This window comes from Podarcis pityusensis (assembly GCF_964106645.2).
Source record: "Podarcis pityusensis genome assembly, chromosome: 6".
NCBI classification, from domain to species: Eukaryota; Metazoa; Chordata; class Lepidosauria; order Squamata; family Lacertidae; genus Podarcis; species Podarcis pityusensis.
This window is the reverse complement of record NC_138030.1, coordinates 81,034,356-81,293,483: the sequence shown is the minus strand read 5'-3', so window position 1 is coordinate 81,293,483 and position 259,128 is coordinate 81,034,356. Positions and strand designations below refer to the sequence as shown.

The following is a 259,128-nucleotide window of genomic DNA, read 5'->3' as shown; positions in this document are numbered from 1 at the left end:
TTATGAATGTAGGCCTCCGGGTATAGGGTGGTATATAAGTTGAATAAATAAAGAATAAATAAAATAAAATAAAGCTTAGGAGAAAATTGGTGTCAACTCAGGTTCCCCTACCTGGAAAACATCTTCACTAGCCCTGACATCCATCCAGTGCTAAGAAGAGGCCTAAGGGATAAGAAGAGGTAGGACACCAAACACCACAGCTTGTCTAATAATTACTTTATGGTAATTTTCTCTGGGTCCATCTCAGGTAGGGATGTGCGACAGAGAATTGTCCCTGGGTGTGTAGATAGTCTAAAACCTGTGAAAATAGCAAGGTATCAAATATTTTCATGGTAATTTGGCAGGAGCAGATTTAGGGTCAAGCAGTAGATGAAGGAAAGGTGGGGAATTGTTTCACAGCACGTGGGGAGATAATTAAAAAATATATTAAGAGGGACAGCTGTCCGTCTGTTTCAGGTGCCCAAAGGTATCTTACTAGGTTTCCATACAACTACATAGTTTGTCCACTAGGCTGTGCTAAAACATTTCAAATAGAAGTTCATCTTTCAAACAAAAAGTGCTTTGAGACAAATACTTAGGCAGCGGCAGTAAATGTCTGCTGAAAACTTTATTTCTGCAAACCTACCCTAGTATAGAATTTAGCCTATGTTTGTCTTAAAAGTTTTACTGATTTTATCTGTTTCTATTCTTCTCATGTCTTAACAGTGCTGTAGATTTCAGCTGTGTTTTATAGAAAATTTTATTGTGCATGCCACTTAGAGATTAAACAGTCTGTATAACTTTTTTCCTAAATAAGTAAAATAATACGGATTGGATGAAACCTGTGGTTCTTAATTCACGGCCATTGGTGCAACTGACAATGAGATTGAAGTTGCACCCTAGCCCCACTTACCTGGGAGTAAATCCCACTGAATTCAATAGGACATACTTCTGAGTAGACATGGTTAGATTGCACTGTAAGCCAGGGAGGAGTTTTATGGTGCCACTAAACATTTGCAGGGTGTTTGCTTAACATGGGGGTGGAGAAATTGAGGTCTTCTTCAGCTCCCATTAGCAGGCATGGCCAAAAGTCAGAGATGATGTGGTTTTTAGTCGAACAACAGCTGAATGGCCTCAGCTTCTCCATCCTTGGCCTTAAGGACAAAAATAGTTTCACCCTGTTTTCAAGCTTGGTGGGTACTTTCTGGCTGAGGGACTCACACCTAACTTTAAGCTGCTAGCCCACTGTGCAGGATCACGGCTGTTGTGTGTGCTTCTGCTACTGGGATCAAGACCCATCTTGACTACAGTGGTACCTCGCAAGACGAATGCCTCGCAAGACGAAAGAGTTTTCCGTTTTTTGAGTCATTCCGCAAGACGAATTTCCCTATGGGCTTGCTTCGCAAGACGAAATGTCTTGCGAGTTCTTGCGAGATTGTTTCCTTTTTCTTAAAGCCGCTAAGCCATCAATAGCCGCTAAGCCGCTAATAGCCGTGCTTCGCAAGACGAAAAAACCGCAAGACGAAGAGACTCGCGGAACGGATTAATTTCGTCTTGCGAGGCACCACTGTACTGTCTGGCCAAGTCCAGAAGAACCCCCTAAGACCAATTTTCCAAAAATCAAAGTATGTCCAGTGGACATTATTCCATAATGTCCAGTGCCTCCGCAATATGTATCATACTTCCTTCATGACAAAATAATACAGGTGCATCTGTATGTCCATTAAACGGAGTGTGCTGCCAGGGCCTTGAATTTCAGTTTGTGGTCACTGCTTCCTCTGACTTCATAAATGTAAGATGGAGGATAAGATGAGGAAAGCTTTTAGCTGCAGCTCTGCTGAGGATGGCACCATTCTGGTGGCCACGAGAGGAGACTAGGAAGTTAACTCACTCCCCGTTCAGATACAGTGGTACACCGTTCAGATACAGTGGTACTGTTCTTAACCTGAAGCGTATGTAACCTGAAGCGTATGTAACCCAAGGTACCATTGTATTTGCATGGGCTTCACAAAGACGTGCACAATGCTTGCCTTTGTAAGGGAATGTGCAGAACATCTATACAGTGGTACCTCAGGTTACATACGTTTCAGGTTACATACGCTTCAGGTTAAAGACTCCGCTAACCCAGAAATAGTGCTTCAGGTTAAGAACTTCAGGATAAGAACAGAAATTGTGCTCCAGCGGCGCAGCGGCAGCAGGAGTCCCCATTAGCTAAAGTGGTGCTTCAGGTTAAGAACAGTTTCAGGTTAAGAACGGACCTCCGGAACGAATTAAGTACATAACCCGAGGTACCACTGTACCTAGAATCATAGAGTTGGATGGGACCCTAAGGATCATCTAGTCCAACCCCCTGCAATGCAGAAATATGCAGGTGTCTAACCAACTGAGCTCCAGTATGAGGCTCTAAAACAGGTGAGAAAGCCCCTTAGAAAGAGCCCTGTGCCAAGCCTGCCCTGGCCTTGCTGCCGCTCCCCCAGCCTCCTCGCTGAATGGCCACCCAGCCAGAATGGGGGGGGGGGTTGCACCTGCCAAGTGCTACATCGGCCAGTCGGGCTTCCCACTGCATGGGCACAGCCCCGTGAATCCTCTGTGCCCTGCGCTCATCTGGCAGCAGCAGCAATAAGGCTTGGCCAATGCAGTGGGTTTTGTTTACCCTCTGTGCCCCGGGCACCAGCAAAGGACACGATGCTGCTGCCCTGCGCTGTGCTTTGAAGTCCTGACAATAACAGGAGCGGGGAACCTGTTCTGTACTGAAGTTCTCACCCTGGGCAAGCAGGGGGATACTGTAGTTTTCACTCAGGTCCACATATGCAAATAAGGAATTGAAAGTGACATTCAGTGATTGGATAGTTACAGAAAATGGTTACTGTTGCGTTCTAGTGGAGCTCTCTATAAGCAGGCTGGCTGAACCCTTCAGTTCAGTTCTGTTCTGGCTGTGAATAAACAAGAGCTGTTTGAAGAATCACTGTGTCATCTGATATGTTCACCCACAATTTAATAGAACCTATGACCCTTGAGATGCTTCTGGACTCCAACTCCTGGTAAAGGTAAAGGTAAAGGTAAAGGGACCCCTGACCATTAGGTCCAGCCGTGACCAACTCTGGGGTTGCAGCGCTCATCTCGCTTTATTGGCCGAGGGAGCCGGCGTACAACGTCCGGGTCATGTGGCCAGCATGACTAAGCCACTTCTGGTGAACCAGAGCAGCGTACAGAAACGCCATTTACCTTCCCGCCAGAGCGATACCTATTTATCTACTTGCACTTTGACGTGCTTTCGAACTGCTAGGTTGGCAGGAGCAGGGACCGAGCAACGGGAGCTCACCCCGTCGCGGGGATTCGAACTGCCGACCTTCTGATCAGCAAGTCCTAGGCTTTGTCGTTTAACCCACAGCGCCACCCGCATCCCCCAACTCCTGGTAGCCCTAGCCAAAAAGGCTTGCAACATCTGGAGGGCCACAGGTTCCTCACCCCTGCCTTGCTCCTTTGGGTCTCAATTTATGGAGCCCCTCAGCCCCTGACTTAATCCCTAGCCATTCCATCGTTGTTGCCCCCAACACCTCTTTCCTACAATGTCTTCTAGGACCCCATTGCATGTTTCTTAACATGGACACATTCGGGGCTGCAGCAGGTCATCTACAGGAGAATGACGGGCTGTAGACTGTCCCTCCCTACAATTTAATCACATAGTATTTAAATGAGTTTAGAGATCATTTGTGAGCAGTCCATCACTCCTGCAAAGGGTGACTTTAGGCAGCAGGACAGAGAGTGGTGATCCTTCAGTCCTTTAATCTTCTATTGAACTGCACAGTAAGGCAATTTCAGCCTCTGGAATTCTTTGAATGCACACAGGGCTGGCTCTAACTTTAGGCAGGGTGGAGCGTCTGCCTTGGTGACCAGATTCTAAGGGACAGAGAACAGTGGTGAGGTGTTGGAAGATGGAACTGTGTGTGCATGTGGCGTGATTTGTGCCCTCTAAACTAGCCATCAGGTGTCTGGGGTGGTGGAGGATGGTGGCCCGTGCCAATTCCCAGATTCAATTGCCAGTCTAGTTGGCTTCTGTAAATGGAATGGGGGGGATGTGGAATGTTGTTGTTGTTGTTTAGTCGTTTAGTTGTGTCCGACTCTTTGTGACCCCATGGACCAGAGCACGCCAGGCACTCCTGTCTTCCACTGCCTCCCGCAGTTTGGTCAAACTCACGCTGGTAGCTTCGAGAACACTATCCAACCATCTCATCCTCTGTCGTCCCCTTCTCCTTGTGCCCTCCATCTTTCCCAACATCAGGGTCTTTTCCAGGGAGTCTTCTCTTCTCATGAGGTGGCCAAAGTATTGGAGTCTCAGCTTCACGTTCTGTCCTTCCAGTGAGCACTCAGGGCTGATTTCCTTCAGAATGGATAGGTTTGATCTTCTTGCAGTCCATGGGACTCTCAAGAGTCTCCTCCAGCCCCAGAATTCAAAAGTATCAATTCTTCGGCGATCAGCCTTCTTTATGGTCCAGCTCTCACTTCCATGGATGTGGAATAGTGGGGCCTATTTCCATCTGAATAAACATGCACAGGATTGTGCTGTACAGCCCACACCTTAAAACGTTAAGTGCAGATGCAACAAAATAGATTTCCAAATGTACATCGCAAGTACACCCTTCAGGGAGCTGCGATCAGCGTATTTTCCATGGAAAACCTAGATTTGCCACTGTGCAATGTGTGAATCATGGGATGGGATTCGTTCTGTCAAAACAGGCACTTCTGTGCTCAAATAGAAAATCTAATGCCAACAAATCCAAGGTAAACAGTTGTAATGAACCAAAACTGAAATTAAAACCATACTCCAAAAAGTAAAGCAAACAGGAAGGTGGATATTTTTTATATATTTTTTTTTAAAAAAACACGTATTTGAAATGTTTATTCACCCCTATTGGCAACATTCTGAAACTGAACCATAAACTACATCAACACCCATGCGCGGCAACGCAATACTTTTCCACCCAGAAAGAAGAATGCAACAAAGAGAAGTGCAATGATCTCAGGCTTTGAAATAATCCAGTGCAAATTAAGGACTGTTGCAAGTGGTTTCAGGATAAAGGCCACACAGGCAGGAAACGCTTTTTTTGAAAAAAGGAACCTGGGCTAAATAAAAACAGAAACGTAAGAACAGGATATAGTTCGAGCTGGGCCAAAAAAAGAAAAAGGAAAAAGAAACTCTGTCTATGCAGGTGTTCATCTGTTAGGCTGCTGGACGTCTTTGGGGGGAAGTGGGCATGCCAGATTAAACAACAGACGCTGCTGCCAACCGTATGTTTGTACAGCCTCGTTTCAGCAGAAACTTATATAAGGTTTTGCCATCACAAGTGCAAAGCTGATAGTTTTAAGTCATGCATTTGTGCACAAAAGCTTGCTTGGACCAGTTCACATAGAGTAATTCTACTCTCTCCATTGGCATGCCTTTATTTTAATTCATAAATAAGAATAATAATTTTAACCAGCGCATCAAACCACTGCCAGTTAACAATATCCCACCAGTCTTGTTTTAAACGTACAAAACTAATTCAGGCAGTCCAAATAGGTGTCTCAACAAAACGGAGCAATGATAAGTCATGCATTCATAGAAAGGGTAGTGAGATCTTGAAACCCCTAAGTGAGCGTGAATGAATGTTTGCCCTTACAGTGTGAGGTACCAGCAGGGTTTCCATAATAATAATAATAATAATAATAATAATAATGTATTATTTATACCCCGCCCACCTGGCTGGGTCCCCCCAGCCACTCTGGGCGGCTTCCAACAAAACACTAAAATGCAATAACCTATTAAACATTAAAAGCTTCCCTAAACAGGGCTGCCTTTAGATGTCTTCTAAAAGTTTTCTAAAAAGTCTTCTAAAAGAATCCATTTTTGTTGTCCTTCTGTTAGTCCCCACACCACAGAAATATAATTTAAGAGTGTGCGAACATCCACAAATGCAAAGGATTTAAATCAAAGGTGGCATCTGCAGTAATCTCTGACCAGAGAGAAAACACTACAGGGCATTTCCACAGCCAATGCCTCAAAGAGGCGCTTTCAGCACAACTTCTCCAACATTTATCTATCTAAACTAACTAATTCCTTCCCATAAAGCGCTATTAGTTTTGGCTCAGTTCTCCAATCTGTTAAGGTCATTCTGAACCCTGATTCTGTCTTCGGCAGCATTGGCTACCCCTCCCAGTTTGGTGTCATCTTTCAAATTGGATGAGCATCCAGCCATTTGTGAACACTCTGGGTTTGGTCAGCCAGCCAGCTCCAAATCCACCTAACATGTTACCAGCTTCTCCACAAGAATACAATGCTTAAAATGTATATAGGAAGTGCAGTGTAAGTGATGGAAGTCAATCAATGAAATTTTATTATTATTTTCATATTGAGATACAGTGGTACCTCAGGTTACATACGCTTCAGCTTGCATACGCTTCAGGTTACAGACTCCGCTAATCCAGAAATAGTGCTTCAGGTTAAGAACTTTGCTTCAGGATGAGAACAGAAATCGTGCTCCGGCGGCGCAGCAGCGGCGGGAGGCCCCATTAGCTAAAGTGGTGCTTCAGGTTGAGAACAGTTTCAGGTTAAGAACGGACCTCCAGAACAAATTAAGTACTTAACCCGAGGTACCACTGTATTTGCAGAATAAATTTGGAAGAAATTCTTCCAACTTTTCTTCTTTTTCTTTTCTCTTTATTTTTTCTTCTTTTTTCTTTTCTTTTTTCTCTTTTGTTCCTTTTTTATGTATATGTGCTTATTTGAAATGTATATGTATGTATGTATTTGCAGTGTTTTGCTTATAATTTGTAACAATTATGTTAAATAAAATTTAAATAAATAAATATCCTGCCCTCAAAATAGATAAATAAATAAATAATACCACGTCAAAAGAATACATTGTCAAAAGCCTTACTGAAATCTAGTTCTTTGCTCGCCCTCCTACACACACACACACACACAGAGAGAGAGAGAGAGAGAGAGCGAGAGAGAGAGAGAGAGAGAGAGAGACAGAAGCACATTGCAAGCAGCCTTGGCACTCTTTGCTTGACACAGGACCAGTCTTGGGAAGCCAGCCATAAGTTGCCAGTGCTCTTGACATAGAGTAGCATTGACAAAGGTGGGGAGGGGGGTTTACATAGGCCATTTACCTTCTGTACCCAAGATTAATTTCTCAATTATATGAGTGATGAGGTGCACTTGCATTTAGCCCTCCTTTTCCGCTGCCCAAAATTACAGAATTCTATTACTAAATCAAATAGACCTTGCTTTTGCATGTGTGTGCTTAAGGGCAGAGAAAAACCAAGTCAGACTAATATTTTGGGTGTTGCGTTCATTTTATTTGTTATTGCTTTAATAATAACTAACTATGGTGTCAGTTCAATGAAACATTCCCTCTTAAGACCTGGCAGAAGCCGTGTTTGGGTGTTCAAGCAACAGTTGGGGGGCAAATGTGTAAGGAGAGAAGTGTGTGTGTGTGTGTGTGTGTGTGTGTGTGTGTGTGTGTGCGCCAGCCCTCTACCCAGCAGCTCCAGCCCACACGTCTCTTCCAAGCCATTCTGTGATGGGCAGCAAGCTCTGAAAGGAAGCTTTTAAGTGTGTGTGGATGGGCACGCTAAATTCTCTGCACGTTCCTGTGGGGGTTAGAACATGGTTAGAAGTTCCCTACCTCCTCAGTGGAAGAAGCCCTGTGGTTTGGGATTGGGTCTTGCACACTGTGCCCCCTTCACACAAACACTCTGAACACTGGTGTGGGACTTCTGTTATTTTACTGGTTACATTCTATATTGCTACCTCCAAAGGGTAGTTTCATCACACAATCCTGTACTGCACATTATACCATCTCATCGATTTAGACTCAGCACTATGCATCAGCACAGCATAAGATACTTTTCTTATGCGCAGGCTGCTTTGTGTTCAGAGCACTGTTCCATTTTGTGTAGCTTCTAAAGTTCATAACAAAGCCCTTTACACATGAGCTGTCCCCCCCCCCCCCAAAGGCTTAGTAAAGTTGTCCCTTACTGAAACTGGAATCTGTTTGCTCTTGCCTATCAAGGAATCCTGCACAATCACTTTCCATCATCTGTTCCAATGTCCTCCCCACCACCAGCGTGCCCACAAATGCACACACTTTGTATATAGTGCTGCATTATAAGTCTGATGCAACAGCTGTTAGTGACCATGTGACTGATATGGTTTTCCAGCAGATGTACAAATGATAACCCATCTATGAGAATATCTGCTGACCTGCCCAGCTCTTCACCCTCACCCTCTCTCTCCCCAATGGCTCCTCAGGTTTCTTTAGGAACCAAAGGACTTACCTTCCAGCTCAACACTAACTTGCCAAATGGCAAGGAGCCGGGCTGCTCCTATAGGCTAGGAAAATGTGGCACTGCCTAAGGGCAGAATTATGGAGGCAGAGGCGGATAAGGCTAGACATTTCTGAATCCTCAGGCATATTAGCTATGAATACACAGGAAAAGCAGGCTGATATTGATCTGCCTTCACTGTAGCCATGGAGCCAGCAAACGAACGCCTGTGCGACCCTGCCCCTGGGCTGGCCAATGAAGTTGGGCCGGCTCGCCCTTCCCTCCGTGAGGGCTTCAAACTTCCCCACACCTCCACCCCAGCTGCCCAGTCCAGCAGGGGGCACAATACGTGCCCCACCCCAGACACCGGCAACCCACCCTGCGCCACTCTATGTGTGCACCCAGAACGTGCACCTTAAGTTAAATCAGTAATGACAGACTGGGCAAGAGATGTAGGACATAATATAAAGTTTGAAGATTGGGAAAGATTGTGAAAGAAAGGGGTTAAGTTCACTGCATGTACGATATTAAAGGAAAATATTATGAAAATGATGTATAGATGGTACTTAACTCCTGTAAAATTAGCAAAGATGTATCATAATAGTGATAATCTTTGTTGGAAATGTAAAGAAAAAGAAGGTACCTTTTTCATTATGTGGTGGACCTGCCCCAAGGTGAAAGACTTCTGGGAGAAGATTTATAATGAGCTGAAAAAAATGTTGAAATATACATTTATTAAGAAACCAGAGGCCTTTCTTCTTGGAATAACAGGCTTGGAATTGCCCAAGAAAGATGTTAAATTATTTTTGTATGCCACAACTGCTGCTAGAATTTTATTAGCCAAGAATTGGAAAACACAAGAAGTACCAACAGTGGAAGACTGGCAGATGAAGATGATGGACTTTTCGGAGCTAGCCGACCTGGCTGGAAGAGTCAGCGATCAGAAGGAGGAGGATTACCAGGAAGAATGGAGGAAATTTAAAGACTATTTAGTTAAATATGTTAAATCAACTTTGGATAGCTTGCAATTACCAGATAGGCCTAGGATTTAAATATTTGATGTGATGAATTAACATGTTTAAAGTTGAATTGTTTAGAAAGAAAGATGATAAGTGATTAAGTTAATCTTTTAAGAATTTAGGTGTTGGAAAACCGTTAAAATGATACACACTGAAATCCAACCAGGGGGATACGAGGAAGTCACTTAACAATGTTATGAAGTTTGATGCAACTATGGTGGAATTTTATGTTTGTTTGGAAAAAAAATCTGTGGAACATCAATAAAAAAATTTTTTTGGGGGGGGACAGAATGTGCACCTTAAGGCCCTGAAGAAGGCTGGGCTAAGAAGTTGCAGACACGTCCAGCCAGGTAGGGTCCAGGTGACTAGGCTACGAAAGCAACCAGTTGCTAGAACACTACAGTCCTTAGCTCTCTGCAATCCAGTGTCTTGTTCTTACACCCTGACTGACCCCTGGGCCATTAGAATAGATTTCCCCAACCAGCTTCTTTCCAGATGTTTTAGACTTCAACTCCCACCAGCTCTTTAGCTATGCTGGTGGAGCCAATGGGAGTTGTAGTTCAAAATATATGGAGATTAAGCAAGAGGTAGGGGAAACCAAGTGTAGGTAATAGTGGGTTAAGATGGGCATGTAACCTCACCTGCTATGAGGCTGCTTCCTGTGGTCTTGGCTTCAATGGTCGTAACATTTTTTACTTTACTCACTATCTCTAACATGGTGGATTAAAATATTTTACTACAGTGGTACCTCAGGTTACATATGCTTCAGGTTACATACACTTCAGGTTACAGACTCTGCTAACCCAGAAATATTACCTCGGGTTAAGAACTTTGCTTCAGGATGAGAACAGAAATCGGGCTCCGGCAGCGCGGTGGCAGCAGGAGGCCCCCATTAGCTAAAGTGGTGCTTCAGGTTAAGTACAGTTTCAGGTTAATAACGGACCTCCAGAACGAATTAGGAACTTAACCCGAGGTACCACTGTATATCCATAATTCTTTTTTAATTAAAACATTTAATACAATGTCCACAGAAAGAATAAAAGACATATAATTAAGATTATAATTTTATTTTACATCATCTTAGTTGACGGTCAATATAAGGAACTAGGTAGCAAATTTCTCCCGCCAATCTCACAAACATGTCTGTGGAGAGCCTATATGCGTAACTTTTTGAATGTGTCAGCTCTGTTTTGCATTATGTGGGTCATTATGTCGTTATGACACTTGCCATGTTTGAAGTTCCTTGGGGCAGGGGAATAGGACTACAATTCCAATTATTTCCACTAATATTTTTTTCCCCAGCTTGGCAGTGTTTGTGGGCTTCTACAAGCGTCCACTTTCTCTTTCTCTCTCACAAATTTCCTCATGTGAAATATTACTCGGGCGATGTTTGCCAGCAGTCTCTGGCACTTGCGTCATGAGGGAATTCGCCTGCAGCAGGGCTCTCCCCACACAATGGAAGACCAATGTTCCAAGAAGTCAGCGCCTCTCATTATGAGCTTATCTGGGGTGAGTGAAGGCAGCTGCTGAGTTTCACTGGCTACCCTCATTAGGCGTGTGAGAGGGTTTGTCTGCAGGAGGGAAATGGGGGAGGACCTGAGGGGGAAAGCTTTGCATAATTTCATGCTTCCTTTAAGGAAGCATAGACTTCGCAAGCAGGAAGGTAGGAACTGAAGTGCAGATAAAGCCAACCGCCCCTCCTTCACACACCCCCGCCCCCCAAAAAACCTGCAAAAGGAGGGAAGCAAAATACAGACAGCTGTAAGAAATACAGGAAAAAAGAACCCTTTCTGGGGGAACAATGATATCAGTAGTGATGGTCGAAAAGGCTGGTTCAGTATTTTGAATCCCATACAGATGATACATGGTGATGATCGCTGGTTATAACTAGGAAATGGTTCGTTCAGAGCAGAACAGACTTGTTGGAATAGGTTTGCTACATGAAATTGTTTATTGAAATGAGTTTTTGATTATGGCGATGGTGAAGATTAAAAGAAATAAGCCTTTCAGTTTTCCCTCATTCACCACTTCTAGTGTGTTTGTGTGTGTGTATATTCTGATTATTTCTGACAGAGCCGTTAGTGAATGAAAATTATAGGATTATAATCTCTGTAAGATTGTAGCCCTGGCGCATTGTTCACCGCCACAAATTTCATCACTGTCCCCATCCATTGTTTGTTTCCATTGCATGAGGACTGCTATGTAGTCATAGCCACATCCTCATGCAAACTGCTCAAGTCACATATCTGATTAATTTGAAATTTACAACATGGAAAAGACACACTGTAAACCAAGGGGTACATATATTCTGTGCATATTCTTTTCCCAGGTATCAGCAATAACAACCTGGCTTTTTGAAAAACACAAAAATTATTCCAAGCTTGTATGTGTAATTCTTACAATAGGGGACTTATTTTTTTTTGGGGGGGGGGGGGACAGACCAAAACAAAACTTGCTGACTTCTTCTTAAGTAAACATATCCCGATGGAGATACAAGACTGTTGATAGGCTTCATAGTTAAATCTCTGGTAATTTTAGACATATGTTTCTGTCTTTAATTGCATTCCTTATAAAATATATACTTTGTACAGTTATTACTAACAAGCAGGCAATTTCTGATTTACGGCCTGGAATCTATGCCTTTAATAGTATTTCATGCTGTGTTCAAGTAATTTATAAAGATACCCGGGTTGGTGTGTTAACTTAGATATTTAGAGATGAAAGTGTTGAAATAAAGCAAGCCCCCGGTCCCACTTTGTTTTTTAGCAGTCATACTGTCTACAAATGTGCAGTGTATAAGCAGTTTTTGAGACACCCAGGCACCATTCTTGGGAGCTTGACTGCTTGCTATTTTTTGGAACAGGCAATGAGGGAGGGTAAGTCTAGTGGAAATGCGTGAAAGATTGCTTCAAGGGCTGAGGTCTCTGGTTTCGTGATTTGAAATGCAACAACAGCGGTGCCAGATTGAATTATTGGGAGAGCTGATCCGGACATGGTAGCCACAGTTTCAGTGCAGTGCTGCAATCACTATGTAGAAGTTTTTGCCCATTTGGTGAAGTTGCAGAAGAAAGAGATCCAGGAACTTTATTACATCTTTTCAACATAACCAGGTTCCAATGCTGTTTAAACTCTGGGTGAGCGACTCAGACCTTGTTGATTGGGTGGCCAACAAATGTTCCAAATGAATAAATAAATATGTGAGTGAGCCATCATATAAATGTGGGGGGAAATATCCTAATTAATTATACTTTTAGCTTTTCTCGAGTTCCTCAGGCGTTCTGCCTAAGCATGAGTTTGTACATTGTAGGAGGAAAGTGACATGAGAAGTCCCTTGAGAATGTCCCATGATTCTCCTTTCCTATTTCTAGAAATTTCTTCTTCTGTTTCTTATTCCTCTCACCATTTCCCTCTCTCCTGCTCACCTCTCTATTGCTGCAATCCTCCTTGAATCATCATGGCTGGCCTTACGGTTTTAGCTCTCTCGGTGACAACAAATTCTGAAGAGGCAAAAGGCTTGGAAATGTGGGTACTGCAACTCATTAAAAGCTGAATAATAACAGCTTGGGGGCCCAAAGTATCTCAAGGAAAAGTTTCCCCCTCTTTTATTTATTTACAATGTTCCATCTTTTGGGGGTAATCTGAGGTAAATAAATGGTTAAATCCCACTACCGCCATTTTTTCACAGCATGGGATGTGCCCAGGTACATTGTTTATGTGTATGGTTCCAGATTTGGTCCCAAGAATTCCCTTGCAAAGTACTTCAGGTAGCAAGACTGCCTGAAAACTTTTGTTTTGTGTTTTGTTGCATTACGAGGAAAACGGGCAAGGATTAGCAAAAAATCGAAGTGGAGGGGTCTGCTCAGATTCCAAAATGGAGGCCTTATTTGGACTAAAGTTGAGGTCCCTTCCAACTCAGCAAGACTGCTTACCATAATACTTGAGAACAGATTCACACTGCCTGTTGGTTACTCAGCTCTCAGCAGGATCCTCACTGCCAGAAAAGTGTGCTTGGGCAGTGCTAATTCTCTGGAAAAAGAGGTGCTGGAACTCACCATGAACACCTCCTTTATTCTCTTATAATGGCAATGGTGCCCACCTGAGAGGTGCCGGAACTGAGTTCCAGTGAATTCTGGGTGAAAAAAAGCCCTGTGTTCAGGTAGCATCAAAACAGGCAAGGGCCAAGCATCCTATCTGCAACAGAAATAACACAACACAATGCAAAGCTCCAAAAAGCACTAACATTGGATCACAGCTCTCCCTGATATACACAGGAAGTTTCCCTGCATGAACATTTGTGAAATGAATGGTTATTCTCTTGTGTAGTGTCCACTTCAGTGAAGTTCCTACATGAGGAGTTCCCACTGAACTGAACTGCTTGTTATATTCGTACCCGTAGCACCCACCATAGTCTGAAGTGGTATATTCCACCTAATGGGTTTCATCATCTCATTCTAAGGTTTGCATAGAAAGCCAGGACTGGACCAAGCTAGAAGGGAGGTACATCCTAGTGTTGCAAACAGGTTCGCAATATGAAGCTCTGCAAAGCACAGTTGCCAAATGATTGCAGTAGCCTCTTCTTCACATATGTGAGCACATACCTAAGTAGAACTGGAGAGTTAAGTTTTTTTTCCTTCCCCTTGTGTGTGCCCCCAATAAAAAAAAAGCAATAAAAAACAAAACACAGCTGCTTTTCCTGATCTATGATTCGGAAAGGACTACAAAATTGATTTATTATGTATCAGTGCTTGAAGTGCTAATGTATAGGTATCAGCACCAATATTTGTCCCAGTAGGGTTATACTTTGCATCCCCTACTGATGCCAGTAGGGACCATTAATCACACATATGCAAAATTGGCATTAATTAGGCTAACAGAATAAACATTCTGCATGAACATTTGGGATCTCAAAAAGCTTTTTCTTCTTCAGAAAAGTAAACTAGTTCCCTACAGAGAGTGATAACCACTTAAGGGAGCAGAGTATTTTTTAAAAAATACTCTGATGTGCTGAATATCTCAAATTTATATAAATATTTCTTTTGAAAAAACAGCTCCCACCTTTTAGCCTGCAACCTCTTGACATAGATAAAAGCAGAATAAAGCATTTTACAAGGTAGAAATAAAACACCCCAAGAGCGAAAAAACCCACAGAGCAGATAAAACAGGCATAGGCAAACTCGGCCCTCCAGATGTTTTGGGACTACAATTCCCATCATCCCTGACCACTGATCCTGTTAGCTAGGGATGATGGGAATTGTAGTCCCAAAACATATGGAGGGCCGAGTTTGCCTATGCCTGAGATAAAACCAAACAATTGTGGGGCAGGAGGCGGGGGTCACATCTCAAAGGTCCATAATGATAAGATAATCTTTGCCTTCCTATGGATGTTTACTTTCATTTTTTCTTTGTCTCTCTCTCTCAGTGATCTCAATGGTGGACAAGATAACAACAACAACAACAACAATCTTTTTATTTTTTATTTTTTTGATAGCTGTGTGCTGCTTTTAAAAACGGCTTGACATTCTCTCTCTCTCTCTCTCTCTCTCTCTCTCTCTCTCTCTCTCTCTCTCTCTCTCCAAGCAGCGTATTAACAAAGGCAAGGTTATTGGAGCAGAAAATATCCTTCTGTGGACAACTTTTTCCTCTTTTCTGTGATCTGCACAGCTTGAAACACATCGCTGAGGTCAGGGTGTGAGGGCTTTTAAGGTTAGTATAACGACCTCTCTGTTTTCTCCTGTTTTCCTTCTCATAAGGGTACGTAATGGGAGCGGGAAACTGTACTGAATGGGACCTTTGCACTGACAGCCGCAACAGCACCTGTTGGAAGCTGGGAATGTCAGTGCAGAAAGCCTTCCTTTCCTGTGGTGCAGAAACAGACACAATATATATCTTTGTTCTGGATAGCTTTTATTAGGGCAACAAATGGCCTTGTTATATATTACCCACTGATTTCTTCAGGGCATATTCTTCATGGTGCAGAATACTTTCCGGCTATCCCACATTAGTGCTTTGCAAACTTTGCCCCTTTCAACGGAAGAGCCCCATGTGTTACCGGCATAGAACCCTGGCATGTTGCAGAGGATTCTGGGAAATATCCCAGGATGCCAAGTCAGTTCACTTGCAAAATGGTAATATTGCCAGGACTCACATTTAACCCTCGCCCTCCAACAACAGACCCATATTTCTACTGTGTTTGCCTGTCCTTACCCTTGTTTTTAACAACTGAGAGAGCAGGATCAGTGTCCCTTAATAACAGTATATTTTTAAGAGGATTTTTGACAGGCACAGCTTGTCAGATAAGAATAATAAACGAGAATCTGCATCTGTCATTTCCCCCCTTATTTGCAACTCTTTACTGTTCTGTCTGTGTGTTGTTTTCTCCCTTTGGCTCTCTTTTATAATGCTGTTTTTTAAAGCGATGTGGACATGCCACTGGTGCAGCAATTGAGAGCCCTCTGCACAGTGGTGATCAGCTTTCACCCCCTCCTTTTTTCACACTAGCATGCCCAGACTTTTAAGGCCCACAACAAAAAAGCTTCCCCCTTGTATCTGAAATAAGTGTAGCTGCAGAGCCATATAATGCTGGAGCAGTGGAACTAAGGAGAGCGATGCATTGCACATAAGTCAACAGACTAGCTTATATAATGCAGGACGGGCTGCGTGGAAGACACAGCGGTGCTCTCCAACACTTCCTTGCCACTCCCTGCCCTGCAAGATCCAGTTCATTCTGAGAATCCTCCGGAAAAACAATCTCTCAAAGGACCTGCTGATGGCATTTTACCATTGCACTGTGGAGAGTGGTCTGCGTGTGTGGTTTGGGAGCTGCACGCCCAGGGAAAAAACAATGCTGTCCAGGGTTGTAAAGACTGCAGAGAGAATAATTGGGTGCACTCTTCCCACCTTGGATCAAATCTATGCTGTCAGGTACCATAAGAAAGCTGCAGAGATAGCGCGGGATAGTACGCACCCCGGAAATGATCTCTTTCAGCTTCTGCCTTCTGGAAGAAGGTATAGGGTTATAAAGGCCAGGACGAGCCACCTGAGAAACAGTTTCTACGCAAATGCAATTCTGGTTCTAAACGCAGCATAAGGAGTCTCTATAGTATATTGTATTTTAAAATGGCGGTTTCAGAGGTTTTAGGGGTTTTTGAATGTTTTATGCAGTTCTTCAATTTCTTTGTTCTGTATGGGACAATGACAATAAAGATATCGTATATATCGTATCGTATATCGTGAAGTGACCACCCTGCTCTTCCTATTGGCAGGACCAGCTGTGGTCCTTGCTAGAAATGTAAAATTTATGGTGCTTGATTTGCATAGTTAGTAAGCAACAGAGCCGTCTTTCCCATTGGGTTTACTGGTGCGTTGCGCCAGGGCGCCGGCCTCTCAGGGGTGCCCCAGCGAGTGGTGTGGCTGCGCGGCTTTGCCGGCGGCCTCCCCTTTCCCTCCTGCACACCCGCCAGCTCCGTCAACCATATGGCTGGCGGGCATGCAACTTGCCTCCCAAGCCCCTGCAGCAGGAGAGCGATCCCTGCAGAGGCTTGGGAAAAGGTCGACAGCTCTGGGAAACAGGGGGTGGGGCGCCGGAGGGATCTTTGCACCATGGCTCTGGATATGCTTAAGATGGCCCTGGTAAGCAAATTGCATACTGCATTAATCAGTCCGCCCAAAATTATGTAAATTGTGATATAGTGACTTTAAGCTGGAATGGACCTAAATTTGCGTCTTGGAACTGACCCTGGAAGCACTGGTTCTGACATGTAGGCTACTTCTCCTGCAGGAATAACCGTGATGCTTGGATAAAATATATTATGGCCGAAATCTTTCAGTGTGCCACATATCAATGGGTATTTTGCCTCTGCTTCAGAATGTTATTTAAAAGCTTCTGGTTTAATTATCAAAATACACGAGAGGCAAAAGCTACTGACCTAGAATGTTGCCTTCCAGCTTCTGAGCTTGGCTGATCATGGAATGATGTAAAAATGACATGAAAGCCAAAGACATAATTGCTCATTGTGGATCTCTTGTTTTTCTCTCTCATGTTAACTCTAAAAGATGAAAAAGACAGTTGTTTATTTTTGGCATCGTTTCCCTTTAGCCAAAGAATGAAAGAAAAGGGGGAAAAAATCTCACACAGTCTACATCCCCCCCCCCCGACCCCCCATTTGTGGAAGTAAATTTCAATTAAATTCCTAGGGATTTTTTAAATGTCCTTGTAGAACAAAATGTAAAAATGACTTCTGCCTGAGAGCTAATTCAGAGCTTTCAGAAAGTTAGCCCATTCTGTAAAATGTTCTGTAAGTGGGGAAGCCAATTAGCCAGACAGAAAGAGAGTTTATGTTAGCCCAGTTAACCTAAGATAAAGGCAAAAGCTGTAGGCATACTAGGCTAAATAAATTTACCTACTGGTAGAGTTTTAATTGTTAATTTATATTTAAAACAACAGCAACAGCCAACCCCCAAATGCCACCATATATTGTTTTTAGGAAAACAAAGCTGTAGTTTCCAAACACTGGATGTTTTGAAGGCAATCTTCCTGTCTTCTTTCTATTTAGCAAACGGTGGAGAAAAATCCTTTTTTAAAGTTTGGAAACAGCTGGTTTGCAAAGATTTGTGTACAGGCTTCCACCAGTATGGGAGAAGGAGAAGCCCTTTGGGCAAGGCTAGGAGTGGTCCAACAACCACAGCTGACATTCTCGGCTGATACAGCTCTTTAGGGGAGCAGCTGCTAATCTCAGCTGCAAGGGCCGCTAGCTGCAGTTTGACAGGATGCTGTCCCTGGCCTCATTTCATGTGGCCTTGCCTTTGGTGTTTCTGTTCCTCGTTCACGCATCTGCATGGCCGCGATGAGGCCCAGAGTAGAGCGCGACAGAGGAGGAACTCTTACAATTAAGCAACTGACCATGCAAATATCTCTGATAAATTTATGGAGCGGGACCAGGATTGTAGCCTACCATCTTTAGGGCAGATATACCAGAAAGAAGCAAAACATCCTATTTTGTGCATTGTCCAGTGTTTATCTTGAGTACTTAAAACAACATTTTGCATGTAAATTTGTATCAAATACAACTATTTGATGTTACCATGTTAAACCACTATGGTACCCTCCTGCAATGTTCCTCAACTTAGAATCAATATATGCTGTTGGAGTGCAGGTCCAATCCACAGCCAGCTTGGCCAATGGTTGGGTATGATGGAAGTTGTGGTCTGTGGCCCAAGTTTGAAGAATACTCCCCTACTGGACTACCGGACAATTTCTGATAGACTGACAGGGACAAGGTAGAAGCAATCAGACCAAGCATGTTGGAGTCAACTCTTCATTAGCAAAAACAAGTTCTTCACAGGCACCCAGAGCAGCTAGCTGTGCCTCTGAAGCTGCCCATCTTATCTTGTTTCAAGGAAGACGAGTAACATGTCTTACAAAGTCTGAATGGACAGTTGGACGTCTTGCTGTACATCCTTTGTAAAGAGTGTATTAAAAAGGCACTGCTCATCCCTCTACTTCTGGGATCAAGAAAATGAGCTCACGTTGACATAAAGGCATAAAGACGCCATTTCAGAGCTTGCCACGTGAGACCTGCCATTGCATGGTAAAGAAGTTGCTAGTAGCTTCTGGCCTTGTGGATGAGTCCAGTGTTATCAGCTAATTCCTTCACTAGATTTGTTATTTTAGGCAGCTGTTCAGAGCAAAAATGGTGGATTCAATTTTGTATTCAAAAGTAGCAGATAAATGCTTCCCCAGCAAGATGCCTCCAGGCAACCACAAACAGGTAAGAAAGGTGAAGTTGTGCTTCTGTTGTCTACTCTCAGCATCTGTTATTCTAGTTTACTGTCTCTGTACATGGACACTCTGTTTTTCTTGTCTTAACAGCCACTGATAGATCTTTCCTCCATGAATTTGACTGATCCTGTATAAGCTAGTGGCCATCATCACATCTTTTGGCACTGAACCCCATAAATTGATGTTTGCATTCATAGGAATAAGCTCTAGGCCAGTGAGATTCAGTGCTCAATATTTGTCCAAATGCCTTGCCTTCCTATTACTCAGTGTGTGTGTGCATGAGCAAAGCCAAAACGTTCTGCCAGTTAGTTAAGAATCGGAGTTTGACTAGGCTCTGAATTCCCCTGACGCACACCTTTGCCTGCCAAACAGCTTCATCGTGTCGGCAATCGTTCTGTTGCAGCAGAAGGCAAGGCTCTGCTTTTCGTTAAGACGGGAGGAAACAGAATTTCTCACCCAGTAAAAGGAGCACAAGTTAAGCCTTTGCTACTTTCTGGTTGATCATCAGTGATCCTGAAAACCACCTGTTTAAAAGTGCCACTTTCGGCATTGCAAAACAGCAACTCTCCCAACAGAAGTGAAGGTGTTCAAAGAAGCCCTGTGAAACTAGATAGATAGATGATAGATAGATAGATAGATAGATAGATAGATAGGCCTAATGTAGTATGAGGATAGTTAGATTTCCTCAGGGGCAATTGCACACTGTGCCTTTGTGCACAAAGATTTATTGCCTGTGCGAGCTATCTTGACTTATCTCCGCTGACTGAGACCTATAGCACAATTATGGAAGCCAAAAGAGTTAGTGAGAAGTTGCCTATTTTCTAAATGTCATGTTCCAGGTTTTTGTACACTCTTTGCTGATACGCCTGGAATCTTGAGGCTGCATGGTTGCATCCTATATCCCTGCCCAATTGTGTAAAGCAATGGAGGACATTAAGAAAATGGTGGTGTAATTAATCTCATAATTTAAGCAGGATTCACGAATCACAGATCTAGAGATTTGTTTTAATATTGCTTGTGCAAATCCAGAAAAACACTGAGTTGCAAGACGGGAAGAGAAAAGGAGTTGTGTACAGACCATCCTTTTATCGCAACTAATTCTCAGGGCCAGCCCAAATCTAGAAAAAAGGCTGGGTTTTTTTAAAAGCAGGGTCCCTGAGCTAGAAAGTCGTCCTCTGTTGACCATTCTGGCCAATCTGAGTCTTCATACACTCAAGCGGCTGGTCACAAGAATCAACATTATACACTCCATTCAGTTCTCTCTCCCCTCCACCTTTTTGTGAATAATGAGGTGTCAGTACTTGATAAAAGTGCTGTGAGTGCCAGAGCAGAATGATTACCTTGGACAGGGGAAAAAAAGAGGTGACAGTATCTTGTACCATTGAAATAAATAAGAAATTGTCCAGTAGCACCTTAGAGACCAACCAAGTTTGTTCTGGGTACAGTGGTAGCTTGGGTTACAGACGCTTCAGGTTACAGATGCTTCAGGTTACAGACTCCGCTAACCCAGAAATAGTACCTCAGGTTAAGAACTTTGCTTCAGGATGAGAACAGAAATCATGTGCCAGTGGTGCAGCGGCAGTGGGAGGCCCCATTAGCTAAAGTGATATCTCAGGTTAAGTAAGAGCAGTTTCAGGTTAAGAACGGACCTCCGGAATGAATTAAGTTTGTAACCAGAGGTACCACTGTATAAGCTTTCGTGTGCATGCACACTTATTTCGACTGCGTCAGACCAACACGGCTATCTACCTGAGCCTTGTACCATTGAGTACCACCACACATAAGAAGTACTGCTCCTTTTATTATTTTTTTGTCCGAAGGCAGCTCTGAGCACTGGGCCTGTACAGTTCACAACAGCTCCCTCTGCTAAGGCCTCATCTCAGGCTACCAAGTTTCTGATTCAAGCTGTGGAATCCCTAACTCAAATCCCCAGGGACATGCCAGTCCTTAAACCAGGTTATGGCTACTGTATAAGGCATTACTCCTGATCTTCAGAAGACACCAATAAATGCTTCCTCATGTGGTGAAGGGTAACTAGCTCTTATGACAATGTGAGAGCTGCCAGGGATCTAGCCTGGGTATCCAATCCAGCCAGTTCTTACCAAAACAGAAAATGCAAAGAAAGCAGTTCCATCAAACTAGGGGTTCTCTTTGCACCAATGGGCCAAAGAGAGGTGGTGGTGCTCCCTGACTTCTGTAAGGGCTTTCAGGTAAGGTTTGCTTGTCAGCCTGAGCAACAAAGGGATTTTGCTCTGGAGGCTCTATGCTGGACTCACCTTCACCTCCACAGGAGCCATTGCCAAGTCCAGCATGTGTCATGTGACCCTGCTCACTGTGTAGTTTGAGGCATTTGAGATTATTTTTAAAAGCAAATTCCACAGGAGCAAGGATCTTGCTACGGTTCCTTATTTCATCACAAACGCATCAATTAGCACAGATTGTACTTGATAATTAAAATGATTTACACGTCAGATGGTGTCATTGACATTTGGGGCAACCACCTGTGCCATCTCATTGTAGTCAGAAATTAATACCAGTGGTGGCTTTTCCCCACCCCCATTTACTGCCACAAGATGGAGATTCATGATTCAAACACATTTTCTTAGATCTTGAGGTTTCAGACTTTTTCCTCTTTGGAGTGGCATATTACTTCAAGGTCATTCCCCCCCCCCCCCCCCATTGACAAAGCTCTCTGTCAGTTTAGGCATTTCGTTCCTGGAGTGTTTCCAGTTTGGAAGGAAAAAGGTAATACTGATACGAATATTTCTTTCTAGGTGATATCAGCCTGGAAAACAACAACAACAATTCCGAATGCTGGCATCTGAGGAGACGAAGACTGGCTCCATCTCAGTTTTCCCCTCCCTCAGTCATGGACTCCTACAGAAAAATGTTCAAGCTTTATTATAAAAAAGAAATAGGGGGAAATGAATGGCTGCAATTTTGCTTGTAATTTTGACAGGACTGTTATTGTCAGTGAAAGGTTCTCTCTCTCTCTCTCTCTCTCTCTCTCTCTCTCTCTCTCTCTCCCCCTCATGTGTGTGTTTCCTGCATTTAAACTCCAGGGTACATTTGCTTGCTGGGGGGAGGGGTCAAAAATGTCTCCCAAGCCCAGTAAACAGCACAATCCTAACCCTGTTGACTCAAATTAAGTCCCATTGAGTTCAAGGGGGTTTATTCCCAGGTTAAGTGGGCATAGGCTTTCAGCCTTTCAGTGCAATCCAAATCCAAGATCTGCTTGGATGAATGGAGAATAGAATAAGCAGTTCTCTGGATGAGCCTGGACTGAGCTGGCTGAAGTCCTTTATCCAAGCTCAGCCAGAGATATGCTGCGGTAACTCCTCCATCCTGGCCCAGCCAGGGCTCATCTCCACAAGCAGCATTCTGGGGGGTGGGGTGTATGTGACAAGGGTTTGGCAGGGGTGGGGCAGGATAATAATATATAATAATATATAATAATATATAATAATATATAATAATATATAATAATTATAATTTATTATTTATACCCCGCCCATCTGGCTGAGTTTCCCCAGCCACTCTGGGCGGCTCCCAATCGAGAGTTAAAAACAATACAGCATTAAATATTAAAAACTTCCCTAAACAGGGCTGCCTTCAGATGTCTTTTAAAAATAGGATAGCTGCTTATTTCCTTGACATCTGATGGGAGGGCGTTCCACAGGGCAGGCGCCACTACTGAGAAGGCCCTCTCTCTGGTTCCCTGTAACCTCACTTCTCACAATAAGGTAACCGCCAGAAGGCCCTCAGCGCTGGATCTCAGCATCCGGATAAGGAGGGATAGACCCCTATTCCAAATCCCTTTCAGTCATATGAGCTAGCAGAACTTACATTGACCCAAAGGATGGTGTAAATCAAACTCGACGTTTTCTTTCTGCCAGGCTTGGGCCAGTTCAGCTAGCAGTACGCTCACTCCTGAATGAAGTTTATAAAAGGGGGCAATTTACACAGTGCTACAGAGCCAGTTCTGCCATTAGGCAAGCTGAAGCAGTTGCCTCAGCAGGCAAAAGCCCCCAAGACGACAGCCCCGTGGGCATCTCACCTGCCTGCCGCTTCTGCTGCTGGCCCAAAGTGGCACCACTATCAGTGCCTATTTTGGCCAGAATTGCATCCAAAATCATACGAGATTTGATGTGGGCAAGATCTCACCTGAAATTGGCACTGATGCCAGTAGCACTTCTCCACTAGCAGTGGAGGTGGCAGGATAGGCAAAGAAATGACAGTGGCAGTAGCAGGTATGGTGGAGGTGGCAGGGCTAGGCTAACTATGGTATTTTATTTTGCTGAAGCTGTTAAGTGACCTTCCAGTCCAAATTCTGGTTGGGGACAAATTCATCTCTACACCCTTACCTTATTCTAATTTGCTTTGTGACAAGGAGATATATAGAAGCGACTGCTGATGAGCTAGGTCTGGTAAGCAGAGTATTAGCATTGTGGATTCACTTCTAGACAACAAGAAGAATCTTTGTTCAAAGCTACTGAAGCCAGTTTGTACCTTACCTGTGATAGAACTTCAACCATTTGTGGATTCCTCACTCCACAATCCGCCACAACTTCCAGAGAGTATTGCTACCCTGAAACCTTTTTCAGCCCTCATCCACCTGGGAAAGTGCATATATTGAGTTGTTTCCAGTCCATCCCCAGTAGGAAAATGTAACCACCAGCTGTTACAAACTTCAATGCAGGAAGGATTTTGGTATAATTTATCAGATGTAAATGTTTAAGAATGGTTTGGACTTGCTGGAACACAGCAAAGGGGAATATGTAGAAAGCTTCCTATTTTTACTTACTTTTTGCCAGTTCTGTGGGAATACTTTTGCACCTGGCTGAAGAAGGCATTTCACCTCAGTGGGGGTGTTAAATGTGACAATTTTTTATTCTGAGAAATCTTTTACACACCATGTTGACCAAAATTTCAGAGTAGAGAGAAATGAGTGAATTGTGTGTCAAGGCCCCCAAACCACCTGCGGGAGAATAAAGACATAAGAACACAGAATTTCGCCTGGCAAACTGACATGGCCGGGTTCTTCCCTAGCGGGATGTAGGACTCCATCCTGCCCCAGTGCTGAGGGGAGTGGCTAGGCAGCTGGGCCACAACCCGGCCCCACCAGGAAGTGGACCCGATTTTTTTGAAGGCCATTTCCGGACTGTTGTCCTTTTGAAAGTGGGATTCAACTGCCTCCGGGAAAATTCAGGTGGTGCATTAAAGTGGGTTTGGTTCTCTTGTACAACAAAGCTGCTCTTCGCAAACCCCAACTGGATTTTTGTGGTAAGGAAAATTATGGAATGTGTAGCATAACAATTGCTAGATGTGACTTTATATAACCTCTGCACAAACAAATTGAAATGAACGCTCAGTAAGCAGTAGTTGTTGTACAACCTCCTCATAAACCTTGCAGATTGAGGTTGATTCCACAAAACCCTGCACCATATTTCAAATATATTGGACTCCACAATACGTCTCTAGGAACACACATTCTAATACAGACAGATGCCGGATAAACGCTCAGTAAACAGGTCATCTGGAAGCGACCTAATTCCTTGAACTTTTTGCCTCTATTATGCCACTAGTAAAGGGGGGGTTGTCCAGAAATACTTGTACAATGTGTAACAATTGTAAACTGAACAATAGTAAGTGTACGATTAAAGACTTTGGTTCTGTATTTACTAATACTGCAAGAGGTGCTAGCTTGTTTCTGTGTCTTGAGACATACTCTGTCTCTACATTTTTCCAAATCCTATAACAATAGTTGTGGTTTGGGTTTCTCTCTCTCTCTCTCTTTTACTATTTTCTTTGAACATGCTACTTTGAAAAGAGATAAGAAAATACCAATGCAAATTCATTTACCATATTGCACCAAAATCTGGTACAAATTATTTTTGAAATAGCTTCATGATTGAAAAATGTTTATCATCCATTATCCTTATTTATTTAAACACACACACACACACACACACACCCAAACCATTAATCCTGTATCCAGAATTATGTGCACAAAGCGTACAGTTAATGAGTTCAATTTAAAAAATAATACATCAAGAATACTTCGCTGTACTCTGTCTAGAAAGTGTGACCTCAATGTTGAAATATCTGTGACGTATCTATGTGGCATGATATTTCTCATTATAAATTCCTGCACCTCACTAAAATGGTCTATAAAATAGAGGCAGGGGTGAAATCCTGAGGCAAGGAGAAGGTAGACCCTTGGTAACATACGATGCACTGAGGATGGGTGAATTTGTCAATTTCCGTTTTTAACAGTTTTCTACATTTCCATCATATACATTTTTGCAAAGCAAATTCCCCTAATTAAAAACACTCTTGTATATTATTTTCACTGATACATTCATTTTGGTTTCTTCAGGTTCAGTGTAATTTATTTACAGTGGCTGTAAGTGGCAAATAACAAGGATGAAACAGTGATACAAGCTGGAGATTTGATGCTGGAATGGTTGCAATTTATATATGAAAGAACACCCACACCCCACACTCTCCATCCTCAAATATTACTAGAATATGGGAGCAGCCAATGAAGTTGATTGGCAACAGGTTCGGGACTGAGTGTGAACTAAAGACCTACACTGACTCCCAGTACGTTTCCAAGCACAATTCAAAGTGTTGGTGCTGACCTCCCTAAATGGCCTCGATCCAGTATACCTGCAGCCTCCACCCCCATCGTTCTGCCTGGACACTGAGGTCCAGCGCCGAGGGCCTTCTGGCAGTTCCCTCGCTGTGAGAAGCCAAGTTACAGGGAACCAGGCAGAGGGGAAGCCAAGTTACAGGGAACCAGGCAGAGGGCCTTTTTGGTAGTGGCGCCCACCCTGTGGAACGTCCTCCCACCAGATGTTAAAGAGAAAAACAACTACCAGGCTTTTAGAAGACATCTGAAGGCAGCCCTGTTTAGGGAAGCTTTTAATGTTTAATAGACTGTTGTATTTTAATATTCTGTTGGAAGCCGCCCAGAGTGGCTGGGGAAACCCAGCCAGATGGGCGGGGTATAAATAATAAATCATCATCATCATCATTATTATTAATGCTTCTTCACAAAGTGAACTTAGTAACTTATGGAATCCAAAGTTGTGGTGATATCTGAGCTGACTTTAAAAAAAGGATTGTGCAAATCCACAGTGGAAGATATGTTTATCAATGGTTAACTCATTATAGCTAAATGCCACCTGCATATTCAGAAGCATTGTCTTATGGAAGTGATTCTGAGAATTGTTTTCATATATGCATGATATTGATTGAAGGAAGAGGTATAACCCCCAGAAGTTCTGGGATTTATAGTTATTGTGTATGACAGCAGATTGTTCCTTCCTTGCTTACGTAGGCCATAGGGCAACTGGTAGTTGCAGCAGACTTCTCTTTGAGAGGGAAGGAGGGAGCAAGCTGCCAGCAACCAGATCTTCCTTTCATTGGGAAGAGTTTGCATGTACGCATGTACAACTTATCAACAGACATTGGTCTTCTGGCCAGTGTGCCTGTGGCCAGCTTGCCTTTTCTCTTGCTTCTTTAATAATGCATATTTATTAAAACTTTTCAAACACTGTGAGAAATGCAGCACAACTCCAAAATGAATTACTTGAAATAGCGATAATTTTAAATACTTAGATAACCAAATACTATAAAAGAACAGGCAACTAATATAACACTTTTCATCCTAAAAGAAATTCGTTTTCATCTGGAGCTGTCGTTCTGATGCATTAACCAATTACTGCTAAATATCAATGATGCATTCATTAAAAATTCCACTTAAACAGCAGGATATTTGTCTTCTCAATACCTGACATTCTTCGTTCCGATAAGTATCAAAAATATTTGAAAAGAATGTAATATATAATGAAAATAATTCACAACACTTGAAAATGCAACAGAGTTAAGCAATTTATAATAACAGGCTCCAAAATCAAGTTGTTACAATTATTTGAACAGCACCTTCTGCAATAGATCGCTCTTTCCATCTGGAAAATATTACCTGAATTCTTTTTAAATAAAAATACCTAGTGATGCTTTTTTTATGAGGAGGTTGTGGCTTACAATACTTTTGAAAAGGGGAGTGTTGGTGTCAATTGTATAGAAACCTTACTGTCAGGAAACTGTACCCTTAAAACAAATTATGTACAAAGAAAAATATTCATCTGATGTAAAAATAAAACACCCAGACACAAACTTCTGAAGCATAACATATGCAAATTAAAACACAAAATCACAAGAATACTCTTGTTCTAGGACAAAATTAAAATGAGCTGTTGTCACAGTAGCGCACGTGGATTGCGTTTCACCTCTAAGGTAGTTTAGGGATATGAGACAACCTCCTGGAAGAAAACAAAGACTCCTTCCTTCCTTCTGTTTTGATGTAACCTGTGCATGAATGTGTATCTAGGAGAGGACCAAAGCTTCATGGTAAAGCATAGATTTGAATGTAAAAGGGTTGAAGTTGAATCCCTGGCATTTTCAGGCAGGACCAGGAAACAAACTATACTGAGCTACACATAGATGTACTAGTGTCTGCTTTGTTATAAAGCAGCTTCTTATGTTTCTGCTTTTTCTCAGGGGCTTAGGCAAGACCTCCATAGGAGGGGTTAGCTCCTCCCTAATCCCTCCCATCATGTGTCCTGATTGGTCATTGTGGTCCTACGTTAGGTCCAATCAGCACAATAAAGGAAGTTGTGATCATTTGTTCACTGAATTTTCATTTGCTCCCCCCTTCCACCACAGATCTTAAAACATGGTACGTTCCCATGGGGTCCTGTTCCTCCTTCTTTTGTTTGACCTTCTTTTTCCTAGGTAAGGGCAGTAATGAGTTTTGCTGTGAGTGTTACTAGCCTTAATTACATTGAAGGTCCTTTAGGACAGCGAATCAGTGTTATTGTTGTTTTAAAGAATATTCATGGTAAAACAAGGTCAAGAACCTCCAATCTAGGTAATAAACTGTAGATAAAAAGCAAAGACTTTTATTTGACATAATCATGGAATTCAATGAAGTGACATCCTCGGAGGTCTTCCTGGCCCCACACCACACAGACAAGCGAGCAATTTGAAATTATTTGAGCCTCTTGATTTAAGAAGCGTAGGTTTTCAGCCAAAGAGATCCACCTTGGGTGCTGCTTTCAAAGCCAGTATTCCTCTTGACTGCGATTGTTAAAAAGTGGGGCCACAGTTGCATTCATTGTTCAGTGAGCTTGTCCACATAGTTAAACCCACCGACAGCAATGAATGTTAATTGTGACCTTTTGTGTTTGTGAAACCCTGCAAGGGAAGATAGGCTCCCTCATCTCTTCCCCTCCCCCACCGAGAAACCCAAATCTTGTGCGCTGGTTTTGTGGCTGTCTTCAGCGAAAGGTCTGCACGCATGAAGCAAAGAGGAGGATGGTTAGCTGGAGGGTACAATCAACGGTCGATGGTTTTCACTTTAATCCCAAACTCACCGACAGCGTTGAATGTTCACTGAAGCAACCACAAGAAGCAGAACTCCACAGACTTCACAGTATCCACCCGCAAATGTCTGAAAGTAGGGGAGGAAGGGAGAGAAATTTTAAGAAAATACAATGATTCCAGTTCCATAGAAAACTCAGTTTTAATTTGGTGGTCCCACAACACTTGACCATTGGCCCATCCCATTAAATTGTTCTGTCAAATAATTCTCAGCAAATAATTCCTGTGAGCCATTTAATGTAATTTCAGGGACTGCGGGTACAGGAATAGTGGGCGATACAGCCCTCAAATCCTGGGAGAAAGGCTAACATCAGATCAAAACGTCCCCCTGGTTTATCTTTTCTTCAAAACAAAACAAAACTGGGAAGGAAATTGTGCAGAATAGTAATAGCTTTAGTCCATTGTTCAGATCCAAAAATGCCTAGCATTTATATAGCACTTTGCTGTTCTAAGAGCATAGCATACATGATCTAATAGACCCTTACAACAGCAGTATAAGGCAGGTCATTATTATTTTTCCCAAGTTAGAGAACTGAGCTTGCCTCAGGCTACTGAATGAGTTCAGGACAGAGACAGAGATTTGGAGTGAGGACATCCCTGTGCACAACTCAGTCTCTCAGCTTCCGAGTTCCCAGCTGTGTTATCTCTCCCCCCCTTCCCCAGACTCCTATCCTGGTGTTTCAGGCAATTTATTGCATCGTTTGCGCCCCCAAACTTAACAATAAATCTTTAAATATCCCATATAAAATAGACAGCACAATTTCAATGTTAAACATTAAATATATATCAATATTAATTTGAGATACACATGGCACCAACTGCCTCAGTTCAGACTTGTCCCTGATCACAAAAAAACCCCAGCCATAATAGAAAGCATCTTATAACATCTTTCAGTAAATCTCCAGGCTTGGTCTGAGGTGAGTTTCTAAGTGAAGGAATTCCATAACTGTGGGAAACATAATTGAATACTTTCTACCTTCTTGTCCCTGCCTTCATACGTCCCTGTTTCCTCCATTGTGTTGATATTTGGATTGTAAGCGCATTAAGGGTGTAAACCTGTCCTCTCATGTTGTTGTTGTTGTTGTTGTTGTTGTTGTTGTTAAGAACTATTTATATGAGGGGACTGTCTTACTAATCATACTTGGTTGTTGTATGCAAGGATAGGGTGATGAAGATTAGCTTCTCAAGTAGTTTTCGATCACAATGGGCCATGGGAGAAGAGGAGCAGCCCAATCCCACACCTGGCTATTTAAGAGTAAGTCCTGTAGAGTTTATTGGGACTTCCTCCCAAGCAAGCAGGCCTAGGTTTTGACCAACGTTTCCTACAAATGTTGGGAAGCTTAAGCAAGAGCTGTTTTTAATGCATCAGGGCATTATTTCCATTTTGGACTTTCTGACTTAGTTCGCATTTATTTTTAATTTATAAAGTGATTTATGTGCTGTCCTTTGGGGCATAGCCCACCCAAGGCAGCCTGCAACTTTATAAAAATAATGCCGTATAAAAACTAACAATGGCGGTGGTATTAATAGTTTTCTGAAAAACAAAGGCCAGTTAAAACAAATAACCACCACCAGTATAAGCTGAAGCCCAAATAGCTTCAACAATAACATTCTTAATAAAATAATGCATGCTACTACACACAAAAAAGTGATTCAAGCAGCAAAGGAACTGCTTCTAGTATGTCCTTCCCAGACTGCTACATTGGATTATTGCTTTTAATTCTATTTCTAAGCCAAAACTTTAGTAGACATCTCGGCCTCACTAGAAGAATAAAACAAATGTAGACTGCTCAACACAGACCAGGTTCAAATACTCAGCCATTAAGTCACTGGTGCCAGTGTTTCTCACCCTAACCTACATCACACGATTGTTATGAGAATCAAATGGGTTAGGGGGCTATTGTAAATTAACCACAAGTGTCATGTGAACAGTTCAGTCATCTGACTCCACTCATTGAGCTGGGGTGGTATAGTTGGCGTGGGAAATGCTGCTGAAAATTGCCTTCTTGTTGAAGCCATCTCTAGCCCTGCTGCAATGTGTAGGATTGTTACCAGAGATAATTCTTTGCTGTTCTGAGTAGATTAAGAAATACCTTTCCTCGTCAAAATAAAATAAAACTGTGCTGGTAGCTTTTCCTCTTTCTGGTTGCTTGAGACTTCTGAGTAGTTTCAGCTCAGCCAGACTTATTCAGTATTCACATCACTGCAAGTCTTTTGTGCCTTATAGCCTTTTCAATGCATCTGCATGTGTTCACCATTGTCCCAATAAAGAGAGCAGACTTCATAGTTTGGGACCAGTCATGTTTAACGTCTTCCAATTATTCCCTTCCTTTCTGTATTTATTTTTCAGTTGCTGTCTTCTTCCTGTGACTCTATTCCTCCCCACCACCTAATTCTGTATCTTACTTCCTTGGTATCAAACAGGCAAATGTGTCCCTTAGTTATGTCGGTTCCATTTCATTCAGTCTTCAGACAATAGAGCTGGCTGCTTCACATTTCCATTTTGCCTCCCCAATAAAGTACTGGAAAGCTCAGTACTACCATTCATTCTCCTGTTATTTCTCACCTTGAGTGCAATTCGAAAATCCCTATTCTCTCCTAAACTTTCAGGTCTGTGGTCTGCCTTTCACATTACACACTGGGTAACAATGACTTCTCCCCCTGCCTCTTCCATCATCTGGTTTCCATCTTCTTCTTTTTAAAGAAACCCTGTGGATTGGCCATGTGTGCCTTTGCTGGTCTGCACTACAAATGCCAGATTTATTTTATGTTCATTTCATATCTCCGGGCTTCTGAGAACATTCAGATTGGCTGAAACTTTTTTTTGTTTTTTGTTCTTTATTTAAGGTTAGTAGGTCATAAATAAACCAAAACATTTTTCCTTGCTCTGAGCAATATGGTCATAAGCGTACATGAAATATCACTTCTAAAAAAGAAGGAACCTAACATGACTTGACAGGAGTACATGAGGAAGTAGTTCATTGTGTTGCTTTAAAGGCCATGGGGATTTCGGCTGTGGAAGTTGTCTGTCTTAGGAATAGATTAGATATCTTGTCTGATGACCTGTACTTAATTTAAGTGGCTGCTTTTGCCAGCTCTTCCAGAGGGCGAATATGTGAAATAGAGCATCTCATCTTCCGTCTTCAATCCTTTGCATCGTCTTTGATGGCTTGACCTAAATTGAAAATATGGGTGCTGTGTTGCAGAGAACATTTGCTTTACTGCTAGGCCAAGCGACATCTTTTAAATGGTTAATTAAAATGAAACAATGTTGTTCATTCATTCATCTATCTATCTGGAGGCCAAGAAGAACTTAAGGCCATTAATTTACTCAAAAATATGTTTTGTGTTTACTTTAATAAGCAGATCCTATGCATATTATATATAATGAAAACCTTTCTCCAACGAATTGGGGTGGGGTGCTGTCAACCTTGGGTGTACTTTTCACTGTAGAACTGACACAAAAGTAGACCTATAACATAATCCTTTATATGCTACTGGCACTCTCACAGTAGTAAACATTATGCTTCCCGATTTCAGTCATTTCCCCCCTCCCCAAGTAGATAAAAAGCACCTGAGACATAATAAGTCCATCAATCAAATCCTGGGTTCGGGGTCTTTCTTTTGTCCCAAGTGGTATGATATGTTGGGGTAAAAAAAATCCAACTGGCATAAAATATATCCAGAAAATCCCAATTGATTCTTGTGTTTTGGGTTCCCTTTTTTTGCCCCAGATGGTGAAATGTCTTAGGCAAAAGAATGTTCCACATGGCTTTTCAAACAAAAACTGATCTAGAGAAGTAAAATTAAGTGTCCTTCTTCTGAAACAACACATTGCTTTTTTGTGTGGGGGGGCATATTTGCCACCCCAATAGGTATGGGAATTTGCCTTGGGAGAGTAAAATTGTCTGCCAAACCATCTAGGTAGGTTTATTTGTTCCTGTAGAAGAAATCAAATAAAACAGGACACTGATGACACCATAATTTCCAGAAATCAGGAGAGATTTTTTCTGGCTCCTTTGCTTATCATGAAAAGTACCAGGTACATTAATGCATAGCACTGTTTACATAAAAATAATTGGCATGACTCAGGCAACGTTAAGCACTATCAAGCCTTGCTGATTTCAAGGGCAATGACATGCATGTAATTGAATCACTCAAGTTGAAATAAATTAGACGTAAAGGTGGTTAGCAATGGCTGCACTGGGCCTACCGTTTTGGAGAGCTCTAATAGTTTCTCTGGCTATAAAGAAATAATCATGAAGGATTTGCTCTATCAAGAGTTAATTGCGGTGATTGTTGACATCAATGACTTTCACAGTGAAGCTGATTCCCAGAGGACACTACCAATTAGCACTGTTATCTCTGACACTATTGGGTTTCCACATGCAGACTTTGCTTCGTAACTGAACATGATAGCTTCTGCAGAGAAGGAAACTATTTCATTATTACTTCTGTAAGTTTGGGATGCTTCAAACCCCGTCTTTTTTCTTTGCTTTCTCACCTCTATGTATTCACTTGTAGAAAGATTAATAAGTTATGTTAACAGAGCGCTGGACCACACATTGTTCTTGCCATGGGAATGCTACCCAAAATAGGATAGCTGTGACAAGTTCTCCCCTTCCCCGCTCCGCTGCCTGTTTATACGCAATTACTCACTTATGATGGTTACACCCCATGTGAAATCTCAGCACCACATTCCTGTTGGCTGCTAGAAGGATGGAGAATATACTGGGTGATAGCTGTACTCCACACAGTAAAAACTTGCAAATGTAACTGTGAAAGGTTTAGCCAGCATCCCTGAGGCAAGAGTAATTTAAGCGTAGCTCTTAAGTTACAATTCCACAAAACCCAAACTTGGCTCAAGTGGCAAATTCAGAGCACATTACAGCTGCCCACGAGGTAATGTGAGTGTTGAGCTTCCTTCGTTGCATGGCTAGATGAATAGTTTTTGGTCGACCGGCTGACTGCATTTGCATTCCACCTTTCTTCCAAGGTGCTCAAGGTGGCAAACATGGTTCACCCACTCCATTGAATTCTCATAGGAACCGTCTGAGGTAGGGTAGGCTGAGAGACAAAGTCTGGGCCAAGGTCACCCAGTGATCAGCCTGGAACTTTTCTGCTAATGGTGACTAGACTAAAGCAGACCATCAAAGCTAATGATGTTCACTTGCTCAGCATGATGCATTCAACACTAGTGTACAATTTAGTAGTTCCATTTCACTAAATGCCCATCCTTCACGAATTTGTCTACTCCTTCATAAAAGGCATCTCAGCTAGTGGCCATAATAACTTGTGGTAATGAATTTTGTATGTTAATTAAATGTTGTTTGAATAACTGCTTCATTTTGTCCGTGCTGAACTTTGTGCCAATCCATTACATTTGGTGACACTAACTACTACTATTAGAAAGGCAGGAGATTTTTCCTCCGTCCAAAATTCTGTCATACTCTAGTATGACTATGAAATAAATCTCAGACCAGAGCTATGCTGGTGAAGAGGCTGGGTATTTAAAACAGGAGAATTATTTATCAAAGCTGGGATCATCAGGCAGAGTAAGTAGGATTATCTTCATCCCAATTGTTTCCCATGCAAGTGAATGGCTGCCACATGGCTGAAATATGTTCTCCAACAGTTTGCGTGGGAGCAAAAAAATAAAATCAGCAGAAAATTTCTAAGAACTATCACATCAAAAACTCATCTGTACCAACACCAGTCACCAACATGGTTAACAAACAGTGTCAATTAAGCTTATTACAAGTATTGGGAAATGGGCAAGAAGCTTCCTTTAGAAAATGCAAGTCTTGCCTGAGATTAAGGGTCTCATGCTCAACCGACTGAACTAAAGAACTGGGCCAAAGCATACCTCAGAGGGGAGGATTCAGGGACACCCCACCCCGGCAAAGGAATTAATCAGATAATTTATCAGAATATTATTTTCCAAGAAATTTCAACTCAACCCTAAAATTAATTTCCATCCATATGTTTGTGGCAGTTATTCACAGTACTTAAACTGACTATTGGAAATGCAGTGCTTTCAGGTTTTAGAGTCGGTGGTTTGGTGGTTTCTTCCTACACTTTAATATAAATATGCTATTAAACTTAATCATTTTGTGGCTGAGGGAAAGCAATAACAAAGTATAACTTCATAAATGCAACTGCCCATGCTGTGCTTCAAACAGCCGATTTGCACAAGAAACAGCACCCAAAGCAACTGTCTGCTGCACATCAACGATGGAAGTTAATTTGCAACCAGCAGAAGTATTGGGATTTGGCTCAAATGTAGTATTCTGCCTGCTGATGACAAATTGGCATAGAATCAATTCTAATTTATAACAGCTTTGCTGATATTTATTGCATTGGTTTTATATTATTCATTTCAAAGTGCTTGGTTTCTTAATTATTATTAATTTATTTACAATTTCAGTTTGTGGTTAAATTAGTGTTTTTAATTAGTAGGCAATGTTAGTCGATCTTCATGGTTCCTTTTTTTCTGATGTAAGGGGACAAAGTTAAACTGACAAAAGCACTGAGGTTCAATCTTAACGATCAAGTCCGAAAGGTTATGACAGAGTTGAGGGTACAGATGGACAAATATGCCATTTTCAATTTCTCCCGTTTTCTCATTTTGCCAACCTTAAGTACAGTTCACTGCATTAGCTTGTGATTTTCTTTAAAGCCCTCATGAAAATCATCAGCATTTTAGTACACTTTTCTCCTAATATGTACACTTTTGCATGCTGTTTTGCCTGATATGCACATTTTGGAAAACAATTTCCCCTGATATAATGCACTTTATATGTTATCTTCACTAACACATGTATTTTATGTATCACTTTCTCCTCTAATATAACATTTTTTCCAGCATTGTGTTGTTCAAGAACTGCACCACAAAATTCAGAAAGTGTAAATTTCAAACAAGTAGCTGCTCTTTGGTCGGCATATTGTTTCGGGAAATGAGAACTGAACCAAATTTACTCCCCACCTAGCTGAGGGACATCAAAGTTCCCATCAGGTTGCAATTAGTGGCAAATCGTGCCATTTATCATCTTGACTGCATTACAAAATTCTATAGAGATGTCATACGTCTCAAACAACGGACACAGAAATGGCACTTTATGTGGCCGGTCTTGGGGGGGGGGGAAGTCCAATTCAAAGAACAAGGTGTGGACAGGATAAGCAACTACAATGCTATGTATTACAAGAATAAACTAATTCCAATTATTCCTGATTTGCTGCACAGTCTCAAAGATGGTATGTGCTCTTGGTATCTGTGATATTGGGGAAACAATCTCAAACGTGCGTGTGAACAGGAAGCCCAGCATCTAGCAGAAACTGAAAAAATAGTGTGTTGTGATGCTTGTCCAAAACTCCTTTAGTGATCCATTTATACTAGCCTCTTCTAAGCAGGTGTGTTCCAAATATAATTGAAAGTCAACTTTCATCATTCCTGACCTTTGGTGATGGTGGTCGGGGCTGATGGGAGTTTCAGTTGCAGCACAAAACACCAGCAAGTTGGGGAAAGCTGATTTATACCAGACTGTGGAAATACACTGTATTCACAGCCCTCATAGAGATGGCTTTGTAAGGCATGAGTAGTATTATAGAATATGCTTCTTGGTGTTCAGCATTCATCATTTTGCAGTGCCTATGATTCAACTGTGCGATGCAGAGAAAGCACAGCAGCGTTGCACCTGAAGTTGCATCAATAGAGGCAAGTGGTGGTTTATCTAACAATGAAAACTTGTACCAAAATAAGAAACCACAAACCGATTGATATAATGAGCACTCACACTTTACGTTGTGGGTGCCCTTTGCGGGATTGCGCATGGTGCTACAGTTCCCAGGGAGCTTACTGGCAAACAGGGGCTGGCTTGCCTCTCAGTGTTAATTTTTGGAGGTTCATGACCAGCCTCAGTAACCAAGTTTCTTGTTGGGAGGTGGGGCCAGCCCCATTTATAAATAGGGGGTGGAGCCGACAATAGCCAGGCAGTCGGCTCTGGAGATTCCTCCTCCCTACCCTCCCTTTGTTTAATGTTTCTTGTTTGCAGGTTAACTTTTTCTTCCTGTTTAGCAGGCGCTGCTACAGTCTTTGACTGGTTGCTGTTGAAGGACCAGGAAGAAATTTTCCTGCATTGGCAGCTTTTGTCTTCCCTGTAGCAATTCGTCACAACTTTGTCGGTTATGGCCTTGGGTGGAATCCTTCAGTCTTTTCTTCCCCATATTGGGGGGGGGGCATGAAGTGGTGACTCACCGCCCAGCAGCGGTGATTCCAGGGTCCCCCTCTTAAAGGGGTTATATATATATGGGTGTCACTGGCCATACACTGAAAGGTCATCAGTGAACTACCTTGGCTGCCTGCTATACTTACGTTTTGCAGAGCACCCCCATATCCCATTTACCCTGTTGAGCCCCAGCAGTCATTGCCAAGTCATGGAAAGAATATGCAATTACCAGTAATTTGTCACATAAAGACAGCAGAGATCACCACCTATTTTAGTATTTGGAGAACTCAGGTTTAGGCTGATGGTAAAGTGTCTTTGTTTTTCAAACACGGATAACACTTGCCCTGATGTTAATGCAGTAGCTATTGATGGTCCTGGATAGATAAGTGTACTCAACGCTGGGACTGCTCTTAAGTGTCACGGGTATGCTGAACTGGTTTTCTAGTCATGCATACTAGTCAACCGATGTTGCATGGAATGTGATGCGAGTATGAGACACCTCTGTCCATCAACTGCTATGGATTTTGAAAACAAGACTGAATCGTTCAAAGTTCTTGTAGAGATTATCTCAAGGCGTATCTACAAAATAATCTTGATTAGCCAGCAATTTCCACCATCCATCATTTTGACATTAGTACTGTCACCCCATACAACCATGAAGAAATGCAATCAAGAATAATGTTCCTCATGTAAGATGCTGCTTTCACTGATAACTGCTTGAGAAAACAGATCAGGACTCTTGAATCTTACACTGAAGCCCTTGCCATTTTATTCTTTTTGCAGATTTCTGTTAAGCTGTGGCTTTGGTCTGGCAAAGCACTTTACACACAGAGATGTTTGTGATATTGCTATGAAACTTGTTGAGAAGATAACCAAGGCATTGATTCTCTTTCATGAATCCATAGCTTGAGACGCCACGTCATCATTTGCAGGAAGCAGGACCTCACAGCATGGGACATGTAGTCAGTCTTCAGGATTTCAGACACACTCATATTTTCAGTGTTGAAACTCATGGAGTTCAATACATGTTTTTAGGTAGGATTGAAAGGTACTTTGCACTGATGTACAACTGTGGTGAATATGTATCACTGAATGAAGAGATGCAAGTGCTGCTTTTCACATGGTAGTTCCATCAAATGTTGTTGTTGTTGTTTAGTCGTGTCCGACTCTTCGTGACCCCATGGACCAGAGCACGCCAGGCACTCCTGTCTTCCACTGCCTCCCGCAGCTTAGTCAAACTCATGCCGGTAGCTTCGAGAACACTATCCAACCATCTCGTCCTCTGTCGTCCCCTTCTCCTTGTGCCCTTCATCTTTCCTAACATCAGGGTCTTTTCCAGGGAGTCTTCTCTTCTCATGAGGTGGCCAAAGTATTGGAGCCTCAGCTTCAGGATTTGTCCTTCCAGTGAGCACTCAGGGCTGATTTCCTTCAGAATGGATAGGTTTGATCTTCTTGCAGTCCATGGGACTCTCAAGAGTCTCCTCCAGCACCATAATTCAAAAGCATCAATTCTTCTGCGATCAGCCTTCTTTATGGTCCAGCTCTCACTTCCATACATCACTACTGGGAAAACCATGGCTTTAACTATACGGACCTTTGTTGGCAAGGTGATGTCTCTGCTTTTTAAGATGCTGAGTTCCATCAAATACATTCAATCAATAAAAGAAATGTTACAATAACATATCATGCATTGCCGTCTCCTAGGCTATTCATGTATGGACATAGTTATCAACTTTTCCCTTTTCTTGCGAGGAATCCTATTTGGAATAAGGGAATGTCCCTTAAAGAAAGGGAAACGTTGACAGCTATGTGTATGGGGGTGAAGAAGTGGTTACTTGCAACCTCTGTCAGCACAGGGGTTATAATTGGAGCAACGGGATGGAAACCACATTGGATTACTCTTTCACAGGTTTAGGATTTTTGCTATGAAGTGATTACTGTGGATGTAAAACAGACAGTTCTGGAAAATGTCCGCGTCAGAAGAATGAATTGCAATGAAGACATCTGTGGTCATGTACATGTCAATGTCACTGATGAAATTTTGGTATGCAATGCACTCATGCGAATACACCCTCAAAGCATAAAGCACCAAAAGAACATATGTTATTATTCTACATCTTATTACATCTGAAAGGCTGGTATTACATTGGAATAACTTCATTTATAAATTTTACATGTTTTTAGATGCTCCTAATGTCTTTATATTATTATAAAATGTATTGTTTTGCTAGTTTGTTGTTTGCCCTGGGGCTCTTTTGGGAATATTGTGTGTGTGTGTGTGTATAGCATTTTTGCAGTTTCCATCACTGAAGCAGCCATTTTGGAAAAAGTCCACTGCTGCCCAGCAAGGCTGAAACTGGGTTGCTCCTAAATATTATTTTGATCAGTTTGGAAACCATTAATTTGAACTATTTTTGTTTGTTTGTTTGTTTGTTTCTATTACAATGTGTAAGACTCTACCAATTGCTGTGAATCACAGGTGAGGAGAGTGATGTTGAGCTCATGTCCTGCTTCTGTACTTCCCATGGGCATCTGGTTGAGAGAGATGCTGGACTTGGAAGGGCCATTGACTTGATCCAGCAGTGCTTTTCTTATGTTTATATTCTCGCACACAAAACCCCCCAACAACATTAACATCTGCACTACTACAACTGGTTTCAAAATTTCCATTCACTCAGTTACACATCTCTTTTTCAAGAATGGTGTCTATTCTGTTCTACATATCAGATTGGTTTGTCGTTGGTTGCTGCGTTCAGTTTTCAAAAACGCCGATGAAAAATCCAGGTATTTGCAAGGTTTTGACAAAGGGAATGGCCACAGGCAAACGTAGGAATAGGTAGAGAAGTAAAAGAGAATGGAAAGTGTTTTGCAAGCCCATTTGTTTTTCATTCAGCTGACATCAGTCTACACCAACCTCACCTTTAGTGGCAGGTAGAGACGTACCTCACATTTTCCTTATTTAATATTTGCCGTTTTTCCTGGTTTCAACTTCATGCTGTCTTGAAGATTCTCTTGCACTGCACGTTCATCATATTGCTGCAATCTGAGAAAATAAATGCAACTTGTTATATCAGCAACCAAAGGACCAAATTATTACACCTGCCATTTCCTAATTTGCAAACAGTGCAGGATTTTGCAAATAAAATCTTTTGTAAGAAATTTTGTTATCCGAATGTAATATGTAATATTTTGCAGGGAAGAGCATAGGTAGGAAGATGGTGCATTTCAATATGAAATACCACTTTATCACACGGGGTAGATTCCATGACCCCAGTACATTTCCAAGCACAATTCAAAGTGTTGGTGTTGACCTTTAAAGCCCTAAACGGCCTCAGCCCTGTAGATCTGAAGGAACTTCTCTACCCCCATCGTCCAGCCTGGACACTGAGGTTCAGCTCCAAGGGCCTTCTGGCAGTTCCCCCTTGTGAGAAACAAAGCTACAGGGAAGCAGAGGGCCTTCTCGATAGTGGCATCCACCCTATGGAATGCCTTCCCATTAGATGTTAAGGAGATAAATAACAATTTGACTTTTATAAGGCATCTGAAGGCAGCCCTGTACAGGGAAGTTTTGAATAGTTAATGTTTTATTGTGCTTTTAATATTTTATTGGGAGCTGTCCAGAATGGCTTATTATTATTATTATTAGTAGTAGTAGTAGTAGTTGTTGTTGTTTTATTGTTAAGCAATAAATAAAATGTGTAGAAGAGCAGTGCAAATTAGTCACATTAACTCTTTATGTTGTTACCACCATTAATTTTTTTAAAAAAAATCTGAATTCTGAAGGAAGCTGGCAGTTGTGCACCAGATGTGAAAGTGCTTGACATGAATATGCACTGATCAAGTAGGATCAGCAAATCAGTATGCATGTTCATCGTTTCCTACTGCCGGGGAGCCTATTATTGACCCAAAAGATTATTCTGGTGGCACTTGAAGTACGTTTACTTGCTCTCTGAAAATGGAGTGCACTGTTGAAATAAAGCTCTCCAACTAATAATGCATGTGTGCACGGCAATCCTACAGAGATGGGATGCTGGTGATCCATGCTAATTTCAGAACAAGCGCATGCATGGGGGCTACTGCTAACCGACCTGCCTGAGGAAGTGCAAAGATTGCAAACAGAACAACATTATCCACAGAGATTTCACTGGGTCTGGCTGATCTAATCTTGCTTCCCGGAGAAATTTTCTCTAACGAGCAACTCCAAATGGACAGTACAGTATATAAATAATGATTATCCTCTTATCTCTTCTAGGTCACAAGCTCCAATGCATGCACAGAAGTTTATTGGTTGCAACATTTTTCAAGTTAATTTCAGCAGAGTGTGCTACACAGACATGCGAGAGCTTAATTCATTAAACAATATACGTATTCTGCCTTTTATCCCAGGGTAGGATATGGAGCATAAATAATAAAACACACAACAGTAAAATAATAAAATAAACTGTTTAAAAAGCAAACAGATGTGTCTAAAAACAACAGAGAATGGCCTTAATATTGACAATCCCACAATCTCTACATTGTGATCTGCCGCTTTACTTCAGTTTGTGCCAAGAGGACACACATTTGGGTTTACAAAAAGTTAAAGCACCAACGTCAAACCAAAAAGTAATGGGTTACTTAAAACATACTTTCTCCTCACTTCTGGACTGCAAGATCTCCACTGTTTTGCTAATGGAACAATCTCTTATTTCTAGAAGAGAGGTACCTAGTTTGGTTTTTATAAATCGTAATGCCTTCATCTGTTCTGTAAATCAACCACACAGGAGTGCAACTGCTTTCCTCATTATTATCCCTGAAGCAAATATTCTCATCCTGACTTCATGTTTAGGTTCGGATGATTTAACAAATATCTTGGCAATCCCATTTTCTAGACAGTGGGAACTGGAATCAGATTCTGGGAAAGAGTGAGTAGGCGAAGACACAGGAGCAACCTAGCAGAAATAATACTGTAGAAAACAGGATGGAAACGTGAAAATCAGCACACAACAAACTTAAGGCATCACACAGTGTCCTGTGTGCAGTTTCCCATGCACATTAATTTCCTTTTGTGAGGATTTTCTTTTTTCATTCTTTGGTTAACAGTTGTCCTGATTTGGCTTGGAAAGACACGTTTTCTTTTTTTCATTGTGTGTGGGAGAGAATATACAGAGACCTCCTTTTTAAGTTGAGACGAGACTGCCGTACCTCAAATTTCCTGGATGAGTTTGCACAAGACTGTTAAATGGATTTCCAAAGTCTGTTTTCTCCTTCTATGCAGTCATGGCCAGGATAAACTTGGCCTTATTTAGTGCAATAAGAAATATATCTATACATGTGTGTATAGATACAAGATGCAATTTCCCCTTTCCAATAGCAAAACAAAGCATTTGCAAATCAGCTTAGTGGGGACATTTCCCTGGGTTAAAAAAACCTGCTCGAGGAGCAGAGACTACATATTACTGATCATCTGTTCAGGAGGAGCCCTCTTCTCCCTCTTTCCTTCCCCCTGAACAGATGATTGGTAGTACAGAACACAATCTAATGCAACTTCTTCATCAGGCTTTCTTTCCCACCCTCCACCCCCAAGGGAAATGCATGCACTCATCTTCCTATCAAATCAGAACAAATGGCAGCATCAAGGAAGTTCAAAATATGACTATTGCAATTCTATCATGCAAAAGAAACATATGATGCAGCTTTGAAGATGTGTGGAGAATTATTGCTATTTCAGCTAAATCTGTTGACCTGTCAAATGTTCAGCAAATAGCTATTATATGAGTTAATGTTTATATTCAGCTTGCATTCTTTTGATGAAGAAGTTTATGTTTGGGCAGAATTGGTTTTTGGCTGGAGACATTCTCAGGGCTGCACCATTATTGCCTTCAATAAGCAGGAAGTGACCTCAGCACAGCAGCCTTTTAGAGATTCTGTTAAGGAAACTGCTAGCTGAACTCAACCCAATGCATGCAAAACAAACAACAACAGCAAAAGGGCTATGCACCACATCCCTAGAAACGGTACTGCTGTCAGGCAATTCAAGTTTGTTAGAGCCACCCCATTGTTTCACGGGGAAAGAGGGTGACATGAGTGGGCATGTTAGTAGCTCTCATCCTAAATGTTTTCTAATTCAGAGAGTGAAAAGAGAGACGCTAAGGAACCCTACAGCATTTTCTAATGACAGTGCTTTTTTCTGGAGGGACGCAGGGGTACGCATACCCCTAAAGATTTTGTGAATCTAAGTTTGGCCTCATTGAGTGGCAGTATTTCAATACGAGTAGGAAAATGAGAGTAGCCCTAAACATTTATTTATTTATTTTAGAAAAAAGGACTGGTAGAGGATGTAATACTCCTCCTGCTTATGTTGACATGAGAAACCCTATTGCAGGACACATTCTGCACATCGTGCCCAATTTCATCAACTGATGGCAGTGGGGCCAGCTTAGGATACACAGAATCCCCACACCCAGAATGCCCCATTGCAAGGCTTTCTGTAGGAAGAGCAAATAAACTGTATTGTACTTTGGAGGTGGTGGTGGGGGGACTTCCAAAAGATATGCAGCCTTATGCTTTTCAGTTCCCTCTTTAGCCTGCTGAAACCCTTGCTTTGTCAGGTTGTGCACAGGACTGCAGCCTCCCCACTCCCATCCTCCCAATTCTGTGGTTCGGCAACTGCATTCAGTTCTTGTACTCGGTTGAATGTTCTAATCTGAGCTCTGAGCTGCCTCCACCCCCATCGATACCTTCTTCAATGGAAAGTGTGGAAAGTGGTCACTGGACTATGGATCTCTGTTGAAAATAGAGAGGTGTTTTTTTTTATGGAGACTCAAACAGGATGGCACAGCTAGATGTTAGTTAACATTTGTTTTAAATTCATCTTAGTGCTACAGCACCATGTAAACTCGCTTCTTGCCTTTTTGCTGCCTTTTCCATTCATTTCCTCTGCAGACTTCTAAAATCTCAAGTCCATTGGCAAGTCTATTCCCAAAACTAATTTCTGAATGAAAGACTGAGTTCCAGAGCTACTGCAAATGTAGTGGTTCTGAGGTTTGTGCATGTCCGGGTGCACACCTGTTTGTAAACAGGTGCATCTTCAAAAGCCAGTGGAGAGCCAATACAGATTTAAAACTTTTAAAAAAGCTAGTTATTTGACCTGCAATCACCACCCACTGGTGCAAGGGAAAGGGCTGTGGCTCAGAGATAGAGCACATGCTTTGCTATACAAAAAGTTCAATGTCCCTACCAGTTTCCCCAAATATATTATTCTTCCATGATGATGGATTGGCTTGGATGTCTGAAATAATGTTTTAGTTTGGACCCAAAGATATTTGACAATAATACTTGTATTTTTCTTTTTAAACTCTAATAAAACTACATGGTCAGAAAACACAAGCTTCTGATTGTAACTGAAAAGGATAATTAAAGAGAAATGTAATGAAGAAACAGGAATCAGGTGCGCACATGTACACGTTTTGTGTGCAATTCCCCAGCCCAAACAGAACATAGGAATCTGCATTATGTGGAGCCAGGGCACTGTTCCACCATCTACCTGGGTGGCAGCAAATCTCCATGGTTGTTGGTTGCTCCATGGTCAGGCGTGAGACATACCCAGCCCTACCAGGAGATGCCTGGGATTGAGTCTGGGACCTTCTGTGCACAAATCAGTTGCTCTACCACTGAACAAGAGCCCTTCCCCAGCCAGAGCTGCGCATACATAGCCTCAATCAGACTGATGGAATTTAGGATGGGGAGATGGAGGCTGACTTACTCGCCCTCCTGTCCCCTGCCAAACAACTGATTAGTGCTGTTGCTGAGTATCTGGCTGGAACAACCTGTATCCAGCCTTTGTCGCTGGGCACGCATGGAGCTGAAACAGGGCCAGGGCGAGCAAGGCATTTCCCACAGCATGTTTCTTGCCCAAGGACTGGATATATAATACCTAATGAACCAGGAACTAAAAAGCACTGTCTGGAAAGTATTACAGTAAAAGCAGTGAGATACATCACATGGGTATGTCTAATGGGTTTCTGTTGAAAGTTAGCTCTTTCCATAACCCTGCTGATTTACTGCTGTTCTCTAAGACTACACTGGAAGGTGAAAAAAGCCTATCTAAGCATTTCCAAGCACATGGGAAAATTACTGTAGGGTGGTTTTGGGTTTTTTTTTTACCTAGGCAACTAATTAGCCCCGAAAGCTACTTAGTGCTGCTTTGGACAAAAGAAACATCCCCAGCATTTTCATTTATGTTTTGGAAAATGACCTGAGGGTGTATCAGAAAGCGCAAATGCCTTTCCTGCTGTTGTCTTAGCATATTCCTTGTTTTGTTTTTGTTTTAATTTTAAAATGTGATATTTACCAGTGGTAGGCTTTCTATACTGACTGGGTATCGTGGAAAAAGAAGGTTCTGTGTCCTCCTAATGGAATAATACCAACTAGCACTTCCTGAAGTCTTGAAGTTTCCAGATTTGGTAGACCAGGGGATGCTGCTGGGCTGTTGGCTCTTATCACCCAGGACCATCGGCAACGCTGACTGGGGCTGATGGGAGTTGGAGTCCGGCAACACCTGGAGTCCACAGCTAGGTTCACTACCCCTGCTGTAGTAGAAGGCACTGCACCTGTCCTTAGGTGATTGTGCTATGCAGGCAAGGTGATTTTCTCCTCCTGTTAGTGGTTCTGCCTTTGTATTGCGACAATGTGGAATCTCTCCTCCCCATGAATGGGAATCCTGTCTCATCACCCTCCATTGCCTCATCAGTAGGGATGGGGGAGAAATTTGGTTCACCTGACATCTAAAGGCAAGCCTATCAAATTCACATGCCTGGGAACAATGTACCGTATTTTTCGCCCCATAGGGCGCACCGGTCCATAGGGCGCACCTAGTTTTTTTGGGGGGAAATAAAGAAAAAAAATTATTTCCCCCCCCCCAGGCGCGGGGCTGGGGCGGGGGAAGCCCGAGCTTCCCCCGACCCCAGCTCCCAGAACAGGCAGCTCTCTGCAAGCCTAGGGAGCCCGGCGCGAAGTCTCGCCGGGCTCCCAAGGGTTGCGGAAAGCTGCCCGAAGCCCGCTGCGCTCCCCAGGTTTCGGGCTGCAGGCTGCTGTCCGCAAGCCTTGGGAGCCCGCGGGAGTTCCCAAGGCTTGCGGAGAGCTTCCTGAAGCCTGGAGAGCGAGAGGGGTCGGTGCGCACCGACCCCTCTCGCTCACCAGGCTTCAGCGAATGCCTGCATTCGCCCCATAGGTCGCACACACATTTCCCCTTCATTTTTGGAGGGGGAAAAGTGCGTCCTATAGGGCGAAAAATACGGTATATATAGTTGTCTCTTTCCATTAAAACAAATAGCCCTTGGTAGCATGGTTAAGCCTAATGGAGACTTGAGCCACAAACTCTCACTGCTGCTAGTTAAGTGTGGGTCAGGGAAAGAATCAGCACTGGCAACCAGCTCTTATGGCTGGGAACACAAATGAACTCATGCTAAGCTGTGTCTGATCTCTGGAGATGCCTGGGCTTGACTTGCCATGGGCTCGGGGAGAGGCAAAAGTCTGTATTTCAAGTCCTACCCATTCCAGCTGGAGACTCGGACATCAGCCCTCCTCTCCTCGCAATTATTTTCTTCCCCTGCCACTGCTCTTGCTGTCATAATATGGCTGCAGAGCTTCTCATTAGGCACTTTTAGCAATTACATTGAGCCTGATTGGCTATGTGCAGCCAGTGATGTGACTGTGTTTTTTTAGCGTCAGACTGAATCCTTTATGGTTCTATGAGATTATTAGAACAGTATGTCTGGAAGCTATATGTATTCGGATATGCTATTTGGCCGAGTTCTGGTTATGAAATAATCTTTCTCTTGGCAAAGGAAAATGCCGGTGATCTTCTGCTGTACTGAAACACTTTGTTGAGGGGAATTATGGACCCTGATTGCCAACAGATGTAATCTTGTCAAACTAGGACAGGGAGAAAAATATGCCTCAAGGTGAAAAACCTGTCTGTAGAGAGATGTCAAAGCTGTCACCTGTCCATCCAAACCTTTCTTAGCACCTCTGTCTTTGAGAAATGAAGCAAGCTCCTTTCAACTGGGCATGTTGCCATTGCAACAGATGGTTACAAGTATAGGCAGCCAAGAGACCATGCTTGTGTTTGTAGCACAAACTGGAGAGGGGAACATCTTAATATGACAGCTAGTGAGAAAAAAGGAAGCATAGTGGATGGAAAGATTTTGAGTTCTGTTTAATTGGATTTTTTTAATTCTGAGGAAGTACATTTGCATAAACTTGGAAGGTATTTTTTGTCTTGCTCTTTAGGAAAGATGGGAGTAAATATGGAACAGAATCTAAATTGAGGCTGCAGTCCTATGCCAACTTACCTGAGAGTAAGCACCATTGAGTGGCACTTATGTCTGAGTAGACATGGTTAGAATTGTGCTGCCATGCTTCAAATATTGCTCAGCAACTTTGGACAGGTCACATACCTATATTTTTAAAAAATCACTGTCCAGCCAGAGGAAAATGAACATTAAATAACAATTATCCTGAGAGTGTAGACATCTGTATAGTGTAGTAAGTTTACCGTGATCACGAGAGAGTGATATTTTATTGGCAAATAACTCTTTAGTCAAGTCTCATGCATGTTTACTGAGAAGTAAGCATTGCTTTACTCAGTGGCGTTTACTCTCTCTGTTTCTTGACTTGAAATGGAACAATAACTCATTTTAGTGTGAGTGTGTGTGTGTGTGTGTATATATATATATGAACTTTCCCTCAAAGAATTTTACTAGTCTTATCCGAACTCATTTTGGCTTCAAAATCCCTTTGTTCTTCACCCGAGTATGTATTTCCAAGTTTGCTTTTAGGCCATTTGGTGAGCAGGCCAAAATTCCTACTCAGCCCTGAAGCAACTGGTTAATTTTATCCTAAATCTGAGTGAGGGTGGGGTGGGCTTAAAGAATAGAGTCCCTTCAAGTTTTGCCTCTGCATGTATGAATGCAGCAGCACGCATCCATCTGCTAGCACGATGTACATTGCCTGCTTCTCCTGACCTGGGTGCAACATTGCTTTTGCCTTGAACCCTTATGGTCTGTTGGCAAATGAATTAACCATTGCAATGATACTGCTTATTTTAGAAAAACAAAACATGTACATGGCAAGTACAAAAGCTACTTTGGAAATAATTTGGTTTCCCCTTAATAGCCATCACATGATTCACTACCTAGGTAGGAACCCAGTGGTTATTCCAAAAGTTCCTTTCAATTATCATACTGATTTATTTATTTCATTTTGGGTGGTTGTTAAGTTGTATAGACAGTTTGATTCTGTAAGAGAAAGATAAACTTTATCTGCTCTTCTGTCAAAACTTTGTTTACATATGATCAGGCACAAGGAACGAAAGGGCACAGTCTCACAGATTCCTATAATTTAATTAATGAAGAGAAATGAACCTTTCTTAAGATATGGTTTCCTTCAAAGGCAATACAGACCCAAATATCAGACTGAAGAAATAGAAATAGGCAATGCATTCATTTCCTGTTTTGAAGCTGGGTTTAAAAATAAAAACTGAATTATTGCTTTGGCCAGTCATTTTCATTCTATTTTGTACCTAAAACCTGCAATGGTTGTTGGCATTGTGAACCACTTGCACAGCTAGCCTTGAGCATTCATGTTGCACCATATTTGTGTTGTCAAACTGCAATAGCATGCATGTGCTTGAGACCAAGCAAACCAAAGACATCTTCATTGCAACTTTTGAAGGGAAGGGTCTGTTGTGGGGGGAGGCTGCTGCTGCTCAGTGGTACATCATCTGCTTTGCATTCAGAATGTCCCAGGTTCTACACGTCTTCAGGTAGCACTGGGACTGCACAGTCTGAAACCTGGATAGCAGCTTCCAATCAACGTAGATAATACTGCATGCCTCTTGCTCAGTCTAAGACAGCTCTCTGTCTTCCTATGTTTTAGTCTCTCTACCCAAATCTGAATATCCACAAGCCACAATAAAATCCAAATATCACAAGCAAGGCCAATTCCCCCCCTGGTCTCCCCAGTTTGCAAACCACATTTTACTTTAATAGTGCTGAGGGTCAGCAGGTAGGTGATACAATATGCTTCAGGAAACACTTGGCTGGGGAAAGCGAACAGATATAAGTAGGATGTGTTTGAATAGTGCAGCAATACTTTTACAAGCATTGGCCCTTGTTATTTGTGGGTGGGGAGGGGCTTTGCTGCAGGCAGCAGAATGCCTTGGGCCAGCAATAATAGCACCCAAACACACATTCCAGTCAAAAGCCTGTTTCTCATTTTCTTGTTCTTGGAAGGGGGTATGTGAGAGTTAGCTGCACATGATGGATGTTAGTCACTTGGCTGAAGGTATTATTGGGATGTGCTCACAGAAGATATCAGAGCCAGTAGGAAACTGCACGGATTAACACTTATCTGATCTTTCCACTGCTTCAAAGTTTCTGGGACATCTTGCTGTCAGACCCTACTTAGAAGCAATATGCTTCTGAATACCAAGGATCTTAAATATATACTTTTGAAAATGAGCATTGCTCTGAGCTCCACTTGCAGGTGTGATCCCCCCCCCCCCCCGTTTGTGTTTGTTAGTGCCAAAAAATTTAGTGAATGTGACATTCACATGTGAATTTTGATTATGCCAGATGAATTTCACTGTGTCCAACACTAGATATGTTTCCCCCACATTCAGGACATACACCAGTAATTTCTGATAATCCCATTTAAATGATGATGATTTATTAAATTTGTATATTGCTCTTCATCCGCAGATCTCAGGGCAGTCAGCAAAATAAAACTACAATATACATAGTAAAAGTAAGACCAACAAACCAATAACCCCTACCTCCCCACACAACACATTTAAAATGACTGTCACTATTCACTGACATACCTCTGAGTTTTCAGGCATTCACAAAATTCGATACGAATATAGACATTCATGAACTGTCAATATTAGAATCATAGAACCACAAACCTGTTGAGTTAGAAGGGACCATAGGGGTCATCTAGTCCAGTGTTTCCTAACCTTGGATCTCCGGCTGTTTTTGGACTACAACTCCCATCATCCCTAGCAAGACCAGTGGTCACGGATTATGAGAATTGTAGTCGGAAAACAACTGGAGACCAAAACTTGGGAAACACTGAGTCCAACCCCCTGCAATGCAGGAATCTCAACTTACTCATTGTAATGTATATTGTCTTGGGAGTTCAATAGGATCCTAAAGGCTTTACATTAGCTGCGTAATGCCTGGCTCCTTTTCAGAGCTGCCTTGTCGTGGTGAATAGAAAAGCAGGCTGCCATTCAGCAGGCAGAAAGCGTTGCCTCATTGTGTAAATAATCATCATTCTGGCACACAGGAGAATGGCTGTCACAGAAGTCTAGTTAGGAACTCTCCCCCCCCCCCATTCTGTTTGTTCACGGACCATTTTTATATCTTCTTCAGTTTGAAGTGGCATCTCCCAGGTGACGTGGATGAGAGCCAAGCTGAGTGACTGGCTCTCAGAAATATGCATGGTCCTCACTCATCCAGAGAAACCGGGGCACGGATGCTTGCCTGCGCAAATAAAGGTCTTGGCTGTGACATGTCACTTCAGGGGCCCCTGGTAAACGGCTTTCATTTCGTTTTCTTACCTAGGAACACCTGCATTGTTTCTTTAAGATTCAAGTAACAAACAAACAAACCCCACTTCAGAGAGGCGTCATAAAATCATAGAACTGTAGAGTTGAAAGGGACCCCGAGTTTTATTTAGCCCAACCCCTGCATTGCAGGAATCTCAACTAAAGCATCCATCCAACCTCTTGCTTATCATCCTTCTCCTGCATACATACCCTCAGCAATTCCATTTGATCCATTTCCATGTTTCCAGATAGCCACTTCCGACCTCGGGAGGAGGTGGTGTTGCGGGCTTCACGCCCCCAACATGCGTGCGGAGGCTGGCTCCCAGCCCCGCGCGATCAGGGGAATCCTCTGCCAATTGGCTGGCTCAGGGGTGTGTGGCTTGCAGCATTTAAGACAAGCACGGCAGAGGAGCTTCCTCTTTGCCGCTGATCAGCCGGGGAATTTCCCACCCAACCACCCTTCAAGGTTTCTACTTGGACCTTGCTATGGACTTCGGTTGGTTGCCGTTAAGGGGCTTGGTAGGAATTTTCCACTTGGCAAATTGGCACCAGCCATTTGGTTTTTTCGCCTACCTCGTAGCAAATCGTCACAATTTCCTCGGTTTGGCGGTTAGGCATTGGATGGGGTATTGTTATGTAGATGAATGGGGGAGGAGCGCCATCACCTCCCCCAGTTACTGAAGGGTAGTCCGGTAAAGGATTTCGGGGGCGTGGCCCTGTCCAAAGCCTTTGGAGGTCAGGGCCCAAGGCACATCCCCAAGCGGTGACCCCGGGGGAGTTCCTAGTTGATGTGCATCAGCAGGACTCCCCCTGTTGGTGTTAACCCTTCCCGGCCTTCAGGCAGACAGACTGAAGCCGGATAGTTGATTAGCACCAATGTCTAAGCCAATACCGCTCATCACCTCTAACCAATAAAGTTGTGGCCAATTTTAGCCCATTAACCTAAATAATGGTGTCTTGTGTCTTTATTTCTACTGGTGGGAGGTGGGAACTCACCACGCAAATCCTCCTTCTCATACACACCTTCCTACAATTCCTTTAATTCCTTTGCACATTATTATTTGCCTTCAGCTGCTGGGTCAATGACCCCTACTGGATCACAGCCTGATCTAAGGCAGGTAGCACTACTACCATACAAATAAGAGATAAAAAAAATCAAATAAGAAATAGGTCCCCAAATGCATGTTTGGGTCACGAAAGGTTGAGGACTACTGTATTAGGTAAATTGCTACATCATTTGTTCAAGCAGCAGAGCTCATTAACAAGTAACATATCTAGCCTTGTTATGTGCTTGTCATTAACACCTCAAGCTTTTTATACGCCTACAAACTTAGATAATCCATCATTCCATTTCCAAAGAGAACTTGCTTCCTGGGAGCATTTTAGAGCAACAACAGCACACAGCCACAGTGGAGGTATTCACTGTTCTAAGCAATTGTAAAATGTTTAAGTAAGAAAGAGGCAGCCTTTGCACTGCCTCATAAGTACAGTACAGATCTATGCACAGATTGGTTTGTTGATTATTTGGCTTATTCCACAGATCTATATCAATCTGCATCAAGCTCAGTGTTGATGTTTTCAGTAACCGCCTTTGAGTATGTGAATTTTCTTTTGGACTGTGTATATTTTTGAAGAAATTCTATTCTTAAAGAAATACTTCTCACAGTTTGGGGTGCCTGCATGTTTATGTAGTTTAGAGATGACTATTTACCAAATGGTATTTTCTCACAGTGTAATAACTTGGTAAACCAATCTGCAATAACTGTAAAACAGAGGAGAATTACACCACACCCACCCAATTGATGCAAATTCTGGAGAGGCAGGAGGAGTGAAATTCTCCTCATAATAGATAGACTTGGTTATGTGCACTCTCTCATAATCTACCTCTTGGTAAGTGGTGTATGTTTTCACCCTTCAAAATGAAGGTAAAATCCGCCTTCCCACAGTGTGTGTGTACAGTATTTCTAATGGTGGCTATTTTAAATTTTCCAGTAGATTCTCATGGGTACTGAAAAGTATCTTCAGTTGCATAAAATGCTTAATCCCAAGCATATTGGTCCCATTAGTTGCACTTTCCAGTATAAATATTGTAATGAAAATAGCTTTTCAACTGTGTGTATATTTAGGATGTTAATGCCACTCTCTGGGGTAATTCCTCTGTTTTCTTTGGGGCCCTGTTCTACAAAAATCCGGCTAGTACTAGTTATTACCTCTGGTATATATGAGACACCTGAAATATTTTGTTTTAAACTTCTCATAAGTCTGCATAGACACTGATTATGTCTGCTAGAAGTCTAGATCTATGGAATATAAGAATTACTATGGCAATTTTAGCGGTCAGGCAATTGTCAACAACTTTTGGTGTACAGACCTGCCTTTTTTCATTTCTTCTTCTCTTGTTTACAAAAATTTCTAAAGCCTAATGTATATTGTATATTATCAATGTATATTGATAATGTCTTGGTCCTAATATACTTTTCCATCTTGGTATTTCACAGTTATACCCTACACAACCATCCCAGGCTCAGGGATGGACAAATTAGGGATCACATTAGGGATGAATGACTCCATTGATTTTGATTTCTCCAAGCTTCTCATTTCTGTATCAGTTTGCAGTTTATTTTTTTAAAATTGCCATCACCCCTGATGTCGGATCTGTTGGCTGAAGCTGTGAATATGCGACCATCCATCAGGGTCAAAGTCCTCCAGATATAAGCTCTGTAGCCTGTTTCTCTTAACATTTACTCAGAAGTAAGTTTAAGTCCACAAGTTTACTTGAAATTAAGCCCAATCCTATGAGCTTACACTCAGACAAATTAGTACAAAGTTGTGGTCTCAGTCTTAAAAAAATCAGTGTGATTTATTTGGGCTTCTTTATCCCGAGGCTACTCTGTACACAATGGTGAACATAGCATGCACTATTGCATGTTCTATGTGCAATAGTAATAGCTCTGTGTACTTCATGCTTTAAAATACATAAGTCAGAATGCATAAACCTTAGTGCTTGAGCAAGAAAAACCTGCTCCATCATATATCATTAGACAAATTTCCATGATTTCTCCTATTTTACACAATTCAGCTGTTGTTAATATTTTCCGTAATGCATTCTGTAGCCCCCCTCTCTCTCCTTTGAAAGAGGTGATGTGTGAGCATGGCAAGGGCCAATGCCATGCCAATCACACTCTCCTCCAATGAGCTCAAGATAACACACGATGCTGTTCCTAATGCCCTTCTCAACAGAGGCACCCACACTGTGGGGTGCCCTTCCTTCACAGATCTAGCCTGCACCCATCCCAATGGGTTTACGGCATGAGTTTAAAATGTATCTGTTCTCTCAGGTCTTTGGTTTAAGTTGATGGTGGGGCTTGCAGCCTGCCCTTGCTAACCTTATCTCGTGATGCATATGATGCAGAATTTAAAGTGACTTGGTTTGTTTTATTGCATACTGTACTGCATGATTTATGTTGGATTTTATTTTATTTTTTTAATGATGTGAACCGCCTTAGGAGGCCTGCATAGTTCCAAAATGTGGCATACACCCATAAAGGCTGGAATTATTAGGAAACTGAATTCTCCAGGCAGTGTTGCATTCTGTAGCTTTTCAGTCCGGCAGAATAGTAGCAAGCTCTCACAGCCTTGATAAGGGGGAAATAGCTCTGAATTAACACTTCAGAATTAACATTAGGATCCTTGATTTGTCATTTTGAGGCAGGAGGAATGTGGGGTGAAAGATTGGATAGTGTGTTATATTTTAAGCAATCCTTTTTTAAAAAATGACTCATATTAAAACAAATGTCAGGCTTTGAGTAAAATGTAGGTTGATCTTTTTCATGGGCGATATGGGATACCCAAGTTTAATCCCATTAGGCCCATAAAAAAACCCTGACGGGGAGGGGGGGGAAAGTCTGGCCTCAATGAGAAGCTCAATATTAGTTTACAACTTGAGTCCATCTAGAAATGTAACTGTTCAAGGGTAGGGGGGCAACCGAACAAAGAAAGCATTTAAAGCCATCTTCTGTAGCATCATCATGGTTAGTCATGGAAAAACAGTTGAGCTATGCTCAGATTATTTTCATTTGTAAAATTTCTCTTCATGGACATATGGAAATAATAGCTAGTTGCTTTAATGGTGAGCTGTGTCTATAAATAAAAAGGGTTACAAATACAGTTTGTGGGTTTAAATGTATATAAATCAACTGCTGCCTTCACTCCTGCTTTTGACACGGATCTCTGTGTACATTTTGCTCTTGATTTTCAATAATGGGATCAGGCAATCTTCCATGAAAGCCGTGATTCTCAAAAAACCCCCACACAGATAGCCTTTTCTTTACTTTGATGGGAATATGCATGTTCCAAATGAGTTGACGATGGGGCACAGAGCATCTGAAATTACCAATACAATTAGGAAACAAAGGACTTTGTGGAAAACGCTCATCAGGGAGGTGGGACAAGGTGGTTTTGGTTATGGAACAGAGAAATTATATTTATGTCCCAATTACTTATACTCTGCATGGCGATGCTTGTGTTACCAGGCATATAGTCAAGAAACCCACAGGCGCTTGTAATCGGATCTCCCTATCTGCGGCATCCTGGAATTGTTCTGCAGATGTTAGATCAGATGAGAAAGTTCATTATGGTCCTGCACAAATATGTTCCTCAAGAGCTGCAGCTGCAGCCTTTGCTCTGTAAGGAATCTTCATAGGAATGTTTAAGATTTGCCTTGCTGGATCAGATCAAAGGACCATCTATTTCCAATGTTCTGCTTTCACCAAAGGCCAGGCAGATGCTTGCTGGTTGCTCTGCAGCATCTGGCGCTCACAGATATACGCTGCCTCTTATTTGCTCCTATTTGCCTCTCATGATGTGTTCATACACTTATCTTTCTTGACTCTGTCTACTTGTATTTAAAACCTTCTAAATTGGTGGTCAGTCTCGCATCTTCTGGTACTGGGTTTCAAAAAGGTTAATTAGGTGTTGTGTGAGGAATTGCTTTGGTTTCTTAGCGCTGCTGAGTATAATGCTAACCTCGGCTTCACTGGATGACCCTTTGTCTATAATAGTGAGAGAGGGAAGAAAATGTATCTGTTGCCACATGGTTTATGAACTTTTTTTTATCTTGCTAACGCCTCTCTATCACTCATCTTTTCCCACTGAACTAGAAAGCCCCAGATGCTTTGGCCTTTTATCAGACAGAGCCCCCAAGGCCATGATCATTCCAGTTGACCTTATCTGTGCAAATTTTATTTGTGTTGAGAGGGAGCAACTAGAAAGGCATGCTATATTCCAAATGCGTTGAACCATAGATTTATATAACGGCACAATACTTGTGCATTTTCTAGCTTTCCTAATGATCTCCAGGGATCCTGTCAGGGCAAATAATACATTTATGTATTTATGTATTTATTTATGTATTGTCATATCAGTACACACATCAGGGTGGTGTCCAATGTTAAAACACAAAAAACCATAAAATAAAATAAAAATACAGTTCTTCACAGCCACAGCACACCGAGTTGCTACTGCTAAAATAGTATGTATGTATGTATGTATGTATTTATTTTTAACAGATTAAGAAACTTGTACACTGACTTTTGATATTGTAGTATTAAGACTGTGCCTGGCATTGATGGATCTCTGTAACCTTCCCTGTGACCTTAGCGTATAAACAGCAGTATATAAATCTTAAGAAGAAACAAACAAGCCTGGACCATTAAACCAAAACTAGGATCAGAAGAGCTGAAATTGAACCTAACCTTTGCTTAACCTTGAGAAAAACTTGGGAGCACACTACTGGATTGGCACCATTCCTTGAATGGTGGTAATACTAGCCTGATGAAGGAAAGCAAACACAGTAGAGTAGCCTCCAGCAACTATGAATCATGTCTTTCATTTGTGAAGAATCTTAGTGGATATTGCTCAGTGGCTCTATTTTATAGCAGTTTATTGGAGCAGTGCAGAAAGGTTAATGTGGTGTAGTGGTTAAGAGTGTTAGATTCAGACCTGGGAGACCAGGGTTCGAATCACCAATCAGCCATGATGCTCACATGGTGATCTTGGGCCAGTCACCATCTCTCAGCCTAAAGTACTGCACAGGTTTCTGTGTGAGAATAAAATGGGGAGGGGAAACCCAGGGCCAGCCCAAGACAAAATGGGCCCCGCTCCCTGCCAGGGAAGAAGGGGGGAGTGAAGATCAACAACAGGAACAAGGAGAGAATAAAGATCTACATCGGGATCTGCTACCCCTATGGATTCTGCCTCCTGAGGAGCTTGCCTCTCCTTGTCTCATGGATGGGCTGGCCCTGGGGAAACCCATGTATGCCACCATGAGGATGTTTTTTTTAGGACAGGAGGTATATAGCTGTAATGAATCTATTGCAGCACGAGTTTTCATAGGCAAGGACACTCTTTATGAGATGCATGAAGTGGCCAGTCAGTTTCAAATAAACTGGAAGTGGAGAGATGGTTTAGCAAACTTGTGAAGGTAGGAGAGAGATAAAGGAACATCACATCCTGACAGCAAGGAGGTCATAGACAGATCATTCAGTGGATTAACCAGACCATTTGGAGGCACAGACCTATATATTTTGACAGGGGATGTGTTTCAGTGCTGTAATAGCAAGCAGAAAAAGTGTATGCTTGTTGTGTCTGGGTGCCTCTTGCTCAGAGTGGATGTTAGCAGTGAGGAAAGATATCCCAAATGCTGAGGCAACTAAGTCATTGTTCTCTTTTTTAGTACACTAGGCTGCAGCAAGTAACATCCATCAGTGATGCTTTACATTGCCCAATCTGATAGGCTGCATGACATTATGGCATCACCACACTCATACAGAATCGCTGATTGGCTGGGATCAGATGGTGTGGAAAAATAAAGAATCCTTAAAACTGTATCCCAAATTATGACAATTGGGGATTCTGAACATTCAGAAAAAAATATGACCTGGAACGAAGGTTTCAGCTAATCAGGGACTTTTTTTTTTTTCCACCCTTGAGGGCCCACTCCCTGCCCCCTGCTCTGGAAATATTTGCAGGCATTTAGTGCAATCTTGATCAGGCATACTCAGTCTTTGCAGAAGGGTAGCATGTTCAGTTTCTGCTCTTGATGATGATGATCTAATTTAGCTGACTTTATTCCCCAATTTTAATAAGACTTGTCTTTAATTACTGATAGTCGCTTCTGAAAATTTCAGCTTTGCTAGAACTCTTTGACTTTGAGCCCAAGTTGCACAAGGCACTAGCAATTTCTGAATGGCCTTTAGAAAGAAAGCTTTTTCAAAATCCACCAATAAAAATATGCAAAATACAGAGGGAAAATGTCATGGACAAGAACAGTAGCTGCCTGTGCAGAAATAATTTTTTTCGCTTCATTTCCAGGACATAATGGCTGTGTTCAGATGATCATATCTTGGCTTAATAAACTGAGATGCTGAACAAGCCTTTTGCCCATTTATGACATTTTATCCAAAATATGGTTACCAACTTTGGAGCAAGGGAGGGCCTTAAACCACATTTAGAACTTAGTTTGAACTTCTGCATCAAATTTCTGTCCTGACAACATCACTGGTGAGGTGTGTGCCTTGGTGGGATTAGAATATCTCCTCTTGGGTTTGGGACTGGTGGAGTGAGGTGAAGGGACTGCCTGGACTAAATATAATTTACAGGAGGAATTGTGAGATTCAGAAGACACGGGCTACCTGAAGCACGGGGGCTGAATGCCTTATTGGGGCATGGATATCCCTAGTAGATCACCTGACTGTCTCCAGCGGTAAAGAAACCTAGTCCTCTGAGTCTTTGGAGCTCTTCTCTGACAGGGCTGCGATTTGGGGACCTGCCCATACAGTTCATACATGGCCTGGGCATGTATGTTATGCATATGATGGACCCTCAGACTAGGCATATGTCTGTGAGAAGCTGCTGCTCATGTGATCAACCCACCCCTCTTTCGTGATAGACTGTCCAAATGGGACTTAATCACACAGACAGCTTGGGGTAGACAATACTAAGCTAGATGGAATAATGACCTGGCTACCAGTTGCAGTTTCTGATATTCCTGGTGTTGGACAGTGAAGTCCTTAACACTGGATTTGAGTGGTGGTCAGCTGAGCATTATGGTTATTGACTCTGTGGCTTCTTACAGTTTCCCATACTCCTGCAATATCCTGCTTACAATATTCAAGAAAGCTGATGTAACGCCTTTCTTTCTCTTTCTCTCCCTCTCCCTCAAGAGTTCTAATTGATTTATGTTTTCTTCTGATTGCCCTTGACTTTGAAGTGAGCCTTCCTGAACTCTTTTCATAGAAGATATGACGGCGTGTACTTCAATTTGCTGTAACTGTCTGCAAATGCTAGATCCTACTCTTACTAGAAGTAATTTATCTAACTAAAACTCATGCAGATAGCTTATGGTATTGTATTTGTGAATTTTGGGATAAATTTGTATTCCCCCACCCACTCACCCGCAACATGTGGGAGATTATCATAATAGGTGCATTAAAGTATAAAGTGAAACAAAAGAACAAGGAACTTGCTCATGCTTGTCAAACACAACGTCATTGTATACACAGATTTGATTGCTAGTAAAATCTTGATGCTGCTATAATTTTATTTTTGGTCACATGTATTTTAAAATATGTTTTTTCCCCCTGCCATTTTTGACTTAAAACATCTTATATCATCAAAAAGAAACATGTAAAACATATAAGTACTTGTGATTGAATGCTCTTAGTGCAGCCATTTTAAAACTTGGTAGCAGAAAGTATTCTGAATCATAGAGCACACTTTTCTCCGTTGAAGAATGTTCATTATCATAATTTTGTTCACATCCAAAATGGTTCCAAGACTATTTACATTTCATTGCAACTAAGCCCCACTGAAACCATCTAAACAAGTTAGTCAAGCTAACTAATTTAAGGACCAATACTTTTTAAAAATAATAATAAGCAGGTGCAACTAAATTCTGCTGCTTTGGGTTTCAAGAGTTAGGTTGTACATTTTTATCCATAGGTAGATCAACTGACACTTTAGATTATTCATCTGTGGTGCTCATTTCCATCACTTGAGTTTATTAATCACTAGAGTTGATTTATTTACCATTTACCATTTAAAAGATTTATATACTGCCCCTCAGCAGAGCTGTGAATAATGGGCATTCTTGTTTACTTTCTGAATAACTATTCGGTTTAGTTATAATAGGAGGTTTTTTTTAAAAAAAAATGTCCTTTCATTTTTATATGTTGCAACTTAACTTTTATAAGTTGTAACTACGATACCCTCACACTTCCTTTACTATCTCCAAATAGGAACATACATTGTGGTTTTGTTAATTTGCAGATGTACTTACACTTACCTGGTCAAAGTTCTTAATCAAACTGCAACCCTGATAATATAAAATCTGTGTGGTTTAATAGCTAAATTGAACAACAAGATAATGTAATCAAACAGAAGGAAGCTGATGTTCTAAGCAACTGCTACACTGTGTGGGGTATTCTGATACCTTGTTGTTTTTAGTTATCGTAATTGTTCTCCGTACTTGCCTTCTTCAAACATGAAACATCTGGACTATATTGGAGTAATCTACTCATGTGAGCAATGAAACATCAGAAGGGGTACTCTGGTAAAATTACAGTGATTACTTCCGTGAAGAGGATGTGCTAGAAACCGGAAACCCCTTTCCACAGAGGCACTTTCTGTGATCTTTTGTGAATAAATTCTCTGATGTCACACTGCTCGCGTGAGGAGAGGTCTGGCACAAGTTCTTGTTTGTGTGTTTCTTTCTGCGCACGTACACATTTCTATATGAACTCAGTGTGCATATGAATGCAAGAAAGTAAGTTCTTTTCCCCCCACAAAAGGCATAATGGAATTTACTGTCATTGGATGTGGTGGTGACGGCTGATTTAGGTAACTTAATACAAAGAGATTTGGACAAATTCACCAAAGATAGGTCTATCAATAGTGATGCTTACTACAAGGATCCTCTATATTCAAAGGCAGTTTCTATAGAGCATCAGCAGATGGGGACTTAATGCTCAGCTTGATGGGCCAGCCCTACCGCTAGGAAGAGTGAGATGGCAACTCCAGGCAAACGCAGGGGGGCAGAAGGGGAAGTGGCCTGAGCAGAGGTTGTTATGTGCTGGAAAACTAGAGATGTCAGAGAGTTCCAGTGAAAATGAAAATTACTAATGTTGGCTTATTATTCCATCTCCAGATTTGAAATCAATTCAGTAAATACAATTGGTTGTTCACTGTTATTTCTGCTTTCAGTCTGCAAACGAAATTTAATTGATGATGTGGTCGTCCCCCGCCTTTGCAATGTTTCCCCTCTGAACTGAAATGAATGATGTAGAATATTGTCGTGCTAATTAAAATAATTAAAATTATGCCACAGCAGACTGCAAGACAAATAATGTAGGGTTTTGGTTTTTTCCAGAAGTCAAACTGGAGCAGAATGGAAACAGTGCAATGACCATGGGTCATAATAGAAGCCAATACCTTCTTACTTCCCTATGAGAACAGAGCAGTGTATAACACATATCCCACACAGCACCCCCAGTAGCAGAATGCAGTGGGTGCGGCCTGAGTGCCTTCCCTGAGGGGGGTGACATCGCCACTGGCGGTGCCCCCGGGATGCTCCCCACCGCTGGCGCACCCCCCTGGGATGAACGCCGACACCGACGCACTCCCATGGCAGCTAGCCCTGTCCCGCAGGTGACTAGCCCCGCCCCCGCGGGCCGCTCAGGGTGTTGGAGCAGCTAGCTCTGCCTCTGAGCACCCCTAGCACCCTGCTTTTACATGCCACAGAAGACACTTTCCACTGCCAATGCCACAGTGAGATCCATAACATTCCTATAGGCTTTAGTACATGAAATGTGGGGCATTGCTTTGTCCTTCGCTTCGGGAAGCAAAATGTATTTGACCATGTCTGTCTGCTTGTGACTATCCCAGAGCCATCCAGTTGACTACTTCAGAAAGCAGGACCCTGGGCTAGATCAAGGCTGTTCTTACATTCAAGGCTTGGCCATTCAGCCCATACAGAAGTGAGTGGGCTTCCAAACCCAAAAGGCTTGTGGTACACAAGGCCTGAGGCTTATATGCTTGATTGCCCCCACAATCATCAGTGGGAGTGTGTGTTGGAAAATCGTAACTGTATGAACAGCTCTCTCCGTGTGGGTTGTCCGTTAAAAGCACCCGAACTGGGGCTTGCACACTTGTGTACCAGAAATATCTAAAAGACACTAATGCACACAAAATAACTTTTACATGGAGGATGCTTTGCATTTTCTTAAGGAGGTTTGTGGTGTCATGGAGAGAAATCCTTCCCCAAAACACCCAGTTTGGCATCGCAATCCACTGCACACAAACAGTTTGCTGCATGGAGACAGACACCACAGGGAGCACTTTAAAGTGGCCTCCAGGTGGAGGTTGCTTTCATGAGCTCCGGCCCCTAAGCTGTACAACTCAGCGCAGAATAAAAGATCACAATGGGGGAGCCGCGTTGGTGCGTCAATCAAGAGAAAGACTTTCGCTTTGTTTTAGGGAGAAAATGAATCTTGTGGTTGAAATCCACACATCTGGATATCCTCAAATGAGACGTTTTCCCCACTAAAATATGTCCATAAATTTCAGGTTTCTCCTCCCTGGAAATTTTGCTTTTTCAGTTTGTGGTAGACTACACCGCCCTTTGCTGAATACAAGCAACATGGGACACTTCTGCCATGTCATAGAGGATGCTACATTGTTGTGTTTAAACTTGAAAAATGCAGCTATTATTTAATATTATGGCTCCCGTTTAATATTTTAATTAATACACATGATGGTGGTGATATGTAATGGGATGCTTTCTTGCACTTGCTGTAATCACCCATTACAAGTCCTGCAAATAAAGTTGTGGCCTCTTCCTTCGAATATGCTTGTCTATGGCTGCAATCCTAACTGCACATAACACGACTTATTTATTTCAGCAGGACTTGTTTCTGAGTAGACACGTGTAGGGCTGAGCTGTAAATCTCTTCCAGTGGCTGAGCAGTGATTACAAAACTGGTTAAAAGAGAAAAGTAATCTGTCTTCATTTAATTCTGTTTCTTTACGAAATTAGGGTGGTTTTTGGTTACTATCTTTTATTTAACATTTTTGCCCATCAGTGTATGATGACACATTCCTTATATTAATTACACTCTGCTTGAATTTTTGCCCCGGCCTTTTTAAAATCTGGAGGTAATGATGGCTAACAAAATTATCAAAATTGAGGCAAGAGTTCTTACACTGAACATATTTTAAATAAATAAATAATTGATGCAACATATTGCAAAACCTTCTAAAGTGCAAGGAAAAGTCAGGCTATAACTCTCTCTGATTTTGTTTTCACAGATGAAATTAGCAAATAGTTATTATACCTCTAAAGTTACAAAAAATGGTTTGTAACAAAACCAGGGGGAAACCCAGTTGACTTCCTAATTTAGCACAGGAACCACAGCTGCTACTTATGCAGTAGGTTTTCCAGATGTCTGTCTGTTCTGTGGAATAGTGGTGTAATTTCAGGAAGGAAGGGATACAATTATGCTATCAGATGATGTTGTCAAACACTCCACATTTCACTGCACTGATGTAGATTGAGTCTGTACTGCAAGTCTTTAGATAATGCATTATATACCGAGTCATAGTCTGACTGCCTTCATTAACATTGTGTATCTTATTTTAAAAGCAAGGGCATATTCTCTCAAATCATTCCCATATCTAAACACACACACACACACACAATGCCAACGTTCTGTTTTGGAGTCTTCTCTCACTGCATGTTCGAGGGCGGAACCAGATGTAGCTGCCAATGAAAAGTCAGCCCATGTTCACCTCCTCTCTCCCATTAGGCAAGCTTACTTGTGTTGTTCCTCTGTCCCTGACAATGATGTGGTTATGAAGTCCAGAAATGCAAAATGTGAATGGAGACCCCACCCTACCCCACCCCACCTATGAGGCAAAGTAAGGTGACCGCCTCAGGTGGCAGGATTCACAGGGGCAGCAGATACGGCCTCCAGGGAATGTTTTTGTTATGGTGGCAGCGACAGCTGTGGTGTGCTCCTTGAAGGCCAGATCTGCTGCCTCCTCAGCATCCCTCCCAATGCCATCTCTGTAGCAGCCTCTTGGTGAATAGGAGAAGCTGCTGGTCCCCTCCCCCTTGTTCCCAATGCAGATATTAATTCTCCCCTGGTTCCTGGTGTAGATCTTCACTCACCCCTTCCTCACTCACCCTGGCACAGAGGAGAAGCGCCATTTTGTGGTGTGCCTCAGGCGGCAAAACGCCGGCCCTGGATAAGAACATAAGAAAGCTGCATTGCCCAAAAAGGCCCATTTAATCCAGCACCCTGTTCTTATCTACCTGGTGGATGAATCTGTTTCTAACCCATCTGACTTTCATCACACCTTTTTTAATAATTCTGTTCCACTTCAGCATTAATTTACGCTTAAACAAAATTCCTCTCAAGATATGATGTATTTCAACGCTTATTTCCCTCCTCAAAATATGTATTTGAACTGTTACTTTTCACCTGAAATACGTATTTGAATGTGGGCATCAATACATTTAGACCACTAAGAACTGTGCCACAGAATCTGGAGATGTGTGAAATTTGGTGTCTATCTAAATTCCAATCCACATCGGAATTCCGTAAGGGAATTCAGAAAGATCAAATTTCTCAAGTATCTGCAGTTGCAGAAAACCTAGCCAGATGGGTGGGGTGATAATAATAATAATAATAATAATAATAATAATAATAATAATAATTTCATGCAGAAGAGCTCAGGTTCAATCCCAAGCATTTCTAGGTTTGTTGGTGTGTTTTTTAAGGGTCAAGTGGCAGTGAATAGCAAAGGCCCCAGTCTGAGACCACAACACTGAGTCAGCTAGGCAAAGGGTCTTGGAACAAAAATAACTAGGGATGAGAAGAACTCAAATGGAACTTGTGCTTTTGGCAGCAACCCCAAGTTCAGCATTGAGACCCCTCCAGCCAAGGTTTGTTTCCAAAGTTAGTTTCCTGTCTTTCTGTTCTCATAAGTATGCTTCGCTCTCATATCCCTGAGACTCAAGGGAGCATCCATGCCTCTCTTACAGTGTAATGTGAGAAAGCAATGGAGGGTACTTCTTTTTTATGTTTTTGAGTCACAGTCCTGTGTTTGAAAATATGCACATTTAATCTTCCACACAGCAGCTGTTTCTATAGGATAATGCAACAACGCATGGTATGTAGCACGGATAGGAATGTTTCCCCCACCCCCAAGAAAATCCTTAAGGTCAAACTTTTTAAGTTGATGAAAACCAACAAATTGAGGTCAAAAACTGCCTTTCTGAGCCTCATTTAATTGCCACAGAGTACTGGAGCATACAGGAAAAGCTTATGCAACAGGCAGAGATTTTAGCAATGCAGAAATTCAACAGACTGAATGGAGATTGTAATGGCAGATCGAGCCCTGGCTGTCCTTTCTGTTGTCAGACTATATATTATTTTAGTAGAGAAATAGGCCATGGTTGAATGATTTGATTAACTCCTACTCAAATCCCCCACATACATATCTGCACTATTTAACAACGGCTTCTTCTTAGACTCCCAACGCATCCGAACCATTTTCGTGATCATGGCAGTAATGCAGAGTGTTGTGTTTGTTTTTTCAAAGCCCATGATGTTCAAAATCAAGAGGGCAAGTGCTGCTAAAAGTGCTTTCAAGAACTTGGTCTATCTTTGGGTCTGATCGTCTTTCCATATTTATTGGATTAAACCCTAGCCTGTCCTTGCCAATTAACGACAGTATAATTCTGTGGAGAATGAAAAGTGCAAACAATTTTGGCAACTGAGGTTTTATTCAAACATTTGATCTGTGATGAGTTTGATGCCTAAAATGCCATTGCCCAGGTCTTCCACTAGAGCTAACTTCACACATTAGTCATCTGAAGTGGGCATCATTCAAGAACCAGGGAGAAGGAATCCACTCCCAGAACCAGACACACAGCCTAACCCTGCTAGCTAGCTCTGACTTTCCCCAGTTGCTGAGTGGAGAGAATGCTGTTGTACCCATGCCCCACTTCCGAGCTTCCCGAAAAGCATTTTGTTGGACCTTTGGTTTGCATTTTAAAAGCTATTTTTACGCTCTTATGTTGACATCTATCTGTACACACAAAAAAAGCCTGTGCATGACCTGAATACATTTTTGGATATGTTACAGCAAATGCCTGAAATGTGGTGAAAGTGATTGATTACCAGCAGTCTTGTGTTTTCAAAAAGTGAGAAAATGCATTTCAAGCATTTCAACGTGAATGTCATCATTCGCCAAATTTTATATGGTCACGGAGCCTCGTTCAGTGTTTCTCAAATTGGGGTCCCCAGCTGTTGCTGGACTACAACTCTCATCATCCCTAGCTAGCAGGGATCATGGGAGCTGTAGTCCAACAACAGCTGGGGACCCGTTTGAGAAACACTGGCCTAGCTCCTCTAGCTACAGAAGTAGTTCATCAAGCATGACAAATTTAGGCTACCATTAAAAGGTAGAAAATCATCAGCAGTTTAGTTATTGCTGTATTATGAAGCTGCTGCTGCTGCAGCAGCATAGGGGTGCCATTTTAATGCTCTGCCTTAGGCTCCAAAATGTCTCAGGCCAAAGGAGGGGAAGCTAGAGCCCTTCAGTATTCTATGCCTGGCTCCTGAGAAGCTCCCAAGTCCACACCCCCTTCCCAGACCACACCCATCACCAGCCCTGCTCGGCATCCCCCTTGAGTGCTTTTGCCTGGCTATAATGCATCCTCTTGCTTGCCTAGGTGGAAGATGAAGAGATGTGTGATTTTTATGTGGCTGCAATGCAGCCTACTGTTCACAAATGCAAGAGTAGCATCTGTTGTTCCTCTCACTTTTTGCCTCTGGCACCACCCACCACTGGCATGCGGCCCTCGAAAGTTTGTCTATGAGGAATTGTGGTCTTGGGCTGAAAAACATTTCCCACCTGTGTCTAAGGCTGTCTGCACCATTGGCCGTAACATATATTAATCTTCAGCAGAGTAACTCTTTTGACTTTAAAGAGAACTTGCAAATTGCAGTGATGACTATAATATTTTCATGCGTGAGAGAGATAGTAAGTTAAAAACATACCACCTTTACATAGCAATTTTGGTTTGCTCCTCTAAAAAATCAACCCCTAAATTGTCTAGGGCACAATGCAAATTAATCTTGCACAATATCCACCCAGTCTCTGATCTACATGTACTTCTCTGCTTTAGCTTAATTAAATAGATCTGTAAATGTAAATCAGAGAAATGAACTGGATAGAGAAATGGGGAGAAAAGGCTAGATGTGGCATATCAGAATTGATAGGTACATATATCAATAGCTGCATAGGTTTCCCACAAATTACAGCACTTATTTAAATATGCTATGACAGTTTTCAATTGTTTGACTCATGGGTAACATATTTCTAATAGATGAAAGGATAGCAAGTCACGGATTGCATTAGTCCATTGTAAATAAAACCAAAAGTAACCTGGGATTTTGAACTAGGAAAAAACTGCATTTTGTAATAGAAAAGCACATATTCTGCAGCTGAGATTACAAAACTGTATATTTACTTAATTTGCACATTTCAGTTTGAAATTGTATTTACAGTCTGGAAGGCATCCTTCAACACTCAGGAAATTGGAGATCAAATGCTGTGTAGAAACAGAGGGACAAGGTGGTGGCTGGGCTAGTGGGCATCCCGTTCATATGTTATAAATGTTCCTAAATGTGCACACATTTTTGCATTTTTCAGCCATGAGATGGCTTTCCATTTTATTATACACACATGCAGCACATCAGCGGCCCATGTAGCTATCAGAATTATACTTCTTCATTCTGCTCTCTGATCACTGCTTACAGATTTCTACATTCTTCGAACAATATCTTATGTTAGCCTATGGCAATTTTCTGTTCTATCTACAGGTTCCATCCATTTTGCCTTCTAAACACTGGAAGCTGCAATCCTGAAAACAGTGGGATTTGCTTCTGAGCAAATATGCTTAGAATCATGGTTGCAATTCTACATCCACTTACCTTGAAGTAAATCCCACTGGACTCAATGAGACTTCCATGCAGACTCTTATAAGATTCCACTCTGAGCTTACTAGAGCTAAAATCCTGGAGTATGGATGCAGAAAGAGACACATAGCTCATATGCAACTATTGTCTATATTGTGTAAGGCATAGAAATATCTAAGCCTGAATATCCAACTTTTTTTCAGGGAGGTGATTGATTGAGAAATCTAAGTATTCTAAAAATATTTTTACCCCTTCCACCGAAATACAATCTGCCTACAATTCTCTTTCTCAGCCACTGCTACTTTATCACCTGCTGCACATGTCCCGTTTTCTTTTCAGCTAAAAATAATAATCCAGTAATGTGGTTTTTAAAAAAAGGTGATATGGCTTACTGAAAAATGACACAAACCCAAAAGTCATATAACCTTGTGTGGGGGAACTAGTGATCAAAACAAATGAATCACGCAATGTAAGAAATCTTATTTTTAAGGTTTTCAAGTAGCACAAAGTCCACTCAGAGGTCAGTCCCATAGAGTTAAAAAGGACTTAGTCCCATGTAAGTGGCTACAGGATTGCAGTTTCAGGTTATCGTTTAGTAGTCTCTGAAGTGAGCATTATGAAGAAGCTAATTTATACTTTAGATACGCAATGCTCTTTGAAGATTATGTCCTTCTGTCTCAGTTCAAATTATTGCTGTTGCTTCTACACAGACTTGCACATATTTAGGATAGTGTTCCAGCAAAAAAACATACTTTGCATCCCATAATATCTGCTGATGCTTATAAAGTTCATGCACAGCAAGTGAGTCAACTGAACTATTTTTTTTTAATAACAGTAGAAATACTTACTGTAATTGTTTTTTATTATTATTTAGCAAACTTAATGGATGAAGGGATATTTTACAGTTTTAAGATGGAAGTTTCAAATGAATTCCATTTTAGGATTTGATGTAATTTTCTATTAACCTGGCCAATCCTCAAAAGTTCAAACAACTAGTCTTTGTAATGTTGGTTAAATCTTTGGAAAATTTGTGTCGCTCCCCCCCCCCATACACACGCAACTAAGAAACAAGAGCACAATCAATATAAAGTTAAGCCCTCTTTAGTTCCATTGATTGCAATGGGAAACAAGTGCTTGAATTCCATTGATTGAAATCAATAGGACTTCAGCTGCATAACTCTGACCATATCATGCCCCAGGTGTGCAATAATTCTACATACTTTGATTCTAAAGCTTTGTAAGCTGCTGGCTGCCTGCTGGCTTACCAAACAATTCACACTCTTTTGATTGTGTTGCACAAAGTCGCTGCTCTCCTAGTAATGTGAACTTCCTTCTGTTCACATCTGGAAATCTTTGATCCATTAACAAAGCTAAACAAAAGAGCTTTGCTGCTGCAGCAGTGAATAAATGCTGAAGGACTGGTGACAATCACACCCCAAGTATGATTCATTACAGTCTTAGGACACTAATAAAAGCATTCTTAATGCACATTAAAAATGAACTGCTGATTAAAAAAAAGCATTTGAAACCGGTGCGTTGAATCCACTGAAGTCACTGCATAAGCGGAATAAGTTCCACTTAGGCAATGAAACTTCTCCTCCCTCTCCTGCCATGTTTGCATTCTCCATACCCACCTCCACAGGCCCTATAACTTAGTATATAGAGTACATACTTTGCATTTAGAAGGGTTGATGTTCAATTCCTGGCATCTTGTAAGACAGGCATAGGCAAACTCGGCCCTCTAGATGTTTTGGGACTACAATTCCCATCATCCCCGACCACTGGTCCTGTTAGCTAGGGATCATGCGAGTTGTAGTCCCAAAACGTCTGGAGGGTTGAGTTTGCCTATGCCTGTTGTAAGACCTATCCAAGTAGTTGCCCCCCCCCCCAATGAAATTAAAATTCAGTGAGGGAGACTGGGGGAATGCTGTCCACATTGTCATTGCTGTGCCCACTGCCACCCACATCTTCAGCACAGAGCCTGTGGTACTTGCATGGGGTAGTTGTTGTTCTTTAGTCGTTTAGTCGTGTCCGACTCTTCGTGACCCCATGGAGCAGAGCACGCCAGGCACTGTCTTCCACTGCCTCCCGCAGTTTGGTCAAACTCATGTTTGTAGCTTCAAGAACACTGTCCAACCATCTCGCCCTCTGTTGTCCCCTTCTCCTTGTGCCCTCCATCTTTCCCAACATCAGGGTCTTTTCCAGGGAGCCTTCTCTTCTCATGAGGTGGCCAAAGTATTGGAGCCTCAGCTTCAGGATCTGTCCTTCCAATGAACACTCAGGGCTGATTTACTTAAGAATGGATAGGTTTGATCTTCTTGTGCATAGGGTAAGCCCTGCACAATAGATCAGGGGGTCTAAATCAAGTGAGGATCAGGGGGTCTGAATCAAGTGAGGAGCTTGTGTAAGTGCTGTAGGCTCCCTACTGCACCTGTTTGTTATCCTATGCACATAGTGTGCCGGGGATGAGCAACTGACACGATGGGAGAAGCAGCTGCCAATGCATTCCCACCCTCCCTAATCACAAGGGAAACTTGGAGAAGCATCAGTGTCATGCTTTCCAGTAGCCCAAGGGAGCAATCTCCCACACTCCATCCATGTGGTATTCTGTGGGTTCTCAAGAGCCAATCTGGGGAAACACAGAGTGGGCAAAAGAGGAGAGGGGAAAGTCACATTGCACAAGCAGGACCACTTGCACTGGCTCCCACTAGCACACCTCCTTAGTAGAACCTGGTCCTAATGTGCATGGGAGTCCAGAGATGGGCATGGTGACATGATGGAACAAGAGAACACTCAGTGGATCCATACTCTCCCTAATCACAAGGGAAACTAGTGCCTGAACAGGGATCTAGTTGAAAAAAGTGGTGCTAATGATCCACAGAGCCACTGCCAGTCAGTCAGAGGAGACCATACTGACCTGGTATAAGGCCTCTTCCCATGTTCCACTTCTTTGCTTTCAACCTATAGCCCTCATTGTCATGGGACTTCTCATTAACCGCCCTGGGCTCCTTTGAGAGGAATTATGTGCACAACCTGAGTTGGCTGTTCCACTGAGGCTGAGGGGAGAGGGGGGGAAGTCACTATGAACTGTGTGGGGGGGTGGGGTGGGGGGAATATGTAATACGTAAACACTGTTCCTCAGTGGAGGACAGTATGAGTTAGAGTATGTATAGTATGAATTAATAAGGGGAAATCACAGGCTGTTTATGAATTTATTCCTCACCTTTCTACAATGGTACACAAGATGAAATAAGATGAAAAGTACTAGCTAAAAGCAAGACGAAATGAAATCTAAAAACAAAATTGAGCCGACAAGCAAAATCAACAGCAGTTAAAAGTAGACATGCGGCAGTTTTAAAAGCAGATCACACAACAGACGATTGGGAGCCATGGGAATGCAATACCCTAAACTTATGAAACATCTTAGACCACAATGCTGTGGAACAATAGACACTAACAGTGCCATCGAATCTACAACGGCTTCCAGGTAAGCTCCATGGAACTTCCTGGCTCTTACTTCTAAGTAAAGTCATGCAGGATTTGCTGTGCAAGTCATAGCTTTATCAAATCACTGAATGAACACATGAGGAGATATTCAACAAAATAACTGTACTAGTGCAAAGATTAGCACTAGGGCAGCAGGACTTCCTCCCATCCCACCTACATCTTGCACTCCCCCTCCCAATCTGCAGCAGAGGGCAGGGGCAAGCCCCAGAATCGATGGAGGAAGCAAGTGGGAGGAGGAATGGGGAAGACCAGCTCATTGAACAAGGAGAAGTCCTTGCACTGATGGAACCAGGGACTACCTTGAATACAACTCAGGATGTAATAAAGGCTGTTCCGTAATGCAACACCAAATTAACTTTGAATTAAATTTGTAGCCTCCATTTTTGGATTATCTAGATAAATTGTCTCCCTCTGTGCTGGGTTCTCTGCCTTGCAAAAAGGCAGACATATGACACGCAGGATCAAATCTTTGATGTTTTCTTTCTGGCAGTGCAAAATGGAAATGTGGATACGATTTAGCCTATCTTCATGTTGGGGAGCACCATTTGCACATGTGCAAGACAGAAAGACAGAGCCAATCGGAGAATGACAAGAGCAGTCACTAATCCCCCCTTTGCAAATAGCATTTCATGAAGGCTGAAACTGGGGAGAGAGCAGAGGCGCTGAACATGACCAAGTATTTCAGAGTGCTACCTATGTAAGTAACTAGTAGGCCTCTTGACATTAACCTGTCTTCCTAAAACTTCCATCTGTCTCCAACCTACCCATGGAGCTTATAGATGTACCGCAAGCTCTTTCCAAACAAGATTTCCATATAAAATATCTAAGTCCATTTGAGATATAGCCTGCACAATATGAAGTTGCCAGATTGGGAATAAAAGAGTCAGCAACCTATCACTTTTCCACAGGCCCACTCAGAACATCTGTCTGGCTTTCCTCATACATCATTGTTGCCATCATCTTCATGATGTGTTAAGATCAGCAAGAAGCAGCTCTCATGGTAGTTCAACTGCCCTCAGAAGGTTGGGGTGGTGGAGAGCGAAATTCTCTGCGGCAGCACCTAAGTAGTGAGATTGCCTTCCCACAGAGTTGTGTTTGGCATATCCCCTCCACTATACAGCTTTTGGTGAAGATCCCTTTGTCACTTGAGATATGTGTTTTTAAGACCCACCCTATTCTTGTGGCTACAATTTGTTTTAAATATTCTAAATTCTCCTTTAAATTGTAGTGAAGGGAAGGTAAGAAACCAAATAAATCATCTTCATCTGCACATCAAGGAATAATAAGCCACATGAATCATTGTTCCTCAGTTTCCCTGCTCCAAATTGGGTGCATTTCTGAGCATCTCTTAAGAGGAATTGGATATGCTTCCTGAAACGCTTTCAAAAGTCTTCTGAGATGTGTGTGTGTGTGTGCGCGCGCGCACGGAGGGGGGCATAATTGAAGAGGCAAGCAATATCATGAAAGACAGCAACCACACACACATCACGCAAGAGCAATGCTGTAATCCTGGCTCCTAGGCAACCCACCACTAGCAAATCTGGGTTGACGGATTTGTTTTGACTGCAGAACCACACGGACAAATGGAACAGACAGATGGTATGATGCACATTCATGATGCATACCCTTGTATCACAGTCTAGTCCATAGTGTGTGTGTGTTAAAAACAAAAAACAAAACCCAGCCATAAATGGAGCCAGAGCTTAAATCTCAGCAGTCTGAAGGGGCCTTAATTCTCCTTAATCAGGGTGTGGGGGCTCTCTTTTTATTTGAAAGAATTCATAGAGGAAGGATCTGTGCAAAAATGCCGACTCCCCTCTCCTCCTCCAGTAGTTTTCTTTTGTGAAGGTGGAGCCTTTAACAAACTCACCACCAAATAATATATATGAGACGGCTGAAGAAGGCCAATGTTAGCATTCACACCCAGCCTGGATTATGTGTAGACATGGCAAGAAGTGGGGGGGGGGGGGATAAACAGCAACAAAACTTTTACTAGAGATATTCAGCTCAGTCATTGCTTAAGCAACGGACAAGGCACAAATACTGTGGCTGTTTTGTCTCTCCTCACTGCAGGGGAAAGAAAACCCACCCCCTCTTCTTTCCAAACTTCTTTTATCTGGAAGCCTGGTTGACTAAACAGAGAGAAAGCAATTGCTTGTCAGCGAATGTGGTAAGCATTGTTCAACATAAAAGCAGCTATTTATCCTCTAGTGTAGAAACAGCCGGCATACGAAAGGGGCAAACAAATCACCAACTCCCCCCCCCCCCGCTTGAACGAATATGTTTTTTTCTCTTTGTTTCACTTTTTCTGCTTTGTAAAACATTCCTCACGATCTGCTAAAACGTACAAGTACGGAACAGTTAGCGAGACATTGCATCGTGTTCCGCTACCACGCTGAATAGCTAGCTGCTCATTTTGGACAAGGACGATGTGGTGTTATGGCTAAGGGTGGGGGCTGTGAGACAGAACCCCCGCCATCCCATTGGTTCAAATCTCTCCTTGGCCATGAATGCACTAGGAGGGGGCCTTAGGAAAGTCATTATCTAGCCTTAGGTCATTTACAACATGGGAATACAAACTGCTGCAAAACCAGGTTAGCCAACACGAGGCATGTCCATGAATCTGCCTCATCCTCTCTGAATGCTGCATCTGTGGATGGGAGGCAGATGTGCATATTCAAGACCCAACCCTAAAATCTCTCTCTCTGTGCTGCCATGTGCACTAAGTCTGCAACTTTACCTGTGTTGAGCACAGGGGTTGAGTCTGTAGGGGTTGTTGTTTTTTAATTCATGTTTGCTTGAATGTGAATACACCTCACACATTGTTGAACTCTGCTTTATCAGGGTTGCTCTGCAGAGTTGAGGGAACAGGAGTAAAAGCCTACTGCAGACTTTCCTAACTCGATATGGGAACAGTCAGGGACTGAACATGTGGGGTGCCACACATACATGTATTTCCCCCCCTTTATTCATGCTTTTTTGACCCTTAATTTGAAGACCTCTCTTAGTTGGGCAGGAGCTGTCAAGCTATGTTTTTAGGTTTTTACTTGGTTGTTTTTAATTGCTTTCAATGTAAATCCCTTTGGGTCACTGTGAGAAAAGGGACTAATAAATATTGATATGGATAATTCACACACATGCTATACTATACTGTTCCATTCTGTTTTGATTGAAATGGTTTTACTGGTTATTGTTTGGTGGTTGTTTTTATACTACAATGATACATTAAGAGTATTTATAGATTATATATACGGGGAGATTATGATGAAAGGTGGCTCAGAAATCTTATAAACAAGCAAATAAATAACAATAATTGCATGGGGGGGGACACTGGGAGGGGCGCAGCAGAGGCAAAGAGCTTTTGGGGTGGGACAAGCTTTGCCCTACATGTCAGGAATCTGATATAGAAATAGCAGTATATTTTCCATTAATGCTGCAACCCTGAATATACAGTGGTACCTCTGGTTACGAACTTAATTCGTTCCAGAGGTCCGTTCATAACCTGAAGCCATTCTTAACCTGAAGTACCACTTTAGCTAATGGGGCCGGTGGCGGCGGCATGATTTCTGTTCTCATCCTGAGGTAAAGTTCTTAACCCTAGGTACTACTTTCAGGTTGGTGGAGTATGTAATCCAAAGTGTTTGTAACCAGAGGTGTTTGTAACCTGAGGTACCACTGTATTCCCCTTGGAGAAGTCCTGTTGATCTTGATGGAGTTTACTTTAAAATACACAGACTTGGGATTTCGGCTTTATATAATTTCCAGTTTATGAGGCAGGTACAATTTGTATGTAAAAAAATGTTTTTCCTTCAAGTAACCTCAGTGGTCCCCCCTCCCCAAAAAAGGGAAGGCAGATGTTTGTTAACCACCACAGAGACACCCCATAGTGCTACCTAGAAATGCTAAGGGTTGTGCATGGGCACTTTGTATGTAAGCAGCCTGTCACATGCCATTGAAAAGCAGCCCAGTGAACTTTAAGATGGTGACAGCACGGGGGGCCAAGTCTCTGTTTCTCATTGCTTCTTACTGGTTATCTCAGTAGTACTTGGATGGAGTGTGGGGGGGGGGGAATAGTATAGGGTTGCAATCTGTGGCCATACATGGGGAGCAGTGTAGCCAGAGGAACAGATGAGATGAGAAGAAAACAAACCAGGCAGGTCAAAAGATCCTGAAGTTTTTTTAGATAGGCACAAATTGTTTGTTCTTCTCAGTAGTTTTCCGTTCCTGAGCTAGCTGTCCGATGACGCCTAAATCTTTAATTTGCCTGCCTCTAACAGCTGCTTCTGATGACACCACAAAAAGATAAATTATAGTTTTCAGGCCTTCATTTCATTCCTTTCACCTATAATTCTTGAGTTCCAGACTGCCTGTCTGACCACTCAGTGAGGCTTTTTGAAATGAGTAGATCCCTTCCTCCCTTTTGATGGAGTAGGATGGGATGCAGAGGAAGCTTCCTGAATATGCTTTGTATATATGCAGAAAAAGTAGATAGCCTCAGAGACTTTCAATCACACAAACCACAACCTGCTGGGAATATAAAATGGCACAAAGCAGCCTTCTCAAGGCTACAACTATCACCATCCCTGATTGCTGACCATGCCGGCTGCGGGCTAATAGGACCTGTAGCTCAAAACATCTGAAGTGCAACAGGTTGGAGAAGGATGGCTCCTTGTTAGAATAAGCAATGTACCAAAGATACATAGTTCTTGTACCAGGCTACCTTCGGCTGCACAGTGATGTAGTGCTCATGGTTTTGAGATGGCTGAAGAGAGGTTAGATGAAATATGGGTAACTAGAAACTGCAAACACATTGAAGGACATGGTTAACCTGTTTGTTTTCAATCTCTTTTACTAATGCGACATTTATTGCTTTTTATTGTGAGGCTTTTAAATTTTGTTTTGGTGGCTTTTATTCTAAGTTCTTTTGAGGGTGTTTAAAAACAAACAGCTGCTCTTGTATGCCCAAACGATCTCTGCAGCACCAAGGACTGGAAATGCCATTGTAAAAACAAAATCCTGAAATTGCAATATCAAATTCAGCATTAAAAAATCAAGCATGGTGTCTCTAGTGATGAATATTCCTCACCACTCGTGCATTTGGATACAGTTCACAGAAACAACTTACTTGTCCCTTTTTCTAAGAATGTAATGGCAGAAGAGGCCATTGCATTGCATCTTGATGGACTGATAACATGCCTCATCGGCTCCTTGTGAGCAGACACAGAAGATGCTGGACCAACTGCCTTGAGCCAACTTTGTCACTCGTCTGCCTCTTCCAATTCATCTGGGAAAAGAAGGAAAATGTAATTAATACACATCTCTCTGTGTATTAACGGAAGCAGCGTGGATAAAGGAACATCATGAAATAGTTATTTGTTATTTTTATGCTCTACCCTTTATTTTGGAGCACAGGGTGGCTTCACATAATTTATTGTCAAAACAGCCATATACAGTAAGACATAAAACAGAAATATAAATTACTCCACTATAATAAAACACAGCAGAGCAGCAGTATAGTTAACTAAGGGACTACACCCCCAGCACAAAATAATTAAGAACCAAACAACAGTGCAAACAAAAAAGTCTTCAGATTGCATTTAAATATACTGACATTGGGGGCAAACTGAATAGTGTGGTAAACAAGGTAGGTTTGTGTAAATGTAGTTTGATGCAGTGTGTGTGAGAGAGAGGGGGGGAGGGAGATGAGGATGATGAGGATGAAGAGGATGATGATGCTCTGCATGTGACAGACTTAACCGTTCAGGGGTCGCTTTTAAAGAAACTTCATCCCCCCCCCAAAAAAAAAATACCTCAACACTTTTTACAGGCATTCCTGCAGGTCCTGCAACTAAGCCACATTTTGTTGGTTCTGAATTCTGAACATTCTATCATGCTCAAGTTGAGAGAACTCCTGGTGGGGCCATTCAGAACAGAGCAGGCTTGATTCCCAAGGCGTTTGGTAGTTATATATTTTGTGCAGCACTATATTTTGTACATCACTTTAAGATATGTACATGGAAATTAATTCATTAATCACCATCTCACCATAGCAAGGAAGACTGCTAGCAGATGGATGAGAAAATCATTGTAGGGATGCCCAACCCCAGCTTAATTCTTGGGACATCTTACAGCAAGAATAGCCAACGTGGTGCCCTCCAGATGTGACAGGCTGCAACCTCCATCAACTGCTGCCAGTGTTAAAGAGAGGAGCTGAATTTCACAACATCTGGAGGATACCACAGGAGTGCTTTCTTGAACATGCAACCTCTGTATCTGTCTCTTTCCTATGTATGTATTTATTTAGTTTGGATGATTTATATTCTGCTGTATGAACAAACCACAGGGCGATTTACAACCAAGTCAAATTAGATAAAAAGAATCTATAAACTCCATAAATAACACAGCCCTTAAGATACAAAACACAACTCACTAAAGGAGCACTTTACTAAAAACCAACAGCAGCAATGAATTCATTTATCTAAACAAGTCTCTTCTCCTCCAAGTGCTTGCCCGAAAAGATACATCTTATCCAGCCACACAAAACTACAAAGTGATGGGACCAGATGCACCTCAGCAGGGAGAAAGTTCTACATGTGAGGAGCCTCTACTGAAAAGCCTGTTCCCCATGGTTCCAACACTACATTCTTTGTCCTGTATAGGGACTACCCAGTGGACCTGAACTTGAGAGCGCATGCAAGTTGATGTGAAAGAAGGCATCTTTGCAGATATTTGGGTCCTGGACCCAAATATCAGAGCAAGTACCTTGAATTGGACAATCGCAACCAGTATATGTGTATGAGCTCGTCTTCAAGAGCAGCCCCACATACAGCACATTGCAGTAGTCCAGCTTGAAGGTCACAAGAGGATGAGTACCAAAATAGCCATGCTATCCTTATCTAGAAATAGCCAAAGGTTGGCACAGGCACTTCCAGCCTCCAAGGCCACTTGGGCCTCGAGTGATAACAGTGGTTCCAGGAATACCTCTGAACTGCACACCTGCTCCTTCAAGGAACCCCATTAAGAGCTGGTAATATTTATTTATTTATTTATTTATTTATTTATTTATTTATAACAAAAAAATTCTACGCTGCTTGATTGTAAAAGAACCTCAAAAAACAAAACAAAAAACAACAGTAAAACAATAACATTTCACTAAAAAGGAAAAAAAAAACCATAGCTGTAATTTAAAGCATTCAGAAGGTTAAAAATGTAGTAAGATAGTCTGCCTGATATCGATAGGTAGGGAAGTCCAAAGTGCTGGTGATCATCACACCAAATGATCGAGTTCTTACAGATGCATTGCAGGTACTATGTGACACGTGTACAGTGCCAGTTCCACCAACTGAAGCAGTCTAGTTGGCACATTTGGGGTAAGCTGACCCAAATTGTTAAAGGCTTTGTATACTAGCAGTAACACCTTGAGGTCAGCCCAGTAATATAAAGGACTGTTCTCTGTAGAGAGGGCTCCATGGCCACTCTAACAAAGATCAAGCTTTGGCCACCTCATTCCAATGGTTTCCTCAAATGTACCTTTTCTTTATCTGTGAATAATTCCCACTCCTTCCTATGGAAAAAAAATATAAGCATGTAGGGAGTCTGTAGTCAAATAAGACAAAACCTAGCCTTCACAGGGGTGCAACGGGAGTGGAGTGATACTGCCTACACCTCCAGAGGACCTTGCAGCACAGAAACCTGCTTTTTCTCCTTCTCCTTGCATCAGATGTCACAATGATGACTATTTTCCTAGTTGTATGCTATAGCACAATAGCAGATTCAACATTTAATGCATTGTGATGCAAATTGTGATGCAAATAATCTGTCACGCCACAGTCATATTTCACCGTATTATTTTACGTCTTTTTTATTTTAATAATTGCAAAAACAGGTTGTTGGTTTTTTTTAAAAAAAAATCAAAATAAAACTTGGTTTGTCAGGAATACTATATCTACTTACTTACTATTGTAACCTACTCCCCTTTCTTTGAAGTGGTTTTTTCTTTTCTTTTAAGCATTGCTGTTGCTTCTTGGAGGTATGTTAAGCCATGATTTACCATGATACGTAAACCCAGTGTGTACACATATCAGGGTTTGGTTGTTTACTCTTGTAATGGGTCAGTGTGTCTGGCTGTTAACCAGAAGGTTGGTGGTTCGAGCCTACCTAGGGAGCTGCAGTTAGCTTTGGAGTTGAACACCTTTCTCAGCATTGTGGCCAGTAGGAGGACTTTGTAAGCTTTTGCATTCATTTCCCCTTAAAGTCAGCTCATTGTTGCTGGGAGAAAAAGCTTCCAAGCTCCACCCAGCCACATGGGAAGAAGAGAAGGGAGTGAAAATTGTGTGAGCCTGGGAGTCACTGGAGCTCTTTCCTGCTTGTGTATTTCTTGCTTAAACATAGGTCAGCATGATGTGCAGCTGCAGCCAATGCCTCTGCCAAAGAGATTGGCCCATTATGAAATCCACTAGTATGCTCTCATAGAAATAACAGGTGCCTGCAGGAACACACTGGCAAAGCAGCATCTAGCAGGATTGAGTATTCTGTGTCCCCCTGGCCATCAGCTGACATCACCCAGCAAACAGGTGGCTGTGGTTTGGGGGGAAATGACCTCAACTTCAACCACCCCTGGAAAGCCAAGATTGACCATAGCGCTGGATGTTCCTTATCCCTGATATAAAGCCTAGTTTGTAACTCCCGCCTGTACTGTACATAGGTTGTGAGCTTTGCGTGTTTTGATGGGTTGCAAGTTGTATAGGCTAGCATTATGCCAACATTTACAAATCTCCATCTGAGTGACATGAAAGCAGCAGTGGATGTGTGACCTGGAGAGATGAGGACGTATGAAACCCCTGCAACATTTTATACATTACATTTTGAAATCTATGTTTATTTAAGCTACTCAGTAACACAACTTCAAACTGTGAATATAACCAACCTGCAACATTTTACACATTATATTTTCACATTATATTTTCACTTTTATGCTTAAGATGTTCAGAAGTTATAACTAAAAACTGAATGTTATAACGCTGTTTCAACGGATTGTTCTCGTGGTTAATTTTAGCTGTACTGGAGCCACACGTTGAAAAAAATTAAATAGACGTTTTCCTACTGATCCCACCCTTTAAGTCTGCAACTAAAATGCCTCAGTATGGATAAGAACATCAGAGTGGACTTCAGAGTGGACACTTATGGGATTGCACTAAAATAAATATTACTTGACATTAGAACATCAGGAGCAAAATATTCCATGTCATAATCTATATAGAGATTCAAAGAACTTCACTCCAGATGTCAATCAAATTTGCAAATACTTAACAAAAGGGCCTCCTTTCAAAACCAAAGCTAGTAGTATGTTCAACACACTTACACCATTGACTTTTTAAAATTATGCTATTTTTAAAAAGTAACTGTTCATACCAAACATTATTCAATACGCCATTTTTACCAAGTCTATTCTGTTGGATCAAGATATGATCCAAGATAGGAACTTGGGCTTCACAATGTTAATGCATGACCTTAATTAGTTTACAAGATTATACATACATACATACGTCTATGTGAACACTGCCTATAAACCAGTGTTTGTGTGTGTGCATGTGATTTTCTTAATCTGCAACAAAATCTGAGTTTGTGATATGACTTGTATACAAAACCTACAGTTCTAAAATCACATTGGTTTCAGTGGAACACTTCCCTGTGTGTTTTGAACCATGGCCTTAATCTGCAGCACGGTAACATAGCATGAAAGCCCAGTGGAACTTTTTCTGGGTAGCACTCCAGCTTTTTTCTGAATTTCCATATTCCATACATATTTATATATACAATGGTTACAGTCATCAAGGCCGCAATGCCTTCCATTTACACTGTGTAAGGAAGATTTTGGGCATCACATGACAGGACAGAGGCTGAAACAAAGATGTGTTCTTCCAAGCCCAGATTCCCAGCATGTTCGCACTTCTGTCTCAGCGATGTCTACACTTGCTTGGTCATGTACATGGGGGGGGGGGGGGAGGCAGGATCCCGAAAGACGTCCTTTACAGGGAGCTGGCCTCAGGCACCAGGCTTGTTGGCAGACCAACTCTGTGTTAAAAAGATGTCTGTAAATGTGACATGAAGGCTGAAAGCATTAACCCTTCTATGTAGAATCCTTTGCATACGACCGCAGTGCCTGCAGACAGGCAGTCAGGTCGTGTATCCACAGCAATGACCAGAGGAGAGATGTCTACTGGGAGGAGCATAGAAAGAAGAAACGCCATGGTGCATCTGCACCAGCCAAACCAGACTCCTTCATCTGCCCCAGCTGTAATAAAACATGTCTCTCCCGTTTTGTCTCTGCAGCCCCAGCAGGTGCTATAACTGTAACAGTTTTGACTTTACCCCTAATGATGCACTCTTCCATTGTCTCTCAAGACAGATGGGTGCCAACAACAGTCTTCAAAACTGAGCAACTAAAACCTCTTGTCATGAAAGGTGCATTTAAATTTCTGATATGAAGCAACCCGGCAAATGTAATCTTACAATAAAAAACAGCAGTTGCTTTGACTCATGATGAGGAAGACATACAATAAATACAAATATTTTGAAATTTATGAACACCCCAGTCCCAAGAAATTTTGTGGGTCTTAATTGAAACTTGGAATTCTTATATTTTGTTCAAGCAGAATTACCCGGATTTCACTGTTGTTGTTAATATAAGAAAAACAGATACAGATTTATATTACGGAAAGGAAAATGAGAAAATTAACAAAAGGGAGAAAAATATTTATACATTAGAAACTAGTTCTTGCAAAACATTGCAAATAAAGTCATTTTCCCCCTACCAAATGCATTATGCTGTCCATAGTGAAATAAATAATTAGTTAAATTTGATAAAATAGCAATATTTCAAAATTTGATGTGCCTTTTTGAAAATGGAGGGTCAGCCATCTTTCTTTCAACTAGTTGTGATACACGTCTTGGTGGCAGTAAGTAGATTAACAGTCAGTAGGTCAAAAGCTTTTAAAAAGAACTTGCAGGTCAGTCTCACTGACAAAATCCTTTAAACAGACGACTCCTGTAACTAGCTATGGAAAACCTGTGGCTGCCCAAATTTTGTAGGACTGCAACGCCCCCTACCCTAACAACTGGCCATGCTGATTGGAGCAGCAACAACATTTGAGTAGGAAAACACATGGAGGCCCCTGATTACTGTCTCATGAAGCATATAGTCTGGGAACTATATGCCAAAAACAACAACAACCACACTAAGCTAAAATTGGTGGGCATCTAAGTAGAAATAGTGGTGCAAAGGAAGAACTGGTTATCTAAGGGCAAGGGCTATGGCTAGGGGGACTGGGAAGGAAGAAGATGTGGTAAACCTCTAGGGCTTTTCGGCCAGATATTTATGAAATTTATGGCCATCCTCAGATTTGCCTTATTTGTATAACAAGTACCACTCTTCATCTTTTGATATTCCATTATGGAAAATCTGTAGTATCATACAGGAAGTGTTTTATGACATCGACATCTTCATTCTCTCCCCCCCCCCCCAGTCCCCACTGCCTCATCTCTGTTCTCTGTGATCTTCCTTTCCAGCCCTGCTTTGCCATCTTAACTGCAGAAACCACCACGAGTTCTAAGAGCCTAACAGTGCAATCTTAAGCATGTCTACTTAGAAGTAAATCTCACTGAGATCAATGTGATTTACCTAAGACTGTGTGTACAGGATTGCTGCCTCCACCTCTGCTTTATAAAGGAATCATTTGAGTTCTGGAAATATATGCAAAATTATTTTATCTGCATAATTCATATATTGAGTTTCCTTGTTGCAGTGCTTGAAAAATATTTATTTGGCGAAGATCATGAACAGCCTGAAGTAAAAGGTTAGAGTGTGCTCTATAAAACTCAGAATTTTCTATTCAGCCTTTCTTCATGGAAGCTATCATGCTTGTAAAGTGTCCCTCTTTGCAGCTATTTTGTTGAGCGTAGTATATACAATTCTCATCTTCCTAAGAATGCTTTCCCCTGCATTTTGCCTCTGAAGCCTTGGACATCTTGCCAGCTCTGTATTCTTCTTGCTGGTGTTTTACACATGAAGTCTATTTTCCTCGAGCAAATGGGATCTTTGTGCCTTTGTCTCCTTCGCTAGCTTTCAGGCATGTTTTGGCAGAAGCTTTGACTGTCGAGGCACTGGAAAGGCAGGGAGGCGGAGGGACCGTGCAGTCATTTGTCAGCTTTTCCCGCATCTGTAATTTTTTGTCCACTCAGCACTATTAGAGGGGCTTAGAAAAGGGGAACTCTCATAGCTGGAGAGAGTCAAAAGCTTTTAAAAAGAACTGCCAGACAGTAATAGTCAAAGTGGGGAGGGGAGTGGGCTGGATTTAGGAGAAAATCCACTAAACGAACTGCAAGCTATAGGATAAGTATTCACACAGTTCTTTGAATTCAGACAAATGCGTGCTATATCTGCAGACTGCAGTGGACAAAGTTGCTGTAACCTTTTTTCACAAATATTGTTCGGAATCTTAGATTCCCATATCTTCTCCACAGAAAGGACAGCTCTTCGGGGCATTAGAGCAAATCTGCCCTTTTCTTTTTACTCAAATTATCTTCACCTACCATCCAGGAATCTTTAGGAAAGCATGGGTGACTTTAGAATGGTCACAGGAAAGCAAAGAATGCTCAGAACACAGTTCCTTCCTTTCTACATGGGGATCTATTCCAATATTTTATGAACTAGTAATGCTGATCTTTTACAATTTCTGTAGGTTGTTCAGTTCTGAGCTCCTGCTGTGAGCCGTTAATTAATCAGTCTGACAAACTGAGGAAGTATCCAACTATGTAAGAAATTATTGCTCCAGTGACTAATAAGGAGGGTAGGAGTTGCGGTGATATATTTTTTTGGCAAGAAATAATGAGGCTTTACATTGTTTGCACTAAAACACATTGTTATCTCAATCTCTGGTTTAGCAGAAACATGAAAGGGCTCATCAATATTTCCCTTGAAAAGTCTAGACAGGAGTTAAAAGAGCTACTTCTCTAGCCTGAAAGGATCCTGTTCCCAATAATTAATAACAGGAAGCAAGTAAACAAGGTTTTAGTGACAAATGAAATGACAACAGTAACATGTGTCGAGTAATGTTAGATCCCAGTTGAGCAGTGCAGCTTAGTGTTAAGTGTATAGGAGCAGATTATGCTGTAGACATATTAAAATTCTGCCCGAGCCTAATGGAGGTACGCGATAGCAGAAGACTTTGGGTTCAATGATAAAGATAATGCATGTTAATTACAGCATGAGATTCTTGACCTTTCAAAACTCTTAAACTGTTATAATCCAAGCACACTTCCTCCTTTGTAATTATTTAAAATACTGTGTCTTGCAAGGGAGTCTTTCATGTTTATTTAAAAGCAACCAGAAGGCATTCCTGACATTTCCTGGAACAAAAAATGTATATGTTGGAAGATAAGGAACAACAGGAACACACACACACACACACACACACACACACACACACACACACATATAGTTATTAAAATCAAACTACAAAAACCTAGCGGTGCTTGAGGAATTATATCTCTGTGAGCAGACCTGATCCATACCACCAGAACTAATGTGCAGCTTGGAATGCAACTGGACAGTTTAGATGTACCCAAAATGCATTAAGATTAATATTTTAGCACAAAGTTAGTTTAGAATAGAATGCACATGAAATAGTTATTTAAATATGATTTTGATTTTCTAAAAAACAGATTAATGTGGAAACAGGAATGAATGGACACATGAATACATGTGAAATGTTGCATGGACCTGGGATAGCTCAGTCGGTAGAGCGTGAGACTCAATGTCAGGATCATGGGTTCGAGCCCCAGGTTGGGCAAAACATTCCTGCATTGCAGGGGGTTGGACTAGATGACCCTCCTGATCCCTCCTGATCCCTTCCAACCCTGCAATTCTATGATTCATCCAGTCCTAGCATATGGTGACTTTTCAATCAACCTTCAGGGTCTGTCTAGTGACCCGCATCACTCTAGTTCCTTAATACCAAGTCACAAGTATCAGATTCTGCATTAAATCTGTTCTTGTACTGAATTACCGCAAAGCAGGCTATAGGTGGGGCTGCATGTTTGTGGGTTCCTCATTTGTGAAATGCTCTTCTTGGGGAAACTTGCCTAGTGCCTTCATTGCATATCCTAGCGGCAGGCAAAAACATTCTATTCACGCAGGCTACTGGCTAATTAAACAGCCTATGGCCTTTTAAACTAGGTTGTGGGAGTATTATTTCATTTGATATTATGTTATGCATTTTTGTGTTTTTATACTGTAAACCACCTTGTGATCCTCATATGAAATGTGGTGCATTCATTAAATGAATGAATGAATGAAGTTTGAAAGCTCCCACATTTTTTAAAAAACAAACAAATCCTGCACCATAAAACTTGCATGCAAAGATGATAGCGTAGAACCCTGATAACTGATACGATTTTAATTCTCTCTAGAGAAGTGTTTTTATTATTTGGAGGAGAACAGAGCATTCAATAATTTCACCTGTCTGCAGTCTTTAGTAGTACAGACCAGAAACCGTTTTACCACACACACTAGTTTTTGTTTGAAGTAATTTTAAGTACAAGTGACCAGGCAGGTGATTCACAACGGTTTCCTTCCACTGCCTGCTCAGAAATTGTGGTGTCTGCATTTTACCTTGGGGGGGGGGGGGAGAGAAGGAAAATGAGCTTGAAGTGCACTCTTCTGATCTAAATGACACAAAGATAAATATGGAGGAACAATGTTTATTTCATTGCTGAAGAGTTCCCTCAGTAGAGTTCCCTTGGCTTGCGATAAGTGAGTTCAGAACTGGGGCCCTAATTATTTTCTTTCCTGCTTGCAGAAAGGCTGGTATTTATGGAAATTGAAAGTCAAATGTATGAAGGCAAGCCACGGAAAAAAAAATAGTTTGATATTAGTTGGTTGCATAGGGCTTGGCTTACTGAATTATGGCTCCATCTGCTCCCATGCCTCCTATACAAATTACACTGTGTGCCACACACGGCATGTTGTTTTGGCAGTGACCTTGAAAAACAGAACAGCAGGGATGAGGTTTTTCTGTTGATTATCAAGTGTACAAAGTTGTAAATGCGTAGATCTTTACAGGCTTGGACATTTAATATATAGTTGCTAAATTATATGTCTGTTCTCCCACCTCTCTATACAAGAAACAGATAAGAGTTAACTCTGAGAAGACAGGTAAAAATATACCTATGGTACATTCCTACTCAACCTCTCCCCCCCCCCCCCAAACGCTTTTGTACATGGGAGATTAACAGCTACACTGTACATGGGTATTGAGATGAATGCTAAGTAAGAACCTCTCTGTAAGGCGGGCTGGAATGAACTTGACTGATTTGAAAATATATATACCTGAGTATAGCATGAAATTGTATGTCTGTGCAGGGGGAGGTGCTAATATAATCTACCCTAATTTAAGCAAATAACAAAAAGTGCTAAGTTAAAGTTTTTGCTGCAAAATACAGGCAATTGGGGGGGGGGTTGTCCTAGTTGCTTTTTGAATGTTTCACTAATAACTTATGAAAAGTGATATCTTGTTAAGCAATTTGCTCCACTTCAATCAACCATGTAACGTCTCCAATCCATTCAATGGGGCCATCTGCCTTTGGCTGACACTGAAAAACCCTTGCGGCTGCTCATGATTTGCATTTGGGAGAGCAATAGTTGAACCACTTTCTCCCATTTTGTTGTCTGATCACATGCAACATTTAGAGACTCTGCACCTGAGGGGGTCCCGAAACAAAATGATGGGCCCCTAGTGGACCATTGTGAGATTAGCTGGCTGAAGTGGCTACATATCAAGCAGCACCAGGTAGCTGGTGTTAAACCCCTTTTCATTCCATACCACGCTCCAGAACGACATGAGCTTGTAAGAAATGAAAGAGGTGGTAGAAGTCGACTTCAGTATCACTCCCCAAGTGTGGAGCACCAACACAAACAAGGATTTCCAACAGCAAGTTCGAACTTATCTCCCTTTGCATGGATTGCCATTGCCAATAAGAGCTTTCTGGCAGCAGCCCACGCGCAGGCTGAGCACCTGTTCAAACCCTCCCAACTTGTGACACGCAAGGCAATGGAATAACTGATGGATGCAACATTAAAGACTTCAAGAACACTGTTGAATTGGAAGTTGGAGCACTGTGAATGATTACATGTATTTATTAAGAATTCAAGGAGGATAACGATGCTAGTCTCGTGCTGCCAAAGAAACAACGAGTTCTATAGTAACGTAGAGCCAAACAAATGGATTGCAGCATGTGCTCTTGTACACAACACCCCACAACACGAGTTTGATGAAGCAGAATGTTGTTGACACAGCATGCCTCTGCACGATCACTACTTTGATCGTGCAGTTCAAGCACACGCCAGAACTTTGTGCAGTTAAAAGTGAACTTGAGAGCTCTGTTGCCTTCAAAACTCATCATCATCATAACCATCCCACAAACAAATCAGAACAAATGCACAACAAAGAGCAAATACAATCTAACTTTTGTGTAAGCTTTCTGCAAGCAAATCAGGAAGAATGCTCAATAAACAACACCTCAGGAGGGGTCCCAAAGCTCACACCACAATAAATTTGTTGGGCATTGAGGTGCCGCTGGCTTGCCCATGAAGTGGGGTGAAGCAGCCATCTTGGGTGGCAGAAGCCCCCAAACTGTTGCCCCCATGAGTGCCCCACCCACCCACTTCCAATTTTCATCAAGATCTCACGAAAATCTTCTGAAATCTTGCCAGAACTGACCACCGCCACTTAATACCACCAGCAAAGGATGCTTCGGAGGGGGATGGCAGAGCAGGGTGGCACTTTCTGATTTTCCTCAAGAAGCGAAATGGGATGCACCACCCCTGCCTAGGACTTCACTATTGCTGGATCAGTTCTATTGCTTGCATTTCACAGCTCCAAATACAGGATAGACCCAAATAAACATAGAGCTTGCTCATAGAGAGTGCTTAGTTTGAAAGCATTTAATAGGGCCCTGCTTACTTTTTCCACCTTTTCTTATAATAGGAGCAAGAGAACACAAAGGAGGTCTTTGATTTTACTATTATGGCAGCTACCCTTTGGAACTCACTGCCAATGGAAGTTTGATTGGCTCTCCTACTTCACTGCCAGAAAAAAAACATGTTTATTCTATCTGGCATCCACTGGCTCCTTCTTGAAATTATCTGCATAGCTTTCTGCTTTCTATTGTGGTTTTAATGTTCTAATTTAACCCTCTTTTTTTAAAAAAAAGTATGTCACTATGAGTGATTGCCTAATCTTAAAAATGCAACTCAGACATTCTATAAATAGACAGACAAATACTACACGTAACATTCTCTCATATGCAAGGGAAGCCAGAGTTTCTGTCATCTCTCTTCAGGAATGTTACTTTAGCCGCATGCAACCCCATAAATTGTAAGCACATCCATCCCCTCCCCAAAGAATCCCAGGAACTACATGCTATAGTTCCTAGCACCCTTAACGAACAACAGTTCCCAGGTTGGTTGGGGATGTGCTTTAAATGCATGGCATGTACACAGCCTCTTTGTGGAAGTCACATTTCCATTGACATAACCTAGAGGGAAGCAACCTGAACCAACTGTCACCAAGGGGATGAATTTTCAGCTACCTGTGACCAGTCACAGCTGGTGTGGTGGGGCAGAGCTATGGAGAAAGCGTCCATGCTGGGAGAGCATGCTGTATTCCTTACACAATTTAGAACTCTCAACAACCATGGGGAGCCTGCAAGAGGAAAGCAGGCTCGCCTCTGAAGAAATTACACCTTGAATTCATGCGAGCGGTGGTGAGGGAAGGAGTCATGGAGCCAAATTATGGGAATGCAAACCATGCACCTACCTTCCCCCTCATGCAGTTCTAATGTCTTGGGGAGTGGGGGGTGTGGGAAGAAGATAGATTTAAACAAAAAGGATTTGTGTGCTTAGTCTTTGATGCCAGTAAAATCAAATCAAGTACTACTAGAGTTCAAAAGGCTTAGTGATTAGTGAATGCTTTTTAAACTACAACTACTACCACCACTAACTGTTGTTGTTGCTGATGCAATTTCAATTTATCATCACCAAACTGTACTTGCACTCTTCTATCGGTTTTGCTTTATGCAAATGCTTCAAGGGCTGTGATTTCAGGAATGCAAAGGGGTGATTTCTTTTCTTTCTTTTTTAACTCCGCTTTTGTTATGGCCAAGGGCCAATGTAAATAAATTTTACTACATTTGTTCTGCAGCTGCATGAGGCTTAAATCACTGCTCAGCCACAAATGGAAGCTGGACTCAGATGAGGTAGGGTCTTTTCTATTCTTTTCTTTTGCTCCTGACAGTGAGGTGTCCCTGCCACCTCCCCGCTATGGTTACCACACGTATGTGTCAAGGTTGCTGGAATGGCGCAGCATGACTTTCCTGGTTGCGCTCCTCCTTCGCCTCCACGAATACACAGGAGGAGGAGGAGGAAAACTCAAGGCACACAGACCCACTGCTGGGCAACAGCTCAGGAGAGGAAGGTCAATCACCCCTCCCCAAAGAGGCCCTCCAAAAAAGCTAGCTGCTGACCACAGCTATCTGAAAACCAAGGGGATAATTCAAACTCAAGATCTACCAGCATGAGAAAGTTAGGATCTAGTAGATCTCTGGTTCAATCAGGACTATGCTAGTGTAAGTTCCCTGTTCAGCTAGAGATATGCTGTAAGGCTAGTATTAAGTCCCCCAAAAGGGGCATGAGAGGGGCATGACTGAGCAGGAGGGAACTTACACTGTGTTCTAACTCCATTCAGCTCACTCATGTAACCTGGCAACCTGGCAGAACTTGCACTGCCAACAAAAGTGGTGCAAGTCAAACACTATTTTAAAATTCTAGTCTTCTTTCTGCCTGGTTTGGGCTGGTTCAGGCAGCAATAGGCTTGCTCTGGAACAGGGTCTGGATCTGGTGTGCTTTGCACTAGCTTAACTTAAACTGCTTGAAAATCATGCTGTTTTCCTATAGTTAGGGTTGCTGCTTAAGAGAATTTGTTCTGGATTATATAGCTCCTCCTGGTTTTCTTAGCAGGGAGGGCAAGGAACTACACAGAGGAACGAAACCTCATTCAGCTGCCACACTGGAAATTCTGCTCTGCTCCAGTGTTGCTTGACCTGCTGCCCACATGTTCTGTAGCTTATTTCCACAGCCATGAAGGCAAATGTCTTGTTTGCATAGGACAGCCACTACAGGGATGCATGCCCACTTTAAATGACTCCACCAGCAGACTGTTCTCTTGTGGAAAAGTATTCTTGCACACTGCATGACTTGCACCACACCCAGGTAAAAATCAGGTGCTAGCACTCATACCTTGATAGAAGTGCTGTGGGTGCAAGCATACTATAGCTGCCAGGGTAAGAGGTGACAGTACTCTGTACCATTGATTACCACCACACACAAAAAGCACTCATGCTTCTCTTTCCCAGGATTGGTGGTGATGGTGTGGCAAAGATCACCTGCTGCATATTGGGAGGTGCTGCAACAACAGGTCATAAAAACTGTCATATGGTATGATGTCAGACCCTCCAAGTGTCCCTGTTTTCCAAGGACAGTCTCGGATTTAAAGAAGCCATCCTAGTTTCTGGTTTGAGCCCAGATTGTCCTGCTTTTCCTTAGGACATCCCTATTTTCACTGGAGAAATTCTTGAGGGTATGGGGTTATGCAAACCCCAAGCCAAGGAGATAAGTAACTGTTCAACCTTTAGAAGACATCTGAAGGCAGCCCTGTATAGGGAAGTTTTTTTAAGGTTTAATGTTTTATTATGTTTTTATATATGTTGGAAGCTGCCCAGAGTGGCTGGGGAAGCCCAGTCAGATGGGCAGAATATAATAATAATAATAATAATAATAATAATGGAATAGGACATCCCTATTTTCATTGCAGAAATATTGGAGGGTTCATGAAAGATGGTTTCCATTACTATAAAATGTAAACTTACCCTAAAATATAAAATATTTTTATATACACAGATACACTATAAAAGTAATAAATATTATGTTTACCAGAAGTAAAACAACAATTCCTCATACCGGTGTAACAGAAACAGCAAAACTGATAAACAAGCTCAAGACTACAAGGAAGATGTTGATTCTTCCTTGTATGTATGCATGCCTTAATAATATATCTGCACAAGATGCATTATAAGGTTGCGCCAGGGCGGGGTATTAAATCTACTTTTAGGGTCAGATGTAAACAACCTCCTGAGTCCCTCACCCCCAGTGACAAACTAGGTGCTGGGTATAATGTGGAAGACTGAGAATCTAAATCAGAAAAAAAAAGGTTCCAGAAGAATGGGGAAGTGGAATTAAACGTATCCATAAACCTCTCAGTCACAAAGAAGACTAAAGGACGGGTGAGCAGAGAGGGTCTAATGAGGAAATGCATTGCCCTTGCCTGCAAGTAATTTAATAACTGCTAACCTCTATCTTTAAAGACTTGGTGAGCGTTTATTGACCCATCTGGGATCTATGAATAGAGGTCAGTGAAGGAGGACCAGAAGTTTTGTCAGCATCATCGCTAGGTCTTCCTTATACATTCCTGTACAAGTAGTCAATTCTTTTATAAAGCGTATACAGTTGTGCTCAGGCGAACTGAGCAGACGAGACCAGTAGTGGGTCCAACGATTGAGAAGGCAGTTTCTGCACGTGCTGTGGAGGGAAGTGAGGGGCAGATGGGGCTCCTCAACCTGGGAAGGTAGCCCATCTAGGAGAAGGAAAACTCTGATCCTAAACCTCCACTACCTTGTGGGATATCTTCAGGAGAAGAAAGGATTAAAGAGTAAACTCTACACAAATCCAGAGTGGAGTCCCTAAGATGGTTGGCTGGTGCTTTCTACACCTCCTTCCAGCAACACTTGCAGTTGGTGCCACACTTACTTCCCTGCTTTCCTTTGAACCACATTTGCAAGACTGAGACAAGGGTCTTGTTGTCTGGGCAGCCCAAAACCTCCATACACAATGCCTAGGCTTGTGCCCCAGGCACGTCACCTCAGTTTGACTTCTCCCTTGGACAGACAGATGCCAACAACAACAAACATCGCATAACTGAAGGAGGCAGAATTGGCTCCAGGTCTTGATAACTAACAAGACGCGGGTGGCGCTATGTTCTATCCACAGAGCCTAGGGCTTGCTGATCAGAAGGTTGGCGGTTTAAATCCCCACAATGGGGTGAGCTCCCATTGCTTGGTCCCTGCTCCTGCCAACCTAGCAGTTCGAAAGGACGTCAGAGTGCAAGTAGATAAATAGGCACCGCTCCGGTGGGAACGTAAATGGTGTTTCCGTGCGCTGCTCTGGTTCACCAGAAGCGGCTTAGTCATGCTTGCCACATGACCCAGAAGCTGTACGCCGGCTCCCTCGGCCCGGCCAGTAAAGCGAGATGAGCACTGCAACCCCAGAGTCATCCGTGACTGGACCTAATGGTCAGGGGTCCCTTTACCTTTACCTTGTTAACTAAAAGTGAGGGTGCTGGATTATTTACCAAATTTATGTGATCCCTTTCACAGAACTGCACTTCTCAGATCTCCTTAGGAAAAGAGAAAGGTTATGAAACCAGTTGTAAAGATGGAACGATAAGTAACAAATTTTTTATGGTTTCGCTTTTCACCCCTCCTGCAGACACACAAATACCACCACCCCAAATCTGGTCTGAACATTTCAGCCCAGTACTATTTGGAAAAGTGTGTTCCTGTCCCCATATATAAGGTTTTAACTCATCCAAGGCCCAAATCATAGCAAGGCATTCCATTTGTGCCACTGAAAGTACTTATTTCCCCACTGATAACTTCCCAGTAAAGTACACTATGGGGTGCTTTACTGCTTGCCTATCTTACAGTAGGGAATCTAGCCGGCGCCTCCAGGCTATGCTGTCTTGCTGTCCTTCCCTCAGCTCGTTCTGCTCTCTCAGCATCTAAGGCTTTTTTTATTATCTTCTTATTGCAATACAGTAGTACCTCGGGTTAAGAACTTAATTTGTTCTGGAGGTCCGTTCTTAACCTGAAACTGTTCTTAAGCTGAAGCACCAGTTTAGCTAATGGGGCCTCCCGCTTGCTGCCGTACCACCGCTGCGCAATTTCTGTTCTCATCCTGAAGCATAGTTCTTAACCCAAGGTACTATTTCTGGGTTAGCGGAGTCTTTAACCTGAAGCGTCTGTAACCTGAAGCATTTGTAACCTGAGGTACCACTGTACCTACCTCAGTCCTTTAACAATGAGGCCTTCCCACAAGAAGTCCTAAGCTATGTTGTGTCCAATAAGCTCTACCTTAGGCACGTCTAACTTCCAGCGACTGCGATCTAATCCCAGTATTTAAAAAACTAGCAGTGATCTACTCATTGACATTGCCAAGAGTTGTCAAGCTTTTTGGGGGAGGGCAGTGACCAACGTTCTTGAGCTTGTCTACTCAAGTGTTACTACCATTCAAGTGTTCTTTACTGTACTTGAAAGAAAATATGTCTCTCTTCTAACAGTCTCTACAACTTCAGCAGGCACTGTAACATCCCAACAGTTTGACTTCATCCCCCAAAGGCGCACTCCTCTATTGTCTCCTGAGAAAGAAGCCTGGATAGCTGGATAGTTGGTTAGACTGTGATGCTGATAACACCAAGCTTGCAGGTTCGATTCCCATATGGGGCAGCTGCTTATTCCTGCATTGCAGGGGGTTGGATTAGCGTACCCTTGGGGTCCCTTCCAACTATACATTTCTATGATTCTGTGATTCTAGCCCACCCCCTGCAACCACCCATTGAAGGCCATTTTGTTGAAATAAATAGACTAGAACGTTGGCTATGATAACAGAAGAAAAGCAAAAAATACTTTCACTGAAAAATTCTGTTGAAATCTAGCAGTTTTTAGTCTTTGTTAAAAGAGCTCAGGGTAATTGATAATTAACGTGTGTGTGTGTGTGTGTGTGTGTGTGAATTGTCTTTCTGTCCATTTGTTCTCTACACATTCAGATGCCTCTTGAGATATCATTGTCAAATGTGGTGTAAGTGTTCCTGGGGTGGGGGTCTTGGTTGATATTTGGGTGCCAAGTGCCATTTTTAATCATGATGACAGGCCCAAATGTGAATTTGGCATGACTTCTCCCAATTTTTGGTGTGATGGGCCCAAACTCACAAATTACAATTTTTGTTTAAAAAACTTTTTTTTGTTGTTCTATTAAAAAAAATTAAAAAGTACCAGGCAGCCCCTGGCACTCCCTGCTAGTCAAGTTATATTGTGGCACAAGGTGTAAAATATACATAAAGGTAGCATAGTAAACAGAAACTGTATGCCCCTCTCCATGAAATTTCAATTATTATCCTCAAAGATTGAGTAATTAAACCAAGCAAATTGTGTTTGTGTTAAATTGGTTTAATGGATGGTGACATTTATGCAGCAATAAAGGAACACATTAAAATGGCCTTTATTGTTAATAGATTTCTTAGATGTGTTTTTACAGCTTGAAAATGAGTCATTCATAAACTGAGCATCTTGCACACTTGTCCAGGACAGTGAGCACAAAGGCATTTATGTGTTAATAAACAGAGCAGCCAAATACTGTGTTATGTAAAATACCTCCTGACAGTAAAACTTCAAAAAATGCTTTGATGCTGGGAAATCTCAGGCTATTATTTATCTCCAAAGCTGGAAATCAATTTGCTTCTAAAAATTATCTTCAAAGAGAATTTGATCACCAATATACACTGGATATTTGCTAAATTCTCATATTTTATATTAGCCATTGGTGTCTAGACATCTGATAATTTATTTTTATATATGATTTCAATTTTCCAGATTTTACAATTGATGTTTGGCTTTTTTTTTAAAAAAAATGTATATCATTTAGCCATTTTTGTTGAGGAACAGATTCAAATTCTAATTGCTGCAGAATAGGATACATAAACTTGTCTATGCTACTTTGTGAGTTATTCTCTGACCTGCAACATGTGATCCTTTTAACTGGGAATGGTTGGGAACTGAGCATGGGTCCTCTGAGAGCAGAGTCCAAAATAACATGTACACAAATTTAGGATTAGGTGTGGACATCTTAGCTGAAAATATGCATTGTTTTATGCATTTTGAGCTGAGAACTGCATCGCAAAATTTAGAAAACTGCATAACCCAAAAGTTAAGTACATCCTAATCCATGTATTGGTTCAGCAAGTGTGAACTGGGCCAATTTGCTTCTGCGTAAGCTGAACAAATTCCTTGAACATCCTCATTCATACCATGGTATGAAAAGAAATGTGAGAATCAGACCTAACACTGTGTGGTAGATCACCATAACTCACTTTGCTAACAGATAGGCTGAAGCTGAGAAACAGTGACCTTACCCAGAATTCTCAGTTGCCACCAATAGCACCTTCTCTCACACAGCAAATAGCTGCTTTGAGAAGAAATTACTTTTGTCAGGATCGCAGCATGGGGAAAAGGCTAACACCGCTCCTCATGTGTCATCATCCATATCAACCTTCTCCCCAATAATTAAAACAAATAAAGGCTCAAATATATGTCTTAAATGTAATCACATAATTAACATAACATGCATCTTGGCCCACCAACTGAAGCCACACTTTCCATGCAATAGACCACATTGCCTCTTAGCTTCAGTTGCTGTGTCTCTGAGCTTCCATTTGATCTTGCCAACAGATAGATCCTCCAAAACAGTCTTTGCCAACATGATGGTATGTGACATAGCCATGCTCACTGGAGCTGAAGGGAGTTCTAGTCCTGACTTCCGGGTTGGCGCCATCGCCGAATGGCGGACTCCCTCCGAGCTCCGGAGGGAGCCTGCTCGGCAGGGGCTGGGTCCTACCGCACCGGCGATGCGGGGACCCTTAAAAACCACGGCCACGAGGGCCGTGGACATGGAGACTCGGCTGGCACCGTCAGCGCCCTCCCGACTCGTGAAGGAGCCTTTTTAAAGGCTACGGATCGGGTGCCGGGGAGAAGCGTGGTGCTTTGAGTCCTCTGCTATCCCTGCCGAGCGCAGCCGCATGCCATCCGGCGGAGAGCGCTGACTTCTTCCATTGAAAATTCGGACTTTTTAACAACAACCCGTGAGTAATTTGGAAACTGGGTTTAAAAGGAGGAAAAAAAAGAATTTCCTTTCGATTTGGACACGAGCGGGGGGGGATCCAAAAAGGAAGTCAGTCCCCCCCCCCCTATTGTAAACCTTCTAAGACAAGGACGGGGAAACCAAGGTCCAAAAAGATTTCTATTGTTGATAAAAACTAAGAATTCCACGATGGGAAATTATAAGAACTGTGCTGGAGGACGAATTGAGGGAGAAGAAACGTAACCCCCCCCCCTGGGAACCGGGGTGATTGAAGAGAGAGCCTGGTGAAAAGAGTCGGAGATTTTGACAGCTGTCAAAGTAGCTGTCAAAGTCGGAAAGCAGAGAGGATTTTATTATGAGAACTTTGCTGGCTAAATTTGTTACAATTTGCTACAATTTTTTAAAACTTGGATACAAAATGGCGAAAACATGGATAACAATCGGACTTTTGGACTAGAGAAAACAAAGTTACAACAATCCCCCTAGAGGAGTTTCGGGACATTACAAAGATGGTCGTAAGTGGAAAAATACCATTGGAATTTTATAGAACTGGTTATCTTCTGGGAAAGCTGCAAAACGGAAATAATATTTTGTCTACAGGGTGTACAGCTAAAGGAGACAATAGAATTTTCTATTGAAGAAAGGAAGGGACTGAACGCAAGTTTTTGTTCCTGAATAACAATAATCCCTGCAGACTTACTAAGCTTCTGAATTAGAACGTTTCAGCAGCGGAACAAGAGGAAACTGGACTACAATTTGGAAAGAACAATGGGGGGAGCTTTATTAAAGATCTGAAGCTAAGTGTTTTAAATAATAACTATGAAAGGAAAAACACACACAAAAAAAAAAAAACCAGCAAGGAGTTGGGGGAAAATAGGCGATTTATGGATTGTAAGAATTCCAGGCGGATAACATGGTTTGGTGGTCAGGGGGAAATTAAACCGGGGACAGAGGGGGAGAACTAAAATCCAAAGGCTTGTCAATTTCTTTTTTTGAACTGGTTTTGTTTCATCTATTATATCTTTTATTTCTTATTTCTGATATTTCTATTATGTGGGGTGTCTTTATTATTAAAAAAAAGGGAAATTGTGGAATAAAAATGGGGTGGACCCTGGGAAAGAAATTTTTGGCTTTTTATCAAGGGTATTGATGAGGAGTGTAGAAATTTTAAATTCGAACAATGGTCTAAACAAATTAAGTTTTTAATCAGAATTGAGAGCTTGTGGAGCCAACAATATGAAACAGGAATATGATAGGGGTGGGGGAAGGGGGGAGTCCCAGAAAGTGGATATATGAAAATAAGGTTCTGAATGTATCTTAACTTTTTACTTTCTGTATTTTTGAAAATTTTAATAAACATTATTTAAAAAAAAAAAATGAAGGGAGTTCTAGTCCTAGGCATCGTGAGGGCACCAGTTTGGCAAAGGCTGCTCCAATGTTCTTGTCTTTCTTCAGGTGGAGAACACAGACATGAACCAAGAAGGTCACTTGGACATCACTTGGGCCATCAAAAAGGGGAACTGTACATCAGTGCTTTTCAAGTGCTTTTCTATAAGCAGGCAGAAATGTGGTATGGATTGTGCGGACTTAGTATAACAGTTAATAAGATCTCTAATAATATTTACAGTGACATTGTTATGATGAGAAGTCAAAGGTGGGAAGAAGTATATTCTTTCAGTTTCTGAAAAGGTCATTTAAGTCTATGAATTTACAGAATATCCTATTTAGATTTAAGATGCCTGCACAACCAAAGGTGATCAGCTGGAAGGAATGATGCCAAATTTGAACTTGCAAGTGGGGAGTCAGGGTGCTCCCTCACTTTTTGAACGCTTCAGCAATTCAGTCTTTCTGGATTCCTACATGAAATTACCTGAACCACATTTCTTGGATTCATGTGAAGATTGGGACTCGGAGATCTCTGTATGCTGCAATACAGTTATATCAAAATGCCAATTTTCAATAGGTATTTTTTAGAGAAAATACACATATGATGTGTTTTAAAATACAAACCGTAATTAAATACACATTTTGGGAGGAATTTTTAAAATGCAGATTTAATTCTGGAGATGGAAGAAAATTGAATTATGGGTTAAAAAAACATTAAAAATGACCCAGTCCCTTTCAACTTTTTGGCTTCTAATCAGTAGCCCCCCCCCCTTTCTTTCTTTTTTTTAAAAAAGCAGGCTCCATTTTAAATGGGGGGGTTAGCTTCATAGTTTGGAAGTGACTCTTTGATCTTTGCAAGACATGCTACAAATACAAGAAAATACCATGCCAATTTTTATAAAGGTTGAAATGTATTATTATTTTCATCATCATAAACAGAAGTTCAAATCTACTACTGCATTCAGTAAGCTGATTTTCAAGGCATAAAAAACTGTTCTCCAAAACACACTGAGAAATCTTAATGGTGAAGATTGAATGATATTACCATGGCACTAAAGAATTCAGTGTCTACTTCTTCTACATTTTGTATTAAACTTCCTGGAAACAGATGTGCTATTCATACATGTCATTCAGTCTTATCCAGATGTTGTGCTCATTAAAAAAAATGCACAGGGGGAGACAGAGAAAATTGCTTTCATTGTCTCACTTGCTTACTTCTAAAGAAATGTTAAAATATCTTAGTGCTATCCAATTTGAGTAACGAATACGTGCAGAACATATTCCACTGTCACTTATCTTCATTTGGTTTAGCCCATGTAATTGCTGCTTCTAGTTCCAACATGCACATAAATCATAAACACATCATCCAAAATTGCAGTAAGTGCATCCTTCTGAGTTCAATGTCCCTCTCTGGTCATTATGATCTAATTGCATGGGCACATAAAACATAAATCAAACTGGAGGCTAAGTGATTGTTTTACCACACATATTTTGAGGAAGCAGAAACAAAGGGAGAACAATGGATTTGCTTGTGGCGGACAACAATATGGAAGAATCACAACAACATTTTTTTGATGGGCAGTGGCTTCCAAAGAGGAAGGAAAAGTTATGGGAATAAATTAGATGGATTTATTGAAAGTTCATATGTTTTCATTTTTTTAACCTCTCTTCTTTTAAAATGTGGCCACAAATTGCCACAAAAACCTGATGTGTTGAGCTCACATTTACTGACAATGGCAAAAACAAATGTTCTGAGGAAAGGTTAGGTTCCCCAAGACAATGAGTAGTCTCCGTGGACAAGGAATAAGTGTCAGACTTCATAATTACATGGATAGTCTTAATGAGCGACTGATTTGCATTTATTAATTACTGTATTACAGAGTCAGGAAAAACAGAAGGTGATCTCTAAATATTAGAGCATGTTAACACTGGGAAGGGAAGATCATTTCAGCAAGTTTCCTTATATTTTATGTTGTTCGCCAGGAAGCATTTTTCTGCTAGAAATTGTAGTCTGCAGATGTGTTAGTCCACGGGTGTCAAACACAAGGCCCGCGGGCCAAATCCGGCCTGCCAAACCTCGTCATGTGGCCCGTGTAGCCACCGGCGGCCGCCATCCTTCACCTTTTATTCTCGCTTTTTTTTTTTTTTTTGACACAAGCCGCCTCTTCAGCGCATGCGCGGTAGCCAGAGAACGTCTGTCCTCTAGCGGCGCCGGCCATTCTACACAGGAAACCTCCACTTTACATGCATTCAGGAAACCTCCACTTGTTTTTATATTGAGCGCAACCGGCCCTTTGAGGGTGACCAAACTGCTGATGCGGCCCCCGATGAATTTGAGTTTGACACCCCTGTGTTAGTCAAATAATAAAACAAACCCTCTAGTCTCTATAAAGGCCACTCTGAGAGATACACTGAAAAGAAAAGAGATGATACAAAACCCAATCCATCACTGAAATATTAGGTTCAGTGGTTTCGGGGAATGTGGCTTGGCCTAGATCCCCCAGGCGAGGATCTTTAGCATGCCTGAGTAAACCTCTGTCCTGCCCCAGCAGGGATGATGGTGCAGTCCCCCGCCACTTCTGGGTGTTGTGGTCTGGCCTTGCGTCCCCTGACATAAGGCAAGAGCACGAGGATGGGGAAGCCTTTCCCAGGGTGGATCGGGTGCGTAGGGCAGCCAGCTTGCATGCCTGATAAGATGTGAGAAGCAAAATTTAATAAAAAAAGACGTATATATACAGTCATACCTCATGTTATGGACGCTTCAGGGTACGTGTTTTCGGATTGCGGACCGCGGGAAATCTGGAAGTACCGGAACAGGTTACTTCTGGGTTTTGCCGCTCATGCATGCACAGAAGTGCCAAATCGCACCAGCGCCTGTGCAGACACGGCGCTTCAGGATGCAAAGGTTGTGGGTTGCAAACGTGCTTCCATCACGGATTACGTTCACAACCCGAGGTTCCACTGTGTGTGTGTGTGTGTATGTAGATGACGTCCTGGTCTGCAATAAAGGCCCCGCATTTCTGTTACTAAAAACCATCATTCAAGTATCTTCACAACTGGCCTAAATAACGTGCAGAAGTGTGTATTTTTTCAAATTGCCACGTCAAGTTTAAAATGTGCTTTGGATTACGTATTGGGCACAAGGAGAAGAAACGTCTTTCAGTATTATTATTTGTAAATTTCCAAAGCTCAGGACAGCTGAAATAAATGCACGGTGGAATTGTGTGTATGGTAACTTAGAAGTCGTATCATTATGTTTAGTGGAGCTTACTCCCAAGTAAGATTTGTACAGGACTGCAGCCTTCTACTTCTGTGTATGTTTACTTGGAAGTAAAGCCTGCCTTTATAAAATTACTTTTAGTCTTCTGCACACCCTTCGAAGAGCTGCCAGTGTTGGAGAAGATTTAGAAAGGGAGAATATAGTTGTTATCACTCTGATTTGTAAAAATGCTTTGTAAATGTCATATAAGCCTTAAATTGGAGTATACATTGAGTAGTAAACTAGGAATGGAAATGTTCTCCCTGCTGCAGTCTTCCACCTTAAATAGAATTAAAATACATAAAATGTGTATAATTGTCTATAATAAAATTGTCATTGGGTTATACGGTGTGGCATGCTGCAGAGTAAGATGCACATAACACATTGGCCTAAGTATGTATAAATACTCCAGTAAGCATGATGCACCAACCGTGTTCTAAGCACTGTTCAAATAGTAAAATCTGCAGATCAAAATCTGGTAGACAGGGACCGAAAGAAAAGAATGTTAACAAAATGCAAACACAGGAGCAAATCCACCTTTGTTGGGAAACTGATGGACCTTAGTGAATATTGTCATGATGCCCCGCAGCTCTTGGACTCCTGGAAAGGTTGGAAAGCACTTCCCTTGCAGTCCCTAATATAATTAGGAGTTGGGACCAAGTGGAAATTTCCCTTACCACTATCAGAAATAGAGCAAATAATGTGTAGCTTTGTTCTTTTTCATATTCAGTAGATCCTTCAGTTAAACTTACTTTTGACCCTAAAATGAAGCTCCAATTCAGCAGCACTGGGATGGAACACGGAGTGATTGAAAAATATGTTTGGACAGCTGGTACAGTCAGCAGCTTTCTTGAAGAAACAGTTTTCAGTCAAGAAAGTCTTCGTTCAAAAATGTGTCTGTGTAATGGGGCAGGAGTGGGGAAAGCTCCATTATCTTCATAATGTTGGATAGCATTCTTCAGGAGTTGCATGGCATGAAATAAAACATAGAACAGGCTGATTTATGGGAGTTTTTTAAAAAAAACACAACTTTAGGGTATAAGGAGCTTCCTTTTTTGTTAAATCAGTCAATGGGTACCCTTGCACAGCACTGGAAATCCTGACCATTTCTTTTGTGTCTGTGGGTTGATCTTACAACGCCTACTCCCTTCCTTTCATAACTGTATGCAAGCTATCCTTTGCCAATAGAATTTTGGTGTTGGGCACACAGATTCAGCTCCTGCAAGCTTCAACTTTCATAATCTCACCTTTCTATTCTTTTTTTAGCCCATCTGGCACTGGCTATGAAGATGGGTTTGAAACTGTGTGGGCAATGGCTGTTGAAACTGCGGAAGCCCAGCTAAACAGCACTAACATCAGGGTTGGCTTGCCTTCCATAACTTCTTACTCATCATTGTCCATATTGATGCCGAGTATAATTTTTTGGAATGGGTTTGAACAGTTCTACTTATCTTTCTTATAGCCCACTGGTTTGGGGGTACCACTGAAGGGCAACAAAAGGTCAACTACTGGCTGAGCAAAGTGAGACCTTAGGTTTTTAGGCTTGTCATTCCTCTTGTGAATCTTTTGTTTGTTTGTAATACAGCAAGTACATTGCTTTAAGTCCATCCCAAGGTACCAGAATTAGTCTTGGTGCACAAGCTGAGAACACAATGCTACATTCAAGTGCAAATACAAGCTTGGCTTCCCACTGACGACAGCCGATTTCAGTGGGGAAAAGAGAATGAAAAAAGTAATACAATGCATGATTATCTTTCTTGAGGACTGAGAGCAAAACTACTCGTGATTTTAAAAATAAATTGCCTCTTTGTTTTTAATGTGCAACTTTTTCAAAGTGCAAATAACATCAGCTGGGAATGCTGATCATTACTGGGATCACAGCAGGCATGGAGGTGTGGTTAACCCTTCCCTTCTCTGTGGTAGTTCTTGTGGGAGATTAGCTGCCAAACCTAACAAATGCATATTCTTGCTAGCTAGCATTAAAAGGAGCTAACACCACAGAGCCGTATTGCTGACTCAGACCATGGAAATACAGTTGGTAGAGCGGGCTCTGCCTGATGTCATTTCCTCTCCTCTCCTGGAGAGAAAGGAACATATAGTACTTCCTGTCATCGTCCCCCCTTTGACCAGCATTGGATACAGACATGCCTCTGCTTGCTCCAGCTTTAGGCACATGTCTGAAGCTGGTTATACTTTAAATGTAAGTATTTTGCTGGCATAGTTTTTACTGGTACTGTGAACCAATGAATGAGTATAAAGTAAGTAAATCTTATTTTAAACTTACTTTACAAGTTGTTGCCCGTTTCTTTGTTAAGCGAGATAAGAAGTGGGATACAAACTTATTTCATAACTGGGCTTACTCAAAACAAGGTTTTACAGCCCAATACCCATGCTTTTAATTTTGCTGCCAATGATGGGTTGTGAAACTGTTCAACCCAAACACGTAGGCACCTGGAGGGTTAAATTGCACCTGAGATATCCTTTCCTACTCATTAAAACCCATCCCACAATTCCATCCACTGAAGTTTGTAGTATTTCCTTTGGGGGAAGGCAATCTCCCTTTGGTGCCAAGGGGGAAATTTCCATCCAACATGTATGCTAGCCCACAATTTAAAGTTTGAAAACTTTCAATAGCAATATCAATTTTCAAAGAAGGTAGGGGGAAATGCAAAGTGTGTTGTAAATTTCATGCTGGCTTTGGAGACAGATATCAGGCTCAAAGCTGGCACTCACGACTCATGTTCAGAAGACAGCTCTACACTTCATGGACAAACCTAAATTTGACCTCCCCAACTATCCTCAAGAGAGCCAGCAGCAAGCAAGTTCTCTCGAACACTGAGGCTATTATATTTTAATCACCAAGGGAAATGAAATATGTTGTTTCTGTGTCAGGAGCCAACATGTACTGAGATGTCACTAAATCTAAATCTTCATTGCTGCTTGTTGGACTATGGTTCTTTAAAAGAGGAAGAAAAAACAACCCTCACTTGCTGCTAGTTGTCTGCATATTTGCCTGCAGCAGCATGTGAGGGGGTGGGGTGGGGGTGGAGCAGCAGCTGTGCTTTTTGGGATGGAGATGGGGCAGGGCGAGGTGGTAGCAAGGTTGGGGGAGCTAGTGTTGGCATTGTCCTTGCAGGAGTTTTTCATAAGCACCAGTGAATTTGATTTCCCGTGGCGTTTCCTTTCCTTTCTTGCACAACTCTAACCCGAGCCTCTAAATTTTGAGGAGGCGGCATTATTCAGTGTCTGACCTCTAAAAGGAGAGGTGTTGGGCCCCATGCCTCTCCAATGACAGAACATTTTGACTCGATGTGAAAGTGGATGAATATTATTATTATTATTAATAATTTATTTTATTTACTTATTAAATTTGTATACTGCCCTTCATCTGTAGATCTCAGGATAGTTTATTTTCTACCAACAGTAATATGGGGCTTTGGAATCGCCTGGTCACAGTATCCCCTGTTCTGGTGAGATCTATTGTATTTATAGTCATTATTTCTAATTTTGCATCTATGCATATAAATTAGCACATGCAAATGTGTTCTCCTTTGCCCCCCAACCCCTTTTGGCAATGTGCAATGGTCACCTTAAACCTGGGGTCTTTCTCATGGGAAGCATTGTACTCTATCACTGAGTGACTTTGGAGTCTCCCGTGTCAATTGCTCACTACTAGTAGTGAGGAAGGGCATTGGAAGCTTCTATTAGGCTACCAACAATGCAGAGAATAATATTTCTGCTTTTGTTCTTCCTTAAGAAGGATTCTGAGGAGCTTGCGCAGGGGCATTCTAACTCACAGTAATGGGTAAGAGAAATGTTGGTAGATGTCTTATGTCCGTGTGTGTTTGTTTGTGTGTGTGTGTGTGCATAGGCCTCTCCCTCCCTCAGCACAGTTTGTGAATTACTTGGCTAGAATCACATCAGAAGTAGGTCTTCAGTGCAAGCCAATATATCACCAACCACTAACAATGATTAAATATGTTTGAAACTGTGTCTTGGTTTATATTTTCAGCAGTTGTTTTGGCAGAGTTACTGTACAGTAGAGTTACTGACTAATCAGTAAATAATCAATTGGGCAAGTTCGTGTCGTTTTAATTTCCCAGTTGGATGAATAATCATTTTTTGCTTCTAAAAGCTATAGATTTTTGCAGGCAAGAGTTCTTTAACTTTACAATTCAGCTGGATTTTTGGAAAATGTTTGCTGGGTATTCCACTGTTGATGTCGGAAGAGCATCGGAACTGAACAATATTCATCTTCTGAATTCAGTCAATGGGGTTAATTAAAAGTAAGGCACGCCCTATACTACAAAACTGGAAATATCACAGTGATGTGAAGGTCAGCTTAAGCAGAACCCTGCACTGAAGCAATATTTATCCACGTGGCCAAATTATGGCCATGCAATCATCCCCTCCAAATTCTTAAAAACAAAAACAAAGAACTGATGCCCATCAAATATCTGGTGGTCGTTCTCATAGTTCACAATACCTGGTGGGTGGCCTCTCTCCTGTTTACCGAGGACTGATTTGAAGGGCTGTCCTCTGCTTCAAGGCAGATACCATTTCAAGGGTTGCCCAGCCAAAGTCCAGTTTGAAGAGAAAGAACCCTGGGGCCTTGAAGTTGCCCATCAGAACAGCAAGCGCCTCCACAGCAGATGGAGCTCACTTCGATCAGTTTTCCTGTGGTTGTGAGATGTACCATATCCCTGTTAAAATTATATCAATTGTTTCTAAATTTGCAGCTAACATATATAACATTTTATGTAAAACTGTGCCTTCCTCTCTCCCTCCCCCCTTTTGGGTGATGATGCATTTCCTATAACACCCATAATATGATACAATACCTATTTTTCCACTCCAGATATGAAGATAGATTCAGGTAGGTAGCTGTGTTGATTTGACACAGTCAAAATAAAAATAAAAAAAATAAAAAAATTGTCTAGCAGCACCTTATAGACCAACTAAGTTTGTTCTGGTATAAGCTTTCGTGTGCATGCATACTTCTTCAGATACACTGAAGCAGAAGTCACCAGACCCTTATATATAGTGGGAGGGTGGGGTATTTCTCAGAAGGGTATGAAGCATAGTTCAGCTCACACAGAATGAAGCACCAATAGGAATAGGTATGCTCATCAAGATAATCATAGACATTCATAGAAATGAGGCAGAATAAGAGTGAATTTCCTAGCAATATTTTCACCTTGGTGTACAAGAACGTTTTTTCTTACAGTGGAACTGGCTTTCCAGGTGCTTGTGGCAGACATCCCCCAATCAAGCAAGGAAGATTTATCTAAGGGTAAGCAACCTCCTACTGTGCATCTGGATACACAGCCCCCTTTTTTCTATTGCAATGTACATCTGAGCTCTAATGAACTCACTAGATGTGTTGTTTGAAACAAAGAGGAAATATTCATTCAAGGCCACCAGGTGTTACACGTCACTATTTTCCTATAATTACAGCTGGATCAGGACCAAGATGGTAAAGGACATTCCCCCAAGCTTCAGTCATTCTTAGCTATTTACTTGTGGAAGAATTTTGGTAAAAATCAATTCACTGTAGTAATCTGCCTCCTTTGATAATTGTAGGGCATGAGTTCATGAGAGGGTATTCTGAATAGGGAAGTCCCTAAATCATACACAGTTATACTGTATTGCTTTTTAAAAAGAAAGTAGGGGGAAATCACAGGAAAATATCACTAGATATCCATGACTGCCTCAATCCCTCTTCCACTCTGAACAGCGAAGAGCCTCTATTACCATCCACCCCTGGTGAGGAAAATAGTAGAAGTTCAAACAGGAATCAAATAGAGGACTTCTGTTGCAAGACTAAAGTCAGCCAGGATAAGGTACTCTGTAGTGGGGCAACTACAAAGATATCATCACTCTACAATTTTTTGTTCTGCACTCACTAGGATAGAAGATTTCTTTAAACAAGCAAAACATCAAATTATTCTGTTGTTTTCCAGGATATGGCATCATCATCATCATCATTATTTATACCCTGCCTATCTGGCTGGGCTTCCCCAGCCACTCTAGAGGTCTGTATCTGCTGCTTCTTAGAACTGTCCCAAACCTCTTGCTCTGGTGCAACTGCTTCACCTCGACCCTGATTCTGACAGATTTGACTATGGCAACAGAGTGTTTCCTGGACTATCCTAATTCAGGCTACTAATGAATGGTTGCAGGTCTGATTGTTTACCCATGGAAAATAGCCCTCATGAACAGTGATCCCCCGACACAGAGAAAGACAAAGGTTCTGCAGGGTTGAATTGATTGCAGACAAACCCACACAGCAGCCTCAGTTGTTATTGTCAGGATAGGGTTGTTGATTTTTTAACCTTATTCTACAGATTGTAATATACTGGGCCTTGGTTAACCTGGAGCAGAGAGAATAATGGCTCTTATGTGTGTGACAGAAATACCACAATATCTGGCCACAAGGTGCAGCAAAGTCGGGGTTGGCGGGAACTGCTGCTGCTATGTTAGTTTGTTTTTTGTTAATTTAATAGGATTGTGGGAATGGAAACATTAAGCAAACAAATTTGGACATGCACTAAAAGACACACTTTGAGAAGGTCATGTTTGTGAAACAGGGTCTGTGCTGTGTTAAATAGCCTGTACTTTGCAAAATGCATGTGTAACAGGCACATACTAATTAGTTGTTGGGGGGAGTGTTGCACCTGGGGTAGGGAAGCATGACAAGGTGAAAGGTCAGCGTTAGGCATGAAGGCACTGACTAAACAGACTTTACACACAGTTAAAAGTCCAGACAACCCCTGCAGTGTCACCTTATAGCTCTGAGGGTGTTTTCTTTTCAAAGCATAAGTAATCCATAAACAGAAATGAAATCACTAGTAGTTTAGAAATCCTTTTTTAAAAATAAAAATCTGACTTCCCTCACCTTTACTTGCTCCTTAAGGATCAAAGCATTTAAGCCTTATTCTTTTAATGTCAAAAGGTGAAGCCATTATTATGCTCTGGCTTCACCTTTCTGGAACATGGTTACATTTCGATTTCAGATCGGTCAACACATTTTGGAAAACACACATTGCAATGGCGTGGGAGGAAAGGACGTCAGGCAACTGAGTAATTTTATTCAAGAGCAATTTGTAAACTTTGCTTTTAGCATTCTCTTGGGAAATGCATCTTTGGGGAGGGGAGGGAACAGAAAACTGCCTTTATAGAATTGCTAACATTTTTCTGGCAAGGCTCCTCTGCCTTCAGCTGCTAGGGGACAAGAACAAATACAGCAGGTTGCTTTTCTACTGGAACAGAGACACAGTAAAAGGAAAACTGCTGAATTTCTCCCTTTTCATGCAGTAATTAAAGGAAACAAGAGGCCACCAGGGGAGGAGGTGGCAGTGTTAATCCACCTGGAATGCATCTGGCTCCTCTTGGCTGATTGTGTGTAAGTGAGAGACAGACAGACAGACAGACAGACAGACAGACAGACAAGGAGAGACTTGCAGTGCTATGGCAAAGACACTAAGGACAGCACAGGAGCATCACAGCATCAGGGTCATAGAAGGTCCAACTCCAGTCACTCAGCCTCTCATCTGGGGCATAGCTGCTGAGCAGGGCTCCTCCCACTCTGCCTTCAGCCAGTAAAAAGACCCTGAATCACTGGGAAAGGGGAGAATCTGCTGCTCAGACAGCAGCGGCACCATCAGGGAATGACTTTGGAGCAGAAGTCCAGAGTTCAACTGAGCAGAGAGAGCAGGGGACCCGCAAATGCAGCAGGAAAGGCTTACCACGTTTTGAAGTAAGTGAAGCAATGCACATTACTATCTAAAGAGAGGATGAACTCAGGCCATTAAGTCCAGAAGCTCAAACTACCTGGCTGAATGACTACTAGATGCTGTGCAGTACCCACCCCATGTCATTGCATTGTGCTGTTTGTTACAAGCCACTGTGGGGATTATTTTGGATCAAAATACATGAGCATGTCAAATAGTCACATAAAACAATTATCTAATGCCAACTGTCCTAATTATAGCATTATACAAGATGGCGGAAATACTATGAAATACGTCTCTGAACTCTGGATTGGGCAATGGCTGCAATCAGCTGTACATAATTTCTCCATGCTGGCTAAGTTATAATGAGCTCCAGAAACCCATGGGGTGCTTCCCATACCCCATCGTCAATGGTACAGTCCCACTGTGGAAGGATGTGTGGATCCAGAATTGCCTCCACAGTCACTTATGGACTCATTGTTAAAACCATGTTTATGGAAAACAATCTTACTCGGCTACAAGTGATAGCCAAAGAAGAAGAAGTCTATTTGCATGTCTGGGGCCAGCATTGTGAGACTGCGCCAAAGAACTTTTCAGGATTGGTTTTATGAGCCCAAATCAAATTTGAGGCAGTCCCATTGCCCCCACCCTATCTCAAAGGACCAGCTCAAATGTTAATACATTCGGGTGCCTTGTCGCTAAAATTAAGCTGGCCAAAGCAAGCGCCATCCCTACTTACTTTGCAAGGAAACAATATCTCCCATTATCCAGCTTATGCATGGTTTGTGGCTAAGGTTTCACACAGGCCAAAGCACATCATAACTTGTCTGTTTTTCCACCTCAACCATGCTAGAATGTGAAAGGAGAAAGAGGCATTTCACTTTCTTAATGCACTTTTGTACAGCTCTGAAGCCAACAAGAAGGCAATGGGAAATGCCCAGTGAAACTTAACGCAACCTGCTTAGCAGGCAGAAGGAAGCTTTTCTTGTCCTATCCAGGGTGTCGGGATTAGGGAGGAATTTGATTAAGTTAACATTTAAAGGCAAACTTACCTGATTCACACTTTCTGCAGCAATATGTGAACCAGAACACAATCAACTTTCAACGTGTTCACTTCTCTGAATTTTGCAATGCAGCCAAGTAATGTGTTCAAAAATGCATATGCAGGGCTGGAGTGTACATTAAGTGTGCATTAAAATGCATATATTAGTGTAAATAGCATAGAGAAGTGCACTATATTAGGGGCGATTGCTTTGCAAAAATGTCTTTAGGCAAAACTGCATACCAAGGATGTGAAGAAATTCACACTAAAATGCTGATGAATGTTCATGTCTTTTTTTTTTTAATGCAAACTGATACGGAAATGAGGAGAACTCACCATAATATTGGGAAAATGAGAAACAGAGAAACCTAAATTAACAGATTCGCTCATGCATAGCAGGGTGCCATTGTGTTTTCACCAAAGTGGGGGTGGGGGAATAGCAAAAACCTAAAATGTTTTTTTTTCTTTCTCTTTTTCTTTTTTTGTTTCAGTCCCACATATGTGAGTCAGAAAGCAATTTTCTGTCCCTACAAAATGGCAGGCACAGACGTGAAATGTTATTTAAGACTTCAACCTCTGCTCATCCACTAAAACTTCTGTTATGAATCCAGATGTTTTCTATTATCTGGTCCTTGTCAAAAGCCAACTGAAAACATACCAAAATATGCTTCTAGCCACACCTGTGCAACTGGGCTCCCCCCCCCCCCACCCTGTTCCTCTACCCCAGCAGCTATTTAATCTATTCATTTCACAAGTTACATATATCACTTGATTGTAATAAAAGCACAAAGTGGATTGCATTAACAATACAATCCTAGGCATGTGTAATTCTCACTGTGTTCAACAGGGCTTACTCCCTAGTAAGTCCGTTTAGAATTGCAGCCTAAGGTCCAAAAAAGGTTAAAACTATATCTCTATTCAAGCATTCCAATAACTTATTGATAGCTGATCTGTATGTGGAGTAAGGGCCAGTATGTCGCAATAGCTTAGAAGGAAACAGGGCCTGATCTGCAGTCAGAGGCACATGGTGCTACTGCAGGATCCCTATTAGTGCTGGGCTAGTCAATCTGTGTCAGGGTACTGGCCTCACTGCAATAGTGTCCCCAAATGAAGTGGGTTTTCACTGAACAAACTGGGTTGCATTGGCAAAGTTTTGAATTTCACAGAACTCTTCTTTAGATGGAATAAAAAGCTTTCCATTCTGTCTAATAAAGAAAACTGTCAAATACCCTAAACCTGCTCATTCTGTTTTAAACCTTCAGACCTTCAGGACCAACTCCTAGGCAAGACCAGACGCTTTCTCACTTCACCATTCACTGTGAATTAATGCAGTTTTATCCCAAAGCATTTCCAAGATCTCTGTTTTGCTCCCTTTGTTTACAAGGGTTAATTCTGCAGCTCTTACATAGACAAATTCAATTGAAAGTCTCAGGGAACATGGTATATGTGCTCTGATTATGAATTCTGCCCTGCTTGTTAGAATCACTCCCCCCCCCTTTTTTTTTTGTCCTTTCCTGTGGTCACAGTTGTGGGGGTTCATGGGCAAGCAGAAAAATTAGGAGATCCCAAAATACGCTTTCAATGTCTGAGTTTCCATGCACAAATTCTTGCATGACTTGGCACGTAAGCAGTATATATACAGTGCATAATTCTACCCAATTGGTACGTGCCGTTTTATTGGTGCATGAAAGTTGACAGTATACCCAGCTGTAATTTTGCTCATTTGTTTTTCCCATTTGAGTAGTGCTTTTAGGCATGTAGCATTCCAAAGCAGTTTCTAAAATGTGAAACAATTGTCTCAATAAAGATTTATATGATACAGCCAAAGAACACCGTTTTGTAACAGCAGTTTAAAGAAAAGCCATACAGACGTAACCGTCAGATTAAGCATCATAAAAAGTTTGGGTGAAAAGACACATATTCAGGGTCTGATGACCTAGTATTGACGTTACAGGAGCCAGAACCTAGCACTAAAAGAGTTTTAGAATTAATTCAGGAATTTGGTCAGGTGGCAGGTTTTAAATTGAACAAGCTAAAAACTAAGGTTTTAGAGAAAAATTTAACACCGATTGAAAGAGAGAGGTTTCAGAATGAGACAGGATTGAATGTGGTAAAGAAAGTTAAATACCTGGGGATTAATATGACAGCCAAAAATGGGAATTTATTTAAAGATAATTACGAAAAATGTTGGACTGAAGTGAAAAAAGATTTAGAAATTTGGTCAAATTTGAAACTCTCACTGCTGGGCCGTATTGCTGTGATAAAGATGAATGTATTGCCTAGAATGTTGTTTTTGTTTCAGACACTACAAATTGTAGATAGGATGGACTGTTTCAAGAAGTGGCAGAGAGATATTTCTAGATTTGTCTGGCAGGGCAAGAAGCCCAGAATAAAATTTAAGATATTAACTGATGCCATGGAAAGAGGTGGATTTGCCCTGCCAGACCTTAAACTTTATTGTGAATCAGCAGCTTTTTGCTGGCTGAAAGAATGGCTACTTCTCGAAAATACAGACATTTTGGATCTAGAAGGTTTTAACAATATATTTGGATGGCCTGCATACTTATGGTATGATAAGGTCAAAGCACACAAAGCATTCAAAAATCATATTGTTAGGAAAGCATTGTTTAATGTTTGGATAAGATATAAAGATTTATTGGAAAATAAAACCCCAAGGTGGCTGTCACCAATGGAAGCAAAAGCTCTGAAAAGGCTCAATATGGAGGCCAAATGGCCGACATATTGGGAAATTTTGGAGCAAGAAGGAGATAAATTGAGATTGCAGAGTTTTGAAAAACTAAAAAATAAAGTGAGAGATTGGCTTCATTATTATCAGATAATGGAGGCATATAATTTGGATAAGAAAATAGGCTTCCAGGTGGAAAAGTCAAAATTAGAAACAGAATTGTTAGAACCCAAAACTAAAAACTTGTCAAGAATGTATAACTTGCTGTTGAAATGGAATACTCAGGATGAAACGGTGAAATCTGCTATGATTAAATGGGCACAAGATGTTGGACATAATATTATGTTTGCTGACTGGGAACAGTTATGGACCACAGGTATGAAGTTTACGGCATGTAATGCCTTAAGAGAGAATATTATGAAAATGATATATAGGTGGTACATGACCCCAGTCAAGCTTGCAAAAATTTATCATTTGCCCGATAATAAATGTTGGAAATGTAAAGAAACTGAAGGTACATTCTTTCACCTTTGGTGGACGTGCCCAAAGATCAAGGCTTGCTGGGAAATGATATATAATGAACTGAAAAAGGTATTTAAATATACCTTTCTGAAGAAACCAGAGGCCTTTCTTTTGGGCATTGTCGGCCAACTGGTGCTAAAGAAGGACAGAACCTTTTTTATGTATGCTACAACAGCAGCAAGAATACTCATCGCAAAGTATTGGAAGACACAAGATCTACCCACTTTGGAAGAATGGCAGATGAAGGTGATTGACTACATGGAATTGGCGGAAATGACCGGCAGAATCCGAGACCAGGGAGAAGAATCGGTGAAAGAAGACTGGAAGAAATTTAAAGACTATTTACAGAAATATTGCAAAATTAAGGAATTTTAGAAGGATGTTGGATAGAAACTAAGAGGTTTTTAGCTGTAATGCTTTAAGAGATATGAAAAAAAAAAAAGGTTAACAATTGGGTAAAAGTTTAATGGTAAGGATTTGCTGAACTAACAAACTGAACTGGAATACAAAGAAGGGAGGTATGAGGAGGTCCGGGGAAATAAGAGAAGGGAAGATAGGTTTGGAAAACCAATGGTTTTTTTTAACTGTTTTATTTTGTATGTTTCTTTTTTATTCTCTATTTTTTGCTATATTTTGTACTTTGTATATTTTTCTTTTTCTTTTTTTGTATTTATTGAAACTTTAATAAATATTATAAAAAAAAGAAAAGAAAAGACACATATTCACTTCAAACTAAAAGGGTAACAGAAACGGCAGCCAGGTGAGCTTTGCTGAGGGAGCAGGTTCTGTTATGGCAGGGTGCCATAAGAAAAAGGACTATATTTCGTGTCATCCCCACCTCATCACAGCAACCCACAGAAGGGTCTCTTACTCATGGTCAGGCTGGTATGGAAAGAGATTGGCCTTGTGGCATCTCGGTCATGAGTCTTAAAGTTCAAACCAGCATTCCAAATAAGGCCAAGAAACAGACTGGGAGCCAGTGGAGCTCTTTGAAAATAGGTAACATGTGTTCCACTTGCCTATCTGCCATATTTTGTATTAACTGTGCAGAGACCTACCTAGGGACCCTTGCACCCTCGGCAAGGAGCTGTATTGCTCCCTTCCCACCCCCCAAAAAATCACTCTACCCCACAATAGCCACATTAGAAATTACTACATTTTATGTGACCCAAGTACTGAAAGAGTCTAAAGTGAGGGTAAGGCGAGGAAGATAGACGGGGGGAAAAACACATGCCTTTGTGCTGCAGTGCAAGGACAAGAAGTTTCTCCTCCTTTTGATCTTCCTGTAACACCGTCGCTACACACACATATATGTCCATGCGCTCCATAGTCTCCAATGGACCACCTTCATACTGCCTTGCCATTTCTCCTGCCGCTCAGCTCCCAGCTCCTGTCTAAACTCACAACCTTACACAGATAACTAGAGGCAAATTTCTGGGGTGATTATTTCAGTGCGGGGGACGCCTGCACACCTGTCAGGGTCCAGTATCACCAATCCCTAGGTGTGCCTCTGTAACGGTGGGTTGTCACCCGCTAAGCTATATTCACAGTAGACCTACTGAAATTAATTGGCCCATGTTAGTCATGCCCATTAATTTCAGTGGGTATATTCTGAGTAGAACCAGCATTGGATTGAACTCAAGCACAGCTCCACCAATTTTTATTTTAAAAGTATTACAATAGTCCAAAATGGGCATTGCTTTCCTAGGTGCTAGTTCTCCTGCATGTCTGCAAATTCTCTCCTAACAGTGTATGCATAGATATTAAAAAGAAAAGGGAAAGGGAACAGCATTAACAGCCTATCAAACGTCAAATATGCAAGAAGTGTACAGTGATGAACTATACAAGTTGGTAAAGAAAATGTGTCTCCTACATGAAAGTACACAAAGAGAACCTTTCCGATTGCACAGGGCAGCAAAAACATCCTGGCCCATTGCCTGACTGTAACTACCTGGCTATTGCACACCTGTTATTGGTCAAACTAGGCTACCTAATGATATTCACATGACAAACTTAAAACAAGTGTGAACTACGGTTTGGGGGGCTTTTTTTGGACTGCACAATCAACTTTTACAACTCCTGGCCATCAAACGTGACATTTGTTCAAGAGGAGAAATATGTTTTCAGAAGGGCTAGGCAAATTAATGGAAGGTCTATTCCTCAAATAAAGAATGTTGTTGTTGTTCTTTCTATATCATCTTTCATCTGAGGATTACAGGGTGGTTTACAATACAGAGACATAAAAATACATAAAATAGTAACAAACAAAACAATAATGTCCCCCACCCCCAGTTTAAAAGACCATAGATTGTTTAATTAGCCAAAGCCACGAGAAAAGAGGAATGTTTTTGCCTGGTGCCTAAAGATATGTAACAAAGGTGCCAGGCGAGCCTCCCTGGGGAGAGCATCCCACAAATGAGAATCACCACAGAAAAGGCCTGTTCTCATCTTGCTGTCCTCTGGAACTCTTATGGAGAAGGCACACAAAGAAGGGCCTCAGATGATGATCTCAGGGTCTGGGTAGGTTCATATAGGGAGTGGCAGTCCTTCAATTAATAAGGTATTACTGTCCTGAGCCATTTAAGGCTTTATAGGACAAAACCAGCACTTTTAATCGGGCCTGGAAACTAATTGGCAGCCAATGCAATTGGGCCAGGATTGGTGTTATATGCTCAAACCACCTTACCCAGGTGAGCAACCTGGCGACCAAAGCAGTTTCTGTGCCGAAACCAAGCCTAGACCATCAGTTTCCTCCAAGAGCACCTGGATCTGGTCCACAATCCAATATTACCATCTACTGAAAGACAGAAATACTACTTATGCTATTAAATCTCTGAAAGCTTTCAGATTGGGCCACTATGGGTCACTTAAGTTGATTCATGATTTTCAAACTTTCTAACTTTCCACATTGACTCCTCTCTCATCTCTTGAGAAGCCGCTTCATGTTTTCCATACAGCAACAATAAATTCAAGAGTGCAGACTCAATTCGTGTGGGGCACTTCCCAAAGTTAGTGGGCCTCACCGTTGCTCAACACAAACACAATGCACAACCTAGACTTGGCACAACCCCAAACTTTCCTCTGGCAACAGATTGCAGGGAAGGTAATCTAACTGAGGAATCCCTGAGAAGCTTCCAAGGAACCCCATGGCTTTCCTAGAAAATGGACTGAAAACCACTGGGCTAGATGTCTTAGAATCTTTAATAACTTTTATACATCTCCATGGGATGGAAAGCCACAGCCAGTTGTGGTTTTTCAGCACACGTACATACCGTGAAATGTACACACATGCAGCTTTGATTACTGTTGATGATGGTATGACCAGAGAATCAGAGGAATTTTCTGATTCAGACATTTGATGATCAGCTTGTTTAACTCAAGCAATGCTCCTTTTTGATACAACGACTAAAGTAAAATTTCAGCTTGTGGTGAGATATCATGACTTTCTTGAAGCAAGGGAAAACGCTATGAGTCCTATACTGTGATTTCAACTACAATTTGAGACTGTTTCAGTTCCTCCTGAAGCAAACAACATACCTTCATGACGAGCGTATAAAATTTAAAAAGGGAACTATTAAAATGCATGGCATGATCCAGCAACATTTACAGCACACACTCCTGATGGGTATGTTCAGAATACAGACAAATATCTCCCATTCAGATAATTGGGGCATAACTTCCACTGGATTGTACTTGCAGTGTTAGTTCATGGTTATTTTTAAACATTGGTAATGATACTGCCATTTTAATAATTCCAGCTCTTTTACTCAATTTTTAGATGGCAGTATTGTGGTGAAAACTATTTTAAAGTATTGCGATTTGCATCTTTCTAGTTATTTGTCACATCTAGAACATGCCTGTAGATTATTGCACAGCACAGCAAGAAAGTACTGCATACATTTCAGTGTATGCAGTTATAAATTACATATCACAGCCACTTTTCTCCAGCCACACTCACCCTACAGTTAACAATGACAAGGAATCAAGCATGCTATAATTTGCTCCCTCCCTCCCTTATAATGCCTGTGGGTTTCTTTTTTTTTCTCTCTCTCTCATATCCAGTGAGAATAAGCAGTGTGTGCCTGCGTGCAGGATGACACTAAGGATGCTTGAAGAACCCGATTGTTGTGAATTCTGATACCAACTGATTCACAACCTCCCAGAACCCGAGTTACCCAAGGCTTTTCACACTTTCCAAATGTTCTAACACAGGTGTTGGTGCAAAATAAAACTATCGAAATGTTTTTGAAGTGTGGGTTTTCAAAGAAAGTACATTTAGTAATTTGTGATTTAGAAGGAAATGCATTTAGAAACACACCTTTTGAGGGAAAGCAAATATGTTAAAGTTTTGTGAATTTTCAAGCACGTTTTGTTTTAAATGCACCGAATGTGAATGAACGCAATGCAGACACCCTAGATAACCATGCCTTCTTGGGCACCACCTCATTCTAGAAAAAGGACTCCACCTACATCCTCCACACAGAGACACATAAAAACAGTTAACATAGCAATTCTAGTCCAACCCATATACATCAAATATTCCTAATTATTTCAGCTCTGGCAAGCAAGGATGCAAGACAAAGGCGAGATTGATGTAGTATGTCTCACAATGGCTCTACTGATTTCTCCACTGGCCCTTCCTCTGCACATGGTCAATTAGAATTGAAAATCCTGTGCTGATTTCATTCTCTGGAATTTTTAAGCAGGTCAGGAAGAAAGATGTTATTGAAAGGAAAACTCTCATCTAAATAAGAAAAGAGCACGTGGCCATCTGGTTCAGTTCTACCGTACAGAAAAGTCGTTGAAACTCAGACTCTCTCTCTCTCCCCCCCCCCCCCGCCTCTCTTTCTGTGCAAGAGTTTGCCAAGGAATCAAAGAGTGTGTTTACATTTAGGTTCCCTTAACATATTTTTATCTCCAAAAATGTTCTGCGCAGCTCGTTTCCTTTCTATAGATGCATATGTTCGCTTACTCATGTCCCTTGCTTAGCAAGATTTGTAGGCTCAGTCGCTGGCAACAGGCTTGATAAAGGTTGGGGCAATCCAAGCAGTCCTTTTAACGTTCTAAGAATGTCTCTGATATAATTTTTTCCTCAAGGCTGTAAGGATGGCTTCACGTACTAAGTCTTTCCTACATGGAAAGGGCTACACCTGGCTTGAGAGCAGTACATGTGAAGAGGATCCAGGAGTCTTGGTTGACCACAAACTTGACATGAGCCAACAGTGTGACGCGGCAGCTAAAAAAGCAAATGTAATTCTGGGCTGCATCAATAGGAGTATAGCATCTAGATCAAGGGAAGTAATAGTGCCACTGTATTCTGCTCTGGTCAGACCTCACCTGGAGTACTGTGTCCAGTTCTGGGCACCACAGTTCAAGAAGGACACTGACAAACTGGAACGTGTCCAGAGGAGGGCAACCAAAATGGTCAAAGGCCTGGAAACGATGCCTTATGAGGAACGGCTAAGGGAGCTGGGCATGTTTAGCCTGGAGAAGAGGAGGTTAAGGGGTGATATGATAGCCATGTTCAAATATATAAAAGGATGTCACATAGAGGAGGGAGAAAGGTTGTTTTCTGCTGCTCCAGAGAAGCGGACACAGAGCAATGGATCCAAACTACAAGAGAGAAGATTCCACCTAAACATTAGGAAGAACTTCCTGACAGTAAGAGCTGTTCGACAGTGGAATTCGCTGCCAAGGAGTGTGGTGGAGTCTCCTTCTTTCGAGGTCTTTAAGCAGAGGCTTGGCAACCATATGTCAGGAGTGCTCTGATGGTGTTTCCTGCTTGGCAGGGGGTTGGACTCGATGGCCCTTGTGGTCTCTTCCAACTCTATGATTCTATGATTCTACTGCACTGGATACAGCATGAAATCTGGGTGTAGACCATAACACATTTGACGTTAAGTAGGCACCCTGGAAAGCCACAACTCATGCTATGCTAAACTTTCATTTCTGACATGGGAAAGTTTATACCCCATTAAATGAGGTACAAACATTTCTGGGTTCCTGACAGATGTGTCGACCCATTTCTTTTCCCTTGCCGCTGTCCTGCCTCCCCTTCTGCATTACCGGATGCTTTACAAAACGCATAGCGTAGATTTCTACCTTTGCACTTATGTGCTGTCCATGTGTCAATTTATTTTTGGATGAACGAAACCAGGTTACCTCCTGATCCACAGTCCAGCTATTTAAAATATTTGGAATTCTATGCCTCCTCTGCTGCCACCGCCCTTTTTTGACTGCATGGGCACAATAACATAAATCTGGCAGTTCGCTAATTGGGGCGGGGATTATTTATATGTGGAAGAAGTTTTAAAAAAAACATGCTGGAAATACAAGAGTAGTGATGTACAAAAGTGGATGGAAATTAAACAGAACAATGTGTATTGTCTAAGTCTAAGTGTATACTTAATGTGCAAATTATTTTGGAAATGTGCACAAGCCATTTGTGTAAGTGTGCAGGCATTTTGTAAACATTTTGAAATTTATCCCCAATTACTACTGTTCCTTTTCTTTTACCAAACGCAGCCAGACAGGCTGCAAGCTACAGGGGAAGACTAGCTAAGGAGGAGCTGTTTAACCCTTTTCTCCTTGGTGACGTTACCATTAAAGTGATTTACACAAGAAAAAAAATACAGAGGGTATAGGGTTAGTAAGCACCTTCCCTACCCCACACCCCATCAACTTATCCCAGCCACACAATATTCTGTCTGTAAATTTCATAGTTACAAGTTAACTACACACAACTGAGCATCACACGACACTGGGCAGCATGTTTATGAATCAAAGTTTCGTAGCATTTTTTCCACCAAAATTTGGGGTGCTGAGATCAGACCATATCCTAAAGGCTTGCCAAATTATCTCCTCCACCATACTTTGGCATACGCACACCACAAATGTGAATGGTTCCAAAACCTACAGATCTGCAGGTGGCTGGCCACAGACCATATGTTTTGAGGGGGGGGAACAACCCCCATTACCATTAGTTGAGACACAGGGAGCAAGCTCGCTACAGGCACATCAGCAACAGTCCCACTGAAACAGCAGCTGTAACACTGAAGCACTGCAATAAGAAGTGCTTCTTTAATGATCTGCATCCCCCTTACCAGCTCCTACCACCAGGCAGAACACCAAGTGGAAGCATTGTTCAAATTCTAATTATTTCCAATAACCATGATTTCTACTCCAGCTTGTTACAAAAGCCGATCTGTTAAAAAAGGTGTTATTGCTAGGTTCATTCAGAGGTGACGGTTATAGGGAAAGGGTGCGGTGCTGAGTGTATTTCTTGCATCGATTTACAGATGTTGGTGGCAATGCTGGAAGCAGTGGGGGGTTGAAGCAGGCATGCAGCAACGACCTTTGTTTCCTGCACATGCAACCCTGTCCTTTTTGGAAGGCTCAGAACAGCTCCTGTCCTTGGGTTCTCCTTCTGGCACTTCTGGCATCTATCCTTTGCATGCAGTCACCTAAATGATGTACCCTGTCTGCTACAGTCTGGAAGCGAAGATGGAGAAGAAGACATTCCGGTAGTGGAAGTAGGAGGACCTGCTTCAGCAATGGTTGCCTAATTAGCACCATGTGAGAATACCCAACACGTAATTTGAGAAGATGTGGGTAAGGGCTGATGCAAACTTCATGCAGTAATTACAACAGTCAATGCCTTGAATATATAAATCAGGACATGTATTTAAAGCAGTGCTGGATGCATGGTATTGAGTCACGCTGAATTTGCTATTCCCAGTATAGGTCTACTGCGTGTTCCTGTGCAAAGGCAAATCTTAGAGTTTGTGGTCCTGTTTCTATGAACACTGGTTTCGTCCATAGAAGAAACGAGCTTGCTGCATAATGTCTGAATGGGTTCTTCCAGCCAAGGAATAGGAGAGGCTGATCAGCAGAGGGAAACTCAACTACAGGTATGTATGTGTAAGTGTGTGAACATGTGTGTGCACCTAGATAGAAAGGGCACAAGTGTACAACACTGGATTCTTCAGCAGACTGTGAATATACATTTTCACAGTTATTCTGGAAATACAGAAGAACCAGATTTCTGAATCGGGCGCCACAATGTCACACATAAATTTAAAGAACCATTCTGGGCTAGTAGTAATAACAAACGAACTCTCAAAATTATCCACTCTGTCTGTAAACAGAGAAATTGGTGGTGGGTGGGTGTTTTCACCAAATTGCTTATGGGAGAGGAAAAACTATTCAACAGTTAACACATAGGAATATAGGAAGGTGCTTTCTACCAAATCAGACCATTGGTCCATCGAGTTCCTTATTGTCTGACTGGCAACAACTTGCGAGGGTTTCAGATGGGGGAATTCCCAACCTTATCAGGACCTGCCGAAGATTGAAGCTGGGATTTTCTACATGCAAATCATACGCTCCACCACTGAGTTACAGCTCTTCCCCTTTCTTGGGGAGACCATTTGCACTGACGATAGCACAGCTTCCTTCTTTTCTCCCTAAGGTTCTTTTTGTTGTTGCTGCTGCCATCTTGTTGCAACACAGGTACAGAAACTGTGTAGGCAACCCGGCCACCATTTTTGCATCCTCCACAATGCCCTAGACCAAGCGCCATTCCAGGGCATGATGTGTGTGTGTGTGTGTGTGTGTGTGTGTGGAGAATGATGACTGCCACACACAAACACAAAATGAATAATAGTAAGAGAGAATATCTTGATTTTTGATACTCCTTCAGAATGAACTTACACAACTGTGCAACAAACTATTTATTAGATGTAGCTACCGTTCAGAAGATTATACCAAGGAAAGTATCAGTATTGTAATAAATCCCACTTAAAAGTGGGCGAACTGTACAGCAACGGTTTTTGATCCTGGATAAACTTAATTCAGTTGCAGGTTCCCATTTACAAAGGCAAGAACAGCAGTCCTGTAACTAAAAGGTTTAAGTTTAAAACTTTTTGTACTAATGAATGTATATTGACTCAGAAGTGGAGATGAAGCTGCACATTGTGTATGTTTCTGACTGTGATTCTTCTTTTTTCTTCCCTTTTTACATATTTATTTTGTTTTACAAAGCCACAAAGGCTGTGATTTGAAACACAAGTGGATTTTTGAGCCCTCTCCCTTTTCACCATTACTCCACTGAAATCAACTGAAATCCAGCTGTTTTCACCCCAATGAAGAAACTGTATGGGTGCCCATATAATTTCCATTGAGGATTTCAAAACAGCGAACAGTCAGTTTTCAACCTTTCTCTTCACACTTTGAAGGAGACCAGTACTGTACATTTTTTTTAATAAATCACAAGATCACTTACCGCCATTGAAGGCTGTTATTGCCCACTGTGGTGAAGTTCTGGTCATTTACAGGTAAGATGTGAAGTAACACACTAGGATTATGAAATCTTTTTAAGTAAGTATTGAATATAAGATGTATATTAACATCTGTTGGTGCATTAAATAGGTAGAAATCAGGGATAAATGCATTTTTGGAGATGCTGTAACCTCTCTAGTTATTTGAAGTAATTAAAAAAAACTGCTTTAAGAGGTAAGTAAACTGAATAAATGACAGTGATAATGAAAATAGAGCACATTAAGAACGCTAGAATGAATGTGTTTTCATGAACAACCTTTCAATTCCTTACCCACTCACACTGGAAAAAACCCTATTGGGCTTAATGGGACTTAATTTTAAGTACTTCAATACACACTTACAAGGAAGTAAGTCCATTTGAACTCTAGGTATACATTTATAGTATAGTGCTGTTACATACTGAGAACTTAGACTGCTGGAATTCCACTACCCTATCAGAACTAAGTAAGGAGTTTTAAATGTCGTTTTGTCGTATGGATGGTATTTTCATACACATGCAATAGTCTGCATTACAATGCAGATGGACAACATTATAGGTCTCCTCTTTAAATAGAAATTTTAAGGAAATGTTTTGTTACACTATATCAGTTAACATGTTACTCAAGTTACTTTGCCATATGTGTGCAGACAATGTTTCCATTGAAATTATTTAGAGAATGCCATTACTCCCGCCCCCTGCCCAACACACATACTTTCTTGCATAAAAATGCCTTCAGTGGGTCAGGGGAACTTTTAGAAAGAAAGTTACTAGTTGAATGCACCACTGAAAACAAAAACAAATGAATAGAAAATCAATTTACTCATTGGAGTAAACCTGAAAGAGTAAAGCTAAAGCACTTCACAAAATTACAGATGTATCTTTTTTTTAAAAAATCAACAACAACACTTTATTTGCATTCCTCCCTCACTGCATAGGTTTCACTCTCAATAACATTGTTTGCTATAAATGTATTATAATGGCCAAATCCATATTGCATGGCTGGGCACAGAATACTGGTTGGTATGTGAAATGAGAGATGTGAATGAGAGATGTGTGACCTTCCCACCCTTTCACCTAAGAGATTTCACTAATATTATTTTAAAACGACGTCAACGTTCTCTTTAACTGGCCAAATTTCAGGCAAAAGTTTCAAACATCATTAGTGAAATTTATCAGGTGAAGAGGCAACAAGGTCACAACACTTCCCTATTCAAAGCCACTTTCATTGCTTTTCCACCAGGTTTCCATAACCTGGCACATTTTAGGCTGGCAAAAGCAGTTCTACACCAACCAGTACTCTGTGCTAAGCTGTGCCATAAAAGAATCAACCCACACATTATAATGTATTTACCGTGCAAAACCCACAGGAAATATTTTCCTAATCTTTATCAACATTTTGTTAACTTCCTGCAAAACTCATACCTATGCATCACCTGTTAAGGATCATCCAAAACAGCTCTGAATTTGGTTTCAGGCAAAATTTCCTAGTGACTCGACTCTAAATATTTCTTGTCTTTAAGGCTACAGTCCTGTACATACTTACCTGGGAGTAAGCCATTGAACTGCACATCATCAGACTTACTTCCAAGTAAACAAATGTAGAATTGCACAGTTACTCATCTCCTTTTAAGTAATTCACAGGCCACATCGAAATTTTAAGTGCAGCTCTGAAGATATAAGCACCTCAGTGTTTCACCCCGAAGTCCAACTTTATGAAAGTGTTGTTTCTCAAAACAATGCAATAGCTGCCTAACAAGGGGGATAACAGCAAAGTAAATGACTTGATGCTTCTTACAAATGGGTTATTGAATTACCTTGGCATGTTTATGTATGTTCGTCTAAACACAGTAATCTTTTTTTTTAAGGGGGGGAGGAGAAGCACCATGCAAGACACATGTGTGCAATGTCTTTCTATACACTCCACACTTTCTAAAAATAATGCCTGTGGGAACTGTCACATAACTGTCATAGTATATGAAATGCACAGCACATGAACGCTAAAGTAAACTCTGAGCTTGACAAAACTGCAATGAGGAGCAGATAGTGGTGCTTGCAAATGCATTGCGAGGGACAGAGAGAAAATACGTGTCAAAACGGGTCCTCGCCTGGCTAGAGAAAGGGGATATTGTTTGCTTGGGTCTTGCCACGGTGTGAGGAGCAAGACTCCCACCCTTCTTCTGCATGCAGTTGAAGAATAAGCCTGGCGTGCATTGCGTGCAGGCTCCTTGATTGGAGAATGGGGAAAGGGGGGGGACCTGGCTGGAATCCAGACAGGCTGGAGTAAAGCGCTCTGTTGATCATTATGTCTGGCCTTCAGGTGTCTCAGCTCACAGTGGGCGGTGGTTGGGGGAGGTGTAGATAACAGTACGGCAGACAAAGAAGAGGAAAAAATAAAGAGTGTTGCTTTGTGTGTGTGTTTAAAAAAGGTTATGAGATATTTTCACGCCGAGTCCTCCTTTTAGAAAACGCATTCCTTGGGTTCCTTTCCCAACAAACCACAGCAAGCGTAGGCTCTGCCCGCGAATATTTATTTCCAGATGTAATTAGGAACGTCTGGAGTCTCACTAAACCATTTTCTCATTTTAATTGAAATTCATATTTCAAGGGGCGTTGTTTTGTTTCGCTGTGGGTGAACCAAGAAACAGTTTGCATGTCTCTCTCTGTGTTAGGTTTTGCTCAGCACTTTCTTACAGACCCTGCTTAGCTGGGTCTGAATCAGATTTCTATTGTCCTGTTCGCCCTCCCCTCCTCCCCTCCCCTCCGTCCCAAACCGCTCCCCTGTGAAGCTAGTTTCAGAATGCAACTTTCTCATAAAGGGTCGCATTTTTCTACTCTTTAGTGCCTGGTGAGAATTCTTTATGCGAGCATAAGCTGTAAATCAAAGTGCCTTGCTATACTCCGAGACTCTTGAATTCATTTTTCCCCCTTCTCGGGAGGAGGGGAGAAAAGGGGGGCAAAGAAGGAGAAGAAGAAGAAGAAGGAGTAGGAACTACCCCCCCTTGTGCTTTGTCTGTTGCTCCTGCTTGAGAACTTGTAAATCTCACGCAGCAAAAGCAACTTGAATCTCTCATGGTGTGTGTGTGTGTGTGTGTGTGTAAAAAGCACCAGGGAAAGCCTCCTTATTATGAATGTCTTCTGATCGCCTTGTCTTCTCTTCCCTCTGATCTTGTGCTATGAAGAGAGTCCCATACCGCTTTCCTTTTTCTTCTCTTCTTCTTCTTCTTCCTTCTTCTTCTCCCAAGCCCATTGGGAATTCAAGCAAATTCAAAATCAAAGGCGAGAGAATTCCAATGCGTGTCTATGTGTGTTGGGGTTTCTTTTGGGGGGGTGGGGGGAAGCAACCTCTCTGCCCTAGGTGCAATTAAATTATCCTAGGCAGGCAAAGAAATAAATAAATCGCTGGAAAGAGATTTATTTATTTATATGTCAGGAAAGAAAGAAAGAAAGACAGACCGACAGACAGAGACAGACAGACATCCTACTCGAAAGAGGGGGGGTGAGAGTGGAGTGGGGGGGTCTCTTGCCCCACAGAACCTTGTCCAGAAGAACCTGCGAGGCGTTTCGTCCCCGAAGTGTCTCCGGGCGGCCTCATTATCATAACTGTCAGATGCCTGCAAAGTGTGGCGCGTCCTCCCCTCGCCAGCTGACTTGGCAAAGTTTGTCCCTCGCTTCCCCGACGCCCCACCCGGAGCGCCGCACCTCACTCAAGACCCCCCGAGAAAGGAAGACGCGGAAAATCAATAAGGAGCCGAGCGTCCTCGTCGTCCGTCCCCCCCCCCTCAGACCCTCTTTCCTCGTCGCCGCCGTCCCCCCCCCCCCGCAGCCAGCCAGCCACCCCACCTTCCCCCTCCTCGTTTTCCCTCACGAACAAAGCAGGACACTGTCTGTGATAAGCAGCGGCGTGGCTTCGCAGACTTTTGCCCTGAGGGAATAACTCTGCACATTTTATATATATATCAAAAGAAGTTGAGGGCTTCTCGGAATATCGGCAGGCGACCCTCTCTTCCCCCCACCCCCGCAAAGTCTTCTCCTCAGGAATGCCCCCACCTGCGCGCCAACGGCGGGTCCGCCGAGTGAGGGGAAGCGTTTTTTGACACATGCCCGGGACCGAACCCGCCGCTCAGAGAAGAAAGAAGGGGATGGGCGGGGGGGCGACGAGGGACGGGACTCACCGTTTCCCGCTGAGGCGAAGTCCCTCCGGCGTCGTCGGCGAGCTGGACGCGGCGTGAGAAGCATACCAAAGATGCAGAATTCCCAGGGGTTGGATGCGTGGGGGGCCGGGGCAGGGGCTGTGTCGGGCCGGGCCGAAGAAGAAGAAGAAGAAGAAGAAGAAGAAGAAGAAACGGAAAGGAGGGCGGTGGTGGGAAAGTCTCCCTTGTCCAGCAGCTGCCGCTGCCGCCGCCGCCTCGAACGGGGCGCTCCCCTTTGGCGCGCGCAGAGACATCCCACCGCCGGCGCGAGCTGGCCGACCTGAATTGAAGAACTAAATAGCGCCCGTGTGAAGAGACAGGGTGATGGTGATTGTTGGAGGTGGGCGGGCGGGCAGGCGGGGTGGGGTGGGGAGGGGAGGGGGGTCTAAGCATCGTCACGTGAGGCGCGACGCGCTCCCCCATTGGCGGCGAAAGCATAACTTGGGCACCCCTTCGCCTTTCTCCGACGCGTCGCTCGGCGAGAGTTGGGAGTGCGCGCGCCGAGGGAGAGCTCGTCTGTCTTGTCTGTCTGGGTCCTCCTCCTCCTCGCCGCCGCCGCCGCCGCCACAGTCCGTGTGGAAGAATGACTGTAGGGTTTCCGAAAGGGACGGGATTAGTAGAGGCGCGAGGCGGCGAGCGTGAAGTCATTCTCCGGCTGAGGCGGGAGGGTGGGTGGGAATTGGGAGGCGGCAGGCCACCGCCCCTACACGCACACGCGGACACACACACACACATACACCGCGCGTGTGTGTATATTGTGTGGTGAGGAAAGCGAGCCCCGTCGAGGCGCGTCCGTAGCGCGCGCTTTCCACACGGGGCTTCGTTTGGGGTCTGAGGGAAGTGTTTGAAGAAGAAAGAAAGAGGGTGGGAAGAAAGAAAGAAAGAAAGAAAGAAAGAAAGAAAGAAAGAAAGAAAGAAGCTTCCGTTCAGGGTTCACTTAAGGATTTGGAGGTTTTGGTCGACACACCATGAACAAGGGCTTCGCTTCACGCTGAGGAATTTCTCCCTCAGAAGAGCGTCTGCGCGTTTCATAGCCTGTTGAACAAAAGGAATGCGCTTCCGCACTGTTCATATTTTCTCACTCCCTTAAAAAAAAAAACAAAAAAAAAAAACCGTATCGTAGTGCAACTACGAATCTCTCAACCCCCCCCCCCCCCCCAAATGAATGGAAAGTACGTCCAACTTGGGGCTCCACTTTCTTTTAGGAAATCTGACAAACGTGGTCTCGACCTTTTTAACCAACTCAGTCTTTTGTCTTCCCTCTTTCCTCACACATGACCTGTTATCTTCCACATTTTCGCCCATATCTGCCTGGAATTTCACTTTGTCGCCTGTCTCTTTGTAGCACATCCGTTTCTGGCCACTGCAATCATAGAAACTATTATTTCCTTACCCTGAAAGAATTCCTTATACGTTTTGTATTGGCTGACAAGAAACAAGAAGAGGCTCCTTGAACTGCCTATGTATTTATCAACCATGAAATATTTTTTTCCAATATTCCTTTACACTTGGATAATTAACCACGAATTGATACTGGTTTTGACATGTGCTTCACATTTTTCAATACACCAAAAGGTAGCACTGATTAATTTTGTCATTCATTTGAAACTGTTTTCTCTCATATTTACACACATTCTTTTCAAAGGTGTTCGCAGAACTCAAAAGGGATTCATTTCTGGGGCTCCCTTTATCATTGAGTTTTCATTATGTCAGAGAAACAGCCTTGGTTTTACATTAACGTGACATCCAGGAGACATAAATCCATCACATTAATTATGATTTTGTATTAGCTACTGGCTAAAAACATTAGCCCCTTTTACTGGGTCACAGACGAAAGAGTATGTGTCATCTGACTACCTATGTAAAATTCAACCTCACCATTATTCTGTGTAGCACAAAAGTCTCATGGTTGGACAAACACAAATTCAATCCGCAAGAGGTTTGTAAAACATAATAACGGCATGATTGCAATAACGAAGCATTTATTAAGATGCTAATTGGGGCTGCAAATGGTATTCAGCTCCAGTTCAAAATCTGCCTGTCTCAATTTCTTATGCTGGCATTGACCGTAACTTGAAATAGCACATAGTCAAGTGTGGCCGCCTCAGATTAACTCTCGCCATAAATGCCAATAACTGGAAGCATTGAAGAGAGAGAGAGAGAGGGAAGGTATCTGCTGCTGGAGGTGTCTCTAAAGTGAGGCACTTTGTTTATGAGGTGAGAGGTTGGGGTGGAAAGACTAGCAAGTGTAAAAGGAACAGCTGTGGGGGCTGGGAAAGCAGAATAGGACGGCCACAAAAATCTGTCTTACACCAAGTCAGGCCATTAGTTCATCCAACTCAGTATTGTCTACACTGACAGGCAACTCTCCCAGTCCTACCTGGGGGTTGAATCTGGAACCTTCTACATGCAAAGCAAGGGCTCTAGCACTGAGCAGCTGTCCTTCTCCATCTGCCAAAGCACCCACTTAATGCCCCCAATACAGTCAGTAGACTGATTTCCTCAGGGAAAGGGAAATGTCCTGAATTTAAGCCAGACCCAGGCGGAGAGCTAGTATTCTGTAAGCGCAGTAACTGGACAGCAGGGAAGTCCTTGGTTTATCTCTCGCCAACAGCTGAAATTGGGAGTTAGAATGTACAAGCTAAGTAACTTAAACCATGGAGAAATGCTTTAGGATCCACACATGATATTCATTTAGATTTAAATCTGAGATTGATTCAGCAAAAAAAGATATATGATATTTTGGGTATGTTGGACTCAACAATGTCTTCTGTGGAGGTGACAGCTGAGACAGCTCAGTTGGTAGAACATGAGACACTTGATTTCAAGATCATGGGTTTGAGCCCCACATTGGGCAAAAGATTCCTGCATTGCCGGGGGTTGAACTAGATGACTCTTGGGGTCCCTTCCAAGCCTATTCCATGATTCTCTACAATAAGGTGTTGTTTAACTCAGATATATGCTGGAGGTGAAATGCCTCCTTGACACTTGTCCTTATGATAATCTGCTCTTTGGTCTGAAGTTGTTGTCTGTATTAATCTTGTCTTGGCAAATTCCTATATTCATGGACAGTCGCGTACTTTTAAATGGCACACCTGTAGTATGGGGACAGGGCAACAAAAATGGATTTTTATTAGAAACTTATACTTGAAGCCTGGGAGGATAAATTCTCACCATCTATTATGCAATGGTCTGAAGGCATCATTGCCCTTGCCACATCTGAGCATAATTTCTATAAGCATCAACTTCATTTGGATAGCTACGTGGACTTTTGGAAGGCATATCTGTATCTCTAAATTAAGAAGGACGTTTCTTGTATTGTGACTGTGAACTGGTGGCTTTGTTTTGTTTTGTTTTGTTCTGTTGTTGTTGTGTGTTTGTTTTCCATACTTTTGGGTTCCCCCCTTTTCCCTTTAATAATTTTGCAATAATAAATAAAAACCCAACCAGTAACATGCATTAGGTGGCCTTAGGCTGTGGTTTCCCTTGCACACAAATACACACATCTGCAGCATGGGGTTAATAACTCTGACCTACTTTACAAGGTTGCTGGAAGGTTTACTGGGATAATGTACTGAAGCAATCTAAACACTCTGAATCACTATATATTATTTATATTATTATTAAGAACCATAGAATGATAAAATTCCTCAGAAATGTGTGTTGTTGTCCAATGTGCAGATACTATACCACCTGCACATGAGCAGCTAGAAACATTATATGTGCTTACATTGTGTATTTGGGGCCTCCCAGATGCCCTTAGAGGTATAGGTCACTTTTAGCTTTTGAGACTCCTAGCCATAATAATAATATTTTTAAAAAATAGCAACACAGAAAAGCAAAATAAGGCATGCAAAAAAGTGAATGGTTTATTTATACAATCAGCTGATCGGAGAGGACATGCTCGTCAAGGCGTAATCTTGTGCCATCAGACCCGATATATTTTTCTTAGTACTTATTGACATCTTAAAGGGTACTGGTTGTTTGAATTTTGTTCTGATCTTTACATTCTTAACCTTGAAAAATGTACAGTTAATGGGTTTTCTTGCAGTTTTCAGTTTCTTTTCCATTCATTGTATGGAATAAAACATGTGTTGTTGTTTTACATTTGAAACTCTGTAGACTACTGATAAATAGCAAACTTGAATATTGGAAGTTGATTGGAATTAATTTTAAAATGAAATGATTTTATAATGTTTTGTCATTTTACTTTTGTTAGCCGCTCTGAGCCCGGCTTCAGCTGGGGAGGGCAGGATATAAATAAAATTTATTTTTATTGTTATTATTATTCGCTCGAAAGTTCCAGTTGTAAACAATAGGAAGTGACTATGTGGTTCTGTACAATGCAGTAGACTATATTATTGGAGGCTAGTTTTTACACATACACACACACCTTCTGTCTCTATGCTCCTCCTAGACAAGCAAAAGGAGTCATCAGAATTCTAGGAAACATTCCAGCTGAGTAAAAAACCTCAAGGAAGGTGTGGAGCAAGCCAGTGAGGGATATTGCCCAGGGAGAGTTCTGACAGTCAGATAGAGAGGTGGAGGGTGGGTGGGTGTAAATTTGGTCCTTGGACCTGAAGTCCACCACCACTCTGGTGAAAATGGATTCAAAGTGCTGGTGTTGACCTATAAAACCTCAACACGTTAAGGATCGCCTCTCCCCATACAAACTGACCCGAACTCTGCACTTGTCATCTGAGGACCTTCTTGATGTCCCCCATCCCAAAGAGATTAGATGGGCCTTTTCTGTGGTGGCTCCCCAATTGTAGAATGCTCTCCCCAGAGGGGCTTGCCTGGCACCGTCATTACATGTGTTTAGGCACCAGGCAAAAACATTCCTCTTTACCCAGGTCTATGGCTATTAAATAATTTATGACCTGTGAAAGTGTCAGGGAGAAGATTGTTATTATGATGACTGTTTTATTATTAGGCTGTCTGCCAGTATACTTTTTATTATGCTTTTTATTATGTTTTTATCATTGATGTTCTGTAATGTGTTTTAAATGGGATCTTCTGATAAAGGTTGGTATAATAATAATAATAATAGATTCCACCAATCCCATATTAACATTCATTACCAGTGACCCAAGGCAATGGTGGCATGAAATGTAACGATGTGATCAGGGTTATTTGTGAGGCAGGGATTTTCATGTTGTCAAGGTTGATATGGGACCAGCCCATGGAGGTAAGGTTTTCCAATAGCCACTCACTGCCTCAGGCATATATGAACCGTGCTTGTGACTTTTTTTAGTGATATTCGCTTAAAACATGCTCTTAAAAAGAAAAGAAAAATCCTCCCTATCATGACTTGCTAAGACTGATTGTACTGGTTTTGACAGTTTCCCTCCCTCCTTGATGTTTACCTCTGAAAGTATTTATAGACTTTATCCTCTGTGCTCTTGTCATCACTTCAGCTGGGCATAGTTTTCCAGGTATAATTGCACAAGAGGCACGTTGCAGAGCTTTTATGTTCTTAGCTTGTGACCTAATGCCTCTGCAGCTAATTGCTTAGTTCACTATGCCTTTGCATGGATAGTTGGTCTGAGATATATATATATATATATATATATATATATACACACACACACACACACACACACACACCGGTATATTCTTTATTGCTTTACATGGAGAAGTTATGTTCTTATTCAAAATATGTAAAGAAAACATTAAAAACTGTCAACCTGGTACTACCCAGTTCTCACTCCTTATAACCCCTTAATCCTGTACTTCTTGTCCAGTTTCTTTAATCAACCTCAACAAATATAATTTTTAAAGAGAAGGTAGCAAACATAAAAATCCTCCTCCTACAGGCCCATTTCTGAATGAAAGCTACACGACTGATGAATTCGAGGGGCAATAAAGGGGAAGCCAGATTAATGACTGCTGAATTCATAGCAAACTTTTCATCCATTTCCTCTCTCAGAATGCCTGCTTGTCTCGAGGACTTAGCTGGAAGTATGCCTTTATTAACAGTAGATGTATAATGTGATTTCTGATTGATTAACAGTAATATTGCTAGTCCGTGTGTGACACCATGGTAGGTGTTATGTCCTGGATAAAGTAACATTGGGCAGGTATCACCAGCTCGGACACAACGGCAGCATTTATTGCGGGACTTATTTCCTTTGGCTATTTTAGTCTTCCAGCAACAGGGCTGAATAATGGCATTCCACATTTCTGTGCCTTCAGCAGGAGTACCAGGAGAAGGAGGATGGGATGGAGGAAAGCAAGTGAAGATCCCGGGGGGTCATCTGCAGAAGCCATGCAAGACTGGCCAGCCTGTGTAAGAGAAGCAGGAGACAAACAAAGGCAGCCATCTGCTTCCAACTCATGGAACACTTCTTGGTCGGCCATTTTGTTGCTTCCCTTCCTCATGTTCACGGTTTTCCCATGTGTGGTCCCCTCTTCTCTTTCACTCTCTACCCCACCCGCCTAACAATCTTTCCACGTGGATCCATTTCCGCCATGGTTTTAATTTTTTAAGTAAAGGATTTGTTATATAACGTATTTGTCATTGTGAAGTCACTCTGAAGACTAGGATCAAAAGGTGGGATACATTTCAAATCAATAAATATAATGCATTCACACATGCACATTGGTGGTTTTTAGGCATTTGGGAGGAAAGGCTGCTGTTGCTTTTTCCTAGAAGACTGGGATTCTTAAAAAAAAAAGATTAAATAAAGTTTGCTATTTAAAATTTAATAGCAAATCTCTCCCACCAATTTCGCAAACATATATGTTGAGAGCCTACATTGACCATTAATGTTTTAAGATTATGTAAAATGACACTACAAACTCAACGTTATGTTTTTGTTTGGTTGGTTGGTTGTTTATTGCAGAGACTGAAGACTAGGATTCTGATACTACTTCATGTTACGACAACTTACATGTAGGAATGGGAGAAATTCAGTAGTTCCACATTAAATAGCAAACTCCAGGAGGGCATCAGGTTGGTGAATTTTTACTTTCATAGAATCATAGAATCATAGTGTTTGCTTTGGGCTGCTCCATTCTTCAGCTTGCAGCTCCAAAGCCCAAGCCCCAAATTCTCAGCCTGCACCTCTTCCACCATACTATAGCTTTTGGATCTGGAAAACTTGTTCTCTTCCTACATGCTGTGTGTGTGTGTGTGTGTGTGTGTGTGTGTGTGGTTGCACTCTCTGCCACTCTAGCAACATACTTTCCATATGCAAAACAAAGCTGGCCTTCCCACTGTTTCTCTTCACTTTGCCAGGAGAGCAGCTTAGAACAGCAATTTGAGCCAATCACCATATGCCTCTCTGAGCCTTTGGTGGAGGGGAAAGTGGGAGAACGTAAGGGGGTGGGCATGGGAAGCATGTCACTGATTTTTTAGCTTTGGTAGGGGATGTAAATTGCTTCTGTTATTAATTTTGATAAAATGAACATTTGGGTGGGCAGTGAATCAATTGATTCTGTGATACCTTATTAAGAAGCTGGTGGTGGCAAGAAGAATGGATGAAGCAGTCCAGGATGGAATCAATTTTGTTTTCAGTGAATTTTGCTGTGGAGGGCAGAACAGATGACTTCCAAAAAATATTGAGGGGTTGAAAAGCAAGAGAATTACAGAATCACAGGGAGGCAGGTTCCCAGCACCTAAAAAGTTGGAAACTGGCAGCTCTCATTTCCCCCCTCCAAAAAAAAATTGCCTTGAAATGATGCTATGTTTAGGGAATCCGGTGTGTGTGTGTGTGTGTGTGTGTGTGTGTGTGTGTAATGGAGCCTGTCTATCAATGACCCACAGAAGCCCCACCACCTGCAACTCTGGTGGGGTCAGTGAAAAAAAAGTTAAGAAAGAAAAAAGTGCCACTATCAAAATGAATGGCAGCTGACTAACTGCCCATGAACCCCTCTAATCTTTTTGCCCCATTCTCTCCTCTCCTTTCTAATTTCAAGCCCAGGGTTCTCAGGTGAAAATGTTCAGCTCAGCTTAGCCTTCTCAAAATTCCAACAGGTGTTTCAGATGAGCTGAATCTTCCTCCAGCTTTGCCTCCACCTTATTAGCCATTGTGAGGCTCAAGCCAGTGGAAGCACTGGTCTTCCGCTTCATGAGCCACCAGGCAGAAGATGGAATTGTGGGGACGCATAGAGGCCCAGAATCTTCCATGTCCAGGTAATTACATGATGCCAGATGGCCAATCCCAGGCCACCATGTGAAAAATATCCTCACATTTGCTGAGCTCTGTCTGTCTGGGCAACTTGCTTGATGGAAAGAAGCCTCTGAGTTCTCTCTTTGCATTGTCCTCTTCCTGCCTGCTGTTTGTATCGTTGGGCCTGACTATCTAACAGAACCTTGCATTGGGTCAAACTTTACATAATAAAACATTTTCCCTTTCTTACAAGCCTTGGGATGGTCCTATTGCATGGGCAGTTGCTGGTATGGTTACAATGAAGTATAGATGGGTCAGTAGCAAGCAGACTTTCTCGTCCCTCCCTGTCACTGTATCCTGATCTAATGGGCTTTCCACATCTGGGCTCCAGAACACAGAGGGAGCAGAGTTACAAAGTCTGAGAAGCGTTCGCTTTCTTTTTTGGTCATGGCTGGTGGTCTTTAATTTTTCTTCTCTCTCTTTCATTCAATTAAAGTGGAAAGAAATCGTAATAAAAGAAACCTCACTCTAAAGAACAGTCATTTCTCTTTTATTTTCTTGCTGCTGTTTTTTTAAATGCGTGATCTCATTCTAAATATCCAGTCTGAATGTCAGCATTTGCCAGGATTAGGAATAAACTGGGTATATTGTTTTACAAATATTATATAGGTAAGGAGATATGTGTATATTATATTTTTTCCAGTGCAAAGGGTGTGTGTGTGAATGAGAGAAAGTGGTACACATTCAGCATCTTCCCCTATGAAGCAAGCTGCCTTCAAAATGAAGTAGTTTGTGTCGCATTGCAAAGAGATGAGAAATGGTGTGGCTCAGCCCCTGTGCCATTGGTGATGCACCATGTGATTTTCTAGCTGAAGTTTATTCTAGAACATAGCAAAATATTATGGAAGGGACATAACTGTGTAAATTAAAGGTTATGCTCAGCAGGAGCTTACCGGAGGTGGCACCGTAGGGAGGTGCTTCCAGAGGAGGTTTGCTGGACCACATCTTCTCTGGCTTTCAGGCGCTGTAAGACCTACCAGTGGTAAGAAGCATGTGCTCTAGAGAGCCAGTGTGGTGTAGTGGTTAAGAGCGGTAGGCTCGTAATCTGGTGAACCGGGTTCGATTCCCCACTCCTCCACATGCAGCTGCTGGGTGACCCTGGGCTAGTCACACTTCTCTGAAGTCTCTCAGCTTCACTCACTCACTTCACAGAGTGCTTGTTGTGGGGGAGGAAGGGAAAGGAGATTGTTAGTCGCTTTGAGACTTCTTAGGGTAGTGATAAAGCGGGATATCAAATCCAAAAAAACAACAACACAAAAAACCTCTATGGCTATAGGAAGAATTGTTATCAGGAAGGTTTCACTTCCGTTACTGATGTCTTCAATAGTTTTATTTTTTCTGTTGCTGTAATGGTGGTTTTCGATTGTGCTGTTCCCATGATAAAAGCTATTTCATAGAGTTTATGCATAGTTGTTTTAGGCCAGGGCCACTGGTTTGCTGAGGATAATGAATTGATCTTCTAGCAAATAATTCCCACACAAGAGACTTACACGATCAAGGAACTTTGGTCTTCTACTTTAAAAATAAAATAAAATGGAAGGGGAAAATACACCCCTAGGGTAGAAAGAATGTTGCACATGGTCAGAGGCACTTAATTCAAAGTATCGGAATTCTGCAAAACAAAAGGGGGCAAATCTAGCAGAATCTGGAGCTATCTTGCTTTTGTTTATAATATCTCACTTCTAATTGAAATCCACTAGTGACCCTAAGGTCGGTTAGGATAGCATGTGCTGCGTTTAGAAAAAGCCTCTGCACATTTTAAAAGCATTCATGCTTCTGTCTTTTGAAAGCCTGTTACTTGTTAAACTGTGTGCAGCACCCTGTTTTGACATGCTTACCCTTCAGCGGATACACAGACTGTTTCCATACGTTTAAGCAAATATTTCATCATGCTAATATTGTCATTTTATGGATCACTTGCATGAAAATGAGAAATTTTGTTGATTCTTGCCTGGAGGGAAGTCACTTGTTACTTTGAGACATTTCTACAGCTGTGGGTTTTGGGGGTTTTGTGTGTGCATTTAAAAAGAAATTCAGCACCTTGTACCTGCCAACATGATTTTTCCAATTGGACTTTGGGAAAACATAGCTTCTTGGGATATGGTTTCCTGTTGTCAAATGCAAGCAAACTTTACCAAATACATTAAAAATCTGCCTGAAAATTTCCACTAGGCTGTTTACTCTTAAATGATGTCCATTAGGCTTCCCCAACCTGGTGCCCTCCAGATGATTTGGATTACAGCTTCCATCAGGGTTCAGAACAACAGCCTATCATACACCTGTATGAGGTGATGGAGTTTGTTTTCCCAGCAAGAATGGCCAATTGCCAAGTATGATGGGAGTTGTAGCTCAGCAACTTCAAGAGCCTCAAATGTTCCCCACTCCTGCCCTAGACGATTCTGGCTCACCACACCCTCTACTTTCTTATGGTCTCCATGAATACATCGTACCCACCAAGTGTCCTGATTTTCCAGGGACGGTCCCAGAATTATGAAAGTTTTTGACAAATGAAGAGAACAATAATAATAATAATAAATAATAATAAATTTTATTTATATCCCGCCCTCCCCAGCCAAAGCCGGGCTCAGGGCGGCTAACAACAATCAAATAATCAAACAATCAAATAATCCAACATTCTAAAAACATTTCATTATAAAAATTAATTAACAAAACAGAAATACAACAAAACAGAAAATAGTTGGCACCCATCTGTCTCAAGAGACAATGGAGTGCACCTCTGGGGGGTGAAGTCAAACCATTGCATTAGCATCACCAAAGCAACCTCCCCCAGGCACAAGGCTGGGCAGTGTGTATGGAGGTCCTGGGCTTTTCACATGAAAAGACTCCCCTCTCGGCCTCGCTGATATGGTCCAAAGGAAAGCAGAGAAACATGTTTGGCACCAGCTTGGCTGCAGGAGTTGCTGGAAGGAGTTATACGAGGCGCCATCCAACTGTCTTAGGGACTCCACACTGGATCTGTGTATGGTTTGCTCCTTTGTCTTTTCTTCTCTCAAAAATATCCAGCAAGGCAGTGGAGGTTTAGGATCAGATTTTTCCTTCTCCTTTAGATTACGGCCAACAAGACTTCTTCCACATATCCGGGACTACAAATCCCATTAGCCTCAGCCAGTACAGCCAATGGTCAGGGAGGATAGGAGCTGGAGTACAGCAATACCATGTTGGTTAACCTTGCAGCATTCTCTCAAATATCCCTCAAGTAGCTTCAGCGTCTTATGTTCCTTCTTGGTCTTCCCCCACACTAGGATACCCATCTAGCATGTGACACCATATGTTGAAATGTCCTTTGGATCTCCCTTTGGTACACCTCCAGAGCCAAGGAGGTACTAAATGGTAATCTTATACAATTTGAGTGTACAGAGCTTGGAATGCTTGTCATCCACCTGAATCTGCCAATATCTGCTACTGATATCACAGACTACAACTACCATTACTATGTGTCCTTGTCCACACATGTCCACAGGAGAAAAACACTCTTTTTCTATGCACTTTGGTTCCTTTTGAAGCCTATCTCCTAGTGTTCCTATACTCACCAGAGGTACATACATTATAGGTGAGTGAGACTTGCAGATTTATGCTTGTTCTCTGGGAAGCAACCTAAGCCTTGTAGAACAGCTCTATCATCTGCAAGGAGACTTTCGGGGTCTCTTTCTTAAAATTAATTCTTTGTATCAAATTTGACCCTTAGAGCAGTATATTTTTATCTACTACCTGGAATTCTAGGTCAGCTGTTCTGTCTTTAACACAGTAATTTAGATTGCATTTAACAAACACTTGCAATCCTGAATGTGAGTTGAAAAGGTTCTGTGTACAATTACGGTACTTTCGAAGTGCCAAAGACAATGCATGAGCTTGTACCCTTATGTTAAATTTAAAATGCACTCTTCTGTGATATTTATGAGGAAACACTATTCATTGTCAAGAGCCCAAGAAGTTGGTTTACAATGAAGAAATCCTGTGGGTATTCATTTGTTTCCAACAGTATATAAACGGTATATAAACGGTATCCTAGCCCTGATTTCCAGATGTATAGCCGTGTTAGTCTGTCGCAGCAAAACAAAGAGTCTTGAGGCACCTTAAACACTTAGAAAATTATTATGGCATAAGCCTTCGGGGACTACAATCCACTTCATCAGATGCATGAAGTGTTGTCCTGAGTTAGCTGTATGGAATGAAACTCATCAATCTCAAGAAGAAACACACCCAGGTAACTCAGGATAACACTTCATGCATTTGATGTAGCAGAATGTAGCCCACAAAAACTGAATGCCATACTCAATTTGTGGCACCTGAAAAACTAACAAGACTTTCCCTTGAGGCACCTCTCCCTCCCCCTTTTTTAAAGCTCTTTCTGATTAAATTTGCCACATACTTTTATTTAGAGAACAGACAAACCACTGGTGGAGAAATGAAAGCCATGCTCCCTCTTTTGATGAAAGAAGAGGGGGAGGAAGAATTAGAAGGAAGAGGAGGAGGAGGAGACAAATTTAACTACTACTACTAGTAGACATATTTTATTCCACCCTTCAGTCATATTCCCAGGGCGGTTTACAAGAATAATAAAACAATTAAAATGCAAATACACAAAATACAATAATCTGAAAGATACAAAAAAGTAAAACATCATAGGACAGACACCAGGATTAAAACGACTTCTAATGAACTCATAACAAGAAATGTCTTTGCCTTCTCTCTGAGGGTAGTGTTACACAACAGGGAGTTGTGCTTCGAGCCCCAAAACCCATCCCGAATGGAAATAAAGACACAGTGGAGACAGAATTTAGTTTAAATGTTGATGGGCAAATTTTGGCCACAACTTTATTAAAATACACAAATGTGACTGGTATTGGCTTAGGCATTGGTATCAAACTATATCTGGCTCCTGCCCCACCCTGCAGGAGGCCTGTAAGGGTAAACAACCAGCAAGGGGATCTCCATCAGTGTATATTGACTGGTGCTCACCCCTGGGGTTCCCGGGGGTCCTGGCATGGCCCTAGCCCCTCTCCGGGCTTCGGATGAGATCCAGACCCCCCAGATTCCTTTAATGGAATACCCTATTCATTGGAGGGGCAGGTGATGGCTGCACCTCCCCTCCCCACATCCCCCTAAACCAATGCCTAACTGCCAAACCTTACAAAGTTGTGACGATTGCTAAGAGGTAGGCAAAAACCAAGTGGCCACAGCCAGTCTGCCACATTGGAAAAAATTCCTACCTGGCCCCCATTCCAAAAACAGGTGATCAACCGAAGTCTCTCTTCACCATCCAGACATCTAAAGCACATTTAAAGCAATGGGTTCACCCAAAGAACCCTAGGAGCTGTGGCTTGTTAAGGGTGTGGAGAAGTTTAGCTCTGTGAGGGGTAAACGACAATTCCTGAGATTCTTTGAGGGGAGAGCCATGTGTGAATAGCAGAGGCACCCACAGGAGGCCGGTCACAGAAGACCCTAATGTACAAGTAGGAACATCTGAAGACAGTCCTTCAAGTCCTCAGGGCTTAAGCCACGAAAGGCTTTCAAAAGTCCAAACCAGGACTGCAAATGGAGTCTGCAAACTGAGTTGAGCAGGATAGATAAGGATGTCACATTTCTGCATTCTATTTTTAAAATGGCCAAATGAACACAGATGTGCAGGATAGCATTATCGGGGGGTAGGGTGGAATTCTGCCTCTGATTTATGTACATCATTGGAACATACATTGAGAGCCTAATGCAAATGCGCCTGTGCATGTGGTGAGACTCTGTGCACAGGTTCTAGTGAAAGTACAAAGGCCAGGGATTGTGCTTATCATAGAATCATCCAATTGTAGAGTTGGAAGGGACACTTAGTGTCATCTAGTCCAAGCCACTGCAATGTGGGAATCTTTTGCCCAATGTGATTACCCTGAGATTAAGAGTCTCTACTGACTGTACAGTACAGTATTGATCTCCCTCCCCTTTCCGTGTCTCTCATTCTCTCCCACCCAGCCATATATAGCACATTCATGATGTTAGGAGAGGAACAGGCAGTATGAGATATGGGGAGGATAAAATAATAATAATAATAATAATAATAATAATAAATTTTATTTATATCCCGCCCTCCCCAGCCAAAGCCAGGCTCAGGGCGGCTAACAACAAACAAATAATCAAACAATCAAATAATCCAACATTCTAAAACATTTCATTATAAAATTAATTAAAATCAATTTAATGGCAACCGTTAAGCAAAGTTCTGTGCAGGTTGCCAGAGGAGGGAGTATCTTGTAAAGCATCTTGTACATATGAAGAGTTTGGTGTGTGGCTTAGAGACTTTGGCTTAGACCCTGCTTTACACGGTCAGCATCTGTTAAAAAGATTTTCCAAATAACATGTAGGTAGGAAATTGAAATCACCTGGAAACCAGCTTAAAGTCATTTTCTCAAGTCAAGGTAGAATCTCTTGGTATGGCAGGCTGCTTAGGGAAAGTTCAGCCATAGGAAATAATACCCTGCACTGGCTATTTAAGAGCTTTCCTGTACTGTTTATATCCTGTTTAAGCTTCAGTCAGCAAGGCTGCAGAGCCAACACTTCCAGCATCAGACTGTTACAGACGTTAAGTTATATTTGCTGCTATTTTTAAAAAAGTGTAGTGGACGTTTAGTGCCTTCTGGTGTACCTCCTGACCTGAAATCTGGGAATTCTTCAAATGTTGGTTTTAAATTGAACTATTTAGTTAAATTTAGTTAAATTTCAAGTAATTCTGTTTTCAAAGTTCCTTTTGCCCCATCATAATATGTGATTGTCCTTCTAGTTCTGCTTTGGGCTTCTGGAGACTTCTAAGTCATATTTCTCTCCCTCCCGTCCATTATTATTTTTCTGCTGTCACATATTCTGTCTAGAACTAAACAGGGTCTCTTAAATTGCCAAGATTCTTTGCACGGATGCATGTGCTTTTACTGCATTGTGTGTATGTGACCTTATTCTTGTTTAGGAATGGGAAACCTGTGGGTCCTCCTGATGTTGTTGCATTCCACTGTTTATTTGATTGATTGATTGATTGATTGATTGATTGATTGATACACTGCCCTTCATCATAAGATCTCAGGGCAGTTCACAGAATAAAATACAGGATAAAAACATGAAAATAAGTAAAACAAAACAGCAGAGCAATAACCCCGCTTCCCACAGACACATTTAAAAGGTTGCAATGTATTTATCAGCCGAAGGCTATAATTACATCTTACAAAACTCCGGGATTCATAGGGGGCTTAGAATGACTCCCACAGTTTAAGTCTTCATTGTTCATATGCCATTGAATTTCACATAAAACAGGAGCGGAGAACCTGTGACCCTTCTGATGTTGCTGGACTACAACTGCCATAATCCCTGACCACTAGCCATGCTGGCTGGGGCTGATGGGAATTGCAGTATAACAACATCTGAAAGGCCACAGATCCTCCAACCCTGACCAACAGCAAATCATGGGAGTAATTTAAGTGGCTGGTGCTTGGGCAAACTATCAAAGGATTGTGAGGAAGCATCTAAAATGCTTTCAGTGAAATTAGTGAGAATTCTTGGGAGGGTGGTCCATACATCTCTAGTTATTACACTGAATCCCAGTTTCAGATACGCAAAAACTGAAGCATCTTTCTGTTCCCTTGTTGAGGGTGCCAAGCGGGGAGAGAACTGCATATTTCTTTGATAATTTAAGCTCTTACAGTTTCCTTTCCATATTTTGACATTGGCAAACCTTTCTTGGATCAGTTTTCTTTTCTTCATAATATCATATTTCAATAGTACAAAACTGATGCCCCAATACGATAAGTACCCCTTTTATTGCCAACATTTACATTTTTTTTGGAGGGGGGGAGTAGTCTTACTAATGAGCTTAGGTAGTTGGCCCTTTTCCACTCTTGTTCCACTTTTTGGGTGGTCTCAGATCAACAAGGTGTTCATTAAAACGTCCATCTGAATCCCATCTGCCCTGCAGATTTCTTTCACACTCCACCCATAGCTTACTGCAAAAGAAATGGCTTTAAACTTTATATATGAGATATTAATACCATAAAGATATTTCTGCCCACATCACTTGCTTTCTTTGTGGGAAGCAAAGCCCAGTGCATGGCCTCATCATAGATGCATTATTTTGAAAGCGCATGAAACTGCAAATTGTACAGTTTTAATCATTTAAGGTAGCTGCCTAGCAAGCACACGCTAGAATTCAGATGTTTTCAAGATGGCTTGTTAAATATGAAACACTTTTCTAAGAGGCTGTTGATTCTTTGCTGTTATAAGTGGCTGTCCTTGGTAATTTATAGAATCCTAGAATTGCAGGGGTGGAACAAGACCTGAGAGCATCTTAAACGGTACTCCAGCATAAAGTGCCCTGCCCACTAACCATTATGGCGCGCTACAAGGGGATAGCATGAATGGTGAAAGCCCAGCCCACCAAAGCAGTCTGCACAAAAAGGGGTCATCAGTGCATAAGTCAGTTCCCAAAGTCTACTCACATTCACAGGTGATCAGGAAACATTAAGTTGAAATGGGAATCTACCTTATACTGTGTCAGAGAATTGTTCTATACAGGCATCTCCCCCCCCCCCCACGCGGGAGTTACATTCTGTGTCCCCTCATGTAAGTGAAATCATGTAAGTGGGGAGCAGCCTCTAAATGCCTATTTTGCCCTGCTCTCCAGCTCACTCTCTCCCACTCTCTCTCCACACAACTCTCTTTCCAGCTACAGTTGTAGCCCTGGCGTCAGCTGGTGGGTGGAGGACAAAAGGGGAAAGTGGCAGCAGCTGCTGCACTACCCCACACATCAGCTGTTAGGTGGGGAGGCTGAGGAGCCTAAGCAAAGCCCTGATCTGCCTCAGGTCTCTTCGGAGCTTCCTCTGTCCTCACTGACATTGTCTTCCTTCTGTTGCTGAGGTGCAGCCCTGGGGAGTAGGTTGGCTCTCAGTGGTTGGGGTCACACAGGGCAGGGACTTTCTAATCCCACCTCGTTGGTGTCCCCAAGTTGCACTTTATTTTGCCCTTGGTGTGAGTGGTTGGCATTTATGCATCTGCAGGAAGGCAGGGGTGAGGAACCTCTGGCGCATGGGCAAAAATGTGTCCCATGAGGTTGTTTCTACAAAACTTCCACCCCTCCCTACATCATATGAGCAGGTGGGAACATGACTGCTGATGCACAATTGGGGGCCTTAAAGTGTGCTTCTTTCTGGCAAGGGAGGTTTCCCTCTAATACAATGTATTTTTGTGCATCATTTTTCCTAAGATATGCATTTCTAAGCTCACTTTGCCCTAGTATATATATTGTTGTACACATTACTCTTCCCTTGCAAAGTTCGGAGAACTGCAAATTTCAAAGAATTCTGTGTTTTGGTTCACGAAATGTTTCAGAAAGTGCAAATCATTCAGGTTTGCTTTTAAATGTGAACTGAATCAAATACCTCTCCCATCCCTAAGCCTTAATTTAGGATTTTGGAAAGTGCATCTGTCTTACAGAGGCTGAGTTGAACAGGAACTCTATTTTGGCTCTGTGGCAAAGAGCAATGCCTCAGATAGAATCAATTCATGTAGAAATATGTGTGTGTTCCTTTGAGAGAAGTGAATAGATAAACTGTCCAAGTTATAGGGAAATAGAGCATGGATAATGTTGGTTTGAGATATTCTGTTGCTTAAGTGATGCATTAAATCAATATTCTGCAAAGCCTTTCCTTGCTACGTTGTTTTCTTGGCCGCTGTCAGATTTCGCCATTTAGGTCATCTGGCTTGAGAAAGCAAATTTCATTTTTCATGGCCTAATTTATCTAAATGAATTTATTTTTAGATTACTTCTCAAGGTGGAAGCATTTTAGGGGGGAGGGGGGGAATGTTTTCCCCATACTGACAATTTTCGATTCAGTTGGTTGGCTACTAATTTAGGGAGATAAATAAGTTTTTTAGTAAATTACTGCTCTGTGGGCTGTATAGTCTGTAACTGTTTCTGAATGTGTTGCATGTGTATCTGAGCAATGGAACAGAGTTGTGAAATGAGGAGACACAAAGCTACAGGGACCATAGCTCTGTGGAAGGGCACATGCATAGGAACTGAGTCAGACCACTAGTCTATCTAACTCAGGAGTGTCTACACTCCTGCCACCAACTTTCCATGGTTTCAGGAAGAGATCTCACTCAGCCATACCTAGAAAAGCCAGAAATTGAATCAGGGACCTTTTGAATGTGTGCTCTACCAGTAAGTTACAATCCTACTGGCCACAATATGGCTTAGTCAGCTATATGTGGGGGGCAATATGGATTGGCTAGGATTTACCAGTGACTAGTGCGAAATCATATGGCCAGTGGCAGAGAAACGATGGTCAATGGCCATGTTACAGATCCCTGTGATGAACATAATAGGTAGGTTGGTAATGAATAAGCTTGAGGACCAGAATTTTGAATCACACCAACAGCAGTTCGGTACAGAATTGTAAGGATTTACACTCGGAATTAGGAACCAAGTTTTTCCAAACACATGCTTTGTGTGAGAATTCGTTTCCAGTATCATTACTGAGCTCACCATTCTTTCACTCAAAAATCTAGTCCTGGTTTATCCCCACCCCCAACTTCCTTTGTTTCAGCAGCATTTTTTTTTTGGTGTTGCTATTGTTGAATGGTTGGGAGACAAAAAGCTTTGTGGGTCTACTGCCTGCCCTAACGTACCGCATCTCAGAAACACATATTTTCCACAATCCAGCTCCAATTGCAGCTGACTAGTCATGTGCAACAGCTAGCGGATCCGTATGAAGATTTGCATCATTTCCCATCTGCATTAAAATATGCACCCATCCTTTTCAGTGGAGCTTGGATAAGCACCACGTTTGCATTCCCTTCCGCATCAGCTGTGCACAACGAAGCCTATTTCTACATGTGAGTCTCTCCTCTTAGATCAGGGTAATCATCCTACATTTAAATTTTGAGTCCATCCTCCTAGTGCTTATGTAACCAAAATGCCAATAGCCGTACCCAAGAGGGGAGGTATGAGCAGAGTCTGGGTAGCCCTGAGTTTTGCAGTAATACTAATAGACTTTTGGAGGGATGGCGGGGTGGGTGAGAATCTGTAAGGGAGGGGCACTCTGGTCAGTGACCGAAATAATGATTCATGTAAGGGGAGGGTGAAACCGAAAACAGCTCAATGAGGACTGAGAATACTCGATACCCACAGAATTATAACTAACTGTTAAGAGAGAAAACTGAAAACCAAGTAGAAGGAGGATGGGAAAGGATTGGTGGGAAGATGAGGATGAAGGAAGAGTGTGCTGGTCCTGTGGGTTTCCGTGAGGCGAGGTCCAAGTCCAGTCCGAGGTCAAGGGAGCAGTATTGAGGCCGTCCATCAAAGCTGAAGCTGGGTTCAAGGCAGGGAGTCGGGTGAGGTCAGGAGAACCGGCAGGACAGGGTGCAGGCAGGAACTGGCTACCAACAACGTTGCTCCCGCAACCTGGGACTGGGGCTGGCTGGCTTTTATCTGCCCCGAGGCATAGGGCGGCCCCAGTCCACAGGTGACTCGCCTCTCTTGGCCTGGAGGCAAGCACTCCTCCTGCGGGCACTTAGTTCCCTCCGCCTCTCTGCCCTGAGCCTCTGCAGCTCAGGAGAGGCTGGAGGGTTACTGGACCCAGAGGCAACCTCAGCCTCCCCTGACGGGGCTGAGAGTGGAGCACCTGCAGGCAATGGGTCCTCCATCACCTCAGGAGTCAGAGCAGACTCAGCTGATGCCTGCACCTAAGGACCCAGCACAGGTGAGTGTCAGCATCGCCCTAGAGCCAGTGCACCAACTGGACTCTTGCACCTCAACCCCGACTGGGCTAGGCGAGCTGGGTAGCACCGCCAGAGACCTCCTTTCTCACAGGAACAGGTCACAGTGCTGTGGACTCACAGCTTAGAGCTGAGAGCACCGGATTCACTGTCTCAATAATACAGTCGTTGCGCAGCAGAGTTTTGCAGAGTCTTGCAGAGTATAAACCACTCGGAGAGCAGCTCTGTAGAATATCTTCCTTTTATTGTATAACTACAACTATGATACAAAACTATATACAGAGCTGAATATTCTAAGCATAAATCAATGCTACACTGAGAGTCTGCAGCTGCTCTTAGCAGCAATCTTATCTCTAGGATCTCTAACACTCTCACTCTCTCCGATACACTGACTGACTGACTCTCTCTCACACACACACACAGATATGTTGCTGGGCAGAATAAGTAGATAGGCAGGACACGCCTCCTTCTCTCTGGAGAGTCAGCAGAGACCATCAGGAGATGATCAGGAGATTCTTGTGTATGGGAGGGGTGAAATCTCCTCAGTGAGGACCCTTCAGGCTCAAGCCCCAGCCCTGGCTCAGCTGGTTCTGGAGGCGGGGAATCCTGCGCAGGCTGGGATTCCTCAGGTTCAGCCTCGGAGTCTGAATCCCAGGCCATCACAAAGAGACACATAGAGGAAGGAGCTCTGGGAAAGGAGAGCTTTAAAGCAACATTGTGTTAAGAGCTCCCCTTGTATACAGCAATCACTATTCTTTGAGCACTGGTCATTATTTTGCCAAAATGGCACCATCCAGATGCAAACAGGTAGAATCAGCCGGCAAGAAAAGAATGGGGAAATGTTTTTGCACATGAACCCCAAACAGTCCAGTGAAGACTGCATAGGAATAGGGGAGGAATTTGATTCAATTCATATTTAAAGGTGAACCTGCCTAATTAACACCTTCCAAAAGAATGCAGGAACTGAAACAGCCATCCTTCAAAAGTTGCACTCTCCCGAATTTTTCAAGGGAGTTTGACAGCAAGATATTATGTACAAAAATGCATGTACCAGGGTAAAGTGTGCATAATACTGATGAAAATGCATGCATTGCATTAGGGGAAATTGCTTTGCAAAAATGTGTATAGTAGGCACAATTGCTCACAAACATTAGGAGAAATTGACATGAAAATATTGGTGAGTTTTCATGAAGAATTCTTTTTAAAATCGCACATGAAAGTGGGAATGTGGAGAACTGAATTTAAGATTGGAAGAATGGTAAGTGGAGATTTACCAAAACTGACTGGTTTGCCTTTCTGCAGGACTGGGCATGCTCACTGGGGACGGAATAGTAATTGACTACTTAAAAGAAGTGAGTGGGAATAGAGTATCTTGTGCAGGAGCATTCCACACAGTAACATTTCGTTGTTATGTCCTGTTTATAATGCTGCTTCTGCCTCGATATTATAATTTGCTAAAGCTGAAGATTAAAGTTTATCTTTGTTGTACAGGTGCTGTTTATTTTTAGGTTCTTTTTTTAAAAAAAAGTGGAAAGGATTATTTAAACTGGAGCTTGAGGAGAATGTGCATTCGGCAGCTGTAATGATACCATGGGAAAGCTTTCATCCAACCGTCACTAAATGGCTGAGATGTCAAATAAATGCCACAGAACTTCAGCACACTGAGGTACTTCAGTTCGCCCAAAACACATAGATGTCTCCTTGGCCATAAATCACCTCGGCTGCACTACGAATCTTGCAAGCCTTGAGATAACAAAAAGCCAGCTGAAAACATGCAATTTATGCAATTAATTTTTTTCCCTTTAATCAAGACTTAAAAGGCCAAGATCACACACTTCCTACTGTAAAAAAATTAATGGCTTAGGGTCTCTCATATTTCCAGTGCTGCTTGAGGTACCATCCGTATGCACCATATAATTAATCACAGGGCTCTAAACTCTTGTTGCCAAGTCTGCATTTAAGCTTCTGAGGCTCCCCTTTAAAAGAGTTTTAGGAGTGCATTTAATTACAAATGACAGACATAGGGGCTTGCGCTGAAAATAGATCCTTTTATTTTGCAACTGGACCAGGAGGTCTTCTTTCTCAAAATGGAAACTCTTTCCCCCTAGGATGCAATACAGGCAGAAGAGTCAGATCATGTAGGGTCTATCCACATGGCATTTCTTTATTTGCTTATTCATTATTAATTTATATACCACTTACACCCCCCAAAACAGCTTCAAAGTGGTTCACAGCTATAAAATCAATACACAATTAAAAAATACACAATAACCATTGCATCCGGGCTCCAAAACACCTTTAACTGATACATGCAATAAAACAAGCAATTAAAAAGCATGGCAATTAAAACAGATACACCATCTCAAAACACACACACACACACCGGCTCAGTTAAAAAAAATAAAATCAGAAGTTAGTTCAGTTCAGGGAAATGCTTGACTAAGGAGGCTTGTCTCCAGGATCTTCATCCTCTTCATACATTTAATATAGAAAAAAGAAAGAGAAAATCACAAGTAACAATTGCTTGAAAGAAAAGGAAAGAGAAAAGAAAAAGAAAAAAATACATATTTGATAGTGTTATATTAATTATCTATCTGTCTGTCTGTCTATGGTAAAATCTCACGAGACTCTTAATCTCAAGGTTGTGGGATTGAGCCCCAGGTTGAGGTGATGATGATGATGATTAATCTGGATTCAGTTTAACAGGAAGCCACAAGATCAAGGCTTCCCTGCCAACCCACATGACCCTAGGCCAGTTACGTTTCCTTTTCAAGTGGGAACAAGTGGGAATGGGAGCACCCTAAATTTAGGGCAGCTCAGCCAATTTCCCCAAACTGGGCACCAAGCCAAGGGGGTGCCACAGGGCACTGCAACTATGATGTAGTGCTTGCGCAGAACGGAAGGAGAGAGGCGGGGTGCCAAATTTTGGGCTTGCACAGGGCACTGCTGGAAAGACCAAAGTCTGCCCCAATTCTGAAGGATGAGACAGAAATACTTACTCCAGCACATTTTGCAGACCAGTGTCTACTACCCCAGAAAACCCTTGTTAAAGGATAATTTCCTGGAATAGTGGAACCTGGGACGAATCGTTTTGCCAGTATTTATGTCCTTTTGACTAAAGACTGTTACAGGAAGCCTGGACCACAGAAAGCATTGCCTTGAATGGATTTGTCGTCCTCCCTCTCTGAGAGCAATCTGGACAAATATGAAGGGCCATCTTAGTGCAGGCCTTGGAGTTTGAACTCCAACTTCATTGGCCGCTGAGATTCATCTGAATCTAGCCGTCTCCTGATTATTAACGTTTATATAGCTCCAGTCAAACCATTTCCCCCTTTATGCTGTGCTATCAGCCACACCAAAATGGAACCCAGTTTCCATAACAGAAGTCTGATCTATAATTTAGACTCCAGCGATTGATTATATCCCCACAGAGCTTACAAAAGTAAAACAACACTGGTAGCCGCATTGTTGGCTACCCTTTCTTACTACAATAAATAATTCTGGTATGATCCCATCTTGTACCATTTTTTAGAAAAGGTCAGGCTGGTGAACCAGGAAACTATAGATGTATTAGCCTGGTATCAGTTGTGGGGAAGTTGTATATTCAGTTCTTCAACAATAGATATCTTTGGTTCTCGGTCTTGTATACCTGAAGGTGCGTCTCCACCCCCATCGTTCAGCCCAGACATGGAGATCGAGCACTGAGGACCTTCTGGCGGTTCCCTAATTGCGAGAAGTGAGGCTACAGGGAACCAGACAGAGGGCCTTATTGGTAGTGGCGCCCGCCCTGTGGAACGCCCTCCCATCAGATGTCAAAGAAATAAGCAGCTATCCTATTTTTAAAAGACATCTGAAGGCAGCCCTGTTTAGATAAGTTTTTAATATTTAATGCTGTATTGTTTTTAACACTTGATTGGGAGCCTCCCAGAGTGGCTGGGGAAACTCAGCCAGATGGGCAGGGTATAAATAATAAATTATTATTATTATTATTATTATTATTATTATTATTATTATTATTTTATATTGTCTCTTGGGTTCTGAGAATATACTTACAGATTCTCATGTGGCATTTTGAGAGAATCATTGCACCCTTGATCACTCTCTAGTCCTTTCCTACCTACAAGACACTTGCAAGGGAAACGGTTTACTGCCTTCATAAATTTAAAGGCAGCATTTGATTCTATCTGCAGGGTCAAATTATGGCAGTATGCTGCTGAATGTTTGTTGCTGGCTCTTGTGCTTAGGTGCAGTTTGCAGACTTTTTTCACCATCACCTGGCTGGCCACTGTGAGACCAGGACTTTTCTTATTATGGTCCTCCATTTCCCTTTATGGAAGTCGATACTGGAAAGGGCCCTGAAGCTGCAACGAGAGACCATATTCTTGGAAACAATGGGCTTTGATCATGAACTTAGCTCAGGCTGAAGACCTATGCTAGCAGTTTGGCCACTGATGAATAAGCCACAGTTTACTTTAGCTCGAGAGTGAAACATTCTGCCTGTATGAAACCTGAACACCCCATAAAACACTTGCTGACTTGCTACATATATGCAAAGTGGAAACAGACCTATAGTGCAGTAATTGCTCAATTAATTGCAAGTGGGTGCAGAGTCATGCCTAACCCCCATTCCTGGCTTCCCTGTTTACAGTAGTTTTTATTTTATTTTTTAAAAAACAAAGCAGCATACTTGAATGAAATGTAAGAGGGATTAAAACAAGCATCCATTCATTAATCCATCTTTAAGAGGGAACATTTGAAGATTGTTATCTATTTTCTGAAGAAAGCACCTATTATGTTTTCCTTCATCTCAGAGTACAAGAGGGAAGAGAGCTACAATAAAAGACTCAAAGCTCCAAACACAAACGCCTGGAATTAGATTCATAAAAGTTTCGCTGTGCTTTTACTCCTTTTAAAAAAATACATTTTCAGCTCACGATTTTGCAGACAGCGATCAAAACTCTGCTCAGCACACAGTGTTGAAAGGCAATTAGTGTCTCATCCTTTCAAAATAGCCGTCCCCCCCCAATCAAAAGCAACAGATAATCTTTATGTTTGGCCTTTTGTTTGATGGGGAGGGGAACCATATCAAAATGCTACCACCAGAAATTATTTGAGGGTTCCACTGGCCTCAGCTTCATTTTTTTCTCTCCATTTTGAGCCTCCCCTTTTTGTGATTGTAAGCTGTTTTAAGTTATTTTAATGCTGTATTTTAAATGGTTGCAACCTATTCTAGGACCTAAGGAGGAAAAATGGGTTAACAACAACAACAACAACAACAACAACAATAACAATGTTGAAGGATGGGTGGCTGTAAACTGTTTAAATAAAAAATTGTCCAGTAGCACCTTAGAGACCAACTAAGTTTGTTCTGGCTATAAGCTTTCGTGTGTATGCACACTTCTTAAGATACACAGTGTGCATGCACACGACAGCTTATACCCGGAACAAACTTAGTTGGTCTCTAAGATGCTACTGAACAATTTTTTATTTATTTCGACTGCATCAGACCAACACAGCTACCTACCTGAATCTGTAAACTGTTTGCTAACCTTAACTGTACAGCTAATTAATGTGGCTGCCACGAAAAGGTCAAAACACACATTGGCAACTAGCAGTTTTGGTGGCAAGCAGTGAGGTGGAGCCAGTGGTGTAGCATGGAGGCTGGGGTGAGCATGGCCCTGGGAGCAAATTTCTGCCCCCACGACAGATTTCCTCATCAAGGCCAGAGCCTTGGGGAGGCAAGCCATGCCTGGGCTGGGCCTTTGGGGCTGGGGCAGCAGGGCCACCTCCTCCTCCTTGTGGTTGGTGAAGGGACATTCGAGCACACACCACCCTTGGGCTGGCTGAGAGGTAGGGAGGGTGCTGTCTGCATCTGGGGGTCAATAGGCCAGCTGGATCGCCTCCCTCTCAGCCTTCGCGCTGCGGAGATTCATCGACCTCTGGCTCTGACGTAAATCAGCGACTCAAGCCTGCTGCCTTGAGCACACTTTACTTAGCAGAGTAAACTGCACAACAGAAGCGGCTTGAGGCTGTGGATACATACTAAAACTATGGATTTATTTTACATAAATCAGGACAAAGAAACATGTCGTCTCTCCTTGCCATCTTCTCGGAGCAATACACAGAGCGGAAGTTCTGCTCATGGGACCTAGCAGTCTGTCCTGGAATGTAAACAGACATGTGGCATGTAACAATCCCACATATCTGCAACAAAAGGTGGAATGGAATCTCCCAACAGGTGCCGCAGTTGCCTCCCACCAATGAGAGAGGGAGAGAGGGGAAGGCAGGAAAGCACTTTTAGGGCCACATGTATTGCCCAGAGGGCCACACTGCAAGGACAGGATGGTGAGGCGACACAGCAGCGCTCCTGGCTTCGTGATTCTCTAACTTATATATGCTTCTAGGTTGGGGCTAGTTTACAAGGAGAGACTCCCTTGATTAGATGCTGGTTGGCGAAGGGACTGACTGCTACCCAGTCCACCAGTGGGGCGCAACACTTGCTTGGTCCCAGGCACCAGCAACCCATGCTATGCCCCTAGGTAGAGCAGCTGGGGCAACATTGCTCTCCTGGCTTCCCAACACAGCAGTGTGCTAGCATTTACCAAGAGGGAGAGGGAGATGTGGGGAGCATGGCACTGTGCAACATGTCATTGCAGGAGCATCAGATTGGCTCCACCCTGTTTTGTGGCAAATGACGTCAGAAAATGGGGGTGGGGAGGGAGAGAGACATTCATCCTTCAACATTCCAGAAACCCACCCACATGCTACCCCCTGCACAAAAAGGATTGCAGTTGAGCCTCTACCTTTGAAGGCATTATGCCCGTTGGTAGCAATCCAGAGAAAAATCACACTCAGTGCCCACTGAATTCATGGGGCAATTAAAAGTTGGTTGAGATAATAGGAATCCCATTGATTTCAATAGGAATCGAGTCCTTTCCCCCCCATGGTTCGAGGCCACAGTTTTGGGCAGCAACTTGACATGGGAAACCAGAGCTCAAGAAGAACTTTGCTTCATGAAGAAGTGGTATTTATGCTGAAAAGTCATTTTGTACTCTGCTGCTTAATTACACGGCCCCCGTAGTCTTTCTGCTTATACATCAATTATTTTATTGTCGGTAGATAGTAGAAAACACCAATCTGACTGCCTGCATACCATTCTTGCTGTCATATAGCCTTTGGTTGTGTGGGGTTTTTTTTTTTTTTTTTTAAAAAAATCGAAACCCTGCTTTATGCTGTTACAAATCCATTAATTTCAAACTCTGATATATTTGAATGATTCCAATATTCTCTTCAATTCACATTAAACAAAACTCGCTGTGGTGCAAACCAGAAGGAGTCGTGTTAACTTTAAAAGCCAATTAGTTGCATATAGCTTATCCTCGTGTAAGAAAACAAAGGGTGAAACCCAGCCAAAGTTCAGCATTTTTAGGTCCAATTAAAACACACGGTTAACCCTTTCATTGTCAGTGGGACTTAGAAGTGCCGAACTTTGAGTGAATGGTGGCCAAGCACAGAACATTGTTCTGTGAAAATTATGGAAGTGAGGGGAAAGAGGAGTTAAACCTCTAACAGGCCCAGGAGGTGGGGGCGGGGAGAGTCAGTGTATTTGCCTGACATACTTTGAGATGGCCTCTAAGCTCCCTCGGCAACCTCTTTAAATGTTATTTTGAAAGTTGTGTTGACACCGCACAAATACTTGGGAAGCAGTTTCCTTCTTCCCATTGTTGCCCTTAAGGAGGATTTTGTCTAAACGTGGGACTGGGAATCTGTGGCCCTCTAGATCAGGCATAGGCAAACTCGGCGCTCCAGATGTTTTGGGACTACAATTCCCATCATCTCTGACCACTGGTCCTGTTAGCTAGGGATGATGGGAGTTGTAGTGCAAAAAAATCTGGAGGGCTGAGTTTGCCTATGCCTGCTGTGGATGTTGGGCCCATTGGCCTGAGCTGGCAAAGCCAATTGTCAGGAATGATGGGAGTGGATAGTCCAACACATGAAGCACCAGTGTAGCTCCATCCAGGTTCTAGTGGATAGGAACTAGAATTACCCCACCAACACCAGTGCACCTGTATTGGGTTTGCTTTCGCTTTTTATGGTTATTTTGTTTTCTTATTCCTTCTCCTTGCATTTATAGGACAGTCTGCCAGATAGCATAAGTAAGCTGGTCTTCTTTAGAGAAAATCAGTCAATATATTGTAGAATAATATACCGTATTTGTTCAGCCCAGACACTGAGATCTAGCTTTGAGGGCCTTCTGGCAGAGAAGTGAGGTTACAGGAATCCAGGCAGAAGTGGGCAACAGGGAACCAGGCAGAGGGGCTTCTTGGTAGTGGCGCCTGCCCTGTGGAATGCCCCCCACCCCATCAGATGTCAAGGAGATAAGCAACTTTATAACCTTTAGAAGACATCTGAAGACAGCTCTGTATAGGGAAGTTTTTTATGTTTTATTATGTTTTTATAGATGCTGGAAGCTGCCCAGAGTGGCTGGGGCAACCCAGTCAGATGGACGGGGTATTATCATCATCAGCAACAACATCATTATCGTGATTATGTATCTTTAGGTTCCTAGGCAGGTGCCCAGGCCAGAAGGGCATGGAAAGAACCCCCGGTGCATTTATGACCTCAAGGAGATGAGTGTAGTGAAGAGGCTGTGAAGAGGCAAGTAGATAGCAAGGAAAGCACTCTTACAGATATCTATGTTTATTGTTTGTTGTTGTTGTTGTCGTCGTCATTTTTATTTTACACAAACAGTAAAACTTTACATCTGGCCTGCATACTGGATTTTGTTTTGTTTTGTTTTGTTTGGTGGGGAGAGGAAAGTCCTCTTGTACAATGTTGGATACAAACTGCTGTTCATTATTTCCCCCCATAATGCAATATCTTGAAGTTGTTAGCCCTTGCAAGAATGGGATGCTGGAGTCGGGGGGCTGATCCAGCCTCACTGAAAACACAAACACACACTTTCTCCTTCCACTTCTTACCTAATTCTGTTTCCCCATTGATTATTTCATGACTAGTTTCCTCCCTTATTTTTTTAAGTCACTGGTTGTGTTTGATAAGTATTTTTAGTCCAGTGAGGTCCCCCTTAAGTGAATGCAATGACAATCGAGGCTGCAAAAGCCATATGGCAGTGCAAGCTGGGAACTGTGCCCTAAACTTTCACACTTATTGCACATATAGGATCTTTTGGCTACCGGCCTGTTGTGCCCATCTGTTCCAGTGGCAAGGGACCAGCTTCAGACCTTCACTCCTCACCCCCCTCTGCCCAGCTTAGATGCCAAACACAATTGTGTTTCTAGGGGTAACACTTAAAATAGCTCCGAGAGGAAAAAGATATATGGTTTCCATCAGAAGGCTTTTTCTCTGCACTAATATTATATGATTAACGTTTATCTTATGGCACCTTGGACTTATTTGACTCCTAAGACATTTTATACTTAATGAATTCTATGAGAAAACACTGGTAAAATGAAAATGGGGCATCCACAAGCCTTTCTGTCCTTGAATCATACATTGAATGAAGGAGAAACCAATCAAGAACTTTGAGGGCAAACAGTAGGCAATTCTTTGCTAGATCCCCAGTGTCCTGTAGATAGGAATCTGGCTTTTTGAGAAGAAATTGTCCTTCTTATTTATTAGCCTGGGATTTTATTTTTTTAATTGAAACTTTTGTATCTAGAGACATGTGTATCAAGTGATTTCTGGATCAACATCAGGATACTGAGGCCGAATGCCATTTATTTATTTATATTATTTATTTATATTCCATTTACGAATTGCTTCCCATAAAATCCCTCAAAGCCATGTCACGTATCAGCACTATTTCAAATCCAAAGACTGGGATAAAAGGTCAGACCCATGCAACCACTCTGACCAAATCTGAGTCAACGCAAGATTCAGATGGAGTGTGGTAAAGGCAGCTGTAGCATCGCCCTGGGCCAGATGGGGTTCACCCGGAGTGATCCAAGGCTGTCAAAAGGGGTGATCAGCTGGTAAGGAGTAGGAAGAGATACAGGCTGCCTGCATCCCCACCAACACATGTGGTTGGGGGGGTTAAAACCCTAATTAATCACTATGCAAGGCCCCCAATTTGGTTCAGAGCCAATCTGCATTGAGTTGGCCCTAGATCATCCCAGGTCCGTATAGTTAAAGCTATGGTTTTCCCAGTAGTGATGTATGGAAGTGAGAGCTGGACCATAAAGAAGGCTGATCGCCAAAGAATTGATGCTTTTGAATTATGGTGCTGGAGGAGACTCTTGAGAGTCCCATGGACTGCAAGAAGATCAAATCTATCCATTCTTAAGGAAATCAGCCCTGAGTGCTCACTGGAAGGACAGATCCTGCAGCTGAAGCTCCAATACTTTGACCACCTCATGTGAAGAGAAGACTCCCTGGAAAAGACCCTGATGTTGGGAAAGATGGAGGGCACAAGGAGAAGGGGACGACAGAGGACGAGATGGTTGGACAGTGTTCTTGAAGCTACCAGCATGGTTTGACCTAAATGGGGGAGGCAGTGGAAGACAGGAGTGCCTGGCGTGCTCTGGTCCATGGGGTCACAAAGAGTCAGACACGACTAAACGACTAAACAACAACAACAACAACAAGATCATCCCATGCCAGATAGTGGTTGCTCTGAAGCACCAGATCACAGCCCAGATCAGATTGGGGGGCTGCGCACAGTCCTAATAAAGATCTTCACTTAAAAGGTTTACAGAAAAAGGAAATGTTCAACAGACGCCAAAAAGACAATAGAGGTGGTGCCTGTCTAATGATGGAGGGAGTTCCAAAGGGATGGAATTGCCCTTCTGGTAAGATGGTATCTGCAGGATCCCTGCAGAACACAATGACTGGTTGGGCATTTACTGGGTATCTTGTAGATGTGCTTCTGTATCTGCAGCCCTGCAGGACTAGGATGCCTGTTCCTCAGCACATTTTTATAGCCATTACTGCACACATAATATCCAGGGCTCTGATGAGGCTAGGAATTTTTACACCTGTAAAAACACAAATGACATGGCAGTTCCCAGTAATTTTAAAAGAAAATCATGGTGAAAAGAAAACATAACAATCCCTACTCATCTTTCTGTGATGTTTTCCCCTTTATCTCTCATTTCCCATCCTTAAATTTGGTTAACCTATTTTCTGCATCAGTTTGAGATTTATTTATTTTTGCAGGAAAAAGTAATCACACACACACACACAAATCACCGGGATCTTAGCGCACATTTTCCCCAATATACACTGTTTTGCAAACAAAAAAATATATAATAATGCATTTGAATTCTGTATTCACCAATATGTGCACTTTATGTACTCTTTGATCTCATACAATACATGCATTTTCCCATACAGTTATGTGTTTGCAAAACTGCATCACAACTTTTGGAGAAGTGTGAATTCTTCAAAGGACAGGTACAATTCAGTTCATGTATAATTTCAGGAAGAGTGAATTAGGTAGGTTCATGAAATCAAATTTCTCCTATATCTCTAATTCTTCCCTTGACCTTCTTCTTGCCTTCTCATTTCTTGTTCCAGCTTTGGCATTTCAGTCCTGATATTTTTAAAACTAGAGTTCCCTGTTACGTACAAAATGGGAGCTCTAATGTCCATTTACAGTTCATGATCTTAAATGAGAAACAAATGTGACTGAGATCCTGGTTAAGTAACTGACGTTAAACTAGCATTTCCTGACTTAGATGTCATGGGGAACACTGTGTGACTGAACTGCTGAAGCCAGTGTTCAAATGGATGATATTTTGGGTCAGAATGGGCCTGCCACTCGTTCGTGGCTTGTTTTGCATCCTAGGATTGTTGCATCTGAACTGGCATGTTGTACTGGCTGTTAAGCTTTCATATCAATGCTGAGCAGGAATGAAGGAGTACTTTTCCATAAGTTTTTGTAGCTTCGAATATTCTAGGGGGAGCTATCAACAGAGGATTAAGTGTTTACCTATTCAGAGCAAGTGCAGCGAGAATTTCCCTCACTTAATTGAACTGACATTATGATGCCATCACAAAGCTGTCTGATTATGTGACGTCATTGTGATATCATAATTCTAATTGTTGTTGTTTGGTCGTTTAGTCGTGTCCGACTCTTCGTGACCTCATGGACCAGAGCACGCCAGGCACTTCTGTCTTCCACTGCCTCCCGCAGTTTGGTCAAACTTATGTTAGTAGCTTCGAGAACACTGTCCAACCACCTCGTCCTCTGTCGTCCCCTTCTCCTTGTGCCCTCCATCTTTCCCAACATCAGGGTCTTTTCCAGGGAGTCTTCTCTTCTCATGAGATGGCCAAAGTATTGGAGCCTCAGCTTCAGGATCTGTCCTTCCAGTTCACACTCACGGCTGATTTCCTTAAGAATGGATAGGTTTGATCTTCTTGCAGTCCATGGGACTCTCAAGAGTCTCCCAGCACCATAATTCAAAAGCATCAATTCTTCGGCGATCAGCCTTCTTTATGGTCCAGCTCTCACTTCCATACATCACTACTGGGAAAACCATAGCTTTTACTATACAGACCTTTGTTGGCAAGGCGATGTCTCTACTTTTTAAGATGCTGTCTAGGTTTGTCATTGCTTTTCTCCCAAGAAGCGTCTTTTAATTTCGTGGCTGCTGTCACCATCTGCAGTGATTATGGAGCCCAAGAAAGTAAAATCTCTCACTGCCTCCATTTCTTCCCCTTCTATTTGCCAGGAGGTGACGGGCCCAGTGGCCATGATCTTCGTTTTTTTGATGTTGAGCTTCAGACCATATTTTGCGCTCTCCTCTTTCACCCTCAATAAAAGGTTCTTTAATTCCTCCTCACTTTCTGACATCAAGGTTGTGTCATCTGCATATCAATTCCAATTACTTGATCCCCAATTGGCTGAAACAAAGACGGGTGAAGAACTCCTTCCTTTCTACGATGGCTTTATTTTGAAAATACACCGGAGCAGCTGCTGATTGGTTTTCACTAAGAAAGAAACAAAAAAGGGGAGCAATTGATTGGAATCAGAAAACATTTCATTCCCCAGCATCCTTTCACTGTGACAATAGGAAACAGTCAATGTAGACTGCTTGATATGTAGTCAAGCCCTGCACAATTCTTTGCAACTTTGCAAGCGGATCTAAGAACCCAGCTCTTCTTAGATTTCTGATAACCAAGACACACTTCCAGTCTTCAGTTAAATGGGAGATGCATTCTTGTACCTGAAAAGATTTCATTGTAGAATCATGTAAGTGTAAGGATCATGGTTACTTGTCTCCAGCTGAGCCCGTTCTCTGTGTTTCTGACCGAGTTTTCTGCATCTTAGATCTGGATAGATCCTCTGACTTACTCTGCAAGAGATGTTGTTTCTTCCTCCCTTCCTGCTAGTAGGTCTTAGAGGGGGACATTTGCATGCCCTGACGAAGGCTATGCATCTATCATACATTCAAACCACATATAAAGTTCATGGCTTCCTCTAGAGAATCCTGGGGACTGAAGTTCACCCCTCCCAGTACTCTTTGTGAGAAGTTGTGTGTTTTAAATGTATGTTGTACTCTGTAAAGCTACTAAAAGAAGCAACTCCACAGGGGGAATGTGGAGAAGGGCCCTCTGATACTGGCATCACATTTATGTAACTAATAAAGAATAAACATTTGCCTGAGTCAGACACCCCCTGTATGTTATTGTCCAGTTTCCCTCTTGTGTGTGTGACTCTGTCTCCCATGCAAATTCTGCACCTCTGCTTTCAGCTTTCTAGAAGATTATGTTCCCTATTCCCCCCCCCCCATCCATGCTCCCCAAAGGGAAGGGGAAAGAAAGACACACCCACACCCCACAGATACACTCTCTTCCCCAATCTATCACTGTTTTTGAGGATTCCATTTTGGTTGCTTTTCTCCCCCCCCCCCCTCCTGGCCCACATTCCTTTTGCTGGATTAAGCCCCCCCCCCCCCCAACTTCTTCCCTGCTTCAAATAAGCTTCCAGAAACGCTAACCTAGTTTGATCTGACAAGCCACATCACACAGCTCAGACTCAAATGGCTTGGACAGGGGTCAGAGTCAATCCAGTTGGGAGACAGTTGAGCAGTACTGACTGGCTGCCAAACGAACCCTTTCTCGCTAGCATCAAGCCCATACCACATCAGAGAAGAGCCAGGGAGTTGGAGTGGAGGTGAACAAACCAAAGTCCCTTTGTCCAGGCTTTGGTAAGTGTTAGAAGGCACACACTGTTTTGCTGAGGTATCTTCTCCCCGTAGTATCTGCCAGTTTTCTACTAGTAGTAAATCATAATATTCCAGAGCCTTCATTGTAAGATTGAACCTTATATAATATTTTGCATTTCCCCCCTTCTCTTCTTGTATATGGAAGCAGGGTGCTCAATTCCAAATGGAGAAATCTGTGGTAAACGACATGATGCTCTCTTTACAAGGGACATCTCTGTGTGCACTGTACACATTTTCCTGACCTGTGAAAGGAGGTGTGGAAGGCTGGGCTGGTATTTGGGCTTAAAACACTGACTTGTGTCCTGAATATATACTCTCTATTCTAATAGCGAACTCATTGTGTGGATGTTTATGTAGCTAAAATGGCTGCACCCAAGAACAAGAGATACCAACAAACTTGGGAAAGTTCAAAGGTTTCTAAAATTACCACAAAAAACCCTGCAAAAACCAACAACCTTCACCCATCCTAAGTGAGGAGTGAACTTCAAAAGCAGTCCAATGAGGACTGAGCATGCTGAGTGACCATGGTATGCTGATGGGCTGTTGTGGGAGGAAGTGAGGTAGTAGAATGGAAAGAAATATCTAGAAAAGGTTGGCTGAGCCCATAACACTGTGTTGCACATTCCAGTTGTACGACAAACAGCTCAATATCCAAGGGAGATGCTATACCGTGAACAGTTATGTAAGAAACACCAACCAAACCCGGCTTTCTTCAGTCAATTAATTCTCATACAGAAGATTTTATCAGTGTTCTGAATTTCATCGCAGCAAGAAACATAGCAAAAACTCTATTGCCATGATTTGGGAAGGGCACTGCTGTCTGAGTTGTGGGGAATTCTACAGTAGTCTTAATGCCTGTAGAAAGGTAGGGACAAGTTCTTCAGGTTGTTTGCTATTTAAAAATTTGGCCATGGAAGCAATTTGAACTGCCCTCTTAGTAAACAACGATTAATCCACTATTTCCCAAATATCTGTTAGCTGAGGAACACTTCTTTCTGAAGTAATCTGAGGTGCTGCTCTTTACTTTTACATCTCCTAATTTTTACTTTTAAAGCAGTGGCTTCCAATCTTTACAAGTACAAGGAAATCTTTTTAAACACAAATGTTTTTGCAGACTCCCACATGCTAATTGTTGCAATTTTAGGCTCTGTTAACTGAGAAAATACAGAAGGGAGGGGGAACCCATTACGAGCTCAGTGGCAATTTTAAATGAACTTGCTTTTTATTAATCACGGCAACAAACTGTGAAACTGCATACATCTGAAAAATACTGTAGTTGTACCTATATGTCCGTGACATATTATTTATTTCAGTCTACAGAAGAAGGGTATTGTCCAGTCACCAGCGCTGGAATAAAACTCAACGATAAGTCAGTATGTTAGGCTTCTGAAGGTGGAGTTGGGTGCTGCAGACGCCATTTTGTTCTTTGCCTGAGGTAGCAAAATATCTTCAGCCAGCCCTATAACCAGGAGAGGACTTTTGTGCAAAAGGACCATGACCTCCATTCAGTTCTGGTTCTGGTACTGCGTGTGCCCAGGAGCACCTTGTTCTCTAATTCTGTGCCCTGACACAACTTAGCTTACAATTTAAACAACTGCACACAAGGAAATTCTGCGGAGAGTTTGGAGCTCTTTATGCGTTTTCCGTGAATATTTCCATAGGGTACATTTCCCCCTGGCTACGGCTCTTGTTTTCATAGGGGCCAATATTGTGTGAGATGCAGATCTTCCTCCTGGTAGACAAGGGATGTTTCCTGGAGTCTGTGTGTATGTCAGAATTGTGCACAGGGTTAGCCATAGCCCCAGAAACGTGTCTGCATTCTTTTTGGAGCTGGCCGACCTGACTGGAAGAATCCGCGATCAGAAAGAGGAGGGACATCAAGAAGATTGGAAGAAATGTAAGGACTATTTAGCTAGATATTCTAATATAAGTAGAATTACTTGTAAGTACCAAACTGGCCTAGGAGTAAAATATGTGGAATTGTATAACATTATGGATTTAAAACATTATGAAAAGAAAGTAAGATAGGAATTCAAATAAGTTAAATTTATTTGAAAGTGGATATTGGAAAACTGCTACAATGTGATCTATGGAAGCTCAGTTTGGGGGGATCCGAGGAAGTGACCTAACAATGATAACTAAATTGAGACTTTAACAGGATACATGTTTGTTTGTTTGTTTGTTTGTTTGTTTGTTTGTCTTTTTAATAGTGTAATGTTTTCTTTTATGTTTGTTAAAAATTTGGAAAATCAATAAAAAAAATTGATTAAAAAAAAGTGTCTGCATTGGCTGCACTTGTCATCAGGGAGGAATTGGGACAAAGGGCAGAAGGTGAGCCACTCACACACCACCGTTACCATGGTGTGTGAGTAAGCATTTGAGTGCTTTGTGCTGTGGTTTGGGACTGTTGCTGTGGTAACTACAGTGTCGTTATACATAGTACACCTAGTCGTCTGCCTGCCACATGTCCTGGGATTGTGCCCAAAATGAAGCGGGCTCAAACTCCTTAAGGGAGAGTAGAAAGGGCCCCACTTTGCTCATAAGCTGATACTGGTGAAAGGAGGGACGTCAAACACATTTCTTCACACTGATTATGTGTGAGATGTGTTAAAAGGTGTTAAGGAGAAAGCAACTAACAGGGTGAGAGTCCCATGGACTGCAAGAAGATCAAACCCATCCATTCTTAAGGAAATCAGCGCTGAGTGTTCACTGGAAGAACAAATCCTGAAGCTGAGGCTCCAATACTTTGGCCACCTCATGAGAAGAGAAGACTCCCTGGAAAAGACCCTGATGTTGGGAAAGATGGAGGGCACAAGGAGAAGGGGATGACAGAGGATGAGATGGTTGGATAGTGTTATTGAAGCTACAAACATGAGTCTGACCAAACTGCGGGAGGCAGTGGATGACAGGAGTGCCTGGCGTGCTCTGGTCCATGGGGTCACGAAGAGTCGGACACGACTAAACGATTAAACAACAACAAATCATGTCTGCTTACAAGTCCTATAGAATTCAACAGGGCTTGCCCCTAGGTAAATTGGGGTACGTTTGTAGTGTTAGCCATATAGATCTTATAGTCATTATTCAGAGAAGTGTGTGTGTCATAAATATATAGAAAAGATGATAGAGATAGAGATAGGCGCCAGGCAAAACCTTTCCTCTTTAACCAGACCTTTGGCTAATTAACATCTAATCCCCTTTTAAAATGTGTTAGGGAAGGGGGATTATTGTGTTGCCCTTGTTTTTTATTTTTATTATGTATTTTGTGTTTTTATATTGTGTTTTTATGTTGTGACCGCCCAGAGACCTGTGCATATAGGGCAGTGTGCAAATTTAAGAAATAAAATAGATATATAGCTATGAGAGATAAGGCGAAGAAGGCTGCATTACCTGGCTGTCATTTATTGCTTGGTAGGCTTGGAGTTTCTGGACCAGGGGAGGGCAGCGCAAGGCACAGAGTGCCCTCTGGAATTTACTCTGAAGTCACTGATGCTGCCCCTCTGCCTGTCATTGGTTGCTGTCCCTGCCATAGAGTTGCTGCTTTGGGTGTCCTCTGGGCTGGGAACCACTGTTTTAGAGCATATAGAGTTGTTTATCCTCAGTCAAGCCCACCCCTGTCTTTTTCCTAGAACTGGATTGAACTTCTTAAGGACTGAAAATTCGGCTTGCGTTTTGTACTTTGGGGGGCTGGCTTCAAAGCTCCGCCAGAGTCAGAACTGCCCTTTTCATTTCCCCAGAGTGTCCTCTTCTGAATTACAGTGTGTGAGAGTCAGAAGTGGCGTTCGTCACAATAATGGTGGCCCCTCAGCCGGGGAACCATTTCTCCCCTAAAATGTCATTCAGAAGGGGGCATTCTTAGAAGTCTAAAATGGTCTCCAGTTGAATGACAGTCTGAAGAGCTCTGCTAAGATTATTCCACTCTGCCGAAACTCTCCTTAAGGCTCTCCACATTTTGTGATGTGTGAGGCCATGAAACAGGTGAGGATTTCATGCAGATGTATTTTTTGTATGGATCCCTATCACTGATATGTATCTTATCTCTGGACTGGAAGGGGATAGGCCCAGGACAGTGACTCATACAAAGATGCAACAGACTCAAAGACTTGGTCTCTCTCTGTGTTACTGATCTTCTCAAGAGTCATTGTCTGATGGTGATACATGACATAACGTTGCATTGCACAACAAAGCATTCAGAGGAGAAGCTGATGTGATACTGGGCAGAGCCGTGAATCATGCAGGAGAGTGTCGGGCAGCCTCTTTTGTGAATATGCATACCACTAGACCTTAACTGATGGCTAACAGTTATTTTGTGGTCACACTAGTCACTTTAGATATTACAGTACTTGCTAACCCACCCTGGTTAATCCACAAATGGATTTCTTGAAACCCCAATCCCATTCTATGCAGCCATTGACGCTCCAGAAGTTGCCTCATTCTTCTGTCTCACTTTCTTTCTGCTTATTTCCTCCTCCTCATGGCTCTCTAAGTAATTTCAGAACATTTGGCAGAGACAGTATTTTAGTTGACAAAAAAAATAATGTCATGTTTTTATAGTTTTGTTTTCCTGGTTGTGTGGCTTGGGGAACAAGAAGTTTTTCTCCCAGCTGTCTGAGAACAAATTGATAGACTTCAGGAAGGAATTGCTTTCGTATGCTATTCAGAAGATCGTAGCCTGCTGAACTAAAAGCACACCTTTGCATGCTTATTTGAGAGTAACCCCACCAAATCTAGTCTGTCTTACATCAAAGTAGGCTTGCATAGGACTAGGAATTCTAATCTGAGGTAATCATGGTAAAGAAATGAAGCAGAGTGGTCTTCATTCCAGATTAAGTGGTCTCTATCCTAGATTAGTTAATCTAGAACACTTTTGTCTCTGACGCAACATATCACCGCTTCTGGCTACCTTAACTGCTGCATTATGCAACCCCCCAAACCAAGGAGATAAGTAACTATACAACCTTTAGAAGACATCTGAAAGCAGCCCTTTATAGGGAAGTTTTTAAATGTTCAATGTTTTACTATGTTTTTATATATGCTGGAAGCTGCCCAGAGTGAGCGGTAGGTATAAATAACACCACCACCACCACCACCATTATGGAATAAAGGTAAAGGACCCCTGACAGTTAAGTCCAGTCGCAGACGACTCTGGGGTTGCAGTGCTCATCTCACTTTATTGGCCAAGGGAGCCAGCGTTTGTCCGCAGACAGCTTCCGGGTCATGTGGCCAGGATGACTAAGCCGCTTCTGGCAAACTAGAGCCTATTTTCTCCCTATTTTCATCAAAGAAATGTTGAAGGGTATGCATTTGGCAGCATAAAGATAACATCACATGTAAATATAACTGATAATTCTGTTTGTATGGCACTTCTCTACGATATATGTCTGTGTTTTATGATGAAGACTCAGTTTCAGATAATGGACTTCCAAAGATTGTGTAAACACACATCTTGTATGTAGAATCATTCCATTACAGCAGCCTTCACAAAGCTGGTTGCCTCCAGATGTTGCTTGTCGTCAACTCCCATCAACCCCAGCTGGTTGACAAAGCTAGAGGTGATAACTACAGGTAGATATATTAAGTTCTGAAGAACGTGAGGGGAAAGCTGGAACAATAACTCAAGCTGATGTTCCAACGTCTAACATCCCAGTCTTATTCCCATTCATTCCTGTAACATTATCTACCAAGGCTAAGACTACAGGTCAGGTACCTATTCTGAATTCTGGGTGAATTATTTATTGCACCTGAACTCTTCCTCTTCCTCCAAGGCACTCAGAGCATCTTATATGTCCTAAGCACAGAGCTTTTGGACTGAACAGGTACGAAGGCATCTCATGTAGTTTTTGCTCTCAGATTGAACAAGAGTATGGTGATTGCCTCTTGGGCCTATAAATAAGGAATAGGGAGATGGGCTGCTGTAGGGATTCTTCCATAAGTTTGTTCCTTCTTTTTTTATTCTGATTACGGTCCTGAACTTGCTGAGCAATAGAGACTGAAAGGAACTGTGAGAGGCCAGGCAAATTCATGGGTGTGGTTGGGTCTTGGCCACAGAATCAGTAAAAGGGTGACCTTTTGTCTTTTTTTATTATCTGGCCTGCTTTGCTTCTGATTAATAAGCAGATTTGTGCTTCCATTTCAGAAGTATTTCTTATGACTTCCTTAAGATTTGGTCAAAGATGCTGAATATTCTACAGTAATGCAAACATGTCTGAAAAATAGTATTTTTGCCTTTGTCATGTCTTACCAAGAATGCTTTAGCATGTAAATTTCTGGCTTCAGATTTTTTTTCCATTTTGTATTAAATAGCTTGACTCCATATTGTAATACACTGGTGTGTGTGCCTAACTTATAGAAACATGAGGTAGCTTGCTGATGTTGAGGTACATGAAACCTAATTCTAATACTTTATTGAATATGAAAAAATCCTAGTACAATGTAATTCATAGCAGAATCACAATTTTATTTTGCTCTTGATTACAGATCATGGCTATGGAAGAGAGAGCTTACCCACAGTCTCAGGTTCAGACAACATGTGAAGCCAAACCTAAGCTGCCACACTGTACAGAGCTACAAGGATTGTGGGTAAATACAGCAGTTGTGGTTTCTCCCCAAGGAGCCTTCACATTCACATTAAACTATGGTTTGGCTTAGTGTTATATGCGAATGCTGCCATTTTGTGTTTGTGTTGACCTGCATTTATTGTTTGCTGTTTATTTTGTTTTTCTGATATCTTAGTGTGTATTTTCAAAAGCTGATCATATTGTGTTCTTGCTGGAGATCTTTAATAGCAATAGTAAGAAAATGTTATTTTCTAATGCTTTGTTTTTGACATGAGCTACTTTGAGCCCAGCTTTGGTATTGGAAAAGGGGCATACAGATATCAAATCATACTGTATTTTTCACTCTATAGGACGCAGCGGGAACTCGCACTGCACTCCGAAGGCTTCAGGCGGCTATCCCTGAAGCCTGGAGAGGGAGAGGGTTGGTGCGCACTGACCCCTCTCACTCTCCAGGCTTCAGCGAAAGCAACGCGAAGCCTCCGGAGTGTGGAGGGAGCGCTCCCTCTGCGCTTCGGAGGCTTCGCGTTTCTATCGCTGAAGCCAAGGAGCCTGCATTTGCTCCATAGGACGCACACACATTTTCCCCTTAATTTTTGGAGGGGAAAAAGTGTGTCCTATAGAGCGAAAAATACGGTATGTTGCCAAGCAGCTGATTGGTGGTTCTCCTTTGACCATTATCAAATAGAAGCAATGAGCTGTTGTATGTAGCTCTGCCTCTTTTAAAAACCTTAGCCAGGCAAGATGCTCTAAACATATAAGAGCTAAGGCAAGTTTCCATGGAAGCCATCTTCTAGGTCCCCACCATAGCCAAAGATAAATTAGGCAACAGCACCAGACACTTGACCTTGGTCTGTTCCCCTGGATTAATATGGTGGGGTGGAGGAGATCATTTGCTTTCTAACCATAGAAACTGAAAGTATCTGAAAAAAGCATCTTCAGTAGTGTAATTCAAGATGAGTATTGAAGAGAGAACAATCCTCTTGCATTTGTCAAATATCTCTTTTGCCTGCCTGCCTTTTTAACTAATTTCAGAGCCGCCTTTGTGTGGCTAGAAAAAAGCAGTAGTGTCTTTAGAAAGGCACAAAATAAATCCCACTTACCAAGTGGGTAATCTCTCAAGGTCATCTGTTCGTTGTCTTTGTCTCAATTGTTTGAATTAGTAGCTAATAATGGGGCCGAACTGTGAATGAATTATTATCCGTGGGGCATATTTTGGGGAGTGTCAGGAAATATTACAGGGTAATTAAGGTTATCCAATCGCAAAGCAGAGTTACCAGCAGATGTCGAGTAATTACAGTGTTTAAAAAGTGTGGGGGTTAAAGTAAGATTATAGCTTTTATATTGTCTGCCTTTAGAAGTCATATTTGGAATTTATTCAGATGTGGATCTGCTGCCCTTTTTTCCTTTTGTTCTGATTCTGTCACTTGAATTTTGACTTCAACAAAGGCTTTTACTGGCTGGGAAGGGGGGAAAATAAACATCAGCAGATGGTATGCAGTGTCTGTATATAATGTGGCACATGAGAACCTCTGAGGTGATTGCATCTGATAAGTATCCATGGCTATTTATATATTTATTTTTGCATCGTCGTTATTTTTTAGAGTATCTAGGTTGCATTTCTGTGCCATGGCACCCAGTGATTACATTCCAAAATGTATGAGGCATATGGTGGGCAGAGGGGTGGGGGGACGCAGAATGTGGCGCTGGGGATTGCACTTTTATGTATTAATAAATAAATAAATTAGATAAGAGGTTAATAACAAAGTAAAAAAAAAATCTAGTGAAACATTGTAATCACAAATACAGTCATACCTTGGGTTGAATACGCTTCGAGTTGAGCGCGTTCGAGTTGCGCTCCGCGGCAACCCGGAAGTAACAGAGTGCGTTACTTCCGGGTTTTGCCGCTTGCGCATGCGCAGACGCTCAAAATGACATCATGCGCATGCGCAGAAGCGGCGAAAAGCGACGTGCGCGTGTGCAGACATGCCGTCACTAGTTACGTTTGCTTCTAGATGCGAACGGGGCTCCGGAACGGATCCTTCAGGTTACAGATGCTACAGATGCTTCAGGTTACAGACTCCGCTAGTCCAGAAATATTACCTCGGGTTAAGAACTTTGCTTCAGAATGAGAACAGAAATCGCGCAGCAGTGGCGCGGCGGCAGCGGGAGGCCCCATTAGCTAAAGTGGTGCTTCAGGTTAAGAACAGTTTCAGGTTAAGAACAGACCTCTGGAACAAATTAAGTTCTTAACCCGAGGTACCACTATACTGGGTTACATGCTTTCTCTCATACACACATGCACAGGCTAAATAATCAGCTTAGGAAGTACCAAAAACAGGCCACAGTTTCTTGTACTGCTGCAGACTTGATCACACACCGAGAGAGACAGAGAGCATGCTGATGAAATCTCCCTCTGGTGGGTGGGTGGTGATGTTCTGGTTGCATAAGGACTGGCGCCCCAAAGTAGAGTTCACTCTCAGTGTGTATGATAATAAGTTTCTAATAACCACCCAAACTCTTCTGTTCTATGATCTGTGTGGGCATTTTTAAATCTTTCAAACAGTTCCCAAGTTGGGTTTCTTTTGTGGTGGTGGGAAAACTACTTGGCAATTGAACAGTATTTAATAAAAGATGGGTGAAGTTGTTGTGTGTGTATACACACACACACACACACACACACACACGGGTAGTGCTGTAGTCTAAACCACAGAGCCTAGGGCTTGCCAATCAGAAGGTTGGCGGTTCGAATCCCCACGACGGGGTGAGCTCCCGTTGTTCGGTCCCTTCTCCTGCCAACCTAGCAGTTCGAAAACATGTCAAAGTGCAAGTAGATAAATAGGTACCGCTCTGGCGGGAAGGTAAACAGCGTTTCTGTGCGCTGCTCTGGTTCGCCAGAAGCGGCTTAGTCATGCTGGCCACATGACCTGGAAGCTGTATGCTGGCTCCGTCGGCCAATAAAGTGAGATGAGAGCCGCAACCCCAGAATCATCCATGACTGGACCTAACGGTCAGGGGTCCCTTTACCTTTACTCTGTGTGTGTGTGTGTTAATGTTGTTCACATATAGTATACTGTTCTGAAACAAGCAAATTATTGCATTCCATTGTTTTCATTGACCATAACCCATTGGCTAAACCTCAAGTGTTAAACATTGGCAAACATTGGGAAGCTTGCAAATGTTGTTGTACCCACACTCTGTAGATTCATAATATGAAGTGTTTAAAATGTGTTTTGTATCTGCTGATAATACACACAACTCCCAGGAGTGGTTAATGGGGCTTGGCTGATGCAGCCCTCTCCCTCTTGGTAACAGCATGGAAGTCAGGTGAGCAACACTACCCTGCCTGTTCCACTCCACCAGCAGCTGCTGCCCTGACCATTGGCCACGCTGGCTGGGACTGATGGGGTTAGAGTGCAAGAATATCTGGAGGGCCACACAGCCCCATCCCTGCTTGGGAAAGCCGTGGTAGGCCTTAAACCTGTGGCAGTGCATCAGTCCTATAGCTTCCTGCCTGCTAGTGAGAGCCAGTGTGGTGTAGTGGTTAGAGTATCGGAATGGACGTAGGTTCAAATCCCCACTCAGCCAGGAAGCTCACTGGGTGACCTTGGGCCAGTCACTGCCTCTCAGCCTAACTTGGCTCACTGGGTTTTTGTGGGGATTAAATGAGGGGTGGGAGGTACCACATACGCCACCTTGAGTTCTGGGGGTGGGGTGGGGAGGTGGAATATAAATGTCATAAATAAATACCATATTTTTTGCTCTATAAGACTCACTTTTTCCCTCCTAAAAAGTAAGGGGAAATGTGTGTGTGTCTTATGGAGTGAATGCAGGCTGCGCAGCTATCCCAGAAGCCAGAACAGCAAGAGGGATTGCTGCTTTCACTGTGCAGCGATCCCTCTTGTTGTTCTGGCTTCTGAGATTCAGAATATTTTTTTTCTTGTTTTCCTCCTCCAAAAACTAGGTGTGTCTTATGGTCTGGTGCATCTTATAGAGTGAAAAATACGGTATGTCTCATGCAAACTAGTTGTCGTGGGGGGTGGGAAGGTTGCCAAATATTTTCTATTGAGCATTGAACACAATGTACTTACAGTGAAATTACTTGACTGCTTCCAACCCAATGTATGTTGTGGCAGCATTAGAACATTGTTCAGATATTGACTCAGGACAGCAACACTTAACACAGAAAGTAGGAGAAGTTTAGACAAGTCACCAGACAGTCTGAGGATTCGGGAGGAGGGTTACATGAAAACGTTAAGAGTCATTAGAGTTTAAAAATATCTAGTGTGGCCCTGTGTTCAGTGCAAAATATAGAGCAATGTGTCTAAAAGCAGAAATACAAACCGTCAATTGACTGACTGGTTTCTTTGTAGCGTGCAGACCTCTTAACGTTTGAGAAAAATATATGGTAGGCCACAGAAAGAGAACCCACACTAATTCGGCCTTTGCTTTTTATGATGTGACATGAAGGGGTGTCCTTTCATTTGTGAAGCTCAGGCTTGTGCCTTTTAAAGGAGTGGTTTCAACTAAACACATGTTTGACACCTCATTAAAAAAAACAAACCATTGCAGGCAACAGTATTACCTTGCAAACAATCTATTCAAAAAGCTTTGCAGAGATGGCAGTTTCTCAGTTAAGACATTTATTACACAGCAGCCCTGATAGTACTGTAATTATTGCACTCAGGGTTTGGTCCTGTTTGTGACATCTGTGTTTTTGCTGAAACCAGTGGAGGAATTTAGACCTCCCCCCCCCCCTCATAAATTGAACGTGGAGATTATTGAGGGCAGGAGTTTATCTTGATCTGTATCTTCTGTTTGTCCTGCTCCTGAATCCTGGGGAACACAGAGATGCAAGTGTAGCCTTCACAGCAGTTAACTCAGTAATTCCGAACTCTGCCAGGCACAGGAGTGTGCTGTGAGAGAAAATCGTCCAAGATAGCCTTGCTACGGTTATCCATGTTCTTATTATCTCAAGTTTAGATTTACTGCAATACATCATATGCAGAGCTGCTGTTGAAAATGATCCAGAACCTTCAGATGGTCCAAAGATTACAAACTGGGACCGGTTGCTCTGATCATGTCATACCTGACCATACTTGACCATCTGCAATGGCTGCCCCTCCATTTCTGCGCTCAATTCAAAGTCTTGGTTTTAACCTTTGAAGCCTTTTCTGACTTGCGGACAGGTTTGCATGAAGGATCGCCACTGTGTCATTCCAGTTGTTTCCTGAAACAGTTTTCAGACTGAATTATCATTCCTCCTGGTACTGTCTGGTGTCTAACTGTGATTAGAAACTAGGAAGCCACCATCAGGTTGTTGACCCGTTTGACTCCATATTATTTGCCTGGAAGCGTCTCTCCATGGTTTTCAGACATGAGTCTTTCCCAGCCCAAATTAGGATTAAATGTGGGGATTTGGCAAGCAGAACATGTGCTCTACCACTGAAGTATGGCTTAGAGCTGGGCTGGGGAACCTCTGACCTTTCAGGTATTTCCTTGGCTCAGGGGTCGCATAACTCTGTACCCTCCAACATGTCTCCAGTGGAAATAGGGATGCCCTACCACACCCTCCGGGACGCGGGTGGCACTGTGGGTTAAACCCCAGAGCCTAGGACTTGCTGATCAGAAGGTTGGCGGTTCGAATCCCCGCCACGGGGTGAGCTCCTGCTGCTCAGTCTCTGCTCCTGCCAACCTAGCAGTTCGAAAGCACATCAAAGTGCAAGTAGATAAATAGGTACCGCTCCAGCGGGAAGGTAAACGGCGTTTCCATGCGTTGCTCTGGTTCGCCAGAAGTGGCTTAGTCATGCTGGCCACATGACCCAGAAGCTGTACGCCGGCTCCCTCGGCCAGTAAAGCAAGATGAGCGCCGCAACCCCAGAGTCGGCCACGACTGGACCTAATGGTCAGGGGTCCCTTTACCCTTTACTTACCACACCCTCCAACATTTCTCTGTTGACATCCTAAGGAAAAGCAGGACATTCCAGGATCAAATCAGAAACTGGGACAGCTTCTGTAAATCCAGGACTGTTGCTGGAAAATGGGGACTCTTGGAGGGGCTGACATTGTCAAATTCAACCTCCAATCATGCCTCTCACCCATTGACCATCTTGGCTGGAGCTGATGGGAGTTGGAATCTGACAACATGTGTAGGGCCACAAGTCCCTCATCTCTGGTCTAGATCTCACAAGGTGCTTCCAACAGTGGCAGATCCTCAACAGTGGCAGAGAAACAACTACCAGACTTTTAGAAGGCACGTGAAGGCAGCCCTGTTTAGGGAAGCTTTTAATGTTTAATAGACTATTGTATTTTAATATTCTGTTGGAAGCCACCCAGAGTGGCTGGGGAAACCCAGCCAGATGGGCGGGGTATAAATAAATAATAATTATTATCTATAAGAAATTCATATGTGTATGTGACCAGATATGTCTAGGATCCCTCATGACTAGTGTTTTATTGTGGGTATATTTTAGAACATGCTTTTAGCACAATAATGATGCGTTATCGGTGGGATTATTCTGCTTGGTTAGTTGTTTTGCAATGCTTCCCCAATGCTGCCATGTTGCTGCTGTCTGGCAGAGCTGTAGCACAACAAAAGTGGGACAAAAGTAAACCAGAACATTGAAGGTATATTTGGGGGAGGGGTCAACAGAAAGTTAAAGGAGATGTACTCACTGGACAAGAAATTGAAAGAAAAATCACATTTGACCACCATGAGCCAAAAACATCATGAATGTTCAATGGAAAGCATGTCTGGAAATTCAGAAATCAGGAAGAGGGAGAGGGAAAGAAGGAAAAGGAGAAGTTAGGGGTAATACGGGAAGTTTCCTTAGCTTTGAAAACAGAAATACAAGAAATGTGGGCATTGGTGTCAGCAACATCTTAACCATATATATGTTCTTTTATTATCCCCAAAGCCTAAGTGAACATCAAGGCATATTTAATGAAAATTATATTTTTCATTCATCTGTCATTAATGTTAGCAAGATTTAACTACTGAAGGAAATATGATGCTGATTATTATTTACAGGTACCTCAGTGAGACTCTATCAACAGAGTTACTATAAACAGTCATTCCTGCATAGCCACTCTTTGCTACATGTTACTACAAGGACCTCTTACCTCCCCCCTTTTTTTTTAAGTTTAAGGAAAGATCTTGGTTTCCCACTTTTAGTTTTATTACACCTGGTAGCATTCCCCACAATTGATGGGATAAATAAATAATTCAGATGCAAATCTCTCCATAAAGAGCCCACGTTAATGGAAGCTGACAGTTGTGAGTGATGTAGTAAATGTGTATTTCTGCAAGAAGGTTGATTCAGTGTGTTGGCATTACCATGATCAGATTATCTTGGTGTCAGAAACTCAATTTTGAAGACGCACGGGCTGGTTGACTCTTCTGCAATTTACGAAACAGTGAGGGGAGAGACTCCATCATGCAAGGCCTCTTTCCACCTGCCTTGCCCCACCCTCCAGCCCTGGGTCTCCTCATAAGGAAGCTGTTCCTGGAGGAAGAACTGTGAGGGGAGAGACTCCATCAGGCAAGGCCTCCTTCCACCTGCCTTACTCTACCCTCTGCTTCTCAATGTGTATTGTATTGTTTTATGTACTGTGGCTTGCCGTTGTATTGATTATAGTTTAGATATTATTGTAACTGTTGAGTGGATTTCTGTTTAACTTTTATATGTTGATATTATTATTTTATGCTATTCTAATGATTGTTGAATGTTACTTTTTTGATGGAGGTTGCCTATTTTAAAGTTATGTTTTATTATCACATTTTTGTATTGCATTAGATTGTTATAAGATGTACATTTCCCCCCCCCTTCAGATTGTAAACCGCCTTGAGTATTGTAAGATAGAAAGGCAGTTTACAAATTAAAAATGATGATGATGATGATGTCTAATTGGCCAGGAAGGCGGAAGTTTCCTCATAAATAACAAGAGGCTTCCTAGAAAAAATACTATGTGGTCTCTAGAAAAAGTAAACTTTAATAAGTTGCAGGGATCATCATCACCAAAATATGATGGAGTTCTGGCAAAATGTTTGCTTATATTAATCGCTATGATAGGAGTACTAGTCCAACAGTTAGTTGGCATGTTGTAGTGGTCCTGGGACTGCAGAGCAAAAGCAGAGCACATGCTGGTTTCTGCTGCTGGCTGGGCCATACAGGACCATTTAGACATGGTACCTTCTGTCTCCCAGGAGGAACATCACACCAAGAGAAACAGAAGCCAGGTCTCATCCATTGGCCAGCTGCCGGCAGCTTGCTTCTCCTCTCCCTCCCACATCGGAGAGAACTCTCTGGTCCAATTAATCTTGGACTACAGAAGGATGAAGAAGTCCGCTCATGCCTCTTCGATCTCCCATAGGAACGAGGGCTGTTGAGTCAGTTGAAGCACCTCTTTCCAAGCAAGATGGCCAGCCAATGAGGATCAGCCTCCCTCCCTCAATATTCCCATCTGCAGCTCAGCAAGCATGTTCTGGCCTTATCCAGCGGATCTCTTTCACCTATAGCTTCTGTCCATTTCGCCTCCTGTGTTTCAGTTCATAAACTAAGGCCAGTTTCCTCTCCCTCTCCCTGAAATGTCATTCTCTCCCCCCCCCCCCCCCGCATTAGGTCAAAACAGCACCACTGTAATCTCTTGGAGAGAAAAGAAGGTGAGAGAGAACAAGAGAGAGTGACTGAAAGAAAGAAAACGGCCAATTTGCTGTTGTACTGAGCTCCCCCCACCCTTTACTGGATGAGCCACAGAGTGAAACACTTTTGCGTCTTGAGGCCCCAAGCCAGCCCCCCCCCCCCCATGAAATAAACTATGCACGGACACAGAATTAAGGTTGATGGGTAACATTAAGGCCACAACTTTATTGATTGCAAATTAAATGTGAGCGGTATTGACATAGGCATTGGCTGAAGGCTATAACGGACTACTGCCCCAATTGACAGAGTCTATGTAGGTAAACCCATCAGGGCAGCAACATCAGGGTTTTGCCCGACAGAAGCTTACCGCAAGGTTCCTATGATCCCAGCATGGCCCTAGCCTATCAAGCGGACTTCAGACAAGATCCAGGACCCCAGATTCCTTTAACGGAATACCTTTTGATCATTGAGGGGCAGGTGATGGCCACATCTCCCCTCCACACACAAAATTAAGCCAATGCCTAACCGCCAACCTGGAAAGTTGTGACGATTGCTAAGGGGATAGGCAAAAAAACCAAGTGGCCTGTGCCAATTTGCCAAATGGATAAAAATTCCTAGCCAGCCCCTGTCCCAAGACAGGCGACTCACACAAAGTCCAAAGCAAGGCCGAGAACCTACACTAAGGGCGGGAGGGCAGGTGTTCAGCAGCGCCAATCAAGTGCCTAGGGCACTCTTGCACTGATGCTTATATAAATCCTTAAACACCCCCACCCCTTTCCTGATTGGCTGTGACCCGTGATGCCTATTTAGAGAAATGAAACTTAGACCTAGAAACAAAACCACCTTAGTCAGGGGTGTGTCCAGGGGCCCAGTCACAAGAAGGACCGCCTTCTGAGGACGATCCCATTTTCTTTCACACATTGACAGTGCAGGTGGCCAATTAGGACTCGGGTGGGAGGGGCAGGTGGGCTTTAACACTGCCTCCCTGAGAATTTGACTGGATCCCCGGCACTTATGATTTGCATTGGTGGAGAGGAGGGGAATTTCCAGTGCAATTTGCAGATGTGGGGGGCAAATAACTGATGTCCCCTGTCCCCAGGATCTCTCTCTCTCTCTCTCTCAGGCTGGCAAATTGTGAAAGCAAAAATTGCACTTGTGAATTTTCTCTTGGCATGTGACCTTGAGCTAGGTGTGAATCTTCATTGAAAAGAGGCAAGACCAGAGCAGTAATTTAAGTAGACCTGCAACAGTTGGGTAACATCCTATGAGGATGGGACATTTTGCTGGAGGTTCCAACCATCTGGTGCACCCAACAGAATGGTCCAGATCCAGCAGAGGTTGGTGGGGAGGCCAGCAGTTTATGCAGAGATGCTGCAGGTTCATTTTGGGATCACAAGGGGACTGTGCTTTAAGAGCACACTTGTGTGTATAGCACACATTCTAGGAATAACCGAATCCATAGAACAGAGAAACCTGTTCCTATAGCACCTCCCATTTGTGGTCCAGGATTTGCAGCTTTTTAAACACACACACACACACACACACACACACACACACACCTGTTTTGTTACTTTGTTTCCTTCCGTACTCCCCAGGACCTTGTAACAAGATATTGTCGAAGAGTGATAACATCAAAGCGTCTTTATTGAGCATGATCAAGGAACCCTCCAATGTCAATAGAAGAGGGTGGCTTATCCACAGCTGGTTGGCAGCCAGCCAGAGAAAAGGCTGCTAAGGGGAGCCTTTAATGTTGAAATGACTTCTAAAGTGTACAGGCAGGAACTGCAACAAAGTGATGCAGCGTGGAGTTCAGGGCGCCAGCCAATCAGTCTTCCGGGGTACGCCATTCCATTTTCACCCTCCCAGCTGATTTTCCTCCCCTCAATGGTCAGCCAGCACTTCAAGATTACTGTGCAAACTCAGATGTTATTAGGCTGGTGGAGGGCGGGAAGAGGACTCTTCCTTAGGTTCTGCCTCCAAATATTGCTTTGTACTTCTCTAAATGTTGGGGTCCCCGAACCCCACTGGTATGCATGGATCAGGATGCTTGGGTGGTGATGAATGGCCTACATAAGCCAAACTTGGAAATCCATCAGACGCCCTGCCCAGATTTTTTTTTAAGTGCCATCCCAGGTCAAAAGAGAGGATTCAACTACAGTGGTACCTCAGGTTAAGTACTTAATTCGTTCCGGAGGTCCATACTTAACCTGAAACTGTTCTTAACCCGAAGCACCACATTAGCTAATGGGGCCTCCTGCTGCTGCCACGCCACCGGAGCCCGATTTCTGTTCTCATCCTGAAGCAAAGTTCTTAACCTGAAGCACTATTTCTGGATTAGCGGAGTCTTTAACCTGAAGCGTATGTAACCTGAAGCATATGTAACCTGAGGTACCACTGTATATTTGAAACTGGGTTTTAAGTGCTGTGCTTTATTCATTTATGAATCAAAACCAAAATGTGTTCTCTTTAAAAGAAGAGAACTCCTAAGATTCAGTTTGTAAATCCACCTGAAAACATTTTATTGTACATTTTGCACATAATGGAGAATTTGAAGATATTGAGCTTGCAAGTCCCCCAAGCCTGAACTCTCTCTATGAGGGCAGACAAGGCTGAAATGCTGATCATTGATTGTTTAGCGTAAAAGACATTGGGATAGTTTTACACATTATGGGTGATTCTCTTTGCTAGTTTTCCTACATGATGTTATCTTATGAAAATTCTCTCTTCAGATGAGCCATAAAAGCCAGATGCTATCTGGGCTTTTTAATAATACGTTTAACCAAAAAGAGCTGAGTGTGCTTCTGAAAATTCTTCTCTAATTAGTTCTACTTTGGGTTATTATATAAATCGCTTACATTTTAGAGCATCGTATTGATCCCCTTGCTTTATATTATCCTCGCTAGTAAGGAACAAAGAGCCAGAAAGAAAAGAATACATTACCAAACAGCATTGAGAAAACGTCTAATAAATCGGTGCAAGCTTGACAGCTTGATTTCCCCCCTCCTCTAATATTGCTCTAAGGGTCTCAGGTGTCATCAGAGTATTATTAATCCAAGTTCCTGTACAGCTAGACAAAACAAACCCGTGTCTTGGAGACATGAATGAACATGGATTTACTATAAGCCCATAACTTGCTTGTGCTCAGACATCAACAGCTTAATCCAAAAACATTCAAACTGGTGTTATCTGTCAGAGATGCCAAGGGAAATTTCTGTGGCAAGGTTGTACAGTGCAATCCTAAGGATATTCATTCAGAATTTTTTTTTTTAGAGAACTTGCTTCTTACATCACGGCTTCATAGAATCATAGAATCCTAGAGTTGGAAGAGACCACAAGGGCCATCGAGTCCAACCCCCTGCCAAGCAGGAAACACCATCAGAGCACTCCTGACATATGGTTGTCAAGCCTCTGCTTAAAGACCTCCAAAGAAGGAGACTCCACCACACTCCTTGGCAGCAAATTCCACTGTCGAACAGCTCTTACTGTCAGGAAGTTCTTCCTAATGTTTAGGTGGAATCTTCTTTCTTGTAGTTTGGATCCATTGCTCCGTGTCCGCTTCTCTGGAGCAGCAGAAAACAACCTTTCTCCCTCCTCTATGTGACATCCTTTTATATATTTGAACATGGCTATCATATCACCCCTTAACCTCCTCTTCTCCAGGCTAAACATGCCCAGCTCCCTTAGCCGTTCCTCATAAGGCATCGTTTCCAGGCCTTTGACCATTTTGGTTGCCCTCCTCTGGACACGTTCCAGTTTGTCAGTGTCCTTCTTGAACTGTGGTGCCCAGAACTGGACACAGTACTCCAGGTGAGGTCTGACCAGAGCAGAATACAGTGGCACTATTACTTCCCTTGATCTAGATGCTATACTCCTATTGATGCAGCCCAGAATTGCATTGGCTTTTTTAGCTGCCGCGTCACACTGTTGGCTCATGTCAAGTTTGTGGTCAACTAAGACTCCTAGATCCTTTTCACATGTACTGCTCTCAAGCCAGGTGTCCCCCATCTTGTATTTGTGCCTCTCATTTTTTTTGCCCAAGTGCAATACTTTACATTTCTCCCTGTTAAAATTCATCTTGTTTGTTTTGGCCCAGTTCTCTAATCTGTCAAGGTCGTTTTGAAGTGTGATCATATATTGGGAGTGCACCTTATTTGTGTATGCTTAACGGTGACCCTTTGTATGTGGGTTATAATATTGGGTTAGGTAGCAATATTTCCAGAACCAACAGACTTTTTCTATAAGTTACCTCAGTCAACAACAGCTGCAGCTTCTGTGGTAACATCAAGGGAAGCCCTACATTCAGCACAGTGCAGTAATTCAGTCTTGAGGGTAGCGATGCCAAGACCACAGTGGGCCTGCTCAAGTCTCTTGCGAAATTGATGGTTGATCATTGTATTTTGATATTTTATTGCTACCTTAAGTCACCCAGATAAGGTTGCTGGGTGGCATATAAATGGGGTAAATGATGTATTGTTTCTAGCCCCAAAGTGAAAGTTGTGATTTTTCTCTCAACAACTAGGGAATCCATACATTCAAAGAAGCTTGGAGCATCTCTTTGATCACCTTAATCACCTCCTGTACTGCAGAGGCAGGGAATCTTGCAAGTAACGAAGCTTACAAATTAGAGCTCAAGTGTGCAGCCCTATTTTATTTATTCATAATTAGTTCTAGGCCATCTGCCCTTCCATAGCAATGTTGGTAATTTGTGGCACACTGAGGACACGGGAAAGTGATTTAAAGACAGGGAGAGAGTAAAAAGACAGACAGATCTTTTTAGGTTTCCCAAATCATCCTTACCTGGTCGCCTGAAGGGGACTTTCATTCTTGACGGTGGCTGTTTTACAAGCCTAGAGTAATGTATTTTTCCTTAGGCTTACAATAAGTTGCTGCTCTTGATAACACATGGCTGTAATTACAAAGAGCCCTGTGCTAAACAGATTCACTTTTCAATCCGATCCAGAATACTGCAAATTCAGCAGCTGGTTGAGTTGCTCTTGCTTCACTCGCAGTGATTGAGAAGAACAAAGTCAACAAGGACCTGAATGAGGCAAGTATGCAATTCTGTATCCATTATATCACCATGGAGTGCAGGCTTTATCCCACACAGAGCAACCTGGTGCCGTCCTGCTGCAGCAGATAACTGGCTTGGAGACATGGATTTCTGTTGCTGGATTGTTGCTGTAATCCTAGCATGATTTAATGCATTGCCAAATAAAAACAAAAATCCTCATATTCAGCAGTGTGAGTACTCCTTTAGAGAAAGGAGGTTGTTCAATTATCAATCTTCTTAAGCTATTTTCTACACCTATGTAAATACACTTTTCACATTGTAAATACAGGACATCATCCAGCAAAGTTACAGCTGTGATCCTAGGTCCAGGAAGGAAGTCCCACTGGATTCCCATCACCTCAGTCTAGATGGAGTCACTAGTTGTACCAGGGTGGGAGTGTACAAATACAAATACAGTGGTACCTCGGGTTAAGTACTTAATTCTTTCTGGAGGTCTGTTCTTAACCTGAAACTGTTCTTAACCTGAAACACCACTTTAGCTAATGGGGCCTCCCACTGCCGCCGCGCCGCCACTGTGCGATTTGTGTTCTCATCCTGAAGCAAAGTTCTTAACTCGAGGTAATATTTCTGGGTTAGTGGAGTCTGTAACCTGAGGCGTATATAACGTGAAGCGTATGTAACCCGAGGTACCACTGTATTGAGAATGCAATGACATCTGCACTCATATTCATATACAGATGTGCAGCTGATATCTGTCTGGGGATGGAGGGGGGATGCGTTCTATGCACTTTTCACAGCAGACCAATCTAATTCGACGTTCCATGAACTTGCTTGTGAATTGGAATGCAACTGTTAGTCGAATAATGCACTTCTCCAGATTTTTATTTGCTATTACAGTTCTATCTTGCCTTTCCTGCAAGTAGCTCCAGGTAGAATACATGTCTCTCCATCTTATCTTCACGGCAACCCTGAGAGATAGGTCAGTTTTAGGAACTCTTGCTAGCCCTAGGTCATCCAGCAAGCTTCATTGTGAGTGTATGGATTTAAACCCTGGTTTCCCAGGCTGTAGTCCGACACTCTAATTTCTACACTGCAGTGGCTCTCAAAAGAGTCTTTAGGCTTTTCCTATAAGAAGGTTTTCAGGTCGGTGTCTGCTCCTCACCTTACCTGGAGATATCAGGGGTTGAACCTGGAACCTTTTGCAAGCAAAAAGAACACACAATGCATGCATTCTGTTAAAATGTGCTGGAGAAACCCTGTATTGAAAAATGTGTATTTTCTGGAAGACCGTATTGTTCAAAGTGCATGCAAATTACATGTGGTTTTTTCATGTGTTCTTTTGGAAAGGCTGCAAAAGCCAGGAATAAACCGACCTATGACTGAGTCCCAGTGAGCCTGATACAGGGCACACGTTGGTTTGTCCATCCATTCCCAAGTAAGACTGGAATTCTATATACTCATAAGGTAAAGGTAAAGGGACCCCTGACCATTAGGTCCAGTCGTGACCGACTCTGGGGTTGCGGTGCTCATCTCGCTTTATTGGCCGAGGAAGCCGGCGTACAGCTTCCGGGCCATGTGGCCAGCATGACAAAGCTGCTTCAGGCGAACCAGAGCAGTGCACGGAAATGCCGTTTACCTTCCCGCCAGAGTGGTACCTATTTATCTACTTGCACTTGACGTGCTTTTGAACTGCTAGGTTGGCAGGAGCAGGGACCGAGCAACGGGAGCTCACCCCGTCGTGGGGATTCGAACCGCCGACCTTCTGATCGGCAAGTCCTAGGCTCTGTGGTTTAACCCACAGTGCCACCCGCCACACTGAAGGTCCATAGCTCAGTGGCCCAGCATTAGCTTTGAGTGCAGAAGAGCTTCGGTTCAATCCCTGACATCTCCAGGTAGGACTGGAAGTGATTGCTGTCTTAAACTCTGGCAGCTGCTGCCAGTCATTGTAGACAGTACTGAGCAATCTGGACCACTGGACTGACTCAGTATAAGGTTGCTTCCTGTGTTTCTATGAATATAGTGTGGTTTGCTTCTGGGTAAACATTGATAGAAGGGACGCAGGTGGCGCTGAGGGTTAAACCACAGAGCCTAGGGCTTGCCGATCAGAAGGTCAGCGGTTCGAAGCCCCGCGATGGGGTGAGCTCCCATTGCTCAGTCCCTGCTCCTGCCAGCCTAGCAGTTCGAAAGCATGTCAAAGTGCAAGTAGATAAATAGGTACCACTCCGGCGGGAAGGTAAACGGCATTTCCGTGTGCTGCTCTGGTTCGCCAGAAGCGGCTTAGTCATGCTGGCCACATGACCCAGAAAAACTGTCGGCGGACAAACACCGGCTCCCTTGGCCACTAAAGTGAGATGAGCGCTACAACCCCAGAGTCGTCCATGACTGGACCTAATGGTCAGGGGTCCCTTTACCTTTACTAAACATTGATAGGACTGGTGTTGTTAAATTCATTTAATTTCAGTTGGGGTGGGAGGCTCAACGTTCCCCTATTAAATGGGTGGACTTAAGAGAGTTTTACATTGAGATGCACCAACATTTGTGTATATTACCTTTTTCCTTTTCAAAAGATAGAGGCAGTGGAGCAATGTAAGAGAGAAAAATAACTACCTCAATTAAAGAATCTTTATGGAGAAAAACACATTCTTTTTTTCCCCCTTGTTGCATCTTCCTGCCTGCACATGTTCAAAGATCTGTTTTGTGCATTTAAAGTGCAGGTCCCCAGAGATCTCTATCTGTAGTCTCAACAGCCAAAAAACTAAATATTTGTAAACCTCCTTCCAAATTAAGCATTGTTGAGACGGGTGGAAGTGGTAAGAAACCGTTAAATCAGTGGTTAGAAAGGCAGGTCTCTGTGGGTACTGATGGGAACGAGTCGTTAGGGCAAGGCTACATCACCACACAGGAAGTAACATAACATTCTTGAAAGCCTTTTCTCCAGCTGTGGCGGAAGAGTAATTTGCATTGAAGACCCTGAGAACCACAGATCTTATGCACTGATCATTCCTAGCAGAGGGTATCCTTCCATACAGTGCAGCAGTGCAGCTTTCAGAAAACAAAGGCTCATATTTATCATCATTGTGATGAGATTTAAAATAAGTAGAACAATATGTAGGTGTGTATCATATCATGGGGGGGGGGGTGTTTGCTAATTACAGATTATATAGCACTTATGAAGAGTGATTCTAGGTAAGTACTTGTTGTTGTTTAGTCGTTTAGTCGTGTCCGACTCTTCGTGACCCCATGGACCAGAGCACGCCAGGCCCTCCTGTCTTCCACTGCCTCCACAGTTTGGTCAAACTCATGTTTGTAGCTTCGAGAACACTGTCCAACCATCTCGTCCTCTGTCGTCCCCTTCTCCTTGTGCCCTCCAGCTTTCTCAACATCAGGGTCTTTTGCAGGGAGTCTTCTCTTCTCATGAGGTGGCCAAAATATTGGAGCCTCAGCTTCACGATCTGTCCTTCCAGTGAGCACTCAGGGCTGATTTCCTTCAGAATGGATACGTTTGAGCTTCTTGCAGTCCATGGGACTCTCAAGAGTCTCCTCCAGCACCCTAATTCAAAAGCATCAGTTCTTCGGTGATCAGCCTTCTTTATGGTCCAGCTCTCACTTCCATACATCACTACTGGGAAAACCATGGCTTTAACTATACGGACCTTTGTTGGCAAGGCGATGTCTCTACTTTTTAAGATGCTGTCTAGGTTTGTCATTGCTTTTCTCCCAAGAAGCAGGCGTCTTTTAATTTCGTGGCTGCTGTCCCCATCTGCAGTGATCATGGAGCCCAAGAAAGTAAAATCTCTCACTGCCTCCATTTCTTCCCCTTCTATTTGCCAGGAGGTGACGGGCCCAGTGGCCATGATCTTCGTTTTTTTGATGTTGAGCTTCAGACCATATTTTGCGCTCTCCTCTTTCACCCTCATTAAAAGGTTCTTTAATTCCTCCTCACTTTCTGCCATCAAGGTTGTGTCATCTGCATATCTGAGGTTGTTGATATTTCTTCCAGCAATCTTAATTCTGGCTTGGGATTCATCCAGCCCAGCCTTTTGCATGATGAATTCTGCATATAAGTTAAATAAGCAGGGAGACAATATACAGCCTTGTCGTACTCCTTTCCCAATTTTGAACCAATTGGTAAGTACTTAAAAGTCCCAAGTACTTAAAAGTCCCAAGTTCAAGGAGTGTTGCCCCCCAGTAAGTGTGCAGCCTGAATTGCTAACTTGTTAGTCTTTGGGTTCACCCTGGCAACCTGAGATCAATCATTGCAGGGGTGGTTGGTGCCCACTGGGGACTGGCAGAGTGGAAGACAGGGAGACCAAAAGTAGGTGGCGCCAATGAAGGCAGAGTCGCCCCAGGGCAAGACAGGCAAGTGAGGGCTGGCTGAAGGCAGGCTAAGTTTGGTGGGCCAACACCCCATTTGCATTAATGAACCAGCCTTTACTGAGCACCTTAGTTGGCCCTGCCTCATCTCAGTGAAAGCTGTGGTGGGAAGCTCTGGGGATATTCATGGAGGGTGGGGGAAATGAACATCATTTGACTTTGGGGTGGATGCACTGGTGAAATTGGTCCATTACAGGGTAGTCCATAGACTTCTTCAATTTCTTTATGCTCTGTTAAGTTTCTCAAGGGCAGAAAGTCCTGCAAGAGGCTGGGAAGCCCAGCTGCTGCCATGTATCTTCAAAACGGGCTGGAGAATGTCCCTGGAAAGAATTCTATGTGATGACGGAGCTTCATTTCCAGGCACATTTCTGGGCAGTGGCAAAGGGGAGACAGCTGCCTTCACCCAGGGAAGAAGCAATGATCACAAAGGATGTGCATGCTTAGGCTGGAGAGGAGGACTAAAGCCAGGCTGACAGTATCTGACTCACACCAGGTCATACAAGAAATCCAGAGGTAGCTTTTGAAGTTCACCTCTCCAGCTACTAAGCAACACTGGGTCTCTCAAATAGCTATTTGATTTATCATTAAGACCCAGTAAAGGCAGTTGTCTTCCCATAACGCCCCTAGGTCACCATTTACCATTGTTTCCATTGGTCTATTCTGCTGGCAATGAGGAATACGTCTGCTGCTTGAAGTGCCAGCAAAGCTGCTTCTTCCTCATGCCATACATTTAAAGCACAATGATACCTAGTAGTTCGAAAGCACATCAAAGTGCAAGTAGATAAATAGGTACCGCTCCGGCGGGAAGGTAAATGGCGTTTCCGTGTGTTGCTCTGGTTCGCCAGAAGCGGCTTAGTCATGCTGGCCACATGACCCGGAAGCTGTACGCCGGCTCCCTTGGCCGATAAAGCGAGATGAGCGCCGCAACCCCAGAGTCGGCCACGACTGGACCTAATGGTCAAGGGTCCTTACCACATTAAACAGGCATGGCTTCCCCCAAAGAATTCTGGGAGCTGTGGTTTGTTAAGAGTAATTTAACAATCAATTGTTTTCCACCGGAAGCTCTGGAAACTATAGCTCTGGGAGGGGAATAGGGGCCTCCTTACATGCTTAACCAAGTACAGCTCCCAGAATTCTTTGGGGGAAAGCCATGACTGCATCATTGCAATGCTTTGGATGTATGATGTGAACATGGTCCAATTAAAAGGCAGTGCCACCCCAGGCAGTATTCAGCTGAATAAACCTGCTAATAATAATAAATGAAAATTTGTTTATATCCCGCTCTCCCCAGCCAAAGCCGGGCTCAGAGCGGCTAACAACAGTAAAGTAATACAGCATTCTAAAATCAATTCATTCTAAAATCAGTTCAAATCAAATTAATGGCAACCATTGGGCTAGAGTTCTGTGAGGATTACCAAAGGAGGGGGTTAGACTGTGCCTTGGCCAAAGGCCTGGTGGATCAGCTCTGTCTTGCAGGCCCTGCAGAAAGATGTCAAGTCCCGCAGAGTCCTAGTTTCTTGTGACAGAGTGTTACACCAGATCGGAGCCACAGCCGAAAAAGCCCTGGCTCTGGTTGAGGCCAGCCTAACCTCCCTGCACAATACAATAATTTCCAATTGTGCAGCAGAAATTCTTTTCTCTCTTCTCTCCCCACATGCCCCCTAAATCTGTTATTTGAGAAGGGTATAGGGGCATGCATGGAGGGCAGAAAAGAAGGATCTATTTAGTTAGATATTGCCCCCTCTTTTGCTGTGTTTATCATAGTGAGCCCACCCCGTCGTTTTAGAATGACTCCCACTCTCTTTCACAGCAGGCAAATAGTTAATTGAAAGAGAGAATTTTTCATCTATGTGCACTATTTAGGTGCTCTTTAATGTTATGCTGCTCTCTTGCATGACTCTATCCCACAGTATTGGGGGGGGGGGGGTCCTCTAGATGTTGCTGGAATGAAATTTCCATCATCCCTGACAATTGGCCATACTGGTTGGAGATGACAGGAGTTGAGAGCCCAACATCTGGAGAGTCACAGGTTCAAAGTTTGGAGCCACTTACATGAGCCTGTCCCACAAAAATAGCTCTCTCTCTCTCTCTCTCTGCGAGAGATCTATAAGATCTGCCCCCCACAAGTATTTGTGGGTCCTTAAAGCAGTTGCTAGTACCATGGGATGAACCCACAGAAAGGCACTTTCCACAGCACTGCTGTAGTATTTTAATTTTGCCAAATCTTTCCAACTGCCCATCCTCAAAACAAATAGCCCTCCCCCTCCCTGTGTACACCATTATACAGTTTATTTTAAAATGTAACACTGTTCACATTTTAAAAAGTTCTGTGAAATGTGTGCCGACTGAATGTGAAGGCTCATTTCTCCACCAAGTTCCCAAGACTTGCAAAGCATGGAATCTTCTGAAACTTTTCCAACAATAACGTTGAGCCGAAGCCAAACTGGATTCAGAATGCGGTTGCCAGATGGAATTCTACGTTCTCTCGATATTAATGAACCTGTTTGAACAAAGGCTGTCATTGCATCTTATGTCATTAGAAAAAAATGAAATTGATGGATGGTTCTGATATCTGGGGTAGACGGTAACGGAAAGCCTTGTGAAATTGCTGAGAGCATTTGAACAGGCCACTAGCAGCCTAAGTGCTGAAGCAGGGTGGCTTTGCCAAGCCAGAGCACCAGTTCCTATTTTCTTATGATTGATGGATTATATTAAGAAAAAAGAAAAAAGATCCAAAAATAAATCTCACTTCTTCTTTCCAAAAAGTACTTGATGGGAGAACCCCACTCCTGCCCAAAGCATATAGAGATGATTAGGTTTAGAAATACATTTTTGTTCCCCAGGCATCACACTCCCAAGATTCCTGTCCTTGCCTATAATAGAAGCTTACATCAAATTGGCCCGAGAGTTTCAGAAGGCCAAGGAATTTGGTTGATGCTTCCGGTAACTTGTTCTACAGCTTTCTACGTAGTGCGATTCCCCTGTGAAACTGGAGCTGTCCCAAAACTGACTTTGAGGAGCAAACTGTGAAACAGGAAATGTCTAATTTTGATCAATGTGGATGGGTAACTCCGAAAGAAAAGATGTAAGAGGCATTTCCCCTCCGCCTCCCTGCAAGCCCTTCTGTGTTGCTTTTCTTCTCATCCAAGCTCCTCTGGATCTGCGTGTTTGGGAGAAAAGCTCTCCAAGAAGGAAGGAAGGAAGGGAGGGAGGGAGGGAAAGAAAGAAAGGGTGTTTGGATTTTACAGTAGGGGGCAGCCTTCTTAATCTTTTTAATAGCCCTATCAATGACTGCTTTTAGAGAGCTAAAAGTGGGGCTTGTTTGGGTCAAAACTGGAAGGAATCTGGCAACAGGGCTAATGGATTTCATTAAGGCTTCGTGTACCTCACTGGTATGCCTGTTTTCCTGTTAAAACTGGTCCATTGCTCCCTTTCTATCATAGAATCTAGTCCAGCCCCCCTGCAAGGCTTTCTACGTGATTAGAATGGGTCTGTGTTCAAAATGAACTGTGGTGATGGCTACCAAGTTGGAAGGCTTTTAAAGAATTAGACAAATCCATGGAAAGTAAAGGTATCAATGGCTATAAGTCACAATAGATGTGGGGATAATGCTGTTGCACTCAAGTCCTGCTTGTGGGCATCCCATAGGCATCTGTCTAGCCTGTGTGAAACCAAAATATTGGACTAGATGGACCATTGGCATGATCCATCAGCACTCTTCTTACATTCTTCTGAAGCTCTTCTGATTCCACATCACATAGTATATGACCCTTAGCATGAGAAACCAGATCAGAATCAGAGATTTTTATAGGGACAGGTGGAAGGAACTCCACTGGTTCTTTGTATCTCCTGACTCCTGCTAGGCAATTAGCAGAGGTACCACCCTCTGTATACTGGGAATTGTAATGCCTTCGCATCTATCCTCTAATCATGAATCAATGGAACATTTTTCTTTCTTTCCAAAGGAAGTAGTTTGTTTTCCAAGCACTAAAGGAAGGCCTGTGAATCAAAGCTGGTACTTTCAGCCTCCTTGACTGCCCTCACGTACCCTCCAACATTTCTCAGATGAAAATATGAATGTCCTATTCAATAATAAAAATAAAAATAATTTTGTTATCCATACCCCGCCCATCTGGGTTTCCCCAGCCACGCTGGGTGGCTTCAAACATATATAAAAACAAAATAAAACATTAAACATTAAAAATAACCTTCCCTATACAGGGCTGCCTTCAGATGTCTTCCAAAGGCTGTATAGTTATTTATCTCCTTGGCTCAGGGGTTGCATAACTCCATACCCTCCAACATTTCTCCAATGAAAATAGGGACGTCCTAAGGAAACGCAGGACACTCCAGGATTAAATCAGAAACCAGGACGGCTTCTGTAAATCCAGGACAGTCCCTGGTAAATAGGGACACTTAGAGGGTCTGCACTCGGGAGATCATGATCCCAGTTAATTGTTGGGGCTTCAGCCATGCAGAGCTGTCTTTAACCACAGACAATCGGTGCTTGCAGTTTGAAGCTCAAATGATCAGCTGATAGCCAGGACTGGGTTAATGGGCGCTGCCAATTATCTGATCCATGGTGTCTGCAAGCCCTTTATTTATTTACTTTCCCTGCCTCACACTTGATATCCCACCTGATACTTCAGCTGTAGAGCCTGGCTTTGCCAAACTGGCTTGGGGGCCAAGCAGAGAAGTCTGGCGGGCCTAATTAAACCTCTGCCCACCCTTGGTCTAACAGAAGGAGAGAGCAGGTCAATAGCTGGATGAGTTGCTTGGCTCTGTCAGCCAGAGAAAGAGGTGCTGGCTTGACTGTGACCTCTGGCCCTTTACACACACAGCCCTGTGGATAGAGACATGGAAACTGCTGAACTGGCTAGACTCATTGAGATTTGCTCAGTGTAGCGGTTGGCTTGCTGATGTGGAAAAGGCTGGTAAGCACTGAGCTGTGAGCCTCTAAGATAAAGTCGTTGAGACCTCTGAAAACAGTGTCGTTCGGAGATGTGCCGATACACAGCCCTACCACACACCAGCTGTTTCTAATTGCTGAATAATATCTGCAGGATTCAAACATCACGAAACTGGGAAAGATTCCAGGAGGCACAGATGAGCTGATAACTTATAGAGAAACACAACAGTCAGTTTTATCAATCAGCTTCCCCTCTATCGCTGCCTTGGAATTTTTCGTGTTGTTTCAGGTTTCCTCATTTATTAGACACTGCCAAAGTTGAAGAAGGCAGGGCTGTGCCTGGGGATGCAAGAGTGGCTGCAGATTGCTATGTTTCAGGTGATACAAAATGGGTCGGGTGTAAGTGCCAAGGAAAAGGCCTGCCTCTCAGAGAATGCAGTTTGGAGCAGCCTCTCCCAACCTGTTGTCTTTCGGATGTTGCTAAACTACAGATCCCATAATTCCTGGCAATTGGACACACTAGCTAGGCCTGATGGGAGTTGGGGTTCCAAGAAGGAGAACTCCAGACTGGGGAAAGCTGCTTTGGGACATGAAACACCAGACCCAAGACTACATACACAGTATACCTGTGCAGCTGTTTATCAGCTCCATCTGGTACGCAGGCTGAGACCCTATCTGCCCACGGACTGCCTCGCCAGAGTGGTGCATGCTCTGGTTATCTCTCACTTGGACTACTGCAATGTGCTCTGTGTGAAGGTGACCTGGAAACTACAATTAATCCAGAATGCGGCAGCTAGACTGGTGACTGGGAGCGGCCGCCGAGACCATATAACACCGGTCTTGAAAGACCTACACTGGCTCCCAGTATGTTTCTGAGCACAATTCAAAGTGTTGGTGCTGACCTTTAAAGCCCTAAACGGCCTCGGTCCAGTATACCTGAAAGAGCATCTCCACCTCCATCGTTCTGCCCGGACACTGAGGTCCAGTGCCGAGGGCCTTCTGGCGGTTCTATCGCTGCGAGAAGCCAAGTTACAGGGAACCAGGCAGAGGGCCTTCTCAGTAGTGGTGCCTGCCCTGTGGAACGCCCTCCCCCCAGATGTCAAAGAGAAAAATAACTATCAAACTTTTAGAAGACATCTAAAGGCAGCCCTGTTTAGGGAAGCTTTTAATGTTAAATAAGTTATTGTATTTTAGTGTTTGTTTTGTTGGAAGCTGCCCAGAGTGGCTGGGGGGACCCAGCCAGATGGGCGGGATATAAATAATAAATTATTATTATTATTATTATTATTATTATTATTATTATATTAAAGTGCTTTAAAGCACTTTAAAAACACGTTTTCCCCCTCCAGGAATCCTGCGTACTGTAGCGTTCTAATTGTAACTCTGTGAGGGGTAAATTCCATGTGCCCATTCCACGGCATCACCTAAATAAGTGAACCAGGTTGAACAAGATATCCTGTTACTTTTGATGCAACACAGGAATGGTTCACCCTCACTTGAGGACTGCATGCCAACTTTTGGATAGGGAGGCTGTAGTGGGTGGGCCAAAACTGGGTGGGACCATCCCAGCCTCTCACCTGCCAATCACCTGCAAGCATGCAACATTCTCCCCCAGCTGATTGAATTATTGATCTTATGAACTGAGAGGGAGCAATTTACATCCCAAACAGGGCAGTGAGTTGCAGGGAAAGGTTTAAACCTCTCTGTCTGCACCAGCACTATGTCTACATTAAAAAAAAATAATTCTTCCCTCCTTTTAACAACATTTCCAAAAGCAGCGGGGCCAGGAAAAAAATGCTGGGGTGGGGCTTTGAACCAGGCCCCCAGGCTGGGGGTTAGCCACCACTGCTCTAACAGACTAAGTTGCCCTTTTGAAGGATGAAAGAGCACACCTTTCCCCCCTTAGAATGCTACATTTTAGTTAAAGGTTGTTGTTTTTTTAAGCAGGAAGATTAAAAACACTTTCAAATATATTGGCAGTCGAATCAAATGCTGGGCCAGTTCAGATCCATCAACACTTTTTAAACATACCATGTTTTGCTTCGGAATTAAAAGAAGAAAGAGTTGTCCAGCTTCCAGTTTGTCTGGAGTTCATTTAAACCCATCATTTTAAAGCTATGGATAAAAAGGTTGCTTCCCTCCTTCTTTCCAAATAAAAGTGAAATCATATGGAGATAAAGATATGGATTCAATGGATTCCGTTCAAAAAACTTTTCATGTATACATGCTTCTTTCTTTGTATATATCCAAAAGTAGGTGTAGCCTAAAATGCTTTGCAGGGGGGGAGTGCACACAGAGAGAGAAATTTTAACACAGAATCAGTTAATGTATGTGTCAAAACAATATAAGATACACAATTGTGCTGGAACTGGTTGTCCAGTACAATTTTCTTCCCTGCCAGAAATCTCCTAACTCGAGCGGTGTAACTGTCTTCACTGGAAAAAGGAGTTCTCCTGATCACAGCAGAACTCCTGGGAGGGTTTTTTTTTGGGGGGGGGGGGTCTCACTTTGGTTCCAATGCTGTGTAAAACCAATTTACCTTCAAAACATTAGTGTGAATTAGGAACTGATTATGTATCCTCTTGCCTTGTGACAAAGATTTTGCATTTCATATTGCTTCAGCCACATCTCCTAACAGAATCGCAAAGAATATAGCAAACATAATCAAATACAAATAGGGAAAATATTTCAGATGGAGATGGGTGTTCTCTGAAATGTTGAATGGGCTCATCAATCCTGTATTAAGTTATAACACCATCATCATTTAAACTGAAGTAATAGAGGTGCTTGTGAACATCTAACAATTTTTACTTAAGCCACAACCCTCACAGGATTCTTTTCTTTCTGAAGTTTATGCAACACAGTCAGCATGCAAGTTTCTGCAGTCTTAACTACTGTCAACTTGTGTTTCATGGGAATAATTAGGAGAATTATTCAGGAAGTGAATGGTGAAACACGACACTTATCACAAGCAGGTTGCACAAATGATTTCACATAAGCGTACCAGGATGCTAACATAGCATTAGATATGTAGTCCGGTATCATATAGACAGAGAATGGGAACATCTGTCTATTTTGATTTCTTACAGGTTTTTTCCCCAGTATTGCGTTCCGTTTGCCACATTCCAAATCACCTGGCCCTTTTTTTTAAGTCCTCACAAAAGTCTGTCAGCATTTTAATGTGTAATGCATACATTTTTGAAAGGAATTATCACCAAGGAATTTAAATGTTACTTTTTCTAATATATGCTTTTTTTAATGCAAGGTTTTGGAAAAAAGCAGCATAAAACATGGACAAGCACAAATTTCAAAGAACAGCTGCATGTCATGTATTGTTCTGGAATGTGCACCTGCACTGCACATTTAAATCAGCCCCATACCACTTTAAACAGCCATGGCTGCCCCCAAAGAATACTGGGAGCTGCGGTTTTCTTAAGAGTGCTAGGAGTTATTAGGAAGGAAGCCTCTGTTCTCCTCACAGAGCTATGATTCCCAGAGTTCCCTGGAAGAGGGATTGACTGGGAAACCACTCTGAGAATTGTAGCTCTCAGTTATGTAGGTGCTCTGCCAGAGAGCTACAGTTCTTCAAAGTTGTGGGACAGCCACAGAGAATGCCTTCCTGTGAGTCATTGCCTGGCATACAGATGTCAAGAAAATATCCTTAGTTTACCTCAATAGTCATAACTGTTCAAAAGAGTGGAGGCAGTCTTTGAGATGCTGAGGCCCAAACCATTATGGTGTCAGGAGTGTAATAATAATAATAATAATAATAATAATAATAATAATAATAATAATAATTTATTTATACCCCGCCCATCTGGCTGGGCTTCCCCAGCCACTCTGGGCGGCTTCCAGAAAAATATTAAAATACTGTAATACATCAAACATTAAAAGCTTCCCTAAACAGGGCTGCCTTCAGATGTCTTCTAAAAGTCTGGTAGTTGTTGTTCTCTTTGACATCTGATGGGAGGGCGTTCCACAGGGAGGGTGCCACTACCGAGAAGGCCCTCTGCCTGGTTCCCTGTAACTTAGCTTCTCACAGTGAGGGAACCGCCAGAAGGCCCTCGGCGCTGGATCTTAGTGTTCGGGTAGAACGATGGGGGTGGAGACGCTCCTTCAGATATACTCGACCGAGGCTGTTTAGGGCTTTAAAGGTCAGCACCAACACTTTGAATTGTGCTCGGAAACATACTGGGAGCCAATAGGTCTTTCAAGACCGGTGTTATGTGGTCTCGGCGGCCGCTCCCAGTCACCAGTCTAGCTGCCACGTTCTGGATTAGTTGTAGTTTCCGGGTCACCTTCGAAGGTAGCCCCACGTAGAGGGTAATCTGTGGTTGGCCTTACATTGCTGGACTACAACTCCCATCGTTCCAATCACTCCATGCTGACTGGGGCTGATGGGAGTTGGAGTGCAACAAGTTCTCAAGCAGGGTTTCCCAAACTTGGGTCTCCAACTGTTGTTGGACTACAACTCCCATCATCTCTAGCTACCAGGACCAGTGATCACGGATGATGGGAATTGTAGTCCCAAAACAGCTGGAGACCCAAGTTTGGGAAACCCTGATAGAGGGCCACAGGTTAGCTATCCCTGCATTATGGACCTTTCTTCTTTTAGAAAGGTAAAGTACAGGACTTTGAATAATCTGTCCTGGTTGTAACGAAGTGGTGTGGCTCACAGGGGGTAGAAATCACTGTACACCATTTTACTATTGCAGTGGTACCTCAGAAGTCAAACAGAATCCATTCTGGAACTCCATTTGACTTCCAAAACCTTCAGAAACTAAGGCGCAGCTTTCGATTGGATGCTCCTGCAGCCAATCGGAAGCCGCGGAAGCCCAGTCGGATGTTCCGCTTCCAAAGAACGTTTGCAAACTGGAACACTCACTTCCGGATTTGCAGTGTTTGGGAGCCAAAACAGATGAGTACCAAGGCATTCAACAACCAAGGTATGACTGTACAGTGGTACCTCAGGTTAAGTACTTAATTCATTCTGGAGGTCCATACTTAACCTGAAACTGTTCTTAACCTGAAGCACCACTTTAGCTAATGGGGCCTCCTGCTGCTGCCGCGCCACCAGAGCACAATTTCTGTTTTCATCCTGAAGCAAAGTTCTTAACCTGAAGCACTATTTCTGGGTTAGTGGAGTCTGTAACCTGAAGCGTATGTAACCTGAAGCGTATGTAACCTGAGGTACCACTGTATATGGATTGAGAATGACAGGCTGACAATGTGGTCCCTTGCATTCATATTGTTTCTGGATCCAAATATTAATGGAATGTAATTGGGGGAGGAACCCACAGGAAATACTTTGTAAACTATCAAATGACTCTCATATTCATATGATGTGAACTAATTCTTTTCACTTCTAAAGATTGCTTCACATGCATGAGAATATTCATTCCCATAAGTGTATAGACATTTGTTTAATCCCCACATGAGAATCCTCTTGTGTGCCAATTTTGCTTATTATCAATAATAATGCAACACAGGAAATTATCCAGTAAATTACAGTAAATTACATGGTGTAGAATCACTTCATGTGATCTGCCCATGGGACTCACCAAAATTTTGCTTCTGTATAGGGGGGTTCATGTGCAAATATATTTTTTAAGATAGAAATGAGAAATAATTCCTGACACTGCAGTTATAGACATAGATACTTTATGGATATTTTGTGCATAGAGATTCTGTCAATTTTTCTACTGAAAGGCATTTTATATCAAACAAATAAATAATTTAATTTAGTGACACAAAAAAGCTAGAAGACATGGATTTTTTTTTCCTATGGGTGCTTCCAAACTGATGGTATTTTGGGATTCAGCTGCATATCAGAAAATCCAGGTTGCAGAATTAAAGTGGATTTGGCACTCTTGTGCAGCAAGCCCACTCCCTGCTCCAAAAACAGAAAATCAGATGTGGTAAGGAAAGTGATAGGGAAATTCAAACAATTGCTTTATGGGGTGTTGTATAACCTCTCCACAAATAAAAAATTAATGCCCAAAAAACCAGACACTGTTGTATGATCGCCTCACAAATTTTGTGAAAACAAATCAGGATGAACACTATCTAGGAAGTTAATCTTGAAGATTCTTACATTTTTGAGGTCCTGTGTTAGAAAACAGGTACACTATCAGACTATCAGACAAATTTGTCTCCACCATGCACTTGCACTTGGTAGCCTGTGACAAGAAATGTGTGTGCATGTGGTTTTAAAAGGTAAAGGTACCCCTGCCCATAAGGGCCAGTCGTGTCCGACTCTAGGGTTGTGCGCCCATCTCACTTAAGAGGCCGGGGGCCAGCGCTGTCCGGAGACACTTCCAGGTCACGTGGCCAGCGTGACGAAGCTGCTCTGGCGAGCCAGCACCAGTGCAGCACATGGAAACGCTGTTTACCTTCCTGCTATAAAGCAGTACCTATTTATCTACTTGCACTTAGGGGTGCTTTCGAACTCCTAGGTGGGCAGGAGCTGGGACCGAAAGACGGGAGCTCACCCTGTTGTGGGGATTCGAACCGCCAACCATGCGATCGGCAAGTCCTAGGCACTGAGGTTTTACCCACAGCGCCACCCGCGTCCCCCGCATGTGGTTTTACTCTGTGCAATTATGGATTGGGGAGAAATTGATCCAGTACACATTTAAAGGTATTGGTGGAGAATAGTCATGCATGTACCTGCCTCAGGACTGATGGTGATCACCCTACTTCAATAGTTATAGAAGGTATACTTGCCAAGTTAAAAGAGAGGGTACCAAAGGCAATGTCTTGCAGGCCAAGGCTTTGTGCCTACGAAGAAAACCGAGTAGAGGGTCCAAGTGCAGGCTGTTTAAATGCACTGGGAGTGGACCTGGGGGAAGCCTGCTTGCTTCATCAGCCCCACCCCCCAGGTCAGCCCTGTGTCCAAGCCTGCCTGGCCAATCAGGCAGGCAGGCTTGAATCTAGCACCTGATAGGTGGAGGGGGCATTACGCCCCCCTCACCTGCTCAGGTAGGATCCCAGTGCCTGGAACTCCCTCATCTGGTCCTGTGCGCCTGCAATGCCACCACACCGAAAAGGTGTGCGGACTTCACAAACAATCTGATTATGAAGGGAATGTCTATGAGAAGATCAATAATGATGGATATGTTTCCGTAATCTATAGCTTTCCAGTCAACTACTGATCTTCCTTTGCAAAGTGCAGTTGCAGGAAACTGCTAAGGGTGTGGTGGGTTAGGCTAAGGTTACCAGATTTTTTTCAAAGAATCTGGGGACACTTTTTTAAAAAAAAAAAGAGAGAAAAAAAGTTATTTTAAAAAAGTTATTTAAAAATAATAATTAAGAAGTAATATCTTCTCTTCTGTGGTCTCCTCTGTTGCGCAGCCTACCTCTGGGTCCCGGCCTGCTCTCTTGGAGTGCTAGCCATCATGGAGTACGCTCAGGTCAGGCCTGGGCTTGGCCACGTGTCCTTGCCCTCCTGGTGCTCTCCAACCTCCACTCCTTGGCGGCAGTGGCAGCATGGCAAGGTCGGGGCTCCCCCCTTTTTCCTCCTTCCTTTTTCTCTCTCTTCCTTCTCCTTCTCCTCTCCTCCTTCTCCCTGCATCAGCTCCGGGGTTTTCCTGGCCCCCAGAGAGCCGCTGGGCAGTTGGCCAGCTGACCGGGCACTCTCGCTCCCAGCTTGATTTTGGGTTGGGGGGGACAGAGGTTCCCCCAGTTGACGCACCGGGCATCCCTGGTTCCCCCTCAGCAGTGGCGGCAGCAGTGGCGGTCTCAGCAGCCCGGAGCCAGCCTGGTAGCGCAGTTTGCTCTGGCTGTCTTCAGGAGCTGCCCGCTGCCATGGCGCCCACCATGTTGCCTCACCGGAAGTCCCCATATTATGTGTCTTATGCCGTTGAACCCATCACGCAACATTCATTCCCTACTAATATATCTACAACACTTAAAATATAAATCCGGGGACATTAAATGAAATCCGGGGACATTCCGGGGATGGATTTTGTCCGGGGACAGATTTGTAAATCTGGGGACTGTCCCCGGGAAACTGGGATGTCTGGTAACAGGTAATAGGTTAGGCCACGTTTTCCATTGGGGGGTAGCAAAGCACCTACATGTGTGTCATAGAACATGCCTTGGAGTGTAGCTTGTAACTGCATCACGGGATTTAAAATAATTAATCCTAGGCAATAAGGGAGCAGGTGATTTTGATCAGGGCCACAACACATGGGGAGCTGAAGTTTAGCCCTCCCCACCCCAGCCGTGATGAAAATTACACTTTTGTGCTGCAATGAGTGATGGAAAAGAACAAGACGCTCCCATTTGTGGCAGTGGTGGCAAGGAATTTCTGCCCCACTCTGCATAATGCTAGGACCAGCCTTGACTGGGGATGGAAATTCCCTTCCTCATACCTAGGATGCAATTTTTCAAAATCTATATCCTGACGTGGCTCAAGCCATACAATTAACAAAACATATAGTTAGGCCACAAGATATTCAGTATGCTTTCTGATATGAATAACAGCCTGCACAAGATGAAACGTTGCCGACTCTGTCATTTAATGATAAGCAAAACAATTTAAGACGAACACAGTAGAAAATGGCATTGTCAGTGGGAACTGATAAATTACTTAACAGCCAGTTTCCATCTTTAATTCTTGCTGTCACTTGGCTACATTAAATTACTCTCCCAATAGTTTCCATCTTTGATTCCTACTGCTGCTCTGAAATGAGGGTTAGAGAATAAAAATGATAGGAAATTCACTGCGTGTGATCAGAAACCATTAGGCTGTGTTTTTAATTGATGACTTGGAACAGAAATACGAATTTGGATGGTGCCAACAACCCCTTTTAGATTTTTGTTAGACCTTATAAATGGGTGTGTTTGTGGGCAAAGATGCGGCTATGTGTGGATTTGATGCCCATATAGGCCGTTGCATGTACTATTTAATATATTGTCGATGGTGTGGTTTGAAAGCACATAAGACCACCATCTTGCTGAAGCTTAAACTGGTCAGGATCTGGTCAGTTCACCTGGGGACCATGTGTATGCTATCTTGGGTTCCACAATGGGAAAAGGGCAGGATCTAAATTTAAGAAAATAAGTAAGTGCCATGTAGGTTTGGGGGTGAGATGCAGACACCACCAGTAAGAGGGCAGCCTTAGTCTGACCAAAAATGCTCAGCCACCAGAAGTGGCTTACAGGTGGGGTGAAGCGACTACGCTAACTTCCTAGCAGGTGGATTACTGTTGCTAATTGGGAGAGAGATGGGCAAGGCGGCAGGGAGGTTGGCATGGCAAAGCCAATGCAGTGCTCCTATAAGTGCATTTGCACCGTGCCATACCTCACTTCTCCAGCTTCCAGTAAGCAACAGTGGCCAACCTCCCACAAAGCTAACATAGCAGATGCACCCCACCTGCTGAGCCACTTCTGCCAGCCACCTAATAATATGAATTAAGGTTGCAAGTGTTCTCTTCATCTCTTCCTCCATGCTCTACCTTGTTGACACTCATTTGGGGTGAAGCTGAATGCCTTTAAGAACAGTAGGTAGGAATTCTCTCTGGGTAACAAGTGAGGGAATTCTAGCCTTCTGCTCCCCTGTTGATACAAGCTGAAACTCTGCCTCTCCTCCTCTCCTACCTGGTGCTCACATTTTGTGGGAGAAGGTAGGGGGTCCTAAATGATATCCCATCCCTGATTCCTCTCAGTTTGAGCCAAACCATGTTTCTCCAGTAGCTAAGGGGGGTTATCACAAAAGATAAAGAGAGCAGGCCCACTTTGCTCAAACCTCTGTGTAATTCATGTAGAGAACATGGGTGGGTTTCTTGAATAAGCAAAGCAATGCAGAGACCAGGTTACCATCTACATGAGACACATAGGCACAGAGAAACATGATGAAGCATGGTGGGGGAGCTTGTATAGAGACAAGTCTATTCAAGAAAGTAGTGTGCCTTCTAAAACAGTACTATAAAGGCTATCTCCAAAGGGGCTGAGGGCTGGACCCATATAATTTGAACCCAGTGTTTAATTTTTCTATGTGGTTGTCTTGACTGAAGCACTAGACCAGGCATGAGGAACCATTTTTGGTGTGAAGGCTGCATTCTCTTCTGGGCAACCTGCCATTGGCTAGTCTTGGACAAGGCCAGAAATAACAATAATAGTATCTACACATATCTGTCTCCATCCTCCAACCAGGCAAAGCAATTAGGCTTCATTAGAGCTCAAGGACACATTCCAGCCAGTTCCCCCACAAAAAAAAAAAAAACCACACCCAAGGAGGGTGTGAAACAGGGTTAGACTGGTGAGGAGCATGTCCTGGGGGAAGTGGGTGTAGCTAAGGAAGGGGTGTAGTCCAGGGAGAGCTCCAAGGGCAAGATAGGGAGGACTGAAGGACCACATCTGGCTCACAGGGCCAAAGATCCCAATCATTGTGCTAGATGAACCATAGAGTACTCATAGAGAACTACAGAGTACTCATTCAGAAGGAGAGAGTCAGAGAGAGGAAGCGGGTCTCCTTGTACAAGAGCTTTTCCCAGCTACCGATATTAATTCTCAGTTTTAGCTGATTTTTTAAAATGCTAATAGTATGTTGTTAATCTAGTATTTTCTTTTTTCTTTTTTAAGTTGCTCTGAGCATTTAAAAGCACCTGGGCATTTCAAAACCAAACCAAACCAAATAAATAATATGCAATTAAACATACAGCTTGCCCTCCTCACAGCAGCAGTTTTTGCAAATATCCATTGTATTATAAGCTTATTGTTTTATTATCATTTCTAGTAAAGCAGAGTTGGCCTGAAATATAGATTTTTGAGGGGGGGGGCACACACACCTAATCTGATAATGCTGATTGATCTGATAAACTTTACTTCCATTTCAGCTTTACATTGAATTAGTACCCAACAAGCAGGTTCTCAGAGCTGAGGTAAGCTCTTTTATTTTAATGCATATCATACAATTTCACCTAGAAACTGCTTCTAGAGTATGTCACACCAATACCTTAATCTTTTCCTTTTTTTAATCACTGTGAGGTTGAACATTAACAAGAGACAGAATTATCGCCTCATTTTATTAACTGCACCCAAGGAGAATTAACAGAGCATGCTGGCAGCTTTTTTTAACCTGACATTTTTCATTCCGTTTACCTGAATTTTTCTATTAGATTTGAAATGTACATCATACTGTGAGGATACTTTAAAAAATCTGGTCCCCTTCATAATTTTTGACAGAGTACGTTAATAAAAACAAATGAAATACTATCCACTGGAAGGAAAATGAAAACATAGCATTTTTCCTCCTTTGCCGAAAAATTCTAACCCTAACCCTTAGGAAAGGCTTAACAGATTATTGTTTGATTCTGTAACCCCTCGTAACTGGGAGTGGAGGAAAATAAAAAATAAATGAGTTTTGGACAAAGTGCCCAGACTGCTACTTTACCACAACATCACAACCTATTGTACTGTGCTTGCATCATAATCTGATGTAAATTGGATTCATGTACAACTTGTGGCCAGACTCACACAAATTCTGACCTATCAAATTCAACGCAGCATGCCAGCCAGTGGAGGATGGTAACAGTTTGACTTGGTAGAACTGCAATTTTTAATCTTGATATATTCACCATAATAGGATTTGGACAGCGCTTATTTAGTAGCATGCACCATTCCTGTGCAGAGAGACTTTCCCTTTTCCTCTCTTAATAAAACCAACCCATCAGTTATTCTCTGCACATTTATGTACAGGGAAAGAGCTTCCACATAAGAGGGTCCTGGCGTGATTTTCAGACAATGCTGATGCCATACATCTTATTTAGAAATTAAGCCACACCACAGGACATACGTTTTGGAAGTCATGTATTGTTTACACCTAAACATCCACTGCCCAAAAGGCCTAAACACAAAATAACTTTTAAAATGTGAGGGAAACTTGCTTCCAGCTGCATGCGGTTTTCCTTCCCCACAAAATCAATTTGACCATTCATTATCCAAAACACTTCTTTTCTCTAAATTATAGGACAAAGTATTCCAACCAATAGACCAGCAAAAAATGCCTCATTGATTGTTTCACTGACACAAAGTTCCTCCCGCCAGACTAATCACAACCAACCTCTGTTACGTATTTCAGGGAATATCTTCCAGGTTTGAAGGGAGATGTGGAGTCATTTCCAGGAGGCACGAAGCCCAATTTTTGTATTTTGTAAATTCGCCAACAAACTCACAAAAGGGCAGTGTAGAAATAACAGTGACAGTTTCCCACATTCCTAGGCATTCAAGATACATCTGCTGCTAGGGTAGGCGCTTGCTGGAAGCAGGTCCACACACTTTTCTGGAATTGACACAGAAGATAATAATAATAATAATAATAATAATAATAATAATAATAATAATAATAAATAATAATAATTTATTATTTATACCCCCCCTTGTGGCTGGGTTTCCATCCTCATCTGTCCTGCCTCACCCAGCTGCTGCTGCAGCTTTTAATGAACGAATGTTGGGAAATGGTTACTGCAGAGTTTGCTGCTACAACAGCCACCCACCATTTCTCCCACCTCCCAAGTCCCCAATTCAAAAAATAAATAAATGCAAGATGATTAAGTAAAAATAGGTATTAATTATAGAAAGAGGCTCTCTGTTGCTTGCTTGGAAAGCCACAAAATAAATACTAGACATAAAAAAGCAGCTAATCGAAGTAGGAAACGCTTCCTTTTTGCTTCTCTGACCTTCAGGAAATACCTCTGAGCATGCTCAGAATCTGTGTGTGATAGGCTAAGTGCTTACACATGGGAATGTTACTGAAGCAGGTCTGACTCTTCCCATATAGTGGCTGTGCATGTTTTCTCCCCAGCTTAAAGGCACCTGAGAATAATCTCTTTCACATAGTTATACTTTTTGACTGGTGCAGAGAGCTGATTGGCCAGAAAACAGGCAATGGACAGAAATGCCTCTGTAAATTTGAGGAAGTATAAGATTATGAGGATCAGGAAAATGTGTGGCTTTTGAGATTCTGAGGAAATTTTTTTTAAAAAGATATTGCCAGGCAATTTCAGCAGGAGGAGGGCTGTGTCTCCACTGATGCTGTCCATCTATAGAAATCTACTGAGGGCTCAATGAGGCTGTAGTTTTATACTGATTTACTTGGGAGTAAGCCCTACTCAAATCTAACTTGCTTTCTGAGTAGACATGGAAAGAGTTGCATTAGAAACCTCCTCTTTTTGCCAGGAGATTTTCAAACATGCAGCACTATTCTGGGAGGTGTTTATTTTACCTCAGGTAAGCCGTATTAGTGTTTCTTCACATAATCGCATGTATGGAGTCTGTGGCTGAGGAAGCCCAGTGGCTGCCGGAGGAAGACAATTTTGGTGTCTGAGGGGGGAAAGGTCAAACAGCGTTACTCCTTGATGCTTTAAAAATGTAGTGAACCATTAATTGCCTTCTTATGGCATTCTGAACTACAATACCACAGACAGGACCCGTAATTCTGTTTATTAGGAGGACAGTACCTGGGCAAACCCTTGAGGAAAATGGTGCCGCATGAGGTGTGGAAAGGAAGGATGTTTTTCGAGAAGAAAACACCTCCTTGTTTGTTGCAAACACTGTTGATACAAGGCTGGTTTAGCCTGGCCTCATTTAAATGGACCTCAGGGCATGGTTTGTGAAGGCACATTGTGCTATGTCATTATCGAAGTGGATCTAGACTTGGTCACTGCTGGACAGAACACAGCTGTGGACCTCTGTGGAAGAAGGGTGAGGTAGGCATTTAATAAATCAAACAAAAATCCAACACACATTCTTGTAACTTAAGCTTTCTCATTTATTTTCCAAATGCAGGACAATGAGAAAATTTGCAGTAATACTTTGTGACTACTCCATTGTGTATCATTCTGTCGTGTGTGTGCAAACTCTTGCTGCCCCAACATTGAGGATAATGACTTTTTTTTAAAAAAACCTTTCTGTAGATGAACATAAAGCTTAAGTCAAGAAATAATAACCACAGTGCCTTCTCTGAAGAGATAAAATGTAATATGCCTAACAAAGGTCCTATCTGCAGTATACATTTAAAGCCGCCTCATGACAATTTACACAGTCATGGCTTCCCCCAAGGAATCCTGGGAAATGTAGCTTGATAAGGTTCCTGAGAGTTGTTAGGTGACCTCTATTCCCCTCACAGAGTTACCTCACAGCCTCCGACAATGGAAGCTCTCAGCTTCCAATTCTCAGCACCATTAACAAACTACATTTCCCAGGATTCTTTGGGGGAAGCCAGGAGTGTTTAAAGTGGTATAATACTGCTTTAAAAGTGCAGATGGGGCCAAACACAGGTAATTATATCTGGTTTTGCTCTGGTTACCATAATTCACACAGCAAAAATGTTATTTCATGGTATAGTGAGCAGTTTGAATGGCAGGCAGGGAGTTGATCCTGCAGAAGAGGAAAACAAAAGGAGAAACCATGATGTTGGACTGACATTGAACGGTATTTCAGGCAAACCTGTCAATCAGAGCAAGTGTTTTGGATTGTGGGATTAGTCACAAAGTTAACCTTGCACCTTAGGTTTGCTTATTGACCTAGAAACCTCCATTTATTTATTTTTTAAAGTGCAGTCTTACACTTATGAGGTTCGCATTTCTGATTATTACACAGAGCCTTGGGTCACTTGTTGTTTTTCTGGCATGAACTAACTGCCCTGAGACCTCTGGGTATAGGGTGGTATATAAATTCCATAAATAATAATAATAATAAGTCATGCCTCCACTGCCTGTTGCTTTATTATCTGGTCTTTGGTGGAGATGCTGGGATTGAACCAGGGACCTTCTGCATGCAAGGCAGATCCTTTGCCACTGAGCTATGGCCTTTCTATCCTCAAAGATTCCATTCTAAAGGAGCTGAGCATGAACAACTTTTCTTTAGTCAATGGGAGCTTTCGGAGCAGTTCAGGTCATTGGAAGGACAATAATAGCATTGGTGTTTGAATGAATGAAATGAGCTTCCCCTGCTCCCAGCCCTGTTACAGTGCCATCTGCCTCTGGACAAATATTGAGATTCCATTCCGAATGGCCACTAAATTTTTGGAAGCCATTCTGTACTTGGGTGTCCTCGATATTACATTCTTTTTCTCTATGTCTTAGAAGCTCCAGTTTTAACATTCATCTCGGACTTGCATGTAGGCTGAACAGAGTTTGATGCACGTCTGGGAAATTTGCCTTTTTGCTCACACAGGGGATGATTCAAGTGTACAGCTGTCACAAACTGTATTCAGGATCTACTTTGTGAATTAACTGTCTGTTGCTGAATTCTCACAATAACAGCCAATTAGGAGCACAAAAGAGAAGTGGCCTTGGGATATGGGCCTTGAGTCAGAAAGACATAGTACAGCCAAAGATCACAGAATAGTAAAATGGAATTTAAAAATAATGTGTGAGTTTTGAGAGTAATATTTTACATTTCTGGTATGTACAGCAGACTCAGATGACATCTGATACAGCTTGGTGAGAGGACACCAGAATCTAGAATTGGGGGGTCCATAAAGGCAAACCAATGAGTCATTCCTCACTTCCCAAATCATTACGAGTCCCACTTAAATCCTTTGGATGTGACTTGTAAAGAATTTGCAGTGCTATTATGGTCCTACTACTTCAGGCATGTCTCCCCTTTCTGCTTAACTGGAGGCCTTGTTAGAGATCTCAAAAGTGTATCCTCAATTTCTTCCTCCCTCCTTCCCTGTCTGGAACAAAAACATTTGTCCCTAAGATCAGCTTCCATACCGGGGATTGGAAAATGGTTTAATGTAACACTTGATTGTTTAAAAAGGGATCCAAGGGGGATATTGGAAATTACAATGGGGGGACCCAGTTTTCTGAGTGCATGTTCTGGAAGTTGGGCAAAAGGGGCAGTACAGGATTCTTATTGGTGTACCAACCTCCCCGCTGCACCAAAGATTCCCTGCCTGAGCTGGTTCAGGTCTTGGCGGATGTTCTCCTGGAGACACCTAGTTGGGTTGTCCTAGGGAATTTTAACATTCGCACCAACACGACCTTACAAGGGGCCGCTCGGGACTTTGTGGAAAGCATGGCCTTCATGGGGCTGTCCATGAATAAGTTTGGCCCAACCCATGCCATAGGCCTGGTGTTCACCTCTATGCATGTGGGTGATCTGACATTAAGTAAAAGTGAAACAAAAGAAGTGCCATGGTCGGATCACTTCCTGGTGCAACTAGACATTTCCATGACCCTTCCCCTCCACAGGGTTATGGGACTGATTTGGATGGTCCACTTAATGGCTCCAAATGGTTTCCAGAGAATGGTAGGGGGTGTTTTACCCCATGTTGATGGCCTCTCAGCCGATTTCTTGGTGGCCCGCTAGAATGCGGAGTTAACCAGGGCTATCAACAGTCCGGCTCCAAAGCACCCTCTCCAATTGCATGGAACCTGGATGGCCCCGTGGTTTCCCCCAGAGCTGAGGGCGATGAAGCAATTGCTGAAACTGCTAGAGTGCTGGTAGCGGAAAACTCATTCTGAGTCAGAATGAACATGGGTTAGAGCTCAACGTCGAGCCTACCAAGTGGCGATAACAACAGCAAAGAGGACTTTCTCCAGTCGTCATTGGACTACAGTTCCCTTCAGCTTCAGCCAACATGGCTAGTAGTCAAGGATGTTGGGGGTTGTAGTCCGTCAACATCTAGAGAGCATCACTCAAGTTAACCTCTTTATTGGATGCATAAATCCAAGCTGAATTTCACCAAGCAAGGCTCTCATTTTGCGTCTTAATTTGACACATTTCCCACTGTGCTAAGTCTTCAGAACACTCATCATCATAAGAGTTTCACATCATGAATCTATACGGTTTGTTGCCTGATTTTCTCCCCCAACGATGGCTGTGGTGCTGTGTACAGCTACTCAGGAATAAGTCTTACCAAACTCCATGTGATTTAGTTCTGAGTAAATTTGTATACATAGCATCTCTGTTCCTCTCTCTCTCTTTCTCTGTACAAGCAAAGCTGTACCATCCCGACTTCCCCATCTGTATGTTTTCATCACTTCCAAATCAGCTGTCTGCATGTACAAAGTTGCTTGAATTATTATCTTACCCAGCTGTTTTATTTATATATATTTTTGCATGCTCCTTCTGACAACTTTGTATAGTAGCAATTTGTTTTTTTCTCAAGCAGCCACTCTTTTCAGTGTGACAAATAATGAGCCCTTTGTCAATACATTCCAAGTGCAATAAAGTCCCTGTTGGTGCACTGGGTGATTCTGACGCTGTGCTTCAGCTGGGCTGATTACAGCATTTCAAAATGAGAAAAAAACCACAGTTGCTGCTGTAACACTCAGATCTGTGCCTCACGCATGCAATGGCAGGAAACTGAGTTTTAAAAACCCAACCCTGTTGCCTTGTTTTAGCTTTGTAATTACTTATTTTATTATTATTTTTTTTACATTTTGTCTCCTTCCTGCTACTTTATTCTTCACCCAGTAGCACATTGGGAAAGAATCATGATTACATTTTACTGGGATTTTATACGCCATTAGCAAGCTGAGCTCTAATGAGCAGATAGCCACGAAAGCTCCATATTCGTGACTGCATTTTAATTAATTTACAGAACCTGGTAACAATTATGACCTGTACATTTTAAGAAGGCTGTTAAACTTTACATTTGCCAATTGAGAGTTTTTAAAAAGCTAAGGCAAGGCAGATTTTAACACTAAGTGGTTTCCTTCTTTAAAAAATAATAATAATGAATGTGGAGAAATGCAAGTCAACAAGAACTACGTTAATATTTGTTGTCATAAAATGCTAACAGAAAAAAAATCGCTTGGTTTTTCTATGTTGATAATTAAGTACCATTAATGTTGTTAGGTATTATATTTGAGTCTGTTTCATTGTCCCTTGTTTTCTGTTTTGCCATTGGAAGTTGTTACAACAGTCCAGTCTGATAATTGTGTTTTGTTGGGGTTCTGTACCTTAACTTATTGCTTACCGTATTTTTCGCTCTATAACACGCACCCGACCATAACACGCACGTAGTTTTTAGAGGAGGAAAATCCGTAGGCATGCCCCGTAGGCATTCCCTCCATAACACGCACAGACATTTCCCCTTACTTTTTAGGAGGAAAAAAGTGAGTGTTATGGTGCAAAAAATACGGTATATTGTTTATTGCACTGGTGGTGGTGAAAATGTGGTTTAGGCAAGCTAGAGTGCCAATAGGAAGAAGCACTAAGTGCAGGGTAGGTTACCCTCAGACAGGGGACATAATGCAGCACTCCAGGCAATTTTTTTTGTTGACTAAGCAATTGGGGTGGACATGAGGGAGCATATGCTTCAGAAACCTGACCTCTTACTTTCCAATCAACAAAATGGCTGACATTATCGCTCCCTCTCTCTCTTTTACACAGGTAGGTAGCTGTGTTGGTCTGCCGTAGTCAAAACAAAATAAAAAAAAATTCCTTCCAGTAGCACCTTAGAGACCAACCAAGTTTGTTACTGGTATGAGCTTTCGTGTGCATGCACACTTCTTCAGATACACTGCAACTGAAGTCACCACACCTACCAGAAGTTTAGCACACCTACCAGCCAATCACCCATTCCCACCGCCCTTTTGAGTAATACCCCTCCCCACCCTCTCACTATATATAAGGGTCTGGTGACTTCTGTTTCACTGTATCTGAAGAAGTGTGCATGCACACAAAAGCTCATACCAATAACAAACTTAGTTGGTCTCTAAGGTGCTACTGGAAGGATTTTTTTTAATTTTGTTTCTCTTTTACACAGATAGCTGTCAGTCAATGCCAAGGGAGGATGGAAGGAAGCTTGGGACTAGCTATTCCCTTCTCCCTGAAACCTCTCCAATAAGAAACCCAGGCCTTCCTACACATGCTATTTATTCATTCTCCTTGCAAATGGGTTAGGGTGGCAAATTAAACATCACCAAAAAGGAGGGAAACCCCCCCCCCCAAAAAAAGAGGGCAGTAGAAGACACAGCTTAGCATCAGATTTGGATAGGCTCATTTATAAAATACAGTGGTGCCCCGCAAGACGAATGCCTCGCAAGACGGAAAACCCGCTAGACGAAAGGGTTTTCCGTTTTGGAGGTGCTTCACAAAACGAATTTCCTATGGGCTTGCTTCGCAAGACGAAAATGTCTTGCAAGTTCCTGCGGGTTTTTTTTCCTTTTCCCCCCCTTTTTCCCAAGCCACTAAGCCACTTATCAGCTGATCCGCTAAGCCGCTTAACAGCTGATCGCTAAGCCGCTTATCAGCTGATCCGCTAAGCCGCTTAACAGCTGATCCGTTAAGCCACTAAGCCGCTTATCAGCTGAGCCGCTAAGCCGCTTAACAGCTGATCGGCTAAGCCCGCTAAGCCGCTAATACTGTAGCGCTAATCCGCTAAACCGCTAATGGGCTTGCTTCGCAAGTCGAAAAAACCCGCAAGACGAAGAGACTCGCGGAACGGATTCTTTTCGTCTTGCGAGGCACCACTGTAGATGTAAATTTTGGTGCTCAGGATGGTGTATAGGATACCCCACCCATTTTATCCTAATAGCTAAGAGATTGTGTGTGGTCCAAAGTCATGGCTGAGTGGGGATTTGACTCCAGTCTCCCAAGTCCTGGTCCAGCATTCTAAGCACTATTCCACAATGAAATAGAAATAGAATGCCCTGTCCATTATAGGGAAAACTGAGACGAGGCTGTGGGTGTGCATGCTGAGTTTGCTAATTGTTGATTGGCACAAATTCAAGGTCCCCGTGCTCCCTCCTTAAACTGGAAGGCCTTTCAAACAGGTTGACTCCTTCAAATACGGAACTGCCTGGTGCAAAGTAGAACACTTGGCAACTATAACATGGAGCTGGTGCGCCCCCAAAAGCAACGTACCACTTATTGAGGTGTGGGCTGGACCACTGTTGGATTCAGCAGCACATCCCCCCACCCCACTGATATGACAAGAGTTTCTGCCCTCTATGGAAAGAGAGCTGAATTGCAGCCTAAAAGGTTCTCAAGGAGATTTGGAACGTTTCATAACTCATGCCTATTTGCTTAATATGATGCATAAAGTGATGCTGGAAACTACATTGGGTGAGAGGGGTTACAAAGGCAGATGAAGGGGGTGGGGAAGTATGTCAGTCCTCCAAATCTTGAGTTTCCTGAAGTCGTTTTTGTTTTTATGTATGGAAGTTTACAAGCAGAGTGACATATTTTTAGCAACAGCATACAGCATTGCCAAAAAAGTATAGAGAGCAGCTTCCAAGTAGATGAAAATAAGCTGCTCAGCCCTTTGATGTGACTTCACTGCACACAAAACATACAGATAAAAGGCTCTCTTACTGTTTATTATGGAATTAGTTGGGCAAAAATTAGAAACCCTTGGGATATACTCAGATCTTTGCCAAACTGTAGCTCGTCAATCCTTTCTTTTTTTTACAGTAGGAAGAGATTCAGCAAAGAGATTTAGAGCTGACAGGTTCCACCATTGTGTACAAAAGATCTCTCTACAGTAATAGGCCTAAGACTCCTTTTGGGCATGTACTTTCTAATTCCCATTGAAGGTTCTAAGTTAAAATACAAACCAGGAACCATTGCTTAGACCTCTTAAGACATGTTTGATGGTTCCTACCACTCTTGCTTCTGTGGTTCCTCTCATGCTGGTAAAGCAACACCTGAAATGGCCTTCTTCCATTTTGAGACCCCAGCAGCAGATGGCAAGGTGGGGCTGCCACTTATCTGACTTCCCTCCAGATGTGTCACTGGCAGCACACTGGGGTGGAGAGGAGGAAGTGGATGTGGCAGCCAGGTTGGAGTGGTGCAAATGCACTGGCAGAGCCCTTCCAGGGCACTTACTGGCACATTTACACTGCACCAACCTCACTTGCTGCCATGACGCCTCCTCAGAATTGTTGAGTTCCTGTAGGACTGAAAATGAAAATGAGATAGCACTTCTCCATTTTAACTCCATGGAAAAAAATCTTTTGATAAAGGTTATCTCCATCAAAACAAAAACACAACCAAACAAGCAATAGAACTTACTTCAGAGAAAATATATTTCTCCGCCACTCAAGTTTAGATTTTCTGAAGACCTGCTGTGTGCTTCAGCTGTCTGAAGTACAGTGGGTGCTGGGTAGGCATATGATCTAAACTCTTTTTGATGATGGCACTCCAACTATGCAACTGAAATATACTCGGAGTTGAGAGTGGATTTCATGCTCTTTATTCAGCTCATAGTGGTGAGGAGGAAATGGATGTTCCCCTAAAGTATCTGCTTTATATACATTATTTACACAATGGGCTGCACATGATTGGCTAATTCCGGAATTCTCCTGTAGGCCAATCAGGTTGTGGATTCACTTCCATCTGGAGCTGGGTTGGGTGGCTCCTGCAGACCAATCATACTGCTGCATTGTTCTCGGACCAATCAGACTGCTGCATTTTGGATCCTATTGTTCTACGACCAATCAGACTGCTGCATTTTGGATCCTATTCAACTCAGTACATAACAGCAACTTTGTTCAGGAAGGCTCACCTGATCATTTTGTGGGTTGGTTAGAACTGTTCTCCAGGGTAAATGCCTTTACCTGTTGTTTTTACTGAAAGTGAAGTTTTTGCTCTGTTTATAGCTCTTGCCAATCATGAATCTTTAGGATTTGTCAAGAGTTGCATGCTCTACTGACATGAAAATGCAATCAACGACTTTTGCTTTTTAAAACTTATTTTTGATCCCTATAGCAAAATAGCATTCTGAGAAGTAGCTTAGCACTTACAACCATACTTGTGAAAGAAGCAGAATTGTAGGCTAAAATATCAAACACAACATGTGTTTGTGGGATTACCAGAGAGGTAGCAAATGCAGGGTGGTCCAAGTGCCCATGCACTCTGGGGGTCTCGCTGCCATTGAAACATTGAAATGTACCTTATAAATACATGATATTTGGACCACCCTGTATATTCTATGGCACTTAATTGTTTCCTATTCCACACTCAAGCGAGTGAAACATGATTCTCAGTAATCTCTCTGACACCAGACATACAGGATCTGCAGTTCATGATGGTGCAAGTATTTTACTGCATGGAAGTTGGTTGATATTAGAAGAATCCTACATGCATGAAACATCTGCAGGCGTGAATAATAACCAAAGTACCCTTGCTTATAGAGAGCTAAAGCGCAGACTTCTTTTTTTGAAACCTTTTGTGCATATGCATCTTATCTGCATCTTTTGTACATGCAGATGAAACAAAGATGAAAGAGACCAAAACCTTAATTATTTGGAGTTTTTTGCTGCCCCAAATGGAACACTTTGGTACCCGTTTCCTAAGTTATTAGTTTTGTTGGGGTTGGCATGCTATTTTAGTTCTCCTTGTTTTATCTGACATTACTTGCTTAATACAGTGATACCTCAGGTTACATACGCTTCAGGTTACATATGCTTCAGGTTACAGATTCCGCTAACCCAGAAATAGTGCTTCAGGTTAAGAACTTTGCTTCAGGATAAGAACAGAAATCGTGCTCCGGCGGCGTGGCAGCAGCAGGAGGCCCCATTAGCTAAAGTGCTGCTTCAGGTTAAGAACAGTTTCAAGTTGAGAACGGTCCTCTGGAACGAATTAAGTACTTAACCCGAGGTACCACTGTAAAGCTTTTTAACCCGCCTTTCCAATGTACTGCCTCAGTGATGCACAAATATTTCAGCATAGTATAAAAATCAACATTACCAGTAGCGTACATCACATACGACACAGGCATATTATATATCTGCTTGATAGCAAACTTTGCTGAAATGTTTTTAAATTCGCCAAAGCCTCATGGGGAAGTCGAACTCCCCAAAATGTTCTACTGGATGGTACAGCAGGTGTCAGAGAAGAAACATCTCATTATCACCCAGGCTTAGGCCTGATTGTGCCATTTCAGAGACAGAAAATGCTGCGTGTTTGTCTGTGATTCTGAAATTTAGATGTAGTGCCCCCTCCCCCGTTTCAAGCCACCAGATTATTTTAAGTATGTTTATTCCAGTGTGCTGGTACGGGTAGAAAGTTTGACAGACACCAGGATTCAAATGGCTAACTCAGCTGGAAAGCATGATGGGTGACCTAGGATTACCTCTCAGCGTAATCTGTCTCAGCCTATACTACCTCACAAGGTTGTTGTGAAGATAAAGGAGAGAGGGAGACCCTTTGCTCCTTGGAGGAAGATTAGGATAAAAACTTAATATCCACAGATCTGGTTATTCCTTTTGGAGAAGAATTGCATGTCTCAAAAATGGAAGCAGGGGCATTTCTGTACATTAAGGATGTAGTCAGAACATCTGTGAAACGCCCACATTTTGTGTTAAGGTCTCAAGAAGAAAAGCTTAAGAGAAAAGCTGTAAGGTTAAAAGGATGCTCTTCAATGGTGTGGAATGAGATAGTTACTTGAAAGAAAGTCTGGATGGTCTCCCTTTGTAATACTGTGTTTATATTTACATTGTATAGAATATTGGTATTGGTATCCGTTACTGTATAATAGAGAAGCATTTGTTTACATTCCTCAATAGCATTTAAACACACTTCTAAAAGTTACGCTTTTAATTGTAGTTGGAAAATGCTACTTTGAAAATGCTATCCTCACTATTTAAAAAAAATAAAAACTTCCCCTATTTGAATGTAGGTTATAAATTCCAAGAATTTCCCTCCTTTGCCAAAGTCCTTTTCGTGCAGCACATCTAACACAGAAACATGTGTCAGGATGCATAATGTTTCAATTACATACCCTGCAGCAATGTTCTCTCTGCAAGAAAAAAAATATCTAAATTGTAGATTCAATGGTAGATTTACTTTTTCTTCCTTTCCTTTGTGCTTTGTCATTAGCTGGTTGTCTTGTTCTAATTTTTTAAGACTAGAGCGTTCATACATATGAGTAGACAAGCAGGAGGAAGTATGTCTATGTACTGGGGGGAAATGGGTTAGGCCTATGGCAAGACCATGTGGCTCTTTCTGAAAGAGCATGGGTGATATCTAACAATAGTCATATTCAGAGTAGTCCCATGGGTCTAAATCAATGGGCTGAATTCAACACAGTTAACTGTCCAAGCAGAAATACATTTGCTCACAAAATGAAACTTCCCCTCCCTCTCCTCTGCCCGTGCCACCCCTGAAATCTGCTCCAGAGGGTTGAGGGAACTCCCAGAGTAGATATGGGTAATAAATGGGGGGAGAAGAGTGGGGAGTTATGTTGTGCAAGCAGAAGTCATTGCACTTATTAAATGGCTTGCTTGAATACAACCCAGTAAACTTAAGTAACTTCAGTCCATTGATTAAAATGGATCTGCTCTGAGCAGCCGTGGAGCATATGCCCGCCCTGCCCAGGGCAGGCTTGCTCCTAAGAGGGGCATGGAGGGTGCCCTCCCAGGGGCTGAATAGCCGCTCGGGTGCCCAGAAAGGCGCACGTGCCCTGCAGCTGAGGACGGAGGAAGCCGCCCATGGCGGACATTTGGTGCACCACCTGCCCACGACTCCCAAGCCTCCCTCAAGCTGTCAAAACGAAGGGGGGAGGGGGAAATGCTACCGGCAAACCGGAGCAGCTCCCCCTTACCTCAATGGCGGGTGGTGCACCGAATGTAACCCCCCTCAGTGAGGGCACACGGGGCAGTCCGCCCCCCCCCCCAGGCCCCTGGCTCTGAGTGTAACTTGGGTTAATAGCACCCTGTGTCTAAAACACCATCCTGTTTTCAGTGCTTGGGAACATATTCATGTTGCTTCAGTGCTGCTCTCCCTGTGCCATTTTATTATTTGGTCCTAATATTCATAATAGGGACACGGGTGGCGCTGTGGGTTAAACCACAGAGCCTAGGAATTGCTGATCAGAAGGTCGGCGGTTCAAATCCCCGCAACTGGGTGAGTTCCTGTTGCTCAGTCCCAGCTCCTGCCAACCTAGCAGTTCGAAAGCACGTCAAAGTGCAAGTAGATAAATAGGTACCGCTCTGGCGGGAAGGTAAACGGCGTTCCCGTGCGCTGCTCTGGTTCGCCAGAAGCGGCTTAGTCATGCTGGCCACATGACCCGGAAGCTGTACGCCGGCTTCCTCGGCCAATAAAGCAAGATGAGCGCCGCAACCCCCAGAGTCGGCCACGACTGGACCTAATGGTCAGGGGTCCCTTTACCTTTAATATTCATAAGCCTTATTTACCCACACCACTTGCACCCTGCACCCACCCACCTTGATTGACTGTGTGCCAGCTCACATTATTTTGCCAGCATCACACTACATTTATGATGATGTCACAGATGCTCCTAATTATTATTTTTTTAAAACAACAACAACCAGCCACTTCTTCCTAATGGATTCAAGGTCAGTGCGGGTGAATTGTATCTAACAAAAAGTAGTTTATGTAATATAATTTCTGAGCTTTCCTGTAACTACAGATAATAAAATGTGCTTCCAAACGCGAAGGTGTTGCCTAAGAGTTTCAAAGAAACCTCATGACATGAAAGTAATACATCATCATCATCATCATCATTATAATTTAAGTTTTCATTACTCCTGAGAATCCTATTGTAATTTCAAAAGTCCTTAGAGCCATGACAGTAGCTTACAGCAGGAAAACACACATAACTGCAACATAAGAAAAGTAGTCATAAACAAGAAACAAGAAATATAGCATAAAAATACACAACCAAACTGAATCATTTCCACCTAAATCACAAGAACTAAAATAAAGATACATAAAGCAGAAAAAACCCAAACAACACCCCAGCCCATGAGTATGTTTGGCAGCCTCAACTTTTATAGCTGAAGTGAGTAATGGCCCCTCCCCCAGGGCCAGGTGGAAAAGGCCTGCAAGGCAGGGTGCAGGTCTCCCTAAGATAGTCTCAGTAGCCTGTTTGATGTAATGTGAATCTGTAAATAATGTAGTGAATAAACCGAAGAAAGAAGTTATGGTAACAAGGGACTGCATTTCATTAAAACATTAAGAGTTCAATCCAGTTCACTCTGGATACAGAGAAAGCCCTGAAGATATAACTGATTATCTCCTCCAGCATAAATCATGATCGTGAACTGGCACATTAGATTTTGCCTAGCCATGGAGATTAGGCTCAAAATTCAAATAAGATTATCTGTTTATTGTTGTGACTTCATTCCATACTGATGGGAATATGACAGAAAAAGCTTTGTTTTCTTTTAATTAAAATTAACATCAGGCACCAACCTCACCCTGAATTTCCAAAGTAATGGATAGGATTTTAAGCCAGTGGCCTCCACTGCCTTCAGTCAGCATAGTATAGCCCTTGTACAGTGGTACCTCGGGTTACATACGCTTCAGGTTACATACGCTTCAGGTTACAGACTCCGCTAACCCAGAAATAGTACCTCAGGTTAAGAACTTTGCTTCAGGATGAGAACAGAAATCGTGCTCCAGCAGCGCGGCAGCAGCAGGAGGCCCCATTGGCTAAAGTGGTGCTTCAGGTTAAGTACAGTTTCAGGTTAAGTACGGACCTCCGGAACGAATTAAGTACTTAACCTGAGGTACCACTGTACATGCCTGTGAATTGTTTTTGATGCTTTTGATGAATGTAGTCAAGAAGAGATCTGATTGTCCTGCCGAGTCAATGTCAAAACAGGCCTGTTTTCCCTCTACTCAGCCTCTTTTCAGCACACCTTTACACAAAAGTTATAGATCATAAAATGCTATTTTTACTTATTTTTATCTCCATACATTTTTCCTTTTTTGTAGCAGACACCATAGTTATTCTAGGGCAAAAGATATGGCTTGCAATATATGCTACCAGCTCTGTGCCTAATTTGCTGGAGTATCACAAACTCCTGCCCTTTCCTTTCTTTCCTTTTCCAAGTCAGAATGTTTACTGAATTGTTGCAAAGGATAAAAGGTTTACTTTACAGCCACTTAGTTTTCAAAGTGGTAGGTTAATAGAGATTCCCAGTAGCTAAAAATCTGGTGAGCTGTTTGTTGTATCTTTAATGCCCCAGTGTCTTCCCAGTAGGGATTGATTTATTTATTTCATTAAAATTATATACCACTGGTAGTAAAAAGGCTGAACACACACACACTTCATTGTGAGATGGGGTAGAAATTCAGTTTGGTTTAGATTTTAATGGGAATCCTATCTAATTCACACTATTCCAAAACAACAGGCAACCTAAGCGCAGTTATCTTTTGCAAGTCACACTTTTATGACTTATGTGGTGCAGTTCTTCATCCAAATCATATGTTCAAAAAATGTGTATATTAGGAGGAAGTGTGTGTAAGGATGTCTATATTAGTGAAACTTGCATGTAACTCATTATATTACCCAAAAAAATGGCTTTCAAAAAATGAGCATGCCAGGCAACATTGCATACACAAGATTTATATAAGGAGAAATTCCCACTAAAATGCTGGTATAGTTTCATGACGTCTTAAAAAAGAAAAAAGAAAAATGATGGGGAAATAGAGAGAACTGAAGTTAAGCCTGTGAAAATGAACAAATGGGATAAATTGACAGACTCATCCCTCCCTATTTCCCAGTTCCTTTTTTTCAGATAGTTGACATTTATCAATTGAACTGCGAAGTCACAGAGAATTCGGAACCATTCAATAACTGCTGAGGAGTAGAGCTGGGTACAATATTAGTGCTGTTGGTGTGAGGCGAGCAGGAGCTTAGCTCATTTGACACGGAGCACAACAGAGCCAAGAGGGAGAAAGATCCTTTGCGTGTCGAGGTCCCCAGGTCCACCCCAATAACTCACACATCACACAGAAGTTTTTGTTTAAGATTTTTGGCATAATTTTGGCCACAACTTTATTAAAATACAAATTTGTGAGTGGTTGCGTAGGCATTGGTTGCGACTATCTGCCCCCACCATGGGGGACAGACTGACATTCCGCACGATGCGAAAGTCAGAATGGGGGAATACACTTGGGGGTTACGCAGAGCAGGGAACCTGCCCTCACCCCAAATGCAACCAGGAGCTCATTGCTATGGCCCGAGCCCCCTTGACAGAGTGGACAAGCAATAGTTAGCTCCCAATTCCTTTAACGGAATCCCCGCAGCAGCAGCATTAGAGGGGCAGGCACAGCCAATCCATGCCCCTCAACCAACCAAACCATAAACCAATGCCTAACCGCGAACCTTACAAGTTGTGACGATTTGCTACGCAGTAGGCAAAAACCAAATGGCCCCAGCCAATCAGCCAGATGGACAAAATTCCTACCAGGCCCCCGCTCCAAAGCAGACGACCCCATGACAGGCATAGCAAGGTCAAAGCGAACAACCCTATTCTAGGGAGGGAGGGACGGGCAATCTGATGCACGGGCGAAAAGAGGAAGCCCTAGCCTCGTGCAAGGAGTTTTACTATTTCTGGCGTCAATCAAGAAATGGCAACATTAACTTCTTCCCAACAACAAGTGAAGCCCCAATCGCATCAGTGGCCAACGATCAATTAGCCCACCCCCCAACTTTGGAGTGTCCTGGCGGCCCCCACCGCAACACGTGCTCTCCATGAAGGCGAACACGCTTTCTTGTGTTGGTAGGCTGATAAGAGGGAGGAAATCTCATGCAGGAGTTAGATACAAGAGGTGTTTTGGGAACGAGGTGATTGCCTAGGGGAGCTAAATGGTTCAGCAAACTGGATTTCACATTCTGGTTTAAAATAATCAGCAGGACCCTAATATAATATTCACAGCCTAGGACCCTCGTACCTAAGGGACCGCCTCTCCTGGTATGCCCCACGGAGGACCTTAAGGTCCATAAATAGCAACACCCTAGTGGTCCCGGGCCCTAAGGAAGTTAGAGTAGCCTCAACCAGAGGCAGGGCCTTCTCAACACTGGATCCGGCCTGGTGGAACACTCTGTCTCATGAGACCAGGGCCCTGCGGGATCTGATTTCTTTCCGCAGGGCCTGTAAGACAGAGTTGTTCCGCCTGGCCTTTGGCTTAGAATCAGTTTGATTCCCTCCCCCTCTTTCTTTTTCCTTTCTCCTTCTGTGAAGAGGCTGCATCCTAATGTTTTAATGTTGTATTTTAATCTTGTTTTTTAAATTGTATTTTAATCAACTTGTTTTTATTATTGGTTGTTAGCCCCCCTGAGCCCAGTCTTGGCTGGGGAGGGTGGGGTATAGATAAAATTTATTATTATAAAGAAAATTCATCTGAAAGAGATACTGGAACTTCTGCTTTGTGGAGTGAAAACCTGTCTTCATCTATGGAAGTCTTCCTGTTGGCTTCACTGGGGCAGAATGAGGCATTTGGGTGAACGGTTATGTTGTACTGAGTCCCAGCAGTGCAGATGAGATCACAGTGTCAAACTTTGCCCCATCTGTCCCTTCCAGCTGAACATTTCTCTGCCTCTTCCTGGAGCTGCTCAGAGCATCTGACGTCAATGCCAAAAAAGGAGTTGCATGTGGCTGACAGATTTTCTTAAAGAATAAGTGACTCATAAGGGTGTTGGGGGATACAGCCTAAAGAGGCTGGTACAAACTTAGAAATGTATGGAGACAAGTTGTGAGCAATTTCAGACTGTGTTCCTTTGCTGTGTTGCAATAATCATTACAATTAGCCCAGTGATTGATAAAGGTTCTGATGTCTGAAGCGACCCAATTCAATCATGTAGCGAATTCTAGGAGCAGCAAAAGATTGTTGTGTGAATCCCAGTAAAGACCAAGTAGCAAACATATAATTTGCTTCCTTTGAAGAGGAGGCACCTGCTGTTCCTTTTGATATTCTGGAAAAGACAGCTAGTAGTAAATCCATTTAAGATGTAGATCAGTTTGTTCTGTATGTGTCACTATACCAGTGGAATAGACTAGGGGAAACCTTTAAATTTCTATCAGTGGGCCTTTCTGCTTTCCAAAATCCCAGAAGTGAATATTCAAGACATTTTTCTCCGAAAGCTGATACATAATTTTCTGCAGTTTTCACTTATTATTGTACACTGCTGTTGCATGTGTCATCCCAAATCATTGTTGCACATTTGACGGGACTGTGCGACAAACTACTTTCCCCTTTCCGGCAGTTCCAGCATACCCATGTGCCACCCTGTGCTATATCTTAACTAGGGCACTTACCCATATATGGAAATTTGCAGTTTCCACAGGAGGTATGGAAGATCACAGCTACTTGCAGCATCCTAGAATCACCTGGGCACAGGTCCTTTTGGTCAGGTTTCAAAGAGATGCAGAAAAATAATGCTCTGAAGGCCATTTTCCCATCTGCTGCCCTCGGTATTTTGAGCACAAAATACATGAGTATCACAACAGTTGTGAATAAGGCATCCGTTGCTTTAAAAATTAAGTGTCTCTTCAGACTGCTCAAAAACAGCTATCAGGGAAAGAAAAGAATTAGTATGCCACATCACAGTGGATGCAAAACTCAAGTATTTTATATTAAGATCACAGAAAGCTCAAGCTACCTTATACCAGGTGAAACTACACGGTCTTACAAGCAGCCAGATTTATCCCTTGCTAACTTGACCGTTTTAAACTAGAAATGCCAGGGACTGAATCAAATCTTTTGTATGCAGGGCATTGTGTTGTGCCATTACCCAAGTACAATATATGAAGAGTGAAGCAGCCATAAAATAGATTATTATATATCTGTATAGAAAACAATCATTTGGAAAATATCAGATAAAACATATACCATTAGCAGGCCAATAATGGTACAATATGATTGTGAAAGACATATCTTCTTACAGATAACTTGGATAATCAGCCTACCATAGATTGCATTAATCGTATCTTATAACAGTCACAATTTTAAGGGGGCAGGGTAGTCAAAACTATTAATAAAAAATATTAAAAGTAAACCGCTTTTCTTTCCAGATATATTATCTTTTGTGTTTTTTGAAAGTGGTTGTTTCATATGAGATGAAAATCTTGTTTTTAACATTTTAAAAATTACTCCATGAAATATCTGTTTCTAAATTATAAATTAATGAAAGTTATGGTGCTTTTTTCAAGAAGGTGTTTTTTTGTGTGTTTTTTTTTGTCAGAAGGGGAGAGGTCCGTTTTGGAGCAAACCTGATTCAAATTTAATGCTATTTTATTTTTATCATTTTGCTACTGCTCACTGAGCAATATAGTCCATAAACATTATTGGACGAACTGCCTTTGTAAATATTTGCCCTTGTCTTTTAACAATTGTCTTTAGGTTACATTGGGGCTTTCTAGGTCGCTTGCCTCTTCTGCTCAGTTAAGAATGTAATGAAATAAGGCATTCACAAACATATTTGCAGCGTGTTTCCTTTAGAAGGGAAGAACGCACCCACAAAATATATATATTTAAAGGGCAACAAAATCACATGACTCTCATTTGAAAAATACTTAAGAATATTTTCCCCCGATTTGAAATCTTAAAAACAATCCTGAAGCAAAAAAGTTTTAAAATAATTTACTTTTGGACAAAATGCTTTACTAATTAACCTGTTTTAGTTGCCATGTCCCCCTTTTATCCCATGGTGCTCTTCTCTTGCCATTTATATGCTCTATTTCACTCCTTTCAGAAAACAAGACGCCACAGATATTTTCAAGCCAGCTCTTGCATGTTACCCATCGTGTACCATGAGAGCCGTGATGACAGGTAATGGAAAACTACCATTCTCTTCTTTTTGAAGGAAATATGTTTCCCAGCACAGAATAATGATCTTCTAAGTAAAACCATATAGCAGCCAATATATAACCACCAACATATAATTTGATTTGCAATGTGGCAGACAAAGGGTTTTGAAAATCGGTTTTGAAAAAATGAAAGATCCATCAGGTTGTGGTTAACAAAAGTTGCTGATAAAATAGTGCTTCTTTTCTCTGACTTTTTAACTTTTCAAAATATTTGTGTCAATATGTGCCTCTCACAACTAACCTCCCAATAACAGTTAGCTGGTCAGTGAATTATGCTCCTGTTTCGTCAGCTAGAGTTTTGTATGAAATTGAGATACAGGACAATACAACACCTTTCTAATTAGTTCACGTTCTATCCTGCTCTTTCCAAAGCCTTCAGACAAGTGACAAAACTTAAAAATAAAATAAAGCCTACATTTAACAAAAGCCAAAAGAATTAAATGCAAGTTACCATGCATTTACCTAATTCTGGCCATTAGGTAAATGTAGGTCTCTTCTACAAACACTATTTGAATATCTTTAAATATATCTATATATTTCAATAATGGTAGCAAAACCTATGATGATTTCTCTTACATTTGAATAGGTTTCAATTGCTAAAAAGACTATTTGGGATCCATAGAAAAGCCACTCTGGGCTCCTGTGAAAACAGTGGACTTTAATATATAAGTAAATAGTGACATTGATTATCGTCAAATAATTACATTGCTATGGTAGCTTGTATTTACAGCATACTGATACCCTTATGGGGCAAAAGTGGTTGTTCCATATGCCTGGATTTTGTTCTAAGCTTGGTTGAGATCAGTAGTGGGATGATCTTAATTATTTTGTAAGCGAGCAGGAGATTACCGTATTTTTTGCTCTGTAAGACACACCAGACCATAAGACGCACCTAGTTTTTGGAGGAAGAAAACAAGAAAAAAAATATTCTGAATCTCAGAAGCCAGAACAACAAGAGGGATCATTGTGCAGCAAAAGCAGCGTTCCCTCTTGCTGTTCTGGCTTCTGGGATAGTTACGCAGCCTGCATTCGCTCCATAAGATGCACACACATTCTCCCTTACTTTTTAGGAGGGAAAAGGTGAGTCTTATAGAGCAAAAAATACGGTATTTACAGCAAGGGTTGCCAATCTTTTGGGCCCACCAGCTTACTTGTAAACAGGAGAAATTGTCATGGGCAACATATGCACACACCCCACAACCAAGCACATAGCCCAACAACGCTTCTTTCAAGCCTAATTTTAGCAGGTGGAGGGGACTCTCTGGGCACCAGGGCAGGTGTCTATGAGGTGCTATATTGGTGACCCCTGATTCAGAAGAGCAGAAGCTAAACAAAACATTGTTCTACTTCTGCTTCTCCACATTCCAGCAATTGCTCCAAATTTCGGGCAACATCCTTTCGTGACGCTCAAGTGTAGAAGGGTGCATTTGCTTATACCAGAGTGTTGCCGTTTCCTTTTGCTGTCCATGTTGCTCTCCTTGTTTGGGCGGCCCAATTATGTCCTCGCTTGATTCGAAGTGGCAGCTCCAAATAGAATGTCCCCGTTCTGTCCTTCGTTGTCAACAGCTCACCCATATAACCTGCAGGTTTCGTATGCATCCCTCTGCTCTAATTTTTAACCTTATCCTGTGGAAAACAGGGGGAGGAAAACAAAGGGCCCAGTCATGTACAGGCATGAGTCTAGTATGTATTAATTAAGGGCAAGAATGGTTGATGACTTGACATGCAAACCTATTAAAAAGTTAAAAATTCAGAAAAATAATTGGCAGCTCATTCAACAACCCTAAGTACTTAACAGATCTGAATAGTGTATGGTCCACCGAGCTAAACCTCACATTGCCCTCCCTCCCCGCACGAGCCATGGATCATGGTCTACAATCTTTCAAGTATAGTACTTGAGAACCACACCCCCTTTTTACACTCCCGAAGTAAGCAGCAGCCAGGTTTAGCATTGTGTTTCCGTGTAGGGCTGAATGACTGCCTTTCACTTGGTTGTGGCATAAGGTTTTATCTTTAAACAAAGGGAAGTGTAATTGGTATTTGAAACATTTCAGCTTTTTTCCCTGCAAGGAAAATCTCATTTTTGAAGTCACACAGCGCTGTTTTCAATTACAACAAGAGTCGAAAAAGTGGAGAAGATCTCATGTGCAAATCAATGTTCCTCTGTTAAAATCAATGGGCTGCTGAGATGTACATCAGCCCAGTATCTGCCATCTGCTCCCCCCCTCCCCATTTCATTGTAATTGCAAACCTAAGCATGAACAGGGACTATGTCACAGTTATTGCAAAGACGGAATTCTTATTACTGCGCCTTTGATAATAATTGGATACAGAACACCTGTAAATAAACTTTATTGTATTCCCCCCCCCCATTCAGAATATTGTGGATTGTAATATTCTTTTTAAACAACATAGCAGCATGAAGGAAACTACTGTTGCAAGGGTAAACTTTGATTCTTTGTGCCGTTGTTCTTGTCTACAGTAGGATGGTGGCCATTGAGGAAAAAGTAGGTCAGTGAAATAATTGCAGTTCTGAAAATAATACAGATTGACAGTTGTTGAGCTTAATCTGCTGAATGGCCATGGGGGTGTAGCAACAAAGCTCATGTGTTCACATATATGACAGCCTGGTGTTAAGGACATAGCTAAATCCTTATGAAAATAAATATATAACATAACTGATTACTCTATGAGAGTTTGGGTTTTGTTTTGTTTTTTAACCAAGAAATGAAAAGGAAATAAAATATACTCTGTTACCGAACAGAGGATGGAAAAAGTATACATCTAGACAGTTTCATTTGTTGTTTCTTATTCATTGGCATTTCTTAATACTGATGAATTTCTTAAGAGTTGGTATTTCTAACCCTTTCTCTGGTTAGATTTGTATGCAAATCTGGGGTTTTTTAATCCAGAGCTAAACACTGTTAAACAGAATGGTCCAATGTGATGCCCAATTAAGCAAAGGTTTTCATTGTGGGGTGTTCAGTGAGGTAAATTAATCAGTTAAATTAAATACAGATAAACCTATAGCCCAAGCAGAAGGATGCTTTCTAATATGGTTCATTTCCTAAAACGAATGACAATTTTATACTCCTCTATTTTTAAATTTTTGAAATATTTTGTTTTAGTCAATAAAAAAAAGGTTGTTAAGAAAGGGTTCTTATACAATGGAGCAAATTATATGTTTGAAGGACAGACCAATTTGGGTTTCCCCAACAAGGCTCTTAACACCAAAGCGACACCCAAATGGCGGGGATTTTGGGGAGAAGAACTAGCAACACCATTTTATTTAATTTGTGAAAAAGCAGATAGTTACAACTAACAACTAATTTGATACACAAATAGTTATTATTTGTCTGTTTCTTTATAAGAAAATTTATTTACTCCCAACTCATAAAAAAATATCAGGGCAATAAAATCATTAAATCATCATAAAGCTATAAAATGATAAAGCACAGAATAAGTCACCAACACCAACTTACTCCAAATACTGTTTATGCATTCAGTTGTATGTTGGGAAAACGATTATATTGTTGGCTTTAGGATTTGGGTCCAAATAGGAAGAATATTTTGCTTCCCTTAACCATACATTTTCTGTGACTGTAAAATCCCCAAGTTTCTCCAGTCATTCTAGCACAACCAACAGTGTTTGCATTGCTTTCTTTTAGTTAAATTGCACTCTGCTTTCTAAAGATGAACTGTTCCTGAATAAGCAAAAATATAACTAAGCAATTTTCTGGGAAGGCTTTCATGTTCTGCTGATTCCCACAGCCTTGTACATGACCTGTGTTCAGCTTTGGAGAGAGAAGCCTGACTGAGTCTAAAAATTCCTGCACCCACATTTTGTGACTCTGTGCAAGAAGATTCTGGTGTAGCAGGGAAAGTGTCAAACCAGAGGGCGGGTCTAAACCTGTTAGGGAGCATACTCTTTCCTGACTCATTTACATAAAGCAAAGATTTGAGGAAGGGATCCATGGCTTTCAGCCAGAGCCTGATAAACAAAAAAATAAGTACATAGATGCTCTACTTAATAGTGTAAATATATATACTGATTATTTCCATGAATTCTTTCTTTCAGAATAAGATTATTCTATACATAATATTCTTAAGAAAGGCTTGTTTGAAGTTCAGAAAGCCACATCCTTGTGTGTTCTCTTTTCACGGTTCTATTTTTAGAGAGTAAAAAAGCAGCAGTGGATGTTGGAGAGCTTTTTCCTCATGAATAATGTAATTTCTCTCCCCCCCCCCCCCCCGCTTCTCGTTCTCTTGCGTGACTACAATCCCTTTATGTCATACGAATCCTTGAGAAATAGAAGACACATGCATGGGGATGTGGAGATACATGTTTTTGTGGCTATATGTCTGCTCAGCTGTACACGTTCCCTCTTGTGATTTGTTTTGCACACATGTTCATTGCCTAGATTGGGTGCAGTTCTGATCAGAATATTATTTTCCTTGCGGCCTTATTTTACAAGCCAGTTTTAAGCACATATTTCCACACTAAGAAGGGTGGGGGTGTGCAATGTAGAATGATGGAGATTTCATAGCTGTTCTTCTTCTGTGCGTGACCTAACAAACCTCCCTTACTGGCTTCATGGGGCTTATGTAGAATTATAAGAGAGAACAGCATACTCTTTAATATGCTAAATTAAAGTTTCCAGACCTGTCCAAAACAGGAATATGGTCTGTGTTGAGAAAAATGTCATCTTAACCCATCAAAATAGATCCAACACTGGATGATATCTAGGCAAAGTTAAACAACTTTTCTGTGTTCTGGTGATTGCAACAGGGCAGTTTAGTAAACATGGATAAATCTCACTCTCTGAAATCAGTGAGGCTTATAAAAGCCCTTAAGTTCAACTAGGTCTTCTGTTTCACATAGGCTTCCCTGATTCAAAATTAGACAATCTACAATGGATATCCAGATCTTTGATCACCAGTGTTTTGTCTTATTATTTGTGAAGCCTCTGAAATATATATCTTACCCATTTTTAGCTATAAATTACAATTTTTGGTTCTTACTCTTCATGTTCCAGTCAGTCTCATCTTCGAACGTCATGGTTTAAATAATGAATGCAGCACATGTATACAACTTTTAAGTACGGCATTTTTCTCTACATTTCCTCAGAGTATCACATAAATGTAATATTCAGTCTTTCATCACAGTACACCCTGTGAACCCCTTTCACTTCTGCCCTCCGAATTTATTTTTCCCATTCCTTAGACATCCTCTCACATGTATTGTCAACTCAAGTTAAGATTGCCCTCTGTAAAATATCTCTCCTCCATTCCCAGACTTCAGTAATCTCTCTCGTCTTTAGCTGCCAAACTGTGCATAACTTCTTGGTATGGCTTTGTTTGGATAATAGGGATCATTTCACTAATGTGTAACAAATACCACAGAATTGAGCCTTTCTCTAATTCTGAGAAGAGTATTGAGTAGAGAGAGAGAGAGAGAGAGAGATTTCATTTTCCCATTTTCACTTTACGAATAGGTGGGGCTGCCTTTCTGCGAGACACTGCCACCCCCCACTCCATGGCCATTTGTCTTTATCTAATTCCATCATCTCAGATGCCAAAGGTTCCTTTTCACCCTTGTTTGCATTTGCTTGTCATGCATGACCCTCTGTATTTTGTCTGTGCCTTCCACTTCTCCTCGACAGGCTGAAGATTTTTCCCTTTTTTAAAATAAATGGAGGTGGAGGGGGCAACTTCTTTCCAAAGCTCGGTTCATTCTCAGCCGCTTTTTCCCTTTACCAGGTCAAAAGAGGTGAAATCCACTCTTAGCTACATACTTTTTTTTTTAACCCTTGCCAATGGAAAAAAAAGAAAGAAATCATACTTGATGGCATGCACCTTGTACTTTTCAGGCTCTGAGATAATAATAACAGTCTCAAGAGGCTGTGTCTGAGAAGACAGCCTTGCTCTTTAATCTCTTCAGTTATTACCGATGGATTTGAAATGCAAGGTGACTCTCATGGCGCAATTAGACACAAGCTCAACAGGCACTCATTACTATAGAACCTAGTTCTCAGTGATGTAGCCAACCTGTGTTTGGACTGTACCACATAACAGCTGCAGGTTGAGTCTCACATTATGGAACTCCTTGGAACAGCAACACCCCCTGCACTTTGTAAAGTAGCTATCCCCAGAGAATGGTTGCAGTCTAACTGATTTGCTCATTTCCTGCATGGAGGGGATTTTTTGTACGGGGAATAATGCAATCCTGCATGTGCACACTGAAGAGGTAGAAGCTGGACACAAGGTTTACTGTCTCTGTGAGAGAAGGACACAAGTCTCGGTTCTCTGTAGAGATAGAAACAGACAGATAGTTTGACTTCAGTTCATTTTGTAAATACATGTGCTCACACACATGCTCAGGATGCTACGAGTGGAGAGGGGGCTTCTCTGCTTGGGGCCTGCTTGCAGACTGCCCAAAATCATCTGGTTGACTACCGTGAGACCAAGATGTTGGAATAGATGGGCCTGATCCAGCAGGCTCTTCTTACATTCTAATGTCCTTGTTGTTGGCATTCAGAGGGCTGGGAGGCCAGCTGATAAGCCCCAGCTGTGCCGTCTCCATCCATTGGCCCGTGCTCCGACGTAACTCAGCGACCCGGACTTCAAAAGCCAGGGCACGCAATTGGCAGAGTGTACTGCGCATACAGAAGTAGACGTGAGGCTATGAAAGCATACTATTACTACAGATTTATTACTCATGAATCAGAACAAAGAAACATGTCGTCTCTCTCTCATGTCGTCTTGGAGAGAACAGCAAAAGCAATACACAAACAGAAGTTCCCAGCATACTGTGCTGGAATGTAAACAGACATGCGACATGCAACGATCTCATTCCTGTTCCTTAAGGTGGAATGGAAATGCCAACACTTATGATGTAGGCAGTGTTACTAAGAGAAACACTTCCAACAAAAGATCCAGTCTTATTTGTTTCTCTTTATGCACCTTTAGCAATGTGTACCCAAAAAGTTACCCAAGTCAAATTCCCTGACCCCCAAAAAATTGCTGAAGGCAGAAAAAGGGGGGGACAGTTGTCTGGGCCTGGGAAGTAATCTATTCCTCCTAGCACGAGGGAATGGTTCCTGCCTGTTTGAAGGAGGCAGTGGTAAAACCACTCCTCAAGAAACTCTCTGTAGATTCGGAACATCTAAGTAACTACTAGCCAGTTACTAATCTCCCCACCTTGGGCAAGGTTCTTGAGCAAGTGTTCACAAACCAGATCTTGAAGGAAACTGATTTTCTAAATCACTTGGGTTTGGGCCCAGTTGTGGCACAGAAACTCCTTTGGTTGCCCTGTATAATGACCTCTGTCAGGAGAGAGACGGGAGAAATGTGTCGCTGTTAATTCTCCTTGATCCCTCAGTGGTTTTCCATACCATCAACCATGCTATCCTTCTGGAGCGCCATGTCCAAGTTAGGGGTGGTACCAGTTTGTGGGTTTTTTGTTCTTGATTATATTATGTATCATGTGTTTTTAATCTTGTATTTTTATGTTGTGAACTGCCCTGAGATCTACGGATAAAGGGTGGTATAGAAATTTAACTAAAATATAAAAATATTGGGACATCTTACCTACCCTGAATGTGGTAGCACTTCCCCTGAAGGAGCAAGTTCACAGTTTGGGGTGCTTCTGAATCCAGCTTTGTCGCTTGAGGCTCAGGTAGCCTCAGTGGCTAGAAGTGTCCTTTACTAACTAAAACCAGTTCAACAGCTAGTGGCTGTCTGCTGAATATCTTAATGTATAGGTAGGTACCTATGGAGACAGGTTGTTCTTCATGCTCCCTAGTGCTAAGCTATGGAGAGTTTTTATAGTGAAAAACCAGCACTTTCATGTCTGGACTCAGCCAGCAAACTGGAAGACACTGCAGTTAGCATTGCACAGGCATGATCTAGCAGTTGCATTCTGCACTAACTGCATTTTCCAAACAGTCTTTAAAGGCAAGCCCATATAGAGGGCATGACAATAGTCTAATCTGGAGCCTACCAGACATGGATAACTGTGCCCAAGGTTCTCTCTGCCTGGCCTAAGATGCTCAAAGCTGCTCAGTGCCACAGAAGCTACTTTTGCCTCTACCAGCAAAGATGGAGCATGGAGCATCTCTAGGCTGCAAATCTTCTCCTTCCAGGGGAGTTCAGTCCTGTCTAGCACAAACTGAATGACACCATTCCCTTGGCTGGATTAACACCTTTTGGATCCCTGCCATTATTTTCCTTGTTATGTTAACACATGAGCAGCAGCATTTATCTAAGCAATTAAAATTTGAAAAGTGCCTATTAAATATTCAAATAAAACCAATATTTTAGATGTTAATACTTCAGTGAGTGGTTTCATAATGATGAGGAGCTTTATCATTCTGGTGGTGATTTTCTAATTAGAATTGGTCACAGTACGGGTTAGGTTTTATCCAAGCTGTCAAGCGCTGAGCTCCAAAAGATAGAAAAATAAGAAGCTGCGGTCGTAGTCTCAGTTGCACATACATAAATCCTATTTCTTTCAGTGGGATCAGAGCACACACAGCTGGGCAGGATCACAGCCTAAGACACAGCGGCTGAGTCGTAATATGAGCTGCTTTGCATGGGGGCACGGGCAGGATTGCTGCAGCAGGCCACACCTCCAGCCTGTGCATACGAAATTGAACTTCTGGGCATGTTGTAGCTTTGTTCAAATGTCAGAAGCTGCTGGGATCTGTGGGATCATGTGGCAGGCAACTCAGTTGCAAGTGTCAGTTTCTTGGTGAAGTTCCCCCAAGGTTCTCGTCTGACTGCCCATCCAGGCTGGCCTTTGGATCATATATATAAGAAGGCTTTCTGTTCCAGCTGAGTCTTACTTGAACAGGATCATTTGGTGCTCTTTGTGTTCCTGTATTCTTAGCTACAGGACACTGGTGGCGCTGTGGGTTAAACCACAAGAACCTAGGACTTGCCGATCAGAAGGTCGGTGGTTCGAATCCCCACAACGGGGTGAGCTCCCGTTGCTCAGTCCCAGCTCCTGCCAACCTAGCAGTTCGAAAGCACGTCAAAGTGCAAGTAGATCCATCACATCCTGGTCACTGTCTCTTCGAGCTCTTGCCGTCGGGACGGAGATACAGGACGATGAAGACAAGAACGAGCCGTCTTAAGAACAGCTTCTTCTCCAGAGCGATCTCGGCCCTGAATGGGAAGCCCAGACTTTGAAAATCATCTAATCTCCCTTGCTGTATTATACTGTATTGATTAATTAGTGTTTTTATGGAGCAGTCAAGTAATTTCGTTGTCCCCGAAGGGGGCAATGACAATAAAGATATTATTATTATTATTATTATTATTATTATTATTATTATATTATTATTATTATTATTATTATTATTATTATTAATAATAATAATAGGTACCACTCCAGCGGGAAGGTAAACGGCGTTTCCGTGTGCTGCTCTGGTTTGCCAGAAGCTTAGTCATGCTGGCCACATGACCTGGAAGCTGTACGTCGGCTCCCTCGGCCAATAAAGTGAGATGAGCGCCGCAACCCCACAGTCGGTCACGACTGGACCTAATGGTCAGGGGTCCCTTTACCTTTACCTATTCTTAGCTACTATTTGGACCTGACTTCTGACTTATCCCAGACTGTGGCCCGTAGCCCCACCCTGATGCTCTGCCATGAATCCACTCTGCGATCTAGGCTGAATTGCTCCCCTTGTCTGCAGTATTCGTGCAATAACCATGACCCTACTGGCTTGCTGTAATCCTTAGCACAAGTTAAGGCATATGAAACACTTCATTTGAACACTGTAATGGTGAAGTATAAATGCTAACTATTACTGTTGTTGTTGCTGCTGCTGCTGTTATTCGGAGAAATTATCTCTTTTTTTTTATAAGATATTTATTGAGATTTTTTAAAATATTACAGTAAAAATGAAAAACAAAAGAAAAATACAAAATAAAAACAGTTAAAATCACACATATTTTCCATTACTTATTTTCCTTTAGCTTGTTTCCCGGACCTCCTCATACCTCCATTTTTTGTATTCCACTTCAATTTATTGGTTCAGCAAATCCTTGCCATTAGATTTTAACCCATTTATAACCCTTTTTTCATATTCTCTTAGAGCATTACAGCTGGAAACTGCTTAATTACTATCCAACATCATTCTATCATTCATTAATTTTACAATATTTCTGTAGATAGTCTTTGAATTTCTTCCAATCTTCTTCCACCGACTCTTCTCCCTGGTCTCGGATTCTGCCAGTCATTTCTGCCAATTCCATATAGTCCATCACCTTCATCTGCCATTCTTCCAAAGTGGGTAAATCTTGTGTCTTCCAATACTTTGCAATGAGTATTCTTGCTGCTGTTGTAGCATACATAAAAAAAGTTCTGTCCTTCTTTGGCACCAATTGGCCGACAATGCCCAGAAGAAAGGCCTCTGGTTTCTTCAAGATGGTATATTTAAATACCTTTTTCAGTTCATTATATATCATTTCCCAGAAAGCCTTAATCCTTGGGCACGTCCACCAAAGGTGAAAGAATGTACCTTCAGTTTCTTTACATTTCCAGCATTTATTATCGGGCAAATGATAGTTTTTTGCAAGCTTGACTGGGCTCATGTACCACCTGTATATCATTTTCATAATATTCTCTCTTAGGGCATTACATGCCGTAAACTTCATACCTGTGGTCCATAACTGTTCCCAGTCAGCAAACATAATATTATGTCCAACATCTTGTGCCCATTTAATCATAGCAAATTTCACCGTTTCATCCTGAGTATTCCATTTCAACAGCAAGTTATACATTCTTGACAAATTCTTAGTTTTGGGTTCTAATAGTTCTGTTTCTAATTTTGATTTTTCCACCTGGAAGCCAATTTTCTTATCCAAATTATATGCCTCCATTATCTGATAATAATGAAGCCAATCTCTCACTTTGTTTTTTAATTTCTCAAAACTCTGCAATTTCAATTTGTCTCCTTCTTGTTCCAAAATTTCCCAATATTTCGGCCATTTGGCCTCCATATTAAGCCTTTTCAAAGCTTTTGCTTCCATCGGTGACAACCACCTTGGGGTTTTATTTTCCAATAAATCCTTATATCTTATCCAAACAGTGCTTTCCTGACAATGTGATTTTTGAATGCTTTATGTGCTCTAACCTTATCATACCATAAATATGCATGCCATCCAAATACGTTGTTAAAAGCTTCTAGATCCAAAATGTCTGTGTTTTCCAGAAGCAGCCATTCTTTCAACCAGCAGAAAGCTGCTGATTCATAATAAAGTTTAAAGTCTGGCAGGGCAAATCCACCCCTTTCCTTTGCATCAGTTAATATCTTAAATTTTATTCTGGGCTTCTTGCCCTGCCAGACAAATCTAGAAATATCTCTCTGCCACTTCTTGAAACAATCCATCTTGTCCACAATTTGTAATGTTTGAAACAAAAACAACATTCTAGGCAATACATTCATTTTTTATCACAGCAATACGACCCAACATTGAAAGCTTCAATTTGACCAAATTTCTAAGTCTTTTTTGCACCTATACCATTTTCAAAACCTTGGCCTACCCCCATCCCTTGTAGGTTCTTCTTCATAAAGCTCCAAGAGATATTGTCAAAAGAGATCCATAAAGACCAAGCGGGCTTTCTCCCGGGAAGACACTTGTCTGATAATTTGAGGAATATAATTGATATTTTGGAAAAATTAGAAGTGAATATAAACACTAAAGCAGTTTTGATATTTGTGGACGCGGAGAAAGCTTTTGACAATTTCTCTTGGAGTTTTATGAAGAAGAACCTACATGGGATGGGGGTAGGCCAAGGTTTTGAAAATGGTATAGGTGCAATATATTCTGAACAAAAGGCCAAATTAATTGTAAATAATGTGGTCACGGAAGAATTTAAGATAGAAAAAGGGACACGACAGGGGTGCCCAATCTCCCCACTGCTTTTTATATCGGTCCTGGAGGTTTTGCTAAACATGATTAGAAGGGACCGGTTGGTTAAAGGTATACAGGTCGGAGCCAAACAGTACAAACTGAGAGCATTTGCAGATGACTTAGTATTGACGTTACAGGAGCCAGAATCTAGTACTAAAAGGGTTTTAGAATTAATTCAAGAGTTTGGTCAAGTGGCAGGTTTTAAACTGAACAAGTTAAAAACTAAGGTTTTAGAGAAAAATTTAACACCGATTGAAAGAGAGAAGTTTCAGAATGAGACAGGATTGATGGTGGTAAAGAAAGTAAAATACTTGGGGATTAATATGACAGCCAAAAATGGGAACTTAGTTAAAGATAATTATGAAAAATCTTGGACGGAAGTGAAAAAAGACTTAGAAATTTGGTCAAATTTGAAACTTTCATTGTTGGGCCGCATTGCTGTGATAAAAATGAATGTATTGCCGAGAATGTTGTTTTTATTTCAGACATTGCAAATCGTGGACAAGATGGACTGTTTTAAGAAGTGGCAGAGAGATATTTCTAGATTTGTCTGGCAGGGCAAGAAGCCCAGAATAAAATTTAAGATACTAACAGATGCAAAGGAAAGGGGTGGATTTGCCCTGCCAGACTTTAAACTTTATTATGAATCAGCAGCTTTTTGCTGGTTGAAAGAATGGCTACTTCTTGAAAACACAGACATTTTGGATCTAGAAGGTTTTAACAACGTATTTGGATGGCATGCATATTTATGGTATGATAAGGTCAAAGCACACAAAGCATTCAAAAATCATATTGTCAGGAAAGCATTGTTTAATGTCTGGATAAGATATAAAGACTTATTGGAAAATAAAACCCCAAGGCGGCTGTCACCAATGGAAGCAAAAGCTCTGAAAAGGCTCAATATGGAGGCCAAATGGCCAACATATTGGGAAATTTTGGAACAAGAAGGAGATAAATTGAGATTGCAGAGTTTCGAAAAACTAAAAAACAAAGTGAGAGATTGGCTTCATTACTATCAGATAATGGAGGCATATAATTTGGATAAGAAAATTGGCTTCCAGGTGGAAAAGTCAAAATTAGAAACAGAACTGCTAGAACCCAAAACTAAGAATCTGTCAAGAATGTATAACTTGCTGTTGAAATGGAATACTCAGGATGAAACGGTGAAATCTGCTATGATTAAATGGGCACAAGATGTTGGACATAACATAATGATGGCTGACTGGGAACAGTTATGGACCACAGGTATGAAGTTTACGGCATGTAATGCCTTAAGAGAGAATATTATGAAAATGATATACAGGTGGTACATGAGCCCAGTCAAGCTTGCAAAAATCTATCATTTGCCCGATAATAAATGCTGGAAATGTAAAGAAACTGAAGGTACATTCTTTCACCTTTGGTGGACGTGCCCAAAGATTAAGGCTTTCTGGGAAATGATATATAATGAATTGAAAAAGGTATTTAAATATACCTTCCTGAAGAAACCAGAGGCCTTTCTTTTGGGCATTGTCGGCCAATTGGTGCCAAAGAAGGACAGAACTTTTTTTATGTATGCTACAACAGCAGCAAGAATACTCATTGCAAAGTATTGGAAGACACAAGATTTACCCACTTTGGAAGAATGGCAGATGAAGGTGATTGACTACATGGAATTGGCAGAAATGACTGGCAGAATCCGAGACCAGGGAGAAGAGTCGGTGAAAGAAGACTGGAAGAAATTTAAAGACTATTTACAGAAATATTGTAAAATTAATGAATCTTAGAAGGATGTTGGATAGAAACTAAGTGGTTTCCAGCTGTAATGCTTTAAGAGATATGAAAAAAGGTTTACAAATGGGTAAAAGCTTAATGGTAAGGATTTGCTGAACTAACAAACTGAACTGGAATACAAAAAAGGGAGGTATGAGGAGGTCCGGGGAAATAAGTGTAAGGAAGATATGCTATGGAAAATTAATGTGTTTTTAACTGTTTTTATTTTGTATGTTTCTTTTTATTTTTCATTTCTTTGTTATACCTTAATAAGGGTTTTTTTTATTCTTCTTGCTGTATTTTGTATTTTTTTGTATTTTTATTTTTTGTTTTTGTGTAATTCTTGTATTCTTTGAAATTTTAATAAATATCATTTAAAAAAGAGAGAGAGAGAGATATTGTCAAAAGCTTTCTCCGCGTCCACAAATATCAAAACTGCTTTAGTGTTTATATTCACTTCTAATTTTTCCAAAATATCAATTATATTACTCAAATTATCAGACAAGTGTCTTCCCGGGAGAAAGCCCGCTTGGTCTTTATGAATCTCTTCCATCAATACTTTTTTCAATCTCTTGGCCAAAATGTCTGCAAAAATTTTGTAATCCACATTAAGTAACGATATAGGGCGGTAGTTCTTAAGCTGAGTCTTTTCAGTCTCTGTTTTAGGTATAAGTGTAAGGTACGCCTCTTTCCACGACTCTGGTGCCCTTTTCCCTTCCAAAATTTCATTGCAGACTTCCTTCAAATGTTGCAATAGCCACTCTTTCAAGGATCTATAATATCTAGAAGTCAGCCCATCCGGTCCTGGAGATTTGCCCAATTGCATGTTTTGAATGGCACCTTCCACTTCCTGTTCAGATATTTTATAGTTCAGCATTAATTTACTTTCTTGAGAGATTTTTTGTAATCCATTTGTCTTCAAGAATCGGTCTATGTCCGTTTCTTTCTGTGGCCCTTGTGTGTATAATTGTTTAAAGTATCTCTGGAAACAGTTTCTAATCTCAATTGGGTTGAGATTTTAGTTTGTAATAGTATTTAATTTTTGTCTTTTTTTCATTTGCCAGGCCAACAATTTCCCACATTTATTAGCTGATTCAAATGTTTTTTGTCTCATTTGTTTAATTTTCCATTCTATTTCCTGATTCATCATTTTCATGTATTGTACTTGATATAATTTTATTTCTCTCAAAATCTCCTGCGACTTTGGTTTTGCTCTCAATTTCTTCTCACTTTCTTTTATTTTCTCCAAAATTTTATCTTTCTTCTCATTCTGACTTCTCTTCTTTATTGCATTCTGTTGTATCAGAAACCCTCTCATGACCGCTTTGCTTGCGTCCCAGATTACTCTTTTTTCTACGTTGGTGTTCATATTTATTTCAAAATAGTCTCTCAAAGTTTTTTGGGCCTTTTTATATACTTCTTCATCTCTAAATAAGGTGTCATTCATCCTCCATCTAAAGGATCCGGTTGATATTTGTTTCATCTCCATCCTTACAGCGTTATGGTCAGAGCAGGTTTTTGGGCAGATTTCTACTTTCTTTATCTTTGGTGCCATTCCTCTAGTTATCCATATTTGGTCAATTCTAGTCCATGTCATCTTGGCTTCAGAAAAGAAGGTTCCCTCTCTTCCCAAGGGGTTCTTTACTCTCCAAATGTGCACTAAATCAATATTGTCTGTCATCTCAAAAAATGTTTTCGGTAGTCTACCATCCTTGGTAACTACCTGTCTTTGTGCCTTATCCATGTTTATAGATACTACTCCATTCATGTCCCCCATCAGAATCAAATTGTAATCCAAATAGTCCAGTAAAGTCTCGTGCAACTTTTTAAAGAATTCAGATTTCCCCTCATTCGGTGCATAAATTCCTACAATCAAAAATTTCTCTCCTTGAACTTGAATTTCAATTGCCAAAAATCTGCCTTGTTCATCTTTAAAGATTAATTTTGGTAATAATCTCTCCTTTGCATATATCACAACTCCTCTTTTTTTAACTTTGTCAGATGAGATGAACTCCTGTCCCAATCTTTTATTAATCAGTAGTTTCCTATGTAGCCTTGTTATATGTGTTTCTTGTAAACAAATCAAGTCCAATTGTTCCTTTTTTAGTAGATGAAAAACACTTTTTCTCTTTCGAGGGGAGTTCAAAGCATTACAATTCCTGCTTAACAGTTGCAGAGCCATGATGGGGTTACTTCACTTTACCTCCAACTGCGCCAAGTGTCTGTTCTTGTTCTGTAGATGGTGTCTCTTTCTCTGGGCCGTGCAATCCAAAAGATAAGTTTGCTATGTCTAGTATGCCTTTTGGCTCTTCTCCAGATTCCGCTTCTTTCTGTAGATCTTCTTCGTGATCTTTCAAGAACCTGTCTTTATCATTGACTGATCTTATTTTTATCTTTCTTCCTTTGTATTTAAAGGATAGGCCTTGAGGAAATTCCCACCTGAAAAGAATTCTATTTCTTTTCAACAGGGCAACTAGGTCTCCGTAATTAAACCTTAAGTCCAAAAGATGTTTTGGAATGTCCTTAAATATCACCACACTTGAGTCGTAAATTTCCAAAGTCTTTTGATAGTGCAAATTCAAAATTTTGTCTCTCTCTTCTTTTGTTCGAAGAGTAATCAAGCAGTCCCTCACCTTGTTCCTGCTTTGTCCTCTTCCCAGTCTAAATGCATTCACTATCTTAAATTCTTCCTTCCCCAAGTCCTGTTGCCAAAAGTCTGTAAATTCCTGTGTAAGAAAGTCAGCCAGATTATCTTTCTCCCGTTCTGGTACAGCCCTGATTCTTAAATTTCTTTGTTTCTCTTTCAATTCAATCATAGACAATGTCAAGTCGTGATCCTCCAATTTCTTATATACTGGTGGTATCTTCTTTTGAGTAGCAGTTGCAATATCTTTTGCTTCTTCGGCTATCTTTTGGGTCGAGGCAGATTCCTGTAATAATTTTTCAATAGACTCTGTATTGGTATTCACCTTCTGTCCCAAATTATTAATGCTTGTAGTATTCAGATCAATTTTAACTGATGCTTCAGCTACTTGTTTATTTGTCTCAGCTACCTGCTTAGCTAAATTTTCCAAAGATTCATTAATTTTTCCAAGTGCATGTGCCAAAATGTCTTCGGACGACATAACTTTTGGTTTAACCTGTGGAGGTGCAGCCCCTAATGTTCCAGATGCTCCAGATGTTGAAGCCCTTCGCTGCTGCGCAGTATCTGTCCGATAGTGTCTGCCAGACCTAGTAGTTTTTTCCTGCGCCAGCTCTAACTTTCCTCTCCCATCTGCCATAACACTCTCATGAGAATTCAAGGTCGTTCCCACAGTTGAAAGTTTGTTTTGGAATGGAATTTTCCTCTAGCCCAGTTGTTATTGTAACAATGTCCAACCTCCTCTAGGGGGACACAGTAACAGCCAAAGCTTGCAACTTTTAAAAACAAAGATGGTCTTTATAAGTCCCCCAATTCACTTTAAAACAACAGTTTCAGTGCACTTGAACAGTTACTTTAAAGCCAGGAGAAGTCCAGAAACACTGTATCTCTTCTGCAGAGTTAGCTGTCAAAAGTCCTCTGCTTACCGATAGGCTTTCCACTGAATGGCATTCCTTGTCTAGGGGCAGTCCGTTCCCACGTTTTAAGCAGCAGATTTTAGCTTCCTTTCCCCCTTTTTGCAGGTAAATACAGCTCAAACCTTCCCCCCTCCTCTCCTGCAATCCGGAGGGGAGACCACTTTCCAGATGTTAAGATTTAAGTCTTTTTTCCAAACGTCTTTCTATGTTTCCGCTTTACAGTCTCTTTGCTTTGATCTATTTACAAGAAAGGAAGGCAGACTTCCTGGTTATACCTTCCCGCTTCGGTGCCGAATTAGCTATTTTTTCTCCTTTTAAATCCAATTTAATCCTACTCACAGGTAGTTGCTTTCAAATTCCAATTGTCCCAGGGAAAAGTCAGCGCTCTCCGATAACGGCTGTGCGGCTTCACTCCGTGGAAGAAGCAGTCGACTCTCAGCACCGCGCCGCTCACCCCGTCCCGCTCCGGAGCCCTAAAAAGGGTCCCTTCGCAACTTGGGGGGGCGCAAATGGTGCCCGCCGAGTCCCCACGTTCACAGGCTTCCCCTGCCTGTGATTTTTAAAGGGCCCCCGCTTTGCCGCAGCGGTAAGACCCGATCCCGCGGAGCTGGTCCCTCCGAGACTCAGAGGGAATCCGCCATTAACGATGGCGCTGACCCGGAAGTCCTATTCGGAGAAATTATCTGAGAATTTTATGTTGGGGACTCTCCATCTCCCCCCATTGGTGAATTTCAGGATCCACCCTGAAAAATATGCAATGAAACGTTGCCCTGTGCACCTAGCATAAATATTCTTGCATTACTATTGAAGGAAGCAATGGGCTTGGCTGCTGGCCCAGTTTTTTGAGTGCACCTGCTCCCAGATCCCACTTGTTGCTAGGGATTCAACCTGCTATCATCTTCATACAAAATGGACACGGTCCTTCTCCAGTGACAATCCACTCCAGTGACAGCATTGGAGTGAGTGTGCAGAACCCCTTGAGAAACGTGATTATGATCAAGACTCATTTCATTTCCCTCAACTTTGCCTTGGTTTATTGCCTACCAAAGACCACTCCTCCTTTTAAAAAAACTTTCATCTTTTCTTGATATAAAATTTCAGTAACAGTTTCAGGCTCATCTATCATCAGTTTTTTGTACAATGGAGAAATATCCATTTGTTGAATCACTTTTTTTTTTTTTACAGTAATCTGCAAGACATCTGCCTTGGCCTGTCAAGCTTTTATTGTCTGTCACTCATTTCCAAGGCTCCCAGAGCACTACAGTGCAGCCTGCTCCCTGATCTGTTGGACCATCTGTTGGGGGTTGCTATGCTACAGGGAGCAAGATGGAAGCCTTATTTATATGACTCAATTCCTATAGGAAAACCACTGAGCCATCACAGGGGGGGAAATGTAGAATTCATGTTCCCAGCCAAAGATAAATATCTTCTTACTTTTGCTGATAAGAAGATGGCAACACGAGTAGTGAACTCCTTTGATGACCATGTCAACACATAAGCCACACACAACAGCTTTCAATAATGGAAATAGCTAAGACACTGGAGAAGCTGAAGAGCAATCATTATAGGAAGCTGGCTTAAATTACCCCTGTTCCAAACTGGGTTCAGGAGTGGGGCTACTACTCCCTGAGCTAGCCTCAGCCTAGCAGAGGGAAAGCAAGCCTTTAGTTTGACTTACACCACCCTTTTCTGCTTGCGTAAGTTCTGCCTGGTTGCCTGGTTATGTGAACAAGCTGAATAGAGCTTCTTCTAGCACAAGTCAATGTTCGATGCTGCCCCTTCCACTCCCCCAGAATGCCCATTTTCCAGGTCTTACAGTGGCATAAGATCTTTCAGTCTCACCTGAACCCCGGCTGAGCTGGGATGAGGAAGTTACATCAGTGTATCTCCAGATGAGCCAGGATGTGAGGTTTACACCAGGGGCGCCTGGATGCATCAGGAATCAGCTAGCTGAGCTGGAGATATGCCAGATCCTAACTTGCTCAACCTGGAAGGTAGTTTGGATTGCTCCTTTAACTGGGAACATTTAGGAATGAAGTTGAGTGGCTGGAATCTCAACCAGCAGCATTCTACATTTCAGTATTTTGTTGCTGGTCCCTCTTCCTGTCCCTTGATAGCAAATAGTGGTGGTGGAGGAATCCATTTCAAATGGATTTATACACAGAACTTGGTGGTTCTGGCCCACCTAGCTTTGCTGACACTACACATCGAGCATCCATTTATGTTCTAGCCTTTTGTGGTGGGGGGGGTGGCTTTTTAAAAACCCGGACTAATTATATGCAAACTAAAAAAAAATGCATATTATATTATAAAATGTGTATAAAAGAGTCAGATATTTGGCCAGACATTTGTACAGTATAATTATGTGCACTTTAGTATGTCTCTTTTTATGTGCTGGTTATTTCAGAAAACCTAGAGTTTATATGTGTATCATATGCATATCATATTCTACACGTAATAGAATAATGTGTATAGTATATGAGAATTGTTTGCATTTGTAGTACAGCTGGGGCTGGGAATAGCTTGCTTCATGTTGAGATCAAGGGGTGACATGGAAACTAAAAAAGAATTCACACAGATAAGTGCAACATCGTGATTTTCAGAAAATCTCATCCCTAATAGTGAACGGTATGTGAATATTGTATATGCTAGGAAATTCTCTTGCCTCATAATTGCTTCTGCTAACTCATAAATAGTGTGGTTAGTGTACTGACCCAGAAAATAAATCTATCTATGTATCTATCTATCACCAAATAATTGGCTTCCTGCCTTGCTTACTAATTTGTAGAGGAAATCGGACTTTTAGCAAGTATTTCCCCCTTGACATTTGCAACATTTAGATTCCTGTGCTGGAAGAATAATAGTTACAGAAAGGGTCAAAGACTGATGGAGCTGTCCCAACACTAACTGCAGGGGGTGGTGATCAATAGTACAGCCAGGAGCACAAAGCATGGGAAACAAAGCAAAAGTAAGCAAGCAAGATGCCCAGGAAAGTGACCTTGCTCATAATGGAGTGAACCGGTTGACCACTCCCTCAGTGTTTTATAACATAAGGGAGTGAAACTAATAATCCTTGATGAAGTGGTCAGGGACAGTTGTGGCTTCCTTCAAGGGTGAAAGGGCTAAATTCCTTTACATGCCGTCCTTCCCCTATTAAGATAAATTTGTCAACCTGTCTGAAGCCAGCACGAAAAATGGAGAAAAAAATGTCTGGCTCATCCCTATCCGCCCATGCATAAAGTAGCCAACCAATTCAAATATCCAGCCACTTGTGTTAAGAGAGTCTGGTCAAATGCCACCAGGTTTAACTGATAATGTTAAGTAACTGTCTGATGGGCAGCAAGTGGTCTGGATTAGTTGTGAATCACTAGTGATCATCACTGCTAAACTGTGCCTGAAGCACTTTTTATACAGTTTGGAAAACTCACCTTTGGTTTCCTAAAGGTCTCAAGTATTTGCATATGACAACAGTTTGATTTGCAGAATGGCTGAATGTGCCTGTTTCTAGTCTGCATCACTTTCACATGATTTTGCCCATGAATTTGTTCCATTCCACGTCTACATTCATCTGTGATTTATTTTTATTTTTTTTAAAAGCTATCCAAACATGCATTTAAATGCATATTTTAAAATGAATTTAAATGCATTTTTTCTCTTCAAAAATAATATATAAATGTGCATTTTTAAATTTGAATGGATACATAAATTCATATCTTCATACATTTAAACTGCCTAGAACTGTGCTACAAAGCATAAGACAGCTAAGTTCTGATCTGCACATTTTATACAGGAATCTGCAATGACTGAATATGATTGAAGTTGGTTTGGATCTAACTGTGTTTGAGTCTTTAACTCACCACTGCCTGCTGTGCCAACCTGTTTCCCACCATTGCTGTCGCTGCATTACAAAGATGGGAGACCTATGGCTCACCAGAAATCAGAAATCAACCTCAGCCAGGATAGCCAGGGGGTGTGAATGATGGTTGTTGTAGTCCGACAACATCAGTAGGGCCACAGTGAGGTTATGCCATATTGCAATGCCCCTGCTAGCATTTCCATAGAATCATAGAGTTGGAATAGACCACAAGGGCCATCGAGTCCAACCCCCTGCCAAGCAGGAAACACCATCAGAGCACTCCTGACATATGGTTGTCAAGCCTCTGCTTAAAGACCTCCAAAGAAGGAGACTCCACCACACTCCTTGGCAGCAAATTCCACTGTCGAACAGCTCTTACTGTCAGGAAGTTCTTCCTAATGTTTAGGTGAAATCTTCTTTCTTGTAGTTTGGATCCATTGCTCTGTGTCCGCTTCTCTGGAGCAGCAGAAAACAACCTTTCTCCCTTCTCTATATGACATCCTTTTATATATTTTAACATGGCTATCATATCACCCCTTAACCTCCTCTTCTCCAGGCTGAACATGCCCAGCTCCCTTAGCTGTTCCTCATAAGGCATCGTTTCCAAATAATTTGCATCTCCCACCGCCACTATAATGCCATTTTGCCTAATGCTATCCTTTGCTATCATGCACATGCACATTATGCTCACAAACACAAGATCAAAGTGAGGAATTTCAGAGGCAAATGGACCTCTAATTTATTGTTCTGAGATGTTGTCTTGCAGTTCCTAATGATTAGTCATTATGTTTTAGTCTGGCTGGGAGCAGAAATACTGAAAGATGGGGGTCTAGGAGTTCAAATAAATTAATAAGTAGTTTAAATGTTCACAGGTGAAATGGTTTTCCAGAATACCCTTGTAAAACAACAGCAACAGTGAAGGAAGGTTCATGTTTCACATCAGAATGAAAGCTGTGTGTTTAGAGTATTGTTGCCACCCCATCTCCTCACATTCACACATGGTTATGAAGAACAGCATGTGTGGTTAGGTCCCTCGCTATGCGTAACTTCTTCCGTTGCAATAAGGAAGGGGTAGATAGATCTCAGGACGCGGGTGGCACTGTGGGTTAAACCACAGAGCCTAGGACTTGCCGATCAGAAGGTCGGCAGTTCGAATCCCTGCGACGGGGTGAGCTCCCGTCGCTCAGTCCCTGCTCCTGCCAACCGAGCAGTTCAAAAGCACGTCAAAGTGCAAGTAGATAAATAGGTACCACTCGAGTGGGAAGGTAAACGGCATTTCCATGCGCTGCTCTGGTTTGCCAGAAGCAGCTTAGTCATGCTGGCCACATGACCCGGAAGCTGTACACTGGCTCCTTCGGCCAATAAAGCGAGATGAGTGCCGCAACCCCAGAGTCGGTCACGACTGGACCTAATGGTCAGGGGTCCCTTTACCTTTACTTAGATAGATCACATGGGTGAGGTATGTGCATATATGTTCATAGACATATATGAGATTCTACATAGGAGAGATATATGTGCAAGACCAAGACCTCTCCAAACTAAACTCCCATGAGATGAGACGAGTGAATTGACCCTGTGGGTGAAATCCATGGGTGTGACAAATATTTCTTGGCCTTGCACAAATCATTGACACCCTTAGTGGTGAGCATGTGATTGTGCTAACTGGTTAGCATCAATCTAGCAAAGTAGAACGCCTGATTTGGAGTGGAAAGGTCATGTCCTATTCCTCAGCAGAGAGAATTCCTTAGAAGTACTCTCTCTGTTTTCTCCCTGATTATCTCTGGTGCTGAAGAAGAAACTAATGGTCCAGTCTATGGTACGTAGGGAAAAACTACATTGAAAGAATATGAACTAATCCCAGCAGCCCAGAGACCTCCCATTGCTCAACTTGTGTAATATCTCACACATGTTTTAACAATGAGGTGTAGGAGTTCTGTTTTTTTAAAAAAAATATTTACGGTCTCTGCTACTTAATTCTCTGCTACTTTGCCAAGGAAAAGGCGATGCTGTTTCCTGTTTCAAAAAGAAATGTAACTTGGCTGTTGGAATGTGTGAAATTTCCCATTTTTGTTCTGCAAATTTGTTCTCTTTGTAAAAACAGATTTTTACAGAGTTTCCTGGAGAAAGTCCAAAAGTAGTGAGTGTTCTGCACTAGACAAATACTTTAAAAGACACTCGTATATGTTGAGCACATAATCCTATAGAATGACTGAAATTAAACAAGTAAATGTCGATAATCATGTGGCACAGATGGTATTGCTTGAAACATTCATAAAACAGTAGCAATTTAGTGTAAATGCATGGACTTTCTAATTTTGGGCCTTATATGGAGAAAAGGCTAATGGGGAAGAAAAAGGCCCCTAGGGCTATGTTATTTTTTTAAATTTATTTATACAAGTATTTATATACTGCTCATTCACGTAAAATAGCAAGTTGGTACACAACAGAAAATAGCGTAAAATACAATCACAAGAATGACTGGCTCATCTAAAAAAAGAAAATTAAATAACTGATTAGACCTGTTGGCATAAAAAAAAGTCTTCATTTGTCACAAAGAAGAAGGTTGCAATGGTCCTGGAAGTAGAATCGACCCTTGTAGGCCTTTCCCCTATGCCTTGATTTATCGGAGACGCAAACAGCACTTTCTGGTATCCCTCCCTACCCAGGGTGACATTCAAAATGGAATATTTATGTGTTTGGCAGAGGTCGGAGTTCAGTGGTAGAGCACATGCTTTACGTCTTTAGGGACTCTTAATTCAATCCCTGGGAACAGCCATCTTTTGCAGGAGATGGGTCTGACATTGTGGACCCTGTTGCACAGCCATCCTCCTCCCTGCCAGTACCTAGATAACCTTTGACAGGACAGAATGAAGCAGACAACCAGTTTGGACTGAAAATGGCCACAATTTTATTGTTTACAGGTGTAGGTGGAGCTTTGGATCAGGCATTGGGTATATATTCATTTCAGCCTCCTGCTGAGGGGCTGAAACCGCTGCAGGGTAGAGCTAGGATATGGCCTCCCCAAGATTTTGATCTATTGATGTGGCCATCACTGGAGTCACTATGACCCATCTGCCCCATGCTTGGCTTCTGTACAGAGACTTCTACCAAGACTCCTCTAAGAGGGTAACCTGAATACGCCACTGGATCAGTACTGGGTGATGCCCCACTTCACCCAAGTTTCAAGACTAGAATGCCAACGAATGCCTTAACCGCCCAAAGTTGTGATGTTTTGCTATGGAGAAGGCAAAACCTTTTGACTGGCCAATTTGTCTAGAGGGAAATTCCTTCCCTGCTCCGAATATGGCAACTATTAGCACCAGGACCGGATTTAGGTTTGATGAGGCCCTAAGCTACTGAAGGTAATGAGGCTCTTTATATGCCCAGCTGTCCTTTGTCAACAACAAATTGTCACCGTTTTTTGTGTTGAATATATGCTATATGGTAATTTATAGACCTAAAGGTAAAGGTAAAGGGACCCCTGACCATTAGGTCCAGTCGTGACCGATTCTGGGGTTGCGGTGCTCATCTCACTTTATTGGCTGAGGGAGCAGGTGTACAGCTTCTGGGTCATGTGGCCAGCATGACTAAGCCGCTTCTGGCGAACCAGAGCAGCACACGGAAATGCCGTTTACCTTCCCACCGGAGCGGTACCTATTTATCTACTTGCAATTTGACATGCTTTCGAACTGCTAGGTTGGCAGGAACAGGGACCGAGCAACGGGAGCTCACCTCGTCACGGGGATTTGAACTGCCAACCTTCTGATTGGCAAGTCCTAGGCTCTGTGGTTTAACCCACAGCGCCACCCACGTCCCAGGTATTTATGGACCTAATAGGTATCTAAAGCCATTTGCAAATGCTGCTATGCAACCAGTCCATGCAGAATGTAGGCAAACCATTGATATTTTAGGGAGCAGGCTAGCAGGCGGGGCCCATTACTTACACCATAGGAGCCTACACAACACAAAACACTGTTGCTGTGTGTAAATTTTATTTTATTTGTTTTTATCTTATATTTTGGCAATGTACATCCAGGGTTTTTTTCTTTAAATTTTTTTGGGGGCCCCAAGAGAGTGGGGCCCTAAGCTATAGCTTGTTTAGCTTATACGTAAATCTGGCACTGATTAGCACCCATAGCAAGGTCAGTAAACATAAGGACTCAAACCTGTCTGAAAACAAAAGGCCTGGAAGAAACATGGTTAAGTCAGCAACCTGGAAATGAAATACGTTTAAGCTGCATTGTTGAACTTTCAACCTGAAATGACATAATGATTAAAGGTAAGGGTGAGGGTTGCTTCTTCAGCCAACTGTGCTGCGGAGGCCACATGCAGCCAGCACTTTTATGTGTTGCTGCTTAGCCAGTCATGGCTGTGGCCAGTGCCCAGCTGGCCAGCAAAGGAATTCCCCAAGACCTAGGCCCTGATTGGCCCATTTGAACCTGTCTACTTGCTGGGAAGTTACGCCCCCATGGTCGCAATGGTTGTGGGGGATTGCCGGGAAGGAGGTGGAGAGTGAAGGTCCTCAACCCACGCCCACTGAGTAAGCAGTGATAATAATAATAATAATAATAATAATAATAATAATAATAACTGCTATTATTATTTTAATTATACCCAGCCCATCTGACTGAGTTTCCCCAGCCACTCTGGGTGGCTTACAATACATATAAGACCACCGAAAAACAGCCACCATTAAAAACTTCTCTATACAGGGCTGCCTTCAGATGTCTTCTAAAAGTTGTGTAGTTGTTTATCTCTTTGACATCTGACAGGAGGGTGTTGCACACAGAGGGACACATGAGTTTGAATAAGCAAGAGTCAGCAAGAGGTATGCTAGGACTTTTCCACTTCCTATAGAAATAGTGAATCGATTGAAGCAGTTGGCATTTTCATTCTTTACCTGTACGCTTTAAACACTTTAGTTACCTCTTATGTAATGCAGGTAAAGAGACTGAGTCACCTATAACCTTAACGAAACCAGATGTAGGATCATTAAGCATCTGCTGGATGATAATCAATTTCAGCTGTTGCGCATCAATTTGCAGCAGCCATATGGCACCCAAAATCCAGGGCAATGCACTGAGAGGAGAACATTTTGAAAGTGCAGTGGGTGTATCCCTGAAGTGCCAAACTCTTTTCCAAGATGCACTGCAGATATAAGACCTAAGACGGTAAGGGATTCCTCTCCCCGCCCGCCCCCTGCCGTTGCCAAGTCCAGAGTTCTGTGCCATTTGCCTAATTTGGATGCTGAAGTTCTATACCTCAAAACAGCAGCATCCTTCCTCTTTTCATATAAGCCTTTTGTGCATCACTGCTGACCATCTGGTCTACCCCAAGGAACGAGGGAGGCAAGGTATGTGAAGCATCTGGCTCTCTGTGATGCCTGAGGGAGATTCACGAGTGCAGGAAATGGACTGGCTGCCCCTAGCCTTCAGGAGCAAGCAGCTGATTTGAGGGTAGCAGGAAAGATCTTGCCTTCCAAAAGCCCAGTTAAAGTCTGTTTTTGTTTTCATTGTTGTTGTTGTTGTTGTTTAATTAATTTATCACCTTCCACACGCATGTTCAGGCAATGTACAGATACGTTAAAAACAGCTTTTAGAAAGAAGAAGTTAAAAGCAATGCAGCAAATAACAGCAGGTAGATTTAAAAGCAATTCAAAGTCAGCACCGATGACATAGAATTTTATTTGTCCAACTGGGGAAGCTTATTGGAACAGCTTCCCCTTAGTGCACCCATTTCTTTTTGGGATTGCAAATGGTTCTATAACAATAGCTAAGAGCAAGGGTAACAAGGGGGAACTTCTTGTTCCTCTGTGTAACAGAAAACCCCTCAAAGTACTTGACTCAAATTAGCTTTAGTCATGGAACTTTACAAAATAGGTCTACTGCATCAGAATGCCCTCTGGATGTGAGGTTTGGTGCAAGTTTTGCAATAGACCTCAATCTTGCATGGGCCATAGAGTGAGAAGGGGGTGCTGGACAAAACAGTGGTACCAGCACAGGTACTTTGGGAACTGATTTATGGCATAAAAGAAAAAAAAAGTGGAACACACCATGTCAAGAGAACAGAAGACCTTTAGGCAGCTGAGGGTGATAAGAACTAGATGAGCAAGGGAAAAATAAGGGCAGAAGAGTATAATGTGGAAAGACGGTGTTGAGCTTTCAAGGAAAAGTGATGGGCCAAGCTTCTTTGAGCAAGCTTGTCGTGTTGCTAGGTTTTCAAGAGGCTTGAGGCATAGGCCCAAGACACAAATGTGCCTAAAATATGCACCAGCTAATTTATATGTAAAGATGCAAATTTAGGCTGACTTTGGGCTGACATACTTTGTATTTTGCTTTCAGGGCCTAATGGAATTGGTGGGTGGGTGGGGTCTCACTTTTGCGTGGACAGTCCCCAGATCCCGAGCGCCCCCCCCCCCGTCATGTGGAATAACGACTCAAGACAACGTGCTATGGGATTAAATTGGCCACAACTTTATTAAATTTCAAATGTGGGTAGACCTTGGCTCAGGCATTGGGCGTTCTCCCTCCCCGGTCCCCAGCCGGGGACCTAGGGAGCATCAGGGTTATCCAGTGTTTGTGTGGGGGATGGGCTGGCTCTGGAGAACATATGTTCAAGCAGAGATAGCCGCCCCCGTTATGCCGCCGCCGCCGCAGGGGAGAGCAATGATGATCTTTTGGCGTACGGTCAAAGCCTCTCTTCAGAAACCCCTTTAACGGAGAACCCTGGTATCGCCACTGCAAAGAGGAAGATGGACAAAAGGATTCCACCCAAGGCCTGATACCGCCAAAGTTGTGACGTTTTGCTACGGGAAAGACGAAACCTGCCAATGCAGGGAAATTCCTTTCCGGCCCTTTAACAGCGACCTTGACGTAGCAGCGCCCGCATACCTGTGAAGGAAAGGTTAACCTGCAAAACCTGTGAGGAGAAGTTAACCTGCAAAATAAGGCATTAACTGAGGGTGGGTAGGGTGGGAAAAGCTCTGGAGCCAAGTGAGGATTCCCAGGTAAGATCCTCCCTCTATTGTGTGGGCAGGTAATCCCTCCCCTACCTGGCCTGATCTCCTTGGCAACGCTTCCCCCAGGTGGGATTGGACAGCTGACTGGGGTAGGCGGAGACCTCCAGGTATCCCACCTGAGGGAAGGCAAAGTCAAGCCTATGCTGATGGAGCCGCTCCAGATCCAGGGGCTGCGCACGTCCACGCAAAGGTCGCCCCCCGTTTTATGCGGGGAGCGGTCATTACTGTACTTTGCAGTGTGCAGAACCCTCTCTGTATAGTGAAAGAAAAGGAGGAGGAAGAAACAGGAAATCCAGAGGTCTAGCAGAACAGACTCAGGGAGGGTTTGGGCCTCTTAGACTACCCCCTATAAATATAATTCAGCTTAGCTGGCTGACTGGACATTTCTAAAAAATCCAGGTGATGCTTAGATATATCTTCATGGCGTTGTTTATTATTTGCTCACAAAAGGCCCAGATTATTATGATAGGTTTGTTGTTGGTGAAGAGCTTAGGGGGGGAAGTTGCCCTTTGTGATGTAATTGAGGTGAGGTCCTTGCCCTTTAATAGCCCCAACATCTGAGCTCCTTTTTTGTACTAGGTTATGATGGCAATGTTGGGAATTGGCTTCTCCACATCAACAGGATATTTATGAGACACCATTGTACAGAAATTAGTATTAGACTAGAATTACGGCCAGCCCAGGTTCAAATCTCCACTCGGTTTATTTTTGGTCAACCAGTCTCTCTCCCAGTAATGGGTTGTTGTGAGAATAAAATTTGGGGGGGGGGGTGTGTGCATAGAATCCTGTAAGCTTCCTTGAGCTCTTTGGATGAATCATTAAGCAATCGCCATCATCGGTCGTCATTATATGTGATTTAGGATTTTGCTAGAGATGGCATCTTTCTTCACTGGCGTGTCATTGTTGAATGCAGTACATTTGTTGGGACCTTCCCCCCCCCCCCCCCATTAGACACTCTTGTTTTAGCACTTCTGGGTCCTGGAGGCAGATAGTTCTCAGTGACATGCTTTCAGCTTTGCTTCACTTGTTGGTCCATCACAGCTGGTCCTCTAACCTTCAAGGGACAGAGCACAGGGCTCATCTCTTCAGCCGAGCTTTTGCCGGAGGAACACCAATAGAAGGGAATCAAGAATATCTTGTTATCAGACTCTATCTGCTTTGACAGTGTCAGAAAATGTTTGTGTTTTGTTCCAAATCTTTCCTACATGTGCCCAGAGCCTGCTGGTACACCATGCTTTGGAGGAGGGGAGAAAAATATCTGAACAGTGTTTTTTATTGTGGAAAGAAGGCAGCGGGACAGGTTTGAGATAAAGGCTCCCCTGGCTACTTGACCACCATTTTGACACCATTAGGTCCTCTCTAGCTTGTTTGCAGCTTGCAATATCTGACTTGTTTTGTCCACACGTTTTACTCAAAATCAAAATTGTTACATGCAGCAGGCTTATGCGTCTGCCGTGTGCATTCGAAAACAGGCATACTCATCTCTGTTGCCTAAGTAGAAAAAGGGGGGGGAGAGATATGTGCTGGTTTTCATTTAAGCTAGTGCTCCCTCAAGCCATATCTATGACAAGAACTATAAGGTGTTAAGTGGCTCTCAGAATCCAGGAATCTGTATCATGAAAGCAAAACACAAGAGCTGGCATATATAACTTGTGACCTCTTATAGCCCATCAACCCATTTTGGGATGTTCGCCAGGGGCACCTGGTTTTGCTGCCTTCCTGGGACTGAAAATAAACCTCAGGCAGTACACACCTTGTGCAGGGGGTTCTGTTGGGAATGAAAAGGCCGTTGAAGGGTGCTTTTGGAAGCTATGGGATCAAAACCTCTACCCCAGTCTTTCACTATACACCATGCTGAACTACAGAGGAACCAGAGGCAAATTACAGGAAAGGAGAGGGGATTTTGACAAGTGCAGTTGGTCGTTCAGAGGAAAGCTGTTGTATGTACCTGCTGAAACTTCTTGTTGAAAATGCAAAAACCCTATTCTCCTTTGCATTGGGTTACTATACAACTGAACACACACAGAAACACACATGCACGTTTGTGTATATATGTGTACAGAATATGCACACACCCACACACACCATGAAATTCTCAAGGCTCTGGATTAGGCTAGGAATTAGGAAATACAGTAAGTTAGAAATAGATTTGCTCAGGCTATTATAACTAACCTAAATTTTCTAAATGGCTCCCCAGTTTATCTCTGCTGCAGCTGTATCAGACCTTATAATGGGATTAGACACTGCCTTAGAAAAATGCACTCTCCCCCTTAACTGTAGGTTCCTGGCAAAGGATAACATTCCACTTGTTCCCTAATGAGAAGATGAATTTATTTTTCTTTTAGTAACGGCAAGGAGGTAGTGGAAGAACTGAGTCAGAGCTTGATTTCTACAGTGAACTCATTCAAAAATAATAAAGTGGACTTTAAACAGTGATTTTGACCGTATTGCATTCTAAAATTTAATTTAATTTATTAAAAAAATTAAGTTTTCATTCAGAGGAGAACTATTGCTTCTATCTAAACAGTCTTGCATCAGAATCTCCTTCTGGATACAATCCTATTCCCAAAGAATACAAGGAAAACTGAAAATATCATGTACATATTAAGAATTAAAATTATGAAGACCTCTTGTCTCAAATTTGCTAGTGTTATCAAAACTTAAAATCCCTGGATGTTTCAGTTACAAATATTATTGGACTTTTACCTCTGGTAAAAAAAACTAGGGGTATGTAAAAGCCCTTTCTGGTGGGATGGGGAATAACTACTTTCACTGAAACACTTGTGTTGGAATTTTATCTGATGTTTTCGTTGATGAGGAGCCATCACATTCATTCTGTTTTGCTTTTACTGAAATGTCAGTGGGATCTCAGCAATGTCAATTCTCCTCCTCAACTCTTAACTTTATAAAAGAGGAGGTGTGTAAATTAAGGTGTCACTAATGGCTTCTGAGTTCAAAATCTGTGTTGACATTTGGCTGACCATCAGTGTTCAAAATTCACCAGGCGCATTTTGCTCCTGGCTATTGGCCACTTGCAACCTAGTGAAGATGCCAGGATGGCGCCTAACGTCTATACCATCTGGAAGTGCATGCCTAGGGATCCTTGGATATTGAGTGTTTTCACACACTAGCAACACATCCTGTAGAATTCTATCTGTTATACAGTGGTACCTCGGGTTAAGAACTTAATTCATTCCGGAGGACCATTCTTAACCTGAAACTGTTCTTAACCTGAGGTACCACTTTAGCTAATGGGGCCTCCCGCTGCCGCCACGCCGCTGCCATGCCGCCGCCACACGATTTCTGTTCTCATCCTGAAGCAAAGTTCTTAACCCGAGGTACTATTGGGTTAGCGGAGTCTGTAACCTGAAGCATCTGTGACCTGAAGCATCTGTAACCTGAGGTACCACTGTACTTTATCAGCACAATCAGAATGAATTTCAGGAACCAAAAAGTTGTATTGAAGGACTCTCCTGCTCTCTCCCTCCATTTCCTCTTACGATTCTATCATCTATCTATCTCTCTATCTATCATCTATCTATCATCTACCATCTATCTATCTATCTCTATCATTTCCTGGTGCCTTGCATATACGTGTTCACGTGTGCGTCAGTTGTGCATAAGTGGGGGGAACACTTGCATCACACCAGTTTAAGCAGTCATGGCTTCCCCCAAAGAATCATGGGAACTGCAGTTTGCTAAGGGATAGCTCCATTGGTCAGAGCATGGTGTTGATAATACCAAGGTTGCAGGTTGCTCATCAATGGTTCCTCTTCATCCTTGGGTGCTCATCAATGGTTCTTCTTCATCCTGGAGAAGAGTGACTAGTGGGGTGCCACAGGGTTCTGTCTTGGGCCCGGTCTTATTCAACATCTTTATCAACGACTTGGATGATGGACTCAAGGGCATCCTGATCAAATTTGCAGGTGACACCAAACTGGGAGGGGTGGCTAACACCCCAGAGGACAGGATCACACTTCAAAACGACCTTGACAGATTAGAGAACTGGGCAAAAACAAACAAGATGAATTTTAACAGGGAGAAATGTAAAGTATTGCACTTGGGCAAAAAAAAAAAACGAGAGGCACAAATACAAGATGGGTGACACCTGGCTTGAGAGAAGAAGAAGAAGAAGAGTTTGGATTTGATATCCCGCCTTTCACTCCCTTTAAGGAGTCTCAAAGCGGCTAACATTCTCCTTTCCCTTCCTCCCCCACAACAAACACTCTGTGAGGTGAGCGGGGCCGAGAGACTTCAGAGAAGTGTGACTGGCCCAAGGTCACCCAGCAGCTGCATGTGGAGGAGCGGAGACGCGAACCCGGTTCCCCAGATTATGTGACTACCGCTCTTAACCACTACACCACACTGGCTCTAGGAGTCTTGGTTGACCACAAACTTGACATGAGCCAACAGTGTGACGCGGCAGCTAAAAAAGCCAATGCAATTCTGGGCTGCATCAATAGGAGTATAGCATCTAGATCAAGGGAAGTAATAGTGCCACTGTATTCTGCTCTGGTCAGACCTCACCTGGAGTACTGTGTCCAGTTCTGGGCACCACAGTTCAAGAAGGACACTGACAAACTGGAACGTGTCCAGAGGAGGGCAACCAAAATGGTCAAAGGCCTGGAAACGATGCCTTATGAGGAACGGCTAAGGGAGCTGGGCATGTTTAGCCGGGAGAAGAGGAGGTTAAGGGGTGATATGATAGCCGTGTTCAAATATATAAAAGGATGTCACATAGAGGAGGGAGAAAGGTTGTTTTCTGCTGCTCCAGAGAAGCGGACACGGAGCAATGGATCCAAACTAGAAGAAAGAAGATTCCACCTAAACATTAGGAAGAACTTCCTGACAGTAAGAGCTGTGTGACAGTGGAATTTGCTGCCAAGGAGTGTGGTGGAGTCTCCTTCTTTGGAGGTCTTTAAGCAGAGGCTTGACAACCATATGTCAGGAGTGCTCTGATGGTGTTTCCTGCTTGGCAGGGGGTTGGACTCGATGGCCCTTGTGGTCTCTTCCAACTCTATGATTCTATGATTCTAGGTTCAATCCCCGTATGGGGCAGTTGGACCAGATGATCCTCAGGACCCCTTCCAACTCTACGGTTCTATGATTCTATGAAGGTGCTGAGTTGTAGAGAAAGCCCCCATTCTCCTTACAGAGCTACAATTCCCAGAGTTCTCTTGAAAGAGGGATTGACAACGATGAGGGGAATAGTTCCCAAATAGTATCCCATTGGGACAGGAAAAATCCCACCACAAACAAGTTCTCCCTCCAACCTCACAGTCAGTTCTGGAAATCCTGTATTACAGCTGTGTCCATTTTCTTAATCTGCTTTAAACTTCAAATATCACAACACTGTCTTCTTGCCTCTGTGGACAACTCCCGAGTGGCAAAATGTTTTATGTTCCATGTTCCATTTCCAACAAAACTCCAGTGACCTTACCTGCTGTTTCCACCACTTAAGCTGAGGGGCGAAGGAGAGAGCTATCTAGCTTTCTTTGTACAGGGCTTTCTGGCACAATTACTTCTGAAACGATACTGTGTTCCTCTGTGTGGACTATGGAGAAAGATGGGAGTTTAAACAGACCATGTAATGAAACACAGCATTTGAACAAAGTAGAGCCCAACCTGAGGTCACAGGACATAGAAATAGGCTCTAGGTTTCCTCAGAGTTTAAGTCTCCTCAAACGTTCTGGCACTGCAGGGCAAATCTGTTACCAAATGAGGTGCCCCCTGTGCCCTTTGTGGGGAAGAAAATCTGATAATGAGGCAAGTCCCTATTTGCTTATTGCAAAAAAGGTGGGCTAGCGTGGTGCATCTTTTCCATGTATTATGATCTTCAGATTTAAGTCTAGATGTCAAATAAACATACTCCTTCAGCCACCGCAGATCTGTGCATTGTTTATACATCCGCAGGGAGCTGCCAGAGTCGTTTGGAGATACGCAGAGAACAAAGAGCGTTGTGCTCACTGTGATCTATCCTTGTTCCAGATTTAAGCAGGATTACATAGGAGGAAAGCTTTACAGTGAAGTTAAATTGCGGATCTCTCAAATCCTTGCATTATTGTGCATTGGCCTGTATTTAAAGCCACATAGATATGACTTAATTGAGTGTTGTTTCTTATGGAAAGGCACAGAAGCTGGAAGGCTACTGTGTGAGTCCATCCAGTCAAACTAATGCCTTATAGGTTCCCCAGTCATCTGCAGACTAGCCTGCTGTTATACATCATCCCTTGTGGATGGTTGTATAAGGCACCCAGAGACCGTTGATTAATGGTTTCACCAGTATATTTTTTGCACACTTTACTCTGATATGATGCCGTTTTGTGCACACTGCCTGCCTGGAGAATGGCATTGCAAAATTTGGGCAAGTGTGATTCTCGAAGAATGGTTGTATATTAGTTTGGGTGTTGTTTCCAAACATGAAACGCAAACCTCACCTTTAAATGGGAACTGAACTGAATTTCTTCACAATTCCTCGTTGTGAAAAACTCTACTGATTTTTTTGCTCCCACGCAATGAAGGGGCAGGCTTATTTTCCTGATCTCTCCTTTCACTTGCAACCCCTTTTGCCACCCCATCTTCTCCAGAGGGTTAATTGGCTCTTCGGAACAGTGTGGGAGTTGGTACAGGATGGGGGCTACTGGTGGAAGGGTAAATCAACAAAAATATCCTCCCCCTCTCTTCCATCCGCATCTACTGGATTGAACCCTTTTTGTGCCTAGAATGAGCCTTTTATTCACACAAATGAAATAATTAAATAAAAACAGGTTTTGGTATCTGGCAACTAAATGTATGAACAGGCTCTGATGCAAAGCACTGCATATTTGAGATGACTGTTTGGCTGCAGTGTGTTATACACGTGAAGGCCCATTCACACATACAAGTCATCAGATGTGCACCAGTCCATGCTGTTACAACCCCCTCAAACAAATCACGATCTGTGGACAAGAGCGGCCATGAGTGGCTGAAACAGCGACTGGCCAGTAGATTTCATAACCCTGAGTGGTTAATTTACAACCTGTCCCGTCCCCCCCCCCCCAGCCGCCGATTTTCGGACAGGGAAAATAAAGGTTTGCTCCGCATTTTCTGTGTGATTTTGAATGAAAACGCATGCTTGCTCTTGGTGCTCTACTCCAGCCCAATAAAAAGAAACACAGTCACATGTCTTTATTAGAAATATAATGAGCAGTTCACCAGAGATTTGAACTGTCGCCAAGTGGCCCCTCAAAGCTCTGTTAAAAACAGCTCAGACACAGCCCTACACTTTCTGATGAGGCTCGTGCAGGGCTTGGGCAGAGAAACAAAAGAGCAAGCTAATTCCTTTGGAAGTTAGGGCCCTCAGTGAACTAATAAACTCAACAAGGCCCCGAGCTGTGTACAATGGCCAGCGGAGAGATTTCTGCGGCAGATCCTTGGAGGAAGGTTAAAAGCAGCAAGGAGACTGAGAGGGAGAGGGAGCACTGAAGAGGAAACAAATAAAGCATGCAAGGAAAGTGGAGCTGGGGAGTGAAAACCAAGAAGTCTCTGAAGGAACTTTTCTGATGAGCTAATGCTGCTGCCGAAATGACTTGCCGACTATGAAAGAAAGCCATTCTTAGGCGAATAGCAACAGAGTTAGCTGCGCCGTCGATTTGAATGTTGCCTGTTTGTCTCTGCATCACAGCCTAGCATTTTCCACTTGGCTTTCCAAGGGGATCAGGCCTCCACACACATCAAGAGGAGGAATTGTTCAGTTGAGACAGGAATCTGTCGGCGAATTCTCCCCCTTCCCTTCTTCACAGGAGTTTTACCACAGCAACTTTTCTTTGCAGAATTGGAAGGGTCCATCAGATAAGGGGCAATCCTGCATAGCCCATGTGAGAACCAGCTCCAGGATTGAGGGGGCCCAGGCCCAAGTGACCCCTGGTGGGCCCCCAGATGGATGGATTAGTATCTTTCCATCAGTTTACATGTGTTCCTTCATGGGTCCATTCCGTTTCTAAATCAATCTGTGTTTTAAAAGAAAACACAGAAAAACATGTATTAAAATATTAATTTTATCACAAAATGTATGTTCATTTTATCTTTGTGTATGCATTTATAAATGTATCTCACCCTAAAATGTGTAATTTTTAATTTACTGTGGTACGTTATTTGATATATATTGCAAAATTTGGAGACAAGTGTGAAATTGTGGTTTGTCAGACAAACCATCAGCCTGGGTTCAGACAACATTCTAAACCGCGTGTGATGGGACGATGAGCTGCTTGTGTGTAAAATCCAAGTCCCTCAGAGTTTGGTCAAGTTTGCAAACCTCTGTCTGTAACGGAGCCCCTTAAACATGGCTCCGTCAGTCGCTGGCAGATTCCGACAGTGGTTGCTTTCGGAATCGCTTCCAACATAAAAGCTCCTTAACGGAAACACGTCTTCTGGACTCTCTGCGTGACAGTTTCCGGCGAGGAGTGGGTGTCCCTACAGGAGGTCCTGAAACCTCCCCACTGTTTTCGCTGGAAGTGTCTCTGAGCCATCCCTCCAGCTCACTTTCCCTCAGCTCAGCTCCTCTCCCCCTACTGGTTCCCTCTTCAGCTGCTGAGTCTCTCCCAACCTGTGTGAGCCCTTTCACTTCCCTTCCTTCCGATGGCAGTTCCCTGACACCGCGTGATGACTTAGCTCCCAAAAATGCAAAACGGCCACAATCTCATTTGCAGAGTTCATACAGAGTTTTGGACATGTTCGTGCTATGCTGTTGTTTGGCTTAGCATTATCTTTATTTTTTAGATGTTCCCAATTCTAAAGTACTGAATGTATTTTGCTTCCTCTTTTAGTTCATATTATCAGTTTTCGTCTGTCTATTTAATTTACTTTATTGTTATAGCATTTGATTCAACTCTTCTGTTTTATTGTAAAATTTACAGCTGTAACAATGGGAACATTAGAAATACATAAGATTTTACAACGTGCATGTGGGAGCAGTCAAAGATAGAGTTCTGGAGTACTAGGATTTCAGCGAACTATGGGTAATAGGTTTAACTCAGAATAGACCCATTGAAAATAATGAACAAGTCCACTAAGTTAATGAGTTTGCTCTGAGTAAAACTCACTGGAATACCACCCTATACCACAACATTGAATATATACTTTGGGCTGTGTCCAACAATACTCTGAGTCGACCCACTGAAATAAACAGAGATAACCAACTTAGGTCCATTAATTTCAGTGTGTTTACTCTAAGTGGAATTTAGTTGGATACAACTCATTGTCTCTAAGTGTACAGGTGGAGTAGGAAAGGATTTTTGGAGATACAAGAATGGCAGCCCTGAATATTTCTTTACTGTAGCTGCCCCTAAGCAGAGTGCTGCAATAGCTGCTACGATGCTTGAAGCTGCTTGTGTCACAAAAGCTATAACAGAGTGAAGTCAGGAGAGAAAAATATGATAATGCACCGATGGTTGCAAGACTCTTAAGACGATGCAGATATTCAAAGAAGCTGAGAAAATCCTTTTGGTGTCACTGCTATTTCCTTTGTTTTGCTTTAATGTAGTTATTTATCTGGACTTCAAATGGATTTGCATGCAGACGCGATGGGAAGAAATCTTGCATGAACACAAATCAGACGGATAAGCCTTCTGCATGACTTGCTGTACAACAGTATATTTAGTTCTAAAAATGGATTCTTTTGACAAGGGAGCTCTAGCCTGGAGACAAAGGGGTAAGAGTGCACACTTCTGTGAAATATCTGAGCAAAGCAACGATTGGTTGGCTAATTTTGTAAG

General features: G+C 42.4%; 2 long non-coding RNA genes across 2 annotated transcripts; one reads left to right on the top strand and one right to left on the bottom strand.

Moving 5' to 3' along the window:
- Positions 1-26,967: 26,967 nt before the first annotated feature.
- Positions 26,968-126,399, bottom strand: LOC308479836. The gene is made up of 4 exons (XR_013987840.1): positions 126,108-126,399; positions 76,033-76,191; positions 39,705-39,804; positions 26,968-28,606 (listed from the first exon to the last, which is right to left on the bottom strand). It is a non-coding gene; the product is annotated as an uncharacterized lncRNA (long non-coding RNA).
- A 36,823-nt stretch (positions 126,400-163,222) lies between these two features.
- On the top strand, positions 163,223-221,170 carry LOC308479840. Its single transcript, XR_013987847.1, has 3 exons — positions 163,223-163,283; positions 166,729-166,830; positions 221,156-221,170. It is a non-coding gene; the product is annotated as an uncharacterized lncRNA (long non-coding RNA).
- The last annotated feature ends 37,958 nt before the right edge of the window (positions 221,171-259,128 follow it).